This window comes from Artemia sp. Qi Xiang Cuo, chromosome 18 (assembly GCF_049724085.1).
Source record: "Artemia sp. Qi Xiang Cuo chromosome 18, ASM4972408v1, whole genome shotgun sequence".
NCBI classification, from domain to species: Eukaryota; Metazoa; Arthropoda; class Branchiopoda; order Anostraca; family Artemiidae; genus Artemia; species Artemia sp. Qi Xiang Cuo.
The window spans coordinates 19,663,512-19,932,823 of record NC_142811.1 but is presented as its reverse complement, the minus strand read 5'-3'; the positions used below and the strand labels follow the sequence as shown (position 1 = coordinate 19,932,823).

General features: G+C 35.1%; 6 protein-coding genes and 1 pseudogene across 9 annotated transcripts; 5 read left to right on the top strand and 2 right to left on the bottom strand.

Annotated features, from left to right (window-relative positions):
- Positions 1-5,381: 5,381 nt before the first annotated feature.
- Positions 5,382-6,620, top strand: LOC148941300 (uncharacterized). Its single transcript, XM_089104142.1, has 2 exons — positions 5,382-6,248; positions 6,354-6,620. Exons 1-2 carry the CDS (start codon positions 5,382-5,384, stop codon positions 6,618-6,620), a joined length of 1,134 nt encoding a protein of 377 aa, XP_088960268.1.
- Positions 6,621-54,229: 47,609 nt separating this feature from the next.
- Positions 54,230-91,640, bottom strand: Taf9 (TBP-associated factor 9). The gene is made up of 4 exons (XM_089104034.1): positions 91,490-91,640; positions 73,149-73,285; positions 68,166-68,297; positions 54,230-54,619 (listed from the first exon to the last, which is right to left on the bottom strand). The coding sequence occupies exons 1-4, from the start codon at positions 91,614-91,616 to the stop codon at positions 54,287-54,289; spliced, it is 729 nt and encodes a 242-aa protein (XP_088960160.1). The 5' UTR covers positions 91,617-91,640; the 3' UTR covers positions 54,230-54,286.
- Positions 91,641-91,879: 239 nt separating this feature from the next.
- Positions 91,880-127,857, top strand: LOC148941298 (suppressor APC domain-containing protein 2). Of its 3 annotated transcripts, none has more exons than XM_089104457.1 (6): positions 91,880-92,035; positions 105,823-106,177; positions 112,588-112,804; positions 120,565-120,708; positions 123,195-123,407; positions 127,629-127,857. In XM_089104457.1, the coding sequence occupies exons 1-6, from the start codon at positions 91,924-91,926 to the stop codon at positions 127,755-127,757; spliced, it is 1,170 nt and encodes a 389-aa protein (XP_088960583.1). In that variant the 5' UTR covers positions 91,880-91,923; the 3' UTR covers positions 127,758-127,857. The 3 variants fall into 3 exon arrangements, with proteins under 3 accessions (XP_088960583.1, XP_088960585.1, XP_088960584.1); XM_089104459.1 differs by lacking the exon at positions 91,880-92,035 and adding an exon at positions 100,370-100,531 and having other exon boundaries at positions 127,629-127,855; XM_089104458.1 differs by lacking the exon at positions 91,880-92,035 and adding an exon at positions 100,370-100,588 and having other exon boundaries at positions 127,629-127,855.
- A 4,387-nt stretch (positions 127,858-132,244) lies between these two features.
- On the top strand, positions 132,245-170,617 carry LOC148941297 (SEC14-like protein 2). The gene is given in 3 exon segments (XM_089104090.1): positions 132,245-132,369; positions 168,180-168,846; positions 168,849-170,617. Coding segments are annotated over 3 exon segments (1,161 nt in total). The 5' UTR covers positions 132,245-132,327; the 3' UTR covers positions 169,301-170,617.
- A 2,097-nt stretch (positions 170,618-172,714) lies between these two features.
- On the top strand, positions 172,715-184,600 carry LOC148941296 (SEC14-like protein 2; annotated as a pseudogene). The gene is made up of 2 exons (XR_016143257.1): positions 172,715-172,868; positions 183,345-184,600. The product of XR_016143257.1 is annotated as an SEC14-like protein 2 (transcript).
- A 4,128-nt stretch (positions 184,601-188,728) lies between these two features.
- LOC148941294 (uncharacterized) lies at positions 188,729-264,316 on the bottom strand. Its single transcript, XM_089103970.1, has 10 exons — positions 264,133-264,316; positions 243,981-244,112; positions 240,716-240,813; positions 232,275-232,509; positions 228,264-228,374; positions 225,706-225,807; positions 203,270-203,518; positions 199,915-200,073; positions 195,709-195,906; positions 188,729-188,993 (listed from the first exon to the last, which is right to left on the bottom strand). The coding sequence occupies exons 1-10, from the start codon at positions 264,259-264,261 to the stop codon at positions 188,823-188,825; spliced, it is 1,584 nt and encodes a 527-aa protein (XP_088960096.1). The 5' UTR covers positions 264,262-264,316; the 3' UTR covers positions 188,729-188,822.
- Positions 208,752-217,062, top strand: LOC148941295 (SEC14-like protein 4). Its single transcript, XM_089104676.1, has 2 exons — positions 208,752-208,878; positions 215,450-217,062. Exons 1-2 carry the CDS (start codon positions 208,828-208,830, stop codon positions 216,251-216,253), a joined length of 855 nt encoding a protein of 284 aa, XP_088960802.1. The 5' UTR covers positions 208,752-208,827; the 3' UTR covers positions 216,254-217,062.
- Positions 264,317-269,312: the final 4,996 nt, after the last annotated feature.

Genomic DNA, 269,312 nt, shown 5'->3' with positions numbered 1-269,312 from the left:
TAGTCCATAATTTTAATTTTGAGCTTTTTTTTCCTCTTTTGTCCTTTTTGTCCTCCTTTTGAGCTTACTCTAATTTACGCTATTGTCCTTCAAATATTATGAAACTACTAAAAATGACTTAAAATTTACTTCACCGAATATTACATGAATTTACAAATTTCTAAGTATTGGTTCTCTAAATTCTTCTAAAACTGTTTGAAAATCTAATTTCCTTGCTTCTTAACTTAATCTACCCTGATTCATTGTTTTTTTTTTTTTTTTTTTTTTTTTTTTTTTTTTTTTTTTTAATGAAATGGATTCCTTTTTTTGCACAATGACCTAAACATGTCGCCTATAAATCGCACATGTCTTTTAAAAGTGAAAAGTAAAAAGCGTATTCTGTAAAAAGAAAAAGCCTTCTATTCCTTCTTGTCTTACCACTTGACCTTTCTATAAATTATTTGAAAAAAACTACGTTTTCTAAAGAGTTAAAGAGGCTGAGTTACAAGGTCGAACCTTAAAACGTACAGGGACTAGGAGGCACAGTTGGGGGCTGCCGCCCCCAAACCCCCGCTTTCGCAGCCTTTAAATAAAAAAAAGGTTTTTAAACTGAAAGTAAGGAGACATTAAATCTTAAAACGAACAGAAATTATTCCGTATATGAAAGAGGCTGTGCCCTCCTCAACGCCTCGCTCTTTACGCTAAAGTTTGACTTTCTCACAACTCTTTTTTTAAACAATAAAAACTTTAGCGTAAAGAGCGAGGCGTTGAGGAGGGCACAGCCTCTTTCATATACGGAATAATTTCTGTTCGTTTTAAGATTTATTGTCGCTCCTTACTTTCAGTTTAAAAAACTTTTTTTTTATTTAAAGGCTGCGAAAGCGGGGGTTTGGGGGAGGCAGCCCCCCAACTGTGCCTCCTAATCCCTGTACGTTTTAAGGTTCGACCTTGTAACTCAGCCTCTTTAACTCTTTAGAAAACGTAGTTTTTTTCAAATAATTTCTGCACTTTTTTGTACAGTTTATTACTTATTATTGCTTGAATAACTGTTAGCTGATCGTGTCAGGAGTTAAAGTTGGGGGGCTGCCGCCCCCAAACCCCCCGCTCTTGAACATTCTTGTGTTAAGGCTTTTAATTCCTGAATACTCAAATCACGTCGTACAGGGTGCCTCCTAATCCCTGTACGTTTTAAGGTTCGAACTTGTGACTCAGCCTCTTTAACAGCCCCCCCAACTGTGCCTCTTAATTCCTATACGTTTTAAGGGTTGACCTTGTAACTCAGCCTCTTTAACTCTTTAGAAAACGTAGTTTTTTTCAAATAATACACATAAACAGGTTAGACATGCTTTGTTATGAAAATTGACGGGTAGATATTTTCATAACAAAGCATGTCTAACCTGTTTATCTGTATTATTTGAAAAAAACTAAGGTTTTTCGTAAATGTAAATTCGGGGGATAATTTTTTCAGTCTGAAAATATCAAACGGCCCTAACAGGTCGAAGTCTGCTTCAAATGAGTCCTCATTCACCCGGTTCAGTTGCCAACTGTGGCGTGTTGGGGTGTCTAAGAAAAAAAAAAAAAAGAATTTTAAGTGGCTATATTTGGTTTTTTGAAAACAGGGAAGGAGTGATCGGATTAAGCTGAAATTTCGAGGAAGAGCTACCAAACCCTTGAAAAGCTAAAAATCTTAATTTTAGTCTAATCAGACAACCTTAACGGGGGGCCGTCGTAGGAGGGTCGAAACTTCCGGCCCAGCTTACCCCATGAAGATAACGTCGGAGGAGGAGTAAATTTTGCAAGTTTCTTAGTTTGAGCTTGGGCTACAAAATGCGATTACCGCCGTCTCTCTGCGACCTCTAGGACCTGAAATCGCTTAACATTGTGGTGGGTCGCCTCTTTATAGAGGCACAAGTGTGCCTCCTTGATTATTGAACACCTTTGAAATTTAGGGTAGTCTTTAAGAGAATCAATGATTCGTTCTGGTTATTAATTTGAAAACAGTGTATCTATTACTCTATAATGTGACTGCTACTCTTCAGAATATGCCTAAGTTCCTTTCCCTAACATTAAAGTTAATTATATTCTAATAGTAGTTGGATTTTTTCAAGCCTGATTTCACAATCATATATGGTTCTTTACTAAAACGAGAGCCAAATCAAGAATTTGTGTAAAGGTGTATATGTCCATTCGCTTCAGTTTCTGTATCTTTTTATTTCCCTGTAGCATAGCCTATTACCATCTATATTCTTGGCGATCCTAGAAACTACTCATGGCTCGTGACTGCCTTAGAACATTTGACAGGTTTAATCTGTAATTCAGTGTATCGCCGAAAAAAAATCATCCACTCAGCTTTCTCAATACAACCAACTGAACTGATTTAGTTGGAAGACCAAGTTGGTACTTATGCTAATAGGAATGTGATATAAGTTTGGACTTCGAGTGTTTTTTGTTTTGTTTTATGAGGGCGGGGATGTTTTACCTCCTTTTCATAAGGTTGATTTCCTATTTGGTAATTATTTTGTAGACTTGAAACTTCATTGGAGCAATTGCATCCTCGGGTTCTCCCTTTTCCTATTCAAGTGAGCATTAAATAAGCTAAAACAAAATAATAAAAGAAAGCAAATACTTTAAATATTGAATTACGTAATTTCTAAGTAAATTTGCCAGGCTTTATTATATTTAGTGTTTGTTGGCATTAGACCTACAAGGAATGGAATTGTTCGCCAGATATGCTTCAGAGTTGGATTTTTTTCCTTAAAAATTACAACATACAAAAGAGTATATTTTGCTTCCCCCTCCTTAGAAAATTCGTTACTGTAACCCCCCGCCCCCCTTAAAAAAATGCAAAAGTGGAAGAAATGATTAGTGTAAGATACTCACGTAATCAGTAGGTCAGGGTTACAGCTCCTCTCGCCACTTAGTTACTCCTCCTCTGTCCAGTAGTTCATTATTTGTTTCTAGTATAATGCTGCAATTTTATCTTGGATTTGTTTTCCAAGTTGTTGACGACCGAGTCCAATCTGCCACATCTACTTAAAAAGAAGTCAGACAAGTATTGGTGAAAAGGAGTGCCTTAAATAGTTGTAGTTTATCGCTTTGAATCTCTTGTGGATTATGTTTGTTTTGCTTGATTATACAATGGTTGATGTTTTATTTTCCCTAGTCTTTTGTCTACATTTTTTCTTTATTTTTCTTCTTTTGTGAGTTTGGTAAATACAAGCCTAAGAATCTCTTGTGCCTTGTTTTTTGGTAGCTAAACGTCAAGAAGAATAGGTGTAACACAAATAGTAAAAGCTAAAGCAACGAGAAATTTTACACAAATAATTTTATACTTTTTTTAGAATTTGTATAATAATAATTAGAATTTGTATATTATTAATAATTCATTAATAAATAATTTATCCTCTCTATAATATTTATATTTTATGTATAATTATATGAATGATATATGGCATGCATAATATATATGTATAACATGTATAATATACATATATATATATATATATATATAATATATATAATATACATATATATATATATATATATATATATATATATATATATATATATATATATATATATATATATATATGTATATATATATAACGATGAAGACCCCACTTCTTTTCCACTAAACAAATAAAAAAAGATAAACAACAAGGAATTGTTTTAAGACAGTTAAAAAAACAGTCCTAGCATCATCTCTTCAAGGAAGTTCAACTTAGACTGAAAAACAAACACGAAACAAGGTATTTCTTTCAGATCAAAACAAATAGGGAGCATGTTTTCAACGCGATGTTTACTATGTACTATGTTAAATCATTTTGAATTAAATTTGTGCATTTTACGTTGAGTGAATATTCTACCAAATCTCCACTTAAAGAGGTATTATAACTTAACTTAAGTTTAATTTCTTTGCTTTATTTTAATATATTTATATATTATTATTATATATATATTATTATATATATATATATATATATATATTATAGCTGATGACGGCTCTTTTATATAGAGCCTAGATATTTATTTAGAAAAAAATATTAATTGTCTTAAAATAATTTTCGTTGTCTTACCCTTTGGTTATTTGTATTATTGGAAAGGCAGTGTGATCTTCATCGTTATTTATAAGCGTAACAGATGATGAAACCAAGTGAAATCTTATTTCTGTAACAGAAGAATATCTCATATTCTTCACTGTGTTGACTGAATGGCGTGACTCAAGGTAATCGGTAACATTGGCGCCCATAAGCTGAATTTTAGGGAGGGGGGCTTAGCTGGTCTAGTCGGCACTTCCAGTGCTGTATAATAAAATCTCAAAACAAAAATATAAGGCAGCATCATTCAGCCATGGGGGGGCTGGAGCTCCCCCCCCCCCCATATGGGTGCCCAGGACCGGTAAGACTGATCTTCTACCCCGGGCGCTACCACTGGGGGATTACCCACTTTGATCTGTTTTTTTTTTTTTTTTTTTTTTTTATTTGAGCCGAGAGGGAGGCGCTGTAATTAATTTTCCGCGAGTACCATCAGCCCTAGGAACGGCTCTGATTGTACGTTTTTAATTTAAATGGACTGCTATCTGCCTACCTTTCTGATTAAAAGTAGGGATTGGGGAAGTGCAGCTTATCGAACATGTAACACAACAGAGAAGGGATCAGCCACTTGAAAATTTTCAAATACTGCACTTCAGGAACGATTTTTTTACGAAAAATTGAGAGTTAAACGCTTTAAATAGCTGTTTTCTAAGGATTATTGTGAAACGCAATAGTGTTAGCATATACGGTGCGCGCCAGAGTGAGGTCATGATAAAAGATATAGTATAACCCTATACGCTAATAACAATAATTTTTGTTATTATTACCATTGAAAGGCCTTTGACCTTATTCATCATTCCTTAACAGTCACGAATTTGCTTACCAAAAGAATGCACACCATACATGTTCTCCTTTTGTTGATTATTTGTTTACGCAAAACGGATACTGGTAAGTCTATGGCCTTTTCACTGAAGACTTTATGCGCTCCTTTTTTCATTTTTATCGTAAGTTTCACTTTATATTTTGTATTGCTTTACTATGTTTTATTCGAGCAGACATTTCATATGCATACATTTATTTTTTTTCGTAACAGTTTCGTTGAGAAAGAACCATTATAGAACTGATGGTAGTATTCTCAGGTGTACTATGGTGACACGAATTTAGTTTTTAGTTTTGCAGAAATAATACCAGTGCCGTTAGCATATCTTTTTCAGTTATGACGTCATTTTAAATTATCTAAACATCATAATAGTGCTTGTATGAGATCAGTTTTATAGTGACATCATAGCGCCGAATCAGTTATGACGTCATTGTCAGCATATAAACGGGATTTCACAGGCAACGCCAATTAGTTTAAAAATATCGTTTATGCATAAAATGGCTAGTACAGAAGAAACTATTAAGGAGCAAAATCTTAGTGACGCAAGATCTTCTTCAGCTCATCGTCAAAATGAAGCAATACTTGAAATAATTTACGAAAAAATTACTACTGGACCCAACAAGAACGCTTCTAATGAAGTATTAGTGACTCAAAATAAAATGGAGGAAGAATTTATTCCAACCTATAAAATAGCAGTAATAGGCGATGTTGGTGCAGGGAAATCAAGTTTGATCGAAAGATTTAAAAATGACAAATTCAAAGAGGAATACAAACATACAAACATCTATGCTTGTGTATATGCGCCGATGAAGATAGATAATAATTCTTATCGCCTGTGTATATGGGACAAAGATAATAAAGTAAGTAACCTGCATACTTGCTATCAGTGTTTCTATGGAGCGCTTGGGGCAATAGCTGTCTATGACGTCACTGAGAGGAGCACATTTGAGAACCTCAGAGACTTGCTGTTTGAATTAGATCATCGTTTCTCGCATGATCATCTTGTAAAAATATTAGTCGGCACTAAAATTGATAAGGAAGGTCGTCAAGTTACCACAGAAGAAGGTGCAAAGTTTGCTCAATACCACTCTATGTTATTTATTGAAACTTCTGCTAAAACTGGTGACGGGGTTCAACTTTGTTTTGAAACACTAATGAAGAAAATAAAGAAAGAGCTCCGCTCACGTCTTGGGATACACGATAGTTTGGAAGAAAGATTCACTCATGGGCCTCAAGACGCCTATAAAATAATTAATGAAGACGTGGATAAGACTGCCGTACAAGATGCGTCTGTGAGTGAAAGTTCTGCTCTTGTGCTACCACACAAGAAAATAGCGGAACCTTTACAGAATTCTATATGCTATGAAAATCTGTTTGAAGCTTCAAAACTTGCAGAGCCATCATCGCAATTGAGTTGGCCGCATCATATGCTTGCAGACGTTAATCAGACTGGCTTTCACGAAATTGACAACCCTATGGATAATAGTTGTGCTCTTGCGCCACTGCGCAAGAGAAAATATAATAAGCTGAAAGCGAAAAAGGTTCGTAAGTCTTTGCGCTGTGCCCTATCGTTTGAAGCGTTAAATCTCGGAAAAATAGCGTCAAATTACAGCTGGCGATGCACATTTTGTTATGGAAACTCTCAAAGGAAGCAGTTAATTCAGAATATAGCATCAAAGGGGTATTTCCTACGCTTATCCCAACATCAAACAACAGCTCGACGATAATAATTTCACGATCAACTATAACTGCTGAAGTATTCTGACAGGTATTTCTGCCAACACGCAGGATGGATTACCAGATAACCGCACAGTTCGTGCAGCAAACTCAGGAGACTCTGGTTTGTGCGTGACAACAGTTGAGCAATGTGAACAATTCCTGACAGATTCAGTCTGAAACTCTTGCTCATTTAGATTGACACATTTCTGATCCTGTCTTAAAGGTACATGCAACATTCTTGGGTTCGATGTAATTAATTTTTTGATGCGAGAAAATTTTTTAAAGCTTACAAACATGTTAAAAAAGAAAAAAAACGGTATAGCAGAAATGTATCTTGTAAGGTCGATTATATTTCCTTCAGTATGTTATGTTAATTTTTTGTGTCTGTTGTTAATACTGTCATATTTAGAGCAACATGTTACGCTCAAAGAATAAATTTTCTGATTCAAAACATCTTATTTACATTTAGACATTACTTTTCAGCAATAATCTTCAGCAATAATCATAATGCGACTGCTCAACTAAATTTTCACTTGCATCCTTGAATATGTGTCGGAAGAAGACTGTTTCAGTTCTTCTGTCTAATATTTAAACTGAAGTCAGTCAACGTTATTTTATGCTATTATTTTTTAGCAGTGTCCAATGGCAAAGTAGGTAATATGCAAAAAAGAAATCTGGAAATGGATTGCAACCCAACTACCGAAAAAAATCGATGACAGGACTTAGAGCAGTAGTTTCCGATCGATGGGTCACATCTACCAAGGGAGTCGTCTAGCCCTTTGGGGGGGGGGGGTAGCAGTGAATTAGACCTCATCGAGAAGGGTTAGTCTAGAAAAGTTGTTTCACTGCAAGGCCCATGTTTTATGACAGTTCATCTGCCGTATTACGCTTTTCTCATATTATCTTCAAACTATTGGGTATAATATTTAAGTTTTGAATTCTGCAGAATAACTTTAACCTGTTGTCTATAAATCGCAAACGCATTTCAAGAGTGAAAAGTAGAAAAAGAAGAAAAACTTCTTGGACACTACATTCGTGAGTTTTACTCTAAAAGTGACTTCTAAAAACTGCCAAACTCACTTCTGATGTTTGAAAAAAAAACACAAGAAAATGTAAAAAATAAATATACAGCCTAATTAAAAATAACAAAGAAAACAAGGGGAATTTTCAGCCAGGGGAAAAAAAGGAATAAAAAAAAGCCACCAAGGTGGTCGTTTAGGCGGTTTGGGGGGTTACCAGTGAATTGGAACTCATCGAGAAGGGTTAGTCTAGAAAAGTTATGTTTCACTACATTAATATTTAACTTCAGAGCCTGACCCAAAAACAAAACGACCCCCTGTCGGTAAAATTGATTTTTTGTCACAGCTTCTAAAGAAAGAAGAATGCTCTGACAGTTATCGCGGTCATCGCGGTGTTCCTTTTAGGGGTTTTTCCGCCGTCCAAACAAAAAACTGTTAGCTAACAATTTTTGCAACAATAATGTTTCCGCTGTCGAACTAAAAACTGTTAGCTAACATTGTCATAGATCTTTAACAAATCGAATACTTTTGAAAAAATTTTTGGGGAATTTGATTCTGTTAGCTAACAGTTCTGTTTCTACCGTTCAAACAAATACCCCTTACAGGAAACCCCCTTTCGTCATTTGTGTGTGAATCGTCTGTTGGGTTTGTTACTAATTAGTGTCTTGCTTGATACAAAAACCGTTGTAATATTATTAATAACCTGTCACCATTCGTCTTTGACAGGTTTACTTCAAAACATATATTCGCCAATTAATTACGGCTTTGGTAAACAAAGAATTCTAAATAATGCTAACCGAATACTTTTAAGCATTGTATTATCTTTGAAACATTCTATTTTTTTAGATATTAACGTCAAGAAGAAAAAAGAAAATATTCAGAAAAGTGATTAAAAATTAGACTGTCTAGTGTTGCTAACAGAGTCCGAGAGAGCCCACAGTATGGTTTATGCAATACTATTCTTAGTGCTAAATCTTAATAGTTATACTTAATAAATCTTGATAAACTTAAATCTTAATACTTAATACTATTTAATACTTAAAGCTCAAACGTGACTTAGAAACAAAGCATTACGACAATTTTTTTCAATTTAAGTGGGACATTTTTGGACAAAATATAGATTCGTGATGAGCTTATAGAAACCTTCAATTTATTGAACATAGCAACTTTTTCTTCTTCCACGAAAGGCATCATAACCTTACTCCGATAACGCTGTTTACTTGATTTTTTTTTTTTTATCATGGTTGCAGCATTATAGGAAACCTAGAAAAGAACGAAATTTCACCCAAACTAACCGAAAATTTAATACCGCGCTTTGAAAAATAAAACTATATAATAGGGAAGAATCGTCAATTAAAGCTGATTCAGGGATAGTAACTGTTATTTGTACTAATCTTAATACTAAAAATTTATTAGGATTTCAAAAAATAGCCTCAAAATCCTCAAAATTGGTGTCAGATCAGACTGAAAACTACACCATTAGAATCACTAAAGCCATAAACCATACAGGAGAATTACAGGCCGCCATCTTGAGCAACAAGGAAAATCTTTTTTTTAGCATGAAAAGCAGTAATATGTCACCTTTTTCCCTAATGGTGTTCATACCGAAACAGTGGTTGTAGAATTTTGGGACAGGGCTCGGTAGTTGTATGATAAACGTCACACCCTACCTAATATTGTTCATTCATTGACGCATTACAGAATCGTTCTTTTTATAGTTTCTTTCAGGTTAGCGTGAGACAAGACTAAGAGAAGTGGCAGAATAGATGGAAAATATACAATTTGGGCAATATACTTGGACATAAGGGTGGGGGGGTTAAGTATTTGGAAATTGTGAAGCTAGAAAAAAATTCTTAGTACATAATATGCAGAATGATTGTACCAAACACAGTAGGCCTGCAGACCCGCTGTACTTTACCCCCCCCCCATAACGTGCAAATATATAGCCCAAATTTGTTTCTAAAGTATTATATTTTTATATTACTTTGGTATATTTCATTGGGACTGAGTGTCAGAAAACATATTAGAAGAAAATTAGGTAGGGCGCATATCATACAAGTACATAGGGTTCATTTGAAAGGAAAACGTCATATCTAGTGCCTTCTGTAAGTAAAAAAATGATACTAAAACTAAATGCAGCTATGACAAAAGCATTATCTTCATATACAATATGACAAAGTATACGACCTTTTGAACTGAAAAGTAGCTTTCCTAGTATAGGATGTCTCATTTGAGTGATCCCGTTACTGAAATCCCTGAAGTGTCGGCTTATTCCCTGAAAGGATGGCATACACTGGAATACCTTTTATTATAAATTACAAAAAAGGAGAAAGAACGGTGACTTGGCCGTTCAGCAAATATTGGAAAACCGTCTAACTAAAATCAACTATTTAAAAACAACAATAAAAATTAACCAACTAATGTTTACTTCTCTAAAAATTAAAGTTTTATGTTTATTAAAGGCAAAAAAATTTAGCCTAAAACATATAGGACCAAAAGATTCCCAAAAGAACCAACAGAGAATATCCAAACCAAACATGAGCGGCTCTTAGGCTCAATATCTTAGAAAAGGATATCAATAGCCAACCCTTTTGTAATATTAACAGACACCTAGCCTTAACAATGCTTTTTCGTCAACATCCCCCTCAACTTGCCCAAAAAGTGTCAACTTAACACTCAGCCGTTCCTTGGAGTAACCTTAAAACCTTTAGCCTTGAAATTGTAATATTAAATAGTGTAACATCAGAAGAAATAGCATGCATATAGTGTCATTTGGTTTGTTTAGCATTCCACTCAGCATGCCCTGTCAGTTTCAGATTACTACTCAAAGCCGTTACTAAGATATTGCTGATACGCTCTCTTGACAACCCGCATATGTATAGTGTGCTTTAATTTAATTCAACTTTCCCTTCTATATTCCCCGGAATTTTCTCCTTAATACCCTGATCCCTAGTAGTAGTAATAATAGGATTAGTAGTAGTTGTTTATTTCAACAAATGAAATGGCATCATTTTTATTCAATCCTAAAAAGGTCTTTTCCTAGATTCGCCTCTCAATTACTCGGGCTATCTGTTTTGTTTTTTTCTACAATTGGCCATGTCTTGATGCTTACTGCAAATACTTGATTTTTAATTCTGTGCTACTAACAGCAGTAGTAGTAGTAGCAGTAGTTTGCACATATAGTCTTTTGATTCAGTTTAACAATCTCCTCAACACTCCTTCGAAGTTTCATTTTAATAACCTCAGCCATAGTAATAGTAGTATTAGTAGCAGAAGCAGTAGTAGCATTAGAAGAAGTAGTAGTATATACACAGTGAATTTTGGCTGGTTCAACATCACTCTCAACATGCCCTGAAAGTTTAAGCTTAACACTCTGTTCCTGGGATATTGCTAATACACCCTTTTGATAACCTGCATAAACATAGGGTGGTTTAATTTAGTTCAGCTTTTCCCTCGACATTCCCTGAAACTTTTATCTTAATAGTCTTAGCTGTAGTAGTAATATTAGTAGTAGTGGTAGCAATAATTGTAGTAGTAGTACCCGCTCAACATACCCTGTAAGTTTCAACTTAATATTCTAAGCTGTTCCTTCGATATTGATAATAAGGCCTTTTCAAAACCTCTATGCACACAATGTGTTTCAATTTAGTTCAACTTCACCCTCAACATTCCCTGAAGTTTTCACCTTAATACCTTAGACTAAGTAGCAGTGGTAATTGCTGCAGTAGTAGTAGCAGCAGTATGCACATATTGTCTGCTTGTCAGTTAAACACCCCTCCCCCTCCAATCGTGTCCTGAAAGTTTCAAACATAAGCAGCATAACCTGGATAGCCTGCATAAACATAGTTCCGATTCAATTCAATTTCTCCCTCAATATTTTCTGCAATTTTCATTTAATACGTTAGCACTAGCAGACTTAGCGCTTAGTTATTAATAGCCTTAGTACTAGTAGAAGCATCATAATAGTAGTAACAAAAATATCATTAGAAGTACTAGTAGTAGTAAGCAAGAAGTGCCTTTTGGTTAATTTAATACCCCCCTTAACATATCCTAAAAGTTTCAACTTAATATTCTAAGCCGTTCCTGAGATATTTCAGATATGCTCTTTTAAGAACCTTCATAAAAACAGTGTGTTCGATTTATTTCATCTTTATTCTCAGTTTTCTCTTAAATTTTTACCTCACTACCCTTAGCCTTAGTAGCATAAGTAATTGCAGTTGTAGTAGTGGTACCACTACCACAGTAGTGGTAGTAGCAGAAGTAGTGTACATATTAACTTTTTGTCAGTTGGACATTCCTCCTCACCAAATCATACCCTGCAAGTTTCAACTTAATACTGAAGCAAATCCTGAGCATTGCTGATACACTTTTTTGACAACTTACTAGCACACAGTGTGTTTTGATTTAGCTCAACATTACCCTCAACATTCTTTGAAAGTTTCAGTTTAATACCCAGAGCCTTTTTGGAGACCAAGGATCAAACATTCCCCACCCCTCTCTACGCCCTATTTTCCTCAAATACATCCGATAAGAACTTTGAGAGAGCAATTTTTTTTTCAAAATGGTTCAAAGATCATATAACGATAACTCTGGGGTCGACACAATCCTTCAGGGCCCGGGGCAGGCGTTGAAAAATATGCCTGGGGGCATATACAGCTGTTGTGGAAGGGATGCTCGTGTAAACTTCAGATAGGGCTCACTTGATTGGAAATTTAAAGTTGTAGTTCGGTTTCTAAGAGTCAAAAGACATCAGAAGGAAACTATCCACCCAACACCCCTTTTCCCCCGAATGCATCCGATAAAAATTCTAAGATAGCTTCTTTGTTCAATATAGCTCAAAAGTCAGATAAGAAAAGAACTCCGGTGTCGACACAACAACATAGGGCCCGGGGGCAGTCGTTGCAAGTTATACCCTGGGGGCATTTATGGTGGAAGGGGTGCTCATATTAGCTTCAGAGAAAGCTGATTTGAATTGAAATTGAAAGTTCTATTTCAATTTTTAAGATTCATAAGAGATCGGAGGGCCCCTAGCCCCCTTCCCCAAACGCATCCGATACAAATTTTGAGATAGCCATTGTTTTAAAATAGTTCAAAGGTCAGATAACAAAAAATCCGGTGTCAACACAACCCCCCAGGGCCGGGGGGCAGGCATTGTAAGCTATGTCCTGGGGTCGTGTATGGTTCTTATGAAATGAATGCTCGTATAAACTTCAGAGAGGTCTCATTTGAATGGAAATTAAAAGTTCTAGTCCATGTTCTCAGATAAAAAAAAAAAGATCGGAGGGCAACTAGCCCCTCCCACCCTCCAAACCTTTGGGTTTATCGGATGGATAAACCCATCCGATAAAAATTTGAGGTGACCATTTTATTAAAAATAGTTTAAACATCGGATATTAAAACTCCAGTGTCGATATAACCCCCCAGGGACAGGCGTTGTAAGTTATACTCTGGGGGTTTATATGGTTCTTCTAGAAGGGATGCTCATATTAACTTCAGAGAGGGATCATTTGATTTAAAATAGAAAGTTCTAGTTCACTTTTAAAGAGTCAAAAGAGACTGAAGGGCAATTAGCCCCCCCGCCCCCAGCCCCTTCTCCCCAAACCCATCCAATAAAAATTTTGAGAGAGCCATTTTGTTAAAAATAGTTCAAACGTCACATAATAGAAACTCCAAGGGTGACACAGACCCATTTTTTCACTTTGATATTGTAACTTTGATACCTGTTTTGATACTTTGATGAACATTTGATTTTTTTTTGTTTAAAGTTTGATTTTGAAATTAGGAACTTTTAAAAATTTACAACTTTTTGCAATCAAAAACGAACAAATATTAATTAAAAAAACTTTCCGAGAAATAAGTTTTTCAAAGAAAAGTAAAGGCCATTTTAAACTTAAGCTCAGCAGATATAAATACCCGTTAAAATTCAAACTCAAACCGGCCAGAAATTACTATTAAAGAATAAATTAAACCCAAAACAAACAGAAATTAAATAAACAATCATAGCGAAAAACATACAACAAGTAATGATATAAATGAATAAATAGATCTTAAAGCGATTAATGCTTGGATTGAATATCAAAATAATTCTTAAAACGAAAAAAATATTTTTCTATTGAATCATAAATGAAACTTAAAACGACGATAAATTTAATAAACAATCAATGCAAACATACAATAAATATTAATGTAAATAAATAAATAAATCCTAAAACGAGTGAAACTTAAATTGAGATGAGATGAGATGATGAGAAGAAATGGGCTTTATTTTCAAATAATAATTACATCATACTTAACTGGCACTTACGATATTTTTTAAATAATATTATCAACCAAACGTAGAAAATGGTAAGAACGTGTGACGTTTTATTAAGCCATTATTGTGGATTGAGCAGCGTCACACAATCTTTCACCATAAACAAAACTCATTCACAGTAGAAATGACCCTATTGATCGTGACAGTACACCATATATGGGCATAGAGTCCCTAGGGAGAGCACCTGAGCCGTCAGCCCGACGGGGCACCATATATGAGTACGGAATTCCCAGGGTGAACACGTTTCCGAAAAATCGATTACGTAACCTAACCTAGCCTTAGGAGCTCGTGACGGGGCACCATCTATCGGCATAGAATCCCCAGGGAGACCATGCATAATTGAAAGGGAAGTGAATTTCTAAGAAATTGAGTTGTTGGAGTTCGTCTAGAAGAATTGTCTCTGGGCGAAGTTTATTTATGTCTTTGGTGTTCGTCCAGGAGAATTGTTTCCAGGCGAAGTTTATTAATGTCTGACGGATTATGTCAAGGTTGATTTATTTGTTGGTTTGCATCCAGGAGAATTGTCTCCGGGCGAATATTTTGATCTTAGAGATGAAGAGATTAACGCGGGAAAGGGTTTCTTAGGAATTTCAAATGTAACGGTGCAGGGATGTAGAAACAAAAGGAACACGCAGAAATTACGTTTAGAGATTATTTGGGCGAAACCGTTTTAGACATTTTAGGGAATTATTTGGACAAAACAGTTAGAAACAATTTTAAAGACGATTTTAGAAGAGGATTTAGAAGAGGATTTGAGGGTGAAACTCTGTGGTCGTTATAATACACAAGTTCCATTTGAACAGTGTCATGAGGTCCCCTATCCCAACCCCAAAGGACCCTACACCCCAACCTCAAAGGACCCCCATACCCCAACCCAAAGGACCCCCCCCCCCGACCCCCAAAGGTTCCCCGGCACCCCAAAGGCCCTTGAGCCCCCATTTTTTAATATTTTTTAATTTGCGCATTTTGGGACACAAAAGGGCCCCACCCCCTAACTTTTGACTCCCCCTAACAGCATTAGTGTTTTGTCATGGTTTACCATGTCAAAGTTACATTCTCTTGATTTTTCAAAGTTCATTTTGAACTCTTTTCGTTGAAATCCAAGAGTTGGAATATTTCAGTAGCGTTTGGTAATGGTTTACCTTGTCACAGTTAACTTCTCTTGATTTTCTAAGTTTACTGTGGATTTTTTTCTTTAGAATGCAAGAGTTGGATTATTTCAGTATTGTTTTGTAATGGTTTACCTTGTTGCAGTTACATTATCTGGATTTTCAAAGTTCATTGCGGATTTCTTTGATTGAAATGCAAGATTTGGAATATTTCAGTAGTGTTTTGTTGTAGTTTACCTTGTCGCAGTTTCATTTTCTTGATTTTTCAAAGTTCATTTTGAATTTCTTTCGTTGAAATGCAAGAGTTGGAATATTTCAGTAGTGTTTTGTCACGGTTTACCTTGTCACAGTTACATTCTCGTGATTTTTTAAAGTTCATTTTGAATTTCTTTCGTTGAAATGCACGAGTTGGAATATTTCAGTAGTGTTTTGTTGTGGTTTATCGTGTCACAGTTACATTCTCTTGATTTTTCAAAGTTCATTTTGGATTTCTTTCGTTGAAATGCAAGAGTTGGATTATTTCAGTTGTGTTTTATCTTGGTTTACCTTGTCACAGCTACATTCTCTTGATTTTTTAAAGTTCATTTTGGATTTCTTTCGTTGAAATGCAAGAGTTTGAATAATTCAGTAGTGTTTTGTCGTGGTTTACCCTGTCACACTTTCATTCTCTTGATTTTTATAAGTTCATTTGAATTTCTTTCATTGAAATGCAAGAGTTGGATTATTTCAGTAGTGTATTGTCGTGGTTTACCATATTTCAGTTATATTCTTCCAATTTTTCAAAGTTCATTTTGATTTTATTTCATTGAAATGCAAGAGTTGAATTATTTCAGTAGTATTTTGTCGTGATTTATAGTGTCACAGTTACAATATCTTGATTTTTCAAAGTTCATTTTGGATTTCTTTCGTTGAAATGCAAGAGTTGGAATATTTCAGTAGTGTTTTGTCATGGTTTACCTTGTCGCAGTTACATTCTCTTGATTTTCAACGTTTATTGCGGATTTCTTTAATTGAAATGCAAGAGTTGGAATATTTCAGTAGTGTTTTGTTGTAGTTTACCTTGTCGCAGTTACATTTTCTTGATTTTTCAAAGTTCATTTTGAATTTCATTCGTTGAAATGCAAGAGTTGGAATATTTCAGTAGTGTTTTGTTGTGGTTTACCTTGTCACAGTTACATTCTCTTGATTTTTCAAAGTTCATTTTGAATTTCATTGGTTGAAATGCAAGAATTGGAATATTTCAGTAGTTTTTTCTCGTGGTTTACCGTGTCACAGTTACATTCTCGTGATTTTTTAAAGTTCATTTTGAATTTCTTTCGTTGAAATGCAAAATTTGGAATATTTCAGTAGTTTTTTGTAGTGGTTTACCGTGTCACACTTGCAATTTCTTGATTTTCAAAGTTACTTTTGATTTTTTTTCATTGAAATGAAAGAGTTGGATTATCTAAATAGTTTTTTATCGTAATTTACCATGTCACAGCTACTTTATGATGATCTTTCAAATTTCCTTTTGTATTACTTTTATTTAAATGTAAGAGTTGGAATAATTCAGTAGTATTTGTTTGTATTTTATTCTGTAACACTTTCAGTCTCTTGATTTTTCAAAGTTCATTTGAATTTCTTTAATTGAAATGCAAGAGTTGGATTATTTCAGTAGTGTATTGTCGTGGTTTACAATATCGCAGTTACATTCTCTTAATTTTTCAAAATTCATTTTGAATTTCTGTCATTGAAATACAAGAGTTGGATTATTTCAGTAGTGTTTTGTCGTGGTTTACCATTTCACAGTTACATTCTCTTGATTTTTCAAATTTCATTTTGGATTTCTTTCGTTAAAATGCAAGAGTTGGAATATTTCAGTAGTGTTTTGTCATGATTTACCTTGTCAAAGTTACATTTTCTTAATTTTTCAATGTTCATTTTGAATTTCTATAGTTGAAATGCATGAGTTGGAATAATTCAGTAGTGTTTTGTCGTGGTTTACCTTGTCACAGTTACATTCTCTTGATTTTCAAAGTTCATTGTGGATTTCTTTCTTTGAAATGCAAGAGTTGGATTATTTCAGTAGTGTTTTGTCATGGTTTACCTTGTCGCAGTTACATTCTCTTGATTTTCAACGTTAATTGTGAATTTCATTCGTTGAAATGCAAGAGTTGGAATATTTCAGTAGTGTTTTGTTGTAGTTTACCTTGTCGCAGTTACATTTTCTTGATTTTTCAAAGTTCTTTTTGAATTTCATTCGTTGAAATGCAAGAGTTGGAATATTTCAGAAGTGTTTTGTTGTGGTTTACCTTGTCACAGTTATATTCTCTTGATGTTTCAAAGTTCATTTTGAATTTCTTTCATTGAAATGCATGAGTTGGAACATTTTAGCAGTATTTTGTCGTGGTTTACCTTGTCACAGTTACATCCTCGTGATTTTTCAAAGTTCATTTTGAATTTCTTTCCTTGAAATGCAAGATTTGGAATATTTCAATAGTGTTTTATCGTGGTTCACTTTGTCACAGCTACATTCTCTTGATTTTTCAAAGCTCATTTTGGATTTATTTCATTGAAATGCAAGAGTTTGAATAATTCAGTAGTGTTTTGTCGTGGTTTACCCTGTCACAGTTACATTCTCGTGATTTTTCAAAGTTAATTTTGATTTTTTTTCATTGAAATGCAAGAGTTGGATTATTTCAGTAGTGTTTTATCGTGGTTTACATTGTCACAGCTGCATTCTCTTGATTTTCAAAGTTCATTTTGGATTTCTTTCGTTGAAATGCAAGAGTTGGAATAATTCATTAGTGTTTTGTCGTGGTTTACCCTGTCACACTTTCATTCTCTTGATTTTTCAAAGTTTATTTGAATTTCTTTCATTGAAATGCAAGAGTTGGATTATTTCAGTAGTGTATTGTCGTGGTTTACCATGTCGCAGTTACATTCTCTTAATTTTTCAAAGTTCATTTTGAATTTCTTTCGTTGAAAAACAAGAGTTAGAATATTTCAGTAGTGTTTTGTCGTGGTTTACCATGATACAGTTACATTCTTTCGATTTCAAAGTTCTTTTGAATTTCTTTTATTGAAATGCAAGAGTTGGGAATATTTCAGTAGTCTTTTGTCGTGGTTTACCATTTCACAGTTACATTCTCTTGATTTTTCAAAGTTCATTTTCGATTTCTTTCGTTGAAATGCAAGAGTTGGATTATTTCAGAAGTGTTTCGTCGTGGTTTACCTTGTCACAGTTACATTTTCTTGATTTTTGAAAGTTCATTTTGAATTTCTTTCATTGAAATGCAAGAGTTGGAATATTTCAGTAGTGTTTTGTCATGGTTTATTATGTCGCAGTTACATTCTCTTAATTTTTCAAAGTTCATTTTGAATATCTTTCATTGAAATGCAAGAGTTGGATTATTTCAGTAGAGTTTTGTTGTGGTTTATCATTTCACAGTTACATTCTCTTGATTTTTCAAAGTTCATTTTCGATTTCTTACGTTAAATGCACGAGTTGGAATATTTCAGTAGTGTTTTGTCAATATTTACCTTGTCACATTTACATTCTCTTGATTTTTCAAAGTTCATTTTGAATTTCTTTCATTGAAATGCAAGAGTTGGAATATTTTAGAAGTGTTTTGTTGTGGTTTACCCTGTCACAGTGACATTTTCTTGATTTTTCAAAGTTAATTTTGGATTTTTTTCATTGAAATGCAAGAGTTGGATTATTTCAGTAGTGTTTTGTCGTGGTTTACCTTGTCACAGTTACATTCTCTTGATTTTCAAAGTTAATTGTGGATTTCTTTCATTGAAATGCAAGAGATGGATTATTTCAGTAGGCCTAGTGTTTTGTCATGTTTTACCTTGTCGCAGTTACATTCTCTTGATTTTAAAAGTTCATTGTGGATTTCTTTCATTGAAATGCAAGAGTTGGAATATTTCAGTAGTGTTTTGTTGTAGTTTACCTTGTCGCATTTACATTTTCTTGATTTTTCAAAGTTCATATTGAATTTAATTCCTTGAAATGAAATAGTTGGAAAATTTCACTAGTGTTGTGTCTTGTTCTACTGACTCACGGTTACACTCTCTTTATTTTTCAAATTTAATTTGAATTTCATTCATTTAAATGCAAGAGTTAAACTGTTCCAGTAGTGCTATGTCATCATTTATCTTATCAAATATACATTATCTTAATGTTTCAAATTTAATTGTGGATTTCTTTCGTTGAAATGCAAGGGTTGGAAAATTTCAGTAGTGTTTTGTCGTCGTTTACCTTGTCACAGTTACATTCTCTTGATTTTTAAAAGTTCATTTTGGATTTATTTCGTGAAATGCAAGAGTTGGATTATTTAAGTAGTGTTTTGTTGTAGTTTACCTTGTCGCAGTTAAATTCTCTTGATTTTTCAAAATTAATTTTGAATTTCTGTCGTTGAAATACATGAGTTGGTTTGTTTCAGTAGTGTTTTGTCGTGGTTTACCATCTCACAGTAACATTCTCTTGATTTTTCAAATTTCTTTTTGAATTTCTTTCTTTAAAATGCAAGAGTTAGACTATTTCAGTAGTGTTTTGTCATGATTTACCTTGTCAAAGTTACATTTTCTTAATTTTTCAATGTTCATTTTGAATTTCTATAGTTGAAATGCATGAGTTGGAATAATTCAGTAGTGTTTTGTTGTGGTTTACCTTGTCACAGTTACATTCTCTTGATTTTCAAAGTTCATTGTGGATTTCTTTCTTTGAAATGCAAGAGTTGGAATATTTCAGTAGTTTTTTGTAAGGGTTTACCTTGTCGCAGTTATATTCTCTTGATTTTCAATCTTCATTGCGGATTTCTTTCATTGAAATGCAAGAGTTGGAATATTTCAGTAGTGTTTTGTTGTAGTTTACCATGTCGCAGTTACATTTTCTTGATTTTTCAAAGTTCATTTTGAATTTCATTCGTTGAAATGCAAGAGTTGGAATATTTCAGTAGTGTTTTGTTGTGGTTTACCTTGTCACAGTTACATTCTCTTGATTTTTCAAAGTTCATTTTGAATTTATTTCATTTAAATGCATGAGTTGGAACATTTCAGTTGTGTTTTGTCGTGGTTTACCTTGTCACAGTTACATTCTCGTGACTTTTCAAAGTTCATTTTGAATTTCTTTCGTTGAAATGCAAGAGTTGGAATATTTCAGTAGTGTTTTATCGTGGTTTACCTTGTCAAAGCTACATTCTCTTGATTTTTCAAAGCTCATTTTGGATTTCTTTCATTGAAATGCAAGAGTTGGAATAATTCACTAGTGGTTTGTCGTGGTTTACCCTGTCACAGTTACATTTTCGTGATTTTTCAAAGTTAATTTTGATTTTTTTCATTGAAATGCAAGAGTTGGATTATTTCAGTAGTGTTTTATCATGGTTTACCTTGTCACAGCTACATTCTCTTGATTTTTCAAAGTTCATTTTGGATTTCTTCCGTTGAAATGCAAGAGTTGGAATAATTCAGTAGTGTTTTGTCGTGGTTTACCTTGTCACACATTCATTCTCTTGATTTTTTAAAGTTTATTTGAATTTCTTTCATTGAAATGCAAGAGTTGGATTATTTCAGTAGTGTTTTATCGTGGTTTACCATGTCGCAGTTACATTCTCTTTACTTTTCAAAGTTCATTTTGAATTTCTTTCGTTGAAAAACAAGAGTTGGAATATTTCAGTAGTGTTTTGTCGTGTTTTACCATGATACAGTTACATTCTCTCGATTTTCCAAAGTTCTTTTGAATTTCTTTCATTGAAATGCAAGAATTGGATTATTTCAGTAGTGTTTTGTCATGATTTACCATTTCACAGTTACATTCTCTTGATTTTTCAAAGTTCATTTTCGATTTCTTTCGTTGAAATGTAAGAGTTGAATTATTTCAGAAGTGTTTCGTCGTGGTTTACCTTGTCACAGTTACATTCTCTTAATTTTTCAAAGTTTATTTTGAATTTCTTTCATTGAAATGCAAGAGTTGGATTATTTCAGTAGTGTTTTGTCATGGTTTACTATGTCGCAGTTACATTCTCTTAATTTTTCAAAGTTCATTTTGAATTTCTTTCATTGAAATGCAAGAGTTGGATTATTTCAGTACTGTTTTGTCGTGGTTTACCATTTCACAGTTACATTCTCTTGATTTTTCAAAGTTCATTTTCGATTTCTTACGTTAAATGCACGAGTTGGAATATTTCAGTAGTGTTTTGTCAATATTTACCTTGTCACAGTTGCATTCTCTTGAAATTTCAAAGTTCGTTTTGAATTTCTTTCGTTGAATACCAGAGCTGGAATATTTCACTAGTGTTTCGTTGTGATTCACCTTGTCAGAGTTACATTTTCTTGATTTTTCATAATTTATTTTGGATTTAATTCATTGAAATGCAAGATTTGAAATATTTCAGTAGTGTTTTGTTATTGTTTACCTTGTCACAGTTACGTTCTCTTGATTTTCAAAGTTTATTGTGGATTTCTTTCATTGAAATGCAAGAGTTGGAATATTTCAGTAGTGTCTTGTCGTGGTTTACCATGTCGGAGTTACATTCTCTTGATTTTCAAAGTTCATTGTGGATTTCTTTCATTGAAATGCAAGAGTTGGATTATTTTAGTAATGTTTTGATGTGGTTTACCTTGTCAGATTTACATTTTCTTGATTTTTCAAAGTTCATTTTGAATTTCATACCTTGACATGCAAGAGTTGGAATATTTCAGTAGTGTTTTGTTGTGGTTTACCTTGTCACACTTATATTCTCTTTATTTTTCAAAGTTCATTTTGAATTTCTTTCATTGAAATGCAACAGTTGGAATATTTCAGTAGTGTTTTGTCTTGGTTTACCTTGTCACAGTTACATTCTCATGATTTTTCAAAGTTAATTTTGAATTTATTTCATTGAAATGCAAGAGTTGGAATATTTAAGTAGTGTTTTGTCGTCGTTTACCTTGTCACAGTTACATCTTGATTTTTCGAAGTTCATTTTGGATTTCTTTCGTGAAATGCAAGAGTTGGATTATTTCAGTAGTGTTTTGTTGTGGTTTACCTTGTCGCAGTTACATTTTCTTGATTTTTCAAAGTTCATAGTGAATTTAATTCGTTGAAATGCAAGAGTTGGAATATTTCAGTAGTGTTTTGTTGTGGTTTACCTTGTCACAGTTACATTCTCTTGATTTTTCAAAGTTCATTTTGAATTTCTTTCGTTGAGATGCAAGAGTTTGAATATTTCAGTAGTGTTTTGTCATGACTTACCTTGTCACAGTTACATTCTCTTGATTTTTCAAAGTTCATTTTGAATTTATTTCATTGAAATGCACGAGTTTGAATATTTCAGTAGTGTTTTGTCGTCGTTTACCTTGTCACAGCTACATTTTCTTGATTTTTCAAAGTTCATTTTGGATTTCTTTCGTTGAAATGCAAGAGCTGGAATAATTCAGTAGTGTTTTGTCGTGGTTTACCCTGTCACAGTTACATTCTCTTGATTTTTCAAAGTTCAGTGTCGATTTCTTTCGTTGAAATGCAAGGGTTGGAATATTTCAGTAGTGTTTTGACATGATTTACCCTGTCAAAGTTACATTCTCTTAATTTTTCAAAGTTCATTTTGAATTTCTTTCGTTGAAATGCAAGAGCTGGAATATTTCAGTAGTGTTTTGTTGTGATTTACCTTGTCACAGTTACATTTTCTTGATTTTTCAAAGTTCATTTTCGATTTCTTTCATTGAAATGCAAGAGTTGGATTATTTCACTAGTGTTTTGTCGTGGTTTACCTTGTCACACTTACATTCTCTTGATTTTCAAAGTTCATTGTGGATTTCTTTCATTTAAATGCAAGAGTTAGATTATTTCACTAGTGTTTTGTCATGGTTTACCTTGTCGCAGTTACATTCTCTTTATTTTAAACGTTCATTGCGGATTTCTTTCATCACCTTGTCGCAGTTACATTCTCTTGATTTTCAACGTTCATTGCGGATTTCTTTCATTGAAATGCAAGAGTTGGAATATTTCAGTAGTGTTTTGTTGTGGTTTACCTTGTCGCAGTTATATTTTCTTGATTTTTCATAGTTCATTTTGAATTTCTTTCGTCGAAATGAAAGAGTTGGCTTAGTTCCGTAGTGTTTTGTTGTCCTTTATCTTGTCACAGTTAAATTCTCGTCATTTTTTCAAAGTTCATTTTGGATTTATTTAGTTGAAATAAACGAGTTGGAATATTCCAGTCGTGTTAGGTTGTGGTTTACCTTGTCACAGTTGCATTCTTTTGATTTTTCAAAGCTCATTTTGGATTTCTTTCGTTGAAATGCAAGAGTTGGAATAATTCAGTAGTGTTTTGTCGTGGTTTACCCTGTCACAGTTACATTTTCGTGATTTTTCAAAGTCAATTTTGATTTTTTTTTTCATTGAAATGCAAGAGTTGGATTATTTCAGTAGTGTTTTATCGTGGTTGAAACATGGACTCTGAAAACCGAAGACGAATTAAAACTTCTAGCTTTGAAGGTGAGATGCCTCCGTCGCATTTCTAGAATCAAATACACTGACCAAATCACAAATGTGGAAGTACGTCAAAGGCTCCAGTCCACTGAAACCATACTCAATAAAATTAAGATGCAACAACTGCGCTGGTTCGGCCACGTCAAGCGAATGGAGCCGAGCCGCCTTCCGAAAATCGCCCTTGAAGGATCCCTCCATGGCCTTCGCCCACGAGGCAGACCACGAAAACGATGGATGGAGAACTTCCACTTCGACAACGTCAAGATAGCCCAGTTATCACGCATCGGACCAGATAGAGCAATGTACCGAGCCCTTACGCATGAGCTAGGAAGAGGAGTGGCCCCAAACCGTCCCACGAGGATGGCCGGGACCTAAGTAAGTAAGTAAGTAAAGTAAGTTACCTTGTCACAGCTACATTCTCATGATTTTTCAAAGTTCATTTTGGATTTCTTTCGTTGAAATGCAAGAGTTAGAATAATTCAGTAGTGTTTTGTCGTGGTTTACCCTGTCACACTTTAATTCTCTTGATTTTTCAAAGTTCATTTGAATATCTTTCATTGAAATGCAAGAATTGAATTATTTCAGTAGGGAATTGTCGTGGTTTACATTGTCGCAGTTACATTCTCTTAACTTTTCATAGTTCATTTTTAATTTATTTAGTTGCAAAACAAGAGTTGGAATAATTTAGTAGCGTTTTGTCGTGGTTTACCATGATACAGTTACATTCTTTCGATTTCAAAGTTCTTTTGAATTTCTTTCATTGAAATGCAAGAGTTGGATTATTTCAGTAGTGTTTTGTCATGATTTACCATTTCACAGTTACATTCTCTTGATTTTTCAAAGTTTATTTTCGATTTCTTTCGTTGAAATGTAAGAGTTGAATTATTTCAGAAGTGTTTCGTCGTGGTTTACCTTGTCACAGTTATATCCTCTTAATTTTTCAAATTTTATTTTGAATTTATTTCTCTTAAATGCATGAGTTGGAATATTTCAGTAGTGTTTTGTCATGGTTTACCATGTCGCAGGTACATTCCCTTCATTTTTCAAAGTTCATTTTTAATTTATTTCATTGAAATGCAAGAGTTGAAATATTTCAGTAGTGTTTTGTCGTGGTTTACCATGATACAGTTACATTCTTTCGATTTCAAAGTTCTTTTGAATTTCTTTCATTGAAATGCAAGAGTTGGATTATTTCAGTAGTGTTTTGTCATGATTTACCATTTCACAGTTACATTCTCTTGATTTTTCAAAGTTTATTTTCGATTTCTTTCGTTGAAATGTAAGAGTTGAAATATTTCAGAAGTGTTTTGTCGTGGTTTACCTTGTCACAGTTACATTCTCTTAATTTTTAAAAGTTTATTTTGAATTTCTTTCGTTGAAATGCAATAGTTGGAATATTTCAGTAGTGTTTTGTCATGGTTTACTATGTCGCAGTTACATTCTCTTAATTTTTCAAAGTTCATTTTGAATTTCTTTCATTCAAATGCAAGAGTTGGATTATTTCAGTAGTGTTTTGTCGTGGTTTACCATTTCACAGTTACATTCTCTTTATTTTTCAAAGTTCATTTTCGATTTCTTACGTTGAAATGCACGAGTTGGAATATTTCCGTAGTGTTTTGTCAATATTTACCTTGTCAGAGTTATATTCTATTAATTTTTCAAAGTTCATTTTGAATTTCTATCATTGAAATGCAAGAGTTGGAATATTTCAGTAGTGTTTTGTTGTGGTCTACCATGTCACAGTTACATTTTCTTGATTTTTCAAAGTTCATTTTGAATTTCTTTCATTGAAATGTAAGAGTTGGATTATTTCACTAGTGTTTTGTCATGGTTTACTTTGTCACAGTTACATCCTCTTAATTTTCAAAGTTAATTGTGGATTTCTTTCATTGAAATGCAAGAGATGGATTATTTCAGTAGTGTTTTGTCATGGTTTACCTTGTCGCAGTTACATTCTCTTGATTTTCAAAGTTCATTGTGGATTTCTTTCATTGAAATGCAAGAGTTGGAATATTTCAGTAGTGTTTTGTTGTAGTTTACCTTGTCGCAGTTACATTTTCTTGATTTTTCAAATTTCATATTGAATTTCATTCCTTGAAATGCAAGAGTTGGAATATTTCAGTAGTGTTTTGTTTTGGTTTACCTTGTCACAGTTACATTCTCTTGATTTTTCAAAGTTCATTTTGAATTTCTTTCATTGAAATGCAAGAGTTGGAATATTTCAGTAGTGTTTTGTCGTGGTTTACCTTGTCACAGTTACATTCTCTTGATTTTTCAAAGTTCATTTTGAATTTATTTCACTGAAATGAAAGAGTTGGATCGCTTCAGTAGTGTTTTGTCATGGCTCACCATGTAGTAGCTACAATGTATTGATTTTTCAAAGTTCATTTGGGATTTCTTTCGTGAAAAGCATGATTTGGATTGTTTAAGTAGTGTTTTGTCATTGTTTACCTTTTCACAGCTACGTTTTCTTGATTTTCAAAGTTCATTGTGGATTTCTTTCATTGAAATGCAAGAGATGAATTATTTCAGTAGTGTTTTGTCATGTTTTATCTTGTCGCAGTTACATTCTCTTGATTTTCAAAGTTCATTGTGGATTTCTTTCATTGAAATGCAAGAGTTGGAATATTTCAGTAGTGTTTTGTTGTAGTTTACCTTGTAGCAGTTACAGTTTCTTGATTTTTCAAAGTTAATATTGAATTTAATTTATTGAAATGCAAGAGTTGTAATATTTCAGTAGTGGTTTTTTTTGGTTTACCTACCCACAGTTACACCCTTTTGATTGTTCAAAGTTTTTTTTGGATTTCATTAGTTGAAAAGTATTGGCTGGATCACTTCAATAGTTTTTTTTCGTGTTTTTCATTATAAACGTTACATTCTCGCTATTTTTAAAAGTTAATTTGATTTTATTTCATTTACCTGAAAGAGTTTGATTATTTCAGTTGTGTTTTTTCGTCGTTTAACTTGTCATAGTTGCAATATCTTGATTTTTCAAAGTTCATTTTTCATTTATTTCGTAAAAAGCAAGAGTTTGATTATTTCAGTAGTGTTTTTTCGTGGTTTAACTTGTCACAGTTACATTCTCTTGATTTTTAAAAGTTTATTTTGAATTTCTTTCGTTGAAATGCAAGAGCTGGAATAATTCAGTAGTGTTTTGTCGTGGTTTACCCTGTCGCACTTACATTCTCTTAGTTTTTCAAAATTCAGTTTCGATTTATTTTATTGAAATGCAAGAGTTGGAATATTTCATTAATTTTTTGTAATGATTTACCTTTTCACAGTTACATTTTTTTAATTTTTCCAATCTCATTTTGAATTTATATAGTTGAAATGCAAGAACTGGAACATTTCTGCAGTGTTTTGTCGGGGTTTTCATTATCACAGTTACATTTTCATGATTTTTCAAAGTTCATTTTGAATTTCTTTCATTGAAATTCAAGAGTTGGATTATTTCACTAGTGTTTTGTCGTGGTTTACCTTGTTACACTTACATTCTCTTGATTTTCAAAGTTCATTGTGGATTTCTTTCATTTAAATGCAAGAGTTAGATTATTTCACTAGTGTTTTGTCATGGTTTACCTTGTCGCAGTTACATTCTCTTTATTCTCAACGTTCATTGCGGATTTCTTTCATTACCTTGTCGCAGTTACAGTCTCTTGATTTTCAACGTTCATAGCGAACTTTTTTCATTGAAATGCCAGATTTGGAATATTTCAGTAGTGTTTTGCTGTGGTTTACCTTTTTGTACTTACATTCTCTTTATTTTTCAAAGTTTTTATTGTTTTTAATTCATTGAAATTCTAGAGTTGGAATATTTCACTAATATTTTGTTGTCGTTTAACTAGTCGCATTTACATTTTCTTGATTTTTAAAAGTTCATTTTGAATTTCATCCTTTGAAATGCATGAGTTGGAACATTTCAGTAGGGTTTTGTCGTGGTTTACCATGTCACAGTTACATTCTCGTGATTTTTCAAAGTTCATTTTGAATTTATTTCGTTGAAATGCAAGAGTTGGAATATTTCAGTAGTGTTTAATCGTGGTTTACCTTGTCACAGCTACATTCTCTTGATTTTTCAAAGCTCATTTTGGATTTCTTTCGTTGAAATGCAAGAGTTGGAATAATTCAGTAGTGTTTTGTCGTGGTTTACCCTGTCACAGTTACATTCTCGTGATTTTTCAAAGTTCATTTTGATTTTTTTTTTCATTGAAATGCAAGAGTTGGATTATTTCAGTAGTGTTTTATCGTGGTTGAAACATGGACTCTGAAAACCGAAGACGAAATAAAACTTCTAGCTTTTGAGGTGAGATGCCTCCGTCGCATTTCTAGAATCAAATACACTGACCGAATCACAAATGTGGAAGTACAGCAAAGGCTCCAGTCCACTGAAACCATACTCAATAAAATTAACAAGCAACAACTGCGCTGGTTCGGCCACGTCAAGCGAATGGAGCCGAGCCGCCTTCTGAAAATTGCCCTTGAAGGATCCCTCCATGGCCTTCGCCCACGAGGCAGACCACGAAAACGATGGATGGAGAACTTCCACTTCGACAACGTAAAGATAGCCCAGTTATCACGTATCGCACCAGATAGAGCAATGTACCGAGCCCTTACGCATGAGCTAGCAAGAGGAGTGGCCCCAAAACGTCCCACGAGGATGGCCGGGACCTAAGTAAGTAAGTAAGTAAAGTAAGTTACCTTGTCACAGCTACATTCTCATGATTTTTCAAAGTTCATTTTGGATTTCTTTCGTTGAAATGCAAGAGTTAGAATATTTCAGTAGTGTTTTATCGTGGTTTACCATGTCACACTTTCATTCTCTTGATTTTTAAGAGTTCATTTGAATTTTTTTCATTGAAATAAAAGAGTTGGATTATTTCAGTAGTGTAGTGTCGTGGTTTACCATGTAGCAGTTACATTCTCTTTATTTTTCAAATTTCATTTTTGAATTTCATTCGTTAAAATACAAGAGTTGGAATAATTCACTAGTGTCTTATAGTGGTTTACCTTGATACAGTTACATTCTTTAGATATTTCAAAGTTCTTTTGAATTTCTTTAATTGAAATGCAAGAGTTTGATTATTTCAGTAGTGTTTTGTCATGATTTACCATTTCACAGTTACATTCTCTTGATTTTTCAAAGTTTATTTTCGAATTCTTTCGTTGAAATGTAAGAGTTGAAATATTTCAGAAGTGTTTCGTCGTGGTTTACCTTGTCACAGTTACATTCTCTTAATTTTTGAAAGTTTATTTTGAATTTCTTTCGTTGAAATGCAAGAGTTGGAATATTTCAGTAGTGTTATGTCATGGTTTACCATGTCACAGTTACATTCTCTTAATTTTTCAAAGTTCATTTTGAATTTCTTTCATTGAAATGCAAGAGTTGGATTATTTCAGTACTGTTTTGTCGTGGTTTACCATTTCACAGTTACATTCTCTTGATTCTTCAAAGTTCATTTTCGATTTCTTACGTTGAAATGCACGAGTTGGAATATTTCAGTAGTGTTTTGTCAATATTTACCTTGTCAGAGTTACATTCTCTTAATTTTTCAAAGTTCATTTTGAATTTCTATCATTGAAATGCACGAGTTGGAATATTTCAGTAGTGTTTTGTTGTGGTTTACCATGTCACAGTTACATTCTGTTGATTTTTCAAAGTTCATTTTGAATTTCTTTCATTGAAATGCAAGAGTTCGATTATTTCAGTAGTGTTTGGTCGTTGTTTACCTTGTCACAGTTACATTCTCTTGATTTTCCAAGTTCATTGTGGATTTCTTTCATTGAAATGCAAGAGATGGATTATTTCAGTAGTGTTTTGTCATGGTTTAACTTGTCGCATTTACATTCTCTTGTTTTTCAAAGTTCATTTTGGATTTCATTCGTTGAAATTCAAGAGTTGGTATATTTCAGTAGTTTTTTACTGTGGTTTATCTTGTCTCAGCTGCATTTTCTTAGTTTTTCAAAGTTCTAATTAAATGTCATTCCTTTGACATGCAAGAGTGATATTCTTTCGGTAGTGTTTTGTTATGGTTTATATGTTTGGACTTAAACTCTCTTGATTTTTCAAAGTTCATTTTGATTTTCTTTCATTGAAATGCAAGAGATGGAATATTTCAGTAGTGTTTTGTCGTGGTTTACCTTGTCACAGTTACATTCTCTTGATTTTTCAAAGTTCATTTTGAATTTATTTCATTGAAATGCAAGAGTTGGAATATTTCAGTAGTGTTTTGTCGTCGTTTACCTTGTCACAGTTACATTCTCTTGATTTTTCAAAGTTCATTTTGGATTTCTTTAGTAAAATGCAAGAGTTGGATTATTTCAGTAGTGTTTTATCGTGGTTTACCTTGTCACAGCTACATTTTCTTGATTTTTCAAAGTTCATTTTGGATTTCTTTCGTTGAAATGCAAGAGTTGGAATAATTCAGTAGTGTTTTGTCGTGGTTTACCCTGTCACACTTTCATTCTCTTAATTTTTCAAAGTTCAGTGTCGATTTCTTTCGTTGAAATGCAAGGGTTGGAATATTTCAGTAGTGTTTTGACATGATTTACCGTGTCCCAGTTACATTCTCTTAATTTTTCAAAGTTCATTTTGAATTTCTATCGTTGAAATGCAAGAGCTGGAATATTTCAGTAGTGTTTTGTTGTGATTTACCTTGTCACAGTTACATTTTCATGATTTTTCAAAGTTCATTTTGAATTTCTTTCATTGAAATGCAAGAGTTGGATTAAATCAGTAGTGTTTTGTCGTGGTTTACCTTGTCACAGTTACATTCTCTTGATTTTCAAAGTTCATTGTGAATTTCTTTCATTTAAATCCAAGAGTTGGAATATATCAGTAGTGTTTTGTCATGGCTTACCTTGTCGCAGTTACATTCTCTTGATTTTTCAAAATTCATTTTGGATTTCTTTCATTGAAAATGCAAGAGTTGGAATATTTCAGTAGTGTTTCCTCATGGTTTATAATGTCAAAGTTACATTCTACTGTTTTTTCAAAGTTCATTTTGAATTTCATTCTTTGAAATGAAGAAGTTGGAATATTTCAGATGTGTATTGTCGTGCTTTACCTTGTCAAACTTATATTCACTTGATGTTTCAAAGTTCATTTTGGATTTCTTTCGTTGAAATGCAAGAGTTGGAATATTTCAGTAGTGTTTTGTCGTGGTTTACCTTGTCACACTTACATTCTCTTGATTTTTCAGATCATTTTGAATTTCTTTCGTGAAATTCAAGAGTTGGAATATATCAGTAGTGTTTTATCACTACTTTAGGTTAGGATAGATTAGATTAGGTTAGGTTAAGTGGTGCGCCACTTAACCTAACCTAATCTAATCTATCCTAACCTATGGTTTTTTGTATTTCTATGTAGTGGGAAAGGGAGGGGGATGAGAGGGAGGGGGCTCTTTGGGGCCCGAGGAGCCTTTGGGGGCCGGAGGGGGGCCTTTGGGGGGGGGGGATCATGATACGCTAACCTAATCCAACCTAACTTAAACATGGAGAAATGCTTCTATTTATTTATTAATATTTATTCATATGGCTGTATCAATTATACTCTACGGTTGGTTAGAGACACTATGCGGCTGTCTCAGTGATGCTCTATGGCGAGTTATCGACACTACCTAGTTAAATGTAGGTATTAAATCAGTAATTTTCACACTTTCGCAGGATAAACATCTTGTATCATACTTGGAAAAAAAGTGAAAATAAATTATTCAGCGAAATTGTGTACACACGATAAAATCATCGTCGTGTTGAATGCCGACATATATTGTTATTCAAACTATGAGACAATCATTAATGGAGATCTTATTGGAAATGTATGTGTGCGTTGTCTTGATAGTGAAAAGCTAAATTTCTTTGGACCATCGAAACCATTCAACATTGCTCAAGGTGGATATGCTAGAGTGAGAGCACCAGAGATGATAGTGCTAAAGGAAAATGCCAACTTAAAAATAATAGTTGATGAAGATGGTCATCTTCTTGCTAATGGTTCTGGTAACACGTTACCTATTGATAGATCCTATTCCCATCGTTCTGGTATTACTATTCAAATTAAAGCAAAGAGGAAAAGAAAGGCCTACTGCTGTACTAGTGTAATAAATCATATCATGGCTACCTACCAGAACTGTTACCTATGTAAACGCAGTGTGAGAATAGACAGTGAAATCGCTAGCAAAATAAAAAGGGCATTGGCATACAATATCATCAATGATTATAAAGATAAATTGATGAAAAATGAAACATAAGTGAGCATTATTACTACTATAGATCATATAGTCAATGAATCAAATAATACTAAAGAAGAAATGCAGATTGAGCCAGTAGGTGACACCCCATGTAAAAAATTGTATATGACACAAAATGGATGAATGATTATTCTACTGGTTATGAACTAAGAGAAGCGAGTAACTCTAGTATCAAAAGAGAACATGATAAATTATTTTATGGAACAGATTCAAAATGTCCAACGTTGTTCAATGATGTTAATAATGTACAATAACATCTGAAACATATTTTTGTGTTAATATGCTACATGTTTTTATTTTATTAAAAATATATTATACATTACTTTGTTATATTTCCATTATTTTAGGATATGTTAGCATTTCAGACGCTTAGAATGTTTATTAAAAGGTCGGATATTTTTTTTTCTAGGGAAAAAATTAGAATTGGACTATAGCTTTTTTCTTTTCTTTAGAAAAATTCAGAAGAGAACTTGAACATTTTGCGCTTCTTCAAATAAACCTAACCTAACTTGTCTTTTACACTTCAATGAAAGAAATACCAAATGAACTTTTCAACAGCAAGATAGTATAATTTTGATATGGTAAACTACAACAAAACACTACTGAAAGATTCCATCTCTTGCAAGTCAGTAAAGAAATCAAAAATGAATTTCGAAAAATCAAGAAAATTTAAGTGTGACAAGGTAAACCACGACAAAACACTACTGAAATATTCCAACTTTTTCATTTAAACGAAAGAAATCCAAAATGAACTTTGAAAAATCAAGTGAATATAAGTGTTACAATGTAAATTACGAAAAGACACTACTGAAATCTTCAAACTTTTGAATTTAAACGAAGGAAATTCAAAAGGAACTTTGAATAAACAAGATAATGTAACTGTGACATTTTAAACCATGACAAAAAACTATTAAATATTCAAGCTCTTGCATTTCAACGATATAAACTCAAAATTAATTTTGAAAAATCAAGAGAATGTAACTGCGACAAGGTAAGCCATGAAAAATCACTACTGATATATTCCAACTCTTGCATTTCAATGAAAGAAATTCACAATGAACTTTGAAAATCAAGAGAATGTAACTGTGACAAGGTAAAACACGACAAAACACTACTGAAATAATCCAACTCTTGCATTTCAATGAAAGAAAACCAAATGAACTTTTAAAAAACAGGAGAATGTAACTGCGACATTGTAAACCAAGTAAAAACACTACTGAAATATTCCAACTATTGCATTTAAAGGAAAGAAATTCAAATGAACTTTTAAAAATCAAGAGAATGAAAGTGTGACAGGGTAAACCACGACAAAACACTACTAAATCATTCCAACTCTTGCATTTCAACGAAAGAAATCCAAAATGAACTTTGATAAATCAAGAGTATGTAACTGTGACAAGGTAAACCACGACAAAACACTACTGAAATGTTCCAACTCATGCATTTCAATGAAAGAAATCCACAATGAACTTTGAAAATCAAGAGAATGTAACTGTGACAAGGTAAACCACGACAAAACACTACTAAAATAATCCAACTCTTGCATTTCAATGAAAGAAATTCAAAATGAACTTTGAAAAATCAAGAAAATGTAACTACGACAAGGTAAACTACAACAAAACACTACGGAAATATTCCAACTCTTGCATGTCAATGAAAGAAATCTGCAATGAACGTTGGAAATCAAGAGAATGTAACTGCGACAAGGTAAACCATGACAAAACACTACTGAAATATTCCAACTCTTGCATTTCAATGAAAGAAATCCAAAATGAACTTTGAAAAATCAAGAGAATGTAACTGAGACATGGTAAACAACTACAATATACTACTGAAATAATCCAACTATTGCATTTCAATGACAGAAATTCAAAATTAACTTTGAAAAATTAAGAGAATGTAACTGCGACATGGTAAACCACGACAATACACTACTGAAATAATCCAACTCTTGCATTTCAATGAAAGAAATTCAAATGAACCTTGAAAAATCAAGAGAATTAAACTGTGACAGAGTAAAATACGACCAAACACTACTGAAGTTTTACGTCCCATACTCTTAAATAAAAAAAATCCAAAATGAACTTTGACAAATAAAGAGAATGTAATTGTGACATGGTAAATCTTAATAAAACACTTTCAACATATTTCACCTCTTGCAATTCAATGAAAAAAATCAAAATTAACTTTGAAAAATCAATAGAATGTAACTCTGACACGAAAAACCACAACAAAACAAAACTGAAATATTCCAACTCTTGCATTTCAACGAAAGAAATTCAAAATGTACTTTGAAAAGTCACAAGAATGTAACTGTGACAAGGTAAACCACGACAAAACACTACTGAAATGTTCCAGCTCATGCATTTCAATGAATAAAATTCAAAATGAACTTTGAAAAATCAAGCGAATGTAACTGTGACAAGGTAAACCTCAACAAAACACTATTAAATATTCCAACTCTTGTTTTGCAACGAAATAAATTCAAAATCAACTTTTAGAACTTAAGAGAATGTAACTGTGACATGGTAAACCACGACGAAAAACTACTAAAATATTCCAACTCTTGCATTTCAATTAAAGAAATTCAGAGTGAAAATTGAAAAATCGCGATACTCTAAGTGTTACATGATAAACTATGACAAAACACTAATAAATCATTCCAACTCTTGCATTTCAACAAAAGAAATCCAAAATGAACTTTGATAAATCAAGAGAATGTAGCTGTGACAAGGTAAACCACAACAAAACACTACTGAAATATTCCAACTCTTGCATTTCAATGAAAGAACTCCACAATGAACTTTGAAAATCAAGAGAATGTAACTGTGACAAGGTAAGCCATGACAAAATACTACTGAAATATTCCACCTCTTGTATTTTAATGAAAGAAATTCAAAATGAACTTTGAAAAATCAAGAGAATGTAACTGCGATAGGGTAAACTACAACAAAACACTACTGAAATATTCCAACTCTTGCATTTCAATGAAATAAATCCGCAATGAACGTTGAAAATCAAGAGAATGTAACTGAGACAGGGTAAACCATGACAAAATACAACTGAAATGATCTAACTCTTGCATTTTAAAGAAAGAAATCCACAATGAACTTTGAAAATCAAGAGAATGTAACTGCTACAAGGTAAACCATGACAAAACACTTTTGATATAATCGAATTCTTGCATTTCAATGAAAGAAATCCACAATGAACTTTGAAAAATCAAGAGAATGTAACTATGACAAGGCAAAAAAGGACAACACACTAATATAATGATTCAGCTCTTACGTGTCAAAGAAAGAAATTCAAAGTGGACTTTGAAAAATAAAGAGAATGTAACTTTGACATTGTAAATCACGACAATCTAATACTGAAATAGTCCAACTCTCGTATTTGAATGAAAGAAATCCAAAATGAACTTTGAAAAATCAAGAGAATGTAACTGCGATATTGTAAACCACGACAATACACTACTGAAATAATCCAACTCTTGCATTTCAATGAAAGAAATTCAAATGAACTTTGAAAAATCAAGAGAATGTAACTTTGACACGATAAACCACAACAAAACACTACTGAAATATTCCAACTCTTGCATTTCAACGAAAGAAATTCAAAATGAACTTTGAAAAATTAACAGAATGTAACTGCGACATGGTAAACCACGACAATACACTACTGAAATAATCCAACTCTTGCATTTCAATGAAAGAAATTCAAATGAACTTTTAAAAATCAACAGAATGAAAGTGTGACAGGATAAACCACGACAAAACACTACTAAATCATTCCAACTCTTGCATTTCAACGAAAGAAATACAAAATGAACTTTGAAAAATCAAGAGTATGTAACTGTGACAAGGTAAACCACGAAAAAACACTACTGAAATGTTCCAACTCATGCATTTCAATGAAAGAAATCCACAATGAACTTTGAAAATCAAGAGAATGTAACTGTGACAAGGTAAACCCCGACAAAACACTACTAAAATAATCCAACTCTTGCATTTCAATGAAAGAAATTCAAAATGAACTTTGGAAAATCAAGAAATTGTAACTGCGACAAGGTAAACTACAACAAAACACTACTGAAATATTCCAACTCTTGCATGTCAATGAAAGAAATCCGCAATGAACGTTGAAAATCAAGAGAATGTAACTGCGACAAGGTGAACCATGACAAAACACTACTGAAATAATCCAACTCTTGCATTTCAATGAAAGAAATCCTCAATGAACTTTGAAAATAAAGAAAATGTAACTGTAACAAAGAAAACCATGACAAAACACTTCTGAAATAATCCAACTCTTGCATTTCAAGGAAATAAATTCAAAATGAACTTTGAAAAATAAAGAAAATGTAACTGTGACAAGGTAAACCACAACAAAACACAACTGAAATATTCCAACTCATAGATTTCAAAGAAAAAAATTTAAAATGGACATAGAAAAATAAAGAGAATGTAACTGTGACAAGGTAAATCATCATAAAACGCTACTGAAATGGTCCATCTCTTGTATTTTAAAGAAGAAAATCCAAAATGAAATTTGAAAAATAATGAAAATATAGCTTTGACATGGTAAGCAACGACAAAACACTACTGAAATAATCCAACTCTTGCATTTCAATGAAAGAAATTCAAAATGAACTTTGAAAAATAAAGAGAACGTAACTGCGACATGGTAAACCACGACAATACACTACTGAAATAATCCAACTCATGCATTTCAATGAAAGAAATTAAAATGAACTTTTAAAAATCAAGAAACGGAAAGTATGACAAAGTAAACTACTACCAAACACTACTGAATTATTCCAACTCTTGCATTTCAATGAAAAAAATCCAAAATGAACTTTGAAAAATTGGGAGAATGTAGCTGTGACAAGGTAAACCTCGAAAAAATACTACTGAAATAATCCAAGTCTTTCATTTCAATGAAAAAAATCAAAATGAACTTTGAAAAATCAAGAGAATGCAACTGTGACACGATAAACCACAATAAAACACTACTGAAATATTCCAACTCATGCATTTCAATGAAAGAAATTCAAAATGAACTTTGAAAAATCACGAGAATGTAACTGTGACAAGGTAAACCACGACAAAACACTACTGAAATGTTCCAGCTCATGCATTTCAACGAAAGAAATCCAAAATGAACTTTGAAAAATCAAGAGAATGTAACTGTGAAATGGTAAGCAACGACAAAACACTACTGAAATAATCCAACTCTTGCATTTCAATGAAAGAAATTCAAAATGAACTTTTAAAAATAAAGAGAACGTAACTGCGACATGGTAAACCACGACAATACACTACTGAAATAATCCAACTCATGCATTTCAATGAAAGAAAATCAAATGAACTTTGAAAAATCAAGAGAATGAAAGTGTGACAGGGTAAACCACGACAAAACACTACTGAATTATTCGAACTCTTAAATTTCAACGAAAGAAATCCAAAATTAACTTTGAAAAATCAAGAGAATGTAATTGTGACAAGGTAAACCACGATATAACACTACTGAAATAATCCAACTCTTCCATTTCAATGAAAAAAATCAAAATGAACTTTGAAAAATCAAGAGAATGTAACTGTGACACGATAAACCACAACAAAACACTACTGAAATATTCCAGCTCTTGCATTTCAACGAAAGAAATTCAAAATGAACTTTGAAAAATCACGAAAATGTAACTGTGACAAGGTAAACCACAACAAAACACTACTGAAATATTCCAACTCATGCATTTCAACGAATGAAATTCAAAATGAACTTTGAAAAATCAAGAAAATGTAACTGCGACAAGGTCAACTACAACAAAACACTACAGAAATATTCCAACTCTTGCATTTCAATGAAAGAAATCCGCAATGAACGTTGAAAATTAAGAGAATGTAACTGCGACAAGGTAAACCATGACAAAACACTACTGAAATATTCCAACTCTTGGATTTCAACGAAAGAAATCCAAGATAAACTTTGAAAAATCAAGGGAATGTAACTGTGACATGGTAAATCATGAAAAAACACTAATGTTGTGAGGGGGAGACAAAAGTTGGGGGGCGGGGCCGTTTTGTTTCCCAAAATGCGCAAATTAAAAAATATTAAAAAAATGGGAGCTCAGGGACCTTTGGGGAGCCGAGGGACCTTTGGGGGTCGGGGGGGGGGTCCTTTGGGTTGGGGTAAGGGGGTCCTTTGAGGTTGGGGTATAGCGTCCTTTGGGGTTGGGGTAGGGGACCTCACGACACTGTTCAAATGGAACTTGTGTATTATAACGACAACAGAGTTTCACCCTCAAATCCTCTTCTAAAATAGTCTTTTAAAATGTCTCTAACTGTTTCGCCCAAATAATTCCCTAAAATGTCTAAAACGGTTTCGCCCAAATAATCTCTAAACGTAATTTCTGCGTTTTCCTTTTGTTTTGACATCCCTGTGCTGTTACATTTGAAATTCCTTGGAAATCCTTTCCCGCGTTAATCTCTTCATCTCTAAGATCAAAACATTCGCCCGGAAACAGTTCTCCTGGATGAACCCCAACAAATCAATCAACCTTGACATCATCCGTCAGACATTAATAAACTTCGCCCGGAAACAATTCTCCTGGACGAACACCAAAGACATTAATAAACTTCGCCCGGAGACAATTCTTCTGGACGAACTCCAAAAAATCAATTTCTCAGAAATTCACTTCCCCTTCGATTACGCATGTTCTCCCTGGGGATTCCATGCCCATATATGGTGCCCCGTCACGAGCTCATGAGGTTAGGTTAGGTTACGTAATCAATTTCTCGGAAACGTGTTCTCCCTGGGGATTCCATACCCATATATGGTGCCCCGTCGGACTGACAGCACAGGTGTTCTCCCTAGGGACTCTATGCCCATATATGGTGCACTGTCACGATCAATAGGGTCATTTCTACTATTCACTCTTCGTACTCTATTCTTACCTAATATTTGTAAAATAATTGAATATGCAAATCAAGCTTGAAACGAACAAAAATCACTACAAACAGGGGTTTGGGTATCACCTCCTTCTCTAACTGTAAAAGTCTAAAACCTACTGCGTCATTGACGCTTTACTGAAAACTATATGCGTCTTGGAAACAGTCTTATAAACAACATCAAACTGAATATTTGATGTATAATGATATCAATTGTTGAAAGATCCATCAGTTCAAGAGTTTATTTCACTGTAATTGTATTTTTATTTTCAATACCGTAAGAACTGGAAGAGAAAATATTTGTAATATAATCCGTTTTCAGTTAAGCACCAATGACGCAGTAAGCTTTTGGTTTTTATTTACAGTTAGGAAATGAGGAAGTATCCAAACACTTGTTTGTAGGGAAACTATATTCGTCTTTAACAACTTTAAAAAGAGCTAATAAATTAAACTGAATATTTGACGTATAATGATATTAATCGCTGAAAGCTCATCAGTTCAAAATATTACTCTAATTTTAATGTTTATTTTCAATATTAAGTACAAAAGAAAATATTTGTTATAAAATTGGTTTTCAGTAAAACGCCAATGAGGCAGGAGGTTTTAGACTTTTACAGTGAGAGAAGGAGGTCATACCCAAACTCTTGTTTGTGGTGATTTTTGTTTGTTTCAAACTTGATTTGCATATTCAATTTAAGTTTCACTCGTTTTAAGATTTATTTATTAATTTACATTAATATCTATTGTATGTTTGTTTGTATGGATTGTTTATTTAATTTATGGTCGTTTTAAGTTTCATTTATGCTTCAATGGGGAAATGTATTTTCGTTTTAAGCTTGATATTCATATTCAATCTAAGCATTACTCGCTTTAAGATTTATTTGATTATTTATATTACTACTCGTTGTATGTTTTTGCTATGATTGTTTATTTGATTTTTGTCCGTTTTGGGGGTTACTTGTTATTTAAAAGTAATTTCTGGTCGTTTTGAGCTTTAAGTTTAACAGGTATTATTATCTGCTTAGCTTCATTCTAAAAATTCCTTAAATTTTATTTTAAAAACTTATTTTTCGGAAAGTTTTTTTTAATTAATTAAATTAAAAGCAGATCCTGGCATTATCACACGGAACATTAGATGGGTTCGGAAATGGCCTATGTCACTGAAATCCATGTTCTCTTTTCCATTTCCCCATAAGTTTCAAGAAGAACAGAGTGTCCGTAACATCAGAGATGGGGCGAACATCTCTGTAAATCATTATTCTCGTGTCCTATTGACAGAGAACTTGCGCAAGTTTGAAGCAGATGGGAGTAAACACCCTGTCAACCTTTTTGTTGAAATGTTGGCGACAAGGAGCAGTGCTGAAGGACCATGGTTTCGCTTTGTTCACAAATCTTACATATTGAAGTCCATGCATGATTCTAGTTCAAGCACGGTGCACCGTGTCCTTCTTATAATGACCATCGAGTCAGTTCCCAGTTTAGAACTAACTTTCTTATCGCGTCACTGGAATTCCACTTGTTTGAGTTAAATCATTTTACACCCAGTCAGGACTTACACCGTGTACGTTCTTGCACAGCAAGTCGACTTAGCGTCTTTCTGTGCCGAATCAGAAATTCGTAAGTTTTAGTCGAGGACAGGACTTAGTGCAGTGGTTTCTGATCTATGGATCACAGCTTTTTAAGGGGTTACCAGTGAAAAGCCATCACTAGGCTTTTTGAGGGGTTAACAGTGAATTGGACCTCATCGAGAAGGGTTAGTAGCCGTATACATTTTAGGGATTTATACGGCAGTCATTATCCGTCCATGCCTCAACCTCCAAGAGCCCCAATAACCCCCCCCCCCCAACTTTTTGGCCCCTCCCACAATTTTTTTCACTTCTTTTGAATTAAAAAAAAAAAAAATTTGGAACTTTTCTTTTTTTTAACATAGGAATTTTTTTCAACTTTTTTTTACATGTCTTAGAATGACATGAAATATACTTAAAACAATAAAAATTCACATTTAATATTTTCGAAATACAAAATGAGAATGATGTAGATATGTTAGTCATTACTTTTACAATTAGAAAAATAGTGTTTGTAGTAGCACTTTTTTTTCAGGGGAAAAAGGTAACAAAAAAAACGCATGCGGGATCTTTCTTCTGGCAAAAAAATACAAAATTCCACACTATTTAGATAGGTGTTTGAAATCTCTACAGTGGGATTCTTCAATATCCTGAATTCAATGGTGCGATTTTCATGAACATCACTTGGGTTTTTAGGGTTGTTTTCCCCTTTTAGAAAACCTCTCATATTTTATCAGGCTACAAGATTTTGATGGATAACATTAAACTTTCCATTAATACTGTTGAATGTGTGTCTGTGTGGGGGGGAGGGGGTGAGAGGAGTTACCAGCCCTCTTTATGTCTGCAATCGTACAGCGTAATAATAGGGGACAGTCAGGCTACCGAGGGTCAATTCTTGAGTCGAGCTGCGAAGCTGTAGAGCTGTGGTATCCTGTATATATGGTATTTAAGATGATTGTAGTGGTAAACGCCTTTATTCTCCCTTTATAGGGGAGATAATCTCTGCCTATATGTGTATATACATATATATATATATATATATATATATATATATATATATATATATATATATATATATATATATATATATATATATATATATATATATATCATATATATATATATATATATATATATATATATATATATATATATATATATATATATATATATATATATATATATATATATATATATATATATATATATATATATACAAGCATTGTGTAATAACTTACAAAAGTATTTTTTAAGTCGTAAAACTAGATAGGATATTTAACTACTGGTTAAAACTTAAAGCATTTAAAAAAATAAAACAAATATATATATATATATATATATATATATATATATATATATATATATATATATATATATATATATATATATATATATATATATATATATATATATATATATATATATAAATATATATATATGATATATATGTATATATATATATATATATATATATATATATATATATATATATATATATATATATATATATATATATATATATATATATATATATATATATATTAACAGAAGCTATGTTGACACAAAACTCAATTGTTAAAAACAAATAATAATTATGTACTCTAACAATTTATTTAATCACTGCAATATTTGTTCTTTGTACAACTTTTAAATAAGTCCGTCAAAACTTTTATCTGATAAATCTTAACTGCAATTTAAAATATATAAAAAAAAATCAACCCTAACTAATAGATTTATGCTCTATAATTGAGAACTGTGATTAGCCTCTCTAAAAGGGCTTGGAAGAAGTTCGTATAACATGATTTTGCCATTAAAATTTACATATTTACAATTTTTTTATGATAACAATTCAATTTGTTATAAATCACATTTATAAAGGGTTTTCAAAGCATCTTTATAACTGTATATATTTGCTCAACAACATTTGTTACCACTATATAACTTTTCCATATTTATACATTTTCTTATCTTTGTTTTACAACTTTGGCTCTATTTCGAGCCAATTTGTGTCATTAACTGTCATTTGCTTACTTTATGCCTGTTTGTTTATTCAAACTTTTGAGCTTTTTTAATTCTTTTTGAATTTTCAGGTGATTGAGACAGTTACAAAAAGATATATTTGTCTCTAATCTCTTTTTTCAGATTTATTTTCCTTTTGGGACAATGCTCCATTTACAGCTTAGATCTGATATGCTAAAAAATTAGCTATTCGTCTTTTTACCTGTTATGACACTATCAATTGACTCGTGCATGCACCCTGAAGGTTTGCATACCAGGGCTGCCTTCTGGTGGCTCGTTACAGCGTTTCTAGGTTCTCTGTCATCGACTACAGCTAAACGGACTATTATGAACCTGCACACAAAATAATTAATTATTTATAGTATTGCCACACTTTTTTATATTTGTGGCCACAGTGTTCTCTTGGGCTATTCTGTTATCAAACAAAGTGGCCCTTTTGTAGAAAATATACCTTGCCTTAATTGCACACAGTAATTTATTTTTAGACATACAAGTGACAATGACTATTTTCACTTTAACTTCCCAACTTTTAGTGGTCTTGTCTTAAGTTTCAATTTCACCTTAGGTCCTTTAGGCTATTAATGCGCCTCTTTTTTTTAAATTGATTATGCCATGCTAGTATTTTTTCCAAAAACGACTCCCACATAAAAGCATAATTTTTCCTGTCTACTTGGAGCATATCTCCAATATTTCTATTAATCTCGGCCCCAGTTAACCACTGTAACGGTGGCTTAGTAGTATTAATGCTACTTATTTTGTACTTATTTAGTACAATTTTCGTACTAATCTTCTTCAGTCAGTTCAATATGCGTGTATAACATAGTTTAACTGACTCCATTCAATTTCTTTTCCTTCAATTTTGTCTGGCTATATTTTCAACTTGAACCCTTTGTATTCTTCTTTTTGATTATTCACTTCAATGAAGCCTAAGGTTTTTTTTCAAGTCTTTTTCCGCTTTTTCAGTATTATAGGTCTCTTCTAAGCCTATATTTATATGTTACATGTTTTATTCAATAACTTTTACAAGTTTTTATGCTGATTGCCCTTCTATGGTCAAATTCATTATCTCCTTATTTTTTAAGAGCTGGGGGGTGTCTATTGTCGCAACCTGTATTGTTTTTGAAATTATTTCAATTTCTCCGTCCAAAAGTTTTTGTCTTAGAAAAGTACTGTGTTTTTCAGCAGATTTTTAGAACACTTTTAATTAAGTTTTCCCCCGCATTTCCTAGTTCTCATTTCTTCATAGAGATGTAATTTTTACGATATCCTGATTTCCGAAAAATTGTGTGGTTTTCATTGCAAACACATTGTCTATGGTATTTCACCAAATAGTGCCTAGTTCATGCCAAATTCTGTTTAGAGATAGGGGTTATCAGTGCCCAATGTTGTTTCCCTATAATCTCTTACTTTATTCGCTTATGGTATTGATCCTCAGTTTAATTTTTGCCTTAGTTTTATATAGTCATTAAGTGCAATTTGTCTCTTTCGTGATATTTTTTACTATTTCCCTGTTCTAAAGGCTTATGGGTTTAGTGCCCGGGTAAAATTACCCACATGCTATTTATTTTTTTCCTAGCATGTGGAACTCTAACCGAACATTCAGCCCAAACCTTCTCCAGTTTGACCTATATTTCTAATATCAATTTGGTTATCTTGGTGGATCCCCCCCCCCCCAATGACAAGACGCTTAGCAGTTTTTTTTAAATGCCAATGGTCCTGTCATTTGGTGTCTTTCACCTGCTATTTCCTTGCCCTGATTACTGTTAATGATGTGTCGTGAATTTATTTAATATGTGATATTATTTATACCCGTGAAAACTTTGTTTTATACTGTGCTATATTTTTAAATTGTGACACATTTTATCTACGGCTTCTTGTTTATATATACTGTCCTTATTGTGTAAGTATTCATTTGTTATCATCTATTATTTATAATAAGATTACAGCTAGCTTATACATTTAGCGCGCACTTAATGTAAACTCTCGCTGTTTTTCCTATTAAAATTATTTTTAAATTCTTCAAAAACAGTTTTCTTCAAATTCGACTGAAAGTGCCACCTCATAGAGTCAAAGGTCAGTAGATGCTTCGCATTTACATAACAACGAGAGACCGGCAGTGATTGAGCTCACTCCGAACTCGTTATCTTTCAATCACCCTATTTCATTAGGCTCTCCTCTGTGGTTTTTTTTTTAAATTATCCTCCCAAATATTTTTTTCAATATACATGTCAAAAGAATTTCCTTTTAATGCTGATTCTAAATATGTATAATTAAATTAGTTTAATTACATCCATTAAAAGTTACGAGTCACCTATTAATGCCCTGCGTAATTGTTTCCGTGTTAAGGTTTCTGTTGGCTTCCTATCACAATCTATTTGTCGACTAATTGGGATATAAGGGACTATTTGTTCCACTCTATTTGATTTCTACTTTCAGACCGTATTTATTTGATATATTATGAAGGAAATTTTGACATTATTAAAATATAGATATTTCTTTAGAGGCTCTTTACTTGTTTTATTTTTCTTCCGTTATCCTTATTTTATTCAAATATTAATCGGCTGGGAGCTACACTTGTTCTGCCTTTCTCCGCTTCCTGGTCCAAATTAAGGACTCCAAATTGGTTTTTCTCTTCTTTATTATGTTTCCAAGTTTTTCCGTGGTCTCTATAGTGTGGTTCACAAGGTTCTGAATTCGAGCGCGGTTTTGTTGCCTCGTCAAATATCTTTAATCTTTGTTTCTCGTGATGTTTGGCCTTTTTTCACTACTGATTTAGCTACTTATGTTGCTGACGAAGGAACTTTCGCCTGTCCTTCTGGCCTCTTTAATTTCCTCCATAGTTTTTCTCTTAATGATGTTTTTCTTAACGGTGGCCCAGGTTTGGCTTTATCTGGTTTTGTAGAAGATTTACCGGTGTCACATTCTGTTAGCTCGCGTCTGGTAGATGGCGTTTGTTCCAAGAGCCACTTTTGTGTTAAGACTGTAGGTGAGTCTAATGTATGAAAATCATATAATTCATTGGTTCCTTCCAATTTTTCTTCCTCTTTGGATTTCACCTTTGGTTTATCAAGTTTTAAACCATTAGGTTTCTGTTTGAAGCTCTTCTCTATCGCTTTCACCGCTAGTATCCGATGAGCATCGAATATTTCCCCTTTTGTCTTTTTTGTTGTGGAGAGTTTGTAGCCAAGACTGGTTTAAATACTCCTTCCACTCCTCCCAACCTTTGCGGTCGTTAAAAAGGTCATAAAATTCATATGGTCTTCTGATATATACTGGTGAAACTGTTTCCTCTATTTCTTAGTCTGAAGGAATAGGCTCTGATTTCCACGGTTTTGAAAAAAAATCCTTTTTTCATTCTATTATGGTGTACTACTTCTTCCTTTTCATTATACTGATGTTTTATAACATAAGTTAAGTTATTTGGTAGAATTTTTATAATCCTGTAGGGCCCGTCCCATTTCGGTTTTAACTTTTTTGTCCCTTCTAGGTTGGTTTTGTATACATAAACCAAATCTCCTAAACAATAATTTGTCTTATTTTTGCTGGTTCTGTCATATTTCTCTTTTTGTTCCGTTTTCGCATCTTTCAAATTGTCATTAACTTGTTCCATAGCTTTTTTCATTCGCATCATCATTTCTTACTTATATTGGTCTAGGTTGTAATATATTCTATCATTTTGTATTTCATTTAAACAAATTCTGGGATCTCTTAGATGTTGTAAAAAAATGACGTTTCTTTTAAGGAACGTGAAAAAGCCGTATTTATTGCAAAGACTACGAATGGTAAATATTCATCCCAATTTTCATTTTCCTCTCTTGCATGTATCCCCAGCATGTAAGCTAATTCCCTATGTTTGCGTTCAACCTTTCCATTGGCGGATGCCATATAAGACGAGGTAAACCATCGTTTTACCCCCAGATATTCCGTAATTTCGTCTAATAACCTGGCTCTAAAACCTGGCCCATTGTCACTAAGTAAAACTCTAGGAAAAATTCCGAGTTCCAAAAAGAGGCGGTTGACTAAAACTTTCGGAATGGTTTTTGTCTTTTCGTCTTTAATTGGAAAAGCGTATAAGTACGAGTTAAAATGGTCAACTACGGTTAGTACACACCTGTTTCCTTTCCTGGAAACTGGTAAACTTCCTCCTGTTCCCCAAATGTCTATTGACATTAGTTCTCCTACCCCTTCAGGGGTGGCACATAGACCTGATTCGACTCAGGGAGTCTTTGGTGATGACTTCTGTTTGGCACACTCTTGGCAGTCTTGTATGAAAGTTTTTTCTTTTGAGTGCATTCTTGTAAAATTAAAAATTCCTTTTAGCTTCCCGATACTTTTCGCTTCTCCCATGTGACGGCCAATAGTTGCGTGTACCATCTGTAAAATTTTTCCTTCCAGTGATTTTGGAATTACTGGAATAATTTTCAAGTAATTTTTTCTATATTCTTGCGCTGTTCGGTGATATCTTACCAAAAGATTTTTACTTTCATCAAGATCAAAATTATCTAAGTCCTTCAAAAAATGTTTAAAGTGCTCTGGCAGTTCCGTTCCTTTTGAAAAGAAGGATTTCATCGCTTAACAAAAATCATCCTTATCCTGGTGATTTGAAATATTTTCATTAGATAGTATTTCTAGCTCTTCCAGTTCGTTTTGGATGGTTGTTATCAAATTTCCCTCCGTATCCGGATTTCGTGACAAATAGTCTGGTAAAATGTTTGTACGGCCCTTTATATATATTGGGGTATATGCCTATGCTTGCAGACGTAGTATCCACCGTGTCAGCCGTGCTGAAGTATTTTGCATCGTATGTAGCCAAATTAGGGCTTCTTGGTCTACGCGTAAAATAAATTTCTTTCCAAGTAAAAATTGTCGAAAATATTCAGTAAAAACTACAACTGCTAGGCATTCACTTTCAACCGTCGAATATTTTCTTTCTGCCTCCGTCAGTGATCTGCTGGTGTATTGGACTATTGATTCTACTACTTCCGAATTTATGATTAATAATATGGCTCCAATACCGTACCCCGACGCATCTGTTTGTAAACAGAAGTCTTGTGACAAATCTGGTAGTTTAAGTATTGGTCCCTGTAATAATTGCCTTTTTATTTCATCCAGAGCTTGTTTTGCGTCCGCTGGACATTCGAATTTACCTGATTTTTTCAAAAGGTTTGTCAAAGGTTGTGCTAAGGTTGCACAATTTTTAATATATCGTCTGAAATAGCTTAACAAACCACAAACTGATTTGCAGCTTTTTTGATCTTTAGGAGGCTGTAAATGTTCTGACTGTAATTTTTTCTGGATTTGGTGAAATAGTACCTTGGTTTATCAGATGTCCAAGAAAAACTAGTTTTGGCACTACTATTTTTAACTTTTCTGGTTTTAATTTTAAGCCTGCTTTTTCAAATATTTTCAAATATTTTCCAGTATTTTTTTAAGTCCGACCAAGTGGTCTTCCAGATTTTCATTAAACAAAATTACATCATCTAAATAAGCCAAGGTATCTTTTTTTTCTTCCTGGTTCGTTATCTTTTAGCACCAAATTCATTAGTCGACTAAAACAATTTGGACTAAATAATAATCCAAAAGGCATACGTTCAAATGTGGACGTTCTTCCATCGTCTAAGATTACGGTTGCTTCATGCTTTGTTTCTTGATCTAAAGCTATTTGCCAATATCCTGCTACAAATTCAAAACTAGTTGAGAATTTTGTACCTCCTAGCGTATATAATACCGTATCAATTCTTGGCTATTTCATTACGTCTTTTACCGTGACTGCATTTAGCGCTCTAAAATCTGTACATAACCTCCAGATGTTCTCTTTTTTTCTGACTATTACTAGTGGAAAAGACCAATCACTAACACTTTCTTTAATTATACCCTGTTGTTCCATTTCCTTTATTTGGTCTTCTAGCCATGGTTTTAAATGATAAGGTGTTTTATGCGCTGACTTTTTCAATGGAGGGCTCTCTGTTGATATTTTGTGCGTGATTAAGTGAGTTAATCCGTAATCTGCTTTGTGTGTTGCAAAAGTCCATCTAAAATCCCAAAGAATATTTTCCACCCGGGTTCTTACGTTTTCCGGTAAATGTTTCAAATCGAATTGTTGCAAATAATTAGTTTTCGACATTCCATACTTTTCTTGTGGTTGCGGTTTTAATGAGGATATTTGTTCGTTGCTAGTGAAATTTACGCTTAATTCTGGACTGTTTAGAGATTTTATTTCTGAATTTGAAGTCTTTTCACTGACCCAAGTTCTATTTGGTTCAGTTTTACTTTATTATTACTTAGATTTGATAGTTCTAAGCATGTGATACCATTTTTAATTTTAAAAACTTGATTTTCCACGAAAATCATGGGGTATTCTTTTAGGGTGTATCCTCCTATCATGGCATCCATTGTTTTAACCTTTCCTTCTTTTGTATTTCCTGTTGCTAGAATTTGAGCTGTTGTTTCCCCTTGTTTTGTGATTTTTCCGCTTATTTTTAGGTTATAATTCGAATCGTCACTCTCCTTATCTGTTTTTACGCAAATTTGCCTATTAGTTTCATTTGCCTGGTTTATGGTTATTGTATCAGATATGGGTTCCAATACGATCCCATATTTCCTGATATAATCTACTCTTAAAGTACAAGGAAATGGTAGCTACTTATATGTTATCACCATTACTGTTATTTCTTTATACCCTTTGCCAAATTATAATGGATATCCTCCCAAAATTTTCAGCCGGTGAGCCCTTACTGCTGCCAAAGTATTCTGGTCTCTGCTTACATAATTCTTTACACTAGGGGGAAACTTCTTAAAAACTTCCTCTCGAATTAATGATTTAGATGCACCCGTATCTAGCAAACAAGGTAAATTTTGAAAACACTCAATTTTAAAACAACGCAAAATTGGTAGACTATTATTATTTGCATTTGTATCACAACATTCTAAACTATATAGGGGTCTTTGTAAGGAAACAACTCAGTCGACCGTTACAGGCTGGTTTCTCCGTTTAAATGCCCACTGTTTGACTAAACGTTTCTGGGTTTATCCCAGTTTTCTTCAGCGTTGCTACTTTAACCCTGGGTATGGTTAACCGTTTGCCTCCTGGGCCTAAATTCAGCAATATTATTAGGTGCTTGCCTAGTATTATTAGTTCCGTGACTTCCTAAAATTCTGCCCCCCTGAGTTCTGAACTGGTGTTTTGTCTTGTACGTCTGACCTTCTTTGCGTATTCTATGCCAGCATTCTGCTGCATAGTGGTTTGGTTTGCTCCAATAATAGCAATTAAATTTTCTCTTAAATTGTTTGTTGGCTTCCTGATTATTTCTAAATATTTTTGATCTGTCATTGTTGGTTCCCCAACTATCTGTCTTTGGTGGGGGAGGGTGCCCATATTTTCTATAGTTATTAGCTGCTAATATCTCAAGGTCGTGGAATCTGTCAGGGACTTTATTAGAGAGCAACCCTCGGCCTCCATTACCCGTTTTTGGTTCATGATTTGGATCTTAAAATTTCACCTTTTTCTATCCCCTTTCACACTGTTTACTTGCTTGTTCTCCTATGTTATTTATTACCATCTGATCAAACTTTTACATAGCCTCGTCATTTTTTACCTCTGTTTCTACTAGGATTATAGCCTGCTCTAAATTTTCAGGTTTCCGTGATTATATTAGTCTTAATAGCTTTTTTGGCAACCATTGCGTAAAGGTATGTAATTGTACTTTCTGTACTGTCTCGTCATTTCCGCCTTTCTCCAGCTCTAAGAATACAGATCTACAAATTTTGTTTGCATATTCCCTAACACCTGCTAATCTGTTGCATGTCACCACCACTTTCCTTAGCTTCTTAGCGATACTTTTTTAAATACACCTTGCTTTTAAAAGATTCAATTATAGTATTAACGTCCTTGGTCTTTCTTTCTTTAATTGCCTTAAAGTTCTCAACGGCGCTTCCCTTTAATCTGGCTGCAACGCATTGCTCTTTGACCTTATCCTCAAACGATTGAGTTAGTTCGTCAAAAATCTTCAATTTTTCGATAAACTCATCTAAATCTGAAATTCCCACGTATTCAGGTATAATTTTTGCAATTTCAAGCACCGTTGATAGGGAAGTTATTTTTTCCTCTGGTAAAGCCATTTTTTCATTCTACTATTTTTATCTAGCCCTCTCGACCCAGTTTTTCCAACGGCCACCAGTTGTGGTAACGTGATTTTTATGGTATTTAAGTGGTGAAGTGGTAGATGCCTTTATTCTCCCTTTATAGGGGAGATGAAGTATGGCGCAGAGGTAATGTAAACTCTGGTAGTAGGCCTTAGGTCATGACCGGACTAATGAGGCGTACCAGCTGGGCATATTTGAGGAACTAAACGTAGATTCTAGAGAGGTTGGCTACAACACAATACTTTTATTCAGTTAACATATACTGATACAAGGTTTGATAATACATAAATATTCTACAGGGACTGGTTGTCCCAAGTAGACCACAAGTCTCAGAAAACTATAATAATATATAATAAGATAATAAACGGGCAGAGGTTCGCCCTGCAAGTCAAAGAGTCCGCCCTCAGTCTCAAAAATCTGATTATATATATGAAAAATCAGCCGCTTCCATTCGGTTCATTGACACACTTATCCAGAAAATTGGCTATTGAGCAAGTTCACTCCAAGATTACACATTCCAGGATGTATATCTTTATCTTAATAAAAAGTGGTATTTCGAAACTATATAATTGCGTCTTAATATATTTTTACTAAATTCCAAATTGACTTAATTAGAAGGCCTTACCACAGAGCCAATAGACTGTGATAGCCAATAGCCTATGATAGTTCAATAGGCGATATATTATTATTAATATTATTATCAATATTTTATTACCAATAGGCAGTATCTTATATTAATAGGCTGTGAACTAGGTAGGCAAAGATTGGAGCCGGCTGAGGACGTGACTTAAAAGCTGAAAGTGCCGATATTCGCTCGGTAGACAAGTACAACCACTCACAGACTTTTCCAGGAGGGGGGGGTAAACGCCTAGAACCCACCCAAACAGTCTTTCAGCAGATTGTAACTAGGTGCCTATTAAATTAAAAGCAGATCCCAGCATTATCACACGGAAAATTAGGTGAGCTCGGTGGATTTCAGAGACATTGTTCGTTTTTATTTGGTTTGTTTTTATTTCTTAATTTTGAGTTTATTTAACTTTAGGTTTTATAGATTATTTTAAATTTTATCTTTGTCCTTACCTTTGAACACGCTTTGTTTTATACAGGGAAGATATCTGCGTTGATACCTATTTCCTCTAAAGTTGAGAATTCACTTTAATTTACACCTTGACGTAGAACAACAAAGAGAGAAAACTCAATGAAGAAACAAACAAACGAGACTATGGCCAGTAGAGAGAAAAGATAAAAGGGCGCAGAAATTTCGCCTGGTCAAAACGATGCGTCTTCAGTGCAGCAGAAACAAAGATAAAAAAAAATAAATAAACTAAAACTACTTGTTTGGAATTAGTCAAATTAGGAAGTGGCCAATGTCTCTAAAATCCGTATCCTCTTTTCCACTTCCTCATAAGTTTCAAGAGGATCACCTCATGAGTGTCTGTAACATCAGAGAAGGGGCAAACATCTCTGTAAATCATCATTCTCGTGTCCTAATGACAGAACAGAGAACTAAGTTTGAAGCAGATGGAAGTAAACAGCCTGTCTACCTTTTTTGTTAAAATGTTGGTGACGAGGAGCAGTGCTGAAGGGCCACGGTCTCACTTTGTTCAACATTGCCCGCATTAGTGTTTATTTCCCATAGAAAAATATTAGAAAGAGAGAAACTTCAAACATCTGTGTTTTAAATAGTACGTGCCTGAAGGCCGCATCCAAGATGTTTATTTGGTGGGAAGGGGAGCACAAAAAACTTAAAAAACGCATAAAAAGTGTTTTTATGCAATTTTGTAACGTTTTTACGAGTCAGACCAATATTTAGGGGGAGGGGGAAACCCCCTTGCCTCTCTGACTTCTGACAGACGACTCCAGACTATCTAATCTGTTAACATCGAATACGAGGTTAAGTCCCTCGACGTATGTGAGCTGATACTCTATCATGGGAAAAAACACGTTTTCTGTACACTCTCCGAAGGTCTTCGAATTCCCTGGGTTCAAATTTGCACCAGAGTAGCTCCGTCTATCAGTTTCACTGTAACATTTGGAACGTTAGACTCAGCAGCTGGGGTTATGCTGATTAAGACATCTGGAAGTTCAGCCTTGTTGCCACCACGAATCTGGCACTTCACTTCAAATTTTGTTTTCAACAAGGTGTTTTGTTTCTCCAAATTCAATATTTTGTTTTCAAATTTTTCCTTCTGACGGGATCCCCTTAGCCGAAGTACTTGGGATAAATATTTCGAGCCAATTGGGAAAAAAAGTTTGGCACTTCGCCCTCGTTTAGGAACACAAAAATCATATTTAAAAAACTCGACAGATCTGACTAATAAGTTAAAAATTTTACACTGGAAGGGATTTCAATTCTCTGCAGTTTTGATGTTGTTTCAACGTATTTTAATACACTTGGGGGTCAAACCCCCAAGTCCGTGCGTGATTCTAGTTCAAGCACGGTGCATCGTGCCCTTCTTTTAACGACCATCGAGTCAGTTCCCAGTTTGGAGCTAACTCTTTTTTTGCACTAAGTTAGGACTTTTATCGTTTTTTTTATCGCGTCACTGGAATTCCACTAGTTGGAATTAGATTGTTTTACGCTGAGTCAGGACTTAGTACGTTCTTGCACCACGTTTCAACTTAACGTCTTTCTGTGCCGAATCAGAAATTTGTAAGTTTTTGTATCGGATCAAGATTTGGATCTTTTTTGCACCGAGTCGGAATTTAGCTCATTTGAATTAGCTTGCCTGTCATAAATATGGGTAATAAATTAGCTTGCTTTTGGATTTAGTCACTTAGCTGGTTTCTGTAGTTCATCACCAAAATTCTGCATTTTGGACTAGGCTTGGTTTTCCACCAAGCTGGGCATTGGCTCGTTTTTCAACTGAGTCAGTTTGTGGCTCGGGGCGAGTCAGAACTTGTTACGTTTTAGCACTGTTTTTAAACACAGCAAGGACTTAATTCATTTTTTCAACGAGCCAAGACTATTTTGTTGAAGACTTATTCTGACTAAGGTTATTGCACCAAGTCAGAATTTAACTTGTTTTTTGCACCGAGTCACTCTGTAGCTTGGACGTAGTGCTTTCTTCCACTAATCCAGGGCTTGGCAATTTTTTTAAAACTGAATTAGTAAATAGCTTAGATTTAACTCTTGTTTGTAGTGAGAAGTGGTTTGGCTCGTTTTACACTGAGGTATGACCAAGCTCATTTTGCAATGAATCAGGACCTGCCTCGTTTTTGCACCGAATCTGAAACAGAGGTCTGAGCTTGATAATCCTTGCATAATCCTAGTTTAAACAAGGCGCAACACATCTGCGTTTCAACTAAAACTAGGTGGCAGGGGGAAAGAAGTCAGGGACGAACCTGTACTTCCAAAAATAGAAATTTTCCGTCTTTGCATGATTACGGTTTTAGATCGGTACAAAATTCCCATGTTCTCCACTAAAATGTATCTGTCAAGAATTGGCCTAGTGCACTACTTGGGATTACCCCACTGGAGGCACATTTAACGGGCATCTGTCTCAAAACTTTAATCCAATAATATTAGGGTTACGTGACGACTGGGTAAAACAGCACGACACGGCACTATTATTTTTGGCTCTTAAAAAGACCACTGGAAATTTTTATTTGTCATCCAATGAGCCTCCTTCCAAATTTCTACAAATATCTCTTTTAGAAGGTGTCGTCATAGAAAAAAATAGTGTATGGGAGACAGATCACTATTTACTTTGTCAACACTCTTGCATTAACTCTGATAGACCGATTTAGGAAGTGAGCAGCTCAATTATTATCAGCTATATAAAGCCACAAATGGGATTAACATATTGATAAAATAACTTAATATTATGAAAACCATAAAAAAAGAAATAAAGAAAAAAAAAAATCAAATATCATAATCCATATCTTCTCTTTCTCGCTTGATTCCCCGTGCATCAGTTACATACTCTTCATTCGCAACAGATAGTTCAGCCAAGTTCATCATCTGTGGTTGACCTGTTGAGCTACCCAGCTTAACTACTGCTCTGGGAATATTTTGGGGTCGCCCAGAGAAACCCATAGTTTGTGTTGTCATTTTTGAAGGCCCTGGAGGTTTGATAACTACACCAGAGGGCGTTCGAAGGGTAGTGCCAACAATTGGACGTGATTGCAGTGGAGTTCGCGTCAAAGGTGAGGATTTTATAGCAACAGGTTGTCCCAAACTAGGAGCAATTACAGGCTAGAAAAAAAAAATAAAAGATATTATCGGTATAAGAATATATAAGACATAGAAAGACATACGCAGGGTTTTTTTGTAGGTGGGAAGGGGTATTTTTCTAGGAATTGTATAATTTAAGCAATTCAATTAGATAGACGAATTATATGGGAATTGCAACATATTTTAGAAAAATTCAGAACAATCTAGAAACTTCAATTGCGACTGGTCAGACATAGGTCTTATTTGTTATCCAGAAACCACTGCATATTACTTCTCCAAAATCAAAATAAACTTTATGCAAAAGAAAGGTTTGAGCAATTACAGCAATCAGTACGTAAGGGGCTTTCACTATCATACTTTTTCTAAAAGTGAGTTATCGTGTTCCAATGACTTCTACAGACCCTAAACCTCCGTTCAGAGTCTAAAGGGTTTTGATTTAAAACGTTTCTGTGCCTCTTACTCAAAGATTGCTAAACTTAATTTTAATTGTTATGTATAACCCAAAATGAAATGGCTCTGTAGAGATTGACGGTGTAGTTTTCATGTATTTTTGCGATTGTTTAAAGCAATGTGGTACCTCAAAGAATCGCACTATCTCATCCATTATAATTTTTTTTATTTTGTTTGGCCAAACTATCTAGAATCGATTGAACGGTTTTGCCATAGCTTGTAGAGCTTAGATAAGAGATCCGAATAAACGACAGAAAACTAATAGCCGACACCCACTTTCCTGGACAATTTTCAACTTCTATGTAACTTTACCCGTTTTGTACTAGAAATAATGATTATTCTGATTTAATGAAACTTACATAAGTGCGAATTTTGTTTTTCAGGTTAAATGAAGAATAAATTTCTTTTTAAAGTTTAGAAATAGGCAGTCCCTAAAAATGTTCGAGCATACCTGCTAGGAAAACACTAAGAATATATTCAAAGGAAATATCATTGGAGCAATTATGACAATTTTGGGAGTTCTCCATGGTGCTAACCGCTTGGATCGAAAACCTTGCCAAAAAAATGGATGTATTATTTATGATGTAGATACATTAAATAGACAGTGATTTGCTTAACGATTTGCAAAAGATTAAATTTTCCTTTATTTTAAACTAGCCTCTCTTTAGCTTTTTGAACTGTTGATATATTAGATTTCCAATCAATTTTTACTAAAATTTTAAGGAAATACCAGTTGAGCAATTTGGCAACTTTGGGAGTTCTCAGTGGTGCTGGAAGAATTCGGTAATGGTCCCTTTGTCTTTGAAACGGTCAGTCGACGTTGAGGCTCGGAAAATGATTAGTAAGGTGTCGAATGGCGTTAAACCCTCAAAAAGTAAAAACCTCGAAAAGGAAACGAGAAAATGATCCGTATTGACGAAATCAATCAAAACTTGATCAATTTGAACTCTGGACAACATACCTACGCTTTCCAAAGTTCAAATACTGAGACTTACAATATCCATTTGAATAAAAAATCAAGTTGAACAAGAGCATTTTTCAGGAGTTTAAGTTGACCTCGTGGTTTAATCTACATCGTTCCACAAACTCAAATTATCACAATCCATTCTCACAGGAAGGCTCCCAAGATCTTTTCGAGGAACTCCTGTATTGATCTAGGATAATACTTTTAAAAAAAAAAAAAATACAAACAATCTTATATGCGTAAGTCAAGTTATTTTTGGAAGGTGGTTTGACTACGAAAGGTGTCTTCTTTAGCGATTAAATAACCAGCGAATGGATATTTTTAAGTTTCTTATTATTTTTTTGGGGTCGGGGGGAGAGGGTAAATACAGATAAACCACTCCTCGCCCTAGCCATACCCAGGATAAAGGAGTCCCCTCAGATATATCTAGGATTTCAGACAAATTTTTTTAGCCATCTGATTCTCCCCCTCTCCTAAAATTTTTCTGATTCTCCCTAAGAACCAGACAAGTCCGCAACTATTATTATGTATGAATAAGATCAAATCCAAACTTTATTCCCGCCCGAAAAATATTGCTACAATAAAAAGAAACAGAAAAAAGGAAGGAATTTAACTATATTTAAAAGGTTTATATATATTTTTTTTTAATTATTTTAAAAGGTTAAACTACTTTAAAATTTTTTTTTAAAGATTCGACCCAATTCGAAGCGAAACACTTGAAATCGTAAGATATGAAACAGCAGGCAACTTGTTATCAAAGGGAGTTACTTTTTCACACAGGGAGACATGGGAGGCCACAAAAATCTGACGAAACGTTGAAATTTGCACCCATAGTACTAGTTACTGATGCTACTAGGTGCTAGCTACTGATAGTAGTACTAGCTACCGATGAAACTAGGTACTAGCTACTGATGCTACTAGGTACTAGCTACTGATAGTAGTACTAGCTACCGATGAAACTAGGCACTAGCTACTGATGCTACTAGGTGCTAGCTACTGATAGTAGTACTAGCTACCGATGAAACTAGGTACTAGCTACTGATGCTACTAGGTACTAGCTACTGATAGTAGTACTAGCTACCGATGAAACTAGGCACTAGCTACTGATGCTACTAGGTACTAGCTACTGATAGTAGTACTAGCTACCGATGCTACTAGGTATTATAATCATAATCAGAATCATTTTAATGAAAACAGCTGTCATAGACACATTAAAAAAATGCACTAAAAGGCGCTGTTTTTTACATGAAAACATTTTTACATGAAAACACTTCCCTACATTTTATTAAAAGCACTTGCAAAAAAAAGAACAAAGGAATTACTAAGTCGGCACGTGTTTGTGCGGCACGAGACGGGCATAAGTTTGCTTTTGCTTCTGGTATTTGCGCAGACAGGCATTTTAGGTGGTAATATTGTCCTATGTACAGGACTAGACAATAAAAACTGGCCAAAACGAATCATCAGCTGAAAACGGCGATCGCGAAGGCTTGGTATTTCAAGTGATTTCAGAGCGGAGCTGTAATCTACATATTTGTCGCAAAGAATGATCTTTACAGCTCGTTTCTGGATCCCCTCCAAATCATCACTTGAGTAATCTATGTGATGAACTTGTGGGCCCCAGACGGGACACGCATATTCAAGGATGGGTCGAATAAAAGTGAGGTACGCTGTTTTCAGTTGATACACTGGAAAACCTAGGCGGCGCATCGCCACCAGTGTCCGCATAGCATAATGTCCCCTCTTAACCAGCTCTTGTACATGAATAGAGAACGAACAGTCCACACTAAAGGTGACACCCAAGATAGTCGCACACGAAGCAGAAGGGAACAAAGTCGCGGGGTAGGTAAAATCGTGTTTAAGTGGGATGAACCTCAAAACCTTTGATTTATTCTCATTAATTTAAAGACTGTTCGAAGTACATTGTGATTTAAACTGATTGAAAAAATTTGGGTCGAACTGAGCTACAGCTTGCGAATCCTTTACGTGGTATTTAAGAAGCGCAGACAAATCATCGACGAATTTAAAACGATCGTCAAAGTCAGAAAGTACATAGTTGATAACAGCCAGGAAAAGAAGAGCTGCTAATATGGTACCTTGCGGGGCGCCACATGTAATTTCCACCCATTCCGATTCAATATCACCGGGAAAAAGGGCGTACACTTTTTGATACCTGTGACGTAAGAAATCAACTACTAATTGGAGGATGTGCTTACGGGCACCCATTAAATTGAGATTCTGGGCGGCAAGAGGGTGTTTAATCAAATCAAATGCCTTTCGGTAGTCTACCAGAAGTAAATCTACAAACGAGCTTCCAAACTCCAACCATTCAACTACTAGGTGATAAAGCCGTACTAAATAAACAGACGTGCTGCATCCCTTCAAGCAACAATACTGGAAGGGGTCAAGTGACGGTGAAATGTCCGTGAGAAGTTCACGATACACGAAAAATTCTGCAACTTTAGCAAAGTTCGGTGTGATCGAAATAGGTCTTAACTGATCACATGTCTTAGGTCCTTTAACTTTCGGTATTACGCGAACATAGGCTCGCTTCCAAGCATCGGGAAAAGTTTGTTCACTGAAGCACTGATTGATAATCGATGCCAATGGTTTGGCTAAAAACAAGGCATATTCGCGAATAAGTTTGACCGGCAACTCACCAGGGTAGAAAGAGCAGTTCGGTTTTAGTTTTTTAAGTTCTTTAAAAACAGCAAATTCGGTAAACTGTTTTATTTCGTCAGTTTCACAATCGACTAAGAGATCAACCAGTTCGGCCTCTGTAATTGAGGGGTAGGTGGTAGAAATGCCAGCAAAGAACTCGTTTACGTCTGAAGCGCTCATTTGAGATCCGTCAGGCTTGGGTATTTTTAGCTCACTGTTAACTGACTTGCCAGTCATTTGTTTCACTGTGGACTGTGGATTTGTTTCACTGTGGAGTGCTGTGCACTTCCGACTGCTACTTTGGAGAAGGGGTACTACCTTTTCCCGAACATAATTTCTTCGCTTGAAACGATTAACGGCCACGATTCGATTTCTAAGTTTCACCGCCGCGGCTCTTTGTCCGGAACTGTGCAGCTTGCACCTCATCTTGATCATTTGTTTGAGATCGCTTGTGATCCATGGCTTATCGGACTCACTTACCACTACAACTTTAGTGGGAAAAAACTTGTGAAACATCTCTAACAGAAGAGAGTTAAACTGCTGAACTTTGCTATTCAGGTTTACTATAGAACACAGGTCGTCGAAGCAGTAAGTCCCGATCCACCGACCGAAATCGAAGATTGATTGAGAGTTAACCAGACGAATAGTCACTTTGGTTCTCTTTGGCTTCGGTTGGTTATTTTTGGCTTGCCAGAGAATTACATAATGATCTGAACTCTGGAGAGGACCTAATGACCGAGGGGAGTAATAATTGTCACTCATGTTTGTAAAAATTAGGTCTAGAGTACTGCCACTCTGGTGCTTAGCAATGGTAACTACCTGCTTCAGATCAAGGACACTAGATACCCATTGTCTGTTCGTCTGGTTAAAATCACCAGCTATTATGAAGCCAGTATAGGCATGGGTGCGACGAAGTTTATCGATATAGGTCTGTAAGTAGCTGATAAGCTCTTTCCTATTTTTTGCACTCTCTGGGTAATACACAGATGCAATTATCAAACATGAGAACTTTTTTGATAGTTTGGATGGCTTGCACTCTACCCAGACAACTTCGTGACACGAATCGGTTGGTATATTTAACAGCTTAGATGAAATGTCATTACGAATATAGATAACAACGCCACCACCTTTTCTACTCAAGCCTCTATCACGGCGAGTGTTGAAATAGCTAGTGTAGCCTTTTATTCTACCCATTTCATCAGTGATATCCCAGCATTCGGTAACTGCGGCAATAGGAACACTCACTTCTCTCAGCAGTATCTCCATCTCGTCAACTTTGTTTGTTAAGGATCGGGCATTACACAGAATGAAATTCGGAAGCTTTGCCTGAGCTGATAACTGTTAAGGACGTAATAGCGGGGGAAGTTCATCAGAAGAACACAGTAAGATTGGCTGCAGCTGTGATGGAGAAAGAGTGGGAGGAATTTCGTACCTTTGCAAACATCTTATTTTCACAAGAGTCCTTGGTTCACATACAGCCGTCCTCCGGTCAGAACGACGGTCCTCAGAAACATGAACGGGTATGGCCGTCTGTCTGTTTTACCGCCCGCCTCTCTTTCCACGCCGCATACTCTTTTTTTTAAGAACCACAATCAGGGAGTCCTCTGGTTGCCGTTTGAGTAATCCAAAAAACCGCAGACTGAAAAATGTAAATGGCGTTGTAGTCAGTTGAAATGAATTAAGTCTTCTTAAACATTCTTTTTGATAGGTAAAAGTCAGCATGATTGCACTTAGTAAAGCTAGGGAGGCCAATTATTTGAAAGCATGCACCATCGAAAACAGTTGGGAACTCCACACAAACAACTTAAACTAGATTTTAGCAGCAACATCCATATGAGTCAAAATTAGATGTCGCTGTAGTCGGTTGAAATTAATTAAGTCTTCTCAAACATTCTTTTTGATAGGTAAAGGTCATTAAGATTGCACTTAGCAAAGCTAGGGAGGCCAATTCTTTGAAAGAATGCACCATCAAACTACTGAACTAGGTACTAGCTACTGATGCTACTAGGTACTAGCTACTGATGCTACTAGGTACTAGCTACTGATGCTACTAGGTACTAGCTACTGATGCTACTAGGTACTAGCTACTGATGCTACTAGGTACTAGCTACTGATGCTACTAGGTACTAGCTACTGATGCTACTAGGTACTAGCTACTGATAGTAGTACTAGCTACTGATAGTAGTACTAGCTACTGATAGTAGTAGTAGCTACTGATAGTAGTACTAGCTACTGATAGTAGTACTAGCTACTGATAGTAGTACTAGCTACTGATGCTACTAGGTACTAGCTACTGATAGTAGTACTAGCTACTGATAGTAGTACTAGCTACTGATAGTAGTACTAGCTACTGATGCTACTAGGTGCCAGCTACTGATAGTAGTACTAGCTACTGATGCTACTAGGTACTAGCTACTGATGCTACTAGGTACTAGCTACTGATCGTAGAACTAGGTACTGATGCTACTAGGTACTAGCTACTGATACTACTAGGTACTAGCTACTGATGCTACTAGGTACTAGCTACCAATGCTACTAGGTACTATTTACTGATAGTAGTACTAGCTAATGATGCTACTAGGTACTAGCTACTGATAGTAGTACTAGCTACTGATGCTACTAGGTACTAGCTACCAATGCTACTAGGTACTAGCTACTGATAGTAGTACTAGCTACTTATGTAATGTGCATACTGATGCAATATGGAAACAAAATCAATTACTACTGAGGAACTAATTAAGATCATCCGAATACATCAAGAAAAGAAGAGTTGATACGCCACCCTGACCACCCCATTTGCTGAAGAAAATGTGGATTCATTTCAGAAGCCCAAAGAATCGCGAAAAACGGTCCAGTAGATCAAAAATAAAGGTAAAGGGGAGGGTACACCACGATTCTTCAGAATACCAAGCAGCTTTTAATGATTTCCAAGGTCAAATCCGCAATATACATCAAGCACATACATGAATCGAGAATGGCCAGTAATACTTAGTAGTAGTATGCAGAACGAAAATTGCAAACTCTGCTGTAAGGCAAACTGATTACTGTTAGTATGTAGAAAAGATTCTATATGAAATAGCAACATATGTTTAAGAAGTTTTGACATATCGAAACGAAAGTTATTGGACGAAAATTACTAGCGTTACTACAATCACACATGTGGTTTTCTTGAATTGGAACCACAGTATACGCCACTAAAGAATTAAAAAACGTACCGTGATTAACACATATTAAAAAAAACAACTGTGAAACATGAAGAGACACCCCCAGTAGAATTTCGTAAGTGACTCGAAGATAAACTGTCAGAATCTCTAGCAAAATCTAGCTTTAATTGACGAACCGGTAGTAGAACATCCTAAGTGGAAAACTTAATACGATCAGGTCGCCTATGTCCAAGACCAAAAGTTAAACAAACTGAATTTTCAACTGAATTATATATACCAAAATGCTTAAAATGATCATACCAGAATTGCAAAATCATCGAGGGGAATCTAGAATTACTAGTTGAGCAAGAAATATCTGAGAAAAATGCACCAACCTCCCTACTGAAGGAATTTCTGGCCGGGGGTTCAAAACCAATGTAGAGGTTTTGCTAAGAGCTAGTAGTGGATGAATGACTTAAAGCTTTCGCTAGAAAAAAAAACAAAAAACAAGCTATCAGCAACTGAAAATTACCATCAGAACAGAAAGTAAAAAGCATCACTAATGCCAGCAACTGAAACGTTGATTTTACACCCTATGTGACAGCAATGGTTCAGGAGGACCTTTAAATTTTAATTATTTTATCACTAAAGCCAGCATATCTGAGAAGACTTGGATTCAAACCACCAGCAGGCATTACACAAACATCCGTGTGAGTATTGCTTAAGCCAAATATTTTCCAATCGTAGATCGGAACTTGTATTGGACAAATTATTCACATTGCAAACTGGCACAAAAATGTTAAATGGAAGCACATTCTCTGTATCATACCAAAGAAGCGCAGCACATGGCTGATTATGATCAATCTCTAAATACTGAAAACAGTTATAGACCTCTGCCATATTAAACACACACCACCAGATGCTTGGCTTCATAAAATACACGAATTGCACCTCTCAAACAATTTAAGAAAACTAAAAACCCATGCATATTTTTTCCAAACGCCAAAATTCTGCTCGAGCATCATATTTTCTTGAAGCAAAACAAACCTATGAGTATCACAGATCAAGGGAACTTGCTGCTAAGAAGATGTGCGGAGCAGAAGTTACAGCTAGCAATTTTAATCGTCATAGAGATGCTAGTTGGCTTCTCATTGATTTTCTCAGACATTACAACTACAGACAAGAGCTTCGGGTTCAGAACTTCTTTCAACTACAGGCTAGGCAATTCTATCTAAAAGAAAGGGTAAGATTCCAGTTTAGCCTGGAGCAGCTTCGGTTCCACTTAGCAATTCAGAGCTTGGGAGACAAAGTCACTAACATAGACAGTAAAAATATCTGGACTAGGCTTTAAAACAAATATTTTAAAATTCAGGTCATAGTATCTGACTTGACGCCAAAACAAGGCTTAAAAGAGCAACCTCTGTTATTTGTTGGATCTTTCACTAACAGCAGAATTTTGCCAAGTCCTCTGATTCCTGTTTGCAGAATTTCAATCCCTGTTATGGCATTTAACCACAGACTACGCTGTCTCTGTGGCAAGTAGGCGTATCTACATCTATCTCCAGAACCACTATGGCAGCAGTCATGTGGCAACCAAGCTACGTCCCGGAAACAGACAAAATCAGACCCACTCTATGTAGATAACAAATAATTTGTACTATTATTTACGGAAGTATTATTAAATTCCATAATACCATCACGAACAGCACATGGGTCGATACTTCATTCCTTACGAACGAGGATGCATTCACTAGACGAACTTTTGTATCTTTCCGAATGAAAAACTCATTTTAAGTACAGCAACAAACAATCAAAGCAAGATATTACTTACAAAACCAGCTGAGAGGTTTTTTCATGTTCAGTACGGTATGTGTAATAAGGTTTAGTGCTACAATCCAACACCTGTGACTTTAATTAAAAGGACAAGATACTTATATCATTAGAATCATTAGTTTTAGATCTGTCCATTCATCAAATCAGAATTATGATATTACTTAGTGTATGTACTTTTCAATTAAAAAAAATGTAAAGCAAATTTTAAGAATTTGAATCGGTAGGTGGATAAAAATGAGTCTTCGCTATCGAATGATTGCATTTTAAATTAGAAATTAAAACTACGGGATTGTTGAAAACAAATACCAAAACATTTACACGGGGAACGTAAACCTTAAATCTAAACAAAATCTAATTCCAAAGCTTCTTCCTGCAAAACAATGCAGATAACATTTTTGGCGCAAATATTGGTATTTTCACTAAACAGGGCTAAACTACTTGAACTTTGAGCTTTGACTTTATTCAATATAAACACACAAATAAAACACAACTCCAGGGATTGATCAATAATCCCTAGGGCCTAAATATAGTCCCCGGAGAAGTCGAATATTCATATAAATACTATCACTAATTATTGAAAAACAACAAATTGACAAACAAATAAACTTTGAAAAAAAAGACTGATCAATGATCTCTAGGGCGTAAATGTAATCCCTGGAGAAATCGAATATTCCTACAAATACTATAACTATTTATTGACAAGCAACAAATCGACAAACAAAAAAACTTTGAAAAAAAAAAAGCACTGTACACTCCATAAAAAAGAGAGAATCCTCCTAAAAATATGTTTCTTATAATTATATTTAAATGACGAAACTGAAACAGAATCTTTTATTTCCAGCGGAATACTGTTCCTTAATTTCACTCCAACGTATTTGATAGAAAAAAGCTACTCTTTACGTGTGACAAATATCCGAGATAAGAGAAAAATGTGTGGATGACGACGTTGGATAAGCATGACAATATGACGATTAATGAAAAAGGACAAGTTGTGCTAGTCCTGGGGGTGCTAGATTATTCAAGTATTTATACATGAAAACAGCAGTTTGGAACTGACAAATTTGTCTCACTGTTAGCAACTAGGATTCAAGGAAAACTTCTTTAGCATAAAGTCTATTAAAATAAATCGACTTTACAGCTCTATTTTGTAAGACTTGAATTCTCTTTAAATTATAACGAAAAGAATTAGCCCAAACAACTATAATGCATATAAGGATAAACAAGAGTAAAATATCAGAGCGATGTATTTTCGTTTTTGCGAAGTATTTGCTTCGTCTACCTCCGTGGTATAGGAATTCGCATGTGATTGAAAATTTTAAAGTTGCAGACCCTGACGTCACCATCGCTAGACGAATAGCGAAGCATAATAGAAAAATACGGCGACATCTAAACGAATGGTCCCATCTGCTCATTCAGTAAATCAGTGATTCGTTTTCTTTGTTGGTTCAGTTTGTTATAGTTTGTGTCTTTTTTTTTTCTTTTTTCTCTTAAGTGCTCCGTCTGGTTTTGTCTATTGAAGGGTTTTTTAATAAATAAATAAATAAAGGGTTCGCAAAACTTTTTGCGGAAGGAAATTTTGAAGTCTATACAAAATCCCAGCTCCTCTTGCAATTTTTATAGAAATTTGCAATTTGCAAATTCAGGTTATCCTCATTTTGCAAGAAATTTGCAATTGCAATTTGCAATTTGCAATTTGCAATTGCCTCTTGCAATTTGCAATTTCAATTTACATGTTCTTTCCGTAAAAATAATTCATCAATGATTACCCCTAAATATTTAAATTTTGAAACCATATATTAAATATCCATCAGCTGTTAAAGATAGTTCAGTGTTTACCTTTTTAATAGTAGAAAAAATCACGTAATTTGTTTTTTTAATATTAATCAATAAACGGTTACTCCTTGTATATTTGTTAGATCATTCAACTCGCTCTCCATGGTCTTAAAAAGGGTTTCAACACTTAAAGCTAGCAACAATAAAACTGTATTATCTGCAAATGGTGCTATCCAATGATCTTTCGTAAAAATTTCTATATCTGTAATTAAAGTTAGGTAAAAGAGTATCCCTAAAATCGGCTCTAGCGAAGTTCCGAAAGTTATTGGGTGATTTTGTGATCTTTTTGGTCCAACTATAACGACCCGTGACCTATCTGATAGATATGACTCAATCCAACTAACGCACGGTGGACATTTATAATTCTTTAACTTTCTAACTAAAAGATTAACTTTCTAACTAAAAGATTCTAGCTTTCTAACTTTCTAACTAAAAGATTATGGTTTACTGTATCAAATGCTTTCGACAGGTCAATAAATAAAGCATTTTATTTGTAAAGTTTTATTTGTACAAATACTATATTAGCTGCAGATTTGCGATAAGGCTCCCATTCCCAAAAGTGATTAGGCCCGTTCTTTTGCACTAAGATCTTACATCCAAGATCTCCCATCTTTCTGCAAAGATTTCCGTTCTTTTAACTCATCTTTGTTCTGAGATCTTACAGCTTACTGATGTTAGCAAAAAGTGTGACAGACCCCATCTTTCTACCAAATAGAACAATGATGAGAGAACTTTGATTCTATACTCATCATTGTTCTTACACTACTGATCAGAGCAGAATGATGAAAGACGTTTGCAAAAGAACGCTACAAGATGTAGGATCTTAGTGCTAAGATTTCACTGTTAAGCGTTCGTAAGATCTTAGCACATAGATGAGTAAAAGAACGGCCCTATTATAAGCAAGGATTGAATAGAAGTAAAAAGTGACAGGATTGAGACTGTGCACACAGCAATAGGCGTAAGCAGCCTTCGAAAACGTGTTAACGTATAACAGCGTTATACGTTATAACGTATAACAGCCTGAATACCCCAAGATGATTGTTTATTGCTGCGCCTCCGCCATACCCCTGGCCAACCTTCTTGTTCAGATAAAACCAAAGGCTTTTCAGACACTACAGCATCAACGAGGCACTGGTCAGTTGAGCTTGCAATTTAGACATAATCAAGTAAAACCTCCTGAAGATTCCAGTGGTGGTGCAACAGACGTAAATAGATAGCTGTTCAGTAATGGGGAACAGCCCTAAATACAGTACTACAAAACCAGAAACTGCGCTGCTAAAAATTCGCAAAAAGCACAAAAAGAAAATCGACTAAACCGAGGGTTTAGTTGATTTTGTTTGAATTAAAATTGACTGCCGATTTTTCTCTCTGTCTCTTGTATTACACAATATTTACATATTGTTTCCATTGCTTTGTAACTGTAAATGTTCGTTTTTTGTTAATGTCTTTTTTCATTTATTGTTGTCTGTTTTATGTTATTGTAAATGGTGTTTCAAATAAATAAATAAATTCACTGCAAATCACCAACTATTCTGAATCACTTGAGAAATTTGTTGCCAGAAAGAAGATATTTCACCTTACTTTCGTCCCCGTATCTGGTCCCTAGTCGCAGAAGAGTCCACAAGTTGCTATTACTTTTAGAGGGTTCAGTACCCGTGTATCAAATGGGGCTGAATTTTTTTTTACCTCAAGGGGCAAACTATTGCCTCCTGTAACATATGACAGTTTCAACAGTTAACCTCAGTTTTCTGGCGATTTTCATGAGCTCCCACTTTGCTTACAATGTCTAACTGATTAATGATATTGTTCTTTCTTTTCTCTAAAACAGAAATGAAGGTATCTAAGGCTGCACGTTAGCCTTTGTGAAAATGTTAGCCTTATCCTCTAAATTTCAGCCAAATCGGACAACGTTAAAGGGGGGCTGTGGTCGGAGGGTCGAAACTTCCGGCCCACTTTTACCCATGAAGATAAAGTCGGAGGGGGTGAAATTTTTCACGTTTCTTAGTTTGAGCTTGGGCTACAAAATGCGATTACCGCTGTCTCTCTGCGACCGCTAGGACCGGAAATCGCTTACGGGCTCTTATAGGAAAACGAGCCCATGCTGTCGCGGGCTCTAGGAGGAAAGCGGTAAGAGCTTGCTTATAGCTGGTTCTTATAGAAAATTGAGGTATGTGGTAAATGTACATTCGAGGGATAATTTTTTCGGTATGAAATTATCAAAAGGCCCTACCAGGTCGAATTCTGCTTCGAATGATTCCTCATTCAACCGAATCATTTGCCAACTGTGGCCTGTAGGCGTGGATAACAAAAAAAAGAGAAATGAATCTAAGTGGCTATATTTGGTTTTTTGAAAACGGAAAGAGAAATCGGATTGAGCTGAAATTTCGAGGACAAGCTCCCGGGCCCTAGGAAAGCTTAGCCTCTAAATTTAAGCCGAATAGGACAACGTTAACGGGGGGATGTTGTGGGAGGTTCCAAACTTCCGGTCCAGTTTACCCCATGAAAGTCGGAGGAGGATGAAATTTTGCACGTTTCTTAGTTTGAGCTTGGGCTACAAAATGCGATCACCGCCGTCTCTCTGCGACCTCTAGGACCTGAAATCGCTTAATATTGTGGTGGGTCGCCTCTTTATAGAGGCACAAGTGTGCCTCCTTGATGTATCTCAGTATAACATAGAAATCATTACCTTTTTTATAGGCTTCAATTTGTAATTGCAAGCCGTTAAACAGTATCTGTCAGCTGGAAGTCTTAAACCACAGTGAGCTTTAACAGGCGGTAAAGGAAGTGCATTTTTTGTCCTTGCAATATCCATAAGAACCTGAAAATAAAATAGATGAACATATGAAGAGCAGCAATCTTAAAGCAAAGAGAGAGAGAGAGAGAGAGAGAGAGAGAGAGAGAGAGAGAGAGAGAGAGAGAGAGAGAGAGAGAGAGAGAGAGAGAGAGAGAGAGAGAGAGAGAGAGAGAGAGAGAGAGAGAGAGAGAGAGAGTTACAGAGAGGAGAAAAAGGGGAAGATAGGGAGAAAAAAAATGATATACAGAGAGTGAATGGAAAAAAGGGGTGAGCCAGCAAGTGGTTCGCTACTGTCCGATCTCAGAGGTATGACTTAACTGAGTGACCTTTCCAGGATTTCTAAAAGGGGGGTTTGTATTAAATTATTAGCAAATACAGAAATTTCTAGTGCTAACTTCTAATCAATACTTCAACAAAGAAATAGCCGGAACTTCATAAATACAGGGAGAGGGATCCACGAAGTTGCGGGACTATTTGAAATTTGCCACAAAAAAAAATTCCCACAATAGTTTTGGCACAGATTATCTATTAGGTTTCACAATAATCTGTGGTTTTAGCTTTTACATAGTAATGTTACGCCAAGGACCGTCTAAACTTCTTCTTTTTGGTAAGGAAAAATATTCCCTTGATTTTTTCCTCTTTCATACTCTTTTTTTGGGCCACAAAATGTCCTTCGAAATTTGATGTAGGACCTTCGTTTTTCTTCTAATAACTGGTGGAATAGCCATATACAATAGAATACCAAAAGTCTGTTAAGAAGTGTTTTTCGTGAAATTCTTAGAGTTTTCAGATAATTGAAGGACATCAAAAGAATTATATTTATATTATAAGAAGAATATAAAGTAATGCTTGTTGTTATTATTGTAAATATTCTGCTTGCAAATTACGTAAAACTTCTCTTCTAAAAGAACTTTTTTATGACTCATTAAGTTAACCCTCACGATTCTTTTCATTATCTTTCCAGTTCGGGTTACGTACAAGTTTGGTATAAAACTTGTTTCAGAAAACAGTGATTAAAATTATTTAATCGCTCTAGTTACCAAGTTTATTGTCAGTTGCTAATCAAACTTTTTTTTGTCAACGGCCTGTATGGAGCATATGGAGGGGGTATGGCCCCTCACTAGATCCATCAATGGTCTTACTTGCATAATATGCTGTAGCTTAATTATCATGTGCATTTCTAGGATTTTCTTTTTTGGAAAAAGGGAGGGGTTGAGTTTTTTCTTATTTTATTCTTATTCAGTTCTCGTTTTAACTGTCTTGGCATAGTTAGCTTCAGTTTCTAAGAAAATTGTCCTCGATTAGGATTTGAGCAGTAGCTAACAGAATTTTATAATGCCTCTTTCTGCTTTTGAATACCTTTATCTTATCTGCCTTCAGAGCTAACATTGTTATTTAGCATTTCAAAGACTTACAACAGTTCTCAGTTTTAAGGATTGGAAACTTCTTGGTTTCTCACAATGTGCACAAACAGAATGAAGTTTTGTTCATAACGCTGTGAAAGATCTTCATGAGCTACAGAGAAAGTCGGGCAATTGGTATAATTAATTTCTTAGTTATTGACAAATGTAGGGTTGACACTTCTATTTTTGCTATGAGTAGGGTTTTCTATCAGTCCAAAAGTAGGATTTCGTGCGACAAGATTATTTTTTCAAAACTAGAAAGAAATTTCCGAAAAATTATCATTTCCATGTTATTTTTGTCTTTAAACCCACCTTAGATAAGATAAGATTTATTGCTGAAAAATGCCTATCACAAGCCCAAAAGGGCCGAATTCGCACTTTAGCGTCAAATACAGCGAAAAAAGAACAACAAAAACAAACAATCAAACAACAACAGAAAATTATAAAAGGGTCAATGTCAAATACGTAAAAACGTTAAAAAAAACAAAGTTCAAAGTAAACTCATAAAATTAGAAGGCAAATGTAAAGACACAAAAAATGCCCCAAAAAAAAAAAAACAAAAAAAAAAATCGTAAAATTAACAAGGGGATAAAGTAAAATTAAAACAAAAACATAAGTTAGTTGGTGAATAAAAAAAATAAATATAAAACCTACAAATTTAAAAAATGGGCATTAAAATTAATAACTATGAGGTAAAGAGTGAGTGAGGGGGGGAGGCAGCGGAGATTCAGTGGTTGAAAATGACAACTATGTAAGGGATAAAAGTTCTTCCATATCTTTCAGTGCAAACTCTTATTGGGGCGAGACGGGGGATTTTTGTTGACACAGAACGCGGGAGGCGGGGTCGAAGGGGTGAATATTGACAGGGGAAAAGGGGAGTGGTTCGAGGGTTATGAAGGGCATTGTTAGCAAAACGCAAGGTAATTTTTGCTCTCCTTTCCTTAAGGGTGACAAGGTTAGCTCTCCTAGGAAGGGAAATATAAGGTACTTTACCCTCATTGAAGATAATTCTTAGGCACCTTTTTTGTACTGCTTCTATTCTATCCGACAATTCAATGGAAATGCCAGGATGCCAAACAGGACAGGCGTACTCAAGGGTTGGGCGTACAAATGACAGGAAAATCCTTAAACAAATTTTTTAAGGAGTTTAAGGAGGGAAAATACGGCATTTACACGTTTTAAGATGTCATTAATATGACAATCCCATTTTAAGTCGCTAGAGATGGTAACGCCCAGTAATTTCATAGTGGTAACGGACATTTCAGGGGGGATTGGACAGGAGAAAGAAGGGGGAGTTTTAAGAAAATTAATAGTAAGAACAGTTGACGTAAGATCCTTCTCTCCTGTCAGATATGTCATGCTAAAAATTAATAGTTTTCTGCTATTTATCTTTACCTTTTGCATTATTAGAGCCATACCAATTATTTTCCTCTGCTACACGCGTGCCTACCCGTGAAAAAAAATCTAATGTCGCTTATGTTTATACTCGTTTATATGTTCTCCGGAGAACTTGCATCTCGGTCTGGCTTTGTCTAATGGTTGAGATAGGGAATGATTCTACTGTTTAAATTTATCTACAGTGAATCCAATAGACGCTGTGAGTTATGCTGATTTACAGTGACAGAAGCATCAGAGTTGCGAGACCACTTAAGGGGATATTGCCACTTGAATACTAGTTTTATGTATGCTCTACATGCCCTTAATGTTGTCACTTTTCACATGTCAGTAATTTATTGTTTTAAGTTGTTTCTTTTTCCAACCCTAGTCCTTTTCGTGTGTACTATAACCAGAACTGTATTTATAATCAGGCGAATCTAGACTAATGCCTCAGGGTACCACGCATTTTTTTTTTTTTTTTTTTTTTTTTGGGTGTTAAAATTTTTTCAAAAAGTTGATCATTGATATTGAGAATGATGCAGAATTTTTTCACTTTTGAGCAAGTTTTGGCATCTATTCAAGTATTTGAAAAAGATAGATTAGGGCAATTACTATTTGCTTAGGAGCAATAAGTTAATAATGCCCCGACAAATTGAATAAAAAAATGTAAAAAAATTTAATCCAAATGAAGATTTAAAATAAATCAATGACCTTAATGACATGAAAACTGAAAGACTTACTAATATAAACTACGATAATTTCTTAAAATCCAACAATAATTTATATACTCAACAATATTTTAATGCAAACAAAGTCAAAAATAACAATAGAATCTACAAATAAAATTGACAACAAACTAATCTGCAACCGACTAACTAAAAATCCAGTTTGTGCCTACTTAGAAGCCTAGATGCCTTTGGTGTTTATTCATCCATACGAAAAAAATTTTTTTTAAAGGAAAACTTAAACTGCATATACCATACTATATGTCAAAATAATTCAAAACTTCCTTTAGCAAAAATTTCGACAATTATATGTGTGAAAATATTTGAGTATTGAAAATATCAGTTTAATGTCAATGATTGTTTAATTAACTATCAACTTAACAAAAAAAAATAACAAAAAAATTAACAAAACTAACAAGTCTAGTGAGCTAGCCGAGTGGTTCATTGGCTAGCTAAGTGGATAGCTAGCCGAGACTTAAAATACTGCGTGTCCAGGGGTTTGATTCCAGGTGTTGCTGGTTATTTGGTTTGGAATGGGGGTCAATGGTGTGACTCTGTAATCTCCACCAGAGTCAACTCAGCTCTAAATGGGTACCCGGAGAAACCTGGGGAAAAAACAAAGGAAGTGTTGAATGATTTACCCACAAAAATGCATTACACTCCCAGCCAAAGACAGCAAATGTGCTATCCAGACCATTGGTCACCATGCAAAAAAGTTAATTAATACAAAGTCAATTCCAGCGCTGACTATACCTTCTGTTTTGTTTTTTTTTCTATTATTTTATTGTAAAAATTATGCTAGTGCTTATTTGTGTGTATAAGTGTTAGTAGCATTTTATTTATAAGTTAAAAGAGGACAGTTTCTAATGCAAAGATGAGTATGTAAACAGGCTTAGTTCCTGGGGTCAAAGGTGAGTTTTTTCTTGGGGGAAGGGGAGGGGGCAGTATTTGCTTTATAGGCTATAGATATTTATTAAAAAAAATATGAAAAAATGCAATCAAATCCGCTCATTCCCCCCACAAAAAAATTCCAAGGATTTTTCCAAAAGAACATTAAGAAAAGATAGGTTGAAATCCTTACATATGGGCCAAAAAAACATTTTTTCTTTGTGGATTAGAGACCCCTCCTCTAAGAACCTGTATTGTTTGTACTACTGAATGAGATTTTTCAAGTTGAAAACTAATTTATAATTCACTAAGTTAAATTTAAATTTAATCAATTAACATTTAATTTAAAATTTGTTAATTAATAAAATATGTTGAAGTTAATATGAAGTTTTACTCATTAGTTTTAATTATAAGAAAAACCAAGTTTAAAATTGACAACTAACAATACAATAGATAAAAAAAGTTAAAAAAGGAAGATATACCTCTCTGGGTGGAGGAGTTGTAAAATTTTTCTCTACATGAAGTGCAACAGCAAGCCTAACATCTTCAATGTCTATATTCTTCTTCTTGGCATGGTTTGAATAAATTTTTGAATCATCAAGCATTGATGTCACATATTCTGTAAATAAATGGTAAAAAAAATAATATATATTATTCCCTAATTTAGAGTGAAGCAAGCACATGTACATACAGCAGTGGTACGAATAGCAAAACAGGGACAGGGGTAGGTAAAAACATATGTTAAGAGTCTGGACAGGATTAAAAACTGACCTAGAGCAAAATTATAGATCAAAGTATCTGATTGTCATACAACTAATGCCTTTTGACAAACCCAGATGTTCTACCCTGGTGACAAAAGCAGATGTTCAGCTCAGCAGAGAACGAGCAAATTAGTGCGGTAAATATTTTAGTTTTTTTCAGTAATTTTCTTTTCAATTTTTTGTCACGTTGCATGTTATATCATAGCTGAAGACTCAGCTTTATTTTTCTACATGAGCTCCTGGTATAGCCACTCTTTTTCAACATTTTGCTTGAGCAGATTGATTGACTCAGTGGATACTGTATCCCCTGAGACCTGTTTCAATACACTGGTTAGGGCTGAAGAAATTGCTCTAGAAACTTGGATGGTGCAATGTTGCTTCATAACTTTCTTAGAATGTCCTCAGGTCAACTGGCAAATACTATGGGGAAGCTGGAAGGAAGCAGAGAGGTTTCAATGTAATTCCATAGTTTAAAATCGAATTTCCTCATTTCCTTTAGTAGGTGAATCTAAAGAGTCTGAGATCACCCAGATGTTCTTCATAAGAGATTTGTTGCAGATCACTGACTATATTGGTTTCCCTAAATATTTTTTTTTTCAAGGACTTCTATATCGCTTCTGAAACAAAAAAGGTAAGGTCATCCTGGCCTCAAGTTGTGTATCTCTTCTATTTTTGATTGAATAGTATAACAAAATTTACATTTTGATTTTTAATAAGTTGTTCAAAGACATACAAAGGGACAAAATGGTTTTTTCATGTTCTATCCAAATACACTAGTCGCTCCTATTGCAAATTCTGTTTTGAGCCCTTAAATAGGACTCTAAAGTTGACACCTTGTCCAAAATTTTTGTCACTAGAAGTGGGTTAAAAATTAGCTAACAATATGCAACTTAACTATAAATTCATTATTTTAAAATAAAAATTTCCAAAGGCATTGATCTATAACAATTCAATTCATTAAACTTAACACTTTGTAAATCTCTTTTCTTTTGTTATGATAATAGTGCGCTTTTCAGTGGAGACTATTCAGCCCTTTTCCTTTTGGCTCACTATGTGAAATGATTTGGATTACTGCATGTGGATTCTGTTTATTTACAACACATTGGATCAGTTCTGATCAGATGTCTTGCAGAAGCTCTTTGGAGTCTAGGATCTGAAATATCAGGAGACATATTTTGAGCTCAGTACTCTATGTGAAGGTATGGTCAGCTAAACTCTTAGCTGATGGTGAAATTTTGTGGTGTTTGAAGCACTTTAACAGTTTACAATGCAGATAAAGCTGTGCAGGTATCATCTTATTATCTTCAAATGGGCAATGGTCAATTGTTTCATTTTTTGTTTTGCAATGTCTGCAAAGGAGGGAAGATGGAATTAATCTGGATGAGTCCAAAAACTGGCATGAGAACGCCTGAAAAAATAGCCCATTTGAACCTGAACAAATTCTGTGATATATTATAGAATGGTGCTTGTTGGGGAAGGGAGATAAAGTTGGTTTATTTTTACTTGACTGAACCTCTGATAATCTCCAGCAGTATATGTCTCAAAGGAGGATTGGACACCTACTTGGATGGTCAATATCTAGGGACTGTTTTGCAAGTTCATCAGCCTGATGGTTACCTATGATTCCTGAGTGGCTTGGAACATATTGGAAATATGTTTTTATGCCTCTTGAAGAAATCATATCAGTAAGACTGAGACAACATAGTGTATCAATATCCATCTTATATTGGGATGCTGTGGACAGCAGCTCCAAGCTAGACATAGTCAGTATATTTTATAATATTTTGTATATTAGGAATCATTGGTTGATAATTCATAAAGTACTCCAATGCCATGATTATGGCATTTAATTCTGCAGACATTAGATACATTATCAAACAGTCTCTCACCCATTGAAATATTGAGGGGTGGGAGGTAAGTTCCAAATGCAACCTTCTCATTCATTTCAGACCCTTCAAGAAAAATTGGGAAGTCGTCTTTATATGTAATTAATTTAAACAACTGTTTCAAAAAGAAAAAACAAACAAACACACACATGACCATGGATTGTCAGTTTAATTGACATATGACATTTCTTCCTTAAGGTTTTTATAGTTTTTCATTTATGAAATTAAGAAAGGTGAAAACATTTCAAACATATTTTGTTTTCAGTAAAGCACAAATTGTGTACTGGTCTTGAGAAGGCATAGGGGTTATCAGCCCTATTCAAGTTAAATTTTGCTTGTTTTGAGTTTGACTTGGCTATTTATTTTAATTTCTGTTTGTTTCGAGTTTCATTTTTTATTGATAGTGATCTGTAATAGTTTTACGCTTGGAAGATTATTTGAATTTATTTCTGCTCATTCTTGGCTTAATGGAGCACTTTACTTTTCTTTGAAAAACTTGTTTTGTGAAAAGTTTTTTAAATTAATTTCTGTTCGCTTTTTATTGAATATTTTCTATATTTTTGTTTTTCTATAGCATTTTTTTATTGTGTTTGAAATGTGGAGGTGGAAATTAAGTTTTTGGTCAAGCATGAGACCTAGATAATTAATATGATTATCTTCTGTTAAGTTGTTTTATTTAGAGTTAGTTTTGCATTAACATGGTTTCGCTTCCGGTGAAATTGGATTATTTTTGACTTGGTGGGTGCAATGGGTAAATCTGAATGTTGAGAGAATTTTTCAAACTGGAAAAGTAACTTTTGCAGATTTGACTGTGCTATCTGAAAGGTGTTGCCAGATGACCATAGCACCAGATCATCAGCACATTGTAGATTCGTGTGGGTTAGGTTCATGTCCCAGAGATATAGGGCAAATAGGAGGCAACTGAGGACTGCTCCCTGAGGTAGGCCTTTGGTTATTGTCTTTTGGAGTGAAGAGGCTGAACCAACACAAACGATGAAACTTCACACTTCTATGAAGGATTTAATAAAAGATACTAGCTTAGGGGGTACTCCAAGGTTTGCAAGCTTGTTTAAAAGGACTTGGTGGTTCACATTGTCATATGCCCCTTCAAAATCTAGAAAAGCTGCAACTAGGACATTATTTTTTGAGAAAGATTCATTTATTGCATTTGTTAGCAAAATGAAAGCATCTGTTGAGGAGTGGTGTTTCCTGAATCCTGTTTGAGTGTGAGGGATCATATTATTTTTTTCAACAAACCAGAGGAGTCTGTGATAGATCATTTTCTCCATTATTTTCCCCATCACAGGAGTAATCATTATGGGCCTATAAGACTCAGGGTTATCTTTTGGTTTATCTTACTTTAGGATTGGTAGGAGGGACGAACATTTCCATATATTAGGGAACCTAGAAGATGCCCAAGCGTGATTATAACAATTTAGCAGTTCTTGTTTGTATGAAGGTGTGAGATTCTTTATCCATGTAGGGTATATATTGTCATAGCTGCCGTTAGTTTTGGTCCTAACATGATGTATTGCATTATTCAATTCCTGGATTGAAAATGGATTAGTTATGTACTCGGATCCTGGGTGTGGTTGGTAACTTGGGTTCATAGGAATTGTGGACAGTTTGCTTTGATTATTTGATATTAGCTTATTAACAAAAAGAGTTGCAAATAGGTTAGCTTTTTCATTATCATTGTTATAATGGGTATTATTATGTATAAGCTCATACAGGGGTGGGTTGGGGGAAGTCATTTTCCCACAGATGTGGCTTATGACTTTATGTATAATTGGCTCATGTGTTTCTCTGGAGAGATTATTTGCAAAATTATTCCATTATTTATATTTAGCATCTATTATAGTCTTTTTTAGATTAGATTCTGCTTGTAATTTTTTAAAATATGTAGTAGGTGATGGTTTTTTTATGAATTCTGTCCTAGCTGCCTTTTTTATCCTCCATTTATTTAGGCACTCATTTGTCCACCTTGCTTTAGGAATTTGTTTAGGGAATGTTTTCTTAGGTGTTGTCCTGGGGATAGCATGATTATCTGTATTTATTAGTAAAGATGTCAAGGCTTCAGATGGTATGTCAACTGTTGTGTTTGAAATGCACGAACTTTGGGTGAAATTTTTAATTTCATCATTTAGTTTATATTGGATCATACACCAATTTGCTATTGAGTTGATATATTTGGAAGTATGAGATAGAGTTTCAGCAAGTTCATTTAGGGAGCCAACTATAGCAAAGTGGTCAGTACATAGACTATCAATTTTATTTATGTAAATTTTGTTCAAAAATTTAATGACACAATTTGTAGGTCAATTGTGGAGAATCTGCCACTTTTGGGGTTGAAATATGTATTCAGGTTTGGAGGGGTAGCAACAGCTAATTCATTATTATTTGAAGTCATATGCTTAATGAATTTACCAGCTTTATTTGCTGGTTTGTTCCCCCACAAAAGGCTGTGGGCATTGAAATCTCCACAAATAATGATATGTTTTAACATATTAGAATTATTTATGTAATTAACAAAATCCTTAGCATCTGTAGTTTGGCCATTAGGGTTATAAAAGCTTATTATGTAGGTTTTTAAATTATTCAGCCAAACACTGATACCAACTACATCAACATCATTTGCAAAAACTGGAAAATTGATGACACAGATTTTTATATTGTTTTTAAATAATAAAGCTACCCTACCTCCTTTTCTCTCTGAAGATCGATCCTTTCTGAGGATAGTATATCCCAGACACTTAATTTATTGATTTTTGGTTAAATGAGTTACCTGGAGGCAAACAATATTAATTGAATTATTATTCATAAAAGATATTAGTTCATTTAGCTTATTTTTTGTGAGTGATCTTACATTCCATTGGAGTATTGATATATGTTGTGTTGTTGATTTATTCTTCATATGACTGTGTATCAATGTTCAGCTTTGTTAAAAGTAAAGCAAGATCTTTTTTTGCTTGAATGAGCATATCATCAGGGATGTAGATTTTTGCCAATTCTGCAATGAGTTTTGTTTTCTGTAGTTGATGTATGTTCATGGCCTGAACTTCATTACAGTTTAGAATGAATATGTATATATTTGGGGATTGCATTTTTGGTTGTGCATCCTGTTTGTCGGTTAGGGGATTGATTCCTGGTAGTGTTTCTGGTTTGTTTCTTCTTGGGAGGGGGGCCAGGCTGACCTCATCTCATCGGATAAGGAGGCTTGTTGGCTTGGTGATTCCTTTTGATAGGGATTCGAGCTAGGGGGCTTAGACGCGGGTGTTCTCTCGGGGGGGCTGGCTGCCGGGGGGGCGTTTGCCGGGGGGGTGTTGGTTGGTTTCATTACAGGCTTTAATTGGTATTGTTGGGCAGCATTTGCTTCCATTGCCGCAAAGGGGTATGGGATGGCCTTCTCTGTTGATATTTGGAGTGTTATAGATCTTGTCTTGTATGCAGGACATAATGATTTATTTGTATATACATGTTGGCATTTGCACTTGATGCATGTAGGCTGAGTGTTGTTGCAAGTTGTCAGCTCTTTAGGATGGAAAGCTTTACAATTACTACACTCTCTGAGAATTTCATTGCATTTGTTTGTCGTGTGTCCCAGTTCGTGACACTTCTGACACTGGATAGGCTTAGGTTTGTATTCCTTGTCTGGTTTGATTTGCCCAAATAGGAATAATTTTTCTTGGATGATATTTTTGCCCATCAGTTTAAATAAGAAGGATCTGCTAGTTTTTAGGCGATTAAAGTTAGGTTTGTCAAGTTGGGTAACATCCTTAACTGGGATCGTGTTTCAAGCTCTAACTGATAGGCCTTCTTTTACCTCCTGAGTGGATCTCTCTGGGGGAACATTATAAACTACTAATTTGTTGGTGATTGTTTTGGGTTCCAATTAGATGCAATAATTGGGGTATTCATAAGGGATTTTAGGTTAATTATTGTATCTGCTGATTTCTGATCTTCTACAGCTATTAGCAGATCTCCATCACGGTTAAAATTAATAGAGAACATTGATTTTAGCAATTTAAAAATTGCAACTCTTGTTGCTGTGATCATTTTAATTTCAACGGGGGTAGTAGGAGTAATTTTAAGGTAAATTCCTAAGTTTTTGGAGGAAGGATCTTGGGCAGGAAGAGGGGAATTGCTTTTGATTGGGGAGATTTTTTCCTTTTTTTAGAGCTTCTAGAGGGGACCTCTTGAAACCCATTATCATCATTTATGGTTACATTGGCCCCTACACTTATCATTGTCCTATTCTCCGAATCGGAGCTATCATTTGAACTTTGAGATAGTGTGCTTGACCAGCCAAGATGGGTATCTTTCACTATGGCACTTTCACTGGAATTTGATTTGGGATCTGGTGGGACTTTTTTTGGAGGACTTCTAAACATTGCCTATTGGAAACAGCTTTAAAAAAAAAAAACTAAAACAAGAAGGGAAAATAGAATGATATCAAACCGTCTGCACTATACTATGGGGAGGAGAAACACCACAGTATAGCCCTGAGGATGAGTTGAGCAGGATTGGTTTGGTACGACTGCTTATTAGAAGCGATAATATTTCACAAGAAAATATATTTTAATTTTCTTATGAAAATTAAAGTAATTTATATGGTTATCTTCAGGCATGACTTTGCTATTTAGCATTAGTTTTGCACAAACTGTTCTGTGTTAAAACTTCAGTGTGTGTGTCAGGTCTTGTAGTTGAATCATATGACCCCTGCATATGAGTTAGAGTTTCAACATTAAGCTTATTCTTGAACACATTCCAATTTGCTTTAGAGTTTATGCAGTAGTGTGTGGCTGAATTATAACAGGTTCATTTATTGAGGAAATAATGGCATAATGGTCAGTGCAAAGGAAATAAATTTTAATATAAATTTTATTCAATATAATTGCTGACACAATTTGTAGGTCAATTGTGGAAAACTTTCCACTTTTGGGATCAAAGGAAGTATTTAGATTTGGAGGAGCAGCACTTAATAATTCCATATTATCTGATATTAACATTTCTATGAACTTGCCTGTTTTATTTGCACACTCAACCCCCCACAAAAGGCTATGGGCATAGAAATTTCCACATATTATTATATTTTTAAGCATATTAAAATTAATTAAATAACTGAAGAAGTCTGAAGCATATGCAGTTTGGCCATTGGGGTTATAATAGCTTATTATATAGCCTAAGTATTGATATTATTCAGCCAAACCGTGATATCAATTGTATCTGTATCATTAAGAAACACTAGAAAATCAATTCCACAAAATTTGATGTTATTACTTATTAAAATAACAACACCACCACATTTTCTCTCAGATGACTTAACCTTTCTCAGGATAGTATATCCTGGGGACTTAGTGCAGGGTATCTTGTTTTATTGGAGGAATCATGGGGGCCTTTGGAGTTTATGCATGTTGGCTGATTATTTTTGGAGTTTAGCATTTCTTTAGGATGGGTATTCTTAGATTTACTGCATGTTTGTAAGCTTACATTACATGTCTTTATTGAGTGTCAAGTTTTAGACATTTTTGGTACTGGATTGGTTTTGGCTTGTAGGCTTTGTGTGGTTTCATTTGTTCAAAAAGCAATATTTGACCTGAAATGTTGATTTTCCTTTAAGTGTGAATAGAAATGAATTGCTTGACCTTTGGCCATTAGCATCTGGTTTGCCCAGTTGAGTGAAATCTGTAACTGGGATAGAATTGCCAGATTTGCCAGAGAGCCTTTCATTCAGCTCTTGATTTGGTTGCCTATTCCTGGGTGATTATTATAAACCACTATTATAGTTGGGTAATTAGTTGGGGTCCTTAAACAGAAATAACCAAAGTAATCTTTCAGGGCCACTTTAAAGGGTCAAAATCAAGATTGTGATTGAAGCAATTAAATTATGTGGAAAAAGCATAAAAAAAGATACACTGACAGATGTGCTCACCTTTTTTCTAGCTAAGTAATGGAAAAAACTCAATATGCAGGGGCATCATTTAGGGGGGGGGGAGGGGGGAATGGCCCCCCAATAATGTGGAGAAAAATATTATTATATATCCCATGTTCCTTGACTGTCCAGATATGGACTCCTCTTGCCTCCCCCCTCCCCAATAAAAATGCTGGAGATTTGCCCCTGTTAATATGTACTATACTTTGGTTTCTTTTTCTTGGGCTGTAGGTTTTGAAAACATAATGCCTGTGAACTCATTATAATTCTGAGTGATAGGCTATCATTGCTTCTTCTCCCCTTACCAATGAAATAGCTTCACAAAATGTTCAAATGTTATAAATTAGAATTGAGTAAGGGTAAAATTCTAGTTTAGCTACTTTTCACTTTCTTGAAAAGGGGTTAGGTTAGGAAAATAAACCTTTCAGTAATGAATCCAAGACCAAAAAATACTTTGGGAGGATATTGCCAGGCTTCCATGTTAACCCTCTTCTTATTTCTAAGCTTTTGAAATTTGCCTGTTCAATAGGTTTGAGGGTAAAATTCTACTTTAGTTACTTTTGGCTATCTTGGAAAGGGGTTGGGTTAGGAAAATGAAACTTTCAGGGATGGATCTACATGCTATGGTATGTCCTGGGAAGGTACTTTGAAGTACCTATCTCCACTCCTTCCCCCCTCTATATAATGGTAAATGACTGCACATTACTAGTTGTTTTAGCTCACATTTCATCCTATATTAATATCATAATTATAAATCACTGCTTACCTTACACAACTTAAGATTTTAACCTTGTTCATTAAGATATATTCCAAAATTCTATTTTCATTTAACAGTCATTGCTTTAACTTATTTACTATCTAGCTGACATTGCTTATGGAACCCTTTTGTGATGTCACAACTTTGCTTATCATAACCCCTTTAACAGTAGCATGGAGGTGCCATGGGGTAGAAGACAACTCTGTGTTGATAAGCTATTTAAACTTTATTAATTAGGAAAAGGATTTGACAAGAGATAGACCAGTAAAAAATCCAAATTGTTTTTAGAGGACAAATTATGTTAAGAGAAGATGTTTTTATTTTTATAGGTCAATGCACTCAAGAAGCTTTTTAAATATTTCTGAAGTACTAATTGATAGAACACTACAAACATCAGAATTGACTTTAGAAGACACGTTATGTCATGGGAAGATGTTTTTGAAATCCCCCCTCCCCAAAACTCAACAATTTCTAAAATTCCACTTAAGAAGCTTTTTAAATATTTCTAAAGCACTAATAGATAGAGCGCTACAAATATCAGAATCGACTTCAGAGGACAAATTGTGTTATAGGAAGATGTTCTTGAAATCCCCCTTCCACCCAAACTCGAAATTTTGAAAAATTCAAATTTAGAAGCTATTTTAAATGTTTATAAATCGCTAAGACATAGTGCGCTAAAAACATCAGAATCGACTTTAGAGGACAAATTATGTCATGGGGATATGTTTTTGAAATCCCCCTTCCCCCCAAACTCAAATTTTTTTAAATTCTACTCTAGAAGCTTTTTAAATATTTCCAAAGCACTAACAGATAGCACGCTAAAAACATCAGAACTGACTTTAGAGGCCAAATTAATTCTACAATAATTTCCCCTTCCCCCCAAACTCAAATTTTTTTTAAATCCCCCTTTGCCCCAAGCTCAAAATTTTTCAAAGTTCTACTTTAGAAGCTTTTCTAAATATTTCTAAAGCGCTAAGACATAGAGCGCTAAAAACATCAGAATCGACTTTAGAGGACAAATTATGTCATGGGTATATGTTTTTGAAATCCCCCTTCCCCCCAAACTCAATGTTTTCTAAAATTCTACTCTAGAAGCTTTTTAAATATTTCCAAAGCACTAATAGATAGTGCACTAAAAACATCAGAATCGACTTTAGAGGCCAAATTAATTCTGCAATAATTCCTTCTCCTCCCCCCCAGACTCAAATTTTTTTTAAATCCCCCCTTCGCCCCAAACTCAAAGTTTTCGAAAATTCTACTTTAGAAGCTTTTTTAAATATTTCTAATGCGCTAAGACATAGAGCGCTACAAACATCAGAATCGACTTTAGAGGACAGGTCATGTCATGGGAAGATGTTTTTGTAATCCCCCTCTCCCCAAACTCAAAATTTTCCAAAATTCTACTTTAGAAGCTTTTTTAAATATTGCTAAACCGCTAAGACATAGAGTGCGACAAACACCAGAATCGACTTTAGAGGACAAGTTATATCACGGGAAGATGTTTTGAAATCCCCCGTCCCCCCAGATTCAAAAATTTCTAAAATTCTACTCTAGAAGCTTTTTAAATATTTCCAAAGCACTAACAGATAGCGCGCTAAGAACATCAGAATCAACTTTAGAGGCTAAATTAATTCTACAATAATTCCCCCTTCCCCCCAAACTCAAAATTTTTTTTAAATCCCCCTTCACCCCAAACTAAAAAATTTTCAAAATTCTGCTTTAGAAGCTTCTTTAAATATTTCTAAAGCACCAAGACATAGAGCACTACAAACATCAGAATCGCCCCAAACTCAAAATTTTCCAAAATTCTTATTTAGAAGCTTTTTTAAATATTTCAAAAGCACTAAGACATAGAGCGCTACAAACATCAGAATCGACTTTAGAGGACAAGTTATGTCTTGGGAAGATGTTTTTGAAATACCCCTTTACCCCAAACTCAAAATTTTTAAAATTCTACTCTAGATGCTTTTTAAATATTTCTAAGGCGCTACAAACATCAGATAGCGACTTTAGAGGCCAAATTAATTCTACAATAATTCACCCTTCCCCCAAACTCGATTTTTTTTTTAAATCCCCCTTCACTCCAAACTCAAAATTTTCCAAAATTCCTCTTTAGAAGCTTTTCTAAAGTGCTAAGACATAGAGCGCTACAAACATCAGAATCAACTTTAGAGGACAAGTATGTCAAGAGAAGATGTTTTTGAAATACCCATTACCCATTGAAATTTTGACAAAACAACATTTTACCTTAATTTTCAGCTATCAGTTTCTTTTTCTCTGGCTTTAGTTCTGAAAACGCAATTTCAGTTATTTGAGCAGAATTTTAAGCCATGTCAATGTTACAAGTTATGTCATGGGAAGATGTTTTGAAATAGCCATTACCCATTGAAATTTTGACAAAACAACATTTTACCTTAAATTTTCAGTTATCAGTTTCTTTTTCTCTGGCTTTAGTTCTGAAAATGCAATTTCCGTTATTTGAGCAGAATTTTAAGCCATATCAATATTTTATTTCCAAAATTTAGAAAATGTATTTTCATATATTTAAAACCTTATAAGTTGGGATTGAGCAAAGTTTTGAAGCTGAAAACATATTTGTTGTAATTTTAAACAGAAGATCTATTTTGCAAGGTTCCATTGCTATAACTCACTAATTTTTAAAGGTCATTCAAAGTTTTTGAAATCCCCCTTACCATTCATCCCATTCCCCCTTCATACTCTAAAATCTGGCTGATAATTTGAAATTTGAAAAGCCTTATTTTCCGGGGGGATTGAAATACCCATTACCCACTGAAATTTTGACAAAACAACATTTTACCTTAATTTTCAGTTATTAGTTTTTTTTTCTGGCTTTAGTCTGAAAACGCAATTTCAGTTATTTGAGCAGAATTTTAAGCCATATCAATGTTACAAGTTATGTCATGGGAAGATGTTTTTGAAATACCATTACCCATTGAAATTTCCAGGGGGATTTTCTGGCGGTGTTTGCCAAGAACCACAAATTTGATAGCATGAGTTTTATTAAAATCTTTGACTTTTAGGGGTTTTTTCCCCATTTTACAAAACTCAGACAAATTTTTTAGACAGGCCAATTATCAACCAGATTTTAGAGTATGATTCTAGTGCAACACGTTGCAATGAAATGGTCAGCTTAGATTAGTATAAGCAGGGGCACTGCGAGCAGGTTGCTGACCACCGCCCCGCCCTCCCCCTGCTATCAAGTCCTTGCAGCTAACTTTTCCACCCTCGAAAGAAAATTTTTATATAAGTTCCAGAATTTTTTACATATTTTAAAATCGCAGATGTAAAAAAGAAAAGCAAAATTTTTCAACATTATAGGATTAAACTATTTGAATATGTTTTATGTGGTTACCCAACTCAAAATGTTAAGGGGTTTCCAAAAAAAATAATCAAAACGAATATGATTATTCAGTACTTGTGCATTATAAATAACCCACCGGTATAGACTGTACAAGGAAACCAGACAAATGGGTATTTGTTAGACAAATAAACAAGACAACATTGCTAGACAAAGACATAAAACATATTCAAATAGCTTAATCCTATGATGTTGAAAATTTTTGCTTTTCTTTTTTACATCTGTAATTTAAAATATGTTAAAAATGAAGGAACTTGTATAAAAATTTTCTTTCGAGGGTGGAAAGGTTAGCTGCAAGGGGATTTGATAGCAGGGGGAGGGGGAGGGCAGAGACAGTGGTCAGCAACCTGCTCATGGTGCCCCTGCTTATGCTAATCTAAGCTGACCATTTTGCTGCAACGTGTTGCACTGGAATCTTACTCTAAAAAATCTGGTTGATAATTTGCCTATCTAAAAAATTTGTCTGAGTTTCGTAAAAGGAGGAAACAACCCCTAAAAGTCAAAGATTTTAATAAAACTCATACCATCAAATTTGTGGTTCTTGGCAAATACCCACCGGAAAATCCCCCCGGAAAATACCTCCCCACGAAAAATACCCCCCCCCCCACGGGAAATACCCCTGTGGAAAATAAGGCTTTTCAAATTTCATATTAACAACCAGATTTTAGAGTATGAAAGGGGAATGGGATGAATGGTAAGGAGGATTTCAAAAACTTTGAATGACCTTTAAAAATCTGTGAGTTATAGCAATGGAACCTTGCAAAATAGATCTTCTGTTTAAATGAAGTACAACAAAATTATTTCAGCTTCAAAACTTTGCTCAATCCCAACTTATAAGGTTTTAAATATATGCAAATACATTTCCTAAATTTTGGAAATAAAACATTGATATGGCTTAAAATTCTGCCCAAATGACTTTCAGAATTAAAGCCAGAGAAAAAGCAACTGATAACTGAAAATTAAGGTAAAATGTTGTTTTGTTAAAATTTCAATGGGTAATGGTATTTCAAAAACATCTTCCCATGACATAACTTGTAACATTGATATGACTTAAAATTCTGCTCAAATAACTGAAATTACGTTTTCAGACTAAAGCCAGAGAAAAAGAAACTGATAACAGAAAATTAAGGTAAAATGTTGTTTTGTCAAAATTTCAATGGGTAATGGGTATTTCAAAAACATCTTCCAATGACATAAATTGTCCTCTAAAGTCGATTCTGATGTTTGTACTGCTCTATGTCTTAGCGCTTTAGAAATATTTAAAAAAGCTTCTAAAGTAGAATTTTGGAAAATGTTGAGTTTCAGGCAAAGGGGGATTTATAAAAAAAATTTGAGTTTGGGGCAAAGGGGGATTTCAAAAAAATTTTGAGTTTGGGGGAAGAGGGACTTATTGTAGAATTAATTTAGCCTCTAAAGTCAATTCTGATGTTTGTAGTGCGCTATCTATTAGTGCTTTGGAAATATTTAAAAAGCTTCTAGAGTAGAATTTTAGAAAATTTTTAGTTTGGGGGGAAGGGGGATTTCAAAAACATCTCCTCATGACATAAATTGTCCTCTAAAGTCGATTCTGACGTTTGTAGCGCTCTATGTCTTAGCGCTTTAGAAGTATTTAAAAAAGCCTCTAAAGTAGAACTTTGGAAAATTTTGAGTTTGGGGCAAAGGGAGATTTCAAAAACATATTCCCATAACATAAATTGTCCTCTAAAGTTCATTCTGATGTTTGTAGCGCTCTATGTCTTAGCACTTTAGAAATATTTAAAAAAGCTTCTAAAGTAGAATTTTTAAAAATTTTGAGTTTGGGGCAAATGGGGATTTTAAAAACATCTTCCCATGACATAAATTGTCCTATAAAGTTGATTCTGATGTTTGTAGCACTCTCATGAAGAGTGCTACAATTCTCATGAATAAAGAGTGCTTTATTCTCATGAAGCTTTTTAAGCATTTCTGAAGCACTAATTGATAGAGCACTACAAACATCAGAATTGACTTTAGAAGACAAGTTATGTCATGGGAAGATGTTTATGAAATCCCCCCTCCCCAAAACTCAAAAATTTCTAAAATTCTACTTAAGAAGCTTTTTAAATATTTCTAAAGCACTAAGAGATAGAGTGCTACAAATATCAGAATCGACTTCAGAGGCCAAATTATGTTATGGGAAGATGTTTTTGAAATCCCCCTCCCCCCAAACTCAAAATTTTACTTTAGAAGCTCTTTTAAATATGTCTAAAGCACTAAGACACAGAGTGCTACAGACATCAGAATCTACTTTAGAAGACAATTTATGTTATGGGAAGATGTTTTTGAAATCTCCCTTTGCCCCGAACTCAAAATTTTCCAAAATTCTACTTTAGAGGCTTTTTTAAATATTTCTAAAGCACTAAGACATAGAGCGCTAAAAACATCAGAATCAACTTTAGAGGCCAAATGAATTCTACAATAATTCTCTCTTCCCCCAAACTCAATTTTTTTTTAAACCCCCCTTTGCCCAAAACTCAAAATTTTCCCAAATTCTACTTTAGCAGTTTTTTTTTAATATTTCTAAAGTGCTAAGACATAGAGCACTAAAAACAACAGAATTGCCTTTAGAGGACAAGTTACGTCATGGGAAGATGTTTTTGAAATCCCCCTTCCCCCCAAACTCAAAATTTTCTAAAATTCTACTATAGAAGCCTTTTAAATATTTCCAAAGCACTAATGGATAACAAGCTAAAAACATCAGAATCAACGTTAGAGGCCAAATTAATTCTAAAATAATTCCCCCTTCACCCCAAACTCGAAATTTCCCAAAATTCTACTTTAGAAGCTTTTTTAAATATTTCTAAAGTGCTAAGACATAGAGTGCTACAAACATCAAAATCAACTTTAGAGTACAAGTTATGTAATGGGAAGATGTTTTTGAAATCCCCCTTCCCCCCAAACTCAAAATTTTCTAAAATTCTACTCTAGAAACTTCTTCAATATTTCCAACGCACTAATAGATAGCACGCTAAAAACATCAGAAGCGCCTTCGGAGATCACATTAATTCCAAAATAATTCCCACTTCCCCCCACACTCAATTTTTTTTTAAATCCCCCTTTGCCCCAAACTCAAAATTTTCAAAAATTATACTTCAGAAGCTTTTTTAAATATTCCTAAAGCGCCACGACATAGAGTGCTACAAACATCAAAATCGACTTTAAATGAAGGGGGATTTCAAAAAATTTGAGTTTGAGGGGAAGGGGGAATTATTGTAGAATTTAATTTAGCCTCTAAAGTTGATTCTGATGTTTTTAGTGTGCTATCTATTAGTGCTTTGGAAATACTTCAAAAGCTTCTAGAGTAGAATTTTAGAAAATTTTGACTTTGGGGGGAAGGGGGATTTCAAAAACATATCCCCATGACATAATGTGTCCTCTAAAGTCGATTTTGATGTTTGTAGCACTCTATGTCTCAGCACTTTAGAAATATTTAAAAAATCTTCTAAAGTAGAATTTTGGAAAATTTTGAGTTTGGGGTGAAGGGGGATTTGAAAAAAATGTTGAGTTTGGGGGGAAGGGGGAATTATTGTAGAATTAATTTGGCCTCTAAAGTCAATTCTGATGTTTTTAGCGCACTATCTATTAGTGCTTTGGAAATATTTAAAAAGCTTCTAGAGTAGAATTTTAGAAAATTTTGAGTTTGGGGGGAAGGGGGATTTCAAAAACATCTCCCCATGACATAATGTGTCCTCTAAAGTCGATTCTGATGTTTGTAGTGCTCTATGTCATAGCGCTTTAGAAATATTTAAAATAGCCTCTAAAGCAGAATTTTGGAAATTTTTAGTTTGGGGCAAAGGGGGATTTCAAAAACATATTCCCATGACATAAATTATCCTCTAAAGTTGATTCTGATGATTGTAGTGCTCTATGTCTTAGCACTTTAGAAATATTGAAAAAAGGCTTCTATAGTAGAATTTTTGATAATTTTGAGTTTGGGGCAAATGGGGATTTTAAAAACATCTTCCCATGACATAAATTGTCCTCTAAAGTCAATTCTGATGTTTGTAGCACTCTATGTCTTAGCACTTTAGAAATATTTAAAAAAGCTTTTGAAGTAGAATTTTGTGAAATTTTGAGTTTGGGGCAAAGGGGGATTTACAAAAATTGATTTTGGGGGGAAGGGGGAATTATTGTAGAATTAATTTGGCCTCTAAAGTCGATTCTGATGTTTTTGGCACACTATCTATTAGTGCTTTGGAAATATTTAAAAAGCTTCTAGAGTAGTATTTAAGAAAATTTTGAGTTTGGAGGGAAAGGGGATTTCAAAAACATCTTCCCATGACAGAACTTGTACTCTAAAGTCAATTTTGATGTTTGTAGCACTCTATGTCTTAGCGCTTTAGAAATATTTAAAAAAGCTTCTAAAGTAGAATTTTGGGAAATTTTGAGTTTGGGGTGAAGGGAGATTTCAAAAAAATTTTGAGTTTGGGGGGAAGGGGAATTATTGTAGAATTAATTTGGCCTCTAAAGTTGATTCTGATGTTTTTAGCAGGTTGTCTATTAGTGCTTTAGAAATATTTAAAAAGCTTCTAGAGTAGAATTTTAGAAAATTTTGAGTTTGGGGGGAAGGGGGATTTCAAAAAAATCTTCCCATGACACAAATTGTCCTCTAAAGGAGATTCTCATGTTTTTAGCGTTCTATGTCTTAGTGCTTTAGAAATATTTAAAAAAAACTTCTAAAGTAGAATTTTGGAAAATTTTGAGTTTGGGGCAAAGGGGGATTTCAAAAAATTTTGAGTTTGGGGGAAGGGGGAATTATTATAGAATTAATTTGGCCTCTAAATTGATTCTGATGTTTTTAGCACTCTACGTCTTAGTGCTTTAGAAATATTTAAAAAAGCCTCTAAAGTAGAATTTTGGAAAATTTTGAGTTTGGGGCAAAGGGGGATTTCAAAAACATCTTCCCATAACATAAATTGTCCTCTAAAGTAGATTTGGATGTTTGTAGCACTCTATATCTTAGCACTTTAGAAATATTTAAAAAAGCTTCTAAAGTAAAATTTTGAGTTTGGGGGGAGGGGAGATTTCAAAAACATCTTCCCATAACATAATTTGGCCCCTGAAGCTGAATCTGATATTTGTAGTGCTCTATCTATTAGTACTTTAGAAATATTTAAAAAGCTTCTTTAGAATAATTTTAGAAATTTTTGAGTTTTGGGGAGGGGGATTTCATAAACACCTTCCCATGACATAACTTGTCTTTTAAAGTCAATTCTGATGTTTGTAGCACTCTATTAATTAGTGCTTGAGAAATACTTAAAAAGCTTCATGAGTGCATGCACCTATAAAAATAAAAACATCTTCTCATAACATAATTTGTCCTCTAAAAACAATTTGGATTTTTTTTACTGGTCTATCTCTTGTCAAATCCTTTCCCTAATTAATAAAGTTTATATGGCTTATCAACACAGAGTTGTCTTCTACCCCATGGCACCTACATGCTACAGTTAAAGGGGTTATGATAAGCAAAGTTGTGACATCACAAATGGGTTCCGTAAGCAATGTCAGCTAGATAGTAAATAAGTTAAAGCAATGACTGTTAAATGAAAATAGAATTTTGTAATATATCTTAATGAACAAGGTTAAAATCTGAAGTTGTGTAAGGTAAGCAGTGATTTATAATTATGATAATAATATAGGATGAAATGTAAGCTAAAACAACTAGTAATGTGCAGTAATTTACCATTATATAGAGGGGAGGAGTGGAGGTAGGTACTTCAAAGTACCTTCCCAGAACATACCTTAGCATGTAGCCTAGATCCATCCCTGAAAGTTTCATTTTCCAAACCTAACCCCTTTCCAAGATAGTCAAAAGAAAAAAAAGTAGAATTTTACCAAAATGATTATTAGCCTATATTTGGAAAGAGCATAAAAAAAGGCATCAAGTGGTAGGCTAGGCCTATGTTTACTTTATTTGTAAGTCAATAATATGAACTGTGAAAAATTTAACAAAAGTGCCTCATCTAGATTTTACTGTTAACGAAATGTATCCAATTACTTTAAGCATTAGAATTGAAGATGATTCAAGAATTAAGATCCTAGCCTAGCCTCTTTATTGGATAGGCTAGCATTGGCCTGCACAGAGCTTACTGTAAACAAAATCCAGGAGCTGGTTGACTACACGAGGATCAAATTCTTGCACGCCTAGTTCTTTAATCATTGATGAAATGACCAGTGCATCCTTAGGAACTGGTTTTGAGCTATTTGTATGTGCCATCTTTTTATCAGAAATAATAGCACGTGTCGAAAATTCAAATCTTTAATAATTTCTAAAATAACTGAAGGGCCTACCTTTCAATTTTTATTTGAAAGAAAAAATACAATTGTCTCTGATTCAAAATATTTTCTAGAACTATTATCAGCATCATAGTTGAATCCCGTTATTTCAGAATAAATTTTTGCTTATTAAATTTTCCTTTGTTTGAAAACCTTTTAAGGAATTTACATTTGTTTTTGTCAGCAAAAGTCAAACTATAAAAACATGGGTTTGCAAAATGGTTGACAAGTAAATAATCAACAAGAAGATGGTTGAAAAGTCAGCTGCTTTAGAAGGATTGCCTACCAAATTCATATCTTCTATTAAGACTCTGTTTGAGCTTCTTGATGATAAGCATGTAGGGTCTGTAGCTTTTGAAGGTAAACGCTAGAAAGATAGCCTAGTTTTGTTTGATAGGCCTAGCCTATTAGGCTACCCAAGTCTAATTGAAATGTTCAGAAAATTCATTCATTCAAGCATCTTTACAGCAAAGTAGGCTTCTTCTCATATTTTGTTGGTGACCGCTAGATTTTTCAAATAGGCCTAATTTAAGTGGTTAGCCTAATGATCATCTTGCTGAAAATAAAAATTAAAATTACAAGTTCTGTAAAATTCCTGTAAACTATAGCCTAAATTACATATTCTGTAAACCTCCTGTAAGCTATATTCTATATTGTATTTTTTAGGTCAAGAGTAGCCTACACTTAGAGTAATAGGCTATTGTTCCAACAGATTAAACATTAATATTTTGCTTGCCAAGTTCAAGTTACCAACCCTCCCCAAAACTTCCATCTTGATAAAGAAAATTCTCCCACTGGAAAATAGGCCTAACCAGTAAATATTAAGAAGTTCATATAGTTGACGAACAAACAGGTGGTAAAATTTTACCAAATCATATTATTGAATAACAACTAAAGTGGGTCAATATCTACAAAATCATATTATTGAGTTAGGACAAAAGTGAATACACCATTCGATGCCTTTTTTTATGCTGATTACAAATATAAGCATTTCTATCAGAAATGAGTTTCAGCCCTCCCCTCTATATAGGCCAATTCAGGGTTAGGTTAGGTTGGGTTAGGTTAGGTATAGCCTATATAGGGGGGGGCTGCAATTCTTTTCTGATAGAAATGCTTATTATATTCATAATCAGCATAAAAAAAGGCATCAAATGGTGTAGGCTATCCACTTTATTCCTAACTCAATAATATGATTTCGTAGATATTGACCCTAAAGTGAATATACCATTTGATGCCTTTTTATGCTGATGCCTTTTCATTTTTGTTGGAAATGAATTTTGCAAATTCAATTTTAAGCCCTTTTAGGACCCTTGAAAATAATTTATTTCAAACTTACTATTTGATTATAAATCCATTTTGTAAAAATTTTGGGTCATAATATCCAGAGTAATCCTAGTTAGCATGTTTTGCAGGGGAAGAACCTATATCTTCACTTCTTTCCTTGTTTTTCCAGTGTTTCTAAATCTAAATATAACCTTCATTTGCATCACAAATGAACTTTGTGGCCCATCCCTGTGATGTGCAAATATATACCCTGATTTGGATATATTTAGGGGTGGGGGTAAGGTTCATTTCTGATTCAAATGAAGGTAATATTTATATTCAGGATACAGTTCTGGGTATATATTTTCACATTAAGGGGATGGGGGTATATACTCTGTTAATATATATATTTATTTATGCCCGCTTACAATGGAGAAATGGAAAAAAAAAGCAGGGTACAAAATGAAACAAAAAAAGAAGAAAAACATGTTCAACACTAAAAATTAAATACAGGTACTTCATTCACAGAAACAGTTGAGTCAGCAGTGAGTCGTAGAGTTTACTGAGGGATTGTCTTGAGGCTCTCCGTTCTAGATCAATCACCTTGGTTGATGGATCAAAGATTCCATATATGGATGAGATCTCTGTGTTAGAAAATCTCAGTGGAAGTCCCAGCAAAAATTTTGCAAATCTGTAGTACGTGGTTTGTATTTTTTGACGCTCAGTGAGGGACAACATTTCCCACAAGGGTGATATATACCAGATGGCAGGAGATATATTGGTTCTAAGGAATTCATGTATTTCTTAGAAAAACAAGGGAAGAAGTGAAGATAAAGGTTCTCCCTCTGTAAAATCTGTTAATTAGGTTTATTCTGCATATTATGAAGTAAGAATTGTTTTCTTAGCATGTTTTGTTATATAGGGGACCAACTGCACATTTATACCAAGTTGTATAATTCACAAAAAATAATTTGTCAGGATGAAGTTGAATAAAAAAAAATTCAAAACAGTTCCTTCATGTTTTCTTCTTAATCTCTTAGGCTATTTAAAAACTGCTTTTTCACCTAATGTCAAAAAATATCAAAGCTGACTGAAGAAACATGGTGGATGGCAAAATGGAGAAGTTGTTTTGAGTTTTTTTTTTTATCCAACTGAATTGTGACAAATCAATGGCTTGTGGATTATATAACTTTAACAAAATGAATTTACAATGAAATATTTAGTTTGAAACCAATGTTTTAACCCTTTTCATACAAAAAAAAAAAAAAACATTCAGAGGCAACACTAGAGCATTGCCTATATTAAAGGCCATACAGCTCCAATGTTTTATTATTATTATTTTTTTTTCCCAGAGGCACTTCATATGGAAAGGGTTGTCATAGCAACTTCAAAGGGGGACTCAAATAGAGAGTTCTAGTGCCCTTTTTAAGGGTCAAAAGTGATTGGATGGCAACTAGCCCCCCCCCCCCAGGCCCATCATTCACCCAAACACATCCAATCAAAATTTTGAGATAGCCATTTTGTTCAGCATAGTTGATTTCCAGATAGAAAATATGTCTTTGAGGACACTCCCCCACAACCCTCAAGGCAAGGGTTTTAAGTTATGCCCAGGCTATATAAGAAAAATGTTGGCACAATTTATTATTTATTATTTTTTTTCCTTTGGGGCAGGGCACTTTGTATTGAAGAAGTTGTTGTAGAAACTTCAAAAAGGGATCATTCAATTGGAAATTGGAGTGGCTTGTGCCCTTTTTAATAGTCAAAAGTGATTGGAAGGCAACTAACACCCCTTCCATATCTACCATTTCCTGAAACATATCCAATCAAAATTTTGAGATAGCCATTTTGTTTAGTATAGTTGATTTCCAGATAGAAATTATGTTTTTGAGGAGGACACTCCCCCACAGTCTTCAGGGCAAGGGTTGTAAGTTATGCCCTGGGGGCATTTAAGGTTTTTATAGAAGGTGTTGTGGTAGAAACTTCAAAAAAGGCTCATTTGATTGAAAATTCAAAGAGCTAGTGCCCTTTTTAATAGTCAAAATAATTGGAGGGCAACTAACCCCCATCTCGCACCCAACTTTTCCCCAAACGCATCCAATCAACATTTTGATATAGCCATTTTATTCAACGTAGTTGTAAAATCAGGAAATTAAGCCTTTGAAGGTGACAACCCCCCACAGCACTCAGATCAAGGGTTGTAAGTTATGCCCTGGGGGCATATAAGGTTTTTATAGAAAGCATTGTCGTAGAAACTTCAGAAAGGGCTCATTAGATTGGAAATTTTAATGACTAGTTTGTTGTTAGTAGTTTAAAGTGGTTCTAAGGCAACTGACACCCCTTCCATGCCCACCATTTCCCCAAACACATCCAATCAAATTTTTGATATTGCCATTTTGTTTAATGTAGTTGAAAGTTCTGGAAATTATATGTTTGAGCAGGACACTCCCCCCACAGTCTTCAGGGGCAAGGGTGAGTTATACCCTGGGGGCATATATGGTTCTTATGGAAGGAATACTCATATAAACTTCAGAGAGGGCTCATTTGAATGGAAATTGAAAGTTCTAGTTCACTTTTTAAGCATCAAAAGATATTGGAGGGTAGCCAGCTCCCCTCCCCCAAACCTCTTTTTTCCTAATGTATCCAATAAAAATGTTCAAAGATTATATGACAAAAATTCCGGTGCCAACACAACCCCCCCCCCCCCAGGGCAGGCATTGTAAGTTGTGCCCTGGGGGCATATATGGGTCTTATGGAAGGGATGTTCATATTAACTTCAAAGAGGGCTCATTTAATTGGAAATTGAAAGTTCTAGTTCAGTTTTAAGAGTCAAAAGGGATTAGAGGGCACCTAGCCCCCCCCCCCCTCCATTCCCTTTTTTCCTCAAACCCATCCAATAAGGACTTTGAGATAGCTTTTTTTTAAATAGTTTAAAGATCATATTAAAAAACTCCAGGGTCAACACAGCCCCCCAGGGCCTGGGGGCAGGTGTTGTAAGTTACGCCCTGGGGAATATATGGTTCTTATTGAAGGGATGCTCGTAAAAACTTCAGAGAGGGCTCATTTGATTGGAAATTGAAAGTTCTATCTCAGGTTTTTAGAGTAAAAAGAGATTGAAGGGCAACTAGCCCCCTCCCTCACACTCCTTTTTCCCCGAATGCATCCAATAAAAACTTTGAGATAGTCATTAATTTAAAAATTGCCCAAAAGTCAGATAAAAAAAACTCAGGTGTCATCACTACCCCCCCCCCCAGGGCCTGGGGCAGGCATTGTAAGTTATGCCCTGGGGCATATATGGATTGTATGAAAGGAATGCTTGTAAAGGCCATTTTAAGCTTAAGCTCAGCAGATACAAATACCTTTTAAAATTCAAACTCAAAACAACCAGAAATTACTATTAAAGAATAAATGAAACCCAAAACAAACAGAAATTAAATAAACAATCATAGCAGAAACATACAACAAGATATAATATAAATGAATAAATAGATCTTAAAGCAAGTAATGATTGGATTGAATATGAAAGTCAAGTTTAAAATGAAATAAAATATTTTCCTTTTGAAGTATAAATGAAACTTAAATCAAACAGAAATTAAATAAACAATTAATGCAAACAAACATGCAATAGATATTAATGTAAATTAATAAATAAATTTTAAGACGAGTGAAACTTAAATTGAATATGCAAATCAAGCTTGAAACAAACAAAATCACTACAAACAAGAGTTTGGGTATGATCTCCTTCTCTCACTGTAAAAGTCTAAAACCTACTGCATCATTGGTGCTTTACTGAAAACTATATGCATCTTAAACAGTCTTGGAAAGTATAAACAACATCAAATTGAATATTTGATGTATAATGATATTAATTGTTGAAAGATCCATCAGTTCAAGAATTTATTTCACTGTAATTGTATTTTTATTTTCAATGCTGTAAGAACTGGAAAAGAAAATATTTTTAATATAATTCGTTTTCAGTTAAGTGCCAGTGATGCAGTAGGCTTTTGGTTTTTATTTGCAGTTAGGAAAGGAGGCAGTATCCAAACACAAGAGTTAATAGATTAAACTGAATATTTGATGTATAATGTTATCAATTGCTGAAAGCTCATCAGTTCAAAATGTTACTATAATTTTAATGTTTATTTTGAATATTAAGTGTCATAAATTGGTTTTCAGCAAAGCACCAATGACACAGTAGGTTTTAGACTTTTACAGTGAGAGAAGGAGGTCATATCCAAACTCTTGTTTGTAGGGATTTTTGTTTCTTTCAAGCTTGATTTGCATATTCAATTTAAGTTTCACTTGTTCTAAGATTTATTTATTAATTTATATTAATATCTATTGTGTTTGTTTGCATTGATTGTTTATTTAATTTCTTTTTGTTTTCAGCTTGATTTTCATATTCAATCTAAGCATTACTTGCTTTCAGATCCATTTATTCATTTATATTATTACTTGTTGTATGTTTTTGCTGTGATTGTTCATTTAATTTCTGTTTGTTTTGGGTTTCATTTATTCTTTAATAGTAATTTCTGGCCATTTTGAGTTTGAATTTTAAAAGGTATTTGTATCTGCTGGGCTTAAGTTTAAAATGGCCTTTAATTTTCTTTGGAAAACTTATTTTTCGGGAAGTTTTTTTTTAATTAATAGAAAGAAATAATCATTTTCAAGTTTCCAATAAAGGCCTTAAACTGAATTTACAAGAAAAGCAATCATTATATTCAGAAAGAGCCTAAAAAATGGCATCTAATGGCAGGCTCATCTTATTTATTGGTCAATAATATGAACTGCTCAGTATTTAACAAATAACTTCTGGAGAAAAATTCACCATCTCCCTGTGCAAACAATTCATGCATATTTCCCAATAATAAATACCATATGTAAACAATAGAAAACAATCTCTGGCAGATTCAAAGCTTATTGGTTCTGCAGAATCATCAGTTGCAAGAGCCTCCATGCAAGATGACCTGAATGTGAGTTCACTATGGGCTGATGAGTAGAAACTTAAATTCAATGTTCAGAAGTGCAAGTCAATGTGCTTTAGGAGAAAATGTGGCAGCACCATATGAGCAGATGGTTCCTTGAATGTCTTCAGCAGATGGTTTAGGATAATTGATTGCCTCTTTGGCAGAGGGGAGAGATTTGGGAATTGCTGTTGATGAGGAACTAAAATTTAAAAAACATGCACAGACAGCAGTTGCCAAAGCATCCCAGACCCTAAGCATAATCAAGCATAGTGTATGCAGAAGATCATCCAAAGTTATGACCAATCTGTACAAGGGTTTTGTGCAATCATTGCTAGAATTTGGGATGTGTGCAGCAACACCCCTGAACAATAGCAATCAGCAAAAAATAGAATGTGTCCAAAAACAGTCAACAAAAGCTGTTGATGGATGCAAGAATCTTGATTATCGATCTCAATTATATAAGCTAAAGCTCCCAATACTTTTGTACAGGCCTTGAAGAAGGGATGTCATAATTAATTATAAGCTTTTTAATGCTGACTCCTCATGTCAAGATCCTTTTCAGTTTGATGAATTCTCTAGGACAAGGGGGCATAGTAAGAAGTTGTCCTGGAAGAGGGCAGATACCAGAGTCCATAACCACTACTTCTCAAATAGAGTGATTACCCATTGGAACAATCTTCTTGATAATGCTGTAATTGTTGACACCTTTAAGATCACTGTTGAGAAGAGTTACTCCATTAAACCATGGAAGACAGAGTGGTATGCAATTGAGTTAATAGCTCCCCATCATCACTAAATAGTGACTACAAGATTTTTTCCTTATTTTCCTGGACAATGCAATTTAAGGTAATAATAATTTACTGGCCAACTTTTATTTCATAAAGACATGTGTGATGTAGAAAGGAGTTTCATGTTTGGTAACAACTGCCAATGCAATGAGACAAAATCAATCACATTTTAAAAATAAATTACGCAGTTTTCCTGATGCAAACTTTTGTGTAAAGAGCAACGTATTGAGGAGGTTTGGAGCAACCCCTATTGTATACATAGTAATTTCAGGTTGTTTAAAATTTTAATGTTGCTTCTTACTTTCGATTGAAAAAACTTGCTTTTTTAATATGATATTCAAATAGGCCTAATACCCAACCCCCCCCCCCCCATAGGAAAAATTCATACATCTTTCTCAATAGCAAATACTTTATATAAACAATGGACAAATGTCATAATTTAAATACCTTTCTCCAGGGGTTTTGTGGGGTCAAGTTACACTTGTAGTTATGTTATTCCAACAGATTAAATCTTTTAAAAATTAATATTTTGCTGGTTAATTTTTATTGTAAGCCCATCCTGCATGAGCAGTCTGGAGGAGTTGAGTTCGAATTTAATTGGAGATCAATCATCCCAGGGTTAAACTAGAATTCCTCTCCCCAAAATAGGAACAAATTGAATCCCAAACTGCAATCCATTATTTCAAACAGCTCTTAATAAAGGAATATAATGGATATGCCCAGCTATATGTTGATGGATCTCTAAGTGAAGAGGGATGTGGAAGTGGATGCTTTTTAAAAGAGCTCAGCCTATGCATTATGAAAAAATACAAGGCAGGGACCAGCACACTGACAGCTGAAGTAGTTGCAATCAATTTGGGCCTTAGAGACCCTAATTAAACTGAAACAGAGCAATTAACATATAGTAATATTCTCTGACTCTAAATCTGCTCTCAATATCCTATGAAACACTATTTTTTAAACACTGGGCATAGGCCTACATCAAACCAAAGAAAACCTAAGCAGCCTTGGAAGATTAGGCTATGTTACTAAATTTCAATATATACCTAGTCATCTAGGTAAGAAGGAAATGAAAAAGTAGACAAGATAGCAAAGCAAGAAGCAAAAAGCCAAATGGAACCAGTGAAATCTCTAACTATAAGGGATACAACTAGATTATGACGAAAAACATTACTCGAAGTAAAGCCACCAAATTTATCCCCCTTTCCAACCAGTATGCAATCAGTCTGGTTTCACTGCCTGTGTACAAATACAGCTAACTTCAACCACCACTCTTCTTCATACAAAATGAAGCAGCCAAATGGAGAAGTTGCCAGTAGCCCATTTTGCAGGTACTGTAAAAACACAGAAGAAACCCCTGAGCACATACTATTGAATTGTAAAACACTGAAAAAAACTATTAATGGATGTAAATCTACAACATCATATGTAGTAGGTCAAAATATGCTGACTATATTGAATTGGATAAACCCTACTATGATGTTACCTCACATTATTAGCTAATAGCTGATTTACATCTTTCTATATTCATCCACATTTTGAATATTAATAAGCAGTGTTTACAACAAGGCAGTTTACTATAATAGTAACATAATTTTTACAACAATAGAAACTATGTAGTAAGGCATTATCTCATTCAGTCAAAATTGAATTATCCCAAGGAGAAGTGTATGAACTTATCATGAGAAAAGAAGAAATTAAAGATTTGGATCTATTGTCAACCCAGCCCAGAAAGAAGAGGGGTCAATGATCTGATTTTCAGGAGACTTGCCTTGATTGTCTACAGTTGATTGATTAAATTTAACATAACAATGAACCTTGTTTATTTCAAATTCTGAAAGGTTTTTTTCTAAATAACAAAACTATAGGATAACTTCCATAGTTGCTGTCTGTTGAAGGTAATGTCTCATGTTTAATTATCAATGTTGTGGCCAAGATTTGTAGACTATTGGCCAAGATTGATAATTCTGAAAATTAGTAGTGGTCAAGATTAAAGTCTCAGCTGCCAGGTAAAGGACATACTTCATTCTAATCAGAGATACAGCTCAGATTAGGCACTGGCCAATCACTAGGAGTCTTATTCTATAGGCCTAGGCTACAGCAACAGTAACAAAGAAATCAGACATCAAAGCAAGGGTAGCTCATCTATTTATCATTCCTGCTCTTCAGGAGTAAAAACTATAAAATATAGCAAAGCTTATTAAAGCACTGAAAATGTTCACCTTTATCATTTGCAAATGGAGACCATTAAACTTTACCCACCACCTCTCCCTCTCCCCCTTAATGTGTAAACATGGGATATGGCTCAAATTATATATGCAACTGCTACTATGAACAACTCACTACAGCACGATTCTGCTCAAGGCCAACACAGCTGTGCATTCTTTTCCATCTCAATGTATTCAAAGCTTCCCTCTTTACTCCCTCCCAATATCTATCAATTTCCTTTAAATTTTTTCTTACAACCTCTTCCTATCCCCTTTGGGTACTTACTTTACTTACAGTACCTGGGTACTAAGGTAGGGTGTTTTACCCTATTAGCATAGAGGCATTGATGATTTGACATTGCAATTTTTGAACCACTGTCAACATTTTCCATCCAAAATAGGGTAACTCTGGTTAGTTGTTACTTGGAACGCCATCTCTTGACGCCATTATTATTTTTGACAATCCAAAACGTGGACACTATATCTAATATGCCCAAATAAGAAAAGAATATTCAATTCAATTAGTTTCCTGTTTTTGACAACAAATGAGCTCCCAACAATTTTTTAGCTATGTAAGGCTCAAACTGTCATTACTTGGATCTTTCTTAGCAAAAAAAAAGCTGGGATCAGCACCAATAATCAAAATACATCTGATCTTCTCCAATTTGTAGCCCCATTGGCTTTTTCTTGATAAGATGAAATTAAAATGGCAGCAAATATTATATTGACAAAACCCTTTTCCAAGAGTCAAAAATTCTTGTCTGATGTAGTGGAATTCCAGGTCGACTAAAAATGTTCCTTCAGCCAAATTCAAATGTGGATATTGGCATCTATCCTGAGATTCATTTCTTTTGAGAATATCTTATAGTAACCTTGTTGAAATTTTTTATAGACAGCTACAGGCCCTGTTGAAATATAGGTGACTCTGTCAAAAATTCACTGAACATGTAAAACAGATATACAATTGGGGTCAAAATTAAAGGGTCCTCTGACAAAAACATAGTTGTCAAATTTACGGATACTTTCTCTACAATTAGAGATTTTGATGATTATTATTTTTAATAATATTTCAGATGAAAAAAACATTAAAAAAGGTTTTTCTTTTCTAAATCGTAGTTTTACTGATTTGATGCTAGATTTTTCCATCATCCAAGGAACAGCCACTTGACCTCATACTATGTTTCATATTTTTAAGCATTGGACTTGGTTGATCACATAACCCTAATTCATTTATCACTGAATAACTTTGAAGTAGACCCTCTCTTAATAAATTGTGTATGTTTTCTTTCAAATAAATCTCAAGTTGTAAAGTACAAAACTATTCTCTCTGAAACCCTCCCTAATTAGCATGAAATTCCTCAAGGAACCTTGTTAGGACCATTCTTATATCTAGTATTGATTAATGAAATTAGTAACAGATTCCCTCAAAGGTGTTAATATGTAGATTACCTGCTGATCCTTGAAGTATGTCATCAAAACATCAAAAGTAGCCCCCTCAAAATCCTACGCATGTTTTGGATGAAGCTAAGAATTTACGTATGAAAGTAATTTCCACCAAGTCTAATATAATGACAATTAACTTCTTAAAATTCCTGAAATCTACCCCTGTGTTCTTAGACCCTATGCCACCATAAATACCAGGGAAACGTGTTAAACTCCTTGGTGTTTCAAATTTCTAATAATCTTAAGTAGGACATGCATATTTCAAGGATTCTGGACCTTCCAGACTGGATAGTTAAAACTGAAATTTTTAAAGTGGATTAAAATGGTAGATTAATTTTGAAATGGCCAAATGCTGACAACATTTTCACTGTGAACAACAAAGAAATGTGGACTGTTAAAGCTGAGAGGAAGTGGGCCATTCCAGATAGTGAATGCTATTCTCGTGGCATATACGCAACACTGTGGAAAAAAGAAAAGAGTCATATGACCTATTTTGCACAATTATTCTCCATATGATTATCTAATTTTGTCCCTATACTTCAGAATTTTAATTAGTTTTTTGCTTCCACTATCTGAATAGTGTTTTATATATTTGTCCATTAAAGAAAGTTGTAGAGAAGGAAAGAAATAAAATATAAAGAATAAACATGTTGAATGCATCAGGATCCGCCCACAAGCATTCCCCAAGTATTTTCATGCGTGTCAAATTGGGTTCTGACTTATATCAAAACAGGTAATTTTTTTGTTCTGTCAAATTGGAAGGTGAAAATGCTCCAATTTCAGAAACTTGGCGTTTTGTACCCTTTTCTGATGAAACTTCAAACTTTTAATCAAACAGTTAAATTCCTAGATGCTTTTCTTGCATATTGAAACCCTTTTCAAACAGAAAGTCTTTAAATTAGGCATTCCAGAGTAGAAAAAGTGTTGTTTTTTTTTTACTGTCAAATCATCAGTGCCTTTACCCTAGACAGATGGCTTAAAAAGGATAATCCTTGGCAATATGTCATCTCTTCTTTTGTTCATCGCTCATTGTTCCAAGCTGACCTAGCTGCCTCAACCTTTCTCTCATTATAAACCTAGAAAATGGGGTAAATTAGGAATTTTCAACATAATTTAGCTAATATTAAATTAATTACATCAGTGATGTCTCTTCTTATACTATTTTGTAGGGTAATGATTATTTGTGGGGGAAATTCCATTTTGCCCCCTCAATGGCCCTAGAAGATAAAGCAGTGCATAATAACCAAAAACCAAAAGTTTAAAAGCATGTTTCAAAAATGAATTGTCTAGTAAGGAAAAATTGCAATTTGCAGTTGATTCAAGAATGGTAGTTATTATTTTGCTTAGAGTTAATAGTAAAATGTAATTTTGACAATAAAATTGAAGGAATTTTTAAAAAGAGTCTGAAACCCCTCAAAAATAATCACAACAAAACTGAAAGCATTTTACAGTATATTGATACTGCAACTACAATCAGCTTGGCAAAGGATCCACTGCCATATAACATGTCTGTAGAACAATTGAAGTCTATAGCCTAATAATCATCATAACCAAATTTAGGATTTTATAGAAGGATTTAATTCATGCTGATATAGTGATGAAGTTGTCAGGCTTGCCCTGAGGGGGAATATATATACCCAACTATCAGCCAGCAAAATGGAAAAAAATCAAAAAGGAACAAAAACATCATAGGTTCTGGGTAATCACTTATCAGGGCCTTGTAGCACAATTAAATAAGAATATTTTTTGCCCTCTCAAATTTACATTTGACTTGAGAGAAGCAAAAAATGGAGCTCTGACACATGGGATGATACTAGGCATCATGAGGGATTGGCTCAACTAGTCTCTTACCCTCCTATGTTGAAAAGATATCCGTATCTGAATTAAAACAAAACGTGACCCATGACATAGTCCCAAATTACTCTTGGCTTAAGATGCAAAGGTTTACAGTAACGATTATGGTATAAATCTGAGGGAAATGCAAAGTAAGTTGTCCTGGATCCCACCCCATGGGACAGTTGAATGAGGAACAAGTGTTGATACCGAATTGAAGGTGAAAATTGATTATAGGGCCACTGGAATCGGTTTTGGGGGAATAGTCTCTAACTGGTAATTGAAAAGAGTATTTTCCAGGCACCATAGTTTGAAGACTATGCCTTAGTAAGGGGATCTTAACTGGCCATGTTAAGCCACCATCAGCTTTTAGTGGAAGGGTATCATTTCTGACCTCCCAACAGAAACTTCTCCTCTCCCCTAAACAGGGTCAGCCTATGAAAGTTGATAGGATAGACCTCAAACTCCTTTTCAGGCTCTCCCAATGCAACCACATCTTCAATGTAACCCAACTTTTCTAAAACCTGTTGTAGTCCTTCTAATTTTACCTCCTATTCATCTCCGCTTCCTGCCAAGAGGATGGAGACCACCTCTTCCCCCTTAAGCTATTTTCTTCTCCTGCAGTTTAGAGCTAACAAACACAATTTGCCTGAATATTACTGTCTGCCATTGTAGACTTAATTTTCATATTTTATCTCTGTTTTTTCTCTTTTACTTTTTCTCTGTTTTTCCACTAAAATAAAGCAATCTTCTTGAAATGTGAATTGGACTCTAGTGTCTGCTATCTCAGACTAAAATTTTAAATTCTATTTCCTTTTTGCACCCTTTTTCTCTCTTTTAGATTTTTTTACTTTTGCCAAAGAAATAAATGACTCATCACTGAATGGGAACTGAATTCCCTCATTGGGTTTTTCATATTGAACTTTTTGAAGAATAGCATGCATTCTAAATATTTTTTCAACGTTATCTGCCACACTGAGTGCCTATCAATTGGCCCCTCATCTTTGGGATACAAGGTTTGAAGTTTGATATTTTCTGAAGGGTAAAGCAAAAAATCGTGTCCCCCCACTCCCCTATGGAAAGCCAATCCCTCCCCTACTGTTATAGAGGTCGACTGTAGGGATAAAAGACTCTCAGTGTTTCCAAAACCTGCCTCTACAAGAATGTATAGTGCAAAGCGGGCAGTAGGCCTGCTTTTAATGTTCTTCTTCTGACTGTACCATTTTTCTGTGCAATTTCAGTGCTTATCCAAGCTGACAGACAAGGGTATTTGTATCCATAACAACATACTGTTGTATCTGCCAATTGTCAATATGGTTAGTCTCTGTTCTAACAATGAGGTCAGTTTGTATACAAGCTTGATTGCTTCATGAATCAATGGTCATTTCTACTAACTGTCCATTTAATTTTCTGTGTATTTTTGCAAATTCATCAATTTTTTTTATGATTATAGGCTGTAGCCCAAGCTGTTGTTTAGTGGTTTTTCTAATCATCTGTATTGGGGCACTATCTAACAAAATACCCTGGGGAGTTAAAATGGTTGTAAGTAGCTTCCGTTTATTTTTGTTGAAATCCTAATAGGTAGATCATAAAATTATTAGTTAAAAAATGTAATTATAAAAAGATGCTCAATTAAAATTAAATTTCAGATGTTGAAAAACTTTGGAAAGAAGAAATTACAGGAATGCCATCTAGTGTTATTGAGAGTCTAAAAAAAGTGACACCCCCCAGTGGTCTTCTATCATTTGAAAGATTTTGTGCCGGTCTTAAGATATGGTTACTTCGTCAAAGAGCTACTTCTCGTGTCCCGCGTCCAGTTTCTGCTCCTGATTTAATGAAAGAAGCCAGTAAAGTGGTTCCGAACATGGCTACTGTCCATCCAGTCATTTCTCATCAGAGGGCAATGTCAGTACCATTACCAGACATTCATCCAATAAGTTCTGATATGAATACTCGGATTTCTGGAGACTATAATGCAACTGAAGGACCTCCCAAGCCTCCAAGGTATTATAGTTTTTAATATACTGCTTTATTATTTCGTTTTTTAATAACAGTGTATTAGTTTAGATATTTAATATATATTGGTGTTTTATCATAAATTGCACAACAGGCTACTAGCCAAGAGCAGGGCTGTGGAGTCGGTTATAAGTCATATCCGACTCCGACTCCATGCATTTTCAATATACCGGCTCCAATTCCGACTCCATTCAGCAAAAATTTACTAAAACTCCTCGACTCCGACCCCAAAGCCCTGTTTTAAAGCTTCATTTACCTAGATTTTATGAGTTATAACCAACTCCCACTCTAAATCTGACTCCAGACGTTTTCAATTTACCGACTCCAACTCCATTCAGCAAAGTTAACCATAGTTTTGACTCCACAGCCATGGCCAAGAGCCTGTTGGGTGATAGCAAACAAAGAGAAAAAACATAGTGTATAGTCCCTCAACACAAGACTTAGTCCCCTTCCCCTCCCAAAAAAAGTCATGAAAAGTCTCAATTTGGTCCTTGAGCTGTGGGACAAAACAGAGTACACTTTCCAAACTCTGTTACAGTTCCCACCTCTTAATGAAAGCTATTGACTGAATACAGTCTCTTGACACTGTATGATATACTGATGTATCAACAGGGATAAAAATAAAAATATTAAAGTGTTTACTTCCTCTGATCATTGGAAACCAACTGACTATGGTTGTAAAGTGCTCTAGAGTCACATAGGTGTTTCTGGTAATAAAATTATGCAATACTTTCTAGATTTATGAATTGCTTTGAGTTATGGGTGTTTGCCAATTAAACCTATATAAAGTAAGATAAAGAATGACACCAGTGGCAAACATTGCCAAAAGTTAATAGTTATGGCCATTAAAATTCATTTCATGCAGTTAGGTGGTGGAGTTAGTCTTTGGTGTGTTTGTTTGTTAAAGTAAAGAAGGGCACGTTTATTATTTCTTATTATTATTTTTAAAAAAAATCGGCAGCAAACCGAGGGCTTGGGGCCAAAAAAAAATATACAAGAAGCACAAAACAATGCCTACAAATCTACGGTGCAATCATAAAACAAGACACTTATTAATATAACTATTATAGTAAATCGAACTACTTGGCATTAAATGAAAATTGCATCAATACACTTGTATACCATTAAATACTAAATGCTCGTATTAACTTCAAAGAGGGCTCATGTGATTGGAAATTGAAAGTTCTAGTTTGCTTTTTAAGAGTCAAAAGAGATTGGAGGGCACCTAGCGCCCCCCCCCCGCCTCCACGCCCATTTTCCTCAAACCCATCCAATAAGAACTTTGAGATAGCCTTTTTTTTAAATAGTTCAAAGACCATATAACGAAAACTCCGGGGGTCGAAACAGCCCCCCAGGGCGCAAGGGCAGGTGTTGTAATTTATGCCCTGGGGGAATATATGGTTCTTATTGAAGGGATGCTCGTAAAACTTCAGGGCTCATTTGACAGGAAATAGAAAGTTCTAGTTATTTTTTTTTAGATTCAAAAGAGATTGGAGGGCAACTAGCCCCCCCCCCCCTTTCTAGACCCTTTTTCCCCATATGAATCCAATAAAATTTTTGAGATAGCCATTAAGCTAAAAATTGCTCAAAAGTCATATAAAAAAAACTCAGGTGTCGTCACAACCCCCCAGGGCCCAGGGGCAGGCGTTGTAAGTTATGCCCTTGGGCATATATAGTTCTTATGAAAGGGATGCTGGTATAAGCTTCAGAGAGGGCTCCTTTGATTGGATTTGATCTCAAAGTTCTTATCAGATGGATTTGAGTGAAAAAGAGCGTGGAGGGGTGGGGCTAGGTGCCCTCCAATCTCTTTTGACTCTTAAAAAGTGAACTAGAACTTTCAATTTCCAATCAAATGAACACTCTTTGAAGTTTATACAAGCATCTCTTCCATAAAAACCATTTATGCCCCCAGCGCATACTTACAACGCCTGCCCCCTGGCCCCGGGGGGTTGTGTCGACACCGGAATTTTTGTTATGTGATCTTTGAACGATTTTTAACAAAATAGCTATCTTAAAACTTTTATTGGATGCATTTGGGAAAATAGGGTTTAGGGGGGCTTACATGCCCCCAGGGCATAACTTACAACCCTTGCCCTAAGGGCTGTGGGGAGGGGGGTTGTTATCCTCAAAGACCTAATTTCCTGAATTTTCAACTATGTTGAACAAAATGGCTGTCTCAAAATTTTGATTGGATGTGTTTGGGGAAAAGGTGGGCATAAGAGGGTGGTTAGTTTCCCTTCAATCACTTTCGACTATTAAAAAGGGCACTAGCCCCTTGAATTTCCAATTGAATGGGTCCTTTTTGAAGTTTCTACGACAAAGCTTTCTATAAAAACCTTATATGCCCCCAAGGAATAACTTACAACCCCTGCCCTGAGGACTGTGGGGGAGTGTCCTCTTCAAAAGCATAATTTCTATCTGGAAATCAACTATGCTGAACAAAATGGCTATCTCAACATTTTGATTGAATGTGTTTGGGTAAATAGTTGTCGTGGAAAGGGTGTTAGTTGCCTTTTGATAACTTTTGACCCTTAAAAGGGACACTAGAGCTCTCGACTTTCGATCGAATGAGCTCCTTTTGAAGTTTATTCAACGAGTCCTTCCATATGAAGTGCCTCTGGGAAAGAAAAAAAATAATAAATAATAAAACATTGGAGCCGTATGGCCTTTACTATAGGCAACGCTATAGCGTTGCCTCTGAAACCCAAACTGTGCGGGTGAAATGAGGCTTCTTTCGAGTAGGCTTCTGTAATATACCATCGTGGAGTAAAGATTCTAGTATTTTGCATGTAATACAGGTTAAACTGATAGGTCTATAGTTACTTGGATCTGATTTGCTTCCTTTTTTGAAGAGTGGTATCACCGTTGCTTGTTTCCATCTATCAGGCAGGTTCCCTGTTTGTAGCGACTTAACAAAAATGTAGTGCAATGGCACTGCAATTTCCTGTGCCAGCTCTTTGAGTACTCTGGGATGTAGGCCATCTGGACCTTATGATTTGTAAGGGTTTAGATTTTTTAGTTTTTTATAGACCATTTGTATTGTCATTTCTATTTCATCAAATTTTTCTGTGGCTAGTGGCTGCAATTCCTTTTGACTTTCATCTTTGTCGCTATCTGTTGTGGAAAAGCCAAATTACCTTTGTCTAAAGCTCTGGAAAACTGCTGATTTAGTTGGTTGGCTTTAGCTATTGGTTCACTGATTGTTAAATTTGTTGCTGAATTTCTAGATTGGGAAAAACCGGCTGTTCTTTTCTTTTTGAATTCACGAAGTTCCAAAACGTCTTGGGGTTGATCTTTGAGTTTTCAACTACTTTCCTCTCCTTTTCGCTTGCTTCTTGTCTAGTGGCTTTCCTCAATTTGTTGGCGATTTTCCGATAGTTTCTACGATTACTTTCGGTGTCGGTCTGCTTGAGCGTCTTCCAGGCTTGTCGCTTTGTTTTTATAAGGTCAAGGATCTCTCGTTTTAGAGGCGGTCGTTTAAGTATATTGACTATTGGTAAATACTTCTTTGTGAGGTCTATGATTACGGATGCAAACTTTCTGTTCATGCCATCTACTAGATCTGTGTTGTTTAGTATTTCAGTCCAGTCAAAAACTTCTAGCTCCGTCCGCATGGTATTGTAATCACCCCTTGAATACATCCACCTCTCTTTTTTTCTCATAGTTTCACAACTTATAATTGCCTCTAAGTAAATTGTAGCGTGGTCTGATTTCTCAATGGGAGGACCTATAGTAAGTTCTTTTATTAGTTCCGTATTGCTGCATAGGACTAGGTCCAGCAGTGTTGACTTGTCGCTTCCTCGGATTCTTGTTGGTTTTTTAATAAGCTGTTCTAGGTAATTATCGTTTACTACCTTCAAAAATTCCCTCTGTGAGGGTGACCCGCTATGCTCTCGGAGGTGTGGAAGGTCCCAATCTATGTTAGGGTAATTGAAATCTCCAAGGATGAGAGTTGGTTCTCTTAATCTTTGAGATGTAGTGTTAATATCTTTAAAGAGTACTTGGTCACTCATGGCTGTGCTATTTGGACTTCTGTATACTACAGCCAAATTTAGAGTTTCTTGGTTCGTGTTTGATATCTGAAGCCAAATAATTTCCTGTCCATTTATTGTTGATGATTCTTTCTGAACCGATAACTTGTCTAAGACACAGCAAATAATTCCCCTACCTTCTTCTTGATCTATGTTCAAGGTGTGGCTTTTGTAGCCGTTGATGGCCAACTCTGATAAAGTGGGGAGATATCAACAGTGTTTAGGCTTAGCTTCGACCACTGCTACTATGTCTGGGTTCTTTGCTGCAATTTCTACTTTAATTCTGATAATTTGTTTGGTAATGAATCAGCATTTAAATATATCATCTTTAGTGTTTTTACTTTAGTACTTTTTTGTTAGTCTTGGAGGATGGTGGCATTTGTTTGGCTTTGGTTATTCTACTTCATATTTGCCGTTACTCTTCGTTGGAGTCTTTACCTCGCCTCCAATGGCTCTGCATCTCCATTTGACGATCGCATTGGGTGCGGGCATTCCTCTTCTGTTGTCTCTTCACGGCGAGCATTTGTCTTTGCATGGGCGTGAGATCTGGTTTATATATACTTTGGTACGATTTTCTTCTTTTGATGATTTTCTTAGATTTGGAGCTGTCCTCAGGATTTTATGTCTTTTCATCTCAAGCTGTTATGATTTTTTTTTTTTAGCTTAACTAACAAAGTACGTGGACTACCATCTTCTTTTGGTCTTCCAATCCGGGCAGTTTCTAGTATCTCCCCCTCAGTGATATTTGCCCCAAGCTCGTTTTCTTGAGTCAATTTGACAACCTGTGTAGTGTCATTGACAGCAGTAGATTCAGGTAGTCCCATGACTACAAAATTCATCTTTTTTTGTTCCCTTAGTTCCTTTTCTGCTTCTGCCTGAATAATTGCATTTATAGTCGGCTGGATGTCGTGTGGTGAGGGTATTTCACTATCATTCGAAGGTGTTGCCTCATGAGGTCTAGGAGGTGGAGCTTCTGTTAGCTGTTGCACTTGAAGCTGTAGAAGTGCAACTTTTCGCTTGGAGTAGGAGAGGCATTCGTATTTAAACAGGAGACACTCGTTGTCTTTTCTCTTCATTACCAGCACGAGATCGGCATTTATACCTCGGCAAGAGGCATGCTCCCACTCGTTGCAGAAAAAGCAGAGGAAAGAGGTGGCAATGTCGACATCTTCGTGACAGTAGCTGCATTCTGTGTTGCTATCTGGAAAACTAGTGCTCAAAGGAATCTCTTTGGGCTTCGTAGGCTGGCTTACCGAGGGTCCTGGGCTATTGGTGGATTCTTCTCTCGGAGTCCCTCTTGTATTTTGTGCTTTTGGTGGAGGAGTTACTTTAAATTGGTCATTGCTAGAAGATTTGCAACTATAGCATTGTCATTGTACTTGGAGTTTGTCAGCAGCTTCCTTGTTATACACAATCCTATTTTGGTGCATTTCATTATGATTAACCTAACTTCACTTCTTGGGTATGTTCTGTATAATTAACAACTACCTTTACCCCCCACCGCCCCCTCGAGATTCCAAAAATACCCTTTTTTTGGTATTCTCATTGAAAAAACTGTCCCTCTCCCCACCTAGACCTTGAAAAACAAAATATAAGAAAATAAGGAAAATGCGGCAAGGGCCGTATTAAGCAACCCAAAAGAATATCAGAACTGGTTTTTGTCCCTCATTCTAGGATATATCCTGTTTTGATTTTACATATCCCGTTAATATAGTCTTAGTCCCTGCTGATTTTGCAGACAGAGAGACCATTTTACCAATAGCTTGCCAAAAACAAGTAATTTGTAGGCATTTTAAAGATGGTCATCAAGGAAACAACTTTCAATTTTCAAATTTTGCCCAAATATTATTTTTATTGGGTATTGGTCTGTTGAATGCTGGATTGTAAATTTTAATTATGCATATTTGCGCTTTAACTGACAATCCAAATTTTAGTGCGGTGATTATCAATAATGACGCACTTTACAGAAACCAATTACATTAATTGTTTGTTATATTAATCATTTATTACCAATGGTAATAATTTTGACAAATGCTCTTATTATGATGAATATCGGAGGGATTGCAATAGTAGTCTACTTTAAGCTGTAAGAAGAATGTGGCTCTATCCCGATTTCTAGGGCTATAATGAGAGAAATGCTGCGATGGCTAGGACACGTTCCGTGGATGAATAATGGCAGAATTCTAAAGATCTTTTGTTCAACCAACCATCTAGGGTCAAACGAAAAGCAGGTCGTCCCCGAATTGGGTGGGGAGGGTGTAAAGAGGACATACAAATGGACAAATTTGTTATTTTTAGGGGCTAATGTTACGATTTAGATAATGATCTTCTAGAACACGTCTCTAATCTTCTGTTACATTTTTTAAGGTCGAGCCATTCTAGTTTACCTGGCTTTGAAAGAACCCAGAGTGAAGTCATAAACCGTCCTCATAATTCAGGCACTGTAGATCGAAACCATTTACGTATGGCCTTATATCAATGGCAAGTAAGAAATGTTGCAGCTACAGAAGCCCCTAAAAAGTCTACAATGAAAAGACGAGATTCGAGAAGGCATACTTTACAAAATGGTGTTGACAGTGCTTTGGTAAGTTATTTCTATTTGGGGGCAAGGGGGGGGGTCTGTAATTTAGCGTAACTGCCAAGAGCATAAAGTATTAGGGTAAGACCCCCAATACTCGGCCAGTCTCTAATCTTGGCCAGGTATTCTGATTAAAAAGTATCTTTTCTATACATACACATCTGGCTCCTAATCTTGGACCTTATTTGTATAGGGTTAGATTGTTATGATTTATCTGACAGTTAGGAATAGAATAGCTGGGATTGACTGACTACAATCTTGGAAAACATCTGTTTTTCAAACATTTGAATTTAGACAAAAGTTGCCTCTACACCCTAGCCTATTTGAGTAAAATTAATCTGTTTCACAATTTGTTTCTAAGATGAAATGTACCCAAGGTAGTCTGTGTCTGTGATTAGGATATGTTATTATAGCTTTGAGATCCTGTGTTAAAGATTAGACAATGTATTCTGAGATTAGATTCCAGCTTTAAATGTGTTGCCAAGATTAGGCTCCACTGTTGTCAAGCATTATATTTGAAATTTTGAGTGTTGTACATATTTAAAATATTCCAGTTGATCACGTTCTTGTTAAGAAGATTTTGACATATTCAATGGTGAAACAATCCACTTTCTAGATAGTATTATAGAAATTTTACAAGGATTTAGCTGTTAAACAGTAGATTAGCTGGCTGAGTACTGGGTAACTTACCCTAAATTATTTAAACTGTAAACTTGCACTAATTTTAGTTAATGGCATGTTTACTTGTGATATATAAAAAACACCCCTAAGATTTGTCTGCAACACCTGTACAATTTTGGAAAAAAATATGTAGTGAGCTAGGCAAGTCTAGACGTATAGTCTGAAACTTTATTTTTTCTGTCCGACTCCTCTGAAAATCTTATGACTATACCTAAAGAGACGATTGCGTTTTTATTGAATGTGTTCATCCAGTTAATGTGAGATGGATTTAGACATTGCTAAGGTAATCAACTTTTGCAATGAATCCGCAATAAAGGCTTAATAGTGTCTGCTGGAAACATTCAGTTTCTTTCCAATCCGTAAGACTAACGTCTAGGGAGACCTTACCTTAACATCTAGGGAGACCTTAAGACCCTACCAAGACCTTACCAAACATTGTTGGGCCACTTAGACAGAACATATATCATTTAAATATGAAGGGCATCAATTTCAAGATAAGAGAATTATTCGTTAAAAAACAATAAAAATTTTTTTTAATCATTTCTTGGAAACAAATATTGTGTAATGTAAAAGAAAAAAAAAATAACTAGGCCCTTCAGGCTTGGTGCCATTGGGATGTAGTTTATACTGGCCTACTGGGCCTGTCGGCTCTTCTTCTTCCTCTTCTTTTAAAATAGAGGCCTTTGGGTAATAGCCTATTTTGGCCTATTCGTTTTTCCACATCCATTTGATGCTGGCAGGGGTAGCTACAATGATGGTTTCAACGAGGTCCAAGCAATGATAGCGGCCTAAAATATTCCTAGCAGTCTGCAAGATCATAGAAACTCAAAAAGAACCAAGCAGACCTCCCTCTGGGTTTGCTGTTCCAATTCTAGGTGCATGAGGGGTAGTGCTGCTGGTGGGATACCTAGACCCTGAAATGCTTCCAGCAGCTTGTAGACGGCTGCTATTGGGTTTTATCTCTGGAGCACTGCAGTTTGTCAGTAGGTGGTCCGGGCTCCTATACTGTCTTAAATGCGTGAATAAGTTATTCGTAAGACACTGATGCCAGTGAATAATTAACTTGACTCTCCTGTGTCTATCTTCATTCCAGTTTCAAGAGCAAGTACTGACATATTAAATGTACTGTGATTACTGGCAGAAACTCTGCTTTATTTTGGTGTTCTACAGGCATAAGATAAGATGTTTTTTCCAAAATATTTCTTTCACAAGCCCTGATTTCGAAGTTTGGAGTAAAAAAAAATATCAAATAAATTTGTAAAAAGATTGAATAACACGTAAAACTAATTAAAATATATTTAAAAAACATAGATTTTAAATTTAAACGGGTTATTAAAAACATAAAGAAAAAAGAAAACAGGCAATGTAGGGGACATTTTTCGTCCCTAATGTAGCGGGGCAATGTTGGTGACAATTAATTTTTACAGTAATGTAGGGTACAGAAGTTTTTTAATAGCTGGAGGTAAAGCAGTGAATGCAGGATCAGATAGGAACGGGTTCAGCAACAACCCAAGCTGGGCGGAATCTGGGTGGGGAGTGTCTTTTAGGAAAAATGTTTTCAATGCAAGGGTTTGTTATTGCATTTTCTGAAAAATGGAGGCACAATGTAACTCTCCTGCACTCAAGCGTTGTCAACAAGCTTTGTTTGAAAGAAGGGAGTATGGAATCTTCTTTGAAAATTACTTGCAGAATTTTTTTTGGATTGATTCAATATTCTCTGATTCTTCCCCGGGAGATAACGGAGTACCAAACTGAAAGAATATATTCAAGATCAGGGCGGAAAAAGACATAAGAGAAAACTGTTCATCCAATGAAGATACAGAAAGCTGTTTTTTTTCGACGCGGCATAAGAACATTAGTTTTTCTATTGGCTGATTTGGGTAGAGTTTCGTCTGTAAATTGCTTAATGGGAACAGTGCTATAGAAAAATAATGATGGTCTATTGAAAACTGAGCTTTTTTAATAGATGACGTTTATGTATTCACAATAAAATGAGATGTTTTTCTCTTTCATTATTGGTTGGTGCCCGAAATCAGAGAGTGATATATATACATATATATATATATATATATATATATATATATATATATATATATATATATATATATATATATATATATATATATATAATGTGTTTTAATTTTCGATATCTGATTTAAGCATTGGTATTTGTTTTCATTTTCTTCTGAGACTTATTGTTTTAGGTTCAGGCATAAAATAGGCGGCGCTGTAGTATTCCCTTAAAAAGTTCAAGCTACTCCTTTTCTGAGATTACGCTATGCTCAAATTTCTACCGTACTCACAAGTGCAAATTAATATAATACAAGGTTTTCATCTTTCAGTGATTGCAATGTTAACAAGGAACTTTAACCTATGCATAGGGAGGATTAAACTCGTGACGTGTTTAGGATTAATTGGTTTTAATTTAATTAATGGATCTAAATTAAATTGAATCATATAACAATTTTGTTTTATTTTATTTACAAATAAATTTTGCGTTGAACAGATGATGCAGATTGAACAGACGGTGCAGGTGAATAGATGGTATTTGCAACAGAACTCAAAATCTTCTAGCCTACTCTTACTGTTACCTCGTGCTCCTAACCTTGAATAACCGCTATGCCTTCATTTTAGATGTCAGGGCTTTTTGAGATGATCTAAGGCAGCGCGCTTGGAGAATTATTATTATTTTTTTTTTTTAAGCTTGAACTTTTTAACTCAACAGATGATTTAAACAAGCTTTAATGCCTTATGTCTTTATTACTCTATACTATACTAAACTATATTACTATATACTATATACTTCATATATAATTATACTGAAATAGAACTATTTCAGATAGTAATTTTTGTTACTTACTTCAAAACTCCACATCAGCTCCCACGCCGTATGCTCTGGATCACGGAGAAGCAAAAGCCATTCTTTTTGGTCCCAGGCAAGAATTGTAATTGAATAGTTGTAATGTAAATTGAATAGTTTTTACGTACTAAGTCCAGATTGGCTATTATCCAATTATATATAGCCAATTAATATAGCCATATTGGCTATATTATTGCAAACCGATGAAATACAATAGACGGGATTTGGCCAAGCTTTGGTCCATATTCTGTAACCAATCTGTTCTTTATATTTCAGATCTTAACGACATCACTCCTCTCTCTCTCTTAAAAGAGCCAATAAGAGTCGAGCTCGTCTTGATGGAGAGAGATATAAAAAAAGACTTTTGTTCGAAAAAGCCTATCTTTATTCCACCTTCTGTGACGACCATTCTGTCCTTTATGATTCATATCTTTTCCCTACTTGTAAGATTTTTAATTTAAATAGACTCAGGGTAAAACATTCTTTATTTTCTACCCTAGACAAAAACCAGTTTCGTATGAGTAATTTAGACATTTCTAGTATAATTTCAAAGCTAGAGATATGGAATAGGAACTCATTCAATATGGAATATGGAATTCATCCTCAAGATCATCTTTCAAACATACACCATATACAAAATCATTCATTTTTAAAACATCAACAATACAACTTTAATCATACTATCAACATCAAATAACATCTTTTTCTCTACCACTTTCACATACAAACTTAATAAACAGGTCTATTTTCCTACACTTCAAAAATCATCATCAATCAAAATTCATATGGTTATCCTACTAGTAGTGGGTTTATGCCTCATAGTCGGGGGGGGGGCAAGGTTTACGAAAGCAGTGTAAAAATTAAAAATGAAAGGAATTTATGTCAGATGTCAGGAAAACTGGGTTGCAGCTGCCCCCCCCCCGCCGTCTGCCCAGGCCTAGAACCACCACTGAATCCCACTGAAAACTGTCCTAAATCTTCCTTTTCACTCAAATTAATCATTTCTATTCTCCATTTTCATATTCTTTACATTCTACAACATAGTGGAAAATCGCACAGCTGCATAACATAACATCTACATAACATTACATTGCATAAGTTGCATAACATAACATTAGACGACCCTTCCCTCCCATTTAAAAAATAGCGAAAAGAACCAAAACGGTTTATTTAATAAGAAAGAATTTATTTAATAAAACCCACAATTAACATAAGTAATTTATTAGACCACACTGCTTTTCCATTTACAAATTAAAATATAAGAAAAAACATGTGTAATTTTTTTTCGTTTTATTTAAATGCCATGTTTAATTTTGTTTATTTTTTCTATATACATTATTTTTTCGTTGACAAAAGCTTCCGGATGTGAATTTAAAATATTTGAATCTATCTTGTTATTAAAAAATTGAATTTTTTTATTTTTTCCACTGTCTTATATAGTACCATTTTTTATGTTCATTTCTTTAATTTGATAATTGACATAAAATGCATTTTATTACCCCACCTGAAAAGCATAACTTGTATGTAGAGAAGGTAGAGAAAACAAATCTTTGAGAGAAAAATAACTTTCGACAATGACCGTGGAATTATTATTAGACAATAGGATAAGGTAAGATAAGTTTTATTCTTCATTAGATACACATACAATATTACATGTTATTATTCCCCCAAAGCCTCATTGGCCTGTACAAAGGGGGAAGAAATATGAATTGCTTACTCAGGGATGAAAAAAAAAAGAAAATTTAAAATGATCACTTACTCACATACTAAAGATAAAATGAAAACTATAGAAAAAATAGAATAAATAAAATAAATTAATTAATTAGATTAAATAGACGCAAAAAAAATAATAAAAAAAATGAATAAAAATATACATAAAAATAACTTCTACGAAGCCAAAGAATTTTAATAATTTTTTTAAACAAACCGAATGAGTGGCACCCTCAAGCTGATTCAGGCAACTTATTCCAAACAATATGACTCGCCATTATTGGATTAAAATCTGACCTTATGCAAAGAGTAAATGGAACTTGAACATGATTTGTCATATTACGAAGATTATAATTATTTTGATCAGAGGTAAAAGATAGCGGAACACTTAGGGGCCGGGGGAGGTCACCATGAAGCTGAGCAAAAGTAAAACATGCACACGAAAGAATGTATAGTGACCCAAGATCAAGTAATGCTATAACTAATGAACGATTAGTTTCCTGTATGAGGTTTCTAGCTTTATTGTACACCTTAGAAAGTGGTTTTAACAGTGAAGGAAAAGTTCACATACACACAATTGGACAGTAAGAAACGTAAGATTGGATCAAGCAGTGAAAAAGGATTTCAAAATTGATCCAGGAAAAGTATGTCTGTTTCCTTAAAATACCGAGACTCCTGCATATCTTCATTTTAATAAAATCAATGTGAGTTTGAAAGATATGTTTTCATCAACAAGAATACCCAAAAAACGAACATATCGTTCCTTAGATCTATGAATTATTCCATTTGCCTGTTGAATTTCTGAAGACTGGAGATAAACCTGAGAAACACGCGAAAAAATAAAAAAAAACTGGACATAGAAAAATTTAGAGTAAGATAATTAGCATCACGCAATAAAATCACCCTCTCAAACAAATTTTCCAAATTCAATCGAAGCTCGGATTCGCAGTTTCCCAAAGTGCCAAGTGTGCTGTCATCAGCAAAACAAACAAGGACATCAGAAGAAGCTGAACTATAGTTGCCACTATGGGCAAGGGAAGTCTTAGGATGACAAAGTCTACAGCAATTAATAAGTTTCTGTTTTTTTACTACATAATAAAGATCATTCACATAAATCAAAAATAGCACAGGCCCTAAAACTGATCTCTGGGGGACGCCAAAATTCACTTGTGAGGGTGACTGGAAAAGTGGATCAACAGAAATTAACCTATCCTTCAAATAAGACTGGAACCAAAAAAAACACTTTCCCTTATGCCAAAATGAGACACCTTTGATAGAAGAATTTCATGGGTTAAGGAATCAAAAGCCTTACGAATATCCAGGAATACAGCAGCCGAAATCAATCCCGAATCTAACGCAGAATGAATAAAATTCAAAAGGGTCAAACAGGCATGTTCAGTGAAGTTCTTCATTTGGAAACCAAATTGAAAATCATGAACACAGTTTCTAGATTTTAAGAAAGTAAGGAGACGAGAAATCATAGCCTTTTCAAATATTTTACTAAATATTGATAAAATAGAAATTGGTCGATAATTTGCCGGATCATTTCTTGGTCCACCCTTATAGAAAACAATAATCTGAGCACGCTTGAGAGCATCCGGAAAAACTCCACATTCAAATAAAAGATCAACAAGTTTTGTTAGAGGCAATACTATTGAAGGAAGAATATACTTAACTACCTTATTAGGGATAGAATCTGGCCCAGATGAAGACGAGTTTTTTAAGCCATTAACAATTTTAGTAATTTCACTTACTGTTACTGGCTCTAGAAACATAGACTTAACAAAAGATGGCCCGAGGTAAGATATAAAGTCCGGCTTAGGCCGAGACAAAGTAACTGTAGAAGTAATATTCTTACCAATATTAGCGAAGAATGAAGTCAATCCTTCTTTGACATTAAGCTCATTCCCGATAGCTTCATCACTAAGGGCCAGACTCATTGGTAAAGAGCTAGATTGAGAACCGGGTTTAAGTACAGAATTTATTACCTTCCAAGTTTTACGAATATCATTGCCACAAGCAGCAAAATTATTTAGATACAGAGATTTGGCTTTCCTACACAAGGAATTATATATATTCCGGTAGATCTTGAATTGACACAGACGAATAGCACCTGCTGAAAGTGTAGCGCATTTATAAGCTCTCCAGAGATTATTCTTCCTTCTCCAGCTTTTGAGAAGTCCGGATGTCATGCATGGGTTTAGAGGAACAATCCTTTTAGACCTATGATTAGAAGATGTTTTTTTTTTAATTGAGATTTGTTTTCGAGTTGAAAAAAAGATATGTTTTTTATTACCACAGAGAGCTTGTGCCCGACAAAAATGCCACAAAGGATTTCCTCCCATATGACTTTTGATAATGACCTTATTAGACAATAAGGACGGTGTTTGTATCGAAATTTTGGCTCATCGTTTTTTCGTTTAAGTTGGAGGATTTGGCTAATCTAAGCTCTCTTGGATTTTTTTTTATCTAACCTCATTTGAGGTTTTGTTTTTAAGTTTTACGTGTCTTTCAGCTGCGTCGTGTCGAATTGATCGAGAAGGAAAGACAAGCTGTTAAGCTTGGTCTAGAAGCTGTTGAGAAAGCAAGGTTACACTTTCAAAGACAGTTGATGGAGCTCCAAGATCAAATCCGAAGTCTTGGACAGTCTCAGGTTCTTGTAAGTACCTTTTACTCACCTTCAAGAAGGGGATGGTTCTTTAATATTTGCTGCAACGTACTACCTGTACGCCGAAAGGGAGGTCCCCAAGATTGCTGATGTCTTTTCGCCAGAAGCCTTTGGGAGGAGGGGATAATCTGAAGCTTTGATGCTGAAAATTCACCTTTTTTGTGCTTGATACCATTCCCCCCCCCCCCTCCGAAAAACATTTAATGACTCCCGTTCGTTTCAGCTGAATGGATTTACACTACACACGTTGTAAAAATAGTTTTTTAACAATCTATAAGTGAAGAAAGAGTCATATTAGATTATCGTGAGTGTGTTAATAAAATAGAAAATTGGATGATTCAGGAATTTTCATAAGTTTCATGAGTTTATACTTTCATTTTTATACTTGGGGTATATTAGTATACTGCATTTACGCGAGGTATACTCCATGGGAATAGAAATAGTTATATCAGAATAAAATACACTAATGGAAACATAATGGCCGCCAAACCTTAGTTTCGTTTGTCGATAAAAAAGCCAAAGTAAATTAGTTTAATGTGTTTTCCTTGCTTTTAACCTTACACTTGTATTACAGAAGTGGAAAATTGAAACGACAAGAAATTGGTTTGAAAGCTTGTATTAACACTAATTAGTTTCCATATATTGCCTACTAATATTGTGTATTTGTCTTAATAATAATATTTTTTGCTTGATTGAACTTAGCAGTAGGCAACTGCTGTTACATGTGCGTAAAATGCAAAGTTCTGCATAGTACCACAAAGCAATAGAATCTGACACAATCACATCATAGAGTCTGAATATTTTTCTGGTAGATGAAGCTGTATTTTAAAAGCGTGCTAAAAAAAAAGTTCACTTTTGAAATCTTAAAACTATGATTTTACTCAGAATTTTTGGGCATTTGGAGCATGGATCCTTCTCCGGTACATCAACCCTGTGTGCTGGTTCACTTCAATATCTAAAATTTAAAAATTTAATTTAAATATTAAAACCTTAAAACCTACAGCCAAGTTTGGCTGTAGTAATTTAACAGCTGTTTTGGATTAAAAAAAATATATCTAAAAATTTAAAGCCTTGAGATTTGGCTGTATTAATTCAACAGCTGTTTTAAATTAAAAAAAAATAACTGTGCCTAAAAATTTAAACCTCGAGTTTTGCTGTAGTAATTCAACAGCTGTTTTGTGTTTAAAAAAGAATAACTTTATTTAAAAATTCAAAATCTAGAGGTTTGGCTGTATTAATTCAACAGCTATTTTAAATTAAAAAAAAAAACTATACGTAAAAATTTAAAACCTCGAGTTCGGCTGTAGTAATTCAACAGCTGTTTTATATTTAAAAGAGACTAAGTCTATTTAAAAATTCAAAACATCGAGGTTTGGCTATATTAATTCAGCAGCTGCTTTAAATAAAAAAAAAACTAGATCTAAACATTTTAAACCTAGAGTTTGTCTGTAGTAATTCAACAGCTGTCTTGTATTTAAAAAAGACTAACTCTATTTCAAAATTCAAAACCTTGAGGTTTAGCTGTAGTAATTCAACAGCTGTTTTAGATTTTAAAAAAGGCTTGCCCTTGGGAGCTTTATGTCTGACCTTTAAACGAAGTATGCTGAGTGAAATGACCATTTTCTAGTACCTTATTTGGATCTTAGGATACTCTTAGTTTTAGTTTTTATATGAAAAACATATTTCATTCCTGTTTTTGTTATATAAGTGTCTTAAGAAATGACGGTATTGGTGTCATTTTTGTGATTGCTTATTCTTAGTTGCCACATACTACGTTTTGGGGAAAACCGCAGCGATTTAGCCGAAGATTTTTATCAGTGCTTGTGCGGGAAAATGTGAGTAGCTAATTTGAAATTTCGTGAATTTCTTAAATATCTGTAAATACCATTATTTTCTTTCTGCATAGCAATAGTAGAGGCTTTGCAGCTGCAAATGGATTGAAACCAACCTTCAATAAGGTAAAGTAAGAGTAGTTTTGGTTTTTCCGCATCACGATTGCGATTTTGAAGGATTTACGCGCGTTTTTTCGCAAAATAAATGCTTATTTCAAATTACGCTTTTTCGTAAATCACAGCATGTGGTAAACTAAGGGTTAAAGGTTAAAAAATAATGAATGAATAAAAAATTTGCGCAAAATCATGTCAACGAGCAAAATGACCTGATGGTCATTTGCTCATCCGTAATGCTTCTTCCGTAAGGCCTTTATTAGCGCCAAATTAGATAATTTGGCTTGGACCACAGGTACCGAATCATTGTCAATCGATTTTTTTTTTTTTTTTTTTGCTCAAAACTGTAGTTTTTATCTCGTAAACATTACTTAAAATCATGGCTACATATACCGAATAATACACGCCTCTGCAAATGCATCAAATTAGAATTAGAAATCTCGTTTAACTTTGAGTGACGACTTGTTTTCTGTTTCATGAAAGAAGAAGAGAAAAAAGAATTAAACTAAAATGTTACTTTTTTCATTTCAGGAGCCCCTATCTGAAGCCCAGAGGGAGCGACTAGACTTTAAAATAAGCCGGATTGAAGATGTCACTCGTCAGCTAAATATGATCCGTGACCACCAGTTTCCGTCTCATTTTAACTTGGCTGTAAGATCCTCAGCTCCTCCTCCTCCAAGGGATTCGTCAGAGGTGTCCAGAGTTGTCGAAAGACTCAAAGATCAAAATCATCAGCTAACACAGGTAAGCTACGTTAAATTCGCTAGAAACGTTTAACACTTAGCAGCTCAAGATCGCACTACTTTCTTTTTAGCGTGTAATTGTCTTTGGAAATTAAATATTCTTAATGTTTCAATTTTTACGAAAGAAAAGCATTGCCAATCTTAACCGATTCATTTTTGCGTATTTTTATACTGTTCAACGTCGCAACACTGACGAAAAAGTTAAATAGTTTAACCTTTGATCCAATGAAAGTCAAAATTTTGCTACTGCCAAAGACAAAGAAGAAGGTTGTACAAACACTTGTTTCAATTAGCCTGATTCCCTGGGGTTCTTTCTTTACTAGGTTCCAGCTAAGAATAAACTGGTGGCGTTTTTCTGAGTGTGATATGTATTGATCGTATAGAATAATAAAGGAACACATAAGTAAACTTAACAAGGCCCGTTAAAGTAAAAAACTAATAAGATCTAGTGGATGATCTAGATCTTAGATAGCAGGGGCGTAATTTGCTATGTGTCAGGGGGGCACCTGCCCCCCCTCAGCTGAAATTTAGTCTCTTCATAAATCTTATCAAAACTAAGATAAGCTTGCATAATTCAAGCATCCAGAGAAACAGGTCAGTTTTCTTTAGTATATCTTTGCCTTTATGGTGCTATATGGCTCTTTTTTCCGTTTTCGCTGTTATTTTTACTTGATTTTGGAAAATTGGCTCCAACTTTACCTGCCCCCCTCCCTCCAGGATTTTGACGAAATTACGCCATTGTTACATGGTCGTACTGCTTCGTCTAGGAGTTCAGTATAGAAGAACTGAAGAAGCATATCTAGGACATTTTTGGTCCTTAAGACACATCCCGTCAATTTTCTACAATCATAGCCACAGCATCCACGTTTAGGTGTTGCTTTGAGTCATTTATGGATCCAAACGCTATTTATTAGTGTTGGATTTTCTCTATTGCGACTAAATTTTGTTTTATTCAAGATGAGTGGGTTTGGACCTGTAAAGCCAACTGAAACAGAACCGATAAAAACGTTCTTTTTACACAATTACATATTCTTTTTCTTTCTTCATTTCCTTCTATGTGGAGTTTTTAATAGGTGTTTAAGATGACCTTTAAACGCCTTGCAGTGGAAACAATCCTTAAATAACATGTAGCATTGGAGACCCAGGAAGTCTATAATTTTGGCAAAAAGTGCGAAATCCTGTTAGGAAAACTGGCTATTGAAAGCTAAGCTTGTCAAACCCCATGATGAATTGACAGAAAGTATATGGAAAGTTATCTAGAACTACTGGCCAAGAAAAAAACAGAGAAAAAAAATGGTAAATGAAAATAAAGAAAAAAAGAAGAAAAATTAATACCAAAGGAAAGAAAAAAAAAGCGTTATTAGTTTTGTTCCTAGAGGAGGGCTCATGTCCTTGTTAGGAATGATCATTGAAAAATAACGGTATTAATCAGCTGAAAAAAGCAGATGCTGATTGGCTGAGACCAGTAAGCCCCCCCCCCCCCCCTCTTACTGCCCGCAAATGGAACTAGCAAAAAATCTGCTGTAAGTATATGCCCTTGTGAAAAAGATGTGCCTGCTTGCAGTTAGAGGCCGATAACGCAAATAAAGTAAAGTTTTAAGGTAATATTACGCTTTTTGTGGGGAGGAGGTTGTGTTTATCAAATTTACAGTATATCTTTTCCTCTTCCAACTAAGAAAAAGGTGCTTAATCTTGAGCTAGAATTTGAAGTGAAATGTTATTTTGTAAAGTTTCCTTTTTTTGAGGTATTTAAAGGTAAATAAAGTTCGAAAGCCTGTAGCCCGTATATGAAATAAGTCAATATTTGAAGATTGAGTAGTTTTAACTTCGGTTTATAGGCTATAGCCGATATATAGGTTATATATTGGTTTATTGCCGTGTTTGCAAACAAACATATACACCAGCCTACTTTGTGGAATGTGTGTTTGTAGCTCAGCAGTAAAATACCGGGAACAAAAGGATAGATTTTCTGAAGAAATAAATGTGAGAGCCCTTAAAGAAAATAAAATGAAAGTAAAAAAAAAACAAATAAAGAATTTAAAAAATGAAAAAAAAGATAAAATAAAATTTACTAAAGGATATACAAAAATAAAAATAATTACAAAATGAAAAAAAAAAATAAAAATAAAAATTAAACAAGTAGTCTGTCAAATAAATCCAAATTTAAGAAATTAACAGTTTAACCGTTTTTAAGAAGTATAAAAATTCACTGCTTTTTTGAAGGTTTATTGGTCAAATTTAAATGATGTCGCTTTGAAATGCTAATACTGGAAATTTACCAAGTTTATTTTATCAGAAGCTTATAAGTATCGGAAGTGAGTAGCAGCGGAAGCTAGTAGAACAAGAAAATGTGTTTATATTTAGTAAAGGGGGTAAACATTCGTAAAACTAGAGTTGATCTTAATGAAAATTACACCGTCAATGCGAAAATTTCATAGATTCCTATATAGAGAAGTTTCAAACCTCTGTCTGCGAGAATAAAAAATTTCGTATTTTTTGATAAGAATAGTCATAGATGTATGTTCGTTTTGTTTTCTTCACTAGGGTTATTCAGGTCGAGATGGATTAGTCGTAGAAAATTAGAAGAAGGCTCTTTTGAACGGATATTTGTATTAAAATGTCCTTTTTAAGCAACGCAAGAGTTAGCGCCACAACCTTTTGTTGTTTTTTTTTGCCATGCAAAAACGGATATTTTCATTAAAATGTACTTTTTAAGAAACTAAAGATATAGCGCCACAGCCTCATGTTTTTGTTTTGCTATGCTAAAATGGATAGTAGCATTATAATTTCCTTCTTAATCAACAAAAGAGATAGCGCCACAACCTACTGTTTTTTTTTTTTTGCCATGCTAAAATGGATAATTGTATTAAAATGTCCTTTTTAAGCAACAAAAGAGATATCTACACAACATAATGTTTTTTTTTGCCACTCTAAAAAGTATATTAGTATTAAAATGTCCTTCTTAAGCAACAAAAGAGATAGCGCCACAGCCTACTGTTGTTGTTTTTTTTCAATCTAAAACGGGTATTTTCGTTAAAATTTAAATTTTTATCAAAACAAGATATAGATCCCCTACATTTCGTTTGTTTTCGCTAAGATAAAACGTATTTTTTTATTAAAATGTCCTTCTTAAGCAACAAAAGAGTTACCGCCACAACCTACTGTTTTTTTGCCATGCTAAAACGTATATTTGCATTAAAATTTCCTTTTTAAGCAACAAATGAGATAGCGCCACAACCTAGTGGTTTTTGTTTTGCCATGCTAAAACGGATAATTGTATTAAAATGTCCTTCTTAAGCAAGAAAAGAGATAGCGCCACATCATAGTGTTTTTTGCCACCTTAAAATACTAATTCGGATCCTAGGCTGGCCAAACGGATAAGTCGGGGAGTCAATTCTTTCTGTTAAATAAGTGCACTAATGTATTTATGATATGGATGAAATGAACAAAATTTTCAAATGAGAATTCGATGGGATTGAGATGATGAACCATTTTAGCAGCAGGATTGAAGATTACTATTCCAAGATCTCCTCTGATGACTTCAAAATTTAAACTCTTGTTTCTTATACTGCGTGTATATACTATTTTTAGATGGATGAATATTATTGGTAAATAAATATGGGTAAAGGTATTAGTCTAACTCAGAAAAGAATTTAATAGTATTATTTTCTGCTTAAGAATAGTCGCAATACTACTTCTACTTGCGCTTTGTTGCAGCACCAAGTCACATGAGGGTAACACAGCCATGCAGCCGTCCTTTCATCCCAATCTGCCAAAAGCTTCACTATTATCCACCTTCCGTGAAGTTCCAATAATTCAGTTTTTTAAAACTAATTACGTTCTTTTATCTTGCAACTGATTAACAAGGGAACGAACCCACAAATCACGTGCCGATTTTTGGGCACATGGGCAGGACCGTTCAACGGGGAGGGGGGGAGATGACCGGGGCAGCTGCCCCTGGCACCTTCGTGGGGGGTTGCCCACTTTGATAAAAATTTTCCTTTGATTCGGCTTTTTTGCTTATATTTGAGTCGGGAGGGGGTTCTATAATTATTTTTCCCCGGGCACCACCAAACCCAGGAATGTGCGCATGGGTCATTTACACCCATCTTTTGGGGCACCACTTTTCTATTGCTGCTGTCTACGGGCCAGAACTAATCATATATATCAATTACCTACGGATAAAACAATGTCTTTTTTTCATGATGAAGATATTTTTTAGGAAGTGAGCAGAAAGAGTGAGTTAATCACGATACTTCAAAAGGAAAAGGCGGCTCTAATTCGAGATCTTCTACAAAGCAAATCTAATCCGCAGTTCCCTCGAAAAGGTGAAGATAACACTTTTATTTGATATTCATCTTAGTTTTTGGTAATACTCAACTATGTCTAGGCTATACTATTTTCTCATTGTAGGTAAATATTTTCTATTTTATGCAATAAAACTTAGCTTACTATCATGACTTGTCTATGTGTGTTCCTCTTTCAGCTAGTTCGATTCCTTAAAACGCCAAGGACGCTGAAAATCAAATCTGATTGTTTGAATTGATTAAAAGGAAACTTACCCAACCATATATGTACCTCAACCCAACCTCTAAGCTCCAAGGACAATGAAAAGGAAATCTGATTATTTTAACTGATTAAGTGGAAACTTGCCCAATCATACATGTACCTCGACCCAACTTCAAAGTACCAAGGAGAGTGGAAAGGAAATTTATTTGTTTAAATTGATTAAGGGAAACTTACCCACCCATACATGTACCTCAATCCAACCTCAAAGTACCAAGGACAATGAAATGGAAATCTGATTATTTTAACTGATTAAATGGAAACTTTCCCAATCATACATGTACCTCGACCCAACCTCAAAGTACCAAGGACAGTGAAGATGAAATCTAATTGTTTGAATTGTTTTAGTGGAAACTTAGTCAATTATATACATCTTTAAAAATAGCGACAATCGTGAATTCAGTTTTAAAGAAAAATGACCTCCATATGCAGTTTTTGGTAGTTGTGGGTGCGAAATTAAAAAAAGGAAAATCATGAAAACAAATAAGCTTAAAACATAGGTCACCAAACACCTGAGGAAGAAGTAGCTTTTCTTTGAAAGTATAGTTGTCTTTGGGACTAACACATTGTTAATGTTTGAATTTTAACGGTCAAAAAGTTTTGCCAAATTTAACTTATTAATCTTACTTATTCATTTTCACAGTATATCGTGGCAATACTGATGAAAGTGTGGCATTGCCTGCCCTAAAAAGTCCATAGTTTTAAAATAATCAAAAGAAAAATCGTCGTTTGCAGGTATGAATAGACCTAAAAGGGGTCTAAGAGGCAAAAAAGGTTTTCATGTTGATGTCCTTGGCATTTTATGAGTTCAACTTTGAATTGTGTGGATCATGTTAATGGCAAAGCCATATCCATCGAGGGGCTGGGGAATTTGATCCCCCCCTCCCCTGAAATTTTTGTCCATAGGGTAAAAACGTAGCAAAAATTTATATAAACAAAAATTTTATGCGTTTTCTAAAACTTTTTATTGTATCCCCCTCCGAACAAAAATCCTGGATACGTCTTTGCTTAAACGGCTCCTTAATAGAACTTCACTCTGTTAAGAATGTTAAATATATATGTCAATGGGAGATGACATATAACCATTCTATGTGGGAGATGATCAATTATTTTATCTCATTACCGAAAATTTTAAAGCGAAGATCTTTGATAAAAATTTATATAGCATTGTCATATTTAAACATCATGTGATGCTACCAAAACTCTTCGGTGCCTCTAGTCAATGTCCGGAGGATTGAATTAAACAGCGTTGCCATATATATCATACAGCTGAGTGACTCCTCACTTCACTCCTTGTAGAAAAATGAGATTATGTGCTCATGAAACTAATGTTGCAGTCTCGAAAAAAATGTGCAACTCAGCATTTGAATCTAGCTAATTTTAAATCATACTTGTACACGGACACGGACTATGCAGGGATCCTTCTAAAATTGGCTGAGTGATCCCCATGAAAATTCGAAAATTTGGGCTCAATAATATACTCTTAATATATTCAGACCGCAGAAAAGGTGTCCGGGGTTTGAGTTTCCAATCCAGACTGACCAGATCCTAAGAGGATTATTCTGAAACACCTGGTCAAAATCTCAAAAATGTTTCAGATTCTCCAGGGGTCCTCAGACCAATCTTATGGAAGGAGGTGATTTCCCTGTGTCCTTCTGCTAGTCAGTATGACTTCAAAGTGGACAGAATCAAATGTGAGGCTATGTATTTTGTTTCTTTTAAGATATTGAGTTCTGAATTGGGTATTAGCTTTGTTTGTTATGCGGTGGTTTTTCTCGTGCAGAGTGGTCGGTTTTTTCCAGGTTAAACTTTATGTGGATTGAGTTCTGCTTCTTTCAGTCATCACTTTCTCGTTCGATTTTTCTCTCTGAAGTTTTATCGCGTAGAATTTCGCCTCGTTGACCTTTTCAGGTTTAGTTTTTGTGGGAAAAAATTCAGCTGGGTGGGAAACGGTTTGAAATGACAAGGCGCTCCGCATATCCTTCTATCCCACCAATAAAACACCGTTTTAGATATTTTGAAATATTGCTGCTACTTCTACTACTAATAACTCACTTGAGCACCAAGCGCCCTGGGGCCAACACAACTGCGCACGCTCCTCCTATATCCCGGTCTCTTCAAAGCTTTACTCTTTGCCCCCCCCCCCCTGTCCATTGCCCTTGGTTATAAAATTGTCCCACCCATTCGGGGACTACCGGCTTTTTGTTTGGCCCCACATGGATCGCAAGAAAATACAATCTTTGGCAATCTGCCATCTTCCATCCGTAAACGCAGCCACCTTCCCCCACCCCCACTTGCTCTTTAAGATGCCCCCGACACATGGCGTTGAATTTGGAACCGCCATTTTTTCCGAACGGTCAAAAGATCTTACAATTATAACCAGGGGAGAATATTTGATCCTGTGTGAATTTTGATTGAGGTAAATTATGGGGCGTGATGAACTAAATCAAAAGACTATGTGCATCTAAGTTATCAAAAAGGTGTATTTGCAATATCTTAGGAACGAGTAATGGCATTAACTCGAAACTTTCAGGGCCACTACTGCTACAACTGCGACTACTCATGACTAAATTTACTTGCGATTACTGTCAGGAATTTCCGGCGGAGGGATATTGAGCAAAAACAAAACACACCATGTGTAAAGTCAAAACACAAAATTGTGGAGTATTTATGGGAATTCAGAGAGGGATATTGAACAAAATCAAAACACACTATTTTCACACTGATTGTCAAAAGGGCGTACCAGCAAAATCTCAGTGACGGCTTACATTATTAAGCTGAAATTCTCAAGACATTTTCAGGGGGATGCTTGAAAGTGATCAGAGGGCGGCAACCCCCCCCCCCCACACTTACCCCTTTAGATGCCCCCTAAGGATGTTAAGGTGAAACTTCAAGGAATTCTGAGTAAGATGTTAAACTAAATCAAAAGATACCATATGCAACCAGGTTATCAAAAGTGTATATACGCAAAATCTTAGGATGACCTTGCAGTTCTGATATTGCTGCAAGGCCAAGATGTTCTTCCTTCAGGCCAAATCTTATGCTTCAGATAAACGTAGCCCTCGTAAATAAGCGCATTGTTTCCACTCGGTGGCTTTACAAATTCTGAAACCTTTTCGTAACTTGAGTTTCAAGAGTATCTTTAGAATATATTACACAGTTGTAAACAAGATTTTACTAATTCAAGCTTTCCTCTCTTATTTTAATGCTGGTTTTAATGGAGTGTTGCACTCTTTCATTTGAAAACTGTTTTTTTTTTATGTTTCAGCAGTTTTTTGGAGGCAAGCTTTGCTGGGCAATTTTTGCGGGTTAGTTTTTAACGGTCCAATTTCTTTTTAGAGTAAGTTCAGTACAGTGGCGTAATTTCGTCAAAATTCGGGGGGAGGGGGTAAAGTTGGGACCAGTTTTCCATAATCATGTGAAAATGACAGTAAAAACTAAAAAAAGCCATTTAGTACCATAAAGGTACTATTTAGTACTATAAAAGTAATATAAAGGTAAATATGTACTAAAAAGACTAATCTTTTTCTGTTGATACGTGAATTATGTAGGTTTATCTTAGTTTTGAGAAGATTTTGGGAGAAACTAATTTTCTGTTGGGGGGGGTGAAAGTGATGGCTGGGAGGGGCAGTTGCCCTCCTGCCCCAAAGCAAATTACGCCCCTGGTTAATTATGGCTACTATTTTTGGTAATTTTCTCGGTGCGATTTTTTGAAAATCTGAAGAGCTAGATTTTGAAGGATCAGTTTTCCTGAATTAAGCCTTCCTTGGGGTTCAGTTTTCCAGGGACAAAGTTTTTCCGAGGCAAGTTTTCAAACGGCTAAATTTCCAACGGCAAAGTATTCCTGGGGAATAGTTTTCCAGGTACGGGGTTCTTAGGGGTAAGTCTTCCATAGCTAAGTCTTTATGCTATGATTTTATGTAGGTTATAGCCAGAGACAGGATGTATAAAGACGGTCAGGGCTAGTGCCACAGACGACGGAATTAAAGCCACAATATCTTGCACACCTCGAAAGATAGCGTATAATCCCTTTGTTTAGCCAGGTACTAAGCCTTTAGGGAGTTTACTATCAGAAACACGTGTCTTGACGCATTAATTTACCCAATAATGTACTTAAAAGCATAACAAAAGGGACACCTTCCAAAAAAAGAGTAGTTTACCACGTGTTATAAAGCTTGTAAGTTAGATTTATGAATGGCCAAAGAAACGATTAAACAACGTTGCATAATTATGACACAGCGAGAGTGATCTTTCGTTCTCGAGCAAAGAAGTGATACTAGTGGTAAAATAGCGTAGGTATGATTAAGCCCGACTTATCTTATGAATGAATATTAGTTTTCGTACCGTTGAAAGTAATGAGTGACTTGGGAGAAGAAACTAAAAGGAATATTAATGAGGTAAGCTCTAATGGACTTTGGTAAGGGCCTACGCAGGAATGTATTGTGGGCGGGGCAGGGGCGTAGCTCCAGCATTTTTATTGGGGGAGGCAAGAGGGTTCTACATCCGGAGAGTCAAGGGGCACGGGCTATATAATAATTTTTCTCTCCAAAATGTATTATGTGAACAATATAGCCTACATAGGGGTAAAATTCCAGATGATGCACTTTTGGCTAACTTGAAAAGTATTTGACCTAGGTGAATGGGTAAATATTTACCAAATCATATTATTGAGTTAAGACTAAAGTGAATATACCACTCGATGCCATTTTTTATGCTCTTTACGAATATAATAATCATTTTTGTCGGAAATAATTCTATCCCCCACCTCTATATATACCAATTCAGGGTATATATTTGCACATTAGGGAGGTGGGTGGGGGGAAAGTTTGAACTTACCTCTCATTTACATCAGAAATAAAAGTACCTCCACCCCCCTAATGTGTAAATATATACCCCGAATTGGTATATATAGGAGTGGGGGTTAAAATTCATTTCCGACAAAGATGATTATTATATTCGTAAAGAGCATAAAATAAGGCATCAAGTGGTATATTCACTTTAGTCGTAACTCAATAATATGATTTGGTAGGTATTTACCCATTCAAAATACTTTTCAAGATAGCGAAAAGTTTATTCGTAAAGAGCATAAAATAAAGCATCGAGTGGTATATTCACTTTAGTCTTAACTCAATAATATGATTTGGTAAATATTTACCCATTCAAAATACTTTTCAAGATAGCCAAAAGTTTATTCGTAAAGAGCATTAAAAAAGGGCATCGAGTGGTATATTCACTTTAGTTGTAACTCAATAATATGATTTGGTAAATATTAATTGTTGAATGAACTGATCCCAAACCTAACTTATGTCTGGGGAGCTTTTTTTAAGTCAGTGGCTTTCTTGACACGGTATAAGCCTAGAATTGGGGCTACTTTGGCAACTAAAAAAAGAGAACCTACAGAAGTTTAGAGAGGAACTAAGTATCGTGTCATGGAAACCAGTTTATGAAGAATCTGAAAGTGCTTCTGCGGCATTCGTTAAGTTCATGGACACATTGCAGCCAATATTTGAGAGAACTTGCCGAGTAAAGAGCATAAAGGTGAGAAAAAAGGATCCCTGGAAACCTTTGGTAACTATGGAGCTACTAGACTCAATTAGAAGGAGAAATACATTGTATTTGAGTTATTTAAATAGTAACCATAGTCAAGATCGAAATGAATTTAAACAAATCCGTAATAAAGTAAATCGGCTAAGGAGGTCATGCATCCGCTAATATTATGGAGAGACATTTAAGGAAAACAAAGGCAATACGAAAACGACTTGGAATATTATAAATGAAGTCGTAAATAAGAAGTAAGAGACCGAGATTCCTCCTAGTCTGATCTTTGATGGTAAATTTGTTGAGGGAAATGACAAAGTGGTAATTTGTTTGGTAAAATTTTTTCTAAGATTGGTGAATCAATAAGTGAGAATCCGTACGATGAAAATAATTAAATTAATGAGATGTTTAGTGATGAAAGGGGAGTTGGATTGGAAATGTCTGCAGATGAAATTAACGTTGAAGAAATAAAACAGATAAAAGGATTGGTAAAATCAAGATCTTCAGTGAATGATGGAATTCATCTGAAAACGTTCAAGCATGCTATGGCATATTTGTTTCCTTGTATTGTATTTTTGATTAACCTTTTTTTTAAAGAAAGGTGAATTTCCTACTCGGCTGAAAGAGGCAAGAGTTATTCCGCTTCACAAAGGGGTTCATAGATTGATTCGTCTAATTGGAGGCTGATTTAAATATTGCCCGTATTTACTAAGCTGCATGAGAAAGTGATGCATCGACGACTTAATAACCATCTGACTACTTACGGTTTCTTAGTGATACCCAGTTTGGTTTCAAGAAAAACCACTCTGCAATAAATGCAGTCCAGCACCTAACAGATTTCATCAATGGTGCTCTCTAAAAAAGTGTACTGGTACTTTCAGTATTTATAGACTTTAGAAAGACTTTTGACACGGTGGTTCATAAAATTTTATTGCGTAGGCTAAGCCGTTTAGGGATCTAGGGGTTTATTCTTATCGTTTATTTTATCGTTAATTCTGGTGTGCCTAAGGGTTCCGTGCTTGGCCCACTTATGCGTTTTTATGTATCAGGTGCACTGATAACGTCTTTTGCTGATGACACGGTGTTTACGATTACAGCTACTTGTCTGAACCAGTTAATTGAGAAGACAAATAAGGCCCTCGCTGAATTGATAAGTTTTACAAATTCTAGTTATTTGGTAGTGAATATTTCAAAAACAAATTTCATGACATTTTAAAGAAATGAAGTTTCCTGTATTTTAGATAATAAGATTATCTTTAATGGGGAATTTTTAAAGCATGTAAATGGTGTTCAGCACTTAGGCTGTAGTCTCTATTTTAATTTAAGTTGGAAATCACATTGTGATTTTGTGGCAGTTAAACAGAACATTTTCCAAACAGAACTTTTTCAAAGAAAAGTAAAGAGCCGTAATAAAAAAAAGACAAGCAAAAACATGGACGTACGGTGGGAGGGGCAGGAGGGCTGCTGTCCCCCCTAGAACTTAAAAATTTACACTAGATGTGGCTGAAAAAGCAGATGGTTGAAAAAGCAGAAGGTTGAAAAAGCAGTTGAAAAAAGGTAGAAACTTTCCTGGCCCACATCCTCTTGACATCTTGAATATACTCGTATCTTAATCCATTAAATTATTCAAAATTGTTTTTTTCAAACTTTGTTGTAATGGTTTGTTTCTTTAAATAAATGTATGTTAAAATAAGGTCCAGGGCCGTATCCAGGATATTTTTTTTGGGGGGGGGGATACAAAAAACTTAAAAAACGCATCGAAAATGTGTTTACATTCATTTTTATTACGTTTTTTACGACTCGGACAAACATTTCTAGGGGGGGGCTCAAGCCCCCTACCTCCCTCCCCCCTGGATACGGGCTTGTCAAGATCATTCACTAAAAACAGTTATGTTTTATTGTTTGCTAAAAAAAGACGTCGCGAATCTGTACAACCAGATTTGTTTCCCTAATTTTTGCAATTGTCTTAATGGAGGGTAATTTGGTTCTGAAATTTTAATGAAGGTGCTTACATCGCCTGGAATTTTAAGACAAATCAGGCTAAAATCATATTCTGTCGTCTATTTCTACGGGCAATAGTAGAGATGCCATAATATCTCCCAGGACTCACCCGTGCTGCCACCTACAACTTTTTTACATAATTTATTCAAGGATTATCGATCGAGTCTAATGGGGGTCAAGGTCAATGTTGTTGTTGTTTTGGGCACGCGATAGAGTCATTAGGAAGAACACGTGGTAAAATGATTGCGTAATCAAAGTTTGTCAATGACCTAATTTTCATGATTGATTTATTTCTTGTTTCTATGTGTAATAATTCTTGGACAAAGGTTGCAAATGTGCATTGAATTATAACGGGAACAATGTTATTGATCTAGGACTCGAGGGGAAGTGAATTTCCGAGAACTTGATTGCGTAATCGAAGGGGAGGTGGATGTCCGAGAACTTGATTGCTTAATCGAAGGAGAAATGTATTTCCGCGAACTTGATTGCGTAATCAAGGGGAAGTGGTTAGAGCTAGCGAATCAAGGTTAGTTTAGAGTTGGCGGTTAGAGTGAAAGGACTGAAAAATGAATAAATTTGAGAAAGAGAGACTTAGATTAAATCTAGTATTTATTGAAAAACATAGGATTTTGGATGATGATTTTCTTAAGTTATCTCTCAATCATAAGATATTCTCCGAAGGAATACTTGACAATATAATGAAAACTGATTCTCCCCCATTGGACTATTGTATGAAACTTTTAGAATGTGATTCAAATGCTTATAGCTAATTTATTGATATATTAATTGAAACAAGGCGGAATAACATCGTAGATAAATTTTCACTGCCGATGTACATGGCTCTTCCATCGAATAATATAACGTCACAGAGTTACTCCTCTCCCCCTTCCTCCACTTTGACCTTATCGAGCGAGGATGATCAGTTTCTTTTTATCTGTGAGAGAGTTGATCCCGAAAATCAAAAAAATGTTCTATATATGCCCATTGTGCTTGTACATTCTTGGCAGTTGGACTCAATACGAGAATTGTACAATTATTGATGACTATAGTGAAAAGTGTAAATTATGTAATCCTTGCAAATTACATAGAGGCTATGCAGTATCAATTAAAGGATGTAATTCATGTCTTGAGGAGGTGTTTGACTCCCACCCTAGAGGGCACCTGTGCTCCAATTGTCACAATGATAAATGCGATCAGTGGGAGAATACTTACCCCCCTATGATTGGAAAGAATCCTAAACGTGATTTTAGTTTATTTCTACGGGATTGGTATCGTCGTGGATTAAAAGTATTCTGGGAAGAAGAATCTTGTCCACAATTCAACTGTTGGGGTAAAAAGACAATCTGGTTTCTACGTCATCGCTGTGATGACACTGCTTACTATGACTATAAACCAAGTGATTTTTATTTGGCAGTCACCGAATGTGATTCACCACTTGAAAACACTATGTGATATTGGTTCAAATAGACAGATTGAAACTCGTGAATTTCATAATATGAATGCAAATAGTATCATTGACTATGCAAAGAGATATGACAAGAGTGAAGCAACATTGTACTGCAGAAAATGTGACCCTTGCTTTGTACTCAATCAAGATCAATATACAGTGAATCGAAATGATTTACCAGCATTAGTAATTCACGACAGTTGTCTATACACCGATGAAGAAATCTAAAAGTAAAAATTTAAAGATATTGGTTCACATATACATTTTATTAATAAGCAAATTCACAAACATTTTTTAAGCACTTTGGACTTAGGGCACTAGAATCAATAATAAATACACATGTAAGTATATTTTCCACTAGAAAGTCATTCAGACGTGGGTTGTCACTATAAATATTGAAAAACTGCATGTAAGTATAACCCCGACATCGGAACACAAAATATAGTAGTGCGTGGAAGCGACAGCTTTTAGTCTTTAGATCCTGCACCCTCTTTTGATTTTGAATAATAGTTTTCCCACTGCTCTCAATATAGTTGCTGATGTGAGATGTGTAGAATGTATAGGGTAGACCAAGAGGATCAAAAAATTCAATCGTCTTCGTCGTTTGAAAGATGCATAGCCAATGACCCGTCAGTACAGTCGACGGACTGCTATTAACAATAATTAGGGTATTGTTGACGCTTTTGATTTTTCCTAGATAGTCTGAGGGTAGACAATTGGATTTGTACTGGGACATGTAGGAGTCCAGATTAAATACATTGATTATTTGACTGGTGTTCATGGCGCCAAGTCTAGTAGAACACTGCCTTCGGGAGTGATTTCCCAATAGGTTTTACATTGATTTAGTGAGATCAGGGCAATACTCACAGCTAATGGGTTTGAATATGTACACTCTAAACGCATACTCCCCGTACGTACTATGCTCATATCCTGTGCGCCAGACAAATCCAATACAATAATATCATGTGTTTCAGAGAACACATCTTCGGTTATACCATTTTCAAATAGTTGCGAATCATGATCTAGGGTTTGCATGGTCAACTCATACAATGTTCTATAGGATTTATCAAAAGATAGATTGTAGAGTGGGATACCATTTACTTTGCACACAAGAGATGAAAGTCCAAACATCTCGAATTTATGTGGGCATTCAGTCCATGATCCTATTGCACAGGTGCTTTTTACAAATGCCAATGCACGTTTCGAGGGGATTTCGCAATTGATAAAGGATGAATCGGTGAATGTGCGTGACCCTATGGCAATATGACGTTGATTGGTGATTGTATGAGGAACAAGCAGTTTAATATTATTTCCATTGGCTCTTAGTTTTTCCACGGCCAAAGCAACAGAACTCATAACCTGCTGTTTGCGTACATGGAGTAGTGCTAAGGTGAGGGAGAGACTTAGATCAGTGGTTGTGGTAACCTGTTTTCTCAATATGAAATTGAAGGGTGATAGCATCAGTTTTTTATCTACTATAAAATTGGCCAGTAGCCATTAGAGTATATTAAATAATTAATAGTATATTTTTCCAACTAGATGTAAATCACTAGTTGTAGCATTTATAAGTGCATCTGTACTATCAGTATTAGTAATATATTCATATCCATTGGAGGCGCCTCTCAATTCCTTGTATGACTTGGGTGTCATCAGCATGAATTGCATATAGCTTGCATAGTTTGATAAATTATTGCTTGTGCTCACCAGCGTGCCGTTGATGTAGACACTAATTTGACGAAATAAATTATGTAGTATACAATTTTCATAGGATATCCCATCGGCTCGAACTGGCATTGTATTATCAGATTTCCGGACTTTCATTTGCAAATCTATAAATGTCGAAGACATGTTCATAAATTAGTCTTCATTGGACTAAATTTGAAAGTGGATAATATTGGAGAGGGGTTGTAGTGGATAAAATTGTTCATAGTATCCATGCTTGACACTCACATCAACATTTTCGGCATTGAATAGATTCAATGAGGCGGTGATTGAAGGTTGAGAATCCTTATGTGGCAGGTAGGACATTTTAAGAGAAGAAATCAAGTTTCTATCTAACAATTCTCTTCCTGGGCCTTCTGTTTACACTACATGTCAGCTTTTTCCTTCTTTTCTTTGACAAAAGGGATGATGTCTTTCGTTTCCGTCCTGAGTGGAGACTGATGAGTGATGCATTGTTTCTTGACCTTTTTAAGCCTTTACCATTTTGTTTTAATTTCTCGCCAAGGGTTCGCAAACTGGACCTAAGATTTTCCGTAGCACTTTTTTTAAAATCCTTGCCAGAGCCCCAATCGTATAGTGTAGAGGATGCAAAATCTGTCGCAGCCGGTACAAGATATTTTCTAGCCAGTGGTAGTGAAGAGCAAAACAACTTAGCAAACCAGCTGCCAAGACCGTAGCCAGACATTGACGAGCGACCCTTGTAATAGTCCATTCCATTGCCCTCTGTTCTTGGGCCAAGAATGTTAACATAGCAGTCAATGTCAGGACAAGTGAATACCACTTTTCTATTAGACATCTTGCTGTTGAACGATGGGGCGAAAATGACATGTAATCACAGCCAAACCTTTTGAAATTGCTATGGGATCACCTAATTCAGTTCTTAGTGTTAACTGACAGAGTTCCAAATAGGATGTGTTTACGGGGATATACTGCAGTTGCTTTATATTGTAGTTATGGACATGTTCTTGGTTGGTTTTTCGTTCAAGAACTCGTAGGAGGGGAACATTTGAATTACCAACCCTAGATCTTTCCACAAATAAGGCATAGAGAAATATACAAGTGTCCGTGGAGAAGGCAGGCGGGTAGTCAGCAAAATGAAATTAGAGTTTCCGGCACTTTTACCATTGATTGTATTGAGCTTAAAGCCAAGCACCTTCTCTTGACTATAAGATAGGGTGATGGTTTTATCTGCAGAAGGTGGAAAATAGCAAACATTAACTTCCACCTTTTAGTGGTTTCAATAAATTTATCCTTTTTTACGAGCGAACAGACCTTGATTGTGGGTGCAACCTAAAGCGTACACGCTATTTGGCTCCTCGTAGGATAATACAATATATGTTTATCCACATTAATTTATTTTTTCATTTGTATCTCGATGGTTAACGAGTAGCCAATAATCATCCTGATCGTAGATGAGTGGCCAATCGTAGGGTCGAGCTTTTATGCTGCATTTATGTTCCCTTCTAAGGATGTCATAAGTATTTCTAAGAATACAATCGACAAGAGCCACTTCATACTTTCCGTCAAATTTAATGGTGGGGGAGAGTTTTGTCCAAAAATCACTTGTTTTATTCAGATCATTGTAGAGAGGATCAGAAAAATTGGACTTGAAAGTCACATAGAAATCATTGGGCATTGTTAATATCTTCAGCACTGACCCAAGAATCAAAATCCAAGTTGTATCCTAGCGAGCGAACAAGTAACTGTTTCTTACTCCTAAGAGTACGTCTCTTTATCATCTTTTCAATTTGGTAACGATCGCTAGTGTTTTTAACTTTTTGCAGTTCATAGTCGTAAAAACCGCCGAGAATCTCAGCATCTTTGGAGTCTCCCAGTACGTAAGTTGTGGGTATGGTGTCTAGAATTTTGTATACTTTAAACATTTCAGTGCTTCATAAATATTTCCCCTTTTCAAAAATATTGGTGGTTCTATTAATTCGAACAGTATCACCAACATTGAATTTCTTCTTCTTTTTCTTCTCATTGCCATTGGAGTATTGCTTTAGAAAAGCATCAAATGTATTTTCACTATAATGAACATCCCGAGGGCTAGAGTTGGACAATGATCGATGTGGTCGATGGTTGTATATCTGCATGATTTTATCTAAATCATGAATAAAAGCAGATGTATTTTTCAATGTACAATATCTTGAAATTAATAGACGGATCGTTCTTATTAATCGTTCAACCAATGCAGCCTTTATCGGGCTGTGACTATGATATAGTGTTGTATTATATTTCAAAAGAACCTTTTGCACTTGGGGATTAACAAATTCACTGCCGCGATCCGATTGAATTTTCCTATACGAATCCTGTTGGAGAATACTTTCTATACTCCGAGAAACTTCAACACCACTTAGTGAACTCAACGGGCAAGCAGATTCATAGCAAATAAGTGCCCTGTGTGCAATTAAAATCGCGGGTTAGGGTGCATTTTAGCGATGCTTAACCGTATCTAGAGTTAAGAGATCCGTTTGCAGTATAATCCGAGGGAAAAAGTCGTTAGCTTGTTGATAGTGCTTGCTGCGAAGCCTGTGATTTTGATGTAGTGTGTAACTTGGTTCATTTTCTAGATACTCTTTTGCATTTTTCAATGTGGTGCCGGAGACAACTCTAGAAAGAATGGTGGGGGAACTTAAACTTCCCGCTTCACCAATATTTCCATAGACACCTTTCAGAACTTCATCCATTTTGAGCGTAAACACGTAGTGTAATGTCCACTCCCATTTTGCACACTGGAGAGTGAATCAATTCGTCTTCGCTTTTGACTAGCAGTCACAGGTGTTGTAAAATCAGTGGTGCTAGTATCTTCAAATATTGAATCTTCTTCTTTTTTAAATGGTGTTGTTGGAGAGCTATATTCTCTTAGTTTCCTTAGAATTGGCTTATTGCCAATAAGACTTATGGGAAATTTTGATACACTTAGAAAGGTGTATAGATTATTGTCAAAGGATAAAAGTCCTTTACGTTTCGTTACCATATCACAAATTAAATCAACTAGATTATAACTTTTTCCCTGAATTATAATTCGTTTCCCTGTGCTGTCGACTTGAACTTGATCACCAGTTTCAAACACGAGATACGATAATACTTTTTTACTCTGTTCCCGATAGGTCAGTGGCAATAGATTTCCAATTTTCAATACAATCGAAATTCAATTCCTTCTCCTTTGTCTGTATAGAATCTTGAGGAGATGAAGAGGGATCAGTGGCGGGTCTCTCGCGATAAGGTTTATGTTTCTCCATGCGTCACAAAGCATCTTGAAGTAAAAGCAGTTTTTTATCGTCGGCAATATTCTCATCATTAATGAATTTGTTTAGATTGTCTTCAAAATGTTCGACGGGCGAGAGGAAAAGTTCAAATGGTGTCAATTTATAGGGTTTTGCCATCTAGAGAAAACTGTTTACAAGACCTGCAATTATTGGCAGTAAAAGTGTGAAAAAGCTACCGCCCGCTTGAAGGAGCCGTTTTCTTTTAAATTTGTTTCCCTCGTATTTAAAATCCAAGGCACGTACAGTGGAACAATGTTGCTTTTTCCGTTTTCTAAAACCATCTGGCAGTTGAATATTGCCCTCAGGTAAATTTAAACAAAGTTCAGATATTAGATTAATGAAATCATTGTTGACGCCATGGTTGAGTATAGCCTTCCTAAGCAAGGGTTTTGAAGTACTCAAAAGGGAAAATAAATGTCGTTGTTCATTTAGTTTTTTCAGTGTTATGATGGTAACTAATAGGCTTTTCTACTGTTCTCCAGAAGATATACTGTAATTTGATTGTCAAAACTGTTGGTGACTACACGTAGATCCTCGGGCGTGCTCTTATTAAGATTCAACAAAATGTAACCGTATGGATTGCTTGTCGCCTGAGTGTACGCAGACAACATAATTTTTGGTGTGCGGGGGTATATCTTTTTATTGAGAGTTATGAGCGAGCTAGAATCACGCACGACTCGATAGATAATATAGATAATGAAATACAAACCAAGGGTTCGCATACATTTGCTCTGATGAAACAGATTGTGTAGAACTAGGGTTATGGAAATGTGTTCATGATGAGATCGGACAGTGAACAATTGTAGCATTTCCTGTGAGAACTTTTCAATGGATTCAGCCAAATCATCAATAATCAGCCACGAGTTCGGTTGAATACTATTGAAAACATCAAGTCCTCTAATGAATTGTATTGGTATGGTTGTGGTAATAGCTTTTATTTTATCATAGGACTCTTGCCAAATACTATAGCAATAGTAGATTTTCTTCGGTTTTTCCAAAAACATTTTATCGCAATTTTGAATTATTTTAGTTAACAGTGTTGTTTTCACCGACATTGAGGGCCCACACAGAAATGATCTGAAGGCTGTTTTAAATTGATACATGCTGTTGACAACGGTCGGACTATGACTAACTGTAAATCATATGTGTCCAATGAATAAGTAGTAATTTCCCCATAGATCTATCTATTCAAGAACAACAAAAACAATATTTCATTGCAACATTTATTACAGCAATATGAACACTTGTTCAACCTTACAAAATTTCATGGTCAACATTAAAACTCTATTTATTCAACATGAACAATGATAACACTTTATAAATAAACACTTATTGTCTTTAAACACTTTTCTATACAACACCTTTGTCCATCTACAACACTTTTTTGTACATCAACACTTTTCTGTACAAAAAAACACTTTTTGTACAACACTTTTCTATACATCAACAAAATACACTTGGAACTAGCACAGTTGAACATTACAGTGAATTTAAAGGTAGGAAACCTTTTGGTTTAGAGGGGGTCCAATGCATCCCCATATCCTCAACCAATGATCGATTGTAGGGGCTCAGCGAGTCCCTGGTCACTGGTCGATTGATACAGGGAAAAACAAAATCTTTGACAGAGTCGTGAAGGGCCAGCGGGATTTGACCATCAATTTAATAGAAACCTCCGTGCGACATAGTGTCGTCGATGGTTGCAATCTTGGGGAGCTCGAAAGGAATCTCAAGCCTTTGATATTTCCCATACGGCAAAGTGTAACGAGATCGTGCTGAGGGTTCTAACAAGTTCATGTCCAAGAAAACTGCGTTTGACTTTACACCGGTGCTTTGTCCACTCAGTTCAGTTGATACGATTCATCTCCCATGAAAAATATGTCCTCCCCTCAGTAGTCATTCCACAGCCTGTTTCCTACATTAGTCGTCGCTTATGTTTCTGTAATCCCTGAGTATTTTAAAATTAAAACACATACCAAATGGGGTGTGGACAACTTATATCAACTGCCTTAACCCAAATAAAAATAGCTTTTATCTCTAGCAGTGATTACTATCTAAAGTACAGTATGAACGTCCCTGTCAAAGTAGATTTTACAAGCATCACACTAATTTTTACAATCCCCCTTAGCCCACACCTTCTTGGCAAACTCATACTCCTCGGCTCTGCATTCACTGTTGGTCAGTGAATTGTGAAAAGCTTCAATTGGAGGTAGTTTCTCCTCGCTTAAGCGAACAGTAATAATAGCGCCAGAACAGTAATAATCATATGCATATACACCTTTGCTGGTTAATAGGTCATACATTTCACTGTCTGGAAAGTGCTGTTTAAGCAAGGGAAAGCTATCAAAATTGTCGTTTTTCTGCACTTCAATTAGTTGACTTAAAGATTTGGGGAAAAAACTAAAAGAATCTAAAAACCTAATTTTATTACAGCACGTACGCCCATTATCCATAGCCTGCCATTTAAGTTCAAGAAGCACTAACATCTCGGCCGATTTGGGAATAATGTTATAGGTCAATGAAGTATTCACCCATGGACTATCTACTCCCCCACCCTCCCGATGCATACGTGCCAGTGCCTGTAAAATAAATTTTAGGTCATAATTAGAATTATGGATAAAAACAGGGATAAAAAACTGTTGGCTAACATTTAAATTACATGATTGATGTGCTACCCCCCAAAAATTCCTACCCCCCGATGATAATTCCTGCCACAAGTGATCATGGTCTCTGACTGTTCCACTCCCCCTCTTTTCCCTTTAGTTCCCGTATCCTCCTCTACAAACTCCCCCGTACAAACCCAACATATTTTTTGATTTTTAATCGCGAGACGATCCTCTGCAGACAGCACCATTGGATAATGCGTATTTCTCAAACGAGAAATAGCGCCATTAGCCCTGCCAATCAGTTTAGTCAATGCCTTGACCATGCACTCATCCCCCTAATACACTATCTCTACTATTTCTAACAACTGCATAGTGTTAGAATTATCTCTTTGTGCGGGTGCATAGGACACTGCAATAGCTTGGTGTTTTTTGATTCGGTTTGGATATTGGGGGTCATTCACCTCCACCAGCTTAGCTTCACAGTCTAAAGATATTTTGTTGCATTGGAGAAGAGTATTCTGAAAATTTTTAAAACGTAAAATGGCCCTATCCCCTGAAACCGTTTCCACTGTCTGATATCCCTGCTGTCTACAATGCTTCATATGACCCCGTAGTTTTATATCAATACGGAATCGAGATAGAAATGTTGGACAGTAGAAACATACCCCCCGCCCCTTTTTACCACCCCCCAGAACTCTACGAATGTCAGTTAAGAACTCTACTTAAAATGTCCGATTGTGTTCGGTTGACTAGGTGGTGTGTAAAGCAACCAAACCTAGTGTTTAACCAATTCAACTGACGGGCCCCTTACGGGAAAGACCACCCCCTTCTTTTTTGAGCGAGTCCCATCTTCAAATTCTGTTTCGTATTGTACCACAGTAATGCCAATATTTAAATGAGCATTAGCCCTTTCAAAAATGTCAATAGATCTTAGCGTTACTGGGTATTTTCCTTCTAAGCAAGAAAAATCTACAACTGGGAAATCGGACCCGTCCTTCCCATGTACAGCCCAATGATCTAAATTCTTCTTGGTGGCTTCATCTTTCAATGGTCGGAAAGCTGACATGAGGAAAGCATACTTGAAAAATATTTGATCTGTTTCAAAACAGCTCCGCTTGACACCACGACAACCTACCAGATCTGGATTATAATTTAAAACTGTATCCCTTTTATGCCCACCTGCCCCACTCTTAAAATAAAATCTTTCTTAAATTTACAAATATTTACGCTTAAATTTTCAATAAATAAAACTACAGACCCACTCCCATTTTCGTTAGAGTTCTCGAGATGCGATATAATTTGTCCTACCCACTCGCTAAAAACACCCTCAAAATTTTCTAAATTTGGATAAATTATGCGCATCTCGGAATGTATAAAATGATAATAAACCTCGCTTTTCCCCTCATTCAAATAGAAAACCTTTAAAACAATAGAAACCTTAATTGAATCCCTACCCCCCCACAACTGAATTTGGTTCTCCAGCAGTGCACGAATTTTATCTACATAGGCATGCACAATCTCTACAGGATCAAAAACAAAATTTCCCCCCATAAGTGTATTAAAAGGATCCCCAAATGTTGCAGTGAAAACAACTATATTATTCAATATTGTGTTGGATAATTGAAAATCTGGGAAAGATGTACCCCCTCCCCCAAGTTGTTCAACAATATCTGGGGTATGGGAAGCCACTTCACTCGATTGAAGTGGACTCGTTAGGCTAACGGAGGCTGGAGGAGGGTTCCCAGTGAAATCCTCTAAAATTTGTAGGGTATTTGGACTTAGCAGAGGCAAGTCCCCCTCAGGAATATTACCTTGCTCAACTGTGCTAGGTTCTACATTAAAAAGAAAATCATCTAAAAACTCATCGATATTAAAAGGTACTTCAATAGAGTTGACCCATGTTTCGTTGTCTTGAAACTCCATTGCCTCTTCTTCCCCTTCTTCACTGGACGGTGAATATGGGGCCAATGCACCAACCTATAAATGAAAAATAGCTTATTTTCAAATCATCCCTACTGTTAAAATTTGAATTATTATTGCTTAAAAGCATTTGGTTAATTCAACTTAAGATAATCTAAGATATGACATAGAAGGAAGTTTTACGTAGAAGTTTTTTTTTTTGCGGCGCATCCCTGCGGCGCATCCCTGCGGCGCATCCCCTGCGGTGCATCCCCTGCGGCGCACCCCCTGCGGCGCATCCCTGCGGCGCTTCTCGGCCCCGCGGCGCTTCATGCAGCGCCTCCCACAGCTCTTTCCAGTCCCCATTTACATAATGCCCTTCAAAAGTTGAAATATTTCTAATTCCATATTTCTAATTCTCGCGCGAGTGTTCCAGGATTCAAGCGTTAACTCGCTTTCCCCTTCACTAAAATCTTTGGCACGATAGAAATATTCAGTGTAAATTAGAACGCCAATATCTGACAGATGGAATAATCTCTCTTAAAACTATGTGAATGGAATAGAGTTTCAAAGACGGTGAGCATTAGCAGTAATTGACTGCACTTTTTAAGTGACCAAAAAGATTCGAGGGTAACTATGCCCGCTCCCCCCCTTTTCAGCAATGTCATAAATAGCGAATATTATTTTGGGGGGTATAACTTGTTTCGCTCTTACATAGAATTCCAATTTCCTAATTTTGCAAACAATTCATAGCTAATTTTCTTGGCCAAACAACAGAATTATGTTAAAAGCATTGAAAGCCTAGACTTGGCGGTCTAACCGTCGCTAATGATAGAACAAAACAGGAAAAGGGTGACAAAGTAATTATATGCTTGTGCGGTGAGCTTATGTCAAAACATAGCGGCTTAATGTCAAAGAATTGACAGAAGTCGGCAGACACTTTAGCTGGAAATATAGGAGGAAGGAATTTAACGAAAACTTATTTCTATTTGCGAGAATTTGGGATTGTAAGACAATGGGAGGGGGGTTGAGGGTAAAAAAAATACATTTAGATATCTCTGAGGGAGGGTGGAGAAAACCAAGTTTGGGGGGGGGTGAGGGGTTAATATCTATGTGACAAGTTTATATTGGGATTGAAAAAGAAAAACATTGGAAGAAATAGATAGGTAGGAAAAAAATGCTTACATTTGCATAATCCGTCTGGGCTTGGGTGCCCGAAGGACCAGGTAGTGCATGTTGGAGGGCGGATGTGCAAGTGATGCCATTAATTTCTTGTGCAGATTGAGCTGTGGCATTGAAAGTATCCATCCATTCTCTTTTGGGTTTTCGTGTTGGCTGTATTGTTGCCTGTGCAGATGGAGTTTGGGCCGACAACACTTGTTTTGGGGTTGGGCCAGCATACTTAATACTGGATGGTCTCAGTTGGGGGGCTGCCTCGTCATCTCTCGGTTTTCTACTTGGAGATGGGGCGCATTCTTCGCTATTCGCGGTACCCCTAGCTCTCATCGATGTAGGGGCAGCAAATTCTTCATAATTTGCCTTAAAGAAGAGAAAAAAATTAGTATCAAAATAATTTCCCCCTTTATTTTAAAGAAAGAAGTTATTAACTATAATTTTGTCTAGAAAAGCATTTATCTCATTTCAGTAAACTAAAAACCCATATTCTCCCCCCCCTAAATTTAGGAAAATTAACCCACCCTAGGTCTATCCCTCTCATTGAGTTAATCATGCGTTTTATTCAAGCGCAATGTAGATCAACAAAGAATATATATTACTACCTTTTATTCAAATGTTATAGCTAAAATCACTAAATGATGAAGAAGCAATAAAGGTAAGAAACAATTATCTTTTCTATTTTGTCACTATTAAAAGTGCTAACCCCCTCCCCCAACAAAAATCCAGGATTCACGCCCGGGAATATAAAAGAAACTTTATTGAAAGCTTGAAAAAAATAAAAAACATGCCTATATACGCAAAGAATATATTTAAACATTAGTTTTCTTGTCAATGTGTGTACATGTCTACACACCGAATCCCCCCTTACTTTTAATGCGAAGAAATAGTTTGTTTTCATTTTACACTGATGGCGGTAGAATTGAAGGCATTGCCCCCTCTCCCCCCTGTTACATAATGTCCTAAATATATTGCTAGACCATAATTTGAAAATAATCTGTTTCTCTTCTTCCATACAGGTTGCATAGGCCTAGCTTAATTTTTGCTTAAAACTGTTTTAATTTGATACAAAGGGAAACAAATCCATTTGGATCTGTGAAACCTTTGGGCAAGACCGCGTTTGTAAACAAAACCGGAAGAGGGGTGACGGCTAATTATAGGCTTCGCACTGGAGTCTTGTGTCAAAACCAGAGCGGGTTAATAACAACATAGCGACGTATGTCTCAGTTAGAGAAAGGAATACAATAGAGAAAGGCTAAAATTTAACGAAAATTATTTGTATTTGCGAGAATTTGGGATTGTAAGACAATGGGGGTTGAGGGTAAAAGAATATATTTTATGTTTTCTATCAAATATAAAGATTGTATAGTGATGTTTGTATTGTATGGGGGGGGGGTACTTACTTAAATATACTGGAAGGGTGATCAAGGAAAATAAAAAACAGGAATTTATCGAAAAGGTATTTCTATTTGCGAGAATTTGGGATTGTAAAACAGTGGGGGGAGGGGGTTGAGGGTAAAAAGAATATATTTTATGTTTTCCATTGAGTAAAAAGATTGCAATGTTGCTAGGTTTGTGGGGGGGGGGGGATTTAGCTGAATATACTGGAGGGTGATCAAGGAAAATAAAAAACAGGAATTTATCGAAAAGGTATTTCTATTTGCGAGAATTTGGGATTGTAAAACAGTGGGGGAGGGGGTTGAGGGTAAAAAGAATATATTTTATGTTTTCCATTGAGTAAAAAGATTGCAATTTGGCTAGGTTTGTGGGGGGGGGTACTTACTTAAATATACTAGAGGGTGACCAAGGAAAATTCGTTTGATAATAAAAATGCACTTACATGGTAAATTGTGGCTGCCAAGGCCTCAAGCTCATCAATTATGTCAATTGTTCTATCCATTGTGTCACAATACTTTCTGATAATTGAATCACATTGCATGCCCGTTATATACGAAATCTCAAGGTCAAATTGTTATGTAAACAAAGCCCTCTGATTGGCTGAGAAGGAAACACGCGATCTGACTGTTTCCCGGGAACTCATAACATTTGCGTTGAACAACAAATATTGGAAACACGCGATATCCCGGAAACTCATAACATCTGCATTGGAGAACAAATATTGGAAACACACGATCTGACTGTTTCCCAGAAGCTCATATCATTTGCCTTGAACAACAACAGGAAGGAAGTGTCATTAACTGTTTTCCATTCCTGGATCAAAACATTTGCCTCGAGCAACAACAGGAAGAAAGTGTCATTAACTTTGCCCGGAAACAACAATAACATTGAGCCCATTAACCATGTGTTCTCCCAAATGACTCTATCGCGTGCCCAAAACAACAACAACATTGACCTTGGCATTCGCTGAGAGCGTGCTCAAAACAACAACAACAACATTGACCCCACTAACCACGTGTTCTCCCTAATGACTCTATCGCGTGTCCCAAAACAACAACAATAGCATTGACCCCACTAACCACGTGTTCTCCCTAATGACTCTATCGCGTGCCCAAAACAACAACAACATTGACCTTGACCCCCATTAAACTCGATTGATAATCCTTGAATAAATTATGTAAAAAAGTTGTAGGTGGCAGCAGGGGTGAGTCCTGGGAGATATTATGGCATCTCTACTGGCAATTGCCCCTGTGGACTATTACCCCCCCCCCAGGAAATTCCCACATTTGGTGCGCCTAAATGAAAGTAAGGCAAATAAAAATAAGGAAGAAAAGAAGAAATTGGGGGTTGAGTAATATTTGACGCACTTGCCTAAAGTCCCATCCATCCTCAAAGGTTGTTTAGGGGCTTCTTCATTCACTATGCTATTAATGTGGCGTCTGTATGAGCATCTATCTTCAGTCAGGGTAGAACTTGCGGCAGGTTGATTTATCATAACGGGGTATGACAAAAGGTTAAAGAAAATATTTTGGAAATATAAAATTAGTGGCAACTGTAGAAAAGTTACCTCTGATGGAAGACACAGGTTGGACTAATAATTCCGAGTAATTACTTTCCGTGGACTTGCTCTAGCACCGATGTCAATAATAGTACATGATACCATGGCCGTCGAAAGGTAAAAACGCGTATTTAAATGAAAAGTCACTTTCCAAGTTAGATATACCACTGAATTCAGTTCGAAAGGAGTGAATCGAATGGTATATGCAAGAATGTCCTAACAAAAACCCATGCAAATATTTTTCTGGCAAAAACACGTATCTGAAGCATTTCGCCCCTTTTGCCAAAATTGAAAAATCGACATTTAGCAGTTCCAGTAAACTTTGGCATGTATTTTTAATTGCATAACTGGAAAGAATACTCCCTAAAACCAATCTTAACAGCTTTTCACTTCGATCCTGTGTCTAATATGGCACAAAACTTGGGAAAAGTGCCGCAAAACAGGAAAAACTTTAAAGACAATTTTCTTGGAATAATGAAAAGTACGTGTTTTTAGCCAACCAGGTCACTCCTTGCGATTGTAAACGCGTCCACTAGGCATACATCAGAAGGCTTTCCTGTCTGAAGTACCCTAAAACGGGCGTTCTCCTTAGTGGGGGAGGGGGGAGATGTCTTATAAATGCCATTTTGATAGTCTGGATGCATGGTCCCTTTTGACTTATTTTTGCAACTCATCCCAAGTAAAATTTTGAGATTCACTCTGCCTCCTGTGCCCTTTAAAAAATTTCAGCTCTTTCCCCTAAGCTGTTTCTGAGATAATGCTGATAAGTTATTTTGATAACCTAGGTACAAATGGTTGCTTTTTGTCTACATTGCTACTTCACCGTGAAATAAATCTAAGTCCTACTGGTGCTTATAGTCCTAAAAATTTAAACAAATTACAGACCAAAATCTTTACACTCTTCCCCTCCCAACAAATCAAGATTCGAAGTCCACTTAACCTCCCCCCTCATTAAAATGAACTCCCTCAAAGTGTCAAATTGATCCCAAAAGCTACCCTGAGGATATTGCATCTGCACCGTTTTGATCACTTGGCAACACATCGTCTTTTGATTTTTCTCGATGCATAACTCCTTTTGGGGAGTCATGGTCCTATTGGGCTTATAGTGCATAAACGTTTAGCTAGATCAGAAAAAAACTTTCTTGACCCCTCCCCTTCTTAAACCAGTTCATAATTTAAGGTGTGTTTGTCCTACCACTCCTCACCTTTAGACTCCCTGAAAGTTTCAACTTGATATTCTAAACTATTCCCAAACCTGACAAATAGCCTACGCCATTTTGAGAACCTGGCAGCACATAGTGCCTTTGATTTACGCGGTATTTGCCTATGCATAGATTATAAGTCACATGTGAGCATATAGTGCAGAAACATTTTGGTTGATCAGAGACATAAAATGTTTATCATCTTCCCCCTATGTCCAACACGAAATTTGAAGTGTCGTTGTCCCATACTCTCTCTTCCTTCCTCAGCAGTAACTGAAAGTTCTAGCTTCATTCCCTAAGCCGTTTCCGAGATATTATAGATGTGCTATTTCGATGACTGGATGCACATAATGCTTTTTGGTGCACTTCTTTCCCTTCCCCAAAGTCAAAATTTGTAATCCACTTGACCCCCGTCCCACCAACACTCCCTGAAAGTCCCAACTCGGCCCCTGTGCTATTCCCGAAATATTGCAGATAAGTTGACAGCTCGGATGCACAAAGAGTCTTTTGATTTAGTCAGGTACGGGTTTCTTTTCCAGAGCATACCCTTGTGAAGTCAGGGAATCTTGGCCTGGAGAACGATCCCAATGAGCTCCTAGCTGATGGGACAACCAAGACCAAAAATTGCAAGTTCCTCTATTGAAGCCTATCCGGGAGCGATGGATGGTTTGCAAAATTAAAGGTCATTGTCTCCGGGGCTGTGGTGGTGATGTAAAACCAAGAAATATACTTATTAGAACTTTCGGCGTTTGTGAGCCAAATGACCATTCGAAAATTTTTATACAATATCATTTAGGCTATGTCAGGGGTCGGGTAGCAGAAAAGATCATGGGCAGGAGACTGGTTGCCCTCCAATCACTTCCGACCTTTTAGAACGGGCACTAGAACTTTCAATTTCCAGTCGAATTAATTCCTCTTATGTTTCTATGGCCACCTCTCAAGTTTCTAAGTGGCCGCGGGAAAAACTTTTGTGCCCTTTTCTGGTTCTTTGTCGGGCCCTGTTTCAGGAGAAACCAATATTTTTTCTACTACATTGGGGTCCCCTATCCTAAAGACTTGAGGATATGCACTTGGAGCCAATCTGGATAATCTTTTGGCCCTTTTTTTGGGGGGGAGGGGAGGGGGCCTGCCCCAGAACAATTTTGTCCGTCAATTAGGTTTTTCCTTGCCAGAGTACTTACAGCTGTTTGTTCAAGACCGATCAGGGGCGAAAAGTTTGATACTCGTTCCCGGATCCCCTAACCAATCCACCCCACCCTATCCCCTTTCTACAATAAAATGTTTGATCCTTTTTGATCTAGAGAACGATACCTTAAAGTTTCGAGTCGACCGCATGCCCAACATCTCAAGCCCCTTCCCTTCACCTTTTTCCATTAGAAAACCGATGTGTAAACAATTGTTAGTTTGCATCACAGTTTATAGAATTATCCAGTAAGTTTATCGCAGATCATTTCTGGTCTTCATTCTTGGTACGAACAAAAAGCTCCTCCCACTTCTTTCTGCATTAGCGGGTTAGTCTGTTTCCGTCAATCAATTAGAAATGGTTACAAAGTGCATTATTCGTAATACCGGGTTTCCACTTGTTTCGTGTCCAAGAGAAATCTGACTTGTCTACCCGTGAAAAGATCTAATGCCGCTTATGTTTATATCTCCAAGGAGCACTCGCACCTTACTATCCTTATAAGTGAGCAATGATTGTATATGTATGTATTTATATTATTTATTTTTTCTCGAAAACGGCTCAATATTTTGTCGGGAAAAGAGGTGTTTTGGGATATTCTCGCATAAAAAAATGATCTAGACAGGTCAGAACTCTGAGAAAATTCGTTAAGAGCCTTAATTTTGATTTTTGCGAATGACGTCATGAACTATGTTGTGACATCAAATAAGCATTTTCTTATATTATTTCATGCATAGCATAAATAAGATTGTTGAGTTTCCAACGTATCGATTATTTATGTAATATAATGTCTGTTGGAAGGCCCAATAAACGGATATTTGCCGTTGCAGTTACTATAAATGATGATTTTTTGGAACCAACACCTGAACTATCAAACATGATAAGATGTGAAAATTGACAACCTGTACCATCAATTGCGACAACACCATTACGGGCAGCTTAAGCAAAGGCTATTGCTAAATTATGTGAAGTAATCAAAATCCAAAAACTTGTCAAAAATGAAAAAGACACGGGTGAATAGAAGATAAACGAAAACGATAATTAGACCGTGTCAAAAATGAAAATGAAGAGCAAAGACACATTCGGTTAGAAGACATGTGACACCGAGCAAGTGAGTGAGTCGAAGATGAAAATGAAGAGCAAAGACACACGCGGTTAGAAGATATGCCACATTAAGCATGTAAGCGAGTCAAAAATGAAAATGAAGAGCAAAGACACACGCGGTTAGAAGAAAAGCGGTGGCGTGCCAAAAATGAAAAGGAAGAGCAGATACACGCGGTTAGAAGACATACGACACCGAGCATATGAGCGAGTCAATGTAAATCAACCTGGACAGCGAGATTCAAATCGTGTCAAAATTGAAAATGATAGCGATGATGATTGGATTTCTTATTTTGACATGGATAAGATCATCCATGCCAATATACCTTTGTTAAAAAAGAAAAAAAAGCAAAGGTTTGGTGATATGCATTTCATAATGACGAAAAACAAGCCGAGGTAAAACGAACCAAACAAATTGAAAATGATAGCGATGATGGTTGGGTTTTGGATTTTGACACGGATAAGGTCATCAATGCCTGCTATACCTTTGAAAACCAAAAACCTGGACTAGATAATTTGTTGTAAGAAAAAGAAGTTTTTGTTCCACCACTTGAACAATCAAAAGAAACAAATGTTCGGCGATATGTCTTTCTTAATGACAAACGACAAGCCAAGCCAAAAGTTAAAGGTCCAATAAAAAAACGTAATTTTACAAAAGCACTTTAACTAATTTAAGGTCCATTTGGACGTCATGACATCAATAAAAGGCTCAAATTACCAGCGTTTAGAAGATAAGCGACAGTGAGAATCCATATATAGAAGCCTGCTTAGGTGAATGAGGTACGTTGACTAGGTTTCTCCCTTGATGGCAGCTTATCTGGGAAGGATGAGAGTGATCTAGATGCAGCAAACGTTGCAAGAGGTCTGGAGGTCGTCCAGATATAAAGGTATGTTTTAATGTTTTACTTCGATCCGCTCTTCTGACATTATGGCATGAACTAGTAAGCCCTTACGTATCTTACGGTTGTGTTTCGTAGTCGAGTAATGTTTATGCAAATGTTAAATGAGTACAAATCCTACAGAACAAAGCCGCTCGATTGTTGGGAAAATGTGTTGAAGGAGCGGATATAGTATCTTGTTTCACGTGGTCAAGAGTACTAACCGTAGGACAAATCCGTGATTACCGTTGCACCATTACCGTGAAAATGGCAGCATTACAATGTTGGAATACTGTATTTCATTCAGCCTATAGTCAGTTGTTTCGTGTTCTTAGTACCTTTTACTCATATGATGCTATGAATATGATATGATGCAGGGATTTGGAATAAAAGTTCGATTGGCGTTCGGGGGACTGAGCACATTGGTTTTTTAAAAATAAATTATTTTTTGGAATGTTGAATTACAGTCATTTTATTTTTTCAATGGTTTTTTTCTTTAATGAATAGAGTATGATGAGAGAGAGTATTGATGACAGAGAGAGAGATAAGCCAGTACTGGACTGGCTTTCTGCTACCTGGGTAGTGTAAAGTAATGCAGCAATTATTGGTCAGCTTACTAAAATACTGTAGGAGCTGGCTTGGGCACCCATATGGGCACCCTCCTGGCTTAATGATGCTACCTTGTATTTTTACCTTGAGATTTGTATTATACAGCATTGGAAATGCCGATTAGATCAGGTAAGCCCGCCCCCCCCCTACTAAAACTCAGCTTATGGGTGCCCATGGGAACTGTTCATTAGTTTTCTATGTTTACCTTTGATTAAACGCTGTAGTTTTTAACCTATTTATGTCACATCCCTTAAAGACGACCTCAACATACTCCGCTTGCTTAAAACCAGCCTTATTTTTTGTTTTTCTGAAACCCAATCAAGTTTTATTTTTCTTTATAAGAATGCACTTGTGTGACACCTAATGATGTGTTAGTTTGCACTGAACGTAGAAATTTCGTTTGTTTCTGATTTATTTGTCGTGAGAACAATTCGTTTCTGAAGATAACTTTTTATTAGCCTCAAATGCAGTTGAGGGATCAGTGATGTATACTTAGCCTCTCTCCTCTTTTTTAATGTGTTTTGCGATTCTTGCTTACTAGATATCTTGCTTTGTGGATGCAGCTCAGGGCTACATGCCTTCCAATTAGCACAAGATTTAAAAGATACTAAAAATAAAAAAGTTGCAAAGAAGACAGGTATACTTGCCTACTTTGCAAATATGAGGAGGGTGATTTGGTGCAGGGACTTGAGCCGGTGCCAGGGGCTCTATGGATAAGGGAAGATATATTCGGAAAAAATTGAGTTGGTGCTTCCAGATGTCTTAAATAATATGTCGCCACATTTTATGTGTAGAATAGCTATTCTACAGATAAATAACTATTCTGTGTTTAGAATAGCAACCCCCCTCATATACGGAATAATTTTTGTTCATTTTATGTTTTGATGTTGCACTAAGTTTTAAGTTTTTATTGTTGATGTTGCTTTTATTTTTATTTAATAGAGAGCAAAATTGGGCACTTTAATTAGATGGTTGGCCAGGAAATAGATGTACCAGGGAATTTTTTTGACGTGGCTCCATAATAATAATAAAAAATATTTTATACGATAATTTGAATAAGAAATTTTAGGGGTGATGGGGGTGCTGTGTAGAATAGCTATTATGTGTTTATTAAAAGAAAATTCTTGTTTAATAAGTAAACGTAGTATTTCATTTAAGTGTTTTCATTATGCTAGGAATGTGGAAGAGTAGAGATTGCTGATGTACGTTTATACTAATTGTGGTTTTTGTGTACATGGCCGTATTTTTGGCTTAGAATGCACTATCTTACCAGTCACTTACCGTGATAAAGATGAAAACCACTCTTCTTATCCTTAAACGCGCATCAGAAACCAATAATATACCCATTATCGCCAAAGATTAACTACCTGCTGTCACCTCAAAACATAAATCTTGTACCAAACCTAAAAATGGAGAATGAGGATTAGATGAAAATCAAACATAGAAATTAAAAGGGTCCGAGCGAATCAGATCATGTGTGATATTGTGAAGTAATGTGCGATGCTTTATGCTAAGGGTGCAAAAGGACCGTATGCAGCTGTGTTAGCCACAGACAGCTTGGTGCTGTGATGAGTGGTTAGTAGTTGTATTTACTGTTTAAGTACGAGAAGTCCTCAATTTGAGGCAGTGTGGTAGCTGCTGCCTCAAATGTTGCAGGCGAACTTCCCTTTTTATAAAATGTGACTCTGTTTTCCAGTGGCATGTTCCGTTCTAGCAGAAAACTAGTCAGATCCTGCTTTCATGTAGGCTATTAAATACAAATTTGTTCTACAATTTTCTTGTCCGCTTAGGCATATGTCTGCCACGAGGAATACAGAATAAGTTTTTAAATATAAAGTGGAGGAGTCAAGGGCCCATTTTTCGCCTCTTATATTAGTAGGGTAAGAGGTACCAATTCTACGAGACACATAGCAATCTCCATGCTATTCTGGGCCTTGTATATGCATTTTCAAAGAGATTCAAAGCTCCCTCAACTGGCATTATGGATTCTACGTATAGCAATTTCTATGTTATTCTAGACCATGTATATGCCTTTTCAAACGAGATCCAGATCTCTCTCACATGGAAGTCTGGATTCTAGGACGGAAATATTGCAATTTCAATGTTACTCTACAGGGCATTACACCCTTTCAAAGAGATTTACGCAATTTATAGGAGACATATAGCAATTTCAATGTTATTCTACAGGGCATTACACCTTTTCAAAGAGATTTACGCAATTTAGCAGATTTCTAGTTCATGATATATATGTCTTTTTAAGGATAAACCTGTATTATAAAACCAGCGCGTCTTGTAAAACCAGCGCGTCTTGTTTCGCTGTTAATGGACAAGTTTTACTGACACAATTTACAAACCAGATTTCTACTTCATATATTTTTTTGATAACTTGATAGGTGATTTGAATAAAAGGAATTCAAATATTTTGTCTATGAAATAGAAGCTTCCATTTGCACTACTCTGATCTGATTGAATTGTCGCCGACAATGAGACTTAATCACTGCTAAACCTATTGTTATTGCGAGAGAGTTACCCAATTTACAGCTTAGTGTTAACTGACAGACTTCCAAATGCGAACATTTTGAAAAGCAGACAAAAAATCGGACATTATAATCAGAATTATTTGATTAACATTTAAAAAGGGGTAATGAGATATATGATCTGTATAATACACAAGTGATGTTTGATAAGTATTGTCAATTTAAAATAGGATCTAACGTCCCCCCTTCGCCCCCCCCCATTTCTGAGGGCAGGGAGGGGAGGAGTCAATTTCGGAGGTCTGAAAGAGTTGTTAACTCTGGTAAATTGTTATAAATTTGAAAAATGCCTAACGACGAATCGGAAATGTATTTTTTTCTTTACATGGTGTTCGTTCAAAAAGCGAGGATTTCTGTGTTTGACTCGATTATTTCCTACAAGTTAAGTTAGAATGAAAATATTCGTTTTAATTTTTAATGTCACTCCTTACTTTCAGTTAAAAAAAAAAAAAAAAAAAAAAAAAAAAAAAAAAAAAAAAACTTTATAAACTACATTAGTTTAAATGAAAAGTAGTAAATGCAATTTAATTTTGATTTTGTAATTCAGTCATTTTTATAGAAACTACAATAGTTTCACGGGAAATCATCCGTACATAGGTTTTTTCCAAATTTTTAAAGAAAATTTGCAAATGAAAAGGGGATTTTTGCACCCAACTTATGTTATATTAATTATGTCAATTATGTTAACCCGTCTTTATTCTTTAGAATAGTTCTATTGTAAGCAAGTAACAAACTCTTTCCTGAAGTCACCTCTTGGATACACAATGCAGAAACTTCATTTAAGAAACTATGAAAAAATTGTAAGCAAGTAAGTAACAAATTCTTTCTTGAAGTCACCTCTTGGATACACAATACAGAAATTTCATTAAAGAAATTATGAAAAAATTGTAAGTAAGTAGCAAATTCTTTCTTGAATTCACCTGCTGGATAAACAAAGACATTTCGTTCAAGAAATTATGACAAAATTCTAAGTAAGTAACACATTTTTTATTGTTTACAAGACTTAGATACACGATGTAGAAATTTAATTTAAGAAATTATTTAAAAATTGTCATTAAGTAACAATTTCTTTCTTGTAGTCAACTCTTGGATACACAATACGGAAATTTCATTAAAGAAATTATGAAAAAATTGTAACTAAGTAGCAAATTCTTTCTTGAATTCACCTGTTGGATAAACAAAAAAGACATTTCGTTCAAGAAATTATGACAAAATTCTAAGTAAGTAACAAACTCTTACTTAGATATACGATGTAGAAATTAAATTTCAAGAAATTATGACAAAATTCTAAGTAAACCATCGTCTGTGGATGTTTAAGATTTAACTATAAGTACTATTTTTTTATGTAAACATTTGTTGTTTTGTTTTTTTTTCTCAAAAAAAATCTCTTAATACATTTAAGTAATAAATATCTTAAGCTTAACCTGTCCTTATTCATTAGAATGGTTCTATTGTAAGCAAGTAAAAAACTCTTTCCTGAAGTCACTTCTTGGATACACAACGCAGAAATTTTATTTAAGAAAATACGAAACAATTTTAAGTAAGTAAGTAACAGGTTCTTTCTTGAAGTCACCTCTTGGATAGACGATACAGAAATTTCATTAAAGAAATTATAAAAAAATTGTAAGTAAGTAGCAAATTATATCTTGAATTCACCTGCTGGATAAACAAAGACATTTCGTTCAAGAAATTATGACAAAATTCTAAGTAAGTAACAAATTCTTTATTGTTTACACGACTTAGATACACGTGAGTCCTAAAACCATCTGATTTCGTTGTGGGGAGTAGTCATAAAACCCTTGGATGTCTTTGCAGAAAGGAGACAATGAACTCCTCTTGAATATACAGTACAGATACTTCATTCAAGAAAAGTGATTAAACACGTTTTGAATCTACATGCTATTTGCTTGCCTTTCCTTGGCACCTTTCCAAACGAACGGGGATTCCCCACTGGTTCCTACACATTGCAAAAAGTGAGCAGTACGAAAACTCAACGTTTTCAACCAGACTGGTTTTTTTAGGGACCAATCAGGAGAGACAAGCTAAGTCGACATAGCTTTATTTCATTTTTTAAGGTTAATTTAGACGAGTTTACGTGCGCGCACGTAACCTCGTCTAAACTAACCTTAAAAAATGAAATAAAGCTATGTCGACTTAGCATGTCTCTCCTGATTGGTCCCTAAAAAAACCAGTCTGGTTGAAAACGTGGAGTTTTCGTACTGCTCACTTTTTACAATGTGTAGGAACCAGTGGGGAATCCCCGTTTGTTTGGAAAGGTGCCAAGGAAAGGCAAGCAAATAGCATGTAGTTTCAAAACGTGTTTAATCACGTTTCTTGAATGAAGTATGTGTAGGAACCAGTGGGGAATCCCCGTTCGTTTGGAAAGGTGCCAAGGAAAGGCAAGCAAATAGCATGTAGTTTCAAAACGTGTTTAATCACGTTTCTTGAATGAAGTATCTGTACTGTATATTCAAAAGGAGTTCAATGTCTCCTCCCCACAAAGACTTCCAAGGGTTTTATGACTACTCCCCACAACGAAATCAGATGGTTTTAGGACTCACGTGTATCTAAGTCGTGTAAACAATAAAGAATTTGTTACTTACTTAGAATTTTGTCATAATTTCTTGAACGAAATGTGTTAGTATCCAACAGGTGAATTCAAGAAAGAATTTGCTACTTACTTACAACTTTTTCATAATTTCTTTAATGAAATTTCTGTATTGTGTATCAAAGAGGTGACTTCAAGAAAGAATTTGCTACTTACTTAAAATTTTTTCATAATTTCTTTAATGAAATTTCTGTATTGTGTATCCAAGAGGTGACTTCAAGAAAGAATTTGTTACTTACTTACTTACATTTTTTTCATAGTTTCTTAAATGAAGTTTCTGTATTGTGTATCCAAGAGGTGACTGCAAGAAAGAGTTTGTTACTTGCTTACAATAGAACTATTCTAAAGAATAAAGACGGGTTAAGCTTAAGATATTTATTGCTTAAACGTATTAACAGATTTTTTTTTTAGAAAAAAAACACAACAACAAATGTTTACATAAAAAAATAGTACTTAGAGTTCACTCTTAAACATCCACAAACGATGGTTTACTTAGAATTTTGTCATAATTTCTTGAAATTTAATTTCTACGCCGTATATCTAACTCGTGAAAACAATAAAGAGTTTGTTACTTACTTAGAATTTTGTCATAATTTCTTGAACGAAATGTCTTTTTTTTTATCCAACATGTAAATTCAAGAGAGAATTTGCTACTTAGTTACAATTTTTTCATAATTTCTTGAATGAAATTTCCGTATTGTGTATCCAAGAGTTGACTTCAAGAAAGAAATTGTTACTTAATGAGAATTTTTAAATATATTCTTGAATTAAATTTCTACATCGTGTATCTAAGTTGTGTAAACAATAAAGAATTTGTTACTTACTTAGAATTTTGTCATAATTTCTTGAACGAAATGTCTGTTTATCCAGCAGGTGAATTCAAGAAAGAATTTGCTACTTACTTACAATTTTTTCATGATATCTTTTATGAAAATTTCTGTATTCTGTATCCGAAAGGTGACTTCAAGAAAGAATTTGTTACTTACTTACTTACAATTTTTTCATAGTTTCTTCAATGAAGTTTCTGCATTGTTTATCCAAGAAGTAACATCAGGAAAGAGTTTGTTACTTGCTTACAATAGAACTATTCTAAAGAATAAAGACGGGTTAAGCTTAAGGATATTTTTTGCTTAAACGTATTAACAGATTTTTTTTTGATAAAAAAAAAACATAACAACAAATGTTTACATAAAAAAATAGTACTTAGAGTTCACTCTGAAACATACACAAATGATGGTCTCTTGATATAGAATGGTTTTCACCGTGTCTTATGGATTTATCACGATCAGGTATGTTCTTAGGTATCCACTGTGTGAAAAACCTAACCTCGTTTTCAGGACGGTGATAACCCCCTTCAAATTTAGGACACTTAAACTCTTCTAGATTGAAAAATGGAATCCTAGGGTCACACTTTTGAATTAAAACTTTATCTGTAGGTACATTGCCCTTTACGTAGAGTGCTTCAACCCCGAAAAAGCTGCAAATTTCACTGACTTCCTCCTGAACATCTCTCAGTTCCCGACCACCATTATTAAATGGTGTAATCACTCTATCGTAAAATCCCAGTCTGTTTATATGACGTAATGTAGTACTCCACAAGCTTTTATCATACTCAAACATGTTATAGTTCACTATCCAATGATAACAGTCAATTTCTTCGAGTTCCATAGACAATAATAAAAAAATGTACATTCAAATAGAACACCACAAGATGATTTCTTCAAACTGATAAATTCAGTGTCATACTATCCTATCATCTTGGAAGTTCTTAATGTAGTTGATAAGTGGAAAAATAATTCATCAAAGTGATCTACTTTAACTCTATGTTGAATGGAATTATGGCTAGGGGGATGAGTCCTAAAACCACCTGAATTCATTGTGGGGAGGAGTCATAAAACACCTGGAATTCATTGCGGGGAGGAGTCATTGAACTCTCGGTAACTGATAAATTCTGTGTCATACAGTACTATCATCTTGGAAGTTATTAATGTAGTTGTTAAGTAGAAAAATACCTCATCAAACTTTTATATCTTCGCTCAAGGTTGGATGGAATTATGGCTGGGGGGATGAGTCCTAAATCCATCTGAATTAATTGTGGAGATGAATCATAAGACCCCTGGAAGTCATTGCTGTGAGTAGGCATTAAACTCTCGGCAACTGATAAATTATGTGTCATACAGTCATATCATCTTGGAAGTTATTAATGTACCTGTTAAGTAGAAAAATACTTCATCAAACTTTTATATCTTCGCTCAAGGTTGAATGAAGTCATGGCTAGGGGGATGATCCCTAATACCAACCTTATTCACTGGAGGGAGGAGTCATAAAACCCCTCCAGGAAACGAACACTCAAGAGCATCTAAAAAACATAGTCTGAAACCCCAAACAGCTAATTGAACATTCTATTTCATGGTTTGAGGCACGTAAGGGTCAATAGTAACCTAGACTCTAAAAAACGGAATATTGATACCAATAGATACAACAAAAATGTTCCTTTAGTAGCTACGCAATTAGGCTAAAGCTCAGAAAAGTAAAAAATAGCAACCCACACATCCCAAGTTATGGCTTTGAGGCAACACACAAAATAAACAGAATAAGAACTAGTGCCCAGAACTGTCAAACTTGAATACGGTAAAAATCGAATAATACTTGTCCGAAAACACACACCCATTAGAGGGGTAGGACCTGAAGAGAGGACAATTCAAAAATAGACCTACACTCGCCTCACCAACTCTTTCCCATACATCCTATACATCTGAATGACTACGACATCAAAATCAGAAAAGTCGAACCTAGTAACCCCGGCATTCTAAAACATGTGTTTCCCACAAACATCATCGACAAAAGACGAGGGCCTAGGTATGACCTTTGAGGGTCTCAGGGGACCCTTGAGTGCTGGTTGGGCCTTTGGGAGCTTGGGGGACCTTTGAGGACCGGTGGCTTCCTTCAGAGTTGGGGTAGGGGGATTGGAACCCTTTGGGGTTGGGGTAGGAGACCTCACAACACTGTTCAAATGGAACTTGTGTATTATAACGACCACAGAGTTTCATCTTCAAATCCTCTTCTAAAATCATCTTTTAAATCATCTTTTAAAATGTCACTATACCCTCCATGTAACTGAACCCCTGTATAACCAAAACCCTGTACAACTGAACCCCCCCGTGCTACTGAAGTCTCGTGCTACTGAACCCTCGTGCAACTCAACCCAATTTAACTAAACCCCGTGTAACTGTACTCCCTTGAACGGAACCCTCGTGCAAGTCAACTCTCCATGCAACCCATGATTTCTCATAGGCCACTGGGCTAATTTGGTTTTTGTGTGTGCCCCCATTGTTTTTTTGTGGGTTCCATTGTAACTGAACCCCTATCTAACTAAACCCCCATCAAGTGAATCATCCCGCAATTGAACCTTCGTTCAGGTGAAATTATAGTTAATGAACCCACGCATAGTAAAAACCCTCTTCAAGTGAACCCCCTTTGGGTATTTTGTTATAAATTTAGATATAAAAAGTCTGTCTAAAATTTTAATAATTAATCTGCTAGTTTTCGTTGGCTTTTTTCCAATTTTTTAAAGAAAATTTGAAATTGAAAAAAAAGATTTTTCAAAGCATTTAAAAAAAACGTTAGTTTAACGCGCCGGGTGTTGAACAGGGGGCAGTCCCCCCCCCCCTTATATACAAAGTAACTTCAATCTGTTATGTGTTTTAAACTTGCTCCTTACTTTAGTTGAAAAAATCTTTTATATTTTGTTTAATTTCATTTCATGAGACTGTAAAGAATGTAGGAAATAATCGAATCAAAACCCAAAACGAGCAGAAATTAACATAAGTTGAGTGCGAAAATCCCCTTTTCATTTGCAAATTTTATTTAAAAATTTGGAAAAAACCTATGTACGTATGATTTCTAATGAAAATATTGTAGTTTAGGTTCTCGTGAAACTATTGTAGTTTCTATAAAAATGACTGAATTAAAAAATCAAAATTAAATTGCATTTACTACTTTTCATTTCAACTAATGCAGTTTCTAAAGTTTTTTTTTAACTGAAAGTAAGTAGTGACATTAAAACTTAAAACGAATATTTTCATACTAACTTAACTTTTAAGAAATAATCGAGTCAAACTCAAAACGAGCAGAAATTAACATTAGTTGGGGTGCAAAAATCCCCTATGTCTGCCCAATTTAATTTTCTTTCATATGAATACTTTCCATTTTAAACTTTAAATACGCTAAATTCTTGATTTTCATTCTAACTTAACTTGTAGGAAATAATCGAGTCAAAACTGAAAACGAGCAGAAATTAACATAAGTTGGGTGCAAAAATCCCCTTTTCAATTGCAAAGTTTCTTTAAAATTTGGAGAAAACCTATGTACGGATGATTTCCCATGAAACTATTGTAGTTTAGGTTCTCGTGAAACTATTGTAGTTTCTATAAAAATGACTGAATTACAAAATCAAAATTAAATTGCATTTACTACTTTTCATTTCAACTAATGTAGTTTCTAAAGTTTTTTTTTTTTTTTTTTTTTTTTTTTTTTTTTTACTGAAAGTAAGGAATGACATTAAAACTTAAAACGAATATTTTCATTCTAACTTAACTTGTAGGAAATAATCGAGTCAAACACAGAAATCCTCGCTTTTTGAACGAACACCATGTAAAGAAAAAAATACATTTCCGATTCGTCGTTAGGCATTTTTCAAATTTATAACAAATTACCCGAGTTAACAACTCCTTCGGGCCTCCAAAATTGACTCCTCCCCTCCCTGCCCTCAGAAATGGGGGGGGACGAGGGGGGACATTAGATCCTATTTTAAATTGACAATACTTATCAAACATCACTTGTGTATTATACAGATCATATATCTCATTACCCCTTTTTAAATATTAATCAAATAATTCTGATTATAATGTCTGATTTTTTGTCTGCTTTTCAAAATGTTCGTATTTGAAAGTCTGTCAGTTAACACTAAGCTGTAAATTGGGTAACTCTCTCGCAATAACAATAGGTTTAGCAGTGATTAAATCTCATTGTCTGTGACAATTCAATCAGATCAGAGTAGTGCAAATGGAAGCTTCTATTTCATAGACAAAATATTTGAATTACTTTTATTCAAATCACCTATCAAGTTATCAAAAAATATATGAAGTAGAAATCTGGTCTGTAAATTGTGTCAGAAAAACTTGTCCATTAACAGTGAAACAAGACGCGCTGGTTTTACAAGACACGCTGGTTTTATAATACAGGTTTATCCTTAAAAAGACATATGTATCATGAACTAGAAAATCTTCTAAATTGCGTAAATCTCTTTGAAAAGGTGTAATGCCCTGTAAAATAACATTGAAATTGCTATATGTCTCCTATAAATTGCGTAATTCTCTTTGAAAAGGTGTAATGCCCTGTAGAATAACATTGAAATTGCTATACGTCTCCAATCCAGAATGCCATGTGAGGGAGCTCTGAATCTCTTTTGAAAAGGCATATACAAGGTCTAGAATAACATAGAAATTGCTATATGTCTCGTAGAATCCAGGAGGCCATGTGAGGGAGTTTTGAATCTCTTTTGAAAAGGCATATACAAGGTCCAGAATAACATAGAAATTGCTATATGTCTCGTAGAAATGGTACCTCTTACCCTACTTATATTACGGTCATAAAGAGATCCTAAGGAAATCTGCTGGTTCTTCAGTAGTTGAGAGTTGGGAATTGTTTGGTTGTGCTGCCAATCTTACATATTGAAAATCCTTAAATGTTCTCATTTCGAACAATGTGCCACATGTCTACCTTCCAACTAAAAGGCTAATAATTGAAAAAAGGGAATTTGTCCACAGTTTGACCCTCTAATTATATACAAAACGAAACTACTTGCTTGATTTTTGTTCAAAAACAGTACCATGTGGCTATATTTCTGTTTAAACTTGGCGGGGACATTGGAGGTTTCATCGAATGTAATCCTGAGATATATTACCATATTGTCATTCGTAAACACTGACTTGTCAAAGGGCTTAGTATTATTTGAGAAAGGCATGTGCCCATGAACTTCATTTGAGGAGTTGACATTTCAGAAGGAGGCACAATATTGAGCATAAAAATCGGACAATTTCCGCGAACTTTGCCGGAAATTGTAACTGAATATTAAGGGGTAGGGGGTGAACGCGGATATTGACAAAAATCGTGCTTTTTGCCAATCCATCTCGAAAAAGCAGGTAGACCAAGAATGGAGTTGGAACAGGTCATAAGAAAGGATTTAAATGAAATCAGAAATCTCCCAAAAAAATCTTTTTCTCTGTATTTGGATATAAATGTGTTAAAAAAATTGACCGATTATTCCTATTAATAGATTTCGAGACTCCCTGTTTAATAGCAAATCAATGTTTTCTTTCTTACGACCTCTGTTTGTGTCAATCTGTGTGGGGTCTTGTTCTCAATTTTATCAGCAGAAAAGAATAGTGCACTCCCAAACATGGAGCATTGGAAGAGAAAGGCCTTTGCTTTTGTTTGAGACTTTACGAAAAATTCAGGTTTATTGGCCTACAAAACAGACATCTGAATTCCGATTGACAACCGGCATTTTATGCACAGTATATTGTGCATTTAAATTGATAGACAGATATGCAAACACGTCATGCTCTCATCCAAATATTGGCAATAAATATCCTATATTTTCAACTAGTAGCAAAATTCTAAAGTAACATTGGATAAAAATTCCTAAGCATTAATAGCCTCAAATCTACACTCTTCTTCTGTAACGCTGTAAATTATATGGTCTGAAAGGTTGATTTTTGTGTTTCTGACCCCCCCTCCCCAGCTTTAAAAAATCTTTCAAAACAGCGTGACCAACTTCCCAACACATCCTCCTAATGGTAATATCTCTGGCTCTAAAGCTGATCCCTTTTGTTTTTGTCAAACGGCAGATAAGCCCTAACCACAGAAAATCCATCAATGAGAAAATGAAAATCCTAAATTACACTTGACGGACACAAAACAATGGGTTATACAAGAGAGCTATGGAAAATTAAAAGAACATTGAAATACTGATCATGAATTACTTACTAATTACAAGTTCAGCAAAACCATAGCCATTAAATTTGTCAACAATCAAAGCTTCGACATTTGCAGGTATTCTCTGGGTATGCATATGCTTACAATTAAATATATCCCCAATACACATTACAACAATCATTCCGAGGTTTGTTCCCCGTTTCCAGTGTTTTACTGATTGTATTCCCTTGAAAATGGAGAAGAATGGAGAAGGTATGGAATCAAGCATTGAATAGATCGGGGTGGAGGGAGAGCAATGGGTTTTTAGAACTAGTAGTAATATATTTTATGTACATTTTACATTCAAGCTAATCAAATCCAGTAGTTGTATTTGTCTGCGATAGAATGTTTTTCCTTTCCTATTTCATGTTCCCTCCAAAAAATTTCTTCCTAAAAGAATTCCTTCCTAAAATTCCTTCCAAAAAATGTTTCTCTTTTTCTTTTAGTTTAGAAGTCGTGCTGTGGATCTAAGTCTACCAGAGGATAGTGATGAGTATCTACTTCGGTGGCTTAGGGCCAGAAACTTTGACCTTGACAAAGCAGAAGACATGCTCCGGAAACACATGGATTGGAGGAGGGCTTGGAGAGTAGACGAATTGACTGACGATTGGGAGCCCCCTGAGATTCTCAAAACTTACCATCCTATGGAGTGTATCGGCTCTGATAAGTTTGGTCGTCCAGTTTGGTTTGGACGACACTCGCAATTTGACATTATTGGAGCCATGCAGTGTGTAAACACGCGAGAACTGTTGCGCTATTTTATTTGGATTATAGAACGGAGTCGAAGAATGATGATGAGACAGAGTAAGCTTTTAGGAATGCCAATTACAACGCATTTAATTGTATCTGATATGGCGGATTATAGTTTAAAATATGTGACAAATAGAGCAGGCCATGAGCTAGGCATGAAATTTGCTCAAATGTACGAAGCCAACTATCCAGAGATGCTTGAAAAAGCCATTGTTATTAACACAGCGCCAATACTACACATTCTGCTGAAAATCGTTCGGCCGTTCTTAAGTGATTATACCGTATCAAAAATGCAATTCTATGGGTCTAATAGGAAAGAATGGGAGACAGCCTTAAAAGAGCTAATATCAGAAGACATTCTTCCAAAAAGTGGGGTGGAACAAGAATAGATTCCAAGGGTGACGAATCATGTAGTGAAATTATCGGGTTGGCAGGAGATATTCCAAAACAGTATTACCTAAGCAACATGCAACGCGTTGATCTGGAAGGCTACCCAAGCGTGGAAATCGTTAACGGTAAAAATCTTGTCATAACACGGTCCGTGAAAGAACCAAAATCAGTTTTAAAATGGAAGTTCCACTCGGAGGGTGGTGATATAGCATTTGGTATAAGAAAAAGAGAACCCGAAGGTGGGGCGAAGGAAGTGTTGGCTAAAACCCGAATTATGGCAAATAACTATATAGCAGAAGGACAAATACCTGTTGATAAAGGAGATTACAATATTGAATTTGATAATTCTTATAGTTATTTTACGTCGAAAATGGTTACGTTTTCCTTGGATGTCGAGCCGTTAGACAGTGATTCCGCATTCCCTTAATACGTTAAAAAATGCTTTGTTTTATTATTGATCTTTTGGAGCATCAGAAACGCTGTAGAGACTAATGTATTGTAACTAAATAAATTATAAACTCACTTAGTTCATCTTATAGAGAAAAGTACGCTCTAGGTCATTTCCATAGAAAACTTGGTTGACACAACTTAACATTTTCTGGTATTTTCCTTCTCTTACAGGGTTGGGCAGTATGATAGTAATCGCCTTAACGTCAGGCCTAATACAGTCTTTGATTTCATACGTAATTTCCTTTAAAATGAACCCTTGAACAGCTCTCTATTATATTTCAGTGCCCCGCTACCAGGGGAGGAATAAAAGGGGACACATCAGGGCTACCCATACAAAAAAGCGATATTCCTTGTTGTTTCGAGCCAGGGGACCTTATACAGGAGTCAAGTCTCCTGTATAAGGTTTTCAGTCACAGCGATTCCACTGGTGTACTTTTTGTTTCTACCCGACGCCATTTATTGGGGTTTCAGGCTATTTTTAAATTACCTTAAATTCGTTTTCTAAATACTATTTTACTATTAATAGTCTACTAATCGAGGTAGTAGCTACCATTCTCGAATCAGCTACAAATGTTAAATTTTCTCACTAGCCAGTTTTTTAACGTCTTTTGTTAATTTTTGGTTACTATGGGTTGCTGTCCGTCCTTTACTAGGTTACAGCTGCCGTTGCAACCATGATATAAGACTCCTGCTTTAGATACTTTCAGAAAACCTCAATTTTACTGCGCTCGTTTAGGGTCATATGGACAAGTTCAGTTTAAAGGTCATAATGTTTCATAAGTACCCCAATTTTCTTAAACTACTAGGGTGCACCTTTTTAATCATGAAGTAAATAATCCAGCTTCTTAAACGAAACTGCAATTTTTTTCATACCCTTGGTGTAAAAACTGTGTTCTGTAAAAACTGTAAGGTCTGTTGCGTATTTTTTTTAGTCAGCCTATATGGATTAATAGGCGCAAGAAATAATAGTGAAAAGGAACAGAAATTTGAAAACAGACTGTTTGAATTTGATGCCTAGGAAACAGAAAAGGGTTTCATTGATGTATGGGGAAAATGCCTAGAAACTAGCTCTATACAAGTTTAAAGTTGAGAGTTAAAACACTTGGAAAAACGAAAGCCACTCAATCGAGTTATTTTTCAGCAGCTCTTATTTAGAACTGTTTGCCAGAGGACGTTGTTTGTTTGCAAAGAATGTTTTAAGCAACCAATGTGCATTGAAAGGCATATTAATGTTGAAAACAAAATAATTAGAAAAAATAGACAATTTATATGCATTACCTAAAAGAAAGTTGGATAGAAAAATACTGAGCATATTAGTAGTTTTAGCATAAATAGCGTAAACTAATCAAATAGCATAATTTGATTGCCATTTTTAGGCCTTTTGGTGGGTTTTATTTTCGTGCCCTCTCTCTGTGGTGGTAAAACTTACAAACTTAAATAATTACGTTTTAATTAATGAGTACTTAAAATTTTCAGTAACTGTATTTATTATGCCGATTTTCTTTGTTTTTTTGTTGATGTTATGAAAAATAAAATCACAGAGCTTGAAACAAAAATTGTTTTAAGTAAAGTGCAAGGGACCTTCTGGTCTTTGGGACCTTTAATTATCTTAGTGGTAATTTTTGTTCGTTTTAAATTGACCAGGTTATTTATTGCAATTTCTGTTCGTTTTGGGTTTCATTTACTTATTGATAGTGAATTGTGCACGTGTCACGCTTGGTCATTATTTGATTTCATTTCTGCTCGTTTTTCGTTTAATGAAGCTCTTTACTTTTCTTTGAAAAACTCCTTTAGTGAAAAACATTTTTTAAACTATTCACTTAAATATTAAGTAATAGGTACTTTGATACTTTGGTAACTCAAGTAATTTGGGTTTTTATTTAAATAGTACATAAAATAAGTAATTTAAGTAATTTACAACACTGGAGGTTTCACCTGCATATATAAAACCGGGAAATGTTAATGCTGTAGTTTCGATGGCTCTTTTCTACAAGTACATAAATTCTCCTCCTTCTATAGAGCTTTCTCGTATAGTGCCTCCCATTGTCCAACCGACAAGACAAACACAAAGGCACACAGAATTGGTCCAATTATCTTTAGGTTGACATGCCGAGAACAGAGCACTTGAAGAACAGCTTTGTTCGACGTTGTACTTCAATTTGGAAAGATCTTCCTGGGAACGTTTTCCCTAAGAAATAAAATCATCAAATCCTTCGAAAGAAGATTCAAAAGTCATTTAAAATCTCGCGATGAAGCAGTGCAAAACACTAGCCGCAAATCAGATGCTGATCAACCACAATTCACCTGGTGCTGCAAATTTAGAAATAAAAAAAGCCTTTTTATAAAATGCTCAGTATAAAGCCAAACTAATTCACCTCGTGTAGATACTAAGATCAAACTGTTGCAGAGTGGCCAGATGAGGCATATTTGGGCCATTTTGGCGCTTTTCTGAGGTGTTCGTGTATTGATTTTTTCAAATCGGCATATTTTTCTGGGAGAAAATCGTTCATTCGACGCAGTTTCATTTATGGCGGTGCAACTTTAAACCAGACGTCTGACAACACTGGTTGGTTGACAGTTTAGTAATTGTCTTGTCTTGATTAAAATGTCATAGCGATCGAATGTTCTTTTTTCTCTCCTTTTTCTACTGCTCCATCGTGTGTAGTACTTTCGGTTCTTGTGCACTCTATGGTACCCACCGCTATATATTGTACAAGGAACTACTAATGGATACCCGTCAAACGGGTATTTACAATAAAAAAATGAAATGCAAAGCGTAGTTTTCATTGCGTTTAGAATATTTAAACGGTTGTTTTTTGGGGTTTAGGGGGGAGGTACCTAGGTTAGGCTGGTGTGGTTAGGTTAGGTTATGTATTTAATATATGCTATGCTTTACTCCCCCCCTCCCCTAATGTGCAAATATATAGCCCAAATTTGTTTCTAAACTACTATACATTCATCCTATTTTATTATATTTCATTAGCATTAACCAAACTTGACTTCTTTTGTGGGTACCATAAAATGCACAAGTACCGTACTTTCTTGTGCATCAATAAATTAAGGATTTAAAACATAATCCTTTGATTAATGAACGCTAGAAATCTAAATTCTTACAGTTTTTTTTTTTTTTTTTTTTTTTTACTGGGGTAAATCCAAGGCTTTTCCTTCTGTCTTTTGCAATAACAGATTGATATCTAGCCAAATATTAGATAAAACAACTTCTACTGTTTACGTGATTTTTGTTCCCTACATCCAAAAATAGCATAAAAACAAACAAGATAAGTTAAAAAAACAAAACCAAAACAAACATGATAAGAAAAAAACATGACAAAAATAAGATCTTTTAGGCTGCTCATTATAATATATTCTCAGAATGGAAAGGAACAAACTGAGTCTCTAGTGCTTGATCGCCATAGGAGTATTTTTTTAAATTTGAGAATAAGGCCAACTCACCTTTGACAGTTTGATAATAATTTTGTCTGAGATCAAAAGCGCATGTCAATATGAGTGACTTGGAAAATAAAAATGAAAGAAATGTTATTGAGGTGAGTTGTAATGGATCTGAGAGGGAATTCTAGTACTCAATTTTCTTTATGGTTTGTTTCGGACAAGTTTTAGGAGTACTTATCTGTTATAGCGACCCCACTCAAGAATTACATTGTGTAAAACTCGAGAACAGACCGGTTTCATCTGTCTCTATTAAGAGACAATTAGCTCACGCTGAGTGGAAAACATGGGGCGGGTGACACAATATATTAGACTTTATATAATCTGGGCTATATATTTGCACATTAGGGAGGGGGGTTAAAGTACTTGGACAGCGTGAAATTAAAAAACAATTCTTACTTCACAATATGCAGAATAATTGTAGCTAACACATTTTGCACGCAGACCCGCAATACTTAACCAATACCCCCCCCCCTAATGTGCAAATTTATAGCCCGAATTTGTTTCTAAAATATCATATGTTCATCATGTTTTAGTATGTTTCATTAGAATTAACCTAACTTCACATCTTGAGTGGGGTCGCTATAACAGACAAGTACTGTTTTAGGGATGACAGATTGCCAGAGATTGTTTGGTACTTACGCATTATATGGGCCCTTCTAAAAAGTCAAGTTTGGTTAACGCTAATGAAATAAAATAGGATGAATATATAATAGTTTATAAACAAATTTGGGCTATATATTTGCACATTATGGGGGGGGGGGGGTAAAGGATAGCGTATATTAAATACCGAACCGAACCGAGGTACCTCCCCCCCCCCCTAAACCCCAAAAAACAATAGTTTAAATATCGTAAACGCAATGAAAACCACGCTTTGCATTCCATTACTCTATAGCGGTCTTTTGAACTAACCCGTCTGGCGGGTTTTTCGTGACTGGTTTCCTTGTAGAGGCCCATATAATGCGTAAGTACCGATTGTTCTTTTGGCCATCCGTCTGGGGACAAACGAAAGGCGGGTTGTCTCCGAATGGAGATGGAAAGAGTTCATAACATATAGATAAGCAAGGATCTAAACAAAATAAAGAAGATAACGAGGACATTTGTGAAGACTGGGAATAAAACCTAAGCAAATGTATCGGGTATATAATCAACAACCACCATCAGCGCAACATAATATAAAATAAAGAAAAAATACTGATTTACTCAAAACCAATTTATCGATGTCTTTGAGTACTTAGTTTTTTTTTATACGTATTATGTTGTGTTGATGATGGCTATTTACCATATAGCCGAAATATTCGTATAGGATACATTGATTGTCTTCTCAAACTTTCTTGGTATCTTCTGCAATTTTGTGTGATGGAAAGGCACAGTGGGCTTCGTCATGATTTATGAAGGATTTAAAGTAAATTGAAACTTCATGGGAAGGGGTAAAGAGTGAACTTCGAATCAATTGGGGTGAAGGAGCGACGTGTGCATCTCTGTTGGGCTCAAGTGGCTGGTTGCAGAAGTAAGTTGTTAAAACTTGCAATATCTGCACCCTATATAAAATGGCAGGTAACATCAAATTTAGCATATAAAATGCTTATAAGACATAAAAGGGCAACATAGTTATTCTTACTAAACTTGTAGTCAGGACCGGATTGACTTAATTCGAGGTCCGATTAGATTTTATTTTTTTCGGCACCCTTTCTATTTATAATAATATAATTAAATAATATATTTCAGTATAGAAGTTTACGTACTAGAGTAGTTCACGTACGTAGTGCAAAATCTCTCTAATATAGGACTATCCCGATTAAATTAAATAAATTTTGGCCTGAACTTTTACGGGTATCAGTTTTCAATATTATAAAGTATATATTATATAATAACAAACACATTAATAAATCTCATCCAGCAATACAAACTTAAAATAATTTTGTTTTTAATTATTTGAATAACTCACAATTTATCCCTTATAGTCAAAAATAATTTACTTTAAATTTCAAAAATTATTTTTGTTCATTTTGATGGTAACGCGGGGCCCTTTCAAATGCGGAGCCCGATTGGGCTCAATCGCTCTAATCATCCTTTATCCGGCCCTGATTGTAGTAATACATAGTACTCATAAATATTTTTATCTGTTGTCTTGGAACGGCGATAACAAATAAAGAAATATAATTAATAATAATTGAGTTCTGGAACTCACTATAGTTTGCTACACACGCCGTATGGAGCCTCTTGGCGCCGGACTTCCAGAACTATCAAGATTTTTGCACTTTCGCCGTATTTTCTTATAAATCGCCCTTTGTTTATTTGTCTACTGTTTTCATGATTTTAATACTAAAAGTCCGAAAGATGTTTGGTTCGCTAATGAACAATCTATTATTCTTTATTTTTTACCAATAAAAAAAAATATAAATAGGCTACGTTTTAATAAATATATTAATAAAAAATATTTAATTTATTGATTTTATTTATTCTTTAATTTTTGTTGTAATTTATAACCATAATGACCGTTCCTGTTTTCAATATATCTTTTATGTTGCTTATTTATCCATTTCTGAATCTTTTAGAACAAACAGAGCCGTGTGAACTGTGGTTGAGATACGATAGTCAGATAACTAAAAAAAACTGCAGATAAGGCTGCTTCATATGCTTTCTCCACGGATAAAATTATTGACTGAAAAAAAAACGATCTAAATCAATGTAAAATAAGCGCAATAGAGCGAAATATATATATATACGAGTATATATATATATATATATATATATATATATATATATATATATATATATATATATATATATATATATATATATATATATATATATATATATATATATATATATATATATATATATATATATATATATATATATATATATATATATATATATATATATATATATATATATATATGTGAATGTGTTTGTGTGTGTATAACGGTAAATTCAACGAAATTTTTCTAATGATTTTACGAATACTTTCAAAAAATTTAAAGGGAGAGGTATCCTCTTTGGAACGTCCCTGGAAAGTTATTCATAATAGAGGTAAATGGACTTATCCCCACTTGAGCATTTACTTGTTCGTCATAGAAAGGAGGTGTGATCTGGAAAAAGCATACCTAATTTAAGGTATTACACCGAGAATACGTCATAGAAAGGAGGTATGATCTGGAAAAAGCATACCTAATTTAAGGTATTACACCGAGAATACGTCATAGAAAGGAGGTATGATCTGGAAAAAGCATACCTAATTTAAGGTATTACACCAAGAATACGTCATATATGTGGGAAATGAGAGCAATCAAGTATAATTCAACCTATAAATTCAACATTTCTTGTGAAATTAGAAGACACAGAAGACTTAGCCACGGTCATTGGAAATTTATTTTACATTTAGGCAAGATTAAAGAACAAAATTTACATCTTAAGACTTTGAATGAACCCTGTTTTTGAACTCTCTCAGAAAAAATCTAGTGAATTACCCGGAAGTTAATTATTTTGTTTGTAGAAATATCTTAGTTTTTATTTTAATACTTTAGTATTTCTAGTGATGAGGATCGCTACATATGTGATCAAAATATATAGACTTGTGATCGAAAATAAAGTACCTGTTTTCACTGTGTAAATAAATGGACATATCCCTATTTGACCGTATATTTGCTCAACTGAGGGGAAAAAGCCAACGCCAATAAAAAAAGCTAGAAATTTCACGATTTATAAACAGACATCTTTGAAATAGAGTCAGGAATCCCCTTCAAGCGTCAAATATAATCTGTCTGTGATAGTTACTTTTCTAAGGAAAGTTCTTGAGGTCAAGGTAATTATCTGCGGCTTTTTCTTCTCATCCTTCTTTTTTCATTTCTCCTTTCTTTTTTGTATCTTTCTTGTTTATCCTACTAAATACCCTATATTACACTAAACTATGCTTTCCGGGTAGTTTTTGTGCTCCAAATAATTCCTTGAAAAAGAGTATAAACATATGAACTGAATTGAACTGTGATTTTTTTTCAGAAAAGAGCAGATTTTAATCATTTTCAGTAAGAAGGGGAGGGGAGAGTTAGGAGGCAGTGGTGACTTCATCTTTGTTTTCGGTTTTCATGAAGTTCTTTATAGGAAAAAATCTGTTTTGTAAGAAAATTAGGTAGAAGTATGAGAATTCCTATTGTCATTTAAAATTGAATAGCAAAAATATATAGATAAGCTTTGAATTTCAGTTCCACCTCTCTTAAAGCAAATCAAAAGGCAATTTCGATTTGCTGAAGTTTTAGAAAAACATGATCAAAGATCCCAGGACTAAAGCCAGCCCTGTGTCTTCTACTGCGTGTCTGTGCGAATAGGAAACTTTTGTCCTCAAGTTTTATTCAAAATAACTTGCAGTAACTGAACAGTATAAAAAGTTTCAAGCATCCAAAACATTACATCGATAGTTGGGTTAACACAAGCCGATACTTATGGCTTAGCTTCATCTACAGCCCTGCAGGAAGTTGCTCCCACTTTAACTCTTTCACTGGCATACTCCACTTATGAAGGCATCAACTCTACAAAGGGGGAAAATAGAAAAATTATATGTAATCCAAAACCCTATATCGACAATTTCGAAAGCACGGACCGATACTTTCGACTTAACTTCCACTTTGACTCAAGCAATGTAACTTTATTCCACTTTGACTCAAGCAATGTGATGCCCCCCTCATTCGGGTATCAACTCTACAAAGGGGAAAAATACAAAAATCAAATTTGATCCAAAACCCTATATCGACAATTTCGATAGCACAAATCGATACATTTGACTTAACTTCACCTACAGTCCTGCAGTAACTTTCTTCCACTTGACCCAAGTGACGGGATACCCCACTCATTCGGGTATCAACTCTATAAAAGGAAAAAATTGAATAATTACATGTAATTCAAAACACTCTATCGACAATTTCGATAGCACAGATCAATACTTTCGACTTACCTACAGCCATGCAGGAACTTTCTTCCACAGTGACTCAAGCTATGAGATGCCCCTCTCATTCAGGTATCAACTCTATAAAGGGGAAAAAAATGAACGAATACATATAATCCAAAACCCTTTACCGACAATTTCGGAAGAACAGATCGATACTTTCGACTTAACTTTACCTACAGCCATGCAGAAACTTTCTTCCACTTTGAATCAAGCGATAGGATCCCCCTCTCATTTGGGTATTAACTCTACAAAGGAGAAAAACGTAACAATTATATGCAACCCAGAACCCTGTATAGACAATTTCGAAAGCACGGATCGATACTTTTGACTTAACTTCATCTACAGCTATGCAGTAACTTTCTTCCACTTGACCCAAGTGACGGGATACCCCTCTCATTCAGGTATCAACTCTATAAAAGGAAAAATTGCATAATTACATGTAATTGAAAACACTCTATCGACAATTTCGATAGCACGGATCGATACTTTCGACTCAACTTTACCTACAGCCATGCAGGAACTTTCTTCCACTTTGACTCAAGCTAAGGGATGCCCCTCTCATTCAGGTATCAACTCTACAAAGGGAAAAAATTGAACGAATACATATAATCCGAAACACTGTGCCGAAAATTTCCGTAGAACAGATCTATACTTTTGACTTAATTTCATCTACAGCTATGCAGATACTTTCTTTCACTTCGAGTCGACCTATATGATTTCCCTTTCATCCGGGTATTAACTCTTCAGAGGAAAAACATGGGACAATTATATGCAACCAAGAATCCTGTATAGACAATTTCGGAAGCACAAATCGATATTTTCGACTTAGATTCACCTACAGTCCTGCAGTAACTTTCTTCCACTTGACCGAAGTGACGGCATGCCCCACTCATTCAGGTGTCAACTCTATAAAAGGAAAAAATTGCATAAATGCATGTAATTGAAAAACCTCTGTCGAAAATTTCCATAGCACAGATCGATACTTTCGACTTAACTTCACCTACAGCCATGCAGGTACTTTCTTCCACTTTGACTCAAGCGATGGGATGCCCCTCTCATTCGGGTATCAACTCTACAAAAGGAAAAAATAGAACGAATACATATAATCCAAAACCCTGTACAGACAATTTCCGTAGAACAGATCGATACTTTTGACTTAACTTCATCTACAGCCATGCAGATACTCTCTTCCACTTCGAGTCGACCGATGTGATTTCCCTCTCATTCGGGTATTAACTCTACAAAGGGGAAAAATAGAAAAATTATATGTAATCAAAAACCCTATATAGACAATTTCGGTAGCACAAATCGATATTATCGACTTAACTTTACCTACAGTCATGCAGTAACTTTCTTCCACTTGACCGACGTGACAGCATACACCACTCATTCAGGTATCAACTCTATAAAAGGAAAAAATTGCATAATTACATGTATTTGAAAACACTCTATCGACAATTTCGATAGCACGGATCGATACTTTGGACTTAACTTCATCTACAGCCATGCAGGAACTTTCTTCCACATTGACTCAAGCTAAGGGATGCCCCTCTCATTCAGGTATCAACTCTACAAAGGGAAAAAATTTAACGATTATATTTAATCCAAAGCCCTGTATCGACAATTTCGATAGCACAGATCGATACTTTCGACTTAACTTCATCTACAGCCATGCAGGAACTTTCTTCCACTTTGACTCAAGCGATGTGATGCCCCTCTCATTCGGGTATTAACTCTACAAAGGGGAAAAACAGAACAATTATATTCGACCCAGAACCCTGTCTCGACAATTTCAATAGCACAGATCGATACATTCGACTTAACTTTACCTACAGCCATGCAGTAACTTTTTTCCACTTGACCCAAGCGACAGGATACCCCTCTCATTCGGGTATCAACTCTATAAAAGGAAAAAATTGAATAATTACATGTATTTCAAAACACTCTATCGACAATTTCGATAGCACGGATCGATACTTTGGACTCAACTTGACCTACAGCCATGCAGGAACTTTCTCCCACATTGAATCAAGCTAAGAGATGCCCCTCTCATTCAGGTATCAACTCTATAAAGGGAAAAAAATTTAACGAATATATATAATCCAAAACACTTTACAGACCAGTTATGAAGAAAAGATAGATACTTTCGACTTAACTTTATCTACAGCAATGCAGAAACTCTATTCCACTTCGACTCGACCAATGCGATTTCCCTTTCATATAGGTCTTAACTCTTCAGATGGGGAACAAATGAAAATTATATGTAATACAAAACCCTCTATAGACAATTTCGTAAGAACAGACCGATGCTTTTGACTAAGCTTTACCTACCGTAATGCAGTAACTTTTTTCCACTTTACCGACGCGACGGCATGCCCCATTCATTCAGGTGTCAACTCTATAAAAGGAAAAAAATGAATAATTACATGTATTTCAAAACACTCTATCGACAAATTCGATAGCACGGATCGATACTTTCGACTTAACTTTACCTACAGCCATGCAGTAACTTTCTTCCACTTGACCCAAGCTACGGGATGCCCCTCTCATTCAGGTATCAACTCTATAAAGGGAAAAAATTGAACGAATACATGTAATCCGAAACCCTATGCAGAAAATTTCCATAGCACGGATCGATACTTTCGACTTAACTTCACCTACAGCCATGCAGGAACTTTCTTCCACTTTGACTCAAGCAAAGTGATGCCCCTCTCATTCAGGTATCAACTCTACAAAAGAGAAAAATAGAAAAATTAAATGTAATCAAAAACCCTGTATAGACAATTTCAGTAGCACAAACCGATGCTTTCGACTTAACTTCACCTACAGTCCTGCAGTAACTTTCTTCCACTTGACCCAAGTGTCAGGATACCCCTTTCATTCGGGTATCAGCTCTATAAAAGGAAAAAATTGAATAATTACATGTAATTCAAAACACTCTATCGACAATTTCGATAGCACAGATCTTTACTTTCGACTTACCTACAGCCATGCAGGAACTTTCTTCCACAGTGACTGAAGCTATGGGATGCCCCTCTCATTCAAGTATCAACTTTATAAAGGGGAAAAAAATGAACGAATACATGTAATCCAAAGCCCTGTATCGACAATTTCGAAAGCACGGATCGATACTTTCGACTTAACTTCATTTATAGCCATGCAGGAACTTTCTTCCACTTTGACTCAAGCGATGTGATGCCCCTCTCATTCGGGTATTAACTAACAAAGGGGAAAAATAGAAAAATTATATTTGATCCAAAAGTTACAGCCATGCAGTAACTTTCTTCCACTTGACCCAAGTGACAGGATACCCCTCTCATTCGGGTATCAACTCTATAAAAGGAAAAAATTGAATAATTACATGTAATTCAAAACACTCTATCGACAATTTCGATAGCACGGATCGATACTTTTGACTTAACTTCACCTACAGCTATGCAGGAACTTTCTTCCACTTTGACTCAAGCGAAGGGATGCCCCTCTCATTCAGGTATCAACTCTACAAAGGGAAAAAATGGAAAAATTATATTTAATCCAAAACCCTATATAGACAATTTCGATAGCACAGATCGATGCTTTCGACTTCATATGTAACTAAGCCACCTTTTAACTGAACCCTCTTTCAACTCAACCCTATTCAATTCAACACCGTTTTAACTTACACCTATGCAACTAAAACCTCATTCAAATCAACTCCGAAAAGTTCAACTATTATATAATTCAACCCCTCCTTCAGCTCAACCTCAATTTAAGCCCTGCAGCAGGTTAATTGAAATGGAGTCGAGTTGAATGGGAATTGAGTTAAATGGATTGAGGTCAACGAGGTTGAATTAAAAGGTGGCTGAGCTAAACGCTCACTCTTCAGGCAATCCTGATCTTAGCACCTTAATTGTAAAACGTACATTATAAAAGGTGAGAGTAGAGTACAACTTCGACACTAACTCTTGGAAAATTTCCTTTGTCATCGCTGAAAGTTAAAAAACTTATGACTTAAGCTTGTTAAATACAATATTATTTTTGCAGAAAAGAAGTTATTAGTTTACACATGAGAATTATCCCACCTCACTGACAAGATTGATTTTCACTGCAAATATTAGATAAGTCAAGGCACCAATACTTATTTTATATGCACCAGTTTTTTGAGGTAGTGAACCTAGTGATTCAAAACCAATGCGGATCAGTGATTCACCGGGTGGTTCATGTTAGATCGGTAACCATGGCTTGAAATTGGCATTAACTTACCCCTGTGCACTGTTGGAACCAACCAAGACATCAATGATTATCTGATACACGCCAATTTTTCTGCAGTGGTCCAATTGGTGATTCAAAACTATTGCGGATTAGTTATTCACCGGGTGACTTGGGTTTAAATTGGCTTTAATGTAGCCCTGTCACCCCAGACCTTGTAATCCTTCTTTTTGCCAAATAGGCTTACTGAGGGCCAGCATATTTTTATTAACATTGGTGTGATTTGAGAAAAAAAAAACTCTGGGAAGAGGGAATATATCTTTAAGTCCGAGGTTACCCTAGAGCAGTGGTTCTCAAACTGTGGTACGCAAATATTTTTAGGAGGTACGCGTCTGGCCAACAAAAAGTAAAACAACCCTTTTACTCTAGGACTAGCAATTTTATTTATATTTTAGCTATAGTTTACTTATTACCGGTAACTGAGAATCGGTACCTAAAATGTAATGTGGGTAAAAAGGGGTACAGTGGCTAAATAAGTTTGAGAACCACTGAGCTAGAGGACAAAGCAGATTGGTTCCAGATGAGAGCTTTTTTTCCCTCTGCGAGTTCATGAAAAAATATTTGGAACCCAACTAATGGGTTTTTGCCCATTGTTTTCTCAGTTCATGTTAAGCAGCTAGTTTCACATCATTTTTTTTTTTTTTTAGATTATAAACTGCTTTATTACCATCCTTTTTCAATATGATGCTCTAAAAATATCGTCTTCAAACAATACAAACTATTGCTATAACCACATAACACATACAAACTTTTGATGAAGGAATAGATATAGAAATCCTTCTTTGAACTCCAGTAGTGATTTTTAGCATCCCTTATCCGACTTATCGGCTTAACATTAACTTGTTAACTGAAACACTATGGAGATCTAGGCGGATTTATTCGTCGTATTATACGCTAAATACAATATAAATCCCATTTACTCTACTGAAAACATAACTTATTTAAAGTTGCTGAAGGAGTACCACGTTTCGTAATTACCGAACCTTTTTGTTTTCTACGCATAATTTTATATAGTTTTTTTCATTTTTGGAAACATAATCTTTTTCGTTTGCACCATGACGCCACTTCGACAACTGAATCAGCTCGTCCGACAACTCGTTTCAAGTACGGTAGTTATTCACCCAAACTCTAAAGCCATTTACGTCTCTTGAAACGCTAATGATAATCGATCGGACATGTCAGATAAATAATCTAGGTATGCTTGAACGCAATCTAAATCGTCGAAGAAGGATCTTTTCTTTTGAGTGACCACCAAGAGGGGGAGGGGAGCGTTTTTTGGACCGCCAAGGTTATCAAGCTGTTTTTTATTTTGTACAAAAGTGCTTATTTTTCCTATGCAAAATTAAGTTCAAAAAATTTTACTTGTTTTTTTTTCTTTCAGTTTAAACGTCGTGTTGCAGGTCTAAATCTACCAGAAGAAAGCGATGATTACTTGCTTCGGTGGTTGCGGGCCAGAAACTTTGACCTTGATAAAGCAGAGGATATGCTTCGGAAGCACATAGATTTTAGAAGGGCTTGGGGAGTAGACGAGCTTACGGATGACTGGAACCCCCCAGCATTCTCAAAACTTACTCCCCGATGGAGTTCATCGGATTTGATAAATCAGGTCATCCAGTGTGGTTCTCAAGACACGCTCAATTCGACTTTCCAGGTGTGATGCAGTGTGTTAACACGCGAGAGCTTATGCGCTACTTTATTTGGAACGCCGAAAGAAGTCGAAGAATGATGGTGAGACAGAGCAAGCTATTAGGGGTACCAATAACGACACATTTAATCGTATCAGATATGGCGGATTATAACTTCAAATATCTGACAAACAGAGCAGTGCATGAACTTGCTATAAAATTTGTTCAAATATATGAGGCGAATTATCCAGAGATGCTTGAAAAAGTAATAATTATAAACACGGCAGCAATACTACAAATAATACTAAAGATTGTGCGGCCATTTTTAAGTGATTATACCATATCGAAAATACAGTTCTACGGCTCAAATAGAAAAGAATGGGAAAAAGCTTTGAAAATACTAATCCCAGAAGAGATTCTTCCAAAAAAATGGGGCGGAACGAGAATAGACTCCAAAGGCGATGAAGCCTGTACTGAAATTATTGGGCTGGTCGGGGATATTCCGAAAGAACATTATTTAAGGAACCTACAGCAAATTGATCTTGAAGGCTGCCAAAAAATAAAAATCGATAACGGTAAAAACTTTATTGTAGCGAGATCTGTAGAAGAGCCGAAATCAATTTTAAAGTGGAAGTTCTTCTCAGAAGGTGGTGATATAGCATTTGGCATAAGAAAAGTGGAGGCTGATGGCGGAGAAACCGAAGTTTTGGCTAAAACCCGAAATATGGCACATAACTACATAGTAGAAGGACAAATACCTATTGATAAAGGAAATTATCATATTGAATTTGATAATTCTTATAGTTATTTCACGTCAAAGATGGTTACATTTTCTGTTGAAGTTGAGCTAGATAGTGATACCGTGCTATCTAGTGACCTCTAACTGAAGTGATATTTGTTGATTTATTTTTTATTTTTGCTTCGGAGCATCAGGAATATATAACTTGAAATTGCTATATTACAATTTAAATCATTGAAAACTGTTTGTTTGAATAAACCTAGTTCTTTAAGACCTTCATTCGTAGTCAAGGTCGTATTTAAGGGGGGTGGTGGTACGAGGTTCGAGCCTCCACCTCCGAAATTTTTGCCCGACTCATAAAAACGCAACAAAAATACATATAAATAAATTGATGAGGTTTTTTTTGTGAACCCCCCACCTCCGAACAAAATTCTGGATACGCCCTTGTTCATAGTCGTAGGGACAGTTTCGAGATTAGTCGTATAGACTATGACAAAATAGAAAAGAGAAAAATTAATAAAATTAAGGCCCACTTTCTCCCATGTAATCATTGGAAAGCAGTATTTATTCTTCTCTATGGATGGACTCTCGATCAAGCAAATACGATACTCAATTTTTAGAAAACTTGCTAAAATTTTAGAATGAGTCTAAAAGTTTTAGAAGCTTGTTGAAAGCATTTCAGAATGTTTCTAATTACTTGATATCAATTTTCCTTTTTCTCTTTGGTTATACTATCAACCAAGCAGATACAATACGTAACTTTAAGAATAAATATTAATTGTCTTGTCATGTCGGGTCTTGTCATTTTATCTTTCTTTTGCTTTGTCATGAGAGCTGTAGCGCTCCTGAATCACAAGACTAGTTCTTATAGGCCAGGTTTACATGATAGCCACAAACAAAACTGGTGTTTGTACGCCAGAATTTCAGGGAAGAAGTCTCAATCCAGTTTGGATTCGGATAACTTGCCAAATCATCTAAGAAAGGTCAACTACTAATCAGAGTACAGATGGGTTTATTTTAATGACACCGACAGGAAAATGCCGCACTGGAAACTCAAGGCCATATTTAGGGGAGGGGTTAGGGGGTTTGACCCCCTCCCCTCGAAATGTTTGTCCGACTCGTAAAAAACTTAAAGGCCTTTTTTGTTTTATAGTTGCAGCGATAGCAGCAATCTAGTAAAGAACGAACCACGGCCCATAGTAACCAAAAATTTTAAAAACGTGCTAAAAAAAGGGTCCAGTAAGAAAAAAAAAATCACTTTTTAGCTGATTCGGGAATGGTAACTGTTATTTCGTTCAGTCTTAATAGTATAAGTTTGCTGCAAAAACAAATTTAAGGAAATTTTGAAAAATAGCCCGAAACCCCTCAAAGATGACACCGGATTGAAACGAAACGCACGCCATTACCAACCCCATACAGGAAGCTCAGAGTCCTCTGCCTCATTGAGCAAGGAAATCACTTTTTTGATAGGTAGCGCTCTTGTGTCCTCTTTTTTTCTTTCTTAAGAGCTAGGCACACGTAGCTGATTTCGGGAACCGATTTCAGTAAGGGTGTATTCCACGTCGAGTGATTATAATTAATGATGCTAAGAGGCGGGGCTTAGTGACGTTTTTCGGTGATTAATCATCATCAATTACGTTCTAGACAAGGAATGTACTAGGGCTTTAGAGCATTAGGCATGTAATTAAGCGTATTTAATGATTATCGTAATTAATGATGATTGATCACAGAAAAACGTCAATAAGCCCCGCCTCTTAGCATCATTAATTATAATCACTTGACGTGGAATACACCCTTGCTGAAATTGGTTCTCGAAATCACCTACGTGTGCCTAGCCCTTTGCTTCTTGTTTTTGTCACCGCTTGCAGGGAAATAGAACATCGTAGAGATCTGTTTTGGGTACATTTGAATTGAACATAAAATGATTGCTTTAGAACCATAATTGACTAGGTAGACACTAAAATGCATTTCGGAATATTTTTCACGCTCAACCCGCTATACAATCCCTAATAATTTTTCCAAGAGATGATAAAGTCTATTAAAGCCACAGACACAGTGCTGACTATTCTTTTTTAATTTCCTCTCTATTTGCTTAGGGACATGGTCAAATTGGTATTTGGACAGTTCACATAAAAGTGGCTATAGCTTAGTAACTAATTTCACATAACTTGTTAGAAGCACAAACCTAAATTTATGTTGTTTTTTTTTCAATTGTAGATAAATCTAAGTTTATTCTATACCAGGCTTTCGCTTATTTATCAATATCGTCTAAAGGCCTACGTACCTATTGGATTCTTGGGCAAATCAACATGTTTCAAACTCAGCAAGTTCAATCGATTGGCATCGATTCCATATTTTATATTGACCTAGCGAAATTAACAAGTACCTAGTTCTTCCAATTCCCATAATACCTAACCTTTTCACATTCAGAAATAGTTAGCAAATAAAGCTTTTGACATAAAAATTACGAAAATTACGAAAATAAGTACGAAAAAGTGATCTCCCAAAAAAAATCAAAAAAATTCAAACAATAATTAAAATAATGAATATGAAAATAAGAAAAATTCAAATAAGAAATAAACAAATATAAATGATAAAAAATACACGAAATGAAATTCAAAAAACCCCAAACACATTTTGTTTCAGCATTCCACTCTTTGGCAAAATGTTTCGTGCAACAAAACATCCTTTGAACTATTGAAGCCAAGTTCATCGGTAATTGATGCATGGTGAGAAAACGCCGAAGATTACCAAAATTCACGTTTTCCTTAGATAAATCATTCACTCTAGCGTTAAAGCTCCAAAGATTGTTAATTCCCAATAAGTTAATTTCTAATTCACGCATGGCTGCGAAATACAAAAGTCTTAAATACATTTTTTTCCTTATATAAATAGTTCACTCTACCTTTAAGGCTTCTACGATTGTTGATTCGTGGCAAAGTTATTGGCGATTAACACACGGTCGCAAAGTGCAAAAACCAAGGCCTAAATCCGTTTTCTTCTTAAGTAAATAATTCACTTTAGCATTAAAGCACCAAAACATATGAATCCAAAAAGACGGCTCCATACTTCTAAATTAAAAAATTTCGATTGAAGTTAAATTAACGCTGTACATAGCGTATATATGTTACCGTGAATGTCCGAAATATGGTTAATGTCAACGTTCATCGGTGGATGTCCAAAATTCCTTTTTCTCCACTTGGATTCAATTAGCTTTGTGAGTCAGATTTTTCAGTTTTATGCAAGCTATGATGGTAAAGGTCAAAGTTAGCTGAGACTATGTTAGTTTAGGTTAAATTTGGTTATAAATATCAGAAATGGGTTAAAAACCTAACCTAACTCAATCTAACCTGTCATCATAAAAGCTTGCATTAAATTGAAAAAGTTAACTAGCAACACTGACTAAATCCAAGGAGAAAAAAAAGTATTTCGGACATTCACCGGTAAATATCGACATTCACGATTTTCGAACATTCACGGTAACATATATACTATCTGTGCAGGTAACTCAGTTATAACGTTAGCGAGGACTGAATTTCCTAGCTATTTTCTCGTCTAGTCATATACCTTGACATAGATCGGGATTCTTATAAGCACGGTGTTACTTGCTAGATAAAGATGTACTGAAAAAAAAAAAAAAAAAATGAAGGCTAAACTTAATTTTCTTTGAACGATTTGATCGAGACTACTGGGCTGTTTAACATTCTGCTTAATTGCCATGTTTGGCAATTCTATTGAATTTGGTTTTCCTGTCATTGAATAAAGCACCAGATGTGCTACTATTTGATATTTTCATATGACCCAACTAATAAATTGAAAAAATAACCTCCCAATTCTTAGAAGAAACCTTGCTGGAATTAGCAATTGAAATTTTAGTCTCCTGTCAGCGCATTTATCCAAATTTTATCTATTTTTTACTTCTCCCATTGAAGTTGTATGTTACCCCCAAAGAAATGTATAATCTTGTACCATCTTTGTCTACAGTAATCCAAAAGGCCCAAGTTATATTTCCTCATTACCAAACGAGTGAGAACCGATTAATTCAATTAGTTTGTAATATAGAGGTCTCTATTGGTTGCAAAATATGTCTTTCCTTTTCGATTTCACAATTTCCTTCAAATTTTCTTATTTCACTTTTTCTTTTCTTTATTTATTTTCTATTTCACTCTTTTGTTTTCATTTAACCTTTGGTACCATCAACAGTAGATATCAATCTGTAACCATTGACTATGAATACCATTTTCTCAGAATACCTTAAAAAAAAAGAAAAAAAGAAAAAAAAAGTGAACTGATTTTTATAGTTATTCATAAGTTTTTTAAAAGCACTGTCAATAGATGTACCTTATAAAACAGTTGCCATTAAAAAAAAATTGATTCTAAAAGTACTGAAAAACAATAAAATATGTCTCTCACATTTATTTCTACTTTATCAAAAACACTGTTAAAGTAGGACAATATGTCAAAAGTAGCAATAATCAAATATACAATCTGATTTTTAATTAGATTGTTCTTCTATCCCCTCTTGCTGTTCCTCTTTAACCTGTTTTTCCTCCTCTTCCTCATTTTCTTCAACCTCTTTTTCTTCAGCTTCTGGTTCTTTGTCTTCTTCCATACCAGTTTCTTCATTTATTTCATCCACTATGTCCATACCTGCCATATCTTCAGCCTAATAAAGACAAAAGTTAATTTGAAACGAAATAATTTGCTCATTTATGTTACACAAAATAACAAACTATTATTAGGAGAGAATTTTCAAGAAAGTACAGATAGCAGGGGGGCTACAATTTAAATATAAGACCTATTAAAGTATACAAATTAAAAAAATACATAATTGGAAAATAAATTAATAAGAGGATTGAAAGAGAGGGGGGAGTGAGGGAGAGAGAGGTGCAGAAAGGGAAAGGGGAAAAACGAAGCTCAGCAAAAATCCCATGTCAAAGCAATAATATTGAAGAATGTTACATTTTTTTCTAGCATTAGTATACTCGAAAAGCTCATAGTGTAGTATTTTCGACTTTATAAGAAATTACATTTAACTTTCTTGAACAAAATTATACTTCTGATTCACATGCTGGTTTTAGGAGAGGTCAACACTGAATAGTATTAGATATGAGCCAGCTTGCTGCTGCTATATCAACAAAAATAATAGTTTATTTTTAACCCGCTGTATGATACATGTAAATAGTAGAGAAAAAAAAAAAGAAAAAAAAAATATCACTGATATAAAAATAATAATTGCGTAAGATCAGATGTGGGCCAAACCAAGAACTGGCATACTGACTGATCTTTGCTTACATCGGAAATTTTCAAAATGTGGGATGCGTTCCCCTCCCAAGGGGGAGGGGAGCACAAAAAAATTTATAAAAAATCAATATTCTATTGGAAAGACAGAAAAAAATTTGCGTAATTTGCAATGAGTATAGCATAGTGTGTAAAATTGGGTATATTTATACATCACATACAGGCAGTAACAATCAGCACGAGTCCTTATCTATAAAATGTTAGTTGTTTTATCGGTAAACCACTATTAAATTTAATTTATTATGACCAAGGCCGCATCCAGAGGCCCCCCCCCACTTTGTCTGACTCGTAAAAAACGTAACGAAATGAACCAAAAAAATTAATGCATTTTTTAAGTTCTTTTTTGTACCCCTCCCCCCCCCCTGAAAAAATCCAGGATACGGCTCTGATTATGACTGACTATTAAAATTATTTTTATGAGGGGGCCACACACATGGAGATCACCAAAGTGGAAGGGGGAGCTGAAAAGTTTGAGAACCTCTTGTTTACAAATTGTCAAGCGAGGACAAAATCGCTACTGCATCATGACGGTCCTGAGTGCTCAATATACTGCATCATACAATTTTTAATAAGCTACGTAACTCTAAGATTCAGGAAGTATGTCTTAATCTATTGGAATTATTATCTATCACATAAGAGAAATAGCCTATATCTGACTTCAAATCCCGGTTTTTTTGTGTATATAATATCGGAGTGTCTCAGAACTCTTTGTATTCAAGGGTTCCTCTTTGCACAAGCACAAGCGGTTAATTTCCTTGTTTGCTTAATTTGGTACTGTTGCTGAAAATAAATACTTTATCTGACCTACCGTTTTATTGCATTTATTAGTATTTTTGTTCAAAATATTTTCGTAGAAAGACACTTGATACTGGCCATGAAATACCTGAACATTTTGAAAATTTGCGAAAGCGAGCCATAAAAATCCTGATACAATATTTTCCGATTAGTTGCTGGTCGTACCAACTTTTAACACGTATGTATCCACGCAAAAAGTGAATTTTTGCTACATGAGTACAGGATTGACACACATGGGCAGTAACAATTATCTTTCTTTATTCCTTATAAGTAAAAAACAAAATTACCACTTTAATCGGATTTACAAAGAAGAAGAAAAGAAACACACTCACAACAGATGGTTGTGTGGTTTTGAACTCAGAGATCAAAAACATTATAAGCTTCATTTTTAGGGTAAAAAAAGAAAGTATCAAAATTAAACTACAGTGAAAACATTTGGAAATAATAAATCCTTACTGATTGAAGATATCTGGGTTTATTAATAAAATTTGGACGTATATATTATATATATATATATATATATATATATATATATATATATATATATATATATATATATATATATAATGCGATGCCCCACCGGTGGAGCCTGTACCCCACGTTGGGAATCACGGGCTTAGATAGACAAACTTTAATTGAAACTTAAAAAATATCTCTTCTAAACATGTACACACCGATCCGAATGTGTAATTTGCCTTCTCGAAAACAGAAATGATTAGCTTCTACGGAAAAAAAAAATCGGAAACATTTTTGCACTTGTGATATGAACACTTCGGAAATTAACGAAGAAGGAACACAAAAAGTCTGAAAACATCTTTACCAATTAGCTACTTGACATCATAAACACGATGCTACAGCCAGTTGTACCAAACGCTAACTCCTACGTAAACATATACGGTTCCACGCGAAAAAAGTGAATTCTTGCTGCACAAGTCCACAATTTTATTTTACCCGAGTCCAGTATTCAGGTCTACTACTCCAAAATTTATACAGAAATCATAAGAGGATGACATGATAGGTCAAATTAAAATGGGTCATTTGTTCACTTTTCAAATAGAAAATTTTTTAATAGAAATTCAAGAGATGTCTTTCATAAGAAGGTGCATAGCGATCTGAATACGTAACTTAGCCCCTAGAAAGCAGAATTGATTAGAGTTTCTGCACAAAAGTGTGAAGTTTTCCAACTCGATTCCAGGATTTCACTTTACTGGAGCCCAATATATGGATCTACTATTCCCACATTTGGATTGAAATTATAATAGTGGACTCAATCGGTCAAATTAAAACTGCTTTCAAGCGAAAAAATCTAACCTAAGACTTGTAAGGAGCAGATACTTCAATTTGTGCACAGGCTTAGATAGAAAAGCTGTAACACAAATTTAAAAGAAAGATCTTCTAAAAACGTAAATAGCGGTCCGAACGTGTAATTTAACCCCTAGAAAGCAGATTTTTAGGGTTTGATTTGAAATGTGTAGCTAGTGACATTCTAACTAAATTTTATATTAATTTGTTTTGTTTTTTCTTCTCGACTGGGCCTTTTCAATTGCATTTATTCAAGTCTAGATGTATAAACTTATTGCACAAATTATAATTTGTTTTCTGCAGTAGTAAAAATACATTGAATCTCCTAGTTAAAACTGGGTGTATTAAGCTAGACCTGCAAGGAGAGTTTAAGACAAATCAGCTTTTAAAAATTGTAGGTGATTCGTGAATGAGCCACTTGAATAAGATGAAAAATCGTACTTGATTTTAAGTTTATTTACTTGGTTTTAGAACCAAAAAGCAAACGAAAATTTATAACAGTGGTGTAATTCATAAATTGTTTCTTGTTGTGAGATGGAAAATGTGGTTAAATGGTCACCAAAGCTAAAATGAGAATTTTTAATAGGAGCTCGTTTGATCCTACAGTAGTTCGCCAATTGATAAATATTTGGCAAACATCCGCAAACCCAGTGTTGTCAAATTTTTAGAAAAAAGAGCAAAAAACACTATCAAAGTGATTCGGCTAACAAAAATTAACTTTAAGAAGAAAGAAGAAAGTGTAAGGGATTTCCTGACATATATAGAGAGAATTATTAATTAATTGCTAACTCAATTATCAGTTTCATATCTATGTAGTTCTGAATATAACTCAGATAAGTTTTAGCATCATTTTGAAAAGGAAACAAAAGCTTCAGGGCAACTAATTATGAAAAAAAAAGTCAAGGAGGAGCATTACTGGAAAGCGAATCCATAAAATTAATAGATTAAGCAGAAATGTGAAGTGACGACAAGGTTTTCATAGGAGTAGAAATGAAAATTGAATTGTTACTTTTATCTTTATTATTATGTGGTAGAAATAAATGAAAAGAGAATGAATCATTTACTTGTATTCTCATTGTACAGATTTCAACTTTTTGTATTTAATTTTAATTTATTTCCGTTGCATAATTTGTATTTATTTCGCATTTTGCACAAATGCACTGATTCTTTCCTTCATTTCTTTGGCTTAGTGACAGGTTTTAAGCGAATTTCAACACAGTAAACTGGTTCCTTCTGATTAGTGAATTATCCAAAATTAAAAAATAATCAAAATGACGAGAAACAGCCTGGTCTATGGCACGGGTAACTTCCCTGGCACAGGTAAAGAGCGGGAGCAACTATGATTCTCTCTATGACCCCTGTGTATTTGATTATGCAATTAGAAACAGTTACTTCAACGTCGCTAGACGAGTTGTCCCCAAGCGAGCGCTCTCCATGGGAGGTGTAAGCGATAATGAGCTCGGCAGGCGCGGAGAGGGACATCACACCTGGTTACTATGGCAACATTCGGTGGCTCTTCTTAATCGAATATCCACTAAGCAACACACTAGAAATCGGAAGAATGCGTCTTCGCTCAATCACAGTGTGTCCGGGAGGTCTACTCTGAGATCGGCGGACGAGGGTAACTCTTTAGCAACAAGGTCTATTTGACAGAGTCCCAACGGTTCTGCAGAGAACCTTGCCAGGCCTGTGGACTGCAGACTACTCATGGGAAGTGAGTTGTCCCTGAATAGGGCATCATATGATGCACTGAAAGAAGGTGGGTGCAGCCTTCCCGCGATCCGAAGATTTAGGGACAACCTTAGGTCTATGGATCTGTTCAGTGAAAGGTTCCACCATGGACCCCCGGTCCAAGCTTGAATTATGATACTCGGATGACCAACGGCATAATTTCTCTTAGTCTGGAGTACTTGGTCCTTCCGGACGCCTGGATACTTGGTCAATTCCCAGTTCCGTCCTCCACGTAGGGTTGTCGCAGAAGTATTGAACCCTTTGGACAGTGGCAAGGATGTCCACCAACTGACAAAGGGATGGTTAAATGTTTTCAGTCAAAGGCAACATCAACTAAAGGGGTACCATTGGTATGGCAATCTTAAAGGCCTGGGTGTAATAGGTAGGGGCGTTGCACCCGTCATATAACCTGTGAGTAAACAAAATGAGCACAACTAATAATGATGAAGAGCCTCTCGGGGCGACTCAGATACATGTAGACGGTGTGAAGTCGGCAAGGGGGTCACTGCAGGCCAACCCTAAAGGTTGATCTACAGAATGGGGAGGTGCCCTAGCTGTGGAGTATGGGCCGGAAGCTACAAGTTCCCCGCTGAGCATGTGATTCAGTTGGAATAAATTTCAATTCTTCAAGAACTTCGTCAATTATGTGCCCGAGGTGTCCATGTACCTTTGATATAGTCCCGAAAGTGGCGCACTCCAAAGGTTCTGGCCCTTAAGATGTGGCTGAATCACAAGTGAACAGATGGAGTGATTTATGTGGTATGAATGTTGATGTGGATGTTGGTGCGAATGTAGGTATGAATACTTGTTTGAATGGTGGCAGGCGGTTGATTGAAAGTACAAATGTGTCAGGGAACTCTGGTCTTATTGGGATCCCGGGTCCAATCGGATCCACTACCCAATTCAGAGCTAGTGAGGATGAGGGCCCTCTGAAGTGTATTGCTGTTGGCTGTGGCAGAAGTTTCACATCTGCCTCGGGTCTCATGTCAACATATGCGGATGAGCAAAAATAAAGTCAAATAATCTACCAAGCGTGAAACTACCACAAATCAGCATCGATAAGCGGCACTAGCACCTTGTGGAGCATAATGGCCGTTTTGCGAGAATAAAACGAGCTAATTGGAATGACGATGAGTTGAAGGGAGTCGCAGCCATTGAAGAAGAACCGAGAAGCTGGTTAACACAAACCAGTACATCGCTTTTAGACTCCCTGGGAGGACAGACAAGAAAGCCTGACAGCGTCCCGAGTACCACGGGATACTGGAGGACGCCAAGCGTCCGGAAACCAATCGTCAGGCCAATCTAGTGTCTCCTCAAAAGAGGCAGTACAGAATTGGCGAGTCAACTGACGAGCCGTAACGGCAGACGAGGCAAATAAATATCTTGAAGATGGACAATTGGCAATGTTAGAAAACTCTTCCGAGATTTCAATTCCAAAGTTTGAAGGAGTGACCATCGAAGCAAGAAGCTTCAGGACCACTGCCCTCCTTGCTATGGATGGGAAAATATCCGTAGATATACTCTATATGGAGTTTTCTACGAGATACATTGATTGTGCTGGGATGGAGCGGATAACGGGCGGTAGTAGAAAAGGCGTGGGACGATCTGGCAGTAGGTTCGGCCTCAATAGACAACAACCCATCCACGAGGCTACCTCCAAACGAATAGTCCAAAAGGAGAGACTTCAGGAGGTTTTGATTGGCTCAAGAGTTGTTCAGACGCAGTGAGGACTGCTTAGATGCAGTCTGATTAGACTGCCTGAGATGCATGGGGTTGAATGGAAAGAGGGGAGACTCACAACCGCTGAAAAGAATGCGCTTTTCAGCTAGTATAAGGATTCGTTCGAATCAGATCCCCTCAGGGATGAGGAAGGATTCGTCTCTTCAGTAAACAAGCTAGGGACAAAGGTGGCTTCAAGTTACTATTACCCCTGAGGAAGTGAATCGAACACTCAACTCTTTCAATAAGTAATCGGCCCATGGGCTCGATTTCCTCAAGTACACAGTCCTGATGAAGGTGGATCCCCATACTTTGGCAATTCTCTTTATTACTTTTGTAAGTGTTGGTACAGTACCAAAGTTATTGAAGCAATGTAGAATATAAGGAAGTCACCTAGAACTTTCCATACAGAAAAAAAAACAGAAATCCTCCCTATTCCCCAGCCCCTATATGAATTTTCTAGCTTCACTAACCAAGACAAAAGAATCACGTTTTACATACGCAAGCCGTTGGTAACGCTCATTGGTACTTACCGTCTCTTCAGGATGCTCCTCCCCTTCTGCCTTGTCCTTTTTCTTTAGTTTGTTCAAATGCTCTTCAGATTCCATATGAGCGGATTTCAAGCTCTCATCAAATTTCATGTTTACATTACAAATGTTACAGAAATATGAAGCCAATCGAGTAACACTTGATCGACCAACAGGGGTGTTAACGTCATAACACCCTATCGCCTGCAAAGAAGATTTCATGTTTACATTACAAATATTACATAAATATGAAGCCAATCAAGTAACACTTGATCGACCAGCAGAAGTGTTAACGTCATAACACCCTATCGTCTGCAAAGAAGATAGGTTTAGCTTATCACATATGCAAGGAAAATAACGATTTGTGTTTTGAACAGAAGGTGGTCAAAATATAGCACTATTTACTCTAAGGGCGGAGCGGGGGTCGATGGAATCAATATCCTAGAAACCTCCACTTTGCTACACCTTTTCAGGGATCCTTTTATACCCTGTTTCACATTTGCTTACATTGATACTAAAGTCTCACCACTATCTTGTTTGGACAATGGGTATGTTTGTAAAAGAAAAACTAACTGAAATTGATTGAAAGCAGTTCACCTTTTCTGTAGTTTCGTAGTAGATTTAAAGTTTTCAGTCTTGGTGAAAACCCTTTGTACACATCAATATTAGCATTCTATGGCGCTCTCTTAGAGTTGTCTTAAAAAAAATAACTGAAGCAGTGGCCAAAAGTAATGATTTCAGACATTAATTTTTAACTATGCAAACACAAAAATTGAGCTTTGACGCAGTTAATCAGCGTGTTTGTATCCTGAGAACCACAGTAGAAAGAATATACAATATCGACAAGAGCTATCGCCATATCGACAAAGGCTATACTCTATAAAATAATAGAATAATATAGAATAATAATACAATATCGACAAAGGCTATACTCTCCGTTAAAAAAGAGTGAAACACATTTAAAACCACACAAGATTCATACTCCAGTTTCACGCACTCACGATTCCGATGTACACATCAGGATAAACCTATGAATTTTGAGTAGCAACAGCAACTGAACTAGGCTGTGACAACACGGCTCAGAGCCTTGTGACGCGGTATCAAATGTGTTTCATGTTTGGAAAAAGAAGACGCTACAGTTCTACAGTGCCTGAGAACCCAAAATAAACATTCGAGTTTAAAGAAAAAACTTATGCAGCACCAACTTTATAAGCAGCGTGGAAATGGATTTGATTTTTTTTTTTTTTTTTTTTTTTTTTTTTTTTTTTTGCAAAAACGGGGTAAGATGTCAAAACGAAATTTTTAACTTTGGGTTCTAAAATGGATTTCTTGGAAGAATCCCACTTAATCATCTCCTAATACCCCCCCCCACCCCACCCACCGCCGTTAAAGACATGCTAATATAAAAATAGACCAGAATACTAATACAGACAGGGTACTATATACTCTCTTTAGTATTGACCTTGTCAACATCCAATTAATGGTTTGACTACAATATACCTATCAGTTTACTATAGTGGCAGCAACAAGGCATATCTTCAAGTTGCTATACCTTTACTATACAAGTTACTATACAAACTACTATAGAAATAGACAAGAATATTAGTACAGACAGGGTACTATATTCTCTGTGTAGTCTTAGTCTTATTAACGTTCGGTAATGCTTTCGACGGGAACAAGACGATGAAGTGTCCTGCCCGGCACCAATGGATTTTGAAATTACTTTCGATGACCACTTCGATCTGTCGGCAGCAGCTTCTCCGTCAATCTTCAGCCAGTCCCTGTCCCATCTCCGACCATGCCTCCAGAAGCCTCTCCATGGTACGAGGTCGTCTTTGAATCTTTGCAAAAGATTCTTCTCCTGGCCTCCCGGCTGTCGTCTCCAGAAAGGTGCTGGCTCAAAGATGAGGACGTCTCGACATACCGTACCTTTGGGGTGTCCAAGATATGGCCAAAGAGCTAGAGGTGACTTCGTTTGATCAGGAGAGATAGCTTCGCTATTGACAATTCTAGACCAACTGTTAATTTGGAATACATAAGATCACGCTGCGTGTAAATATACGTAAAGCGTATGCAAAGCGTAAAGCCACTCCATATATCTCCCCTATGGTTCTGGCTGAGAAAGACAGATAACCAGAAAGTTATATCGTTTTTTGACAAATATCTAAAGTTTCTTTTGCGCTTACCTCCATACGAAATAAATACAGCGCTTTTGTCACGACTTGATGTTCCTGGTCCTAAAGAAGCTGCATTTACGCAGGAATCATCTGCGCGAAAGAAAGCGTTTGAAAATTCAGCCGAGTTCCTTCCTATACATCTTATTTATCTCTACCCTTTTCTGCTTGAGCAGCACATGGCTACTCAATGTCCGGCTAGTAATTTGAATACAGCACATCTATCAGTTTACTATACTAGTAACAACAAAGTAGATCTTCAAGTTACTATACTCTACAGCCTTATTTAACCGAACTGCCGTTTTCTATTTTATATTATCTTAACTCGACCCCTCGAGAAACAGTGCAAGATCAGTGGAAAGTACTGGGAAGTAAGAAAACAAATACTTAGGTCGTGTTACCGAAATCAATTGCTATTATTTACAATTAATTATTCTTTATTACCTTCATCCTAAAATGGCGATAACTTTAAATTCAACCCTTATAATGTTCATAATAACTAAACAGGCAAGCATTTTAAGTTCTTCTGCACATATAATAAAAAAAAACTTTTTTTTAATATCCCGTGTTATGAAATAAAATAGTAAAAATAATTATTTATTTGTTTAGTAATTAAAGTAAAATTAACTAATTATTATATATTCAGTTCTTATTTGTGATTATTAAAAATAATTACTTACTATAAATGATAATTGGGCTCAAACACAACCTAAACAATATCATTAAGACTAGGCATGTAACAAACATAGTCCAAAGGCCATGTGCCGCCTTAAACGTATTTAAATGCCTTTAGATTTGCATAAAAGCGTTCAACCTTATCATTTTGCAATTAAAAATTTAGAAGTCCGATCCAACCGTCCAAATAAGAATGTTAATTTTAAAACCACTAGTCTGGTCTAGAATGTACTGAGAAGAATATATAATGAGCATTCAGGTCCTCCTCACCCGTACATTCTGTTAGAAAAAGTCACTCAACTCCATCCCGGCTATGATAGCTCAGAATGAGAAGTTATTGCTCTCATAGGAGGGGAGAAAAATTGAAATATATGATTTGGGGTTTTAAGTATTATTAAAAATCAGCTGTTTAATTCTTCTTTTGAGGATTGTTAAAGACTTCTTTTGAAGGTCATTTGATCCTTCTTTTCAAAAGTATTCAAGGTACAATAAAGCAATTTTTATATCAAGAGTTCTATTCCCAAAAAATTTCTGAGAGGGCAATGTTTAAGTTTCAACATTGATGTTTATGAATGAGCAATGGCCCAATATTGTGCCTTTTAGTACCATTATGAGAAATAAAAGGTGAAGTCTAGAGAGCGGCATTAGGACTTCAGTGGCTTCCTTAGTGGCCTATTCCCTAAAAGATTTCTAACAACAAAATGCCAGGATGAACGCACCGAGGTGCAGCTCTGATACATCACTGCTCGCATTTTTGTTAGATATTAAATCTAGATCGGTATGGTAGATACCGATCAGATCGGTCGGATTGGTGACACAGCATGTCGGTGATTTTGAAAAATAATTATTTAGGAGGTCATTTAATTGAAAAACGTCTTTTTTGTTCCAAAGGGTACATTTAGTATCATACAGCACAGAATTTCAGCATCACACAATCCGAAAATGTAAAAACAGGCTAAAATATGGATATATCTAGCGACACAGGCCTAAAAATGGATGTTCAAAAGCATCAGTCATTCCTTTACCTGCTTCTACCCACCTACTCTACTATCCACCTTCTCGTACCCTCCTCTCCCTGATAGCATTTTATCATATCCTCTCATTTTCTTGCCAGCCTTCCGGATAAAAATTGGAGTCATTTTTTATAAATACCTCCATTTAAACCATCATGAAGACCTTAAAATGAATTAGAACAAGACTACGGAACATCGATATGGGACAAAATCCATGATTACAAAACGATTTTCCCTTAAAAAAAAAGTTTGAGATTTGAATTATATTTATTTTTATTCAAAGTATTTTAGCAATTCCATTTATGTATCTTATATACTCCTCGACTTTGAGGGAAATAAATAATACATACATTAATATCGAATTCAGTATCCTTGGGAACAGGGGGCGCACCGCTTTCTAATCCTTCAACATCAGTGGCTTTTTCAGTTGGAATAAATTTCAATTCTTCAAGAACTTCGTCAATTACGTCTGGATGCTCAGCTGTTCCACCATTTATTTCAACGAGTTTCTGAAAAAAAAGTAGACAACGAACTAAAAACATTTTAATACTAAACCTGCGTGTTATATTACTTGGAATACCTCGGCTTAAAAGTGTCACTTGTTTGGTACTTATCTCTCTCTCTCTCTCTCTCTCTATTTGTTACAGAGTTATTACTGCAATTATATGTCTGCCTTTTTCCTTTCTTCTTCCTATTTCCCGGTAATGGAGGCTGGCGAGGACCGTGGAGGGCGTGGGGAGCGTAGTGTTTGGATTTAGTACATTGATTGAATGGAAGAAAAGAACACCTTAGTTGAATACTACTACTACTACTGGCAACTCACCGCAGCACCAAGCCGCCTGAGGTCAACACAGCTACACACGCTCCTCCTCCTTCCTAATCTATCCAGAGCCACCCTCTTAACACCCTCATAGGAAATCCCTATTTCCCTTAGTTGAGTAAAGAGGTACGACTGCGTTTCTGAGGGCTCCACTCCTTGGGCAGTTATTATCAAGTAAGCTGAAACAAAGCTTTCTTGCGGGGTAATTTAGTAGCATTTATTCAACTACTTTGAGAAGAAAACTTTGTTTTTGCCTACCAATGAACCCAGCAATGGCAATTAATTGACGTTATGTTAAGACGACATTAAATCGACAAAAGAGCCATTTGTATCGTTTTAATATGTATTTTATGAGTGTTTTTATACTTACAAGTATTTAATATTTATATATGTATTTATAGCATTTATTTATTATATTTATACAGTTTTTATTATTATATATTATACTTACTATATATGTATTATGTATATTATTTACTTATTATAAATAATGTTTATTTATAGTATTTAAGCAATCATACATAAGTACTTTTTTTTATTGAAGATACAGAAAAAATCCCATTTTCAACTATATATAAAAGCAAAAATGAAAATGCAATACATTTCAAAAAACTAAAAATACCTTTGTATATAATCCAAGTACCTTTGGAAATAGGCAGAGGGTGGGGACTTCAGTTTCACCCCCTTCCCCAAACATGGAAACTTTTACTATCATTCCTCTAGTTACTTATATTTCCCGTAGAATTCCCTACTTTTGGCACTTTTTTCGAAGTTTTTGAACATGTTTGCTTGAAAACCAAAGAGCACAGAAGGATGCAGATTTGGACTATAGTCAAAAAGAGCTGACGATGGGACATGGAGACTGAATTAGAGTTTTCTATGGGCTTACTTTTTGTTTCAAGTCATACCTCTGTTTTCAGGTTCTGTAAAGATGACTGCCAAAGAACTGTAACCATAAATTGAAACAAGCAAGAATGGCAACTCATTTGTAAATAGTAAATTTAACTTTTTTTTCACGAAAATGGAAGAATATACAGAGAATGCTCGACTACTCGTCAGCAATGAGCGACATTAATGTTATTACTATGTTATTTTCTTAAAGTGTGTTTGAATAAAGAGGATTTGATGTGAGCTATTTATAAACGTGGCAATTCTATGAACCACGGTGTAAGAACCAAGTCTACGGGGAAGTTTAGAATACAGAAAAGCCAATATTTTTTTACTAGTGTATGGCAAATTCTAAGACATTCGAGTATTATTCCCATCACTGTATTCATTTGATGGGGTTTATGGAGTATATTATTTGGGATAGCTACAGTTGAAATAGCTACCTACAATTGAGGCAACAGTTGCAATGGTCACATTTGAAGTAGCTACCTACAGTTGAAGCTACAGTTGCGAGGTTATCTACATTTGAAGCTACAGTTGGTTTTAATTTTTTTAAGTATGATGTTGTCACACTCATTAAGGTGAAACTAAATATAAAATTAATATATTTAGCATTATTAAATACACATATCAAAGGCAATATAAGCAATTTCACTTGCATGGACGATTTTTTCCTCTGATAAAAGCTTTTGTGTTTTGTAGTCTTTCAGAACTGTGTTTTGTAGTCTTTTGTCTTTTGCAATCTTTCAGTCTTTTTTCCTCTGATAAAAAATTTTGTGTTTTGTAGTCTTTCAGAATTTTATGAATCGTTTAAACTGTTTGCAGACTCTATTGGCTGAGGTTAAAAATTTGCAAAAAAAAAAAAAAAAAGTAAAAGATAGTTGAATTTGATTATTTACAAAAGGAAATCAAAATTTCGTGGTTCCGAAAAAGACCATTTTCCTGAATCTTACCAGAAAAACGCACTACTCACTTCATGGGATTTTGTTTTGCCTGCGTTTCTTACGCGAAAAACCTTTAAGGTTGTAACACTTTAACACACTCGAAACACTTTATCGAAAAGCAAATGCAGGTTCTATTCGCTGGAATTGAAATAGTGGAATTATGGAATTATATATATCATAATTATAATTGGATTATAATTATAATAGCAGTAAGCCATTATAATAGCAGTAAGCCATTATAATAGCACTAAGCCACAAACAACATTTTATTATCACATAGTATTATGCAAAATAAACACTGAAAATATAGAGAAGACTTTTGTAGAGGACATCATAAAACAGTATTATTTATTATTAATAGTAACAATGAGAACTAATGTATTACTTAATAAATAGTTAGTAATGATAAAATTACCAAAAGTTACAATACACTTGGGGGGGGGGGGGGCAAAATTAAAACAGATAGAAGCAGACCATCAGAGTTGTATAGTTGGGGAAAACCAGGAAAAATCCCTATTGATTGAGGGTTCTCGGACGTGGTTGGTTATATTGACAGATCTGAGTTAATGTAAGCTTATCGAATGAGGTGTCGAACTCACAAATAAAAACTTTGTTTAGAAATCGTATTGATTCTAGACGAAAAGGCTTATAACATAGAGAAGAGGAGAGAAGAGGAGAGAGAGAGAGAGAGAGAGAGAGAGAGAGAGAGAGAAAGAGAGAGAGAGAGAGGGGGGGGGGTAACGAGACAGAGAGAAAGAGAGAGGGAGCTAGAGAGAAGCATCATAAATTCATCTTAGTACTGTTATTTAGTCGATGTTCCACTAATTTCGTTATGAGAATATAGGAATACAGCCACAGGAAATTCTATTTCATCGGACACTTTACAGTAAGATTACAGTAAGAAGATCGGGGTTTGTAAACAATTTTAAAAATGCTTTTTCTGATTCCGATTAATCGGTTTTACCATTAACAGGATATTGGTAACTCAAAATCAATAAACATATTTTGGTTTCATACTGAAATAATGTATTTCAGTCTAAGTTGTTACCGTACCTTGATATGTCCAGCAGTCAATCGATGATGATCGTGATTAATTTTCATACGGAAATTCTCCTTACAAATGCCACATGACGAATGAAGGAAATTTTTCAGCGTTTGATGAGCATGATTTGCACGATGGGCATAAATGCTACCAAAAAAGCTAACGTCGCACATGTCACATGTTACTTTCCAGGGACGACGGTTCTTCTTTTTAAATACACCCTTGGAGCCTTCCATTCCAATTCTGCGATATTCGTCCAGCTGAAATTTAAATAAAATCATATTCAGGGTTCAATTCTACAGAGACAAGGTACGGGCGTGATAGTGGTTATACAATCATGGGCGCCCAAATAGGGGGCAGAGGGGGGCTCCAGCCACCCCCTGGATGAATGATGCTGCCTTATATTTTATAATTTTGTTTTGAGATTTCTATTATACAGCATTGGAAGTGCCGATTCGACCAGTTAAGCCCCCCCCCCCCCAAAAAAAAAAAATTCAGCTTATGGGCACCAATGTATACAACCGTTAAGTCTAGAAATTTGTTTTTACCCAACTGTAGGGATATTTGTGGAAAAGTTGAAGTAGCATCGCCTACTGCTAGCTTTACCTCAAATAATTTTTCGAAAAAGTTGGATAAGGGTGAAGTTTCTGCGTAAGATCTTTGTCAGGCCCAGCTTCGCAATGTTCATCGACCCGAACCTTAATAGTGCGTTCGACCATTCCAAGATTACTTATCTAACAGACCCGATTACTTATCTTAGCGTTTCATGAGACGTAAATCATGTCAGACGATAGTGGGATTACTACTTGAAACGGTCTGGATTAGTTGTCGGTCGGATAACTTACACGTGCTAACCCTGGAAAACGCAGGATAACTGAGTATAAATGACGCCATATATAAACAAAAATTCAATCTTTTCAAAAAATAAAATATGTGAAATTATATGCAGAGAACAAAAAGGGACAGTAATTGTGAAATATAGCACACCTTTAGGAGTTTCTGTCTACCGTGCAGTACATATGATTAATGTTGTTAATCGCCAAGTTGCCAATAGCGTATCAGTTGACACGTTGCCGGATAAGTATTTATTGTTATCTTTTCCGGATTACGTTCGGGGAAGTTGACTTAAACGAATAACTAGGATAAGATGCTCAAACACAATCTAGATAATATCAAAGCAGATGGATAAAGCTCTGCGTCGGGACTAGATCAACAAGCCAGATTGATCGAGCTGATACTTAAACATCTTAACATCTTAAACACACCTTAAAGCTCTATAAGAGTTTAGCCTAGATGTATAGATTAGTTGACGCCAGGTTCAGTTCATCAATGCTTTAGCTTATTGCTGAAACAAAACTACAATTTTACACCCGGTAGAATATCAGAATTGACGCTAGACTTAAGACAAAACTGCGTTTTGTCTAAGTTTTTTTTACTTATAAATAAAAAAATAACTGAAATACTGCTTTTACAACTTCTGTCGGTAGAGCCAACCAGATATTTCTCCAACAAATCACGCTACTCTACTCAAACAACATATATCTAGTTTAATTTGGGCACATAATATTTCGAAAACACATCTGAAAAAATCACAGATGTATGGAGCGATATGAAATCTCAAATCAAAATGTTACAGAACAAAAACACCGAAAAAAATTCTGTATTCATTGTCAATAGGCATTAGTGACTAAATTGCCACTAAAAGAATTCCACAAAAAAAAAAATAATAAAAAATATTGACAAAGGCTACACAACCACTTCGTGCAAACATAGACGAGAGTGGCCAGGTATACCTATCCGCTCGCCACTCATTTAGATTAGCTCGCCGCAAGACGCACTAGCAGACGCAAAAATTTGTGAACACAGCTTGTGTAAATGTCTGTATTTGCAGATTTGATTGACAAAAGCCAGAGATGGAAATATTTACTTTCGTTTTTTGGATCTTTGCCATTCATTTGTGGTAAATGCTAGGATTTAGTGCTAGCCAAACATTAGCCAAAAGAATATTGTGGCTTACACAATATTTGTTTCCTGCACCCAAAAATAACATTAAAACAGATAAGATAAGAAAATACAAAACAAAAACAAAAATAACCCAGATACAAATAAATAAACAACTTCCCTTGCCACACTAAATCCTGTGCAAAGAAAGAAATCAAATTCTGCAAATATCTTTCGGCTTGCATAGGAACGGTTGTGAAGGCTAATTAAGGAGTTTGAGAGAAACTGATCAAAGTGGAGAGTGTGGGGTTCAGAACAAGTAAATGGAGTAAATCATGACATGCCGGCGAGGGCGTGTCCAGGGGGGGGGGGTCTAACTGGTTTGAATCCCCACCCCTGAAATGTTTGCCCGACTTTAAAAAAAGGAACAAAAATACATATAAACAAATTTTTGCTGGGTTTCGTTCAGTTTTGTTTATTCCCCCCCCCCGCCGAACAAGAATCCTGGGTACACCCTGTAACAAAAATACAAATAAACACATTTTTGATGCGTTTCATAGTTTTACTGTATCCCCCGAACAAGAATCCTGGATACACCATTACATATTAACAAAAAGCACTGCGAATCTATCTGCTTCTACTACAATCGATTAATTTTGCTTTGCTCCGTTGCAAAGCAATGTTCCTTTTATTTTTTTAGATTTCCGATTGTCAAGATAAATGAACCATAGTCATAGAAGAGAACTGTATGTGTTTACAGCTCAAAAATATTTGAGGCAAAGATTTTCAGCCATAAAGGGTTTGGCACACGTAGCTGATTTCGGGAACCGATTTCAGCATCAGTGGGCAAACGATATGGTAAGAAAAATTTGTTGAAAGAAAAATTTATTGCGCGAGATTTTCAAAACAAAAAATCATGGACACAAATAGTCAACAGGAGTTTATTAATAGTTGCATGATTGATCTCAGCTTAGTTCTCAGCTCAGTAGCGGTGTCTTTCACCACAGACATCTCTGGCTGACTAATTATTTGTATCCCTTTTTTTGTGATGATCATGATGAAAATCGGCGCTGATTTTGTAAATCGGCACCGAAAACTAAAAAAATTTTCAAGTTCAAATCTACGCCGATTTCTTTTGGCGCTGATTTGGAAATCAGTTCCCGAAATAAGCTACATGTGCCCAACCCTTAAGGGAGAGAATTGAGGCATCTATGCTCGAAGTTTTAACTACATAGCCCAAGACGCCAAAAAAATAAACTTAGTTTAACACATTCATGGAAGGTGACAAAGATAGAGGGGCGAACTAGGATTTGAGGGCCAAGAAGTGTACTTATAGAAACTGTTTGGCCTTTGTTACACAGGAGTTTGTTTTCCGTTGCTGTTCGCAGCCTGTGTGTATATAATAGTCACTTGTTGAAAGTGTCACTTGAAATGTTTAAACTAATTTCTTGCAATTTTAGTTTTCCGCTTTTTAAATACAGGCGTGGCACTGAAATCAAGAAAAATTTATGAAATCATTCATAAAATTCAGCTTTTTTGTGTCTTTCAGAAGCCAATATTGTCAAATGGTTCCCATAAAACATCTGAATTTTAGATGCCATGTGGAGGGGAAAACGTCCTGCTGCTAGTACAAGTAAGTACAATATTGTCAAATCCACTTTTCTTTTGATATTGTTTGAGATTTTAGCGTCAAAATATTCAGAACTTTCCCATTATATGGGCACTTCTAAAAAGTCAAGTTTTTTTAAGGCTAATGAAATAAAATAAAATAGGATGTATATATAATAGTTTATAAACAAATTTGGGCTCTATATTTGCACATTAGGGGTGGGGTGGGGGGTAAAGCATTGCATATATTAAATACGTAACCTAACCTAGGTAACTTTTTCTCCCCCTAAACCCCAAAAAACAACATTTTAAATATTGTAAATTCAATGAGAAACCCCGCTCTTCGATCAATTTAGATAACAATTACCCGCTTTACGAGTCTCCATCACTGCATTCATTCGACTGTCTATAGCCGAAGTGCCCATATAACGGGAAAGTACCATATTCAACTGAATTTTAGAATCTATAGCCATCGAGTGGTCCACACTCTACCACGCGTATGCACACTTTTAAAGAAGTGCCCATTATTTTGGAAAGTGGGCTACATCTCAATGGTCGCATGGATTGTCTTTAAAAAGAATAACTAACATACAAATTGACCGAAAAAAAATCTTCAACGTCAAACATTGAATATCCTTTAGAAGATAATTGATACTTAAGATAATTCTTCATACTCAAGCAAATAAAAGGAAAACAAATTTTCAGACCCCCACAGATGTCTATGGAGGAATACGAAACCATATTTAAACAAACAGGCTTCATACCACAAGGTCAAACGTTCCACTATGTTACGATTTATGGTTTCTCTAATGTAGTCGGAAAAGGTCATATAGAAAAGCAAAAACAAGCACATTTCAGGAACTTTTCAATACAACCTCGTAACCCAGCTGTATACAATAAATTGCGATAGGGCATCCCAGCTGATACCCTATCACATTAATGAAAATAACTCGCATTAATCCTGACGATGCAAAAGTCTACATGTATATTCAGGAAAGTTGTTCGAGGTCATAAGAAGTCTGTGGTCCAGCATCCGCTACAAAAAGGTCATATACTGTAATAATTGAAACTAATGTATGTTAGGAAGAAAATCGACACAAAACAAGAAAGATGACTATCCTTCTCATTTGAAGGGGGATTCTCAAGCTTCTTAATGAATTAAACTTTGGAGTCAGAATCGAAAAGAAACAAAAATCAACGCTCAACTCTTTTTCGTGATTCTAATCGAAATACGGTACTTGTATGATATACCCCCGACCTAATATTCTTCATCTCGAAGTAGAACCTGTTTCTCTGACACACAATCCTAATTAGGTATGTCCAAGTATGATAAAACATAATACTTTAGAAACAAATTTGGGCTGTATATTTGCACATTAGGGAGGGGGATAGGGGTAATGTGTTAGGCACAATTGTTCTGTATATTATGAAGTAAGAATTGTTTTCTAACTTCACACTGTCCAAATACTTTACCCCTACTCCCTCCCCCATAATGCGCAAAAATATAGCCAAAATTATATATTTTCAATCTATTCTGTCACTTCTCTTTGTCTTGTCTCACGCCAAGCTTAAAGAAACTAACGAAAAAAAAAACGGTTCTACAATGCCTCAATGGATGAACAACTTGAGTGGTCGGGACTATATCAGACAAGTACCAAAATATTTACTCAGAATTGCAGTTTTATGTAAAAGTAGAAGTTTGGGTTTTGCAACCCCAAGTTGCTTAGTCGTCATCACTTGTCGAGATTTCTGGCTTTGTAAGTGATTTAGTGGCTTATTTTAGAGTTTTTCGTAGCATTAGTACTTTTGAAGGCCAATGAAACTATCAACGAGCTGAGATAAAATTATAATCCGTTTCAAAACAGGTATGCAAAACTGGAATGCAATCAAGCAATTTCACTTGTTATACAATTGACGGTGTAAAAACGGGTTTGTCAACAAAGAAAAGAAGATACCCTGCCAACAGTTCTGTTTATGAATAGAATATCCGCAGTCAATTGAGTAGAGTGAATCTGAAAGCATGGAAGACCTTCAGCAATTAACGGATGATCAAAAAGACATACTGAAAAAGGTAATGAGCTAACGCTAATGTATGATACCTCCCAAGGAACTAAACACTTGTGGCTTCAAGTATATCGGAATGCAGGACCAGAGGTAAAATAGGTCGAGGACAAGCGAGGAGTTTCAATTTCTCCAGGAAGGCAACCGCGGAGCCAAGATAAAAACATGTCTTGAGCAACTAATCCAGGTTTCATGGTAAGGGAGGGGATGAGGCAGTTACAGATTTCACCCATGAGGGGTCATGGCCCTTCTGGAGCCTGAGCCTATGGCAGAGGATGACTCATAATGGGAGGGGGAAACAATGTAAAAATAACAGTCAGTGCAGCCTGTTGGTTCATCGTCTTATTGCAACATCTTTCTCTCACTTGGTTTATATTAATTTTAAGGTACTTTTGCATTATCAGGGCCTCTCGGCTTGAACACTATAGATTGGAAATGATAAAACCCGTTTTGTGACGACTTGTCTGTTGTAGAGCCGGCAATGATAATAAGGTTTTCATTGCGTATACGATATTTAACAGTGGCTTTTTGGATTTTAGGGGGGGGGGAGGTACCTAGGTTAGGTTACTTATTTAATATGTACAATGCTTTACCGCTCCCCCTAATGTGCAAATATATGGCCCAAATTTTTTTTCTATACTATTATATTTTCATCCTATTTTATTTTATTTCATTAGCATTAACCAAACTTGACTTTTTAGAGAGGCCCTGATAATGCGGAAGTACCAATTTTAATTTGCTTTTTCGGTACTTAAGTATTAAACGTACTCTTTTATATACTGTATATGGAATGTCAAACTGGAGATGCTACAGATACCGGGACAGATACCCGCCAGACAGGTTATTTCGAGACCGCTATTAAGAATTGGAATGCAAAGAGTAGTTTTCATTACGTTTACGATGTTTAAACTGTTATTTTTTTTGTTTTTTTAGGGGGGGAGAGGAAGTTACCTAGCTTAGGTTACGTATTTAATATATGGTATGCTTTACCCCGCCCCCTAATCTGCAAATATATAGCCCAAATTTGTTTATAAACTATTATATAGTCATCCTATTTTATTTCATTAGCATGAACCAAACTTGACTTCTTTAGCAGTACATAAAAGAGTACGTTTAATACTTAAGTACCCCTTTTTCTTTTTTTTAATATTAAAATTTATTTTGAGTGAGAAAACTTCGAAAAAAAATCAACCAAAAATTATAAACTTCCACAGAAAATATAAGAAACTACAAGGGAATTTAAAGAAACGCTGATAGTTCAAGAGACACAAAGACCTTCTCTCCCCCTCCCTGGCCACACAAACTCTTACTCGAGGGGAAAAAAGTCAGTGCTCATGGACTGACCGAGAACTTCTCGATCGTCTGAAATCATCAAACAGTTTCTGTAACAAAGTTTTGAACAATTGGAGTTTGAAAATACATGGAAAGTGATCTGTGTTGCGAGTGAGTCATTTTTTGACTAACACGCAACACTCATGTTTTGAGCATATATGACCGTAAATAACTCACAAGTTATATTTTCCGGCATTTCCAGGGCCAACAGGAAGGGGAGGGTCTTAACAGTTGGTTGGGTACTCATCTGTCATAGCTGCAACACTCAAGTTTTTGGTCAGACAGAACCGGTTTCTTTCTGTTTTCTTTTAGCTTAGCGTGAGAGAAATATATAACTTGGGCTGTATATTTGCACATTAGGGTGGGGGGGGTAAAGTATTTGGACAGCGTAAAGTTATAAAACAATTTTTACTTCATAATATGCAGAATAATTGCAGCTAACGCAGTTTTGCATGCATACTCGCAATACTTTACCCCCCCCCCCCGAATGTGCAAATATATAGCCCAAAGTTGTTTCTAAAGTATTATATTTTCATCCTACTTAGGTACATTTCATTAGGATTAACCTAACTTCACTTCTTGAGTGTTGTAGCTATAACAGATAAGTACCTATACGGAATACATCCAAGAAGTGAAGTTAGGTATATATGATGGAAATATAATACTTCAGTTTATATAATAATATAATTTCGGTTATACATTTGCGCACTAGGGGTGTGTGATAGGATAAAGTAACCTAACCTGACCTAACCCCTTAATCTGCAAATATATAGCCCAAATTATACAAGTCCAATGCATTCGGGCGCCCGTTATTTTTCTTTGTGGCTATGAAATCGGTTTTAACAGATTGTAACATTCAGCAAACTTCTTGAGTGGGTTCCGGATAACTAACAAGTACCAATATTTTTTATAATATAATATTAATAATATGCATATTATAAAGTAAGGATCTTATTGATAAGCTTTTCATGATTCCCTACATTTTAAATCCATGTGTTTCAGTTGCTTTTAAATAACATATATATCCAGTTTTTCTCTCTTTTTTTCGGCCATCCATCTAGGTTTAAACAAAAAGCTTGTTGTCCTCGAACTGGGTGGAAAGAGATTCTAAGAAAGGATTTAAAGACAATAGGAAACTCTTGGAAGGGTGTAAAGAGGGAAGCTGCGGTGAGTTGTTAGTAGTAATAACTACTAATACAAAAATCTAAGCGCTTCCATAGTATATATTTGCCTGCCAAGCCACGTACATGCGCCACGTATTTATGTCCATTAATTATTCCTTAGTTTCCCTCCTAAAATATAACCCAGAAAAAACTTTTACAATTTAACCATAAGCAACCCCTGAAAAGGACAGGCATCAAACTTATCAAATAAACATCTCAAGAACTTGAAGCATCTTGTCTTTGAACATATTTGTCGACAGTTGCAAGGGTCCAACTTTCACTTACCCATCTAACCAACAGTCGAATTTCACCCTACACCATCCTACCACCCATTCATTTGTATGATCAAATTCCTTTCATCATTACGTGATGGAAGAAGGGGAACAAATTTCGTTTAAAGACGGCATAGTTTGCAATTTGACATTTGCATGGAATTTGAATAATGACTTATTTAAATAAAAAAAATACCAAGTCTTTTTTCAAACTCCATAACAACACCAAGGTATACAGTCTTTAAATGGAAGTGCTCTAGAGAGACAGTAAATATCATTTCAGCCAATATTCAGTCATTATTAAAATCAGGATGTCCTTTTCATCCGAACATAAATGAGGTTTTGAAAAATAAAACATGTCTCTGTTCCCTTGAAAACCGATTTAAGGTTTAACACAAACATTTCCTCATTTTTCAAAAATTCAAATAATTCCAGGCTAAACCATTTTTGATGTAATATTTTAATCTTGAGTCAAATGTTATATCGACATGAAATGCGTAGGCTATCGTCACTAAACCTTTAAATAAAAGATAGTATACAATTAATATTTCCACACAGGTCTTTTCATTAGAAAGGCTAGAGGACTTCGATAATTTTTCATTCTGAGGCAGATTCGAATTTCAAATCTTGTTAGCATCGTTGTCTTTGGTTTCCGCAATCTAGTAACATAGAGAGTTGTGTCACAAGCATCCAGCTTTTGCGGCTATGATATCTCTATTAGTATATAAAGTTTTTGGGAAACCTTGCGTTCGAGAAGGGTATGTACTAATAATGTTCATTGCGTCACTTGTTGTAACAATGGTCAATGATCTCGCTTGTTTAAAAATGTTAAATGATACCATTATGATTACTTTTGACCATAATAATGGCATCCTGTATTTGCTTCCTGTATTACAAAGGAGTAATTATTAGATTATCAAAGAGTTGAATAAACCTAGTTCAGCGATCCAAGGTTTTTAAACCCCAAGACGGCTTTCCAACTAAAATTTGGATTTTTATTCCACCAGTAATGTTACATGGATTTTTCCAAGTATTAAAAAAAGAAAGAAAAAACAGAGGTAGTCATGACGAGAATCAATTTATGATCAATAAACCTTCACAAATTTGTAGACATAGACATAGACACTTTTATTTTACCAAAAAAACATTCAACAAACATCAGAATAACTAGACAACCACATTAAGATTAAAAAAATCCTGTTGGTGGCTGTATCTTCTAACCGCCCTTTAATAAAAAATAAATAAAAACAATAATAATTATTAATCAATTCTTATTTTTTCAAAAAAAAAGAAAGTAAGGAGAAAAAAAAGTCAAGAAAACCATTTACATTGTCACACTCTAACCATCCTCCCCCTTCCTCCCCCCAATCTCCAAAAATTATCCTCCTTTTTCAACAAAAAAATTCTTTAACTTTTTCTTAAATGAAACTAAGTTATCTAAGTTAAGAAACTAAGTTGTGACTAATTTTTTTAAATAATGATAATGATAACGATACGATGATATGGATGATAACAACGATATTATCATTATATCACTTATACTTTTTAATAATTCCCTGAATGTTTCCCAAGAGTTGGTTAGTTGGAAGTTTTGACAGAAGTTAGTTGTGAGTTTGTGACCCCCTAATTGATTGGTCAGAAGCTGTTACAATTGTACCAAATTCTGCTCATTTTGATTCAATCCGTACTATCATGCAAGGCCCAAAAACATCTCACTTTTCTTTACATTTTTTTAATATATACTTTTAAGCACCAAATATGAATGATGAAATTTAGTGCAATAAAACTTTTAAACACGAAAAAAAAATTAACAATTCAAAGAAATAAATTTCTAAAAATTTTGTAATATTAAGGCTTACATTGACACTACTACTAAGAACTCAATGCAGTACCAAAAGCCCTGAGGCAAACACGCTATGCACGCTAACCCCCCATCCCAAACTATTCAAATATTCCCTCGACACGCTATCCCAAAAAGTTCCCATTTCCTTCAAGTCCTTCTTACTCCCTTTCTCCACTCCATCCGATAAGATAAGATAAGATCAGGGTTTATTCCAAAAAACAACACAACACAAAAAAAATCGACCTTCCATAAGCTAACGCTTGTTAGGAAGTATTAACCCTCTTAAAATTAACACTTATAATAACATACTAAAAAAAAGAGAAAAAGAAGGAAAGAAAGAAAAAGAAAAAAAAGAAGAAAAAATGAAAATCTTACACTCACTCGGCTCCTGGTCGCAATAACAAAAATCAATACTTCACATACTCCAAAACTTCCCCCCGCCATCCCATAAATAATAAATAAACAAAACAAAAAAAATAAATATATATAGAAAAAACGGGAAAAACGGGTTCCGGGCTAACCTGAGAGTGACTCAGCTATACTACCCTTTAAACTAATTCATATCTATGGACACAGAGGGTTTTAAGGGCCCAACGAAATTCACATAGATTCGTTGAACTTTTTAAAGAAACAGGCAAATTATTCCATACAACTGGCCCCACATGACGTATTGAAAATAGCGATCTAGTACTAGTTACTTGAGGTGTCCGTATATCTCTAGCATGACGAGTAGGATAATTGTGTACATCATCACCAGAAATAAATAAATTTTAAAAATTTGAAAAACACTTGGGAACCAAATTAGAAAAATATTTAAACATAAATAACCCATGGTAAAATTTTCCAAGACCTGACACAGGGATAATATTTAACTGTGCATATTGGGATCTCACCGAGGTTCTCTGTTACCTGTTTTTAGTGACCTGATAGTGACCTGTTTTTTTGTTTGGCCCTCGATGGACGGCCGAAAAGAACAATCTTTAGCAATATGTCATCCTTAATCCGCAAAGGTTTAAATTTGAGAATATAATGTGAATTTTTTTTTCATACTGTTTTGGCAAAAGTACTTGATATTGAGGTCAAAAACTAGTCGCCATGCTTATTGACGGCATGGCCTCTCATATTTCCTTCTCTGAGTGTCAATGTTTTACAAATTTAAAATCTTCGCCAAGAAAATACTTCCTTTCGTGTAAAAGAAACTTATCTGATGAAGGAATAAAGGAAAAAAGAGAGAAAGAGGAAAAGACAAGAAGTAGATAGAAAAAAAAGCAAAAAAAAAGCAAATTAAATCAGGGAAATACCTTAAATAGAATGACAACCTGGAGTGGGCTTAACACAGGATACAACATAAACATTCTTTGGCTTTATTATAAAGAATAAAAAAAGTACATATAAGTCATTACGGCTGTGATAATTAAAGCTATTTTTTTAACTTCTCGGGAGAGGAAAAAAAAAGACAAATGCCATTATAGCTCCATAAGATAATCCTCTTCTGCAAAACGGGCATATATTTCTTCTTTTTTCTTATCTTCGTAACGGTACAAGATAGAACAATTGTGATTGCACCCTTCGATTCCTGGTGCTGAGTTTACCCAAGAAGCATACATAACTCATTTTAAACCAAAATGGCATATGTCGCACTTTTAATTATCACAGCCTATTTACCTTGTATGAGAAAAATTTGCAAATTGTGACATTGAAATTTCCTATATTGACAGCTAGCGATATTTTGGAAATTGTATTTGGTAATTTTGGTGATTGTATTTTAGTGTATTGTATTGGGTAATATTCACCTTCCCTTCCCAGCTCTTGTTGTCTCAAGGGTTGAAGAATAAAAATTATACATTACAGTTTCATTCGGATCAGTGGTTCTATACCCTTTCTACTATGTCTTCCTTAAGTATCACTGAATCTTGATCCCACCCCCCACCCCTTTACTACATATGAAATACAAATACCATTCTTTTTCAGTTTTCCAAAGAAGTAGAGGACTTGAAACTGCCATACAGAAATCAAGCGTATATTGTCCGATGGTTAATTGCCCGAAACTTTGACATCGACAAAGCTTTTGACATGTTAAAAGCCCATACACAGTGGAGACAAAAGTTTGGGGCCGATAAGCTTACAGACACATGGATACCCACTTCGGTCGCCAGGTCTCATATCCCTTTGGGATTTCTTGGCGAAGACATTGATAAAAACCCAACGTGGATACTAATGCTCGGCAATATGGATATACGAGGCGTTTTGAAATCTGTACCCCATAAAGAAATGCTCAACTATTGTGCGTGGATTTTAGAAAGAACCATGAGAATTATTGGACAAAATTCCAAGAAGAACAAGAACAACATCAATCGCCTGAATATATTCGTTGACTTGGCTAACTGGAAAGTGGCAGACCTCACATCCTGGCTTTCACTGAATTTCGGCAAAGACTTGGCACAAATGTATGAAGCCAACTATCCCGAGATTTTGGGCAAATTGGTCATTTTTAATACACCAGCCTTATTCAGCGTGTTATACAACTTTGTTAAACCATTCCTTTCCGAATTGACGGTGCAAAAAATCCGAATCATTGGCAGCGATAAAACCCAATGGCAACAGGAATTTGAAACTCTTGAAGAAACTCAAATCCCCAAAAAGTGGGGTGGAGCTTTGACAGACCAAGATGGCAACGAGTATGCCCTTAAAAAGTTAAGCATGAATATGGGTAAAAGAGTACCACCCTCAAAATACATTTCCAACCAGTCCCCTGAACTCATCAATGTACAATAAATATATTCATATATTTGGTTCTATATCAGCGTTTAACAATATTTATTATATATTAAAGTGCAAATATTTACTACCCATTGTGATGCATTAAGTTACTCACAATGGCAAAACAACACGGGCATACTCAGTATGGATTTAATTTTTGGCAAAAAGCAGTTATTTGTTATTTGTCATTTGTTACCAAATAATGGCCAATATCGAATGGGGAAGAAATAAATAAAGATCGAAGAATTAAAGAATAAAGATCGTATGGGGCCAAATAGCGTAACTAACGAAATAGCGTTTGTTACTTTAGGTACGTCACATCCAAAGAAAAGAACCGATTCTACGATTGCTCCATTCCATTAAAAATTTTTGCTAAAGTGATGTGCATTAGACTTAATTCAGATGATTTTTCAGCTGAATTCAGACTACACTCAGATGATCACAAGATGTGACGAAGAAATTGCAATAACTAAAAAGGATCGATCAAACATACTTTATATTATTTATAAAACGTGACAGAAAGACTATGACGTCGTAAAATGACGTAAACGCAGTGACAAATGACGTTGTAAAATGTCATGGAATGATGATATCATAATGGTAACAGTGATGATACAGGAATCATTAGAATATAATCTATGTTATTTTGAAAAAATGAAATTATGTGGATAACAATTGTATTTAAAGAACGAAGAGATTGCAGCTAATCTGATTTCATGAAATATGACGAAAGAATGGAAACCGATATGAAATTGATGTTACAATGAATGTTAAAGCTATATTTTTGTATAATAAACTATATTTCTATAACTGAAAATTGTATCCATATTTACAAAATATCTACATGGAACACGATTATAAATACACTATTCCGAATTTAAACAAATTTTCAGGGAAAAAATATCAGTTTTCTTAGCATAATAGCTAATTTAGAAGTTATTATAACCTAACTAGCTGAAATTACCACGCTTTGTTCGATAATCTTTCAAATGCTTTTGTATATGTTACTATCAATCTCAATGTTCTAATCCCTCCTGATTAGTGTCTATATTTTCCCAAATCCCGAAAATTTGCTGGCAAATAGTCTAACCACAAACTGAACTAAATTCAAAAAGTACCGAACTATCACATGTATTACATGATAATATATATAGACCCTGGTGCCGCGCCAGCAGATCGACCGAACGCCGCCAACGAGAGGCCCGGTTGACCGCAACCAAAGTGTCGCTACGCCGCTGGCACGCCACAGGCACACCGCCACCGGCGGCGTTCGGCTGACTTTAAATTAATTTTGCGGCAATTCTTTATTGCGTCAACCGCAAAGTCGGAGCTTTTCTTTCTCGTGTGGTTTAATATTTCGATTTTCCTGATTAGAAATCAAGCAGGGCTTGCACTATCCCCGAATTTTCGGATATTTCCTCGGAAATCTATGCGTTAACCCGAAAAAAAATTTGGTTCCCCGAATCCCCACAAATCACGCAATCACGGTGCCACCCACAGCGATTCATCACCAGTGACTTTCCCTGCCAAATATTAATTTGAATACAATAAATATTCACTGTTATCTGGTTCCTTAATTTTCGTCTCTTTTGTTACTTAGCATAAAAACAAGACAGATACAGTTGCAATATACGCAGTTCTTCATATGTTGACAAAAAAAAAATATCGTCTTTATGAAATCAGATTAAATCATTTCGAATGTAGTTTCCCAATTGCTATTTCTTACATCATTCGTAGTCAAAAATTTTATTTTCAAGTTGAATAAAATTATAGAACGCATTCACCAATATACAGCTTCAGTCTTCAGTTGGATTTTGAAATTTATAGCCGACAGGTTGTTTCTAAAGCTGAATTGTAAGTTTGCAGAATTTTTTTTCCCTTTGCTGTTTTTAGATAAGAATTTCTTAATGTTTTATACTCAATTGTTGAACGCCTTATAGATTAAATAAAATAAAATCTTCTTTCTAAAATTTTTATACCCCCCCCCCCCAAAAAAACCCAGCTATTTTGACAAAATTTAGCTGTAGACTGAGCTATGTACAATGTTGGGGAATTAAAGATTGAAACGGAAGTTACCCCAAAAATATGATTCATAAAACAATAGTAAATTATTGGCTATTATGGGGGGGATAGGGGGCTATCATTTTTAAATAATAGTACCTCATTTTTTTTTATTGAAAGCAGGGATGCCAAAAAGATAATTACTTTTTTCATTTAAAGTGGAGACAGAAGAAAATGATATCAAATTTCCTGGGAAACCATTGAAATATTTTGATAGACCCAGGGCCCTCCATTAGGACTTTTTCATTGTCTTGGGTATTTTGCAAATTCTCATAGGCTTTTGGCCTAATTTGGCTTTTGTGTGTGCTCCCTTTTAATAAGATTCTTTGGATCTTATTGAATTCCACAGCGAATCTATGACTCATTTTTCCAATAGTTTTAGTTATATCTGAATAATTTCGACATTTTTGTTGTTGTCTTTGTACCCCTTTACTCATACCCTCAATTTTTTTTTCAAGGAACACTAAGCTGTTTAACTCATTTGTGTAACTGACTGTGTAACTAACTCATTTGGCCTATAAAAACCCCATTTTTGCTCGTTTTTCTTTCTTTATGTGATGTCAGGCCAATGTGGTTTAAGAAATTATCTTTGCCAGCAGATAATTTCGAGAGTTCAGGTCCTATGCCCGATTGTGTTTTTTTTTGTTTCTAATAGATTTTATATTATATAATGGCTATGAAAATACCTTTTACATAGCTAGAATTACCGGACTTGGTCCAACGGACTTGGTCAGATCATTATTTTTGGAGAGGATAAAATTGATCTGAGTTCTTAGATTGAGACAGTTAACTTTTTTTTGCTACAGACTCAATCTAACACAATCGTGCCGATAGGAATAAAATATTTCGGAAAAAGATGTATTATACCTAAAGAAAATGTGACACAGTGTAAAATTTTGAGCAAAAAAAAACAATGAAAAAAGGAATAGAGTGTCGTGAATAAAAGTTTAACTGTTTTATATTTCTTTTTTAATTTGTTTTTTCTTTCCCCTTTTTCGACAGGTCTTTTTCACTTCCCTAGGTAACAACTTTGACTTATTTTTCTTTGTAAAAATAGTAACGTTATTTTGCGTGTTTGTTTGAACCATATAGTGACCTAGTTAATTATTAAGTAAGTTATTTTTTTAATTTAAAGCAGAGACGGCATCCTATCAAGGTGGTATCCAGGGGGGGGGGGTAGGGAGATATCATATTTAATGATAATGCTTCGATTTTTTTTAAAGCAGGGATGCCAATAAGTTAATTATATTTTTTTTAATTTAAAGCAGAGACGGTATCCTACCAAGATGGTATCCAGAGGGGGGCATAGGGAGTTATTATATTTAAGTGATAGTACCTTGATTTTCTTTTACTTAAAGCAGGGATGCCAAAAAGTTGAAAAGTTGACAAAAATTAACAAAATTTTCGTGATTTGTACTTGATACAGCACTTGTATGGTTTTATCGTCCAAAGGGGAAGAGACACATACGTCCGACCCGTTTTTTTCTTCTTATTGATGAAACGAGTTTACTTTGAAAACATTCACTCATAAGTACCAGGCCGATTTACAATAAAACGAATTGGTGTGACGAAAGTGATATCGACATCCCCACCTAATATTGCGCTCGAGTGACAATGGCGCCCTTGGTCCAGTGCCCAAGTTACATTAAAAGGCCAAGTCACAATAAAAGCTTTCAATTTGAGAGGTTCAAGGAGGAGTCTTTGACAGTCTTATGACCTCAGGGTACTAGATGTTGCAACGTTCTTACGTATCTACAGTGGTTTAAAAAATTCGATCACCCCACAAATGATTACCAAAAATCTAGACAAATATAACATTTGGAATATTATAACACTTTTTTCAAAGCTTTGAAGAAAAGCAAAAAAGGCTAAATACCCCTAACTACGCTTGAAAGCTATTTTAAAAAGAAACTCTTTGGAGATTTCCATGGATATGACCATAAAAGAAGCTTTGAGCCTGGGTGGGGATCAAGGAGGAGTCTTTGAGTATTTTGACCACAGGTGACTTGTAGTTGCGACTTTCTTAAATTTGGTAATTTTTGTTAGCATTTGGAAATCAAAGCTTAAACTCAATAACTGATACTAAGTCTCCTAACATTTTGCTTGGATTAAAAGTGACGAACTAGGAAGTAAATCTCAACATCTTCCTGGAGCTACTTCAGTCTGCATGTTATTTCATTTAATTACATTAAAACGGATGAGCTTTTTTATTTTTTACCTAAGAAAATAGCTGGCACTTAATTTTTCTTCATACCGAATAAACCATTAATTGTTTTTTTGTTCATTGTAATTGAAGTGTTCTCATGTGAAGTGTTCATCATGTATTTTTCAATTTGATAAATTTACTCCTTTTAGATGCAGTTTATAATTTAGCTTATATTAGGTATTTATGAGTTCATAATCTGGAATGAATCCCCGAAAGAAAAAATTAATAATATCCAAAAAAGCAGCCAAAAGCAATAAAAAAAGCAGCAGTTCAGCCTTAGCCTACATAACATACGTTCTATAAAGAAGCCAAAAAAACTTTAAAATGTATTTTTTTCAAATTGTTATTAAAAACCAGTTTCTAATACAAGGAAGGCTTTTTATGAATCCAAAAGAGCAAAAAAAAAAAAAAATCAATATCAAAATTACCCATTTTAACTGTTCTAAAGGTGACAAAACAGATATAGGCAAAGGTGAAAAAATTAAGCTTCTAAGTTCAAACTTAAATTCAAAGTTTTTACCCAGATAACTGACGAATTTTGTGGTACAGTATTTGAAGTTTTGTACACAGCAATGCTCAATGAAAAAACAATACTAATTTTGATAATTATTTATGTTAAGAATACATAACTAATAGATACTTCAACTATTATACAAGGGTTCTGAAACGCCACAGCCATTTCGTTTCTACCAGATTTCTACTTCTCTTGATGAATAACGAAGAAGCCCAGTTTCCAGCCAGCGACTTGTGAAGTTTTGAACTCATGAATAGGCTCGAATCTGTTGTAAATTTAAGCTGTGATTTGAGAAAGACTTATCAAAACATTAATGTTTGCGGTCAAAATTGATCGAGCCGGCGGCGCGCCGCCGACATCTTACTGGCGTCGCGGCGGCGGCACGCTGTTTTTGATCCCGCCGCCGCCGGTCTTCCCTCATCGGGGAGGCGCCAGGGTCTATATATATATATATATATATATATATATATATATATATATATATATATATATATATATATATATATATATATATATATATATATATATATATATATATATATATATATATATATATATATATATATTATATATGTTGATAATGTATTTTAGTATTCTATTTCTCTTAACCCTGGATATTTGAAATATTGTTCGCCGAAAAGGCATCTTTCCACCAATTCTCCTAAATAGGTTCACAAAAAAATGGCTCTATATATATATATAGATATATATATATATATATATATATATATATATATATATATATATTTATATATGTTGATAATGTATTTTAGTATTCTATTTCTCTTAACCCTGGATATTTGAAATATTGTTCGCCGAAAAGGCATCTTTCCACCAATTCTCCTAAATAGGTTCACAAAAAAATGGCAAACTTACTAACGAGACTCATGCCACGCCCTCATGGTCAGTTTAGTACCGTAAGGACTGTAAAAAAGAACAACTATATAGTATATCAAACCATCAATATACTAATGGCAAAATACAATCCCTTTTTGAATGTCCAAAGAAAAGGGAAGGAGGATTTCCTCAATAATAATACAAAAGAATTCAACTTATACGAATATTGGGAAATCCTTTCCGTTAGGAATACCACTAAATAGAGAAATATAAAGAAAAAACAGCTATGACAGCTGTAGCGTTGCTCCCCAACCAAATCGAGGCCCCCCAATCCGCAAACCACAAGCTGCTTAAAATCCTGATTTGAAACCCATCTCCTCCTTAAACCATGGCTCACTTCAATCTGCCTCTTAAACAACCAACGATTGACTTCGTCGACCGACTTCGAGGTCACTCCAATACGAACCACCCAATCCCCTTTGACCATCTCCTATCACTTCCCATCGTTTCCTGCCGCAAAAACAACACGGTGGCCCTGAAAAACTAAAATGCCACAGGAAAGATAATGAGATGGCCAATTTAAAGATTCTGAGGTGCCTCTCCCCCTAACCCACTTCTCCTGCCACTTCCCAACGTAAAATCATCAAAATCAAGAAAATGATCCCATCTGGGATGAATATACAGATCTACTACATGTAAAGAAGACATCTGAAATATTACGCAAATGAATCTGTAAATGGTCTCTGTATAAAATAAGGATTCGAGTGCAAAATGCTCAAAATTGCCCCCTCCTTTTACAGCCCCCTGATTATTTTTGCCTTTGAAATTCACATGTGCCAGGTTTCATCCCAAGTGGCCTATTCATTTAGGAATGCTAAGCAAGTAGACGTATAGAAAAACAAAGCCCTTTAGAGTGTAGACTAATAGATTTCGATATAATTTAGCGCCATAACTTCACCTTGAAAAACACTTTCTGATTAAGAATTTTGCACATCCGCAGATGTCCATTTCATCGTGTCCCTAAAACAGAGAGGCAGAGTGCGTGTGTGTGAGAGAGTGAGGTATGGTTAGAGTTACAGTGATGATATCTTGGCAAGAAATGTTCAAGGATGTGTGTGGATGGATTCCACACTTTCCACGAAGAAATGTAGGTCTAGAGCTGCTTCAAATATTCAAGGCGATGTGCAAGATGTACTTTTTTACATGACTTATTTCCAGCCAAGTTTAGGTTCAACGCAAATTTTTGAGTTCATACATTTAAAAGACGAAAAGTATTTCGGAGCATATAAAACAATTTTAGTTGAGAGAAGAAAACAGTTCGAAAAGGCAATAGATTGGAACTGCAAAAGCGTATTTACTCCACCTGTAGAATATAATCCTAGTAAATTTAGAGAATCAATCCTGGAAGAAGAAATGTGTCAAGTAGACAAATGCTGTATTTAGATTCATCACGTTTTAGGGGGTTTTCATACAGCTATCTCTCACAGCTATATCTCACAAAAAAGTAAATAAGTTTCTATTCATTTAACTTGGCAACTTGGCAAGAAAAAACGGCTGAAACGGTTTTAGATGCCTATAAGCTTAAGGTTACTTTTTCCCCCGACTCTATTTCAAAGTAGAATGGTATATTTAAACCCTGCCCATCATACACTGCGTCTCTTTTTCGTTTTTTATTGCTGTCTTCCAATAGGCTTCACAGCTAGTAAGTCAAATGTGTTAAAAGTAAACAATGGCATGAATTATTCAACCTGGCAACTTGACAAGAAAAGACGGCTGAAACGGTTTTAGATAGCCTACAAGGATAAGGTTACTTTCCCGACTCCATTCGAAATAGAGCAGTATCTTTCAACCCTACCCATATTTCACATGCTGTTCGCACTACGAAATTATTTCACGTTTGTTGAAATTAAAGTGATAATAATTTTTGTTTGAGAATGTCATGTTGATATAACAGATAATTTATAAATATATTTAAAAGTTAAGGAGTCAAAAGTCATGTGTCTCAATTTCTATTTCCTTTTATATTGTCTGCTTTCTTAGTTTTTTTGATAATATGAAAAATAGCGTCCAAAATTTTATTGATTACAATAATTGTCAGCTATGAATCAATGGACCAAAAGATAATTCTGTCAGTCTGTAAATAAGGTAGTTTGGCCTTCTTTTTTTCCAAGTAGAGAAAATCCTAGCTGACCATTTTTCTTTTTTGTTTTATATTCATAGGAGCCTTTATGCTGTTGTTACATCATTACAATTCACACTACAGATCCTGTTCGGTTTTTAAATATTCCATGACTGGTCGGATAACATGCCAGATTTATACAACAGGGGTAATTTCACCAGCTTTTCCAAACTTAACGACAGGCAACAAGTTGGTAATGACGAGGAGGCAAGGAGGCAACAAAGACAGGTCACAATGCAACTTAACAACAGGCCAGTGGGTTGTAGAGACAAATGGATATAGTATATTGCTGCCTTAACAGGAGAATACGGTCCAAGTAAAAAATAAAAGGTTAAAAATTAACATATTCTGCACCATTAGAAAGTGAAAGGGGTTGAATACGTTAAATGTTTTTTTAATATTTTTCTTTTTAGTAAAGCCAATAAGAGAAAATATCTCTTATTGCACCATCATCAACATGTAATTACTTCTGATGCGTGCTTAAGGCTGGGCCCTCATCATCGCCTCATCCGGTTGTTTAGTGCTGTTTGATATTTTCGTTTAGTTATTTATTTGTGATTTTTGTAGTGAATTTTTTCTTTCTTTCTTTTCTTTATTGCTCCACGATTTTTCCATTGTAAGCGGGTTATAAATAATAATATACACACTCTTTACTAATTTATATCTAAAATTCGAAACCACCATATTTGGACCACCATAATAGGTGGACGAGGAGGCAAGGAAAAAGGAGGCAGGATAAAATTTCAATGGAGGGGGATTTCGGGCATGATTTTGAAAAACGGTCAGAAATTAAATGAAAACAAGTCCTTTTTCAAATGAAAGTAGGAGAATTTTCCAGGAAATTTTCTGGGGGGGGGATTTCAACGAGAACGATAATGCCATGTTTATACGACAGGGGATCATTTCACCAGTTTGTCCAAACTTAACGACAGGCAACAAGTTAGCAACGACGAGGAGACAACAAAGACAGGCCACAATGCAACTTTAAGGAGTGGAGGGAGGGAGCTGGGGTTAGACAAACCTGTGGAGGCGATCACCTTAACGCCCTTGTGGCCTACTTTTAATATGATAATTAATTTCGCTTTTGCCAAAGCATAAAGTGCTCTGAAATAGCACTTGGTCCTTCAACTAAAAGGAGAGAAGAAATAAATTCATGGACCATGAAGATTAGAAAAATTTTTCTAACCAACAAAAAATTCATTAGACAATATAATGCAACGAAAAGATTGAAACATCATTTCGATAATGCGCATATCACGCGAAGCAAATCACGTGAAAAAGCTACTCTGTATGCTGGTTAATAGTACTTATTGTACTCTGAAAATAGATCTTTACGAATAACATAGCGAGTTTTATTTCAATGGGATGGTAACGCTGAGTCTGAACCTGGTTTATTCAGGATACGGAAAAATGTGTTTGTGTAATTTTAGCTTAAGACAGCAAAATAATCTAAGCTGAGAATCCAATCAATTAGATATCGTTGCATCTGCTGTTAATTTGGGTCGATTTTTTTTCGTTTTGAATTCAAAATATTCGTCTTGTTCCAAATCACATTAAAACTATAATTAAAACAATCTTTAATAACTATACCCCCCCCCCCCCCAATAAAAAAAAGACTAGATGCGCGCACCAATTATTTAACCTATTAAAAAACACATAAAAAAGCTGACCTGTGAAATGAGGCGAAGACTTTTGACAGTTGCTTCGTAAACATCTTCTAATCGACGAACTAGGCTCAAATGCTTATTACCCCGGATATGGCGTAAAAACGACTGCAAAAAAGACATAATTGACAATCGAGGATAATTTTAGCTTGTCTACTAAAAACAGAATAAAATCTGAGAACTATCTATTATGTTAAATGAAAGAGAAATGGCCAGAATATTTGAAGAATATGTTAGAACGAGAAAGTTATAGGAAATGAATAAAAAAAATGAAAAAGTTTGTGACTATTCTTGAATTCCGAAAAAGAGTTAGGGACAGTACTAAAAGGATTATAAAATAACAAGGCCTCAGTTGCTGATAGCGTGGTAAATGAGTTTTTGAAAGAGAGTGGTTGCGAAGTTAAAGACAAATTACTGAAGATTTTGAACATGGCTTTTGAAAAAGGAAAGTACCTAGTGAATTTAGGAAAATATTAATGACGCCCCTTTATAAAAAAAGATGATAAGAGTGAGAGACGATAAGATAGACGAATTATCGTGCTTTATGTAGGAAGCAAATTACTTAGTATGATGGTAGTTTTAGACTTAGAGATGATAAAGTAAGCAACTCTCTGATTTAAATTTCGCAGATGACGCAGTCTTGTTAGAAGATTCTAAACAGAGTGTACAAAAGCTACTTGACGCAATTATAGGAAAAGCTGAAAATTTCGACTAAACCATCAATTTTCATCAATCAAAGAGCTTGTCCATCACAAGCTCACTGTATGTTCTACATAGTAAGAATAAGAGCCTAGAACTGGTCAAAGAGTTCATATACCTGGGTAGCTGGATCTCTCTTTTGAAATAAAAATACCAAAAATGTATTCTTTAAAAAAGGGGGAGGGAGATAATTCCTGCGCCTACCCCATCCACCCTAAATGACACGCCTGGAAATGAAACTTAATTACTGTCAGAGTCTAGCTTTAAAGGGTTATCTAAGCATCCCTTCTGAACCTGACTTTTTAGTTTTACTGAAAACATAATCGGAAGATAAGACTGCGAACCAAGATTAGGATATTGGAAGCTACAGTGATGACAGTGGTTAAATATGGCTCTGAAGCATGGGCACTCCGAAAGAAACGGAGGAAGATTTGCTAGATGTTTTCTGAAGAAATTGCCTACGGAATGTTTTTGGTTACCCGACTAGCTGACGGTATTTCAAACACTAACGAAGTGTGGTTTAATCCCGCTTTCTGTAGCTATAATAAGAGAAATATTTAGATAACCTGGGCATGTTCTGCGGATAAAACATGACAAATTGTCCTTTTTGGCCAACCGTCTAGGGATAAACGGAAAGCAGGTCGTCGTCCGCGCGCCAGTATGGCCACTGAAACTGGGAGACTACTCGAATAGCCTTTCAATAACTCTAAACTGATTAAGTATCTTCAGCAGACTTATCTTCAATTATTTGAATACGTATATAATCCCTGAATTTGTCTTCCGTAGAATTCGAATAAGTATATAATCCTAAATGTGAAAAATAAACAAACAAAGCATTCCAAAAGCAGTCCTTCCCTTGCATGGCATACCAGATAAATACATCAAAGCGGTTATTGCTATGTACGAGAACAATATCGCTGTGGTAAAGGCGGAAATGAGGTTAGTAGTTTGTTTGGTATTGAATCAGGAGTCTAAGTAGACTTGTGTTCTATCCTAATTTATAGGATATTTTTTATATTGTATATTATGTATTCTTATTTTTTATATTTTTTATATGTATTATAATTTATCTGATCATTTTAATAGATAAAATTTTAAAAAATGAATGAATTTTAGGAGGTTCTGAAATCTCATGACGCAAAAATTGGTTTGACAATTAATGTTAAGCAGATTAAGTCGCTTAGACTAGGAACAAACGAAGGTGAGGAGGGGATTTTGTGCAATAAGAAGATCGAACAAATGAATAGCTTCACTTACGTGGGTAGTATTATTAGTAAAGATGGTGGATGGAGTGAATATGTAAAAAGTAGAATGTCCATGGTCCAGGGTGTTTTTACGCATTTGAGAAACAATTGGAAGAATAGGAAGATATGTCTGCGAATCAAGACTAGGATTTTGGAAGCTAGAGTGATGACAGTTGTCAAGTTTGGTTCTGAAACGTGGGCACTTCGGAAGACGAAGGATTTGATAGATTTTTTCCAGAGGGATTGTCAATGGACAGTTTTGGGTACCAGCTTGCCTGTTCATATATCAAACTACAGGCTGTTAGAAAAACATAGTTCTATACCACTTTATAAGAGCTACAGGTTGGTAAGAGGCCATAAAAATGGATTGAATGGAAACTGGAACTCCTTGGGAGGGGGTAGAGTGAAGCTTTGAATAGATTGAGGCCTAGGAGGAGCGTGCACAGCTATGTTGGCCTCGCGTGGCTAGGTGATCCAGTGAGTTGTTAACAGTAGTAATAGATTATTTCACCCCTCCCGGTATTTCGATTCAATGTGTTTTAATAATGGGAAACAAAAGGGACAAAACAGTAATGACTCCCAATTGCCCGCAAAAAAAAAAACAGAAACAAAAGGAATTACCACTCCATTCCAAACATGCTTTTCACAGATATGACAATAAAGAAATTCTTTCGGAATTCCAGCATATTCAGTAGTGTCCTTAGACTCTTCCTTCTCATTTGCTTCCTCTTCCTAACAAAAGAAAAATATATGTCAGCGGAAATCGGTTTGAACTAGTTCCAAATTATGAAAAAAAAAACTCTGAACGATATAAAGAAAATATTTTCCCATAATTAATCAAATATACAATGAATACATGGAATTCATCTCCCAAAGGTTACTAAGCCTGTAAAGGAGGGGGAGGAGACACAATACAATTCAGCACTAAATGAAAAGAAAATTTTTTATATATTATAAAATAAAAAAAAATATAAAAAAAAAGACTCCAAAAGAAAAAAACAAAATAAAAAGCAAAGAAGAAAAAACTTCAAAGCAGCAAAAATTTTTAATTTTTTCTTTTTTTAAGCTTAACAAATGGCACTTTTGAGGTGATTTATGCATCTTATTCCAAACAATATGATAAGTTGCATAACAAAAATGCCTAATTTAATTGGTAAAAGGAAGTTCAGACATAAGTGGAAGAAAAAAATATTTTACAAATATATATATATATATATATACTCGCCGGTGCGGCTCATGTACTTGCCGAGAGTGACATAGATAAAATTAATAAGTGCTATTTTAGATACGCAAAGTTTCTATTGTTTATTCCTAAGAGGCACCGAAATTCCCGTTTTGAAAAATTCGGAATTATGAATCCAGCCAAAGAATGGTCGAGAATCTGTGAGAAGTCTGTGAGAAAAGTGATCCTGAATAGACGACGTTTTTCTCCAATAATAACTTAAGTGTTTCTTTGTATTGGTGTATTTAGTTTTTTCCTATCATTTTTCCGTGCTCCACTATAATCTTTTCTAGATGGTGGGTAAATAAATCATTATTATAATATATACAAAATATATATATATATATATATATATATATATATATATATATATATATATATATATATATATATATATATATATATATATATATATATATATATATATATATATATATATATATATATATATATATATATATATATATATATATATATATATAGGGGGGGAGTATTGGAGTGTAAGGTACGGGGGTCACCACTTATTGGCGCAAAAATGGCGCAAAAATGTTGCTATGCCACTTATTCGAGGGGAAGAACCCCTTGTCGGCCCAAATGTTAGTGGTATTCCCACACTTACCCCAACAGTTCCGTATCTATAGGGTATGTCAGTGCCCGATTCATAATATACCCTACCTTAGGGTACGATAGCGTGATCGAGTGATCCCAGGGGCCATTTTAAGGCCAAGGGTTACCGATATTATTTCTAACTATCTCCTTGGACTCTACCTAGGCTAAAAAGTCAAAGATTATATAGTATAAAAAATCTTACTGTATTCAGTCACGCTACAAAAAGAACTAAAAAATCACACTTCTAATTTTTCCCCAGCTCGCTCAGCCGGCCGCGTGCCTGCGATGGGTGGTGGGTGAATTTTTCCAGCCAATCCAAAGGCTTACTAATTACTGGTCAATCATCCCTAACTGCGCACTTAATGCCTCGTGGTCTGTGTAACCAACTACGCAATTAGAGAAGGACAGAAATTGGCGCCACCAAAATTAAAGGAAAATTAATAATTATTACTTGGGGAAGAGAATAATTAAGGGACCAAAAGAAAAGAATCTCGGAAGGACATTTATCAAAACAAACTGGGACCAAGGGTTCCAACAGGGAGGAATACATAAAAACTTTTAAAAACACATCAAAAACGTGTTTATATGAATTTTTGTTATGTTTTTACTAGTCAAACAAAATTTCCAGAGGGAGGGGGGGGGGTCAAACCCAGTAAACACACCCCTTTCCTTCTGAATAACACTTAAACATAAGACCGAGAATATAATATTTGTTCTATCTTTGAGATGAGAGGCCTTTTCACGTTTAGCGAAAACGCGTCTGACATTTTTCACACGTTTTTTAAAGTGTCAGTGCTTGAATGTGCAAAATTTGAGTGTCTGATATGATCTGATATGCACTTTTTTATGGCTCTCGGTATGGCGTTTTTCATTAAGTCGTATATTACGACTGTCCTCTATTGAAAACACAGTATCTACATTTAAACAGTTTTCGGGAAAATCAAGAAATAGTGGTTTTTACTTTCGTTTCTGAAATGATGACAAATTTAATCAATTGGTTTTCCGAAAGCCGTTGTTTCTCCGTATTTTGCCACTCCGTTTCCTGCAGGACTTAGAGCTAAGTTTTGTAGTTCGTGTATGTCCGTGCTAATTTTTGGCTAAGGAGAATAGGTGCCATTTGTTTTTACCCCAGCAGATAACCATTTCAGACAAAACAGCAGATAGAAAAATTCCGACTTAGTCATTGGACTTGCAGTGTTGAGATTAGGGGAGGTTCATCCTCGACTCAAAACAGAATTGTTGTGTGGATACTAGGTTTTGAATGGCAGCCAGTTGCAAAGTTACAAAATCAAATATTTGAAAATTTTTTATTCCAGCTATTCCTTCAAGTTTCTTATTATGTAAAATTTCTTGATATTTTACAGACACAATTAAATCTCAATATACATTTTTAACAAATGACCCAATTCCATTCAGAAATTTTAATTCCATTCCAATTAGAAAATCTCCAATCAAATTCCAAAAATTCCGTTTTAACTAGATGCAATTCCAGTTAAAACAAAAATAGGTCCAACAGATCCGATTCAGAAATTCTAATTAGAATACTTAAATTCCAAAAAATCCGCCCCCACTAAATCCATTACCAATTAGATTTTTTTTTAATTTTTCGGGTCCAATTTTATATTTCAGCGCACGCGAATCTTCATTTTCTTGCAAATTATTTTCTAAAACATTACGGACATTCCAAAAAATCACAGAGTTCCAATGAATCACAGAATTTTCTCATGAGCTAGCTATACTTATTTTATTAATAAATAAAAAAAATTCATAATAGCCAGACTTTTTTGATACTTTTTAAGACTTTTTTGATACTTTTTTTTAAAGACTCTTCTTATTATTAACGTTTCAGAACTAGCAACATATATTTGTTTTCAGCACGAATTTGAAATATTTGATCATATACAGGCTAAGAAGATTATCACAAACAAGCACAAGGCAAATTAAGGCCGGCATCGAGGATTTAGATGAAAATGTTTGGGGGGAGGGAGGGGGTCAACTCAGAAAGGATCTGAGTTTTATTACCTTTTTCCTTCTTACTGAATAACCAGTATGATAAATATATATTTCTCAAAAACTGAGAAATAACAACAGAAGAGTTCAAAATAAAGCGTTGGGTATTACCTTTGAAATTACAGGTAATTTACAGATTCCTTCTAATATTGATGACGTTTAATGACCTGGATATGACGATGATTGATGACGATATTGATGAGTTGAACTGGATAATGTTTGGTTCGGGTAGTCGGAATTTAATAAAACGAAAAAAAAACAAGTCTAATACTAAAAAATTTAACGAAAATAATTCAAATTAAAAAAAAAATCTTGAACTTTAAGGTAGCTAATACAAAAACATAATTGTGTGATGTGCATCTGTCGTGATCGGTGCAATTGACGTTCCCTCAAGGTTCCAGTCAAAATTAGGCATTCAATTTTTTTGTTCAGTCATTGAAGAAAAAGCAATTTCAAAGGCATCAAATACGATGTTTCTTTTCAACTGAACATATCTGAAATCAAGGAAGTCTAAAGCATATGTAACTATAAATGTTTACTGATTTTTTTTTAACCTCAACAATATGCTTCCTCTGAAAAATTGATATTACACAAGAAAAATTTACACAATTATGAAAAAAAAAAAATCACTTGTTGCTCATTATCATACTTGCCTTAAGCAATGATATCAACTTTAAATAATAATATTTTTTCTATGTACAGTGTGGAGATTAAAACTAGCAAAATGAACTTGGTTTGGTTTTCAATTTTTGCAAAATAACATCCTTTTTTTCGATTGCCAATTAATTTACCTTTACATCATTTTCGCCTTCTTCCATTTTCTCTTCATCTGATTCCTTTTTTTCAGCTTCTTCAGTTTTTTCGTTTGGGCTTTCAGCTCTATCCTTTTCAGCCTCTTCGTTAACTTTGTCCTCGGTTTTTTCTGGTTCTTTAGCAACCTTTTTCTTGTCTTTTTGTTGCTTATCTGACTGAGTCACGGGTTTTTTTGGACCTTTGTTACCAGCTTTGTTTCTAAATCCTTGATCTCTGTCATAAGAATATTAGCTTATTATCAAAACTATAATGATTAAACAGTAAATGAGTAACAAAGAATTCTATTAATTAGTAACTTCACTTTTAAAGTACACCGAATTCATTCTTGACATTTTCGATGAAAGTAAAAATTTTCTAGTTGACAAATGAAATGAGTAAGTGCTAATTAAAACTCTGACTGGAATATTTTAGACGTTGCTACGTGCCGTTATTTCCTCACATTACTGTATTGCTGGATTTCCTCATAAAACAGCAGGAAATCAACTCCACTCGATTTTGTCTTGTCACTGGAATTTTTTCGTATTTTTTAAGTAGATTTTACGTGTATTTCACAGGAAATTTACGTACTAATTGACAATTTATAGACACACGAAATATATAAGATTTAAGGGTTGTCCAGTTATATCCTAAAGTACCACAAGACAAGACATAATCTGAGCTTCCTGAAGTACAATACATACACATATACACACACACATATATATATATATATATATATATATATATATATATATATATATATATATATATATATATATATATATATATATATATATATATATATATATATATATATATATATATATATATATATATATATATACATATATATATACTATATATATATATATATATATATATATATATATATATATATATATATATATATATATATATATATATATATATATATATATATATATATATATATTATAAAATTAAATAATGCATTAATAAAGCTACAAAATGAAAGATGCTTCAAACTGTTTTCTTTATTACTTTTGTATGTTAAAATATATTAATTCCAGCTCACATTTGCAGGGGTACTCCAAGGATGTAACACTTGGGCTAACCCTCTTCCTCTAGTTTCTGAATGATTTATGAATAAAATTTATTATATCATTGGTGATACGAAGACTCACATAAAAATCTCAAAGATTAGTGCCCCTAGTACAAGGTCACTGTCCCATATTCTTTTTCCTGAACATACCAAGACGATGGGGACCTAGAGGATCCCAAAAGGTGAATTTTTGGATCAAAAATCACCTTTTGTATCAACAAAAGGTGATACTGTAATTGTAACAACCAATTTCACATTCACCTTCCTATTTCTCCCTGATAACGTAACAAAAACGATCCCTATTGGTATACTAGGTTTTTTTATGATTCTACCATAATTTTAACAACCAATTCAACCTTTATTTTTCTGATTGTCCCGGATGAGGTCCTGGCAGGATTCTCGCTTGGTATACTACGTCAGAAAAAGTAGACTGCCTTATTTCTTGCTTTTGAATAATTGAACAATTAGATAAATGAAATTTACCCCGAGATAATCCAAACAGTATTTTGACAATCTTACAGAACAAACAATTTAGAAATAACACGAAAGAAAATGGGTCCTTAGAAGACTCCAGCTTGGTAAACTGTGCTGATAACGGTGGCTTAGTGTGTTGGGATTAATTTTAATGTTTAACCTTTGAAGTCGGAAGTCGGTTTCAAGAGTCACATATAAGCTGCATCTTTTCCACTTGCTTTGAAACTTGAAAATTGATTTTAATTCTTGGAAACTATTTTTTTTTATTCTAAAAACAAAACAAAATAAATAAAAGTTGAGGAAAACTTAAAAATTATACAAAACACTAGGTTTTCAAAGCTAGATTGCAATAGACCACGAAAACTAGATGCCCGGTTGCCACGTTGAATATTTTTAGAGAAGTCTTTGGGCCCAAAACAAACAGTAAATTGGAATTGAATTTTCTGTCATCAACTTTTAAAAAAACTTGAACTTTGGGGCCAAAGAATATATAAAGGCCTGCTATGAGATATATCTGACAGCCTAAACATGAGTAACGATCCGCAGTATCATGGAACATGTTGTGACCTTGCTTACAGGATTAGCCTCTCAAACGCCATTATTTCATTTTCATTTCAATAAAACTTGAGTTTCAAAGACACAAATTACCTGATATTCATACAATAAAATAACCAACGCATAACTGCATGCTGGATGGTTAAAAAAAAACTCAATTAAAATAATGTAGAAGTCTACGCGTTTGCTTGCTATATATTCTCTTGACGAAATGTTTTTCTAACTTATCCACCCCCCCCCTGTTTTCTGTTTCTTCTTAAAGTAAAAGTTATCAAGTAAAAGATGTAATAACCAATTATCACAGAAGAAAAAAAAAGGTCGATGAACTGAAAACTTATCTCAAGGGTCTTAAAAAAGTTCTTTTACTTTTTTACTCTTGCTTCGTTTGTCAATGACAAAATATGTATTTTCCAAAATACTGAATGCAGTGGCATAAATTTATAAAATTTAAGGGGGGAGAGCAAATTTTTTTTTCAATATCTATGGAAATGGGGCAAATTCATCATTTTTTTATTTTTCAGTGAAAAATACCAAAAATGGACATTTTTCAACAAATACCCCCTCCCCCCAAAAAATGTTATTTCTCAGAAGTTGGCGGGATCCAAAAAGATATAGGAGAGGACAACCCCCCCCCCCCCCAGTTGACGCACAATGGTTGAATGTCAAAACCAGATATATAACACTTCAGGTTTATATATCTTATTTTGTACAAAGCTTATGAAAAAGAAATTGAACTGGGAAATGGCAAGTGGCAAAAAAAATATATATTAGTATGACATGGTAGAGCTTTATTAGATACAACGATTTTCTACGTCTTCTTATCCAGAAGAAAGATATCAGACCTTTGGTATCTGGGTTTTAAAATGGTATGAAATTATAAATCATGGTATCTTGAATTCATGGCAAGAGAGATATCCCCCTTATCTGCTTGTCAACAGCCTAAAGTCGTAGACTAATATTCGGCAAGATTCTCTTCTTCTCATACCTACAATGCTAACAAAAAAAAACTCGATTGTATTTTGTGGATGTCAAAAGCATCTCTAAAATTTCACCAAAAAAGGTGTTTTTTGGTTCTCAATCTGGGCACTACTCGTCCCCGAATGGGGAAAATCATAAGAAAGAATTTAAAAAATTGACTTCGGGGCAGCGATTAAAGAGTGAAGGTTTGAATTGGTTAGGCTGGAGGAAGAGAGTTTGCTGCTAAGTGGGCTTCAGGTGACTTTGTGCTGCAAAGAGTTGCTATAAATAGTAATAATAATTGTTTTGTAGAAACTGAAAACGGTAGCATTCACTAGTTATTTCGTTTACCGTTGGATCGATTTTAGAATAAATTGTGTACCCGAATTATAACTAAGGGATTTGATTGGTGGCAATTAGCTGAACCTAGAATCAATAATTATGTATTAACTTGGACAGATTAACTTTCAGCTTAATAAACATCACAAAACTGGGCCTTACGCTGAACTTGAGCAAAAGATTAAGCCTGATCCAACCCTAATATTAGGTAATTTGAGGTTAATATGGCTTGCAGTGACACTTGTTCAACTTTACCACCAATTTAATGCACGTGACTTAAAGTTGTGCTAAACTAATTTTTATAGGGTTAACGATTTTAAACAAATGTGTGACCCCTTATGCCGTAAACGTACCTTACAGTGAGAAAGATCGGAAAACTTTTATATTAGCTAAATCTCAACTTGATTATTTTCGGAGAACCGGGTTTGAGAATGAGAAGAATAATATCGTCGATCCCGCGGCTTATTTTATGCGACAGGTCAGACATAACATTTTATGGCAGCTTTTTGAATCACCGCACAAATCAAGCTGACCTGTCGCGTGCTTATTGTTACAATAAGCACGACGACTTGGTATGAAAATTAATTACAATAAACATCAACTAGCTGCTGGCAATATTAAGGAAGGTAATCGATTAAATACTTTACAGCAGCATAAAACGCATCACCAAATGTGTTCTGATTTAAAATTATATATTTGCTTTTAATACTGGAACATTATGTTATTTCACTTTGACTGAAATACCACGCTTTAATATATTTTAAAAATTTAAGGAACCAGTGCTGGCCTTCCTTGGAATGGTAGTCTGACGAGAGTAGCAGCAATGAAATAATTTTTCATTTCATTGTCTCTCTCTTTCTCTCTCCCGCTCCTCTCTCACTACAAACTCTTTCAGTCTGAAATCTGACTGTTGTATTGATCCATTCCACTAGTTTAGTGAGACACAAAATATCTCTTTTATTGGGAGTTTTTATTTCTTTGGTGAACTTTTTATTTCTCTGTTTAATTAACTTCTTAATATCCTTCACTTGATCATTAATATGGTTCATTGAATAAAGCAAAATAAAACTATCGTTAATAAATTATTGCCTTGAATGAATACTAGCATTTAGAGATTCAATCCCTCACCCCTGTTCATTGGTTACCCTACCCTCAAATGTGATGGATACTCCAATGTATTTTTATAAAAATGTTTTTGATTATTTGTTGGTGTACACAGCTCCTCTTTGAATTAAAAAAAAGGTAACATCAAGTTAATAATAGAAAAAAAGTATTACATAAAACTAAAACCCTGAAAGTATTAAAAAATAAATTACAGTAGACAAAAATTAAATTTGCCACTGGTCACAAGGGTAAATAAGTACTACTACTCTAACGTCAGGTCTATAATCCCTATTGACTGATTTCATGACATCAAATGGGCTAGTAGCCCCTGATTCAAATTGGACAATGGCAGTCCCTTCTCTGCAGTGTTGACAGATCCAGTAAAAACAGATTTTTATTGACAGCTTCCTATTTAATTCCTGTTTAATGAGCAAACGAATAAATTCTGTTGAAAGAAGAAGATCCCAGCTGTAGACCCAAAGTCCCAGCCAATTAGATGGCATGACGGTTTGTGATCCGATGTTTTACGGGGCTGGGGTTCGAGTCCTAGTGTTGGCAGTTCTTTTTGAGGTTAGTAGTGTAACTGTAAGCTCAGTCACCGTGAGCCTGAGGAGCTTGTGGTTGGATAATTCCCCAGAAAAAATTATAATTTCAGATGGCAGGTGAAGCAATATCCGACTGGTGCTGCCAAAAGTACAAGTAAGAAAGCAGATCCAAAACCTCAAATTTTAAAAGAATTCAGTTTACGGTTGCAACGAATTGCTTTATTGGGACTTTAATAAATTTTCTCCTGAGGCTTTGATTTATTTCTATTAATCTTTACTGTTTACTTTCATAGTTGCACAGGGTAACATAAAGAACCCATTAAACGGTGTCTCTTTCCTTCAAATTTTCACTAATGGTTGGTTTGCAGTCAAATTTTTCAATACTGTAAAGGAATATTTGGCCACTCTGAAGTTCAATTATGATCCATGCAGAGAGACTAATGCAATTGACTTAGTCTTTTACTTATTGCATTCTTCCGGAGTTCTTTTTTTTGGCGTTTTGTTCTGTTTTTCTCTGAATAAAATGTAAAATGACAAGTAAAAGATGAAACAAACAATATTCACAGAAAAAAAAAAAAGAAAAAAGGTCGAAGAACTGAAAACTTACCCCAAGGGTCTTACAAAAGTTCTTTTAAGTTTTTACCCCCTGTTACCACTTTTCTTTTTGTCAATGACAAACATTTCTCAAAATGTTGAATGCAGTGGTATGAATTCATGAAAATTTAGGGGGGTGGCGAAATATTCTTTTCAGTATCTAAGGAGGGAGGGAAAATTTATTGTTTTTTAGTAAAAAAAAAAGCCAAAAACGGGCATTTTCAAAAAATACCCCCCAAAAAGTTATTTTTCAGAATTTGGGGGAATGCAGAAAAATCAGAGGAAAGGGCACATACCCCATCCCCAGGTGACGTCAATGGCTGAATGTCAAAACCAGAAGACATGGAACAGAAAGTATAAGAAACATAAGCTATGTATATTTATGTTTATAAAATATTTTAAATTTATATATTTTTATTTTACTTTTTATATAGTTTGTGGAAAAAGAAATCGAAATGGGAGGGAGTAACTGGCAAAAAAAAGTGTTTCAGTCTGACTTGGTAGTGTGTTATCAAGTAAAACAATCTTCTACTTCTTCTTATCTAGAAGAAAGTTGTCACAGATTTGATTTCGTCAAGTTTTGCTGAAAGTTTGTTGGAAGATCCCCAGAGAAAACTTCTTGTAGATTCCCTGAGCCTTAATTCAGTAAATTCCACAAAATCATATACAAAAACAAAGAATATATTTGACGATTTTATCACAAATATTGTTGTAATTCAATCCTAAAATATAGAATAAATAATAGAGATAGATCAGATTCTGCAAAATTATGGGGTGTTACTTTACAGTTGATCTGGATTCACACCACATATCTAGAATGAAATTGGTGTTATGGAAGGATGCAATAAATGAAACTGGTTTGTAAAAATATCTGAGTTCTATCATCTCCGAAAAGGCTTTTGTCAAATGGGTATATTTGCAAAGGTAAATACAATCCATAAGAGGCAAGAAAGACCACAGTCAGCCGACGCTAAGACGCACAAAATGACATTTTAGGCATCGAACGTCTACGTAGCTTCACCATCACTAAAAGTTAAGTTAGCAATTCAAAAACTTTCTTTAATAGAAACATAAATGTATTTTGAATTTAGGCTTCAAATAAAAACCTAATTAGGATTTATACATATTAAAGAACCCAAACAGTTCAATTAGCAAAATCAATGAATAGCATCTCCAAATGCTTTCTCACCACTGCCAAAACAATGAGTTGCCTATTGCCTGACCTCCCTCGAGTTAGGGGGTCAGATTCGACACCCCTCAGATGATACCCCTGAAAGTGCAAATTATGATTAAAAAACCCGATTTTGTTCTGTCACTTTTGCTTCTTTGTCTGAGTTTGCTTTTTTGTTGTCTTGCGCTACTTTTACCTTACTTTTTCAATTAAGACAAAATTATAATGTATGGTATGAGATCCATATATAATATGGGTCTCATATAATAATATATAATATAATAAATAACATAATAATATGTAATATAATTATTATATACAGAATATACAGTGCAAATCTGACAAACAAGCATGTTGAAATACCAAGGACAGAAGAATGAAAACATTTTTACCCCTGACTCCATTTTAGGTCTATCCACACCTGAAACTGGGATTTTCTATTGTTTTTCTACTAGTTGTTAAAAATTTATGGCTGTGCAGGTTTCACCATTGTTGCCACACTGAGCAGTGAAAAAAAATAAGCATAGATAATTAGGCAAATTCGAAGATGTTCTTCATTCATAGAAATTCCAAGTTTGTTCTTCACACGTTATTTCAAACCGAGTCATTGTCCTCGAGGTTAACAATTTTTTAATTAGTGTCATTACAGCACACAAGAGGCATCATGTCTGGGACATTTTCAGCATGACGTGTGAAGCAAAAAAACTGACATGAATAATTGTGCTTTAAACAATAAAAAGTAAGTAATAAAAGTGATATTTTCGGAATCTAAAAAATAAGGATTCTATGGTTATGTGCAAAAGAATAAGTATAACAATATAGGATATTTTGTCTTTTAAACTTGAACAACTTCAGCAATAACCAAAACTTTTACCTATTCAATTATATATGCATTTCTTTCAATATTCAATAATTAAGTCTTTTCTTTGTTGAGTCAAGAAGTATTGTAGATATACAACTAGAGGAGCTTTTTTCTTCTTTTAACTGTAATCCTAGTATATTATTTTCAATTATAAGCTATTCAAAGTACTAATTGGGTTCCAAAGGATTCAGCAGCCATTTCTTAACCTCTTGAGAGGTTTCTAAAACCTCTTCCATTTTTGCTGAGAAATTTGGCCAAAACCATAAAGACTAAACAAAGATTTTTAGAACAGGGAACATCAGATATCAACAGAATGTGGTACCAATAGAGTTCACATGTGAAACTGGAATTCAGGCTTTTTTATCTGGTGGGGGTGTGCTCAAAATAGAATTAACGTGTGTTGAATAACAGATCTGATGGCGGATTTGTATATTGTCTGGATTGCACATCTGCTGGGATTGATAGAGGTGGTTCTTTATGATGCAAGGGGACTGGGGGGTATCTGGCTTAATATCATCCAGGTAGAACAAGAATTTTTCATATGATGGGAACAAAAATAAAGCAACAATTAATTCAAATGAAATGCATAGAATGAAAGAAATACATTTCAAAATCCTTGGTTTGACCTTTGGCATAGTGCTTCATATAGTACTATGGAAAATTCTCAAAGCAGCAAAGAAGTTGGCAGCACTTTAGACAGCACTACTGGAAGTTAGCCAAGAATATCAGTATCAGAAAAGGATATTGCGAAAATTTACCTTCCACCTTTTTTACGATCCATACCGCTAAGATACCCACTACGAGGAGGGGCACCTCGTCTATCGTTCCTGTCATCACGTCGTCCAGTTCTGTCACCCTGTTTGGAAAAAAAGATCAAGATTTGAAAAATGAGCAAGTCAAGGGTAATCTCAGCTTCAAGGGCACAATGAAAATAATATTTAAAAAAAATACAGAAAAAAAGTATGACGACTGTTCCAGCAAGGGTAAACGGATTAAGCTGATCTCAAACAAACAGAACAAAGGTCCATATTAATTTTAACATGAATATTGTATTCCATCATAAGCAGGCATTTTGGACAAGAAGAACTGAAAACTTAGCAGAGGAAATTTAACAGAGTAAACAGGGGGGATGTTTAGGGCAAACAAGTGAAAATACATGAACCAGGTACATATGCAGCAATTGGATTCTTTGGGACTTTTGTATTACTGAAGTTGCATATATGTACAATTCCAAAACATACCCAGATATTTAAAGATAAATAAAACTATTCATTCAACCACATAGAATTAACACTGTGCATAATCAAGTCCATAAAGAGATAGAAGCAATGATAGAGAAAAACCATGATCAAAATGTGAAAACCACACAAGGTAAGAAACTGTAGCTCATTGATGATAGATGCAGGATGGTATGCCTTGTGATTTTTGTCTTTGAATCGTTCTTTCTGCCAGAGAAAGCCAGTACCCATCATGATCATATATTAGGGTAGTACACTCTTTGCCATTGAGTTTAGACACATATGCAAGACCTCCCCCTTCACCACAGCTGCACTACAACCTGTCAACACAAGAGAAGACCAAATAAAGCACAAATTTTAAGATCCTGAGCCCTTTCAGCCAGAATTAATCAAAGAGTACCCTGTCACTAGTTTTGTACCCCAGGAACCCTCACAGCTCACCATGGCACCAGACCAAACTAAGATGGCTATCTTAATCTGGGTAATAAAAAAAAACTAAAGAATATGTCCCAGGAGGGGAAATTGCATGCATCCCCAGTGGCGAGGGACCAAAATATGCAAATAACCCTTTTAAAAATGAAGGTTTTAAAAAATGATACACTTTTTTTAGTAGAAAGGTGGGAACGTTGCACCTTGATTAAATCAGGATTGTGCAAGGACATTGAAATTATTCTCTGAATATATTCCCACATGTTGAATGGCTAAATAAGAGTAATCAAAGGTAAAATAATTTTGTTTAAGCTAATTATTCCAAGATAGCAATCTGTGGTTTGAAGAGCTACATTTTAGGAACAAACATCTAATATCTAAAACAAACTATAAGCTAAAATGTATTCAGGCTCTTAAGCTCTTGAATAAATTTAATGTCCCCCCATCCCATTCTTTAAGGATCTATACTTGCTTTGTCTGCCCGCACCTTGAATATGCTTGTCCAGTTTGGCATCCTGGTATCTCCCATGATGAATCAGAAAAAATTGAATCTACTCAAAAAAGAGCCCTAAGAATAATTTTTAAAGAAACTATGGTGCCATATTCACTCCTTCTAAAAAGGCCAAGCTGGAAACTCCTGAGCACAGGAGAGGAATGCTGTGCCTCCGTTTTGCAAAAAATGCAATAATAAACCGTCGCACGGAAAATATTTTCCCCAAAAGACACTCCCCATCCAGACACCGCCTGCCACGTACTGTTTATGATCCCGTCCCTATCTTGTCCCCCATCCGTTGCTTAGCCTCCAGGTATGAAAAAACCTTGGCCCCCTTCCGTACTGATCAAATAAACCACTAGTTTTTTTTTTGTTTTTTTTTTTGGTACTGGTGAGGTCCAGGATTGTGTCCGTTTGGTTCTTTTGTTCCCTCCACCTTGTTTATATGTTCTCTTTTAAACTTTTTAATGCTACTTCTATTTCACTCTTTTTTACTTTTGTTTTAGTTTTTACCTTTTTAACTTTCTTACATTTGACAGTTTTTTTCTTTGTTTTGACTAATGAATAGCTTTGCCTTTCTGATATTGTTTTTGGCTTTGTTTAGCCAGTTTTTTAGTTGTTGTACTATTTTGATGATTTTTTTTTTTTATGACTCTAAAATGCAAATTCGGCCCTTTGGGGCTTGTGACAGTCATTTTTTGAAATAAATATCTCTTATCTCACACAGCGAAAGGCAAGAATTCTACCTTTGTAGAATACATTTAATCCACATAGATAAAATAACACCAACATAGAACATGGAGCAAGAACATAAAAAAAACACCAGCTTTACAGGAAGCATCCATCTAGAAAATGAAGAAATAAAATTATTAGCTACAGGCCTAATTATAAGTTAAGTTCGATGTTAAAAAGCAGTAGCGTGGACTTCGTCCACTTCATCATTAACTCCAACTCCTGACATTTTCTTTAAAGAAGCAAGAACTCCAACAGTCTTACTGTCTACATGGTTTTAAAGAATCCTAGTCACTATAATAAGACTACAATATTAACTTTGTTTATTATTATCACTTTTTAATAGTATTTAAGAGTATTTGGCTTGACTCCAACATTTATATGTTTCTGCAACTCCAACTCCAAAGGGTCTTACATTATTTCTGTTAATCTGACTTCATTCAACAAAAATTTACTAAAAACTAGCATAGTAACAATGCTACTAGGCAGTTTTCGTGGCCAAGTGATTTTTTTTGGCAGATTTGGCAGCCTTTGGAATTTTGTTGGATTCTGCTATTGGCAGCTTTAGAAATTTTTCCATACCTGCCTTCAGGAAATTGCCAGAAGTTAAAAAACTTTTATTTGGGATTATTCCAAGTTCCAAAAACATCCATAGACCAGGATTTTACAAACTTTTGAAATAGTACAAAGGTATTTTTTTGACAAAAAAAAGAAACTTCCAGACATTTGCCCCCTTTTTGCAGGCTTGCCCTATTCCCTTGCCCTAAATCCTCCTGGATACCTTAGGCAGTCAGGAAGTCAGCAGTTATCTTAGATATAAGTAAACCTCATTTTTGTACTAAAAAAGTGGCCTGACTAGGGATTATATAATCTTCAGAAAATTTCATTTTACAGCTTGCAATTTTTGTTTAGTGAAGAATATTTTCTCTATTCTTTTTTTTTGGGGGGGGGGGGGTAAATAGTTTTTCGACACAAACTTTGCAGGTTTCAAATCTTTAGAGGGGGTTGAATACGCTTTGGTGGATTTCTTATATACTTGGTGTTTGAAATATACAGAAAAAAATGGTAAAAATAATTTAAACAATGAGCAGCAACTTTATCATGTAGCTTTTCATTATTTCTTTTTCCTACCTGTCTATTTACACCATATCTTTGACCTCTTTGCATTGTTTCATTTCTATAGCCACGGTTGTCTCTATAATTCATCTCCTGATATGATTGGGATTGCTGGTACATTCCATAGCTGGGATTTGAACCAGGAGCCTTAAAGGAATAACAAATATAAAATAGTAGTTATATGGGGGAAAACAACAGTAAATTTTGCCTGTCATGTAATAATGGCAACTCATAATGTCTATAATTGGGGAAACTATTCAAACCTCATAAGGAATAAAACAAATTCAATTAGTGTTTTATCATGATCAATCATAAAAAATACACGTATTTGGAATATATGACTCAATTATCAACAGATTACTGATTTGGGGTAATACTGCACAAAATCCCTATTGATTGATTTTCTTGTTCACTTCACCCTCAATTTTGCTAGCATTTTTATCTAATCATTATATGGGAACAATATTCAAAGAGTTAAGGTAGGAAGTGAGATAAGTAGTTGGTTGGTCTTGAATCAGGAGTTAAACAGGGCTGTGTCATATCCATCCCTGTTCAGGTAATTACATGTTGTCAGTTAAGATGTCAAGGTACTTACGTGTTATAGCGACCACATCAAAGAAGTGAAGTTAGGTTAATCATAATGAAATATACCAAATTGTGATGGAAATATAATACTTTAGTAACAAAATTATAGAAACTACAATAGAGAATTATGAAAAGTAGGCTGTCCAGAACATATTATATTTAATATCTAACTTAGCCTAACCAACTCTACATATTAAATATTTAATTAAAATATACCTGCATAGTAGTTTATCTCACTCAGGCTAAGCTGATTATACAAGAGTGCTCACAGATATCTGGTTTTAAACAGATCAAACTTCTTGATTATGGTCAGGATAACATGTAAGCAACCCTGTTCACATAGATTTTCTGAGAGACTTTGTCCTGAGAAATGCAGCAAAGCCTATGGGAGGGCATGCAAGTGGGGAGGTTATACACTCCAATTATACACATGATTTGAGTATTGTAGATAAAAATATTAGCAAAATCAACACATTTTTGGAAGTTTTAAGGATTCATAGTGCAAGAATAGGTTTGATAGTTAATATTAAAAATATTCAATAGAGAATGTGTGGAGAAGGGCAACGAATCTTTTCCCAACCTGCATTATACTCCATATGAGCAATGCATACAAGCTTTGAAGTTGTCCCCCCTGACATACAGATGAAAAAGGAGTAATGTAATTTACACCTCAGAAGCTGCTGAAGTCAGAGGAAGTGAAACACGTATTTGCCCCTTCTCTCCTAGAGGCTACACCAAAAGCTCCATCCCTGGTCTTGAAGAAGAGAGCAGTAAAACGTTCTTAATGTTAGAACAGTACCACAGTGGAATGTGTTGACAGAAAATACAGTCCAGGTAGCCACTATACTCATTCAAAGTTGGGGTTAACAAGGGTAGGGAGAATGTTGACAGGAACCTCAATTGGGACTTGAATGTCAAACTTGAAACATTTGACCACTGCCTATTTGAATGTAATATGCTGACATTTGCACAGCATACCTTGCATTGTAAACTGTTAAAGTGCTTCAAACACCACAGAATTTCACTATCAGCCAAGAGCCTAGCCAAATATACCTGCACACAGAGCACAGAAATCGATATCTATCATCTTATATATGAACTCCTTGAGTTGAAAGATCTACTGAAAGATATCTAATAAATAAGAGGCAACCAAGCCAGTAGCTCTATAGCCCACAGAGTGAAGCAACAGGAAAAGGGCTAAATAGTATCAACTGAAAAGCCTGCCTGTTGTGACATAGTAGAAGAAGAAGAAGAACCCCCATAAGAGGAAGAAGAAAAGGAAGAAGTCCTCTTCAAGAAGTCCTCTCTAGAAGCTCTAAAAAAAGGAAAAAAATCTCCCCAATCAAAAGCATTTCCCCTCTCCCTGCCCAAGATCCTCCCTCCAAAAACTTAGGAATTTACCTTAAAATTACTCCTACTACCCCCTTTGAAAAAAAAATGATTACTGCAATAAGAGTTGCAATTTTTAAATTGCTAAAATCAATATTCTCTCTTAATATTAACCATGATGGATCTCTGCTAATAGCTGTAGAAGACCACAAATCAGCAGATACAATAATTAACCTAAAATCCCTTCTGAATACCCCAATTATTGCATCTAATTGGAACCCAAAACAATCACCAACAAAAATAGTAGTTTATAATGTTCCCCCACAGATATCTACTCAGGAGTTAAAAGAAGGGCTCTCAGATAGGGCTGGAAACACAATCCCAGTTGAGGATGTTACCCAACTTGGCAAACCTAACTCTAATGGCCTAAAAAGTAGTAGATCCTTCTTATTCACACTGAAAGAAAACATTAATATCCCAAAAAAATTATTCCTATTTGGGCAAATCAAACCACACAAGGAATACAAACCTTAGCCTATACAGTGTCAGAAGTGTCTCAAACTGGGACACACGACAAATAAATGCAATGAAATTCTCCAAGAGTGTAGTAATTGTAAAGCTTTCCACCCTAAAGAGTTGACAATTTGCAACAACACTCAGCCTACATGCATCAATTGCAAAGGCCCACATGAATCTACAAATAAATCATTATGCCCTGCATACAGGAAAAGAGCTCTAACACTCCAAATATCAACAGAGAAGGCCATCCCATACCCCTTTGCAGCAATGGAAGCAAATGCTGCCCAACAATACCAAATCAAGCCTGTAATGAAACCAACCAAAACCCCCCAGTCAAACGCCCCCCCTGCCTCCAGCCCCCCATCTAAAACACCCTCTTCTAAGCCCCCTCGCTCAAATCCCTATCAGAAGGAATCACCAAGCCACCAAGCCTCCTTGTCCGGTGAGATGAGGTCAGCCTGCCCCCCCCTCCCAAGAAGAAACAAACCAGAAACACTACCAGGAATTAACCCCTTAACCGACAAACAGGATGCACAACCAAAAATGCAATCCCCAAATATATACTTATTCATTCTGAACTGTAGTGCAGTTCAGGCCATGGACATACATCAACTACAGAAAACAAAAATCATTGCAGAATTGGCAAAAATCTACATCCCAGATGATATGCTCATTCAAGCAAAAAAAGATCTTGCTTTACTTTTAACAAAGCTGAACATTGATACACAGTCATATGAAGAATAAATCAACAACACAACATATATCAATACTCCAACGGAATTTAAGATCACTCACAGAAAATAAGCTAAATGAACTAATATCTTTTATGAATAATAATTCCATTAATTTTGCTTGCCTCCAGGAAACTCAGTTAACCCAAAATCAACAAATTAAGTCTCTGGGATATACTATCCTCAGAAAGGATAGATCTTCAGAGAGAAAAGGAGGTGGGGTAGCTTTATTAGTGAAAAATAATATAAAATTTTGTGGCATCAATTTTCCAGATTTTGCAAATGATGTTGACGCAATTGGTATCAGTGTTTGGCTGAATAATTTAAAAACCTACATAATAAGCTTTTATAACCCTAATGGCCAAACTACAGATGCCAAGGATTTCTTTAATTATATAAATAATTCTAATGTGTTAAAAAATATTATTATTTGTGGAGATTTCAATGCCAACAGCCTTTTGTGGGGGAATAAACCAGCAAATAAAGCTGGTAAATTCATTGAGCATATGACTTCAAATAATAATGAATTAGCTGTTGCTACCCCTCAAAACCTGAATACATATTTCAACCCCAAAAGTGGCAGATTCTCCACAATTGACCTACAAATTGTTTCATTAAATTTTTTGAATAAAATTTACATAAATAAAATTGATAGTCTATGTACTGACCACTTTGCTATAGTTTGCTCCCTAAATGAACCTGCTGAAACTTTATCTCATACATCCAAATATATCAACACTAAAGCAAATTGGTCTATGTTCCAAAATAAGCTAAATGATGAAATTACAAGTTTCACCCAAATTTCATGTATTTCTAACACAACAGTTGACACACATGCTGAAGCCTTGACATCTTTACAAATAAATACAGCTAATCATGCTATCCCCAGGACAACACCTAAGAAAACTTTCCTTAAACAAATTCCTAAAGCATGGTGGACGAATGAGTGCCTAAATAAATGGAAGATAAAAAAGGCAGCTAGGACAGTATTCATAAAAAAACCGTCACCTACTACATATTTTAAAAAATTACAAGCAGAATCTAATCTTAAAGGGCATATAAGAGATGCTAAATATAAATACTGGAATAATTTTGCAAATAATTTCTCCAGAGAAACACTTAAACCAATTATACATAAAGTCATAAGCCACATCTGTGGGAAAAAGACTTCCCACAACCCACTCATGTATGAGCTTATACCTAATAATACCCATTATGACAATGATAATGAAAAAGCCAACCTATTTGCAACTCTTTTTGTTAATAAGCTAACATCAAATAATCAAAGCAAACTGTCCCCAATTCCTATGAACCCAAGTTACCAACCACGCCCAGGATCAGAGTACATAACTAATCCATTCTCAATCCAGGAATTGAATAATGCAATACAACATATTAGGACCAAAACTAGCGGCAGCTATGACAATATACACCCTACATGGATAAAGAATCTCACACCTTCATACAAACAAGAACTGCTAAATTGTTATAATCACGCTTGGGCATCCTCTATGTTCCCCAATATATGGAAATGTTCGTCCCTCCTACCAATTCTAAGGAAAAAAAACCCAAAAATAACCATGAGTCTTATAGGCCCATTATGATTACTCCTGTGCTTAGAAAAATAATGGAGAAAATGATCTATCCCAGACTCCTCTAGTTTGTTGCGAAAAATAAAATGACCCCTCACACTCAAACTGGATTCAGGAAACACCACTCCTCAACAGATGCTTTCATTTTGCTAACAAATGCAATAAATGAATCTTTCTCAAAAAAATAATGTCCAAGTTGGAGCTTTCCTAGATTTTGAAGGGGCATATGACAATGTGAACCACCAAATCCTTTTAAACAGACTTGCAAGCCTTGGAGTACCCCCTAAGCTAGTATCTTTTATTAGATCCTTCATAGAAGTGCGAAGTTTCATTGTTTGTGTTGGTTCAGGCTCTTCACCCCAGAAGACAATAACCCAAGGCCTACCTCAGGGAGCAGTCCTCAGTTGCCTTCTGTTTGCCCTATATCTCTGGGACATGAACCTACCCCACACGAATCTACAATATGCTGATGATCTGGTGCTATGGTCATCTGGCAAGACCTTTCAGATAGCTCAGTCAAATCTGCAAAAGTCACTTTTCCAGTTTGAAAAATTCTCTCAACATTCAGATTTACCCATTGCACCCACCAAGTCAAAAATAATCCAATTTCACCGGAAGCAAAACCATGCTAATGCAAAACTAACTCTAAATAAAACAAATATTCCAGAAGATTTTCATATTAATTACCTAGGTCTCATGCTTGACCAAAAACTTAATTTCCACCTCCACATTTCAAACACAATAAAAAAATGCTATAGAAAAACAAATATACTAAAAAGACTTCTTTCCACACCCTGGGGCTGCAAGGAGAAAACCTTACTCCAGTCTTATAAATCAAATATAAGACCCCATAATGACTATGGGCTCATCGTCTATGGTGCATGTGCAAAGACCCAGATGCAAAAATTGAAACAAGACGAAATGATATACTACGTCTCATATTTGGTCTTAGGAAGCACCCAAGCACCAAGTTTCTGCTTATGGAGAGTGGATTAACAACAATAAGGGAGAGACGTAGCTTTCTCTTGACAAAACATCTTACAAAAATTGAATCAAATAGCTCACATTCACTACATAATTGGTTAAGAAATCCAGCTATGTATAGAGGCATTGCAGATGAGTATGCCAATATTCAGAAGAAGTTCCCCATACCAGCAAAGTCTATTGCACCTACTTTCCCCCGTTCCCCCCCCCATGGAATTGGTCAAGTCCCATAATAAATAATGACTTCTCAAAGTGGAATAAAGATTTAACCCCCATTGCTTTTGTCCAAAAAAATTTGCAGAACTTAATACTATTACCTATAAAAATCACTTCCAAATATTTGTTGATGGGTCAAAAATGAATGAGAAGGTTGCAAGTGGTGATTTCCTTCCTCACCTGAAAATTGCATTGGGCGAGAGATTATATAATAATTTATCTATAATGTCTGCCGAGTTAAATGCCATAATGATGGCATTAGAACACCTTAAGGAAAACAACCTTTGATTGCAAATTCAAATAATATTATCATATATTCTGACTCTCTATCAAGCCTTGAGTTGCTGGTCTCAGCTCCTCAGTATAAGTTGGAAATTGACACTTATCATTGTCTAAGTATTATTGATAATCTTGCTTCAAGTGGCATAAAAACTTACTTTCAGTATATTCCTAGCAACTCTGGTATAAGTGGTAATCATCAGGTTGATGAAATAGCAAAAAATGCTATAAATATTAACCAGCCAAGTGGGAGACCAATCGCAACTAGATATATATACCGATGGAGACTATCAGATATTAATTTTAATAAGAATAATCCTATCTTTTCCCCATTTCCCAATAAGAATCTTTCTAAATTTTATCATAGAATTCGTTCTGGAACAAATGGACTAAATTTCCTTGCATTCTCATATAAGTCTTCTAATTCAAGTGGTTCAATTCCTCTGTCCCCTCTTTGCAGGCATTGTAATATTAATAATGAAACAATTGACCATTGCCTATTTGAATTTAATATGCTGACGTCTGCACAACATACCTTGCTTTGAAAACTGTTAAAATGCTTCAAACACCACAAAATCTCACTATCAGCCAAGAGCCTAGCCAACTATACATACACACAGAGCACAGAAATCGATATCTATCATCTTATATTTGAACTCCTTGAGTCAAAAGATCTAATGATATATGACAATATCTAATAAATAAGAGACGACCAAGCCAGTAGCTCTGTAGCCCACAGAGTGAAGCAAAAAGAAAAGGGCTAAATAGTATTAACTGAATAGCCCGCCTGCTGTGAATTAGAAGAAGAAGAAGAAAAGGAAGCTGTAAAGGCAAATTATTGTGAATTATTGTGAATTATTATCGCTTCTAATCAGCAGTTGTACCAAACCAATCCTGCTCAACTCATCCTCAGGGCTATACTGTGGTGTTTCTCCTCCTCATTGTATAGTGAAGACGGTTTGTTTTAATTATATCTTCCCTTCTTGTTTTAGTTTTTTTTTTTTTTTTGTTTAAAGATTTTTAAAATATGCAATTTTTATAAGTCCTCCAAAAAAAAGTCCCACAAGATCCCAAATCAAATCCCAATGAAAGTGACATAGTGAAAGATACCCATCTTGGCTGGTCAAGCAAACTATCTCAAAGTTCAAATGATAGCTCCAATTCTGAGAATAGGACAATGATAAGTTTAGGGGCTAATATCACCGTAAATGATGATAATGGGTTTCAGGAGGTTCTCTCTAGAAGCTCTAAAAAAAAGAAAAAACTTCTCCCCAATCAAAAGCATTTCCCTTCTCCCAGCCCTAGATCGTCCCTCCAAAAACTTAGGGATGTAACTTGAAATCACTCCTACTACCCCCTTTGAAATAAAAATGATCACTGCAATAAGAGTTGCAATTTTTAAATTGCTAAAATCAAAGTTCTCTCTTAATATTAACTGTGATGGATCTCTAAAATCCCTTCTGAATACCCCAATTATTGTATCTAATTGGAACCCAAAACAATCACCAACAAAAATAGTAGTTTATAATGTTCCCCCAGAGATATCCACTCAGGAGTTAAAAGAAGACCTCTCAGATAGGGCTGGAAACACAATCCCAGTTGAGGGTGTTACCCAACTTGGTAAACCTAACTCTAATAGCCGGAAAACTAGTAGATCCTTCTTATTCACACTAAAGGGAAAAATTAATATCCCAGAAAAATTATTCCTACTTGGGCAAATCAAACCACACAAGGAATACAAACCTAAGCCTATCCAGTGTCCGAAGCATCTCAAACTGGGACACACGACAAACAAATGCAATGAAATTCTCCAAGAGTGTAGTAATTGTAAATCTTTCCATCCTAAAGAGCTAACAACTTGCAACAACACTCAGCCTACATGCATCAATTGCAAAGGCCCACATGAATCTACAAATAAATCATTATGCCCTGAATACAAGAAAAGAGCTCTAACACTCCAAATATCAACAGAGAAGGCCATCCCATACCCCTTTGCTGCAATGGAAGCAAATGCTGCCCAATAATACCAAATAAAGCCTATAATGAAACCAACCAAAACCCCCCCGTCAACCACCCCCCATGCATAAAGCACCCCATATAAAACACCATCTGCTAAGCCCCCTAGCTCAAATCCCCATCAGAAGGACTCGCCAAGCCACCAAGCCTCCTTGTCCGGTGAGATGAGGTCAGCCTGGCCCCCCCCCTCCCAAGAAGAAACAAACCAGAAAAACTACCAGGAATCAATCAACCGACAAACAGGATGCACAACCAAAAATGCAATCCCCAAATATATGCTTATTCATTCTAAACTGTAATGCAGTTCAGGCCATGAACATACATCAACTACAGAAAACAAAAATCATTGCAGAATTGGCAAAAATCTACATCCCAGATGATAAGCTCATTCAAGCAAAAAAAATCTTGCTTGACTTTTAACAAAGCTGAACATTGATACACAGTCATATGAAGAATAAATTAACAACACAACATGTATCAATACTCCAATGGAATGTAAGATCACTCACAGAAAATAAGCTAAATGAACTAATATCTTTTATGAACAATAATTCCATTAATATTGCTTTCCTCCAGGAAACTCATTTAACCCAAAATCAACAAATTAAGTCTCTGGGATATACTATCCTCAGAAAGGATAGATCTTCAGAGAGAAAAGGAGGTGGGGTAGCTTTATTAGTGAAAAATAATATAAAATTTTGTGTCATCAATTTTCCAGATTTTGCAAATGATGTTGATGTAATTGGTATCAGTGTTTGGCTGAATAATTTAAAAACCTACATAATAAGCTTTTATAACCCTAATGGCCAAACTACAGATGCCAAGGATTTCTTTAATTATATAAATAATTCTAATATGTTAAAAAATATCATTATTTGTGGAGATTTCAATGCCCACAGCCTTTTGTGGGGGAATAAACCAGCAAATAAAGCTGGTAAATTCATTGAGCATATGACATAAGAAAATATTCCCTAAACAAATTCCTAAAGCATGGTGGACATATGAATGCCTAAATAAATGGAGGATAAAAAAGGCAGCTAGGACAGAATTCATAAAAAAACCATCACCTACTACATATTTAAAAAAAATTACAAAGAGAATCTAATCTAAAAAGGACTATAATAGATGCTAAATATAAATACTGGAATAATTTTGCAAATCTCTCCAGAGAAACACATGAGCCAATTATACATAAAGTAATAAGCCACATCTGTGGGAAAAAGACTTCCCCCAACCCACTCCTGTATGAGCTTATACATAATAATACCCATTATGACAATGATAATGAAAAAGGTAACCTATTTGCAAATTTTTTTGCTAATAAGCTAACATCAAATAATCAAAGTCAACTGTCCACAATTCCTATGAGCCCAAGTTACCAACCATGCCCAGGATCCAAGTACATAACTAATCCATTTTCAATCCAGGAATTGAATAATGCAATACATCATATTAGAACCAAAACTAGCGGCAGCTATGACAATATGCACCCTACATGGATAAAGAATCTCACACCTCCATACAAATAAGAACTGCTAAATTGTTATAATCATGCTTGGGCATCTTCTAGGTTCCCCAATATATGGAAATGTTCATCCCTCCTACCAATCCTAAAGAAAAATAAACCACAAGATAACCCTGAGTCTTATAGGCCCATAATGATTACTCCTGTGATGGGGAAAATAATGGAGAAAATGATCTATCACAGACTCCTCTGGTTTGTTGAAAAAAATAATATGATCCCTCACACTCAAACTGAATTCAGGAAACACCACTCCTCAACAGATGCTTTCATTTTTCTAACAAATGCAATAAATGAATCTTTCTCAAAAAATAATGTCCTAGTTGCAGGTTTCCTAGATTTTGAAGGGGCATATGACAATGTGAACCACCAAATCCTTTTAAACAACCTTGCAAACCTTGGAGTACCCCCTAAGCTAGTATCTTTTATTAATTCCTTCATAGAAGTGCGAAGTTTCATTGTTTGTGTTGGTTCAGCCTCTTCACCCCAAAAGACAATAACCAAAGGCCTACTTCAGGGAGCAGTCCTCAGTTGCTTCCTATTTGCCCTATATCTCTGGGACATGAACCTACCCCACACAAATCTACAATAGGCTGATGATCTGGTGCTATGGTCATCTGGCAACACCTTTCAGATAGCACAGTCAAATCTGCAAAAGTCAATTTTAAAGTTTGAAAAATTCTCTCAACATTCAGATTTACCCATTGCACCCACCAAGTCAAAAATAATCCAATTTCACCAGAAGCAAAACCATGTTAATGCAAAACTAACTCTAAATAAAACAACTATTCCATAAGATAATCATATTAATTACCTAGGTCTCATGCTTAACCAAAAACTTAATTTCCACCTCCACATTTCAAACACAATAAAAAAAATGCTATAGAAAAACAAATATACTAAAAAGACTTCTTTCCACACCCTGGGGTTGTAAGGAGAAAACCTTACTCCAGTTTTATAAATCACATATAAGACCCCATATTGATTATGGGCTCATTGTCTATGGTGCATGTGCAAAGACCCAGATGCAAAAAATTGAAACAACACAAAATGATATAATACGTCTCATATTTGGTCTTAGGAAACCCACAAGCACCAAGTTTCTGCTTATGAAGAGTGGATTAACAACAATAGGGGAGAGACGTAGGTTTCTCTTGACAAAACATCTTACAAAAATTGAATCAAACAGCTCACACACATTACATAATTGGTTAAGAAATCAAGCCATGTATAGAGGCATTGCAGATGAGTATGCCAATATTCAGAAGAAGTTCCCCATACCAGCAAAGTCTATGGCACCCACTTTCCCCCGATCCCCCCCATGGAATTGGTCAGGTCCCATAATAAATGATGAATTCTCAAAGTGGAATAAAGATTTAACCCCCATTGCTTTCGTCCAGAAAAAATTTGCAGAACTTAATACAATTACCTATAAAAATCACTTCCAAATATTTGTTGATGGGTCAAAAGTGAATGAAAAGGTTGCAAGTGGTGTATTCCTTCCTCACCTGAAAATTGCAATGGGCGAGAGATTATATAATAATTTATCTATAATGTCTGCTGAGTTAAATGCCATAATCATGGCATTAGAACACCTTAAAGAAAACCAACCTTTGGTTGCAAATTCAAATAATATTATCATATTTTCTGACTCTCTATCAAGCCTTGAGTTGCTGGCCTCAGCTCCTCAATATAAGTTGGACATTGACACTTATCAGTGTCTCAGTATTATTGATAATCTTGCTTCAAGTGGCATAAAAACTTATTTTCAGTACATTCCTAGCCACTCTGGCATAAGTGGTAATCATCAGGTTGATGAAATAGCAAAAAATGCTATAAATATTGACCAGCCAAGTGAGAGACCAATCCCAATTAGAGATATTTACCAATGGAGGCTATCAGATATTAATTTTAATAAGATTAGTCCTATCCTTTCCCCCTTTCCCAATAAGTATCTTTCTAAAATTTATCATAGAATTCGTTCTGGAACAAATGGACTAAATTTCCTTGCATTCTCGTATAAGCTCTCTAATTCAAGTGGTTCATTTCCCCTGTCCCCTCTTTGCAGGCATTGTAATATGAATAATGAAACTATTGACCATTGCCTATTTGAATGTAATATGCTGACGTCTGCACAACATATCTTGCTTTGTAAACTGTTAAAATACTTCAAACACCACAAAATCTCACTATCAGCCAAGAGCCTAGCCAACCATACCTGCACACAGAGCACAGAAATCGATATCTATCATCTTGTATTTGAACTCCTCGAGTCAAAAGATCTACTGAAAGATATCTGAGAATATCTAATAAATAAGAGACCACCAAGACAGTAGCTCTGTAGCCCACAGAGTGAAGCAAACAGAAGAGGGCTAAATAGTATTAACTGAATAGCCCACCTGCTGTGAATTCTCAGGAATACATACATTAACAACACTCCAAGAAATGTTATAAACCAATTTAGCTGGTATGCTGATGACACAAAACTCATTGGTCATGTTGACACTCAGCAAGATATGGCCTCAATACAGTCAAATCTTTAAAGCTTGGCAAGTGGGCTAAACATAGAGGTTTGTGTTTGATGGTGAAAAGTAAGGTCCTCAATTTTGGAGTAAATAACCCATCATCACAATACTCAATGCTTACAAATGTTGGTATAAGACATTCTATTTCTAAGAGTACCTAACAGAGGGATCTGGGGGTTGTTATATATGAAGCTCTTACATTCAACTGCCACACATGAGCTGCTATAGCAAGGACAAACCAAACTCTTGGCCTCATCATGCCACTATCACAAGTAGCATCCTCTTTTATAATAATCAAACTCACAGCCTGGTGAGACAAAGCTTAGAATTTGGAATGTATGTTGCTAAGCTAATTAATAAAATAGACCAGATGACCCTCAAATCTGTCCAAATACAGATGAAAAAAATGCACAAACAGGTTCAAAACAAACAGTTTGAATCCCAGCTATAGAGCCTCAAGCTACCAACTCTGACATACCATCAATGAAGAGGTAACATGATAATGACTTAAAAATTCTATAATCTTAATGACAAAGACTAGTTCCAGCTTGCCCAGTTGTCAAAAACTAGAGGTCATTCAGCAAAGCTGTTCTGCTAGCATACAAAGATAAGGGAAAGGAACCATTTATTCTCTAACTATATCATAAGCCACTCAAATGGCTGGAGCAAGACAACTGTGAGTTTGCCAATCATTGACAGCTCCAAAGCCAATCTTGATAAGGAATGGGTGACTAAACCATAGCTCCTCCAATGAAAGGCAGCACATGTCCCACAGCATTATCATCATTGACTAGCATACACTAGACTTGCTCCTAGCAAGCATGTATGATTTAATGTAATTTAATCTAAATAACATGGAATCAAAATGCAAGTCAGAACCAAGGAAATTTGAAACAGAACTCCTTATCCCAAACAAGCTAGCAAAGAAAATAAATTAAGTAAAGAAAATCATCAAACCCTGTTCATACAAAAAGTATTAGGTTCACTAGGCATACATAAGCGGAAAAAATAAAGGAGGCCAATACTTCTTGAGAACATGATCAAGGTATAAGCCAAAGTTTTAATACAATAGGTTTTTCTGTGGAACTCAAGATGAGGAGATTAATTTTGTGTCTAATGCTTAGAAATTTGTAAGATCAAATTTTCCAGTGGGATTTGGAATGTCTTACATTGTAATGCTGCTTTACCTTACCTTAATTTGCAATTTGGAGCAATATTAAGGTCCATACATGATCTGTTTTAAATGTACAATTGTCTGCTATGTATACATAAGAAGGTTTTCCCATCTTTAGTATGCTACCTTTAAGGGGTGTATCTATAAATGTGATTTTAATAGCATGGAGCCAGAACCAAAAAAACAGTAACATCAACAGAACCACATATTCTCCCCATATTTTGGAATACAGGTAGAATATTCCGAAGTCTCTCCTTTTTTATTTGTCTTATTTTCCCTTTGGCAGCACAATTTTACATGTAGGGGGAATTTTCTGGAGGAGGGGTGGAAATTATCCCGACATCATCCATAATAGAATCTGTCTATGATCTAGGTACTTTATTCTAACTTTAAGATCCCATATCCAAGATTGTGCAATGTTTTCTAAGCTTAGGCCCAAGCTTAAAGTTCATGTCCACTAAAAGTCTCTATTGTTGACTTATCAGTGTATTTAGAACTTCTATGATCAAAACACCCAAGCTAGGATAGTCTCATCTTTATCAAAAAACAATTAAAAAAATCAAATGGTGAAACAATCCACTTTCTAGGTGGTATAGTAAAGATACAAAGATTAAACAGTTGAAGAAATGTTTAGCTGTCTAACTAACCTACTGTGTATCTTACTCTAATGAAAGAAAGACTAGAACAGCTAGACTGCTATTACAGACAAAAGATGACTGACTCATTAATCTAGGACCAAACAAAAAGCAGGTGAGGTTATCATGAAGAGTTGCAATGAAATTAGAACTTCTTGGAAGGGGGTAGATATCAAGTGAAGCTTTAAATATATAGGGGCAGAGGAGGGGTAAATTTATATATACTCATATAATTTAAATAGGCTTTTGAAGGTAGTAGGCAGCCCTACTACCAACTCATTTGGTATTTTTGCTGCCAGGTTCTTAAGAATTTCACAAACTTTAGCTCCATGTGTCTGTAATAATGCTTTTAATCAGCTAGAAGAAAATTCTAGTTTAGCTACTTTTTACTATATTGGAAAGGAGTCAGGATATGAAACAAAAACCATCAGTAGTGAATCCAGGGCCAAAAACATACTTGGGGAAAGTGTTTCCAAGCTTCTATATTAAAGAAAGAAAGTGAATACATAACCAGATGCCTTTTTTATGCTCTTTCTAGATTCAATAAATTGTTCTAGAACAAATTCCATTTTGAGCCCTTAATGGGACCCCAAAAGGTAATTTATTACCTTGTCTACAGTTTCTGGACTTTGATATGAATCAGTTAAAAATCTTTTAGATATAAAAATTTGCTTCTAACAAGGCATTAAACAAAACTATGATGTTTCTGTGTTAGCAAAAAAAAGGAAAAAAAGGTGCTTCAATACTACCCTTGCAAAAATGTGATATTTTCCTTGCTGTTCAAGGTGGTGTAATATTCACCTTTGAGCTGTCCTATACCTTGAAATACATCTTTGAATTCCTCAATGAATGGGTTTGGTTTCGTCACAGTAAGTATCAGCTTAATTAATTTTAGTTTCTTGCTGGTTTTGAAGCCTAAGATTGGGACGGGGGCGTCTTTCACTATGAAGAAGGGCTGTGTCTCAGTGCATCCATTGGTATAGGCGCAGTTAAGGCTGCAAACACCAAGCGTTGGGATCTTCTGTCCTCCGAAATTAGTAAGAATTTGTAGTGTCTTATTGACTTTGGGCCTTGGTTTAAGGGTATTAAAAAATGTTTCAGGTATGATGTTGGCCTGTGCACCCGTGTCAATTTTGAAAGTGATACTGATGTGTTTGTTGATTATGATCTTCACATATGGTTGATCATCCCCTTTGTTCATGTTTATGGTGTCTATGAAGAGCTCATCATTGCTGTCTGGTTGATGCTCGTTTGTTTGATGTCGTTGATTTATTACGTTCACCACCTTTTTGCTGCTTTTGCAAACCTTTGCAAAATGGTTTGGTTTTTCACAGTTACTGCATATTTTTTCTTTTGCAGGGCATTTGTGGGAAGGTGAATAATCCCCTCCACAGAAATAGCATTGTCTTACAGATGGGGCATGGTTTGATTTCTTTGCCCTCCTGACAAAATCCACTTCATGCTTTATGCATGTTTCTTGATAAGCTTGGCTGCCACAAGTGTCAGGCTGTGACATTGTCCTGAGCTGCACCTGGGTTTCTACATGTGTTCGCACTATAGTAATTGCTTGTGACTGAGTTAGACTGGAACCTGCTTGGAAGAGTTTCTCTTTGACTTTTGCTGAAGAGATGCCACATACAAGTCTGTCTCTTACCATTTCATCTCTCATGGCTGTTGTGGAATATGCACATTCACGAGCCAAAAGATTCAGATCACTTATGTATTGATCCACTGGTTCACCATCTCGTTGATCACGTTTATGAAAGAGATATCTTTGAAACACTGTATTACACTGAGGGAGGAAATATTCACTGAACTTGTCCATGTACAGTTGAACTTTGTCCTGTTCATCAGCTGTAATTGTAAAGGTACTAAAAATGTCTCGCCCTTTATCTCCAAGCCAGATCAGCAGGAAGGCACATTGCACTTTTTCTGTCTTTCCGCTAAGGGGTCCTTGGAACATCAGCTTTGCATGGTTGTTAAATCTTGTCCACGCCTCTTTAAGGTTATCACTTGTCCAATCCATTGCAGGGTAGGGGACGTTGGTTTCCATGTTGTTTTTAGAGGATCTGACACCATGTAGAAAATCTCGACAATTTACATCATCTGTCTTCCAAAAATTCATATCGGATTGGGAAATATCCCACACCACATCCTCACCACATTTCCCCCAATCAAATGGATTGGCAGAAAGGTCTGTACAGACAGCCAAAGATATCCTGAGTAAAACCGATATTGCTGGACATGATTTTGAGCTGGCATTGCTAGAGTACAGGAACACCCCAGTTGATGGTCTGGCCTCCCCATCACAATTGCTAATGAGCAGGAATCTCAGATCAATAGTCCCATGCACCAAAGAATTGCTTGCACCAAAGACCATTCACCACAAGCAATTTTGACAGAATTGAATGAAGCAACAGTCACACTAGAGCAAGTACTATGATTGACAGTCAAAGCAACTGAAACCCCTACAAATTGGACAACCTGTACAGGCTCAAGTCCACAGCAAACTCTGGCAGGCAGGCATTGTCAAAAGAGCAGATGTGAATCCCAGATCCTACATAGTCAAGACAAACAACAGAGCAACCTACAGAAGGAACAGGCGCCACATAAAGATAGTCTGGCAGCAACCTCAGTCGCCGGACACCACCACAACTGAAGAGATTCCCCATACAGATACTCCAACCACACCACTGAGTCTATCAGAAACAATACCTACCCCCATCCTAGAACACCAGATGAAAACCGTCTGAAACCCTTTACTTGCGTTCATAGCCCAACATTTAACAGGCCCATTCCTGTACCAAGCACCAGTCACGTGACCCGTACAGAACTCCATGATACCCCCTACATAACCCGTACCGGTCGCGCTGTGAAGCCAGTCCAGAGGCTTAACCTGAGAAATAGTAATCTGTGAATTAAAGGAATACCACCACCCCCCTGTTTCAAAAGTGAAGTGAACTTTGTATAAAAAAAAAAAAAAAAGAGCCTAGCAACTCCTTATAAAGAAAGACAGTACCGGATTATGGCAGTATGTTTAGCATTTAATAGTGGAATTTGTTTATTACATTTTGTGCCAGCTTACTAGTTTGGGAAGGATAAAGGATGTAATATTCTTACCTTTCTGTTCTAGTTGACTTAGGTTTCTATTTCAAATAAATAAACATCAAGACTTTCTACAGTGGGGCCTGTAGGTTTTCTATTGAGGAATTTCAACAATGGTGTACATTTTGTTTTGCTGTGGTACTTTTTTTTAGAGGTTTTAGGCTCTTTTAGAAAATTCCTGCAAATTTGTTTTCAAAATAGGCTAACATTTTACTATTAAGACTAGGACTAATGAAATAATAATTACAATTTCTGCATCAGTAACAAATAGTGATTTTTTCTCATGATGGAGTTCTTTTTACAAAGATATTTTTAAACTTTTGGTTAGTATATGCTATTTTGAGCCCCTTTAAGGGCACAAAATGGGATTTGCCCCAAAAGCAATTATTGAATTTGGAAAAAGCATAGAAAAGACATCAACTGATGTATTGTCTTTCCTCCTGGCTAAATTATATGAATATGTATAAAGTAACATGCATCTAAATGCATCCAAAGTTATGACCAAACTGTTCAAGGGTCTTGCGCAACCATTGCTAGAATATGGGATGTATTCAGTTTGATCCTTTTTGTCACAAATGAATTTTACCCCCACCTCTATATATACCAATTCAGGGTATGTATTTGCACATTAGGGGGTGGGGGGGGAGTAAAGTTTAAACTTATACCTCACTTACATTATAAATAAAGTTTACCTCTATCCCCCTAATGTGCAAATATATACCCAGAATTGGTATATATAGGGGTGGGGGTAAAATTCATTTCCAAAAATGATTATTATATTTGGAAAGCACATAAAAAAGGGCATCAAGTGGTATGTTTACTTTATTTGTAAGTCAATAATATGAATAACAAAATTTAACAAAATTCATTTGTGACAAAACTGATTGTTACATTTGGAAAGAGCATAAAAAAGGCCTCAAGAGGTATGTTTACTTAATTTGCAAGTCTATAGTAATATGAATTTACCTATAATATAGGCTATAAATATGGATAAGTTATTCTATTTTTCAAATCTATCAGAATACTTTATGTGTAGTGCTTCTTCTTCCTTGCTTAAGGGAAATGCCCCTTGGAAAGGCAGTAAATGTTTTACAGTTCATATTATTAACTTACAAATAAAGTGAACATACCACTCCCAACCCTATATATATACCAATTCAGGGTATATATTTGCATATTGGGTGGGGTGGGGGTAAATTTTATTTCTTATATAAATGAGATGTAAGTTTAAACTTTCCCCCACACCCCCTAATGTGCAAATATATACCCTAAATTAGTATATATAGGGGTGGGGGTAAAATTCATTTCTGACAAAAATGATTATCATGATTACACTCTTTTTAAATATGATAGGCCTAATAATTTTTTTGGAAATGAATTTTACCCCCACTCCTATATATACCAGTTCAGGGTATATACTTGCACATTAGGGGGGGGGGCAAATTTTATTTCTGATGTAAATGGGAGGTAAATTTAAAATTTGTCCCCACCCCCCTAATGCACAAATAGAATATCCTGAATTGGTATATATAGGGGTGGGGGTAAAATTCATTTCTGACAAAAGTGACTATTATATTTGGAAAGAGCATAAAAAAGGCATCAAGTGGTATATTCACTTTATGGTCAATATCTACCAAATCATATTATTGAGTTAGGACTAAAGTGAATACACCATTCAATGCCTTTTTTATGCTGATTACAAATATAATAAGTATTTATATCGGAAATGAATTTCATCTCCCCCCCCTGTATATGCTATACCTAACCTAACCCTGAATTGGCCTAGATAGGAGGGGGGGGCTGAAATTCATTTCCGATAGAAATGCTTATTATATTATTAATCAGCATAAAAAAAGGCATCGAATGGTGTATTAACTTTAGTCCTAACTCAATAATGTGATTTTGTAGAACTTTACAGTGAATACACCATTCAATGCCTTTTTTATGCTGATTATGAATATAATAAGCATATTTGTAGGTAAAATTCTACTTTAGCTACTTTTGGCTGTATTGGAAAGGGGTTAGGTTAGGAAAATGAAATTTTCAGAGATGGGTCTACAGGCTAAAGTATGTCCCGGGAAGGTATTTTGAACTACATACCTCTACTCCTTCTCTCTCAAGAGGGTACTGACCTTTGATGACCTTTAAAAATCTGTGTGTTATAAAAGTGAAACCTTGCAAAATAGATCTTCGGCTTAAATGAAGTACACCAAAATTGTTTTCAGATTCAAAAGTTTGCTCAATCCCAATTTATAAGGTTTTAAAGATATGCAAACATATTTCCTAAATTTTGAAAAACTAAAATTTTCAAAACTAAAGCAAGAGAAAAAGAAACTGATAACTGAAAATTAAGGTTTAGACCTGTCATGTAGCCTAGGCAAATTTCAGGAGCCTCTAGAGGGAGAAGGAGTGGAGGTAGGTACTCCAAAATACCTTCCCGGGACATACTTTAGCCTGCTGACCCATCCGTGAAAGTTTCATTTTCCTAACTTAACCCCTTTCCAAAATAGCCAAAAGTAGCTAAAGTAGAATTTTACCTATTGACCCACTTTATTTGTAAGTCAATAATATGATTTGATAAATATTTACCATATGAACTGCAAAAAATTTACCAGAAAGGCTGGGGTAGGCCTAGGTTAAAGTTGAATTTGCAACAATTGAAAATTTTATAAGGTTTCCTTGTAAAGAGCCAATACTTAAAAGAACCAGCATATCAGTTGGTATGTTCAGTTTTAATCTAGAGGTTTAATCAAGAACACCAAATTAATCATGAAAGCCACAAACTTAATGATAAGCTAGCCTATTTGTTGCCTAGGGTGTACTTTAAACCTAGGGCAGGCTAGGTCTAAGATTCATAAAATGTCCAACTAAACTGAAAGAAAAGCATGGTCAAGTTTCACCTAAAAGACGAAGAAAATCAACAGGCTAGACTAAGTGAAATGTTTTTAGTCCTACCTGTCCTTGAAGTATAGTTGATAATAGAGTATTTGCTAAAGCAACTTGCGCATCAGGAGCCAGTCCTGAAAGCAAGCTTTCAGCACTATTTCCATACATTTGCTGACCATATTGATAAGGTCCCGCCATTTATGTTCAAAAAATTTCTCAATTGTTAAATACTAGAATAGTTGATTGGAAGTGACGATTGTGAGGTAGATTTATTGATAATGTATGAACGGATAGATGACGAGACTAATAGATCAATAGCACTTACTTGAATAGATGGCACTACAGACAATTTCTAAAGGATTATAGAAGACTTTTTCTTCTAAATTAGATCCTGAAGTAGGACATTATAAAGCAAGATCTTGGGATTATGAGGAGACCTTTCTGCACCACAATAACCCTCAAAAATTATAACATCGTCTAGAAGTGTCTAGAGATTAAAACAAAACGCAGGACAATAATTTAACTTTACTAATTTATTAATAGAAATCGATTGCGACCGAATCTATAACAGCACAAGGCGGATTTGATAAAGGTGAGGAAAACGAAGAAATCATTGAAAAAAAGTAATCGCACTTCTAAAGAAGAAAAAATAAACATTGAATTGTAAATTATTCCTTCACAAGAACAGTAAAGCCGTGTATTAAGTTATTGTAGTGAAATTCCTCAAGGTACAGCAGTGGAAAGGGAACCCTATCATCATCGCTCTAAATTATATCCTAATTAATCTATTTGATAATCTTTATTGCTCTTCGCCGTTTCAGATATTTTGATTGAACATCTTCCAAATATTTTCTGGCTGCTTTAGACAAATAAGGAGGGGGGATTTCTCCCTTTGTATAGACACATGGTATGTGTCAGGCTTCAAATAAATCCAGATAAGGGTGTAAATGTGGTCACGAAATTTTCAAATAAGGAGGGGGGGGTTAAATCCTCCCAGGAGCTTTGTTTTTACCAAGATTCAAACGGGAGCGCTTCGCATTTCCCATTTTTATGGATTTGAAAGTTTTCTTGTTTCCCAAGGGGGGTGGCCTATCCACTTTCTTGTTCTCCATATAGGGATAAGACTCTAAAAAAGGAAGACCAACTATAAAATGCCAATTCCCCTATTGTTGATCGGTACTAAATAAAAAAAAACATTTCATTAAAAGTAAGGGGCTAATTTAAAACTCAGACGAAAAAAATTTGCTTACATAGCCCATTAAAATCAAAACGGGCAGAATTTGTCATTATTGAAGAGATGAAACCACGAACGTACGTATATTAGGATGAACAATTATTCTAAACATAAAAGGACCAGAAAATCTGAAAATAAACTCAAAGTGTTACTTAACCGGAAACTAATTAGAATGCTTAAATCAAAATTTTATTAAGCCAATTTATTTTATTTAAATTTAAAAGTAAAAAATTTTGATGGCAATATAGTAGACCATTAAAACATGAGTGAATGTCATAAATATACTGATATTGCCAGTAAAATTTCAACAATTTAAGCTATATCTTTTATTACTGATATAAAAAAGAAATTCAAAATTTACTGGGTTTTCAGTAAAGCAGAATTGACACTTGTTTTTTCGAGTTACAACCTTATGCTCATTTGTAGTAATTTGTACTTTTTTAAAGTTTGTATTCATTGTTCAGTGAAATTTGTGTTCATTGTAACTTTTATTTCAATACTACTTTGAAATTTTATGCACTTTGTAACCCCCCCCCCTCCCAAAAAAAGTAGATAGCATTCCCCCCTTCCTCCTGGAACGAGAATCCTGGATACACCCTTGTCCGTAAGATCATGTACAATCTACTCAACGAATTAATGGACAATATCACTCAAATCATTTGCGCGAAATTAAACTCTTTCAAATTAATTTCATTTCAAAATTTTATTTCTTCAGTATGTTCTACTTGCTTCTAGTTTGATATTTTTTATAAACTTCAAAGAAACATATCACTCTTTACTTTTTAATTAGAATAGAAGAATTTTTAATAGTGACATGTTTTTGTAAATATTACTAATAGCATTTATGGCTATTAGGTTTCATTAAGAGATGGCTGCCTTTGGGCAGTTTCAGTCCTTATAAGGGTCCTAGAGTTTTCTATTTGCAATCGAAAGGGCATTTCAACAGCTTTCTCTGATAATCCGCTCTGCACAATTAGGCCAGGGAAAAAAAAATCTTGGAGACACATTGCTTTTTACGAAGTTTTGCCACCACGCAGACACTGATCATGGCAATTTCTACTCCCTAAAAAGGATAATTATTCTAAGTTCCAATTTCTGCTAGATATTGCCCAAGATTTACGGAGGGATGTCGTTTCGGCAGAAGAACTTGGGCGTTTCGTTCCTATGGTCCTATTTGGCAGCGAAGATTAAAACAAATTAAGTATTTGAGACTGTTTCGTTTTTGTGGTCTTGTTTTTGAAGATGATGCATTCACCTCTAGAGAGTTTATACATTTTTCTGATGATGAAACAGCATTGGCATTTTTTTTTTTTTTGGTTTTTGATTATAATCCAGGAGTTTTATTGCAATCAAATCACAAACGACAGCATTTGGTTTTGTAGATTTTCGCTGGGATAGAAAACTCACTCGGCTTTTCGCTAGTTTCTAGCTAGATTTGATAGCTCGTCAAAAACTTTGACAAAGGGTAGTGATTTGTCATTGCCCTGTTTGCAAATATCGAGAAAAATAAATAAAAGTATATAGCGTAAATGGAATTCCTTCGAAATCTAAAGCTTCCAAATTGTTCATTTTTTTTTCTATTGATTTGCTTACTTTAAAGGGATAGAAATTAGAAAAAGGCTTCAAAGCAAACAAACTGTTCTGGATACGTATACAATGAGGCCTATAAGTTTACCCCAGCTAGACCCCGGCGCCGCGCCAATAAAGGAAGACCGGCGGTGGTGGGGCCAAAATCAGTGAACTTAGAAGCTTAATTTTTTTATAATGCCCTTTGCCTATATCTGTTTTGTCACCTTTAAAACAGTTGAAATGGGCGACTTTGATATTGATTGCCTTTTTGCTCTTTTGGATTCCTAAAAAGCCTTCTTGTATTAAAAACTGGTTTTTAATAACAATTTAAAAAAATGTATTTTAAAGTTTTTTTTTTGGCTTCTTTATAGAATATGTCATGTAGGCTAAGGCTGAATTGCTGCTTTTTTATTGATTTTGGCTGCTCTTTTGGATATTATTCATTTTTTCTTTTGGGGATTCATTCCAAATTAGAAACTGATAAATACCTAATATCAATAAAATTATAAGCTGCATCTAAAAGGAGTAAATTTATCAAACTGAAAAATACATAATGAACACTTCACGTGAGAACACTTCAATTACAATGAAACAAAAAACACTTAATGGTTTATTCGGTATGAAGAAAAATGAAGTGCCAGCTATTTTCTTCGGTTAATAAAGAAAAGCACCTTCATTTTAAATGTAGATATGAGGAATGATGCATTAGCGAAAAGAATTCTTAAAATACATAAAGATTTTCATAATTGATGATCTCTCATGGCTCGAGCACGATGTTAAGGTCACATGGTACCACTTATTGAGCTCAGGATTGTTTTTCCAAATGCTCACAAAAATTACCACATTCAAGAAAGTCGCAACAATAAGTCACCTGTGATCAAAATACTCAAAGACTCCTTTTTGATCCCCACCCAGGCTCAAAGCTTCTGCTATGGTCATTTCCATGGAAATCTCCAAAGAGTTTCTTTTCAAAATAGCTTTCAAGCGTAGTTAGGGGGGGGGGGGTATTTCGCCTTTTTTGCTTTTCTTCAAAGCTTTGGATAAAGTGTTATAATATTCCAAATGTTACATTTGTGCATATTTTTGGTCATCATTTGTGGGGTAATCGAATTTTTTAAACCACAGTAGATACGTAAGAACGTTGCAACATCTAATACCCTGAGGTCATAAGACTGTCAAAGACTCCTCCTTGAACCTCCCAAATTGAAAGCTTTTATTATGACCTGGCCTTTTAATCTATCTTGGGCACTGGACCAAGGGCACCATTGTCACTCGAGCGCAACGTTAGGGGGGGATGTCGATATCGCTTTCGTCACACCAATTCGTTTTAGTGTGAATCTGCCTGGTACTTATGATTGAAAGTTTTCAAAGTAAACCCGTTTCATCAATAAGAAAAAAAACGGGTTGGACGCATAGGTCCCTTTCCCTTCTTATTTTATTTGAATCTCGAGATAATTTTCCGGATTTTTTAAAATTCAGGATTTAATATTCGCGTTTAAAAAAAACAGATTTTTTTAAACGCGTTTTCTCACCTTCAGAAATAGTTGGCAAATGCAGCTTTTGATGTTAGAATTACTTTTATCCATTGTACAAAACCTCTGCACAAACAAGTAATCGTTGATTTTGTCAGAAAATCACAAAATAAATTTCCAGTTTCCACTCTCTTGTACGAGTAGTGATGTACTGATGTCCGTAAGGGCTTACGAATTTATTGGTAATTCAAGCATGGTTGCCTAATACAAAAAAACAAGCCCAAAATTCAATTTTTTCCTAAATATACGATTCATTCCAGGAACTGAAGCACCAAATTGTAAACATATAATGTAGGCAATCCTCAAATGGGTAAACAAGAAAGAAGAAATAATAGCTCTTGATTAAAACCCAAGACATATGTATGCTACTAATATAAGGTAATTTTAGTTTTGGCCAAATGCAAAAAAAAAACAAGAACATTAAAGAAAAAAAGGAAATAAAAAACAATACAGAAATAATCAACTTCAAAAAAAAAAAAAAAAAAAACTATTCAGGTTCTCATACATACATTATTACTTGCTAGCAGTAACATTAAAAAAGAAGAAAAGTGAAGACTAGACCTACTCATTTATAGAAATTGGTCATAGACTGAATATTTATTAATAATATACTACAATATTATTAATAGTTATACATAGGCTGAAAAACCTTTGTAGACACGAATTGTTTAAAAATCTGTTGAATTGTCATTTATACATACTACTAAATTTTATATTCCTTTCACTGAATTGAGTTGAGAGATTTTTTTTAACACTGCTGCAAGTAGCAAAATCAACAAATTCAAAAATCACGACCCATAGACGAAACTTTTTTCCACCCTCCCATGACATTTCCACATCCTGGCAAGCATACGAATTAACAATGTGGTTATTTTCGTCTTCTTCCTATGAAGTTTCAGTTTAATTTTGTCACC

Excerpts from the sequence above, each read along its gene's own strand:
- LOC148941300 (XM_089104142.1), top strand. The coding sequence starts at position 5,382 with ATGCATAAAATGGCTAGTACAGAAGAAACTATTAAGGAGCAAAATCTT. Across the intron at positions 6,249-6,353 it reads CGGAACCTTTACAGAATTCT|GAAATTGACAACCCTATGGA; the intron begins ATATGCTATGAA and ends ACTGGCTTTCAC.
- Taf9 (XM_089104034.1), bottom strand. The coding sequence starts at position 91,616 with ATGGCACATACAAATAGCTCAAAACCAGTTCCTAAGGATGCACTGGTC. Across the intron at positions 73,286-91,489 it reads GCTCCTGGATTTTGTTTACA|AATATGTGACATCAATGCTT; the intron begins GTAAGCTCTGTG and ends ATTTATTTACAG. Across the intron at positions 54,620-68,165 it reads AATTGAAGCCTATAAAAAAG|CCTGTAATTGCTCCTAGTTT; the intron begins GTAATGATTTCT and ends TTTTTTTTCTAG.
- LOC148941298 (XM_089104457.1), top strand. The coding sequence starts at position 91,924 with ATGGTTGAAAAGTCAGCTGCTTTAGAAGGATTGCCTACCAAATTCATA. Across the intron at positions 112,805-120,564 it reads ATGGTGTTGACAGTGCTTTG|CTGCGTCGTGTCGAATTGAT; the intron begins GTAAGTTATTTC and ends CGTGTCTTTCAG. Across the intron at positions 120,709-123,194 it reads TTGGACAGTCTCAGGTTCTT|GAGCCCCTATCTGAAGCCCA; the intron begins GTAAGTACCTTT and ends TTTTCATTTCAG.
- LOC148941295 (XM_089104676.1), top strand. The coding sequence starts at position 208,828 with ATGGAAGACCTTCAGCAATTAACGGATGATCAAAAAGACATACTGAAA. Across the intron at positions 208,879-215,449 it reads AAAAAGACATACTGAAAAAG|TTTTCCAAAGAAGTAGAGGA; the intron begins GTAATGAGCTAA and ends ATTCTTTTTCAG.
- LOC148941294 (XM_089103970.1), bottom strand. The coding sequence starts at position 264,261 with ATGGCGGGACCTTATCAATATGGTCAGCAAATGTATGGAAATAGTGCT. Across the intron at positions 240,814-243,980 it reads GATATGGTGTAAATAGACAG|GGTGACAGAACTGGACGACG; the intron begins GTAGGAAAAAGA and ends TTTTCCAAACAG. Across the intron at positions 228,375-232,274 it reads AAGGCGAAAATGATGTAAAG|GAAGAGGAAGCAAATGAGAA; the intron begins GTAAATTAATTG and ends TTCTTTTGTTAG.